Source organism: Sorghum bicolor, chromosome 1, assembly GCF_000003195.3.
Source record: "Sorghum bicolor cultivar BTx623 chromosome 1, Sorghum_bicolor_NCBIv3, whole genome shotgun sequence".
Classification (NCBI taxonomy): Eukaryota; Viridiplantae; Streptophyta; class Magnoliopsida; order Poales; family Poaceae; genus Sorghum; species Sorghum bicolor.
The window spans coordinates 62,230,433-62,474,225 of NC_012870.2; the positions used below are offsets into that span (position 1 = coordinate 62,230,433).

The 243,793-nt window shown below is 42.7% G+C and overlaps 26 protein-coding genes, 4 long non-coding RNA genes and 1 other non-coding gene across 43 annotated transcripts in view; 16 read left to right on the plus strand and 15 right to left on the minus strand.

Annotated features, from left to right (window-relative positions):
• The window catches only part of LOC8066281 (chaperone protein ClpB2, chloroplastic), a 6,698-nt gene extending 5,386 nt beyond the window's left edge, over nucleotides 1–1,312 (minus strand). Inside the window, exon 1 of the mRNA XM_002467635.2 lies at nucleotides 773–1,312. Coding sequence (XP_002467680.1) covers nucleotides 773–1,039 — 267 coding nt within the window. The 5' untranslated portion in view covers nucleotides 1,040–1,312. The remainder of the gene's footprint in view (nucleotides 1–772) is intronic.
• On the minus strand, nucleotides 4,598–8,745 carry LOC8066034 (membrane-anchored ubiquitin-fold protein 1). Of its 3 annotated transcripts, none has more exons than XM_002467636.2 (4): nucleotides 8,281–8,745; nucleotides 7,985–8,161; nucleotides 5,288–5,455; nucleotides 4,598–5,202 (listed from the first exon to the last, which is right to left on the minus strand). In XM_002467636.2, exons 2-4 carry the CDS (start codon nucleotides 8,115–8,117, stop codon nucleotides 5,147–5,149), a joined length of 357 nt encoding a protein of 118 aa, XP_002467681.1. In that variant the 5' UTR covers nucleotides 8,118–8,161; nucleotides 8,281–8,745; the 3' UTR covers nucleotides 4,598–5,146. The 3 variants fall into 3 exon arrangements, with proteins under 3 accessions (XP_002467681.1, XP_021306475.1, XP_021306474.1); XM_021450800.1 differs by having other exon boundaries at nucleotides 7,985–8,176; nucleotides 8,281–8,700; XM_021450799.1 differs by having other exon boundaries at nucleotides 7,985–8,181; nucleotides 8,281–8,700.
• Nucleotides 12,457–14,565, plus strand: LOC8066035 (zinc finger protein ZAT4). The gene has a single exon (XM_002465068.2). The coding sequence runs from the start codon at nucleotides 12,953–12,955 to the stop codon at nucleotides 14,207–14,209; it is 1,257 nt and encodes a 418-aa protein (XP_002465113.2). The 5' UTR covers nucleotides 12,457–12,952; the 3' UTR covers nucleotides 14,210–14,565.
• LOC110431680 lies at nucleotides 16,501–20,356 on the minus strand. The gene is made up of 3 exons (XM_021451004.1): nucleotides 20,150–20,356; nucleotides 18,273–18,609; nucleotides 16,501–18,181 (listed from the first exon to the last, which is right to left on the minus strand). The coding sequence occupies exons 2-3, from the start codon at nucleotides 18,601–18,603 to the stop codon at nucleotides 17,043–17,045; spliced, it is 1,470 nt and encodes a 489-aa protein (XP_021306679.1). The 5' UTR covers nucleotides 18,604–18,609; nucleotides 20,150–20,356; the 3' UTR covers nucleotides 16,501–17,042.
• LOC8066282 (diacylglycerol kinase 1) lies at nucleotides 22,819–29,850 on the minus strand. Of its 2 annotated transcripts, none has more exons than XM_021451007.1 (8): nucleotides 29,680–29,850; nucleotides 27,580–28,854; nucleotides 26,428–26,794; nucleotides 26,283–26,359; nucleotides 24,026–24,145; nucleotides 23,772–23,936; nucleotides 23,552–23,689; nucleotides 22,819–23,421 (listed from the first exon to the last, which is right to left on the minus strand). In XM_021451007.1, exons 2-8 carry the CDS (start codon nucleotides 28,711–28,713, stop codon nucleotides 23,272–23,274), a joined length of 2,151 nt encoding a protein of 716 aa, XP_021306682.1. In that variant the 5' UTR covers nucleotides 28,714–28,854; nucleotides 29,680–29,850; the 3' UTR covers nucleotides 22,819–23,271. The 2 variants fall into 2 exon arrangements, with proteins under 2 accessions (XP_021306682.1, XP_002467682.1); XM_002467637.2 differs by having other exon boundaries at nucleotides 29,622–29,850.
• On the plus strand, nucleotides 34,317–34,389 carry TRNAK-CUU. The gene has a single exon. It is a non-coding gene; the product is annotated as a tRNA-Lys (tRNA).
• LOC110431791 lies at nucleotides 36,179–38,712 on the minus strand. The gene is made up of 4 exons (XR_002449250.1): nucleotides 38,364–38,712; nucleotides 36,940–37,047; nucleotides 36,636–36,717; nucleotides 36,179–36,526 (listed from the first exon to the last, which is right to left on the minus strand). It is a non-coding gene; the product is annotated as an uncharacterized LOC110431791 (long non-coding RNA).
• Nucleotides 40,260–45,514, plus strand: LOC8066036 (1-(5-phosphoribosyl)-5-[(5-phosphoribosylamino)methylideneamino] imidazole-4-carboxamide isomerase, chloroplastic). 2 transcript variants are annotated; one of them, XM_021451967.1, is made up of 9 exons: nucleotides 40,260–40,483; nucleotides 40,652–40,766; nucleotides 40,855–40,913; nucleotides 41,229–41,436; nucleotides 42,437–42,522; nucleotides 43,296–43,397; nucleotides 43,768–43,901; nucleotides 44,530–44,578; nucleotides 45,051–45,514. In XM_021451967.1, the coding sequence occupies exons 2-9, from the start codon at nucleotides 40,661–40,663 to the stop codon at nucleotides 45,228–45,230; spliced, it is 924 nt and encodes a 307-aa protein (XP_021307642.1). In that variant the 5' UTR covers nucleotides 40,260–40,483; nucleotides 40,652–40,660; the 3' UTR covers nucleotides 45,231–45,514. The 2 variants fall into 2 exon arrangements, with proteins under 2 accessions (XP_021307642.1, XP_002465114.1); XM_002465069.2 differs by having other exon boundaries at nucleotides 40,261–40,573.
• LOC110431951 lies at nucleotides 49,325–50,296 on the plus strand. 2 transcript variants are annotated; one of them, XM_021451814.1, is made up of 4 exons: nucleotides 49,325–49,408; nucleotides 49,536–49,568; nucleotides 49,690–49,882; nucleotides 49,968–50,296. In XM_021451814.1, the coding sequence occupies exons 2-4, from the start codon at nucleotides 49,537–49,539 to the stop codon at nucleotides 50,262–50,264; spliced, it is 522 nt and encodes a 173-aa protein (XP_021307489.1). In that variant the 5' UTR covers nucleotides 49,325–49,408; nucleotide 49,536; the 3' UTR covers nucleotides 50,265–50,296. The 2 variants fall into 2 exon arrangements, with proteins under 2 accessions (XP_021307489.1, XP_021307490.1); XM_021451815.1 differs by lacking the exon at nucleotides 49,325–49,408 and having other exon boundaries at nucleotides 49,450–49,568; nucleotides 49,998–50,296.
• LOC8066283 (WAT1-related protein At2g39510) lies at nucleotides 57,604–60,665 on the minus strand. The gene is made up of 6 exons (XM_002467638.2): nucleotides 60,424–60,665; nucleotides 60,015–60,077; nucleotides 59,813–59,929; nucleotides 59,460–59,715; nucleotides 58,137–58,295; nucleotides 57,604–57,975 (listed from the first exon to the last, which is right to left on the minus strand). Exons 1-6 carry the CDS (start codon nucleotides 60,663–60,665, stop codon nucleotides 57,604–57,606), a joined length of 1,209 nt encoding a protein of 402 aa, XP_002467683.2.
• On the minus strand, nucleotides 64,715–66,784 carry LOC110431633 (40S ribosomal protein S19). The gene is made up of 4 exons (XM_021450820.1): nucleotides 66,553–66,784; nucleotides 65,468–65,558; nucleotides 65,185–65,368; nucleotides 64,715–65,100 (listed from the first exon to the last, which is right to left on the minus strand). The coding sequence occupies exons 1-4, from the start codon at nucleotides 66,640–66,642 to the stop codon at nucleotides 65,028–65,030; spliced, it is 438 nt and encodes a 145-aa protein (XP_021306495.1). The 5' UTR covers nucleotides 66,643–66,784; the 3' UTR covers nucleotides 64,715–65,027.
• LOC8066037 (U-box domain-containing protein 57) lies at nucleotides 69,902–78,124 on the plus strand. Its single transcript, XM_021452592.1, has 11 exons — nucleotides 69,902–69,980; nucleotides 70,157–70,279; nucleotides 73,370–73,492; nucleotides 74,946–75,002; nucleotides 75,691–75,782; nucleotides 75,880–75,988; nucleotides 76,091–76,159; nucleotides 76,230–76,328; nucleotides 76,525–76,609; nucleotides 76,703–77,742; nucleotides 77,915–78,124. Exons 1-11 carry the CDS (start codon nucleotides 69,957–69,959, stop codon nucleotides 78,122–78,124), a joined length of 2,031 nt encoding a protein of 676 aa, XP_021308267.1. The 5' UTR covers nucleotides 69,902–69,956.
• Nucleotides 111,659–113,570, plus strand: LOC8066284 (acyl-[acyl-carrier-protein] desaturase 4, chloroplastic). Of its 2 annotated transcripts, none has more exons than XM_021452285.1 (3): nucleotides 111,659–111,868; nucleotides 112,049–112,649; nucleotides 112,767–113,570. In XM_021452285.1, the coding sequence occupies exons 1-3, from the start codon at nucleotides 111,735–111,737 to the stop codon at nucleotides 113,346–113,348; spliced, it is 1,317 nt and encodes a 438-aa protein (XP_021307960.1). In that variant the 5' UTR covers nucleotides 111,659–111,734; the 3' UTR covers nucleotides 113,349–113,570. The 2 variants fall into 2 exon arrangements, with proteins under 2 accessions (XP_021307960.1, XP_002465116.1); XM_002465071.2 differs by having other exon boundaries at nucleotides 111,660–111,868; nucleotides 112,016–112,649.
• LOC8066285 (F-box protein At5g39250) lies at nucleotides 114,047–116,356 on the minus strand. Its single transcript, XM_002467639.2, has 3 exons — nucleotides 116,111–116,356; nucleotides 115,903–115,979; nucleotides 114,047–115,013 (listed from the first exon to the last, which is right to left on the minus strand). Exon 3 carries the CDS (start codon nucleotides 114,954–114,956, stop codon nucleotides 114,204–114,206), a length of 753 nt encoding a protein of 250 aa, XP_002467684.1. The 5' UTR covers nucleotides 114,957–115,013; nucleotides 115,903–115,979; nucleotides 116,111–116,356; the 3' UTR covers nucleotides 114,047–114,203.
• LOC8066038 (wall-associated receptor kinase 2) lies at nucleotides 118,430–122,946 on the plus strand. The gene is made up of 5 exons (XM_021450742.1): nucleotides 118,430–119,270; nucleotides 119,352–120,287; nucleotides 120,400–120,906; nucleotides 121,117–121,260; nucleotides 121,348–122,946. The coding sequence occupies exons 1-5, from the start codon at nucleotides 119,183–119,185 to the stop codon at nucleotides 122,604–122,606; spliced, it is 2,934 nt and encodes a 977-aa protein (XP_021306417.1). The 5' UTR covers nucleotides 118,430–119,182; the 3' UTR covers nucleotides 122,607–122,946.
• On the minus strand, nucleotides 128,550–129,998 carry LOC110432359. Its single transcript, XM_021452598.1, has 4 exons — nucleotides 129,870–129,998; nucleotides 129,581–129,802; nucleotides 129,176–129,491; nucleotides 128,550–129,091 (listed from the first exon to the last, which is right to left on the minus strand). The coding sequence occupies exons 1-4, from the start codon at nucleotides 129,996–129,998 to the stop codon at nucleotides 128,550–128,552; spliced, it is 1,209 nt and encodes a 402-aa protein (XP_021308273.1).
• On the plus strand, nucleotides 131,848–134,821 carry LOC8066286 (PLASMODESMATA CALLOSE-BINDING PROTEIN 4). Its single transcript, XM_002465073.2, has 4 exons — nucleotides 131,848–132,194; nucleotides 132,317–132,556; nucleotides 132,711–132,747; nucleotides 133,953–134,821. Exons 1-4 carry the CDS (start codon nucleotides 132,122–132,124, stop codon nucleotides 134,194–134,196), a joined length of 594 nt encoding a protein of 197 aa, XP_002465118.1. The 5' UTR covers nucleotides 131,848–132,121; the 3' UTR covers nucleotides 134,197–134,821.
• LOC8066287 (erlin-2-B) lies at nucleotides 143,366–150,783 on the plus strand. The gene is made up of 9 exons (XM_002465074.2): nucleotides 143,366–143,878; nucleotides 147,934–148,036; nucleotides 148,137–148,204; nucleotides 148,499–148,558; nucleotides 148,658–148,816; nucleotides 148,932–149,078; nucleotides 149,605–149,819; nucleotides 149,919–150,027; nucleotides 150,111–150,783. Exons 1-9 carry the CDS (start codon nucleotides 143,702–143,704, stop codon nucleotides 150,189–150,191), a joined length of 1,119 nt encoding a protein of 372 aa, XP_002465119.1. The 5' UTR covers nucleotides 143,366–143,701; the 3' UTR covers nucleotides 150,192–150,783.
• On the plus strand, nucleotides 153,369–155,494 carry LOC8066288 (putative F-box/FBD/LRR-repeat protein At5g44950). The gene is made up of 3 exons (XM_002465075.2): nucleotides 153,369–154,471; nucleotides 154,628–154,771; nucleotides 154,890–155,494. Exons 1-3 carry the CDS (start codon nucleotides 153,413–153,415, stop codon nucleotides 155,265–155,267), a joined length of 1,581 nt encoding a protein of 526 aa, XP_002465120.1. The 5' UTR covers nucleotides 153,369–153,412; the 3' UTR covers nucleotides 155,268–155,494.
• LOC110431690 (histone-lysine N-methyltransferase ATXR6-like) lies at nucleotides 160,316–163,826 on the plus strand. 3 transcript variants are annotated; one of them, XM_021451047.1, is made up of 5 exons: nucleotides 160,316–160,570; nucleotides 161,895–162,050; nucleotides 162,951–163,036; nucleotides 163,366–163,461; nucleotides 163,554–163,826. In XM_021451047.1, the coding sequence occupies exons 1-4, from the start codon at nucleotides 160,508–160,510 to the stop codon at nucleotides 163,454–163,456; spliced, it is 396 nt and encodes a 131-aa protein (XP_021306722.1). In that variant the 5' UTR covers nucleotides 160,316–160,507; the 3' UTR covers nucleotides 163,457–163,461; nucleotides 163,554–163,826. The 3 variants fall into 3 exon arrangements, with proteins under 3 accessions (XP_021306722.1, XP_021306724.1, XP_021306723.1); XM_021451049.1 differs by lacking the exon at nucleotides 161,895–162,050; XM_021451048.1 differs by lacking the exons at nucleotides 163,366–163,461; nucleotides 163,554–163,826 and having other exon boundaries at nucleotides 162,951–163,256.
• Nucleotides 165,683–171,755, plus strand: LOC8066289 (nucleolar complex protein 3 homolog). Its single transcript, XM_002465076.2, has 13 exons — nucleotides 165,683–166,032; nucleotides 166,154–166,335; nucleotides 166,646–166,842; nucleotides 167,349–167,557; nucleotides 167,642–167,744; nucleotides 167,912–168,075; nucleotides 168,509–168,647; nucleotides 168,795–168,968; nucleotides 169,052–169,188; nucleotides 169,359–169,673; nucleotides 170,180–170,319; nucleotides 170,857–170,954; nucleotides 171,043–171,755. The coding sequence occupies exons 1-13, from the start codon at nucleotides 165,854–165,856 to the stop codon at nucleotides 171,559–171,561; spliced, it is 2,556 nt and encodes an 851-aa protein (XP_002465121.1). The 5' UTR covers nucleotides 165,683–165,853; the 3' UTR covers nucleotides 171,562–171,755.
• On the minus strand, nucleotides 172,773–177,201 carry LOC8066290 (ninja-family protein 6). The gene is made up of 2 exons (XM_021455355.1): nucleotides 176,058–177,201; nucleotides 172,773–173,474 (listed from the first exon to the last, which is right to left on the minus strand). Exons 1-2 carry the CDS (start codon nucleotides 176,572–176,574, stop codon nucleotides 173,053–173,055), a joined length of 939 nt encoding a protein of 312 aa, XP_021311030.1. The 5' UTR covers nucleotides 176,575–177,201; the 3' UTR covers nucleotides 172,773–173,052.
• Nucleotides 178,657–183,596, minus strand: LOC8066039 (ras GTPase-activating protein-binding protein 1). Its single transcript, XM_002467641.2, has 9 exons — nucleotides 183,417–183,596; nucleotides 182,145–182,197; nucleotides 181,926–182,063; nucleotides 181,286–181,831; nucleotides 180,921–181,110; nucleotides 180,712–180,833; nucleotides 180,574–180,639; nucleotides 180,103–180,166; nucleotides 178,657–179,698 (listed from the first exon to the last, which is right to left on the minus strand). Exons 2-9 carry the CDS (start codon nucleotides 182,193–182,195, stop codon nucleotides 179,013–179,015), a joined length of 1,863 nt encoding a protein of 620 aa, XP_002467686.1. The 5' UTR covers nucleotides 182,196–182,197; nucleotides 183,417–183,596; the 3' UTR covers nucleotides 178,657–179,012.
• Nucleotides 188,284–188,947, minus strand: LOC110429525 (putative G3BP-like protein). Its single transcript, XM_021456214.1, has 2 exons — nucleotides 188,866–188,947; nucleotides 188,284–188,775 (listed from the first exon to the last, which is right to left on the minus strand). Exons 1-2 carry the CDS (start codon nucleotides 188,887–188,889, stop codon nucleotides 188,317–188,319), a joined length of 483 nt encoding a protein of 160 aa, XP_021311889.1. The 5' UTR covers nucleotides 188,890–188,947; the 3' UTR covers nucleotides 188,284–188,316.
• Nucleotides 191,310–193,605, minus strand: LOC8066040. Its single transcript, XR_002452478.1, has 3 exons — nucleotides 193,505–193,605; nucleotides 191,512–191,564; nucleotides 191,310–191,432 (listed from the first exon to the last, which is right to left on the minus strand). It is a non-coding gene; the product is annotated as an uncharacterized LOC8066040 (long non-coding RNA).
• On the minus strand, nucleotides 198,858–204,331 carry LOC8066041 (protein LONGIFOLIA 1). Of its 3 annotated transcripts, none has more exons than XM_002467643.2 (5): nucleotides 202,858–204,331; nucleotides 202,246–202,313; nucleotides 200,562–202,109; nucleotides 200,219–200,354; nucleotides 198,858–199,735 (listed from the first exon to the last, which is right to left on the minus strand). In XM_002467643.2, the coding sequence occupies exons 1-5, from the start codon at nucleotides 203,024–203,026 to the stop codon at nucleotides 199,026–199,028; spliced, it is 2,631 nt and encodes an 876-aa protein (XP_002467688.1). In that variant the 5' UTR covers nucleotides 203,027–204,331; the 3' UTR covers nucleotides 198,858–199,025. The 3 variants fall into 3 exon arrangements, with proteins under 3 accessions (XP_002467688.1, XP_021307643.1, XP_021307644.1); XM_021451968.1 differs by having other exon boundaries at nucleotides 200,469–202,109; XM_021451969.1 differs by lacking the exon at nucleotides 202,246–202,313 and having other exon boundaries at nucleotides 200,469–202,109; nucleotides 202,858–202,995.
• On the minus strand, nucleotides 209,873–211,181 carry LOC110434938. The gene is made up of 2 exons (XR_002452523.1): nucleotides 210,751–211,181; nucleotides 209,873–210,645 (listed from the first exon to the last, which is right to left on the minus strand). It is a non-coding gene; the product is annotated as an uncharacterized LOC110434938 (long non-coding RNA).
• On the plus strand, nucleotides 213,296–223,083 carry LOC8066291 (vacuolar protein sorting-associated protein 52 A). 3 transcript variants are annotated; one of them, XM_002465078.2, is made up of 19 exons: nucleotides 213,296–213,550; nucleotides 213,655–213,712; nucleotides 213,908–214,003; nucleotides 214,312–214,413; nucleotides 214,931–215,014; nucleotides 215,746–215,826; nucleotides 216,320–216,463; nucleotides 216,783–216,874; nucleotides 217,987–218,068; nucleotides 219,272–219,457; nucleotides 219,941–220,056; nucleotides 220,142–220,200; nucleotides 220,630–220,730; nucleotides 221,127–221,177; nucleotides 221,275–221,454; nucleotides 221,571–221,705; nucleotides 221,833–221,907; nucleotides 222,353–222,410; nucleotides 222,493–223,083. In XM_002465078.2, exons 1-19 carry the CDS (start codon nucleotides 213,450–213,452, stop codon nucleotides 222,792–222,794), a joined length of 2,103 nt encoding a protein of 700 aa, XP_002465123.1. In that variant the 5' UTR covers nucleotides 213,296–213,449; the 3' UTR covers nucleotides 222,795–223,083. The 3 variants fall into 3 exon arrangements, with proteins under 3 accessions (XP_002465123.1, XP_021307028.1, XP_021307027.1); XM_021451353.1 differs by lacking the exons at nucleotides 222,353–222,410; nucleotides 222,493–223,083 and having other exon boundaries at nucleotides 221,810–221,898; XM_021451352.1 differs by lacking the exons at nucleotides 213,296–213,550; nucleotides 213,655–213,712 and having other exon boundaries at nucleotides 213,989–214,003; nucleotides 214,935–215,014; nucleotides 222,493–223,071.
• On the plus strand, nucleotides 223,579–225,721 carry LOC8066292 (protein SPIRAL1-like 1). The gene is made up of 3 exons (XM_002465079.2): nucleotides 223,579–223,723; nucleotides 224,141–224,389; nucleotides 225,343–225,721. Exons 2-3 carry the CDS (start codon nucleotides 224,162–224,164, stop codon nucleotides 225,415–225,417), a joined length of 303 nt encoding a protein of 100 aa, XP_002465124.1. The 5' UTR covers nucleotides 223,579–223,723; nucleotides 224,141–224,161; the 3' UTR covers nucleotides 225,418–225,721.
• LOC8066293 (cytochrome P450 78A5) lies at nucleotides 228,441–230,480 on the plus strand. The gene is made up of 2 exons (XM_021460364.1): nucleotides 228,441–229,438; nucleotides 229,619–230,480. The coding sequence occupies exons 1-2, from the start codon at nucleotides 228,479–228,481 to the stop codon at nucleotides 230,216–230,218; spliced, it is 1,560 nt and encodes a 519-aa protein (XP_021316039.1). The 5' UTR covers nucleotides 228,441–228,478; the 3' UTR covers nucleotides 230,219–230,480.
• On the plus strand, nucleotides 238,642–241,332 carry LOC110436521. Its single transcript, XR_002454305.1, has 2 exons — nucleotides 238,642–239,027; nucleotides 241,028–241,332. It is a non-coding gene; the product is annotated as an uncharacterized LOC110436521 (long non-coding RNA).

Genomic DNA, 243,793 nt, shown 5'->3' on the forward strand with positions numbered 1-243,793 from the left:
AGGCCCGGGCTCAGCTGGGTGCCTGGGTGAACGCGTTTAGTCCAGCATGGCGCACATGGAGTAGATTGCTTACTTCTTCTTTTTGTTTTTTTAATACAGATTGCCTTGCTGATTGGTCCACAAGTTTACTACAAACTTTATACCACTCTGCAGAGCTCTGTAGGTGGTAATTAGCACTATATTAGGACCCACTACACTAGCTAGGAGGTGTATTAGAGAGATGGATTAGCTTAAAATTATTGTTGTTCTCTAATTTCGTTTTCATATACAATGCTCTACATGTGTTAGACTCTTTGGAAAGGTTCTGGCTTCGGCTTCTCGCGAATCATTGAGCCCTGCTAAGTGGTCATCTAAAAATGGCTCCTTGCAAAGAGGTGGAGGAGCTGGAGCCATTTTTTTATAGATAAATCAGAGCCGCAAAAATGAGGCTTTTCTCTGTTTCACTTGATAAACCTTATACAAATTATTATAAATCTGTCACTGGAGCTGTTCTTTTCAAATGTTTTCTAAAACGGTTTTATCATAAAAAAACTACTCTGCATAAGGAGTGAGTCCTGCCAAACAGGTCCATAATATTATGTTGGATCTCGCCCAGGCTCGCTAAAAATCCTGGCTCCGCCACTGGTATTACAAATACAACGATTGTGGCATAGGGATTGAGTACCGAACAAGCCAGTATTTTTTTTCTGTTTTATATAAAAATGAAAAGAAAGAAAAAAGAAGTCGCGCAAAATCGGAGTGAAAAAGGAAGGCAAGGAAAACGGGTCCGTACCCTGCCGTCGCGGCTGGTGGCGTTGCAGCGCACGGAAAGCGGCGTCCGGCGGGGCTTCCCCCCAACCACGGGAGCCAGCAACCCGCCCCTTCCACCTCTCGTCGTCGTCCTCAGCGCCGCCTTACCCCTCACAGCACCCGCCCTCGCCGCGCCCCACGCCGCGGCTACGACCGGCGTCGGCGCGGCCGCGGCGGGGGCGGAGGCGGAGGCGGAGGGAAGGAAGGAGAGTACGTCGGCGGACAGAGACAGAGGCGGCGCGGCGGCCATGGTGGGGTGCTGGCGGCACAACCTTATCAGAAGCTGGGAGGAGGAATTCAGACTGTAATGGAACTCTGGATTGGATGGTTTATTATCAGAAGAAGAAGAAGAATGGTATGGTATGGTGTGAAACAGAAGTGCGCGGCGCGGCGGGGCGAAGAGTGGTACTATAAATCAAGTAGCGGCGTGGAGACAAGAAGGAGGAGGAGGTTCTGGGAGGTTCAGGTGCCAACGAGCAGTCCGTGGAGGAAGACGATAGGGAATGGAAAGGAAGGTTTCGGGTGGGGCGCGCGTGCTCTGCGAGCGCGGCGCCGTCGGATCTCGCGCTGGGCGGCCGGGATCTGCGCCGATATGCTCGGGTGCGTGAGTTGGTCCAGTCGCGCTCGCGCCCCGGCTCCGTCTGCTCTCGCGGCGAGCGGCGTGCGCCTTCCCCTCCTTGTACTGTGTTTTCTGAAAATTTTGCAAAAATTTTCATATTCTCCGTCACATCGAATCTTTAGACGCATGTATGAAGTATTAAATATAGACGAAAATAAAAACTAATTACACAGTTTAGTCGGAATTGACAAGACGAATCTTTTGAGCCTAGTTAGTTTATAATTGAACAATATTTATCAAATACAAACGAAAGTGCTACAGTGTCGACTTCCTAAAATTTTTCGGAACTAAACAAGGCCTAGCCAAAAAAACAGAAAAAGCAGCACATGCATTGCACGCTACTATACATGTTGTAGTAGTACGCGGTAGTGCTATACATGCACGCCGCCGGACACTACTATTGACTCTGTGGACGGTGGTTTTCTCCCCAAACCATCCGGCAGATTGCAGGGACTGAAGCAGGTGCCACGTCGCTAAAAAAATGATAGCCGTTCGATCTTCTATCTTGTGGCTGTCGTTTGCTAGAGCGGATTCTATTGTCTCCGATAGATTCTGTGACAAGCGGCTTCTACTGTGGTTTCTGTGTTATTTTGTGCCCTATCTTGATCTTTTTTTAGCTTCTCCCTCAAATCTATTTTGCCAAATATATTTGGGCCTCCAGCTCCAGGTCACTAGCTTCTTTTCCTTCTCTATGACGCTTCCTCTTTCTTCGTTCTCTTGATTTGCTCCGCCGCTTCCTCTGCCCCTTCGTGCTCCATTGTTTCCTCGCACAAACCTCGCCTACATTGCAATTGTTTTGTCCCCCGATTTCTACAGAACTTCTCCGATTTTTGGCCCGTGTCGTGATTCGCGGCATCGGATTCAGTTGAACCGAATGAGCCCTAATTGAGACTGAGAGAGCATTAACATTGCTAGTCACATTGAAACTATAGGCTTCACTCGACTGCCTCACATCAATGTATCTTCCTCCTCCTGAATCCTCCATTCGTCAATGCTACGTTGGGCCTCCTCAAGTATCATCGTCCCCTCGAGTTCCTCCCTGGACATTACAAGTCTCTCCACCCCACCCACACTAACATGTCCACTATGCCACCCTAACGCACTTGGATAACTTAGCTCGTTTTGGCTCGTTAACATAACGAGCTAGCTCGGCTCTACTTGGCTCAGATTGTCTTGGCTCGTTTACGAGCTCGAGCTGACTCGTTAAGCTCGCTAGCCACGTATAAAACACACACGAAATATATATTTGTATTTATATAAGATTAAATATTCACATGTGCTAACATATATATAATTATAATAATATTATAGTATTATATTGTACATCCATGGTAGATACTCTATATCATACATAATGCATTCATGATTATCCATATATCCATTAAAAATAAAATGATAAAGTCATAAGAATCTCAAGTTTATAGAGTCTAGATCTGTTATCAAGCAACTGTAAAGTGGAAGACGTAAAGTAAGACCAAAATAACATAAGTTATGCTAACTTTTTCTCCAAAAGCGTAGCTTGTTTGGCTCGTGAGTTGACTCGAGTTGCCTCATTATAACTAATGAGCTAAAATCTCGGCTCGGCTCGTCGAGCCGAGCCAGCCACGAGCTGAACGAGCTTCCAGTTTTTTATCTAGCCTTACACACCACCCCTTTTGGGCCCACCCGAGGCCCCTGGCCACATATGGGCCTCCTAGTACATCGTGCGCTTTATGGCCACCACTTGTTACGAGATACACTCTACCATCTTAGTTGTCACACAAGAGACTTGCAAACAATAAAAGTAAGCCAAAGAGAATAGATTTTTTCACCGTGGTACCAAGTTGTTGCCACAACCCTCACAACCCTCTAATCCACATTGGAGCACCTAGGTCAAAGAGACTTGGTTACACTTCACTCTACTAGTGAAAACCCGTTCACCACTCCACTAAGATGGGTTTCAATACCATGTACAAAATTCTTAGAGCCTCCTCACACTAGTCCCACAGAGGAAGGCCACCGAGTACTTCACCAGATCAACTAGATGCTGGCAAACATAAAGAGTATAAAAGTCTTGAAGCTTCTCCTCAAGAAAAATCAAGCAAGAACAACGATAGCACTCTTGAGCTAAGAAAATCTCCAACAGTATCACTACAAAACTATTATATTGGGGATAACTATACTCTTTTTTTATAGGACCTATACTCTTTTTTGCTCTAGTAGCTCTCTAATACCTCTCTCTCTTTTTTGGTGGACACCAATATTTCTCTCATCCTTCCTCAAATAAAGGGACAGTTGTATCTTCCCTCGTAAAATGAGGACCACCTCCACTACCATTTTCTAGCCATCTTTTCTCCTACACTCCTATAAGAACCACCTTTTATATGGGTATTGAGGAAGATATATTAGGAAACTACTGCAACAACTCTTTCAATGATCCAAAAAAAGTAGTATCTCCCAATAATCCAAAAAAAGTAGCATTATGGTCACCAATACGACCACATCGAGGATAGATTATTGTTAAGCTGTTGGAGATGCTCTTAACGCTCAATTTTTCACTTCTTGGCTTGGTGGCTCTCCAAATGCTTTACAAACCTAAGTGTTGGGTACAATATGGTCAAGGAGCAGCTCCGAATGAACTAGAGGATGGAGAGATTGCTAGCCATTAGAAAAAGCTAGCAGACGCAGTAATCACCAGATGATTTGCCGGTTCAAAATGGCCCTATCGGATCATATGGTGACATTGCGATGGTTGATTCCTTCAACAGCTAGTTGAAAATATTCCAGAATATTTCCTCGCTATATATGATACACGAAGACTTGGCCAATTGGTCACAAAAGTCCAGCTTGGCCCACCGAATGATCTTCCAGGGTCACACAGTTCTTCACCAGATTATAGGTCTAGTTCTTCGCCAGATTATAGGTCCACTCAATACTAACAAGTCACTAGTCATTGTCATGGCAGTCCTTTGTCGGATCATACGCCTCACCACAATGACATGTCACTCCAAAACCACAAAATTTGAGCCCAAGGTCAAAAACAAAACATCATTGATAGTTGAGACGTCAGACTTAGTCAGCACTGGAGTTGAGTGTCTAAATCAGAGGCAAGCGGTGAGAGACTTGTTCCATTCTTTCATTGGTCACCTTATACATTTTGATGCAACTTAGGTCAATATAACCTCATGGTAACTGATGCAAACTGAGATCAACAGGCAATGGACTACTAATTCCGTGTTTCCGTGTATGAACAACAGTTACAAAACATGTCATTGTGACTCAAACATATAGCCAGCAAACTGATTTATGGCAGATCAGATACCAGATTACAATTGGTTTTAGTGGTACATAATAGAAATTGATCAGTTAGAATGCCATTCCGAAAAGTTCATCTAGCATGGAAGGCATATATTAAACACGTCACCTGGAGTAGCATAATAAATATAGAAGAGAACGTGAAACCATGGGCAATTGGATAAGACAGACATCGTAGTCTAGACACTAATGACTGCCTTCAAAGTGTGTGCTTGGCATAACTCAAGATTAAGGGCAAATAGCAGCCAGCTGCCATCAAATTTTGTGCTTGATGCAAACTCATGATTAAAGGGCACTTAACAGCTGCTGAAGTTTTCTCGTGATACTTCAAAACAAAATAAAAGGAGAAAGCGCCTTGAACATAATACAACACTCTAGCAAGAGCAGAAAAGGGTGGAGGAAACTGACATAGCCACATTCTCTTTGCTACTATTCACAATGCTGTCACATAATGGCACAACCGCACCTGAAATCTTTCGCTTTCTTTGCTGCTCTTTTATCTGTTATCAGCAGATCAAATACAAATTATATTCAAGGATGTGACAGGAAGATGCTATATTAACGTGCAAAGGTAAAAAAAAATACCAGACTGTTTGCTTGAAGTTGGTGCACGGACGACAACATGCATCGTTGTCATCCCAGAGAAGTCGCAAATCGGGCTTTTGCATTCTGATAGGGTTTTGTTGTTCTCTAGTATCTTCCCAGCATTAATAAGCTTAAGATCGTTCACAGTCCTAGGACCTTTTTCCTTATCTGTTGAGAAGGAACAGTAAGAACACTAAAACAAGCTTAGAATAATAAGATAAAAACAAATACTGAAGGAAACTGAGATGCAGTTTGGTGGTGTACAGAAACGCAGCACTATATTTACTATATTCAAGTTGAAACAGTTAAAGGAAATTAATAAATCCAGCAAGACAAAAGGGTAAAAAAATGATGCAATGTAAGAAGGATAGGATGACACTGGGAAATTGTCCCCGAGATTCACAGCTGACTCGAGAGTTTTATTAGATTGGTATCATGATCCCTTTGTTCTTTATATGCCATTATTCAACTAGAACCATGAAACCTCACAAGTTCTACTTTTGCCACTTTGCTCGTCCTCACCATGTAACAAGATGCCACATTCCGTTATGGGATAAGGAAACAAATGTGAGATAATTCATTTAAATGGAGACAGGTTATGCCAGACAATTCAAAATCGGAAACATGAATCTAATATTAGTTAGCAGGCAAGAAGTGGAGGCCTCCAAGGATATGTACGTCAATAATGATGAACTAACAACCAAGTTTATTGAACAAATGGATAAGTTTATGATGAACACAAACTGACAATAGGCCAGTTTACAATTGCAAATTGCTACAGCAAGCAGGGACAGTATTCAACAATAATAATAAGAATCATCAATATTTAAATTCAAGACGAACCATTTCTTCTCAATTTCCTGAGAAAAAGAACTAAGTCATGATAGTTTCCTCTGAGTATTGGCATCAAAGCATTCTAGTCAAATTTCACTACAGAGTAAGCTAGTTTACCACCAGTTCTAGCAGCATCAATCAGACAGGCTTACATAGAACTGATCATGTGACATTAATCAAACCCGTTACATCTGAAATTATGATGTATACTCATCTGTTGAACATTATGTGATTAAGACAAGCACAGCATGCTCAATTTAAGTATATTTGCAATATGCACTAGAAATTTTATCTAGATGACTTCATATATTATGATCTCGTAACAAGCCATACCAGACATTTCGGTTGAATAGTTATGAAGAACATATTTGTTAACTCTAGAAATCAAATAGCAGAACTTGCTCTTGCTGCTGCATTTGTTGCTTTAGATACTGCAAGTGGAAGTACATATGTCGGTTGTCGGACCACATAATAAGTAGTCTAAGCACTTAAGCTTTCTTTTCACTCTGCTAATAGGGAACACAAAAGTAACTTTGTCGCTAATGCATCCTGGCCTTCCAGCGTAAACAGGAGCCAAGCATTTGCAGGGAGTTCTTAAGTTGGTGTAGGATATGTGGAGCATTACTGCAATACTCAACAGTACGAGCATGAGATCTCTAGCGCTTCTGACTACCCTTTCTTATCATGATTATCCTTCTAACACTGGTGTAGCAGTTGGTCCTTACTCCTTAATCAGCTTGATCTCAAATCATCAGAAAATTTGTGCCCGGGTAGACTGAAGCACCTCTCATCAAATCATCATAAAATTTGTGCACAGGTAGACAGAAGCACTTCACATTACTGATCCAGAAAAGTTCTAATTGCCGAATCAGGCAACCAACAACCTAGCCCTAGCCCTGAATAGCCACTGGCTGTTTATTTCTTCAAAAAACAAGAACGCTTGGGCAGAAGTTGCTATCAAATAAATTGGCCTAACACTATCCTTCTAATACGGTCTGGTTCGGTGTTCCATGCTGAGGTTACAACCACCCTCATTCAAATGTGATATTTCATAAGAAAGAATGGCGCATACACGCGGCAAAGGTAGTAAAGTCCATGACATTCAGATGTTTATATGCCCTTTTCCTTCACTGCAAGCAGTTTACCACACATGAAGTTCAGTTCAATCCATGTCAGGTTATTACAAACTTATTTTTCCTTTAGCATATTTAAGATTTAATAGTGCTAAAGTGACACAGTTGAATACTTCCTCAGCTGCTCCATTGCTCCAAGGAAAGATAGAACTGCTGTTTACTTAAATGTAAGGTCTCCTCTACTTCCCTAGCTGCTCTGCAGCACTAACGTTCTCCATTTGTTAAATTCCTATTGCTGTCTCTCAAAAGTTAATTTGGATCCACCACTCGACCTTACCACACATAAACACATATTTAGCAGAAAAGGTACAGAAGATTTTATTATTTGGATATGAGCAAGCCCAGTAAATTAATTGAACCTAAGCACCATAAGTTGCAGCAGTAATAGCCCCAGCCAAATATGATTAGCAGGAAGCTCAACTGATTACTTTTTGGTTTCGTGGAGACACAAGGCTCAATTATTTGTCCTTGAAACTGACGGATTGGCCATGACGGCGACGCCACAGTGCAGTACACCTCAAGATTCCAAACTAGATGGTGGGCGTTCCCAGGGGCAGAATCCGACCCAAGCAAGAAAGCGACGGCCGCGCCAATACCAATCGCACAGCTCCAGCGCCACTCGCCGGTGCTAAGAACCAACCTTCTTTTTTCTCTCGCGCCTACCGCTGCGCTGCAACCGCGACAGCGGGAAAGAAAGCGCGTGCGTACGTGGGTGCGTGCGGAGACTCACCTTTGGGCCACTGGGCGATGATGGTCTCCTTGAGCGTGGCGACGGTGGACGCCGGCGGGAAGCGCCTGGGCCCGATGTCGGTGCCGTCCGGCAGCCGGAACTTGATCTCGAACTGCTCCTGGGCGCCGGACATCTCCAGGGACGGACCAGATGCTACGCTGCAGAGGTCCTAAACACCTGCCAAGAATAGGGCTTTCCTACCGTCAAGGCGTCAATCAACGCTGTATAAATACTAACATGTATAGAAGGAAACAAGAGGCACGCCACGAGGAATGAGGAGCCGATTGGTTTCTTACCGCGGACGGGGAGGACGGAATCGAAGGGAGCGGCGGCAGGGCGAATCTGTCAGGAGCGTCGTTGGCCGGGGTCCGCTTCCTTGGGCCGGGCACGGATCAAGAAACCCGCGGCGGAGGGCGGATCATAGGAGCCCGCCCACGAGCATCGAGGACAAGAACAAGAAGCAAAGTGGAGGGAGGGAGGAGAAGACGAGGAGCGGCGACAGTGGGGGAAGAAGGGAAGAGCCGAAGAGGGGGGGCGGTGGTGGGTCAAAGGGAGGGAAAAGGAAGAAGAGGAGGCAGCAGGGCCAGAGGAGGAGGGTCCGTCTGCTTGTCTGCTGGGCTGGCCTGTGATGGCCAACCGCACCTGCGCCGCGGCCGCGCAACAGGATGGAAAGCGAGGGAGGGAGGGAGCAAAGGTGGGCAAAGGCACCTCGTCTCGGCTGCCGAGCCAAGACCGCGTTTTGTTTTGTCCTGGAACGGGAGAGGGTAGCCGGTAGGGCTGATGAAGCTCGCGGATTCACTGCGGGCGTCGCATCACCAGTTCACAACCCGGTCGTGCTCGTGCTAATCCCACAATCACTCAGCCCCTGTTTAGATTAAAAAAAATGGATCTTACTATTGTAGCACTTGCGTTTTGTATTTGATAATTATTATTCAACTAACTAGACTTAAAGATTTGTCTCGTAAATTACATATAAATTATGTAATTAGTTACGTTTTTATCTATATTTAATGCTTCATGCATGTGTCCAAAGATTCGATGTGATAAAGAATTTTGTAAATTTTTGGAATTTTAAAGTCATCTAAACGAGGCCTCAGTATGGTAGGGCTTTTTTTCCATACTCTGGTTCCAGCTCCTCGGATCAAGAAGCCCTACTAAATGTTTTGCATGATGAGTAGAGAAGCCTTGCCAAACACCGTTGCAATCTCAGTCATGTTAGTGTCAATATTTTAGTCCTTGCTTTAGTATATGGTTTTAAAAATGCATAAAATTAGATTAATTATTTTGAAGGGTTAAAAAAAGAGTTAAGGTTTTTTTTGAAGGTGAGGTAAGAACGATAAGGGTTTGGTGCATGTTTGACCTAATTATTACATGCAACACACACAATTATACAAAAAAGCTTTTAATAGCTTGGCGTTTTGTAATTATAAAAATAATAAAAATATGGCTTGTCACATACATGATGGGCAGGATAATTTATTTTGGATTTAAAAAAATAATAGTCCATTCATAGTTAACTCCATATATAGACACCTTGAAAACGGGCATTAAGATTTCACAAGAAAATTGGTGCTTTACATACACCATTATAAGTTGTTTTGTATTTTAAAATAGGCTTGTTCTAGCTTCTTGCGTTTTAAAGTGAAAACCATTAAGCACCTCTTCTTTCATTTGGGTAAATTGAGAGCAGTTTATATTGTATTAGGTTTAAGAATTGATGTCTATGATCTTTTTAATGGTTGATATGGGAAGGGGTAGTTCAAACAAGTCTTTGTGAACTTACGAGAAATGAAGTGGATTTCTAAAACTTTTTGTGGGTCATATTTAGGGGCAGGGGGCACACTAGTTATGGTGCTAGGCGTAGTTGTAACAATGTGAGGACAAGAAGTATTAGGCTATCCCTCCACATGGAGGATGATTTTGTAGCCTAGCAAAAATAGCTCACGAGCCCAGTGCTTATTACCATTGATTTCGTTGGATGAATCAATGGTTGAGATCGTTTCTTGAGAAGTGATGAGAAACGCATAAAAAGCCTCCTTTTCACTTTTCCACTACACTTGGAGAGTATGAGAGAGTAAAACACATATAACACAACATGAGAGAAGAGAGGAAGAAAAATGAGGAGCAAATTTGTTCAGGTTTGGTGGCTATGAACCATTCATATTAAAGCTTATGATCACAGGCTCAAACGTGTTCGGATAGGCATCAAACTTGGTGACCTCATTCTACACTTAGAGTACTTCGACCTGTTCAATTGATTTGAGGATTAGTTGAGTAGAGCATCATATTTGAGAGGGGCTTTATTAGTTCTAGTTACAGTAGTTTTAGGACAAAGCAGTTTTGATAGATGGTTGATTTGGGTGGTGAAATAGTGTCCGGTTGAGCTGAAATTTGGTCAATGGTTAGGGGACTCGTGGATTTACATGGCTACCAAAATTCATACACAATAAATCTGTATTTTGAAGAAAAAAATCCATGACTTCTCTGTTTGGTATATGAATTGATTACCAAAGAGGACAAAATATGTGACTTCTCTATTTGGTGTTGTCATTTCTCTTATTAGAAGGTTATGATTGTAGTCGATGCCAAGTTTTCAACTTGTTGAATGTGTTTGTTGTTGTAATCCTCTATATGCTTTAGAGAAGACACATTGTAGCCATTGTTGATTATAGTGAAAACTTTGAGTGGGCTAGTTGATCCTGTGAATTTTACTCCTCACTTTGAGGGGATTTCCACATAAATCGTTATGTCAATTGTGCATGTGATTTTGTTAAATCTCTGATGTTGTTTTGATTGTAGATGTTCTCTTCATTGTTCATCATAGATGAGGAACTAATCGTGAATTGTGAAAAATGCTAACCTTTTATTCCAACAAGAAGCGCATTTGCAAGTTTGTCATGCATTGGAAGCGGTTGCAGCGTGGTCCTTTGCTTCCTTCGGATGTGAAAAAAATTTTGAAGTCATGCTTGGCTCCCATAGTAATTGTTCATAAGAGATGAAGCCGAAAGATCTCTTTTTTATCAAACTAGCAAATATACTCGTGCAACACGCACGTATTTATGAAATTTATTTCAAATGCAATGGGAATATTAATTGAACCAGAAGAAACCTCATGTGTTTTTGTGGCAATTACAAAATGTTTAGAATGAAATTAAATGAAAGTGTCATGGATATCTTGCATTAAAAAGTTAGAAATTAGTGGGATGATATAGCTATTAGTGGGGGGTGATGTAGATAATTAGTGGAAGGTGGTGTAGATGACTTGCATGTTGGAATAGAACTTGTAGTGATGATTGACTTTATAGGAGATATAGATTCTCGATATGTCAGTTCATATATATCGTCAAAATTTTCTTTAAATATAAAAAAGGATAATGAATTACTTATTGGATCTACAAAGTGTTAAAAAAATTAAAAATATATATATAAGTGGCACTAGCTTAGTGGAACTGCTTGTCACTTATTCCTGGTGAAAAAAAAATCTAAAGTGGGATTGTGGACCAGGCGATGCTCTACACGGTGATTTAATATATTTTTTCTAGCCTTAAAAGAATCCATGACCATGCAGTGATGTAAATGTGACTGAAATACGACTTCAGTAATATAAGATTATTGTACACGTATAGACAACATGAGAGATTAGGATATTGAGCGTATATCAGCAAATGCAAAATAATGTGACTTAAACAAACAAAAATGGCAGATGTAAATCTAAGTTTCAAAATCTTAGAAATCTTGCATCAATGTGACTTAAACAAATAAAAATGGCAGATGTAAAACAATGTGACTTAAACAAAGGGTAAGATCGTAACTTCTAAGTTTCAAAATCTTAGAAATCTTGCATCCTCTGGATGACGAAAGGCTAAGATGAAACCTAGATCAAATGGGTGTTGCAGCAGAGAGTTTCTCTAAAAAGCATGATTTTTTATTTGTGTAATGATATGATGTGAATAGAAATAAGATGTTTGGGTCTTCAAGCGGCGCTGAGTGGGAAATGTTTTTGGCTTCAAGCTGTGAGACCAGCATGAAAAACGTCTATGAATTAATTTCATGGACACGATGACGACCACGATGTGGGCTCATTGGAAAATTGGCCTCGACGGTTGGCAAAGAAGCCCAGTTGGCGTTCCAAGCTAGACATAACACTCCGTCTGTCCTCTCATTTCTCAAAAAAAGACCATCTATCCTCTGGTTTTCATCCATTAGTTTGCACTGCATTGCCAGCTACACAAAGGAGGTGGGTTTGTTTCTCAAAATCAACCCAGGGGCCTCACATCAGAGATTTTTTCCTCGTCTTCATCTATAACCTCTGTCGTGTGGATCCACAAAGGATTGCGACATGTCCGTACCCTGTGGAGTCATGATATGGTTCCGGTGATCTCTAGAAGGACATGGTCTTCTGTATATAGTTGTAGGTGTATACACGTGTGGTGTGAGTGTGGTTTGTATGAGTAGCGTAGATGTGTGTTCATGCATGAATAAGATACTACAGTTGTAATAAGACGAGAGGCTTAAAAAAACCAGCACACGAGGTGATTCGTTTTCTCTCTCCAGGCCGTTTGCTAATTTTGCTTGCTTGGTTGCATGCCCAGCTGAGAATTCTCCTGCCCAACCAATGCAGCATGACCTCCTCCGACTCCTCCTCCCTCGAGCTGCCTTCCTCCCCTCCTCCCATCTACTGCTACTTTAGCTGCTCGTCCGTCACACACCCCAGCAGCTTCCTCTCGCAAGCTCTAGCTCATCGATCATTCCCGCGGGGGCTCTGATGCATTGCATGGATCCCGGCCGCCTCCGATCTCTTCTTCTTCTTCACTGACCTCTTCTCTCCTCCCACCCGGCCACTTCCGTCCTTGCCTGCTTGCAGCTAGCTTTCTTGGCTGATCGATCGATCTTGATCTGCCGCCGATGCGATCAAATTAATCTGCTTTCTATAACCTTATTAGCTTGATCGATCCATCGTCCTCAGCCATGCATACCATGGGGGATGTGGCTGTGCTTACTAGCAGCGCCACTCGGCACAGCTGCAAGGTGTGCCGGAAGGGCTTCCCTTGCGGCCGCTCGCTGGGCGGCCACATGCGCTCGCATTCCCTGGCCGAGGTGGAGACGGCACTGGACGACGACGACGGCGGCGGCGGCGATGACGGCGGCGGCGAGGAGCACCAGCAGCGGCGAGGCTTTGATTGCGTGACGGCGCCTCCGGGCGCCGGGGGCTACGGGCTGAGGGAGAACCCGAAGAAGACGCGGCGCCTCTCGAGCCTCAACGACTGCGACGACGGCGGTGGCGTGGACGAGCGCAGCAGCCACGGCGGTGGCCGCGGTGAGCTGCTCTCGACGTGCGCGTCGTCGGAGGTGGACCACGAGCGCCGCCGTGCGCGAGGCGGTGGCATGGAGCTGGAACTGGAGCGGGCGCGGGAGCAGGAGGACACCGTTCTGATCCCGACGGAGCCGGCTCCCGGCCTGATGCCGCCGCCGAGGCGGAGGCGGCGCTCCATGCGCGTGCCGGCCCCCGCACCACCGCCGCCGGCTCCTGCCTTCGACAAGGAGCCGGAGGACGTCGCGCTCTGCCTCATCATGCTGTCGCGCGACATCATAGACCACCGGCGGTGCTCCCCGGCCGCGGGCGCCGAGTACTCGCCGGAAGAGGACAGCACGAGGCGAGACTATCAGTACCAGTACCACCACGACGACACCGACTACAACGACGATGCCTCCATCGGCACCAAGATCAACAAGAGGAAGCCTAATCGCGGCCTCGTCGGCGACGAGAAGCGGGGCCGGTACGAGTGCCCTGGGTGCGGGAGGGCGTTCCAGTCGTACCAAGCACTCGGCGGCCACCGCGCCAGCCACAAGCGCATCAACAGTAACTGCAGCATCGCCAAGGCCGTCGTCGACCACCAACCGGAGCAAAGCGTCGAGACCAACACCTCCTCGTTTAGCACGGCGTCGCCGGACCCGAACTACGGCGGCGCTGACATCGCTCCCACTGCGGTGGTGGCCTTGAAGGCGAAACCGCACAAGCCGATCAAATTCGAGTGCCCCATCTGTTTCAGGGTGTTTGGCTCGGGGCAGGCGCTCGGTGGACACAAGCGGTCACACTCGATCGCCGGCGAGCTCTATGAGCGCGCACATGCTGTCGAAGACGATGGCATTGGTGACGATGAGCAACCTCTGGTCTCTGATGGATTTCTTGATCTCAATCTGCCAGCACCAGGAGTTGAGGATTGAAAGTATGCATGGATGGTTCGAGTTTTGATCTTCAGGGAAAGAACGTGGTATGTACAGAACTACAGGAGATTCAGATTCAATTGATTCTTTGGAGCTTCAAGTTACAAGTGATTGCTTGGGTTAAATGAACCATGATTGCTAGTACTCTTCTTGGGTTCATCAAGATTTCACCTACATTTTCGAAAGTTCTTCTTTTTACTAGTCTTTTTTTTTTGGTTTCCAGCTTTATTTAAAGAGAGTAATAAGCATCTCATGATCTTAAACTGCTGCCTGAGATGATTCGATGAAAGATTTTCAATTTAGCTCAGCATTGCGTTTCTCAGGTTTATAAAGTTCAGTGAATGCTTTCAAGTTTGGTATTAATCTCCTCAATTTTGTTTGCTTCGTTGCCGCTCTAACTGATCTAAGTAGCTCATTAGCGCCCATAGCTTTTACTGCTGTTTTTTCACTGACCTAGAATTCGGGTAGGCAGTGGCAGCGTACTGACACAAGGAATGCATTCTCATGATACTGGTAGTTGGTTTAATTAGGCAAAGATTGGAGCTAGTCGGTCAATTCACCTCTCCCTTTTCCATCTCTTCAATTCTCCCTTTCTTTTTATGTGACACAAACACCTGACACAAGGAATGAATTGTGACCCACCCAACTGAAGCGAAAGGATGGAAATGGAAAACGAGACTGCAGCAAGCAAAAACCTTTGCCGAGAAGACTGATGTAAAAGTTCAGTCAGGAGCTGCAAGTGCCACGGGGTGACAAGATTAGTTTGTAACTGCAGTGACCTAGCCAGCAGCAATAATTCAAGATCTTCAGCAGAGATGGATTCCAGATGATGGGTGCAATGAAGATATGTGGCGATGAATTCTTCTTCACAATTTTGATGTTCGATGCTGCTGAAACTTGATGTCTATTTTTTTATTATTTTATAAGGAAGACACATACAGTAATTGGTGCAGTGAAGCCAACCTTCCAGCTCCAGATTATTGTCTGGGAAACTCATGCTTCTGAGTTCCATTTGATATTTGCGGTTTCTCTCAATACAGAAACCAATGAGCTCTCTCAAGTTAGCTATAGGTTGTGTCGTATCAACAATTTCTACGGAAGGCGGTATGACTATTATCTTGAGCAGTTATGTATCTAGGACCTTTGACGCAAATTGGTGTCTCTCTAACTTCATAGAGATTACTACTAGTGTGTCTCTAACTCCATAGAGATTAATTTTCAATACAATTTCTTTCATAATTAGTGAAAAAACAGTTTGAGAAACTCCATGGTATCCATTGCCAAATACTCCAGAATTGTGCTGAATGAGATGCCCCTGGATGATGCTAATGTGCAGAGCCTGAAGAACTAGCATCATAGCATAAGATGACTTCCTTGGGATGGCAGACACGCCAGAAACTAATACCGGAAGAAGTGAACAGCCTTTCACAGAATGGTAGGTATCTCTAGTCTAGAATAAGATATCAGAAAAAATAGAAGTACTAACTACTTATGAGATTTGAGAGTTTTTTTTTCGGGGAGAGAGAGAGGTGTGAAGGGGCTCCCTCCTATTTATGGTTGCAACAGAGTAACAGACCTGTGCTCATCGAAAGAACACATGCATGTCTCAACCTCCAGCTGAAGCAAGCGAGCCAGACCATTTTTGCTGAGATCAAGATCTGCAACAAATATGTGCGTGTTGAGAAATCAGATCTCGTCGCTCCTTGCCACTGGTTTTTTTGCCCCAAATGGTCAGTAGCCTGTAAAAATCTGAAAATCGGGAAGCAGTGACCAGATAAGCTGGCGACGGCAAGCTTGCTGCCAAGGAGCTGTAATCAGCAAACTTCTCTTTATTCTGTCCTTTTTGGTTGTTTGTTCAGTGTATCATTACCTTCGTGAAAAGGGATTAAAAGAGTAGCTCCACTATGACATTTGCTTGTAGATTGTAATTATTGGGATGGTTGATTAGTTAGTGAGCAAGCTTTCTTAAAATAAAGGTTAGAGAGCAAGATAAACATTCACAAACAGGTATGCTTCCTTGGGATACACTCTTCACAAAAAGAGAAGTTTTTTTTTCCTTGCATGTGTCTTGTGCACAAACCATCATAGCTTCAGTGCCTCACCGACAAAGGATATGCCTCAACATATAGAATGGAAGAACAGAGATTGAGACGCATCTGAGGCTTTGGGCCATGCTGTGCTAGTAGTATTGCAAACAAAGCAACGCATGGATCTCATTCTCGCCAACATTCCTTACCTTAGTGTATTTGGGCATCTTTAATACAAGAATTCAATCGTGACAAACGTACCAGTACCACATCAAATAGATTCAATTAATGTCTGTCGAACTCTCAAAAAAATTAATGTCTGTTGATAGCACATTATTAGCAAGAAAGGATTTGGTGCCAATGTAAGCCATCGCGGGGTAGCTCTAACAACCAGGGAGGTGCAAAGCCACTGACAAATCATCAGGAAATCCAGATAATGGCAACTCTACGATCTCGTATTCCAGTTTCTGGAATGAACATACAACAATGAAAATACAACATATGGTACATACAATACAACAAGGTTGATCTAACGAACGGGGGTGAGGGAGGGGGCAGATTGAAGCTCAGTTGGGTTCCCAATGTGCTAACAAAATGCCGCAAAAAACACATAGTAGTTGAAGAATGTACAACTTCATGAACTATCATCTCCAGATGTGGCTCAATTTACGGCTCCGAGCCATGGCCAAACAGCATCTCAATGACAAGCACCCATCTGAAGTAGATGTCAGATTCAAACCGAATAAGTCTCTGCTATCCATTTGACACATCTCCTACACAGATGCACTTTGATCCCCAAAATTGTTTTAAGTATCATTCGGCAGTGACATGTGAAACTCTTCACACTGAGCTCCATTATCTTGGCCATAAACATCTTGTGCAGTGCTCACCGTATTTGAATCCGCAGGCATCTGATTTGGTAGATGTCTGCAGTCACCTGCATTGTATACTGACTTCTCACACAAAGATCCATCAAACTGTGCTCCTTCAAACTCTTTATGGTCATCATCCATGGGCAGAGAATTGCTGACAAAATGTTCATGTATAGAGGACTCAACTGCAGGATCCCCTTCCTCCCGCTCAACTAGAGGTTCACCATGCAGTTCATCATCATCACTGTCCACACGCAACACGTCTGACCTGTTCTGCTGGGCCCTTTTCCTGAGCATGAAAACATTAAAATAGTAGCTAACAAGCTCCTGGCTAGTTTTACCAGGAAATGCATCTGGAAGGTGATCCCAAAAGTTCTTGCCCAAGGAGACAGGATTTAAGAAAACAACTCTTTGGAATAGCTTCTCCTCATCATCAGTCCATCTCTGAGCAACATCCTCTCCCATTTCACAAAGACCTAACTCACGAAACGTGTCCTGTCCCAAGCTCATTTTGAGGCTATCCCTTGCTTCAATAATATGCTGTCTGGAACACCTCGTAGAACCCTCGTCACTGCAGTTACAATCTATTTTGTTGTCTCCAGCCCAGTCAACAAGAGATGAGCAGCTCATCATCGGAACAACACAGCACCTGATCCACTTGTCACTTTCACTTACATAGTCATCACCTCTGGTAACAGACTCTGAAGTGGAAGCAGAACTACAATCCAGATCAGCACAAAACTCAGAAGTGCCAGGTACAATCATAGAGATCCGGGGCCTCCATTCTGGAATGTCAGCCTGGTGCTCAGGTCCAATTGGCACACCCTTTCTAGGGAGGTACTCATGAACAGGTGAACCAATGTCATCAACATGGTTATATGTAGCAACTGGCCCACAGTCTTCAAAATAACCAGGGAAACAAGTCGCCCAATCAGGTACATCTAGGCTTTCCACTAAAACTGATTGATCATGATTAAGGCAAGGGATGTCTGAACTACCACTGCAGGTTGTGGCACCATTAATTGCATGAATGTCATTTGGTTGTTTGGTCTCAACCAATCCATCAGCTAAAGCTGAAACAAAAAAAAATTGCAGCTAGATATCTTCTGGATTAATTATTATTATTTAGAGCACTGAACACAGAAGGAAAGGAGGGTACAAAACCTGGAGAAGATATCCCCACTTCACTGGTCAAAGGGTCTTCCTCAAAGGAATATAACCAGGTATTGTGATCTGTTTGCTTTGGACGTTTGCAAGCAACTTGGCATGGCTTGACATCAGAAAAAGGTCGTTTTTCATGATCTATTGTGGCAGATTGATAGTTCTCACAAGGCAGACAAGAGGAGCTGAAGTTCTCAGAAAAAACTGAAGAACCATCCTTTAAGTCATTTCCAAAATTGGATTCCTCAGAATTTCTACTAGCCTCTACTCCCCTTAGATTACCATAAGAAAGAAGATCAAACTGGTCAGCATTTGCCTCATGCGTGAACAACATATTATCCTGCCAAAAGACAAAACATACAATTAAATGAACATCCAAGAACCATTCAGCGATGGAACTGCCCTATGACATGCAAATTATTTTAGCTACATAGAGAAGGAAAACCAATAGAAAGTCCTTTAATGCCCCTTAAGTGAATGTTACAATTCTACAAATAAAAGTAAAAATAAAACAAAATGAGCAATAAGCAGTTTGGTCAACATGCTACAGATCGATTCACTACCATCAAGTCTCATACAGTAACACCATGTGTTTTTCCTTCCAGTCATCCTGTGGTTCCTCACCTCCAGTCACACCCACACCTACACTAACACCCACAACATGGTACTGCAAAAAAGAATTACAAAATCCAAACTACTGATCTTCCAACAATACTAAATCTGATTTTTAATCTCCTGTCTGAAAACACCTTGGCTTATTGACCTCATGGACTAGAACCACAAGTCGACTCTATTTATCCCCAACAACTTGTGACTGTCTGCGCACCCTCAATTGCCATCAACCGATCAACAAGAGCCCTGGTGCCCAAAACAATAGTCAGAATAGGCAGTAGATATCCAAGTTTGCCTGTGCCCATCAATGGAACCACAGCCAACAACTCTTGGACAAACTTCACCAGAGAGATGAGCAACATATCGTGATCATTTATATCCACAAATGTTCCTCTGCCAATGCTTATGCCACTGCATCTCCACTGTAGCACCAACTTCATCAGTGAGGTCAACATCCCATCCCATCTCCCAAAAACGGTATGTTTAGTCCCAGGGTACAATAGACACAAGAGTTTCCAGTGCTAATGTCATGCCGGCAGTTCAGCGCACTCCACTAAGGTGCATATTCAATCAAAAACACAAAAAACAGCACATTCTCATATAAAGGACTTTCTAATTTTTAATTAAGAATTTGAATTGCACAAGCTATATATGTATTAAAAATGGAAAATATCTAGCATACCCAAGGATGTTTCATGTATAGGTGACACACCACCATACTGTACACCCATGAAGGTTGAAAGAAATAAAAGCTTTGCCATGCATATAGAAAATAACTTGGAAGGATTAGCATGCCCAAGCTATATATGCATATAGAATGAGCATACACGTAACCAAGCATTCTTAGTATTTGGATAATTTTCCTAGGGAACACAGAATTCAGTAACGATCATTCGTCCTTATTTAGTCTAGTCCACTTGGAATTTCATTTCATTTCATGGCATAAAAAGACCATGAAAACCGTTTGTCTGCAACGGCCACATAAAACAAGGGAATTCCCACCCCAGCGGCACTACCGACAGCTAGACTCGCACGGAGAGGTATGGTCACTAACAGAATCTATCATATCTCTTAACCAGTGGCGGACCCAGTGAAGGACATGGGCTAATTTTTTACAAAAAAAAAATAAAAATAAAAATCGAAATTCGTAGGCACAAGACATGTATACTACACTCGTAACTGGATCAGATCAGTTCCGGAAACAAACAAGCTAGGGTTTGGGTGCTCGGTTTCGAGAAGCACGAACGGACGAGGAGGGGTGGGCGTACCTGGCGGATGCTCGTTGCCGGCGAAGGGCCCGAAAATAGAGATCTGGGCACCTCGCGTAGAGCGGCGGCGGCGGTCGCCCAGTCGTCGCCACTAGAGAGACGGAGACAGCACACTCGACCAGCACGGGACTCGGGAGAACCACGAGAGCGGGGAGAGCATGCGGGGGGGAAAGGCAGAGCCGAGCCGGAGGGTAAAGCTGCAAAGGATCTGGGCCACTAATCTGTGCTCACTCCGACCACCAATTATAGATTTCCATGCAGCCCGCAGCCCGACGGCCCGGCACGGGGCACGGCTTTTCGGCCCGGCCCAAGCACGGCACGGCCCGTAGGCAACCGGGCCCGGGCTGGCACGGCACGTGGGCACAGGCCGTGCCTGGGCCGTCTATCGAGCCCGCGGGCGGGCATGGCCCGGCACGGCCTTTTTAACGAGGCACGGCGGCGGCCCGAGCCGGCCAGCGGCCTTCCCCCCCCCGCGCCCCGCCCCGCACCCCCTCCTGGCCATATATATTCGATGCGGACGGGGGACGGGTGCCCTAACCCTAATCCCCAACCCACCCGCAGCCGCCGCTCCCTGTCCCTGGCCATTCCCCACTCAGCAGTCAGCACTCACCTCGGCACCTCGCCTCGGCCTCGCTCCGGCGCTCCCTCGCCTGAGCCAACACCGTCGACCTCGACTCCGGTGACCTCCATAGGACCGCAGCCGCCTCTCGACGCTCACGATTGGCTGTGCTGCAGTGCTGGACGCCGGCACGGCGGCACGTTTCCGTCTTCTTCCACAACTCCGGTGGCCGCACGTCACCTTCCTGAGCTTCCTCTTTGCAGTTTGCCTCTACATCCTCCCTCTCCAGCTCTCCTTCCTATCTCCCCTACTATCTAGATCCTGGTGATATGTGAGTTTGTTCTCTGTTATCCGTCCTAGTCTGTCCTCCGCCACTGCTCGCCGTCTTTGACAGTGTATCGTTGTCTTCTCTCTCTCTGGCCTCTGTTACGGCATCCTATCCGGCACCGGGCTCCGGTTGTCTTCTCTCTCTGGCCTCTGTTATGGACAGAGGAAGTAGTAAGGCTTGTTTAAAAATTTTAAGGTTCATATTTGAACATATGTGTAGAGTATTAAATATAGATAAAAAATAATTATTTGTATAATTTATTTATAATTTGTGAGATAAATCTTTTGAGCTTAGTTAATCCATGATTGGACAATAATTATTAAGTATAACAAAAATACTACAGTAGCTGAACCTAAAAACATTCGGGAACTAAACGAGACCTAAAGCTTTTATTAAATTGACGGTGTGTTTCTTAAAAAGAAAAATTAGTGTTCACTATTTGCCTCTTGGTCCTAATTAACATTTTCGAAGGGAAAAAAAAAACATTAACCCGCGGTGGGGGCTGAAGTAAATGGCGTGAAACAAGAGGTCTGTTTTCTAAAGGAAAACCGAAGTGCTTAATAGAAAAGGAAACGCATGCCAACTATCAAAAGAGGAAGTGTAAAATTAAATCTACTTAAAAAATTAGGCTATTTGGCTTGTAATTTAAGATTCCACAACTTTATAAAGTTCACATATAGTAAGTCTATCTTTAATTCATAAGATGAGAGATGGGAAATGAATTTTATGGATTCTTTCTTCTTTCTTCTCCAACTTAAAGTTATAGACTTTCTTCTTTCTACTTTCTTCTTCTATAACTATAGTTTATTACAATGAATTCAATACCAAGGATCCAAATGAGGTTTATATCAAATTAAAAATTTTCTTTTCCTACATAGCTCATTCCTCCAAAACTTATTAATCATGTATTTCATGGAGGTCAATTTTGAGCCTGCACCCTTTTTTTTGGCATCACCATTACAGAGTCAGATGCTCATCATCTTTGGTGAAAACTATTACAAACTATTAGCATATGAAGAACATAAATTCAAGCAACAAATTGTAAGATATTTTGGCTTTTCTAAATACATAATTTTCATATCTAGATATATAATAAAATTAATAAATCTAGAAAAATTTAAAACATCTTATATTTTTGAAATAGAGGGAGTATAATATTAATTTGTCACCGTAATACTTTGCACCCAGGCACTTGCAAGATTCTTAATAATTTCCATGATACCACAGTTGGTTGCTGTACATTGAAGGCTAGACATATTACATGTATGGGTGATAATACACTTAAGGTCCTGAATTTCATTATTTTATCTGTAGCATTATTTAATGCAATAACTTAAATTTTATGCTATCTAATGATCATTGATCTTTTATAGTTCAACTTTCATGGAACATTTGTGTTGTCACATGCCTTCTTAGAACCTGTTCGCTTAAGCTTATCTATTAAATCTGTCATTTATTCAGCAGCGTCATCTGCCAGTTATTCAGCAATGTCTTTTTCTTGTAATAAATCAGCAAACATTACTATGGCTTTTCTGTCAAGCGTGCGTTATTGTCTAGTGGATAATAGTGTGTGTTCTTTGTCTAGTGACTTGGTAAATGCTTGAGAGGATAAAAACCTATTATAGTTCTTATTATTGAAAATTATATGTTGTAATAGAATGGAAGCTAAATATATTTTTGATTTTATTTGTTAAAATATAATGTCTCATTTTTGTTTCGCTCGAGAGCCACACAATCCTAGATTCCTAGGCACAACGGGCCTGCATATATGAGGCAAGCAGCTGATGAAAGATAATGGAACACGTACCACTTATTTGCACAACTTCCATTACAACCAAGCATTCAAGCCCGTCTCATTTACATGTGGGGCACCACCCAAAGTGGCAGCGACACAACACAGCCCCAAAAAACCATCCAGCCAACCGAACACAAAATGGAAATGGCAGGCGTAACTAGATTTGCACAGAACAAGGCAAGGGGCATGCATACCCGAGCTTCTACACAATAACACAACACCACATACCTGTACACAACATTGCCTTGCTATTTCCAAAATGCGAACATAACCAAAAACTCTCTGTACACGTGGACACGTCCCCCCGGGCTGTATCTGCTGCGACAAACATGATCGAGCTCCTGTGGGGATATCACTGCCAATAGGAACCTCTCCACAGTGCAAGCAGGGCACAGCACTGGAAACTATCCTTCTGCAACGTCTGAATGATCGGCGTTGCTTCATGACAGCCGTAGAGCCATTTCTTGGAGGAGGGCTTTCTTCTGCGAAGCAGTGATTACACGGCTGGATTCGGCATGCTCAAGCACGTCGGTGATCATAGCGGCAGCATGACCAAGTGGCTCTTCAATTGCCCTCCTCAACATAAAAGCCTGATGAGTACAACGAAAAGAAAACAAGAGTAAGGAAACCAACAACACTCTGCCAATCAATCAGCAATCCAACTTATATGTGATTCGCATGATGCCAAAGCACATGCAAGAGCAAGATCAGACTATAAACCTGTCCGTGATGGGATATCTTAAGCGTGCAGGGCTGCTGGACCCAAGGTTCGCCATCCACTTGGACAGGGAAAGGAGCAAACGTTTGTATCTTGATTGACTGACCTTGGGCGATCCTCCGTGCCCGAGAAAGTCCAACCTAGATGCAGTTTAGTAATTCTTTCTTTGAGTCTCCACCACTTACTTCGTCCTTCAAAGGTTTCTGAACTATCATCACTTACCTGGAGTGTTCCCAGATGCCATGCTCCTGTGATGCTAACCACTTCGAGCATCTTGTCATGGATCGACTGTGGATCAAAATTTTCAGGATTCTCACCCTCATTTTGCCACAGGTCAACCCCTCCCATGTAGCTCGGGATGTTTGCGACCAGCACACCTTCTGAGTCCTGAAAGATCCATAGCCACTAGTAGTTTAGTACAACCTCATGTAGGAAAGCAGGCTATATGTAATAATCACAATTCACTTTGACACAACCTCTGGTATCTCAATCTCAGTGCCATCAACTTCTAACCGAACTTGCCATGGTAAGTCCACAAACGCCCTGTCAATGATGCTCTTGGCCCCTTCCCTCGCATATAGCACCTTATTTAAGAACTGATGAAACCCAAGAAAGAAACATAAGATCCATCTTAATATTACGAATTAAAGACTCATAAAGCCTCCACATTAGTCATCACAAGACATGCTACAAAAAAATAGATAAACCATATGAATTCTCCTCACGAGAAACAAAAAACATTCAGCCATCAATTCAGTAACTCTAATCATCAGTGACAATAATAGTCATCAGACATATTTTGTTTTCTATAAAATATTGTCAGCTTTTGCCATTATGAAAAATAGTCTAAAAGCAATCCCCTAAATCTATATCAAAATTACCAAATCCACCATTAAAAAATAACCTAAAGTAAATCCCCTGAATCTAGGTAGTTCATGTGACCCGGATGATGAACCAATTGTGGTTGCTATCCTGGCACATATTCAGTCTGTAATTGCTGACGATTCAGCTTTGTCTAAGTAATGGAAATTTATGTTTCCCCTCAAAAAAAATCTTCATCTAAATTACTTACCTATGTCATTATAAAAGATGATGTAAACTATTCCCTAATTTGCATCTAAGTTACCCCACTTTTGACATCGTTAAAAATAACCAAAAGCAAGCTCATAGATATACATCTAAATGACCTACCTGTCATTAAAAAAAATATCCCAAAGTCCTCCTATATATGCTTCTAAATTACCCACTTCTGCGTTGCTACTATAGAACTAACTCCAGGTATGAATTCATGATGTGTACCACCATGGCACCATGAAGACAACATCATATCCATTTCCATGTCAAACACAGCATAAACTAAGGGATGGAGGTAACATGCAAAGAGGGAAAGCATGCATGGTGATGGAAAATCATATAGAATAGATGGTACTAGTAAAGTCCAGAATTGAATAAAGATAAAAGTATCTATGAGTACTTTTTTAGAATATGGATGGTAGAGAGCAGGCAGAAACTATTCTGAATAGCACTAGGCCCAAATTTATCCACAAACTTCTAATGATTATGTTCTTTAAAAATTATTAGCCCATGTAGAAGCAAAGCATGGGTTGACGAATTAGTTATCCACTCAACAAAAAGCTGAAGTCATCAAAGATTGCCTCAGTCAATAATGTCAATTCAAGTACAGTTCAATTGGTTCACCATTAAGCACTATGTCAAGGACCTCTTTTCTGAGGGTAGCAGGACCCCGTCTACGTAACTCATAGTCGCGATCCGTGACTAGGGCGAGGTTTTACCCCTCTGCGCCTAGCTTGTTTAGAGAGAGAGAGAGAGATTAGATTGATAATGTATTGCTTGATTTATTCCTTGTCCACGTACAAGGTTAAATAGGTCTCTTAGGCTAACAAAATAGGAAAATACTCCTCAATCTAAGGAACTGATTTGATCCCTTTCTATCCTAGCCACTAGTCGGCTCAGCCTGCCCTGCATGCCCAGAGGGCGACGGCGACTATGTAACTCATAGTCGCAATCCGTGACTAGGGCGAGGTTTTACCCCTCTGCGCCTAGCTTGTTTAGAGAGAGAGAGAGAGAGAGAGAGAGAGAGAGAGAGAGAGAGAGAGATTAGATTGATAATGTATTGCTTGATTTATTCCTTGTCCACGTACAAGGTTAAATAGGCCTCTTAGGTTAACAAAATAGGAAAATACTCCTCAATCTAAGGAAATGATTTGATCCCTTTCTATCCTAGCCACTAGTTGGCTCAGCCTGCCCTGCATGCCCAGAGGGCGACGGCGCAGCCTCAGCAGCGCGTTCGGCGGCACAGCGGATGTCTCGGGCGCGCCGTTTCCTAGTATAGGGGCGGCCCCACATGACACACTACTATACTCAACAATTACATGTAGCTTAGGCATGAGTCAATGGCACCAAATAGTTCAATATGCCTACAAGCACCTCAAAACTTTAAAAAGTTCTACAAGATAATCCATACATTCACAGGAGACCTAAAAGTTAAAACTTCAGAAGAAATGTTGAGCTACAAGCATCCACAAGCCCAACTTACAGCTGATAACATCGAAATAACACTACATTTCAAGTAACAGACAGCTGTACTACCTTTGTTTCTTAAACAATAAATGCGAAAAGGGAATATTTCACAAGTATAAATTTGTAAAGAAGCTAAACATCAAAATCAAGGGCCAACTACTGTATATTGCTTATGATGGATACAAACATTACCTGACTGTAGAATTTCTCAGGATTTTCTTCACGGAGATTATGAATGTCAAGGGCGACTTTTGCATCACAACCGATACCTGTCACCATATTTAACTAAGGTTATTCGACAAGGCGGTGCCAATAAATGAAGTTTCTATGTACATACCTAGATAGTTGTTCATGTACTTTACAAGAACCACATTCTTTGATTTCTTATCTTCTACTGCCACCTTCCATCTATCCAGGATAGTGACTGCTGCATGCTCTATGTCATGTAAAACTGTGCAAAGGCCACCTTGCTTCTCAACAGCACCTAGGCCACCTCCCCATGATAAAACTCTCGAAAGATCATTGCCAGTGCCAGCTGGAAGAATTGCAATAGGTGGAGGTGATTCATAATTTTGCTTATCTATCACATCAAGAACCCAACCAACAGTACCATCGCCACCACACACAAGTATTCTGAAATGTGGTACCTTTCTGAACAAAAATAATCCTGTTTCTGGCCCTTGTGAAGAACTCAATTCAAAAACCTAGATGAATAATATGGAACACAGAAATCATAAATATCAGGAAAGTTTTTGCTAAGGTGGGGGTGTCGAAATATATATGAAACAGAACACTTTTTTTTTGAAAATTCGAAAGAGTTTTTCTGAATTATATTAGAAGAGTAAAACACAAAAGGATTACAGGCAAACCCCCTTTGACAGGGTCTACATGACCATACTCCTCATCGACTAGTGAAAGACCACTACCCACAGAAAGACCACAGCCTGGAGGCCCAACCAGGAACCAAAAAACAGAACACTAGCCTTCAAATTTTCAAGCACATTGACAGCTTCTGTTCAACTGTGTGCCTATGTTTCTAGTAGAATGGAAAATAAGTCTGTTTACATGTGATCCAACAGCAACAGCAGCAGATGTAGGCAAATGGTGCTGCTTCTGCAAAGGGTTCAATTTTTTACACTGTTGTATCTCACTGTAGATGCAGTAAATTACACTAACTAAAGTACCTAACGTCCAAAAAAAGTTCTAGGCTTAAGCACTCCTCTTGACCATGCGGTTACTACTGAGTAGCACAGAGAATGGATTTGTTTTTAAGTGAGGGCGCTAGAAACATGAGATAAGATTGATTATGATGATTTCCTCACATAATATGAAGTGATCCAGAACCATATGGATGAGTTTAAGTAAATGCATGAACCCAACTCGTAATGCAATGGGCACATTCTACAAAATTGATGGGTACCAAGACAAGTTGACTAGATGAGAAGTGACTTGACTTTTACGTAAAGTTTAGTGTGAGAAGTATCATGACCTGCACCGGATTCAAAAGAAAATGTAGCTTGTGCTTGAGAAGATCTCCACGCTGAGCCCCACTTCTCTTGTTGATAAAAACTAAAAGAGGTCTGGAATCAGCAGGCAATTCAGACAATACGTACTCAAGTTTAACTTCACCAGTCTCATTGCTGCTGAACCTTCTGGACTCTGATATGAATTCTCTACCATCACTCTCACTGCTATAATGATCATTCTCAGGACTCCTTTGAACACTGCCCCCAGTAGCTTTTAATTCCCCAGCCCTCTGGTTTGAGTTCAAAGTGGTATCACTTGATGAATCATCATTACTGTCAGATGGCAATCTGCTATGATGTTTCTCCTTTTTAGTTCGGTTTAAACGCCCCCGCACAGTGGATGCAAACTCATTTGCTCCATGAGTTATAGAACTCAAGATGCCACCAGGTTTGCTAATGGCCCGGACAAAAAGTGGTGACAGAATAAGGCGCCTGAAGGGACCAAGGTCACAAACGTCACCTGTTTCAGTAACCATGGCCGACTGGCAATCAGCATGCACCAGTCTTTGGCACCACATGCAGCAGTATATGGGAGGACCTCCCAGAAAAGATTCACTGCATATCTCCTCACAGTAACAACAGTACTGACCTTCTTCGGATTGGTCGGTTACGTCTGTCCAGAGTACAGTCCACTGATGGACCACATGTTTGGACCCGAACATTGAGACGCATTTGCAGTCTTTCTGAGAATTCGAAGAGCATATTATGTGCGCAGCTGCACCACAAACATTGCAACGGTGAACCATATTTTCTGAAGTCATCATCTGCCCAAGGGGCTGAGCAGGTGAGAGAGATTCCAAGCATACACAGCACTTCATCCCTTTTGCACGAATCAAAGATTCTGTGTTCCAAACATGTTCAGCAGTAGGAACCTTGTGGTTTCTTTCAAAATTCTTCCTCTTCGATCTGGCAATTATTTTCATCCAGCTTAAACTGATCTTTCGCCGCCACAATGAAAAGAAGTGAAAAAATGTCCAAAGACCGACTAGGCCAACAGTGAACCAAGCAGCAAGTGGTATCCAGAACTCTGATGGAGTAGGGGCTCTCCTGTACCAGTGGAGCTTGTGCATTTCAATTTGATCTTGCAACCAGACCATTCTCACAACGGTGGGCCAAACAATATTTTAATCTTGAAACTATATCGTCCTTTCAACCATGGCAACACTCTTGATCAGAACATTAGGGACAAGGTCAATCACATGAGTCTTGAAAAGCTCCACAACCCCTGTGAATATCCTCTGCAATTGAAACACATGAATAAAAAAATCACAGATATGTCAACGTGTAACCAACATGATCAACAGGACAACCGGTCATGCTAGGCAGAAGGCTTTTATGCCATTAATTATTGGTTAAACTTTAGAAGTTGTAACAAACACATTAGTTTGATTGTAGAATTATTTTAAACCACATACAACACGTGTGATCCAATTTCGATCAAGGATAGACTAAGCTCACATTCACCTCGACAGGCAGCCTATTGAATTAGACATTACCTAGTCATACATATACTTGACACACACTATCTATCATAAGCATAGATGAGTGAGTGGTGTGTGATGGTTACTAAGAAAGCAAAGCAATCTTATGTATGAAGCGGCAACAGATAGCAGCACAGTCATAGTAAATTATACGAAGCCAAGATACATGGGTTATATATATACGTTTATATGCTATATATATTGTTGAAAGCACATAGCGATGAAGCAACAAAATCTACAGCTACTATGACAACCCAAGAAGTAGTAGTACTCTTATATATAGGTGAGTTGTCCTCGCAGAACACGAAGATGAAAGTATAACAAGGAAAAGAGGGGCTTGGAGGTGGACAAGCACTCCGCAGCAGCGGGTTTCCGGATAATAAGTGAAATTAAGGAGACGAATGAATCTGCGCGGTATATCAACACATTTGATCTCAGCAAGAAGCAACCGAAATGGAGCCCGGCCAGAAATCCACGGGATGGAATCGTGGAAAGGAGCAGAGCAGAGAGCATCCTCAACTCACAGAATGAAATCAAGAAGAAGAGAACTGGATGGAGCGTCGCCTAGCCCCGCTCGCTCACCGTCTCCGCCGCGCCCGTCTGTCTCCCCACTTCCGTCGCCGCCGCCGCCGCCGCCGGCCGCCGCGTAGTCTCCTTTATGGCTCGCTCCCCTACGGCTACAGGAAAGAGCAGAAGATTGCAGCTGCAATGGATCGAGGCGTAGTGTATCCGTGTCTGCCTCCGGATGGTTCCGCGTGGGGGCCCAGAATATATTCCGCCCGCATCCCGGGCGTCGGCGCAGGCATGGGCGGCCCCCGACGGTGGCGATGCGCACACGCGCCATGCCTTGACCCTTGACGCGGTGAATCTTGGCCACGTCTGTCTGAAGTGTCAACCGGAGAAGATACCCGTCGTTTTCATTTTTCTCGAGACCCCCTCGGTTACGCCGTAATTACCACAATACCTGTAGAAATAGTGGCACTATATCCTTCCTCGTCGATACAAATAGAGACTTTTATTAAAAAACATATTTTTGAGAGACAAAAATACTCTCTAACAGTTTTAAATTAAATCCAAATGCTACCGTCCTTTGTTTCAAATTTCACGCTAGCTAAAAATGAATTAAAAGTAACTTTTATGGAGTGCCGCTGGATATAGCCAAGCCGTTAACGAGTGAAGATATATGAAAATTAATAATTTTTAATTAAATGATTATCTGAATAATAATTTAAAGTGAGTTTTTGGAAAGATTTTTTTACAAAATATATAGTATAATACACAGATACGCACAACGTACGTCTACGTATTAAGATGCTCTAAGACCGGAATAGTTACTTCTTCACCGAGAGGCTGATCGGAAAGCTCATCCATGGATTGCGAGAAGAGATGATATTTCCCTCATCGAAGGGATTGGTTTTGTCCCTCGTCATCACCTTTGCTTGCCATCTTGACAGTAAATTAGTTCTTGATTTGCTTCTTCTTTGTCAGCTAATTGCTAAAAGTGTGTTGCCGCTGAAGGGTGTTTCAACCACACACTAGCAGGGGCTAGCATGCTCAAGAGGTTGCATACAACCTGCAAAGCAGCAAAAATACAATATGATTGACGAAACCGATCTAGACACCGGTTAGATCGATGTTCAACTTGTTCTTGGCTGGATAGACTCTCAAACTTCTCTTGGAAAGACCCATCCGAAAGGAGTATGTAGAGGGTGTCTTAGAATCAGCAAGGTCATCTAAAACACCATCAAATCAGTTAGGAGACAAGATGAACAACAGAAGAGGTTGGAAAAGGGTAAAAATATGTAAATTGAATTTTGATCGATTGTATAATATGATCTCGGTCGACCATAATCCTCTTATATATATAGAAATTAAAGGATGGTCTTATCTCACTAGAAAAAAAATACAAAACATGTTCTTCAATTTTTTTCAGGTCGAAATATACCAAAAACCGATATGACAACTAAACGGGTTCATAACACATTAGAAGTTAGGCCTTGTTTAGTTCTAAAATTTTTTGGGAAAAGGATATTGTAGCACTTTCGTTTGTATGTGACAAATATTGTCTAATTATAGACTAACTAGGCTTAAAAGATTCGTCTCACAAATTACAGATAAATTGTGTAATTAGTTTTTGTTTTCATCTATGTTTAATGCTTCATGCATGTGTCCAAAGATTTGATGTGACAATAAATTTTAAAAAGTTTTGGGTTTTGGGGAGTAACTAAGGCCTTGTTTAGATCCAATATGTTTTTGGATTTTGACACTATAGCACTTTCGTTTTTATTTGACAAACATTGTCAAATTATGAAGTAACTAGGCGTAAAAGATTTATCTCGCGGTTTACATGCAAATAATGTAATTAATTTTTATTTTTATTTATATTTAGTGCTTTATGTATGTCGCAAAATTCGATATAATAGCTTGAAAAACTTTTAGTTTTTGAGGCCTTAAGCTTAGCCTGCTTTTGTGGGCTCACGCAGAGGCTCCGATCGACTGAAAAGCGGAAGTCAACCAATTGGCCGACCAAAAGTCGATATATTGAATCAAAAAAAAAAAAGTCGATACATACCTACCTAGGCCTCAATCAGCGTTTTGGGTGCCGATATGTGATCAGCCGACTGGGTTCCTTAATATAAATTAAAAATAACTAATTATATAGATTATAACTATTTGTGAAATGAATTTTTATCCTATCAGATATTTATATAACTAATATAAATTAAAAATAACTAATTACACAGATTATAGTTATTTTAGGAAACGAATCTTTTAAACTTAATTAGTTTATAATGTGATAATGTGATGCTATAAGGATTAATTAAATTTAATAAATTTATCTCGTAAAATACAAGAACTTCTATAATTTATTTTATATTACTATTCAACACTCTAATATAATATCTAATGTAGCACCTAATGTAACGTATCAAAACTTTACGCTCAGGCCACATCTGCGAGAATCGACACGAGACGAATCAGCTGCGACCTGCGATGCTTCATGCCATGCGGCATCGACACGACGATTGACATGCACAGCTGATTCACTGATGGTGAGGTGGTCGTCCGCCACGCGTTTGAGGCAGGGCAGCCACGGGGCCCAGTGCTTCCCAGACACCACAGTCCTTAAAGCTGTCTCCAATAGGAGACAGGAACTTAAACCTAAAATATATCTCTAAGACTGTCTCCAACAAGGAGAACCCAAAAATAGCACCCATTTTATAGTTTGAGTCACCTACAGTAAAAGAGTTAGAGACCTAAAACTTGTCTTCTCCAACAACCAAGACAAAAGCAGAGCAAACATAAAAGCAGCAGCCACCATGGACCCGTATATGGGTTTCCTGGAGAAGAGCAGAGGGTTTGGGTTGAGGAGAGAGATGACTGAAGAGGACCTATATATGGGTTCTCTCTCCTTCTACCCAAAATAGGTACTCTCTTTGCCTATTCTGTTGGAGGGCATTTTTTCACTGTGCATGATGCAAAATGGGTTTGGGTAGCCATATGCATACCTTGTTGGAGACAGTCTAACATATAGGCCTTGTTTAGTTTGCAAAAATTTTCAAGATTTACCGTCACATCAAATCTTTGGTCGCATGCATGGAGCATTAAATATAGACGAAAATAAAAACTAATTGTATAGTTTACATGTAAATTGTGAGATGAATCTTTTGAGCCTAGTTACTCCATGATTAGATAATGTTTGTCAAATAAAAACGAAAGTACTACAGTAGCCAAAAACCAAAAATTTTGCGAACTAAACAAGGCCATAATAGAGTACTTATATAAAAGATCATTTTAAGTATTAAAAGAAATATAGATATTCTCTCGACTCATTTACAGAAAATATTGTTTTTAATTTTTATTGTTGAAGAAGATTAAAAATAAATATAAAATCTTTTATCTGTAGTGTTATGTAAAAAATAAATAGATCTTATATTTTGGATGAACAATCATTTTGCAGTCGGCAGGGCAAACGGTGCGCTGGGCAGGCATGCATGCATGAGCATGACCCACGGGCGGCTGGGCACGTTTCCGTACGTGTTCGGTGTTCCGAGTTCCGAGTTCCGATGGTGATGTCGACCGACCGTTCGCCATACGCCATGCACGACACGTCGGCATATGGCCAGTCCACCCGCTACCTAGCTTGCTTGACCAATTTGAGCAAAATCAGGCCTTGTTTAGTTCGCAAAATTTTTTGTTTTTTAGCTACTGTAGCATTTCATTTTTATTTGACAAACATTGTCCAATCACGGAGTAACTAGGCTCAAAAGATTCATCTCACAAATTACAGCTAAATTATGCAGTTAATTTTTATTTTTGTCTATATTTAATGCTCCATACATGCGACCAAAGATTCGATGTGACGGAGAATCTTGAAAATTTTTGCGAACTAAACAAGGCCTCACTAGTCGAAGGCTGCATGTTTGCTTCTTTATAAGGTTGTTTGATTCGTATGTTCCACCTATAATATATTAGTAGTTTCAGTGGCGAAGCTACATTATAGCTTGTGGGTGCAAATGCACCCACAAAAATTTTAAAACTCGCTACTAAAATTAAATTTTCACCATGGTTATTGCTTATATTTTTACATCTACAAAAGAAACGCACCACCTTCTAAATTGCTCTAGCTTCGTCACTGGTAGTTAGTAGAGCTATTTAAATTCAAGTGAGAATACTATTTAGTTGAATACATGTGATGTAATTGCATGAGTGAATACAAATTGACAGGATACGTCTAAATCGAGCTTCACTACTGAGCTGCTAGGCTGAGTGAATATAAGATGAGAATGATGAGTCCATATATTAGTCTCACAGGTTAAATAGGTTATTGCATCTACTCAAGGCATGCATACAACCAAACAATATATTGTTTTCTTATATCCGCTCATGCAACCTCACAAAACACCTTCTCTTTTGCAATATAGTTTCACTTACCCTGTATTCCCTCAACTGAGATATATGATGCAAACCACATCTACCAACTAAATACATGAATTATAATTTGATTTTTTTTATGTTCACCCTACACCCTATATATACCTAGTTAACTGTTCTTAGTGAAGATGGGTAATTCCATGGATCTGTGCTCAGTGAAGGCAAATATATATATATATATATATTAAAAAGATCCAAAACTCCCATTTGAAAGTATGGATGTACTAGTTGTTGTTGTGTGACTTATCATATATCTAGAGTCTTTTCATGCAATGCACAACTAAGCCCGTCTAGCTCAGTCGGTAGAGCGCAAGGCTCTTAACCTTGTGGTCGTGGGTTCGAGCCCCACGGTGGGCGTTGTAAATTTTTTTGTCTGACAGAAGCTGATTAAATTGCACTAGTGTATCACTTTAACGTTGCATTATTTCTTTTCTCTCGTTTTCCACTCTCTTTCCATCAATTTCAGTTCACAAAGAAGCTGATTAAATTGCACTAGTGTATCACTTTAACGTTGCATTATTTCTTTTCTCTTTTTGCACTCTCTTTCCATCAATTTCAGTTCACAAATGAGTATTCTAACTCCTATAAAACTACTATCGCTTCTTCCTCCATATATAAACTAGCAGGTATTCCCGTGCAGAATTTTATAGGATGGGTTCCATCAGACTGATTACAATCATTAAAGATAAAACATCGAGGACCTGGAATTCTGCAGGCACACTGAAAAAGCTCAGTTAGTTGAAAAGGTCATAGGACATTTGCAAACCAAAGAATAGTATGAGGACACAAAAAAAAAATTTGCAATACATTGATTTGGTAAATAATAATTAAAACAGAACAGTATGTTACAAAATTAGATTAGTGTATTACGATTTATGTCCCCATTATTGGGATTTGGGAGCAAGGATCATCAAATACAGAGAAATCCGATCGATATGCAGATACACAACACTTTTTCCTTCAGTTTTTCAGCCATTTAAATTGTCAAACTCAGAAGCTTTTGTTTCTGCAAATCTGAAACCTCCTCCTGGGTTATCCCATGAAGAACTTGCACATAAAGGACTTTTATCACCTTCGTTTGCTGCCTATGTTGAGAACAAATTTGATTCAGATAACTGTTATGAGCAATACAAAATACTGAAGGAAGTAAACGTGGCATCCTAATTTGCCATAATGTTGCATGCCCTGAAATCAATACCCAGATGAAAAAGGCAACAGTAATAAGGCTTACATCATCGTACAAGCTTCCCAATGGCTAGGAGACATCAGCTTGCGAACTGGTAAGATATCCGGAAGTGAGGCGACCTGCTTTCGTGCTGCTATCGCTCCCTACCGCAGGGGCGTGCGAGTGCGAGGTGCTGGGGAGGGAGGAGTTAGATTCCGCCGGGCAACTGGATCGGTGCTACCGTAGTCCCCTGCTATGGAAGTGCGCAAGGGCAAGGTGGCAGGGATGGAGGAAGTGGCCGCAGCTGGGGCAGCACGCCGCCGGTGGAGGCCGCATCCGCACGGACGCGAGGCGGAGCCGGAGCCGGAGCCGGAGCCGGAGGGGCTATGGAGTTTGGGCGTGGATAGGAGCCATCGGTCGGCATCCGCAGGAGCAATGCGAGGATAGCGACGATGGCAGCGGGCGGGCAGAGAAGTGGAAGGGCTGAGGATGCCGTTGTTTCTAGAAGTGAGACGCGTGGAATTGGCTCCCGTTTACTGCTGTGCCGGAAGCAATGTTTTGTGAGGAGAATCGGAGGTGTCCCGTGTCAAACGCAACAGGAGCAGGAGAGAGAGAGAGAGAGAGGAGAGGATGGCCTTTTCAGGAAGTATGCACGCGTCAACGGTATTGGAGAGGTTACGATGGATCGGAGGGCCTCGGTGGATTCACTGTTGTGGGAGCAGTGATATGAGTCTGGATACTATTCATCGAGGAGGAGCAGTCTACAACTTTAAGAGTATAGGACTAGATAAGTGCTCGTGCGTTGCACCGGGAATAATAAAATTGTTACTCCCTCCGTCCCAAATTATAAGTCATTCCAAAAATCTTGGAGAGTCAAAGTTTTTCAAGTTTGACCAAATTTATATAGAAAAATAATAATATTTTTAGTATCAATCAAGTATCGTTAGATTCTTTGTTAGTTATATTTTCGTAGTGTACCTATTTTATGACATAAAACTTTATATTTCTCTCTATATTTTTGGTCAAACTTGAAAATGTTTTGACTCTCCAAGATTCTTGGAATGACTTATAATTTGAAACGGAGGGAGTACAAGATAAGATGCACCATAATCTGCAATAAGAATCATGTAACCTTGAAAATTTAGACATTTATAATTGGACACATTTATGTTTGCGGTTACACACTGACTTTACATTTTAAAAAATTGTTTAAGATTATAAAAAATAGACATTCATAATTGGATAAATTTATGCTATGCGCAAGTATTTTTAATCCAAAGAACATGAGTAGCAATTGCAAAACATAACCTACAAGAGCTGTGGTAAAACCTGCATGGTAGGAAGAGTAAGGTAAGATGAATTATATTAATACCCACTTTGGCTCTTGAATATGAAAATAATATCATTTGAAAAATTAAACAAAGCTTTAGTATTTTACCTTCCCTTCTGGGTTGAAGTTGAACTTTAAAGTGAACCATCTCAATCCTACGTCAACAAGAGGAGGTAGTGCAAGAAGGTCCCTAGCATGCATGAATAAGACAAAAGGCAATATTTGATATTTCAGATAGAGATCAATGGATTTGAACAGGTAACCTATATCTTTTGAAATGTGAACATATATGCTTTTGAATGTTTCTCAAGGTGCCAGCAAAGAAAAGTTGCTTCTAGCTAGACTTCTGATAATAGAAACAAATTCTAAAGTAATGGGCAATTGAAATTTGTCAGTTGGGTATTTGACTCACACTTCGTGAAGAATCTTTAGTATCTTTACTGTCAGCCCACCCATTGACATTAGTTTAATGGATCTGCCTTCCATTCATCATTCATCATGTGTGCTCCATAGCTTCGAGCTGAGGATGCAGGCAACAACATGATAATTAAGTAAATGTACAATCACCTCTGCCTCAATTTTGCTACTAAATGAGCATTAAAAATTATATGGATAGTCTCCAATGTTAAAAAAAGAGCACAAAAGTCAAAAACTGAATATAGCATGACAAAAAAGGATTAACGTCCAATGTTTTTACAGCCAGTAATAAAAATGAATGCTCCTAAAATGATTAGTGGCATGTACTGGCTATTGGCTACATGACAAAAGCACATTATGGAAATTACATGAAAAGGTTAATAATCCTGAAATACATGCATGGAGCTTAACACCCCTGGATCAATAAGAAGCACATTATGGTCGTCAGATCTGTATGAATCAGGGAAAATTTAGAAGTTGAAGTATTATTAGATGCAAAAGGTATTAGTTGAACATCAAGCATTGAGAAATGAAATTACTATAAAAAAAGGCACTATTAATGTTAGTGCAATGAGACATCCATACATGCCAATAGCAATAGTAGTATTAGTGGCATTAGCATTGGTAGTGTCAGTATTAGAATTAGCAGCAGTTTGTTTTTTCCCTAGCAGTATTATCAGTAGCAGGCTTTCATGTAAGTTTATCATTAGACAAAAAATGTAGACTGATAGGAAAAATGGATTTTATAGACAATAGATGCAGGCAACTATTATAGTAGTGCTAAGAACTAATCAGCAATACCAAAATCAAGAGATAAGCCGCCAAGCCTGTTATGGAACTCGTCAAAAGCACAAGACTTTGGTATCCACTTAAGCAGCCTGTGTTGATTCCTTCACATAACCATACATGCCAATGAAATAAAAAAATACATATTAACTTGAGCAATCTAGAACTATAAACTACCCATTAAGCACTCCTTATGTCCAATAATTCTTTATACTTAGTCCATAGAGTAAATATCATTTAGATTTCCACTGCTGCATTTCATAGTGGAGGGCATTTGCAGACTCATAAGAGTAACTTTCAGTCCATCTGGACAGGAACTGGAGGACTTAAATCACAGATTCAATAGAAACGAAGGGACAAAAAGAGACGGGTGCCAGAGTCATGCTAATCGATTATAGTAAAACCACCACTAATGGACACCTAGAATATTCAAGGATTGCTGCATCTTTGGATGAAGAACACGACCTAGCAAAGTAACGCACCACGACCTAGTGAAGCAACGTACAATGACAATAGCGTGGATCCAGTAAAGGACATTTGGTTCGCAGGCATAATAATTGCATACTCTTACAATTAGAACATATCAGACTCGATCGAATACCAAATGCTCGGGTCCTCAAAGGGTGGGCATACCTGTTGGTTTCTCATCGTGTAGTAGGTGAAGAGCCTGATAAAGATCTAGCAAAGTGACCGATGAAGACAGGAGCTCTCGGCGTGCGGCGGCGGCGGCGGAGACCTGAGCGCCTAGTATGACGAGGCATGGGTAGTCAGACAACGTCAGTGTGCGGGAGAGGAGACAGGTCGCGTTGCATGTTGGCGCGGGAGGCTGTGGCGGGGCTCGTCGTCGAAGGGGGCGGCGGCGTTGGTGTGATTGGAGGATGCGAGCGTGTTTGGAGGATACGAGCTCCTAGGCTTGACTGGGGGAGGAGATTGCCTGCAGGCTGCAGCCATCGCACATGCGGAAAGTGCTAGGCGTGGTCTGGGACTGGGAGCGAGCCCGCGTGCAGAATTGTCGGGCAGGGGCTGGGAGCGCGCTACACCAAATAGAAGGTGGACGGAACAGTTTTAAATGTTTTAGTTGTAGAGATAGATACTAAATCATGAGCATCCATTCTAAATTATAAATCACTTTAATTTTTCTATAATCATTTTAATTTAGTTTAAATATAATATATATCCGGATACATAGTAAAATTTATATAACAAAAAAAAACAACTTATAACTTAGAATATATGGAGTGAATCTTTAGGTCAAGAACTATAGTCTAGATGAATGAACATTTTTGCTTGGTTAGGTCAAGAACTATAGTCTAGATTAATGAACATTTTTGCTTGGTTGCAATTCAGACATTTTTTCATAGGCAGGAGTTACAGACTTTAAAAGGAGTAAAATCTATCACATATCCCTAAAGTTGTTTGTAGATGTCATATAGGTCCCTAAAATCTCAAAAATATATTTTTTGATCTTTAAAGTTAGTTCGGTATCATCTAGGGCCAACAAGGAATCCATATTTTTTAATATATTACTAAAATGTTACTAATATAGTATATATAATAAATATAACCGCATACTTCATGTATACATGCATGCTTAACATACATATCACTTTAGATTATCTAGTATGATCATATACTGCGTGTACACATATTTCGTCCGATCATATACATCCTAAATCTAGACATATAAATATAGAAGTAATTATTTCTAGCCATTAACTGAGGCGGTTCAAATTTTTGCTCGCCTTAAAGAGAGTTTTTAAAAGGTCACAATTAATATTTTTTGTATTAGTGTCTGTAGATTAATTGGTCACACATCTCATGCTCGACCCCAATCGTGGTTGTTATCACATGGACTATTTATTTATCGCTTATGAGACGGGGTAAGAGTTTGCTGGCTGAAAATTCAGCAGCTGCTATTGCTGTTTTGTTATGACAAAAAACACTATTTCATGGTTGAAATTTAGTGTTGATAAATTCAATCAAACATGTCCGGGGCCGTCTTCACCCGCAAGTCAAGTGGGCTTCAATGGCTTTCCGGGTCCGAATGATGTGATGCAGTGATCGAAGCTCGTTAGCTCACTCGGCTTGTGGCTGGCTCGGCTCAGCTCGACTCGGCTTGTTATCATAACGAGCCAAGCCGAGTCGAGCCAAGATTTTAGCTCATTAGCTATAATGAGCCAACTCGAGCCAGCTCGTGAACCGCTCGCGAGCTAAACGAGCTCCAATTATAGAGAAAAAGTCATCATAAACTATATTAGTTTTGTATTACTTCATGTCATGCACTTTATAAAATAGTTTATATGTATGAATATTTTGTTCGACTGGACTATTAGATATATTATTTTTTTATTATTAATATTTTTAAGCTTTAGATAAATGCAATATCATATTTTGTGTATTTTTTATACTTAGCTCGTGAGCTTAACGAGCCAACTCGAGTTTGTAACGAGTATGGCCTGATGGGCTGCATGGGTATGGCCTGCCATACCCTAGGCCCGGCCCAGCTAAGAGAGTAATACTCGGCGACTCCTTTCCTGGCGCTGGCGGCCGCGGCCGGCGTCCCGTCCTCCACCACCACCGTCCACCGGCCCTGCTCCCTGCGCGGCTGCGCCCTACTGGCTGCTGCTGCCGGCCGGCACCCGCGGCCCGTGCGACGGGGGCCTCCAAGGCCGCACTCCGCCGCGGCGCCGTCGGCTTAGGGGCCCGTGCCCGCGAGTCCTTCTCCCTCCGTGCCGAAGTGCCGAGCATAGCTGGTGAGAGCACTGAGCAACTTGTTCCCCTCCATCCTCTTCCTCCTTGCAGCTCTTGCCCTATCACGCTGACTGGCCGCGGCGACGGTGGTGGTAAGCATCGTCTCTCATCTCGGTGTCCTCCCGTCTTGCATATCGGTACTTTTGCTCTCATTCGCTTCTTACCTACAGTGGCGGAGGATGGCGTTGAAATGCGCGGTGAGGATACCGTCTCCGCGGTGGGCGTCGCGCCGTGGCTTGGTGGGTTCGTGGGTTTCGCTCCGCCCGGCGAAATGCGGCGCGTCGGGTAGGTAACTCATCTATGTATATGTAGTATTCTTTTTCGTTTTGCTGTGGTCTGTGCCTTGACACAAATTGGCCGTGTGTTCTGGCAGGAGGACGGGCTGTTGTGTGCGCTGCCGTTAGCTTCAGACCATGCATCGACATTCACAAGGTGCATATAAGTGGTTCCTTTGCTTTGTTCTGTTATTATACTTATATGTGTGTGTGAAAAAAATAAAAATAAAAGTACTGTGGACAGCTTTACATTTATACATGATTGTAAATTGGTGCCCCGGTTGTGTCATGGTATGATCAACTTTTAAGTATATCATTTTCTTTCCTGTGGTGTGGTTAGGCTGTGGACTAATGGTGCTAAAATTACCGAATTGTGGCAATCAGTAGTCATCTAAGATCAGAGTTCAGACACCTCACACCTGTGGCTGTAAAAGTACCGTTTATCTTATGAGATATGTTTTTGAATTTTCAGGGGAAAGTTAAACAGATTGTTGGTTCTACTCTTCGGGATTCATCCAATGATGGCATGGAACTTGTGACAAACTTTGAATCAGACAAATCTCCTGCAGAATTTGCAAAATTATATAAAGAAGATTTACTTCTTGGAGGACATGTTATAATGCTTGGCGCAGATCCCGCAAGCCAGGCTGCTGCACTGGAGGCACTACATGCATATCCTGGTGAGTTGTTATCTAGTTGCTGCAAGAACTGTGATTGCTCATTCGGTGTTATGGGGCATCAATTAGGGGCCCAGGGGCCACAGGATCAATTAGAGGGATTTGATCAGTTAAGAGATAGGATTAGATTTGCGTCAATTAGAGATAGGATTGGATATGGTTTGTTATGATTTGATTGGGCCTTCCTTAGGTGGCCAGGATTCCTCTCTATATAAAGGGAGGTGATGTACCAAGGAGAAAGCAATGGAGAAAGAACAAACAATCCAATTCCCCCAAATACTCTAGTCTCCCTCCACGCCGACTTTGCCCCATAGCATTCGGTTAGCCTCTTGCGTTTGGCTGTTGGATCAAACGCTGCTGCTGATGGATAAAAATGTTTATTTCATTTTCATCATCTGTATTCAATGCAATAATTTAAGTATATAGTCTTTCGATTGTGGAACACATGTATATCATAAATAATTATGGTTACTCTGGTTTTTGTTTTGTTAGAGTTAGATACAAGATGATTCTGCATATGCATACTGGTTTATGGTATCCAAGAAACTGTATTATGTACCAGTTGAGCTTATTTTGTCAAATATACGACCTTTGTACAGGGTCATGAAATTTACTGAACAGAAAGGTGGTATTTGTTGTACAACAATTAAGTTCATTGTGTTAATTTCCTTTCTGATAGGCTGGTGATGATTAGCACATAAACATATTAGGCTCCCACCCTGTAGATGGCTTTTGTCTGGTAGTATTAGGTGATACTCATTAGTCATTACTCAATGTACTTCAGTTACACTTATCTTCGTTGAAACCCTAATTTCTGTGAGATTACAGGGTAAAGTATTATCTGTCCTGTGCTTGTTTAGTTCTCTACGGTCACAGCCAACAGCCTTCTTGTGATGGAGACTTTTACATCTTCTAGTGATTTCTGTTAGTATGGTTTGTTTCTGCTGTAAGCCATGAGATGCCATCAATGACAAACTGCAATGAACATGGGCTATCATACTAGGTGGCTTGCAAGTTGGAGGTGGAATAAATTTGGAGAATGCAATGTCTTACCTTAATGAAGGGGCCAGTCATGTGATAGTGACCTCTGTACGTGCTCATGCTCTAAATCTGTGTAAACTTCGCTATTCTTTTTTTCCTTCATCATGTGATGTATTGTGTAAATGTTTTTGGCTATTCTGTACTTATGATGATATAATTTGGGCCTATCTCCATTATATTCGTATTTCTATTTGCTTTCGTTGGTCTAAATATACCACCGTTTCCTCAAAAGCCTGCATCTCTTGTCAGAACAAGGTTTATAGAAATCCTATCTCCAGTCACTGATGCATCACATCTTCCTTATTACTCTCTTGTCCAAGTTTCTACCACCACATTTTGTTTATTCCTTCCATGCCAATGTGATTTGCATCTTGGCTGCCTCAATTTCATCTCAAGTTTGTAGTCGCATTGCTGCCGTTGAGGAATACTTCATCACCATTCTTTGACAGCTCCTATTCCACATTGGGCTTGTCAATATTCTTACCTGGTCAATACCCTCAGTTGCCCATCCTCGCTGTAAGTCTCATCTCTGGATGCCACTTAGAACTTGGCGCAAGTAGATGATGTTATCACTTTTCAGCTGCTAGTATTGATGATTCTCTGCTAATAACACCTGCATCTTCTGCTTAAGCAACCTTTGATGACAGTCCTAATCTAGTTCTAATGTGGAGGTGAAAGCTTTTTTCCCTTATTGCACTTGTTTCTTTGTTTGATAGTTATCATTGCTGGATATTATTCTTTGCACAAACATGCTTTTACTGCAGGTTGCCTTGTATATTATTTGAGTATCTGCAACTCATGTATTCAAGTCTTTTATGTAGTATGTGTTTAGCGATGGCAAGATGAACATTGAAAGTCTGAGAAAACTTGTCGAGCTGGTTGGGAAACAGAGGCTTGTGCTGGACCTTAGCTGTCGAAAAAAGGTACCAAGTACATAGGGCAATTATGTTAATTTTCATTTTATGATGCTAGTTTCATGTTTTGGTTCTTTTGCATCTGTGAAAACAAGTGAACAGTGTGGGGGTTGTGATTTGCTGAATATGCTGATAATATATGCAAATGCAATGAAATAGATCGAGTGAAGTAATCATTTTAACTATTTTATTTGAACTGTGGTAGATGCATTCTTATGTGTGCACTCTTTTTGTGGCCGCAAATGCTACTCTTCATTGCATTTTCTTTACGTAATCGGAGAAAGAAAGCGAGCATATTCCTTGTACAGACACTTTTTTTCATCTTATTTTCCACTCTTTCAGTCTTTGATTATCTTCTAACCATATTGTTCCTGGTTAGGATGGCAGATATACCATTGTAACTGACAGGTGGCAAAAGTTCAGTGATGTGTTTGTGGATAAACCGACATTAGAATATCTCGCTGCCTTTGCAGATGAGTTTTTGGTTCATGGTGTTGATGTGGAGGGCAAAAGGTGCATCTATGTTCCTTGTCATCAAGTCTTTCTTTTATTGATAGAAATTCATATTGCAACATTGACATGACCATATGGGACAAAATTGCTTTGCAAGTTGTCATATCCTATTATCCTGACATATATATGATGGACCAGTTTTTATATACCGATTTGAAGTTCTGAAATTGTTTCTTTTTTGAGCCTTTTTATATAGAGATATATTTTGTCCTACCATTGGAATTAATCTGCTGCTCCCAAATGAAAATCTTACTACATATCCTCTCTTTTTTGTGAGTGTCAACAATAAAAAAAAATGCCTTTTATCCCAAACAAGTTGGGTACATAAACTACCAACAAAGGGAAGTATAAAATAAAAGACATTATTAATTGTAATAGTACAAGGGGATCGAAAACCTAGCTCTTTGTTTGGAGTTTAATTTCGAGTTTGATCTAATTCTCTGTTTGGATTGATTATCACTTTGTATTATCTAATTAATTTCCATATTCATCCATGTTAAGTACTCTAACTCACCGAAACTTGATTTCTTATATTCTGAAATCTTGTTGGTAATCCTGCTCTTGCAGTTTGAAATTTGCTATTGTCCAGTTACCTTGATTCTGTTTTAAGCTAGGATGTGAATTACAGGTTAGGGATTGATGAGGAACTTGTGGAACTATTGGGGCATCATTCACCAGTGCGTACAAACGTCAAATTTGGACTTCCAGTTTTCTTTTCTGGATCTTCCTTTCATTATTTATATATTTTTTCTCCTGTTTACTGCATACTGTAATCTTCACTAATTTTACAGCTTATGCTATGCTCAGCAAACTATACCAAAATAGGAAGCAAAGAATACCCCTGTATTCTCTTTTATAGCAAATATTTTTTGATGGTGATTATTATTTCAAAAGCAATGAGCTAACTTGACTGTGGTCATAATTTAAAATTCTCTTTAGTCTTTCTACAGGTCTCGGTCAAGTCAAATCAAAGACTAGTTGATTAGCCATCTTTCCATGCTTATTTCTATTTATCTCAAAACTGTCACGCGCGATAACTCATGAAGATTATCAACAAATGAAATTTTAATATATTTCTGTGCAGATATGTTATGTTATAGTGTTTTTGTTCCTGTTTCTAAGCTCACAGCTGTTTCTTTGACTCTGTAGATCCCAGTAACTTATGCTGGGGGCGTGTCAACAATGGATGACCTAGAGAGGATAAAGAAAGCAGGCAAAAGTCGAGTAGATGTAACTGTTGGGAGTGCTCTAGATATATTTGGAGGAGATTTGGCCTACAAAGATGTTGTCCTTTGGCACAAGAAGCAAAGTATGGTTGGCCAAGTGTGAAGGAACATGTGGTATTGATCAGTATTACCAGTTCATATGGTTCAACCTTCGACACAAAGTATACTTTCTAAACATTCTGTTGCAAATAATTCAGTTGGTCTTAAGTGAATACTTGCATTCTAGTTTCTAAATTCTTTGTTTTAGAAAAAAATGTAGCCAGGGTAGTGCCCATTATATCTATTTTTCTTAAATCGTTCGATTTATTTAATGTTGATGCTAAACTTGTACTCTATTTTTTACCATTCATATTCTCCTATTTAGTTCAAAATTTTGAATCCAAAAAACATAGACCTCGTTTGGAATCGCTTCTAAGAATGGATTTTATGCTAATCAAGATTTTTTTGGTAAGCTGCAGTCTGAAGAAGAATTTGGGTATTTGACAATCTTATTGCATATAGATATAGATTCTCTGTTCTGGTTTGCTATACCTGATGTTTATTCGACCTATTCAGTTTCTTTTACCTAGACGTAGACGAGTTCCTGAAAATCTGCACCACCTGAAAATCTGCACCAAATAGTTTGGATGGTAAAATTGCCTATGAATCTCTAGGGGCAAATTAACAGTTTGGTTTTAGTTAGATGGCTGAAGAACAAGAATTTCACACTCTTCTTTATTCACGTCTTGAGTGCTTGGAGTCTGGACTTCATACAACAAGCAGATTGTTCTTTATTACGGCCGCCTGCTTCTCGCAGTCCAGCTGTCATCAGACTTGTGCTCTTTGCCATCCGCTATGTATTATTCTTGTCTTTGTCGCCCTTGCCCCATAGCAATACGGGTGAAGCCTCAGAATCACAAGCACCCTTCCAACTACGCTGCAGATATTAGGAGCAACTCACGAGCTGAGGTTTAACAACTAACGTGAAGCCCCTGATTATCATGGAAGCTTGCAGTAAACAATTGATCACCCTGAAAGCCTTTTTACATTCTTTTGGAGAGTCAACAGGATTGAAGGTTAATTACTCTAAATCATTCATGGTACCAATCAACACCCAAGAAGAGAGATTACGGCATCTGGCAAGGACTTTAAACTATGAGAAAGTCTAGAACTGACAAACTCTATGTTTTCAGCATTCCCAACTTTCTGCATGAGTACACTAGGCCTGTTTAGATTGGAGATGAAAATTTTTTGGGTGTCACATCGGATATGTCGGAAGGATGTCGGGAGGAGTTTTTAGAAAGTAATAAAAAAACAAATTACATAGCTCATCAGAAAACTGCAAGACAAATCTATTAAGTATAATTAATATGTCATTAGCACATGTGGGTTACTGTAGCACTTAAGGCTAATCATGGAGTAACTAGGCTTAAAAGATTCGTCTCGCGATTTTTAACCAAACTGTGTAATTAGTTTATTTTTTTATGTATATTTAATGTTCCATGTATGTGTCCAAAGATTCGATGGGATGGATGAAAAAATTTTGGGTGGGAATCTAAACAGGGCCTATATATTGCCACTCATGCCACAGTGATCAGCCAAATAGATAAGTTTAGAGAAAGCACTGTTTATGGAGAGGAGTAGATATACATGCAAACCAAAAACCAAAGGCTGCTTGGACAGGAGTCTGCAAATCAAAGGATGAAGGGGGGCTGGGAGTGCTAAACTTAATAAAGACACAAAATGAAGCTCTATTCCTCAAACACTTACACAAATTCTTCAACAAGGAGGATCTGCCACTTTCTCAACAAGCCTACTCTCTGCTGACATAGCTGGACTTTGATCTACAACAACTGGTTTTGAATGAAGCTCCAGAGTCCAGACTCATGGTCATGCATATGGAGTTCAGGAAAGTTTTCGGTAGCACAGTGGTCAAGGAGCAGTTCATCCAGGATTTAAATGGGTTTGGAATAGTTTCTATCAAAACAAGCATAAAGTCTTGCAGAGTATATATCATATTACAATAATACAATGCAGCATATACATGTTTAGCATTGTTTATCTGGACCATCCAAATATGCTTTGAGATTTGTACTGCTGCACTTCTCTCCACCGTTTCACACTTTTCCTCAGTATTTCACACACACTCTCTCTCCATTATTTCACACGTCTCAATGCATATTCAACGGTGTGAATAAGCAATGCTAGACGCAAAAAACTGCGTTCATCATATTAGCAACTGTTAAAACTTTTAGGTCGGGAACTGCATGCATGCAGATGCAGACTTGCAGAGTATATATCATATCAGTCGGGAACTGTAGTCTACATGATTTTTTTTGTTTGGTCCCCCCGCGTAGCAGTTGCTGATTTCAAAAGCAAGTTCAATGTCAACCCCAAAAAAAAGGACTTCTCCTATGGATGACTGGAATTTTGATCTGCCATTTATTTGTTCTTTCCTTCTGCACGATTTTTGAGAAATAAAAGCACTATAGGTTGATGAGGCTGTGATCAAACCAATCTTTGAAGCGTGGAGCATTTGCATAATTGTTGTGAAGTTTACGAAGATACATATGAGATCAGTACGCCGGACATGGAGCAGACAACATTTTAAACTGACAACAGTATCTTGCTGTTTCGAATTCAGGCATGAGCATGGGAAGCTACGTCCCCTGGACGGTGTGTGTAATGTAAAGAACCAACATCCAACATTGTCAAATGACAAGGACAATAACTCCAAAATATTAATCGTAAGGAAGTATCTACACCGAGAGGGCACTCTTTAGCAAAAATGCAAGATCCGTCCAGGTGCCATGGATCCTCCTCCTTCCTTGTACGTAGGGGCCCACCATAACAAACCGTATTGTCAGGTCATACGCGTATGACCGAACGCCTCACCCTCCCTCTCGTTGTCATTCAGAACACCTTCTTCGTTCACTAGCATCAGAGACGCTACGGCGACCGAGATGAGTGTCATGGCGTCTCTTGATAAAGAAGGTACCAAATGAGTGTCTTAAAAACAAGGTTTATCGTTTTAAGTCCCACGTAAAATGGAGGATTCGTACGGTCGGTGTGTTTTTTCTAATCGGTGGACCAAATCCACTTGAAACTGGACTCAACTGGGAGATACACTGCCAAATCTGCTTATAGCATTCAGTTCAGCGGCAGTGTACTCTCCAACTTACCAAAGCTAGTTTGGAAGATGTGGGCGCCGCCGAAATGTAATAAATTCTTCCTTTGGTTGCTGCTTCAGGACTGGTTATGGACAGCAGCGCCACTGCAAGCGTGTGGTTGGGAAAACAACTATTTCTGTAGCCTTTGCATCCGGAATCTGGAGACTTCTATGCACCAGCTTGTCGAGTGTCCCTTCTCTTGCAGTGTCTGAGAGCAGGTAGCCAAAGATGTTGAGGAATGGTTCCTGAAGATGACCGAGCAAGGGAGCAAAACAGCCCACGTCTTGGCAATCCTCACGTTGTGGTGCATCTGGAACCAATGGAACGTCGCCATCTTCAGTAACAAGATCAACACGTCGGGCGCAGGTTTTCTCACGTATCAAAGAGGAAGCTCTCTTATGTAAAATGGCTGGAGGGAAGGTCTTCATACCACTCTTTGTTGTAAACAACTCTATGAGTAATTAGCTAAGACCCCTTAACCTCTTGTGGCGGTCTGCCACAGTGAGGCTGCGCAACTCGCACTCTAGGTTGTAAACTCTCATCTACCTTATTAATCCAAGGCCAGCGCCAACCTGTTTATTTATTTTTTTTAAAAAAGTTCTTAGATACGCAAGAAACAGAGACACATGCATTATTTCTCTGTGCTAGCTACTGTCAAACAAGAAAGGATCGTAACACAAACAATATTGCATACACAATACACACCACTCTCGTCCGTTTCTGTGCCTATCCAGTTCAATTCGTGCATACAGCCCAATTTTTTACAATTTGGTCCTTTTTTTGAAAAAAGTTCACTATTGGACCCTTGGAAAACTTAAATGCAGAAATGGACCCAGGGGGTCGGCGCCATGCATCATGGCGCCGAGGTTTCACGTCTCGGCGCCATGGATCATGGCGCCGAGGTACCTGGCTGCCTTCTGACGTGGATCTGACGTGGCAGGGAGCTCGGCGCCACAGATCACGGCACCGAGCTCCCTGCTACAAATTGGCCGACGCCCTTCGCTACCTGTGGACGCAGTTCATATTTTCATCTCCCCTCTCGGCTTTTTCTCTCCAAAAACCGAGCACGAATTTGGATTCAATATTTGGACCATCAAAAGTTTGATTTGTTCCATAGATCTTGAAGAGCCAGGTATACTCTTTCACATATTAGTTTTTGACTCATTCATATGACCTATATTACACGTATGTTGTAGACTTAGATAAACCATTTATAGTTTTTTGAATGGATGATTAATATTTTTCTTATGCAATCGTAGAATGCCACGTCGTGGAAAAAGTAGCAAACCAAGGTAACCTTTCGACATGTTTCGATAAATTTCATTCGTTATTATTTATCATTTGGTAAATTGTAGTTTTCGGTTCAATCGTTATTTGCTATGATTTCTTAGAATTGAATTCTTTGAACTGTAGCTATGGCCGGACGACCGGGAGTCCGTACATCCACAAGCCGCTTCCTAGCGGTGTTCCAGTACCTATGTGCTTTTGTGGTGATCCTTGCAAGGTAGAAATTTCGGAAGACGAGGAAACCTATCGGCAGAGGTATTGGATGTGTTCGAATTTTGCCTGGGAGCCTACGCCAAAACAACGCCGCAGTAACTTTATTGTAAGTTATTTTTTCTATTGTGCACTTATTAATTTGTGTCCTATGCAGCATGATTTAATTTTTTGAACAAATATATTTGTTGCAGACCCCTCCACCATTGTGTGATTTTGAGCAGTGGATCGACACTGAGATTAAGGAGTCCGACAAGCGGCTTCTACAAGGCCTAAAGGAGTGGGATGCAGAGCGTGCAGAGATATTAGAGAAGAGACGTAGAGAGGAGGCTCAAAAGCGGGAGCACAAGGAAGAGGAGGAAAGAAGACGTGTTGCTGCGGCTCGGGAGGAGAGGGAAAAGAAGCTTGAGCGTGTGCGCCGAGCGAAGGCAGCGATGGATGAGAATCCAGATGCCCAGAGGAAGGGAAAGTGGCCTCGTTGCACTCAGTAGTTACATTACCTTCTTGTTCTTTGTTTGGTTCATGGATAATATTGTCTTGTGTTGGACTTTTCAATTTGTTGTTATATAATGCACTTTAGCAATTTTAATTTGGTTTCATTATTAGTAGACAATATTTTTATTTGAGTATTGCATAGGCAATGAAATGAGGATAATTAGTTGAAATAGAAGTTAACGAACTAGTATATTGCATAACTAGTAGCACACATCACATTGAATGGCATGTCAAAACATGCACCAAACAAGGGTGCAGAGGTCTGAGACTAAACCTAACATGCCTTAGGTAATTCAAGCAATTAACAAGCACAGGGAATGGCATGTGAGAACATATACCACACAAAGGTACATAGTTCTTTCGACTAACCCTAACATGCCTTAGGTGATTAAACCAAACAACAAACATATGGATGTGGCCTGTGAATTAGTTCAGTTCTACCTAGTAGTGTGGCCACATAGCAAACTGTGTTGCCCCTTCTCCATAGTATCCTCCCGTTGTTGGTGGTGGTGGTGGGGGTGGTGGTGAAGGAGGGCCCTTGTTCTTGTGATTAGGGCATGTGCAGTATGGATCATTGCATATTGTGTTTTGGGAGCCAGTACCATTGCTGTTGTCGCCCTCTTCGTCGTCATTGTAACCACAGCTAACTTCCGTTTCTAAATCAAAGATACGGTCCTGCAGGTAGTAGATGTACTCTGCATGGGGATGAATAGGTCTAGGATCGACCCATCTGGTGAAGCCACAGTTCTCTTTTGACAAGGATGACTGCAATAAGTATGTAGCTTTAGCACAAGAGAGTATCTTATTGAAGGTTGAATTAGTAATATGACTTACCCATGCTCGTGGACATTTGAAGAAACGACGCCCTCCATCTATCCCCTCTGTGTACATCTGCACCAAACAATCCTCACCATGCATACATTTTGGCCACTCTTCTTTTCGGTCATCATATGCCCTCAGTGGTGCCTCTTTAGTAAAATCATGTTTGCTCTCAAGGGGGAACCTATCATAAATTGCTTCCTCAAAGTCTTTAGGACCAAGAGGACCCTCCCAAAGAAAGGGATTACCCTTCATCGCCGCCTTTCCCTTTCCCTTCCCTCTAGACGACCCTCCAGACATTTTTACTTGAACTGAACAATCTCAAGTGAGTAGCAACGCTCTCACCACTGCGTATATATATAGGAACCCAATAGTTGGTAGCCGTTGTAGTATATAATAAATGCACCTGAAAAGCCTAGATTCGATTAATGAAAAGCCTAGTTGAAAACTGAAAAGTCTATTTGGATTGTCATTTGAAAAGCCTAGATTCGATTACTGAAAAGGCTAGTTGAAAACTGAAAAGTCTATTTAGATTCGTTCACTGTTTCGGATGTGATGATTCAATGAAAAGCCATATTGGTTCACTGTTTCTGAAAAGCCTACACTGCCAAAACCAATAGGAATGGACCACAGAATATGTGCACTACATTGAATAATTCATGGAAAAAATTTGCAAGAGTTTCCCCTGTTTTTGGTACATCCACAGTTATAAATAGACATCACAGTACAATAGGAACATTGATTCATCCAAATATCACAACACAAGCACATATGACATGTATATGACATGTTAGACAAACTATCGAGCATACATTAAACAAGAACTACTGTATTTTACTCACCATGGATGGACTAAGCGTGTCGAGCTCATTGGCATACTGTAAGTACGCACGTGAAGTCCTGCTGAAGGGGACTTTCGCCTGGTCCCAAAGATGGGCAAACGTCGGACGGTGACGAGGGTTGCCCACTGCAAACCATTCCCGAGGAGCGTCAACTATGGGCCGTCCAACTGGGAGACGAGCTCACATCCAAAGCTGCAGTAGGTAAACACAACCACCAACGGAAGAACTACTTGCGGTCCGACGACACGCCTCACAAAGGCTACGGTACAAAAAAGCCAGCACTCCCGAAGCCCAGCTATAAGTACCTGTAACCGTTGCAATGAATTTAATCAATGCATAAGTAAACTTAAGTAAGCAAATTAATAATAACTGTGTAAGGGAAAAGTACCTGTGGTGTCCCAGTCAGTGAGGCACGGGAGGTACATCCACGATGCAGTGTCTCCTGTCGCGTCAGGGAAAAGAACACACCCAAATAAGTGCAAGATCCAAGCTCTACAGTAGTAGGCAACTGTCTCCTGGTCCGCATGTGCCGGACAATTACCAAAGCTCTGCCTAAGCCAAGCAATTGGTACCCCAGTGGTGCGCTGCGTCGGTGCCTCCGGAGGAAGTGGTCTTCCAAGGAAGGCCTCAACTCTAGCCCTCCAACCATCGGGCCTGCAGTGTCCGATAACTGGACGACCTCTAACACTCAAACCGAGGATCTTCTGAGTGTCCTGGAGTGTAATAGTCATCTCTCCACAAGGTAGGTGGAAACTATGAGTTTCTGGCCTCCACCTACAATTTAAAGAGCATTGTTGTTAGGGTTTTCAGAAAGATAGATAAAGTTTGTTGAAAAAAAACATACGATTACTATAGATAAATGGTGCACCTGTCAACCAAAGCTGTGATCGCCGCAGGGTTAATTGGAGGCAACCCACGACGAACCTGATACGATATGACATCCAGGCCAGCCCTCTGCAGCAGAGGTGTGTACCTGTCGTCATACCGCATCTCCTCGAACTTGTCATGCGTTCGAGGTCGAAGCGGGGGTAGTTCCTGCAACCATACAATCAATTTATTTAATGCATAAGTACACAAATTAATAATAACTGAAAAGCAAAGATCAAAGTAAGTACCGCCCCCTCGGCAGTGAGTCGTCCTCGGTGCTTCACCTCGTAGTATGGATCCAGGAGGTGGAACTGCTCCATCCTATAAACAAATTTGATCCATTAGTCAGTAATTAAGCAGAAAAAAATAATACATTACAATGTCATTATATTAAACAAAGGAGCACTAGAACATGTATGTCTGCCAAAAAGTAAGTTGCATATGAAAGTATTTAACAACTAAAGTACATAGAATATTAAGTGCACCTGACTTAGCGGCCAATGGCAAGTACGCGAGTTGTGTCCAAGTCTACCACATTTGCCACATTGATTTTGCTCGGGGTCAGTAACAAACGGGGTTGCTCTCCCTCGCCTCGTTCTACCTGAAATCTGGTCCATGACCATCTTATGCCTCGTACGCTTTCTGGTTCCACGTTTGTTCCAGCGAGCACCTGGATCTGCAATGTACCTTGGGCCAATGTATTCTGGCCACTGCCCCTCATCTAGGAAAGGCTCAAAACGGGGCGACCAAGTTAGCACAAGGCTATCAACACTCAACTCCCATGGTATCTTGGTCTCGTAGTCAAAGTTGCGATGCCTAGCTGCTGCAATATAGTGAGAACAAGGAGAGTGGTACTGTCTTGGTCTCCCACATCCACATGAAAAATCAGTAAGGACAACAACATAACTCCTTGATGGTCGGATCTCACCATCTGACGTTGTACCACCCCTTTCAGTGACCTGGTACTTGCCAGTGCCATGGTCAAAACACTCAATGTCATGTGTCCTAGCCCTTTCCTTTGCCTTGTCAAGGTGCTTGTTAGCTCTAGGTGCCCATTTCATATTATTACTCTGTAATTGCAATGCTTGAGCATATCTATCGTTGAACCAGGCCACTAGCCTATAAAAGGTAAAAGATACAATGGCATTGACTGGCATGGCACGTATTCCCTTGAGCACACTATTAAATGACTCTGCCATGTTGCTAGTCTGAAACTCGTACCTCCATCCACCATTATCATGGGCTCTTGTCCATTTCTCAGGTTCCCTCATCAAACCTAGCAGCCACTGCCTACCTTCTGCATTTGTTGCGGTTTTTAACTGCTCCAACTTCTCCTCAAAAAACGGCACCTCAAGCATTCGAGCAACCTCCTCGAATAGAGGAAAGTTGTCTTTCGTACCATCTTTTCGAAGTAAATTCTCTGCAAGGTGTCTAGTACACCAACGATGGTGCAAAGGTGCATAACCAGGAATCTGCTCCTGTACGGCACTGAGTATGCCCTGGTGCCTATCAGATATGACACCGACCTCCCTATGTGGGCCAATGACATGTATCCGAACAAGGCGCATGAACCAACCCCAGCTGTCTTTGTTCTCTCTCTCCACCAAAGCAAAAGCCAAAGGAACCAATGCGTTGTCAGCGTCACAGGAAATGGCTACCAAAAGAGTGCCCATGTACTTGCCAAGCAGAAAAGTACCATCAATTGATAACACTGGACGGCAGTGCCTAAAGGCCTGGACACACTGTGGAAAACACCAGAATGCACGAAAGAATATCTGCCTCCCATTCCTCCATTCATTAGGCTTCGGAATGTACTCGTAATGCATGCCTGGATTAGCTGCTTTCATTGCATTGAACATTGCTGGCAGCTGCTCGTACCCCTCCTCCCAGTCCCCATATATCATCTTCCAGGCCCTTTGCTTTGCCCTCCATGCTTTGCCATACTTTATATCATATTTAAATATCTTCTGAGCCATGTCCATAATTGTTCTGACCTTCAAGTTGGGCTGACCCTTTAAAGTTGTGCATAACGTACTAGCAATAAGTGTAGAGGTCAACTGTCGATGCTTCTGTTGAAGGTCAGTCTGGGCACAAGTGTGTGGACCTACAATTTTTGTGATCTTAAACTTCCCGGTGGCCTTCTGTTTACGAGCACATACCCTCCAGTTGCAATCTGACATCTCACACACAACCGTGTAGCGGCGCTCAACATGGGAGTGCATCACCTTAAAGGGTCTTTTACGTATTACAGAATATTGTTGTAACCACCTTCTTAAGCTGGGCAAGTCATTAAATATCATGCCCTTCTGAATTTGCACACTGTCACTAGGCTCAGGAGCCTCCAGCAGCTCATCATCTCTTCCCTCTGCATAAGCATTTTGAGAATGACTGAGGTCACTAAACTCGTGAACTAGTGGATCACGATCAGGACAAAAACGTCTGATAAGCTCCATTTCTTGTTCACTTAAAGGTGCAACTGGGCGGTCATCATCGGAATCAACAGCTCTAGCTGTGCCATAGGGCTCCTCATCATCCTCAATATGGACATCCAAATTATTAGATGCTATAAAAGCCGCGTCAACATTAAATGATGGAGGCACAGGATGACAAGAATCATTACTTGGATTGTCACCTACAACAAAACCACAAATATGGATACAATTGAGACAACTAAATAGAACGAAGGAAGGCTAACAAAATGAATAATGCAACTACGCCACTTACATTGAATAGTCTGGGTCATAGGGGTCTCTAGGCAGACAACACCAACACCACCGACAAATCTTCCAGTCTCATTGGGACCGGATTGAGCATCAGGAACGACAACCACATCTTCCACACCCACGTCCTGAATGGGTATCAGAGAAGCTGAGGGTGCCGGATTGTCCACTAGAGGGCCAATGGGTGGTTGCCAATTAAGAGGAGAATCCACTAGAGGGCCTGGCTCCTTGGACAAGTTGCGCACAACCAAATCCAAACATTTAAACTCACTCTTCATGACAGTTTTGACATATTTGTCCCATTGAACCTCGGATACAATTGGGACCAACCGCCTAAAAATTGTCCCTGACCCGCCATGGTGAATGACCCCCTCAACTAAGATTTCTTCTTCATTCGAATTACATTTAAGCTCATCACGAGCACTACCCATCAATTCAGAAAACAAGGGCCGCTCATCAAATATCAAAGGGACCGTTTCCATTCCAACAAAATCAACATTGCCAAACTGATCTTTCTCCACACTTCCTCCATGATATAAGGTTACTAAATTGTCCATCTAATTGATATACAAAACAACCATATTAATAGGCATACAACTAATAAAAATAAAACACCTAAATATTACAAACTAGATTACAAACTAGAATTAGAGAGCAGAGCCCCCTCTCTAACTAAAATTACAAACTAGATTAATCTAACTAAACCCTAAACCCTAAAACCCTAAATTAAATTCTAGAAATATTACATAAACTACTTTAAATTCTAGAAATATTACATAAACTACTCTAAATTAAATAAACAACTCTAAATTACATAACAAGATTCATATAAATAATACCAATATTAATACCAATATAGAAAATTGCTACATGAATTATTTAAATAATTATAAAACTTAGAAAACTAACTACATTATCTAAACAATTATACAATAAGGAAAAGAAAAAAAAATTACCTGAGAATAGCAGGGGCCGGCCGGGGGCAAAGGCGGGGCCGGCCGGGGGCAAAGGCGGGGCCGGCCGGGTCACCGGAGTAGGCGGGGCCGGGACACCGGCGGGGCGCGGCCGGGCGCGGCGGCCGCGGCGGGCCGGGGGCAGCAGCCGCAACCGGCGTTGCCTGCGGCCGGGGGAAGCGGCAGCGGACGCGGGGGGCGTGCGCAGCGGCTGGGCGGGGCTGGCCGGCCGGGGGCCGCGGCGGCAGGCGCGCAGCGGCGAGCGGGCGGGCGGGCGGGGGCGTGCAGAAGAAAACGACGCGGCCTCGGGTGTTTTGTCCCAATACCTCGGCGCCGTGATCTGTGGCGCCGAGCTCGGCGCCGTGATCTGTGGCGCCGACCCTATTTTTTTTTTTTTTTGGCCACACAAGCCGCCACGCAGAATCCACGCTGGCTTGGCCCAGGGACCTCGGCGCCGTGATCCATGGCGTCGAGGCGTGATACCTCGGCGCCATGACTCATGGCGCCGACCCCCTGGGTCCAATTCTGCATTTAAGTTTTCTAGGGGTCTAATTGTGAAATTTTTTGAAAAAAAAGACCAAATTGTAAAAAATTGGGTGCATACAAAGAGGAGGAAGGGATAAAATGTTGAGGCAACAGGTTGTGGTGATCGAGCGCTTTGCAAGTGTGTCTTGAGCTTGAGGCTTGAGCAGACACCCATCCATGGCGAGGATACTGGATACCAGAGTGACCAGACCCAGCACCCTGCCTGGAGCTCAACGTACGCTGTGTATCCAAATTATTAGTTACCAGGTTGCATTGCTCTTGCTTCAGATGAGACACCCTTTGCATTGAGAACGTACAGGCACAGGCTGATGAAGTGATAATAAAGGCCTTGTGTCCAGTCAGTGATCATGTTGCCAGCAAAGCTCTACTGCAGTCCTACTTCGACTCCACTAATAATCAGCCAACGGCGGCCGCTGGTTTCAAAATTAGTGATCAAGATCGAGATCATGATCACTTCAAACACTACCGGATCGGAGAAGTGGACGACGCACTTGAAACACTCGCTGATCAAGATTGCATGGGATCCTGCAGCTTATTATGTTTATAAAACAATAACAATACCCAAGTTCTGTAGATTAATTGGATACGTTAATTCGGTTTCATCGTTGCCGTTTCTGGTGCCTTGTCGTCGTCGTCCTCGTCTCGTGCTGCAAAATGGTAGCCGCTTACAACTACTGTCGCCTGCTGCTTCTCGCAGCAGTCCAGCTCATCAGACTGCTGGTGCTCGTCTTTGCCCTCCGATTGGTCTCTGTTCTTGCCCCACAGCAACATGTAAAGCCCCAGAATCACAAGCACGCCTCCAATCACGCTTCCAGCGTATAGATTTTCACCAAAGAGGACATAGGCGAGGACGGCCACCATGACGGTGAGGAGGGGGTTGAACATGGTCACAAACACGGGGCCTCTCTTCTTGTTGCACCACAGCTGAATGATCACAGCCAAGCCAGTGCAGGTGATTGCCTAGAAACGAATAACAAGTCCATCTGCATATCATCAGTTTTTTTTCAAAGGGACATATCATATCTCTCTCTCTCTCTCTCTCTCTCTCTGTCCAGTTACGTTCATTCAGCACAAGAAGAATACTCTATATAGTTTTTGTGAAGGACTATATACCTACATACCGTGTACACGATGCACCAGAAGTTGAGGCCAAAGCCAACGAGCCAATCTTCGACGTTGCGCTGCATGAACGCCGCGAAAACAGCCGACTGCAGGCCTCCAACCAGTGACATCCATGCCGTCAGAGACAGCTTGGCTGGGTATCTCTTTATAGACGATGCCTGTGCCATCAGAGTGTGAGAAATTAAGCTTTATTACATGATGATTAATTAATAAGAAACATTAAAGAAAAAAACACACTTTACACGCATGCAGTAGAATTAAGCAAGGTTATCTAATTCTGATCTTTTTTTTGCATGCCACTGTTATATTATTATTTCTGAATAAATCAATTTCTAAAGTTATCTCAACTCAAATGACGTACTTTTTATATTTGACCAAGTTCATAGATCGGAAAGTGTAAATATCTATGACATAAAATGAGTATATTACAAAAAGAGTAAAATACACTGGCGGCCCTTTAACTTGTCAGCTTGTGCCACTTTGGTCCATGAACTTGCAAACGCGAAAAAGTGACCTCTGAACTTGTCCACCTGTGCCACTTTAGTCCATGAACTTGCAAACGCAAAACAGTGGCCCCTCAACTTGTCGGCCTGTGCCACTTTGGTCCATAAACGTATAAAGGATCTTTCAATGCGTCAACAAATATTTATTTATTTCATAACTAATTATTAATGAAATGTTTTGTGTAGCCTCTTCATGTGTACTCTGCCTAGGAAAAATATGAAACCTAGAAAACGAATAATTTTTGCTTGTTTTAAAATTATCTCTTTTAATTAATAAATGCAACGAATTGATATATTATTTGATATATTTGACGCTACGAATAAAAATATATCAATTTCGTAAATTAAAAAAGAAGTGCTGACATCATTGTTGACGTCAGCACCATAAACGGTGCCATGCATGGCCTACCAGAGGCGGCCACGTGGCAGAACAGTGCCATGCAGCCGGTATTATTTTCGTATTTGCATATTCATGGACCAAAGTGGCACACGTTGACAAGTTCAGGGGGCACTTTTTCGCGTTTGCAAGTTCATGGACCAAAGTGGCACATGCTGACAAGTTTAGGGGCATCTTTTTCGCATTTGCAAGTTTATGGACCAAAGTGGCACAGGACGACAACTTAAAGGGCCGCCGGTGTATTTTACTCTTACGAAAATATAGTTCTAGTTTATATCATATCTAAGGATACTCGGTCAAACTTGAAAAAGACTGACTTCAGACAATTTTAGAAATTGATTTGTTCGGACGTGGTAGGAAGTATACATGTTGCTTATTGTTGTACTAGAGTAAGCTGCTGGAAGACGTATGTGTGTAGGCACCTGCAAGATGATCCAGATGGACCAGCAGATGCAGCTTGCCAGCGCGAGGAGCGACCCTTTCACCCAGCTCTCATGTGCCACCACATGATCAACGCCGCCGCCGCCGCCGCCGCCGTGTATGTGAATGGGCGCCCTCCACAGCCTCTTCACCGGCGCTCCTCTGTAAAGGCTCATGGTGGTCGCCCCGGCCAACGACACCATGGTCCCTGCGATCTTCGCCAGCCCTCGCAGGGTCTTGACGTCTACAATCTCCATCCTGATCGATGAACATGCAGCCAGCCAAAACCAATTATTCATGCAGATATATATCAGACAATCAGACAAGAAGGTTAGGTCAAGGCAGGTCAGATTACCTGAGGACGATGGCGATGACGAATGTGATTGAAGCCACGGTGTTTATCATGGAGGTGACGAAAGTTGGGGATGTGTACTTCAAGCTTGAGAAGTACATGTTCATAGTTAAGCTCCCCCTGCACACATGTGTTTTCCTACTACTTTAAAGAAACATGTTGGAGAGCAAAACGAAACATGAAAACATATACGGTATATTCTTACCCCAAAAGTGACAGTACGAATATCTCTAGGAACAGCATGAGTGTGATTTTAGGCCTCAACTTCCTGCACAAGATAAAAAAGAAGAAGATGTTAAACAGATAATCATGATCGAGCTTTTTGTTAACATATACTTCCTCCATTCCAAATTATAAGTCATTCCAAGAATTCTGGAGAGTCAATGCATCTCAAATTTGACAAAATTTATATAATAAAATAATAATATTTGTGATATCAGCTAAGTACTATTAGATTCTTTATTAATTATATTTTTATAATGTAACTATTTGATATCATAAATCTTTGTAATTGTTTTTATAATTTTGATTAAATTTAAAATGTTTTAATTTTTTAAGATTCTTTGGATGACTTATAATTTAGGATTGAGAAAATATATAACAAATATATATACTTCTCGTAGAAGTAGGCGAATGGGCAGAGGATGCAGGCGGCGAGGAGGTAGCGGTAGGTGACGTAGACGTAGGGGTTGAGCCCCCTGTTGAAGGCGGCCTCGGTGATGAAGTAGAGCAGCGTGAAGAAGACCTGCGCCAGGATCATCAGAGCGTGAGGCATGTACCTCATCATCATCAGATTCAGAGCCATTATATATATAGATATATGTGGTATCTCGAGTGTCTGTGTGTCTCTCGACATATACTGAATCAGTTTGTGCCAACAGCAGCAGACCACCTTGTGTTTATATATATGTGTACGGTAGCTGCCTCTGCCTGGACTCAACGGCGGCACATGGAATTTTCACACTTTGTAATAAGCTCTCTTGGCTTTCAGCACACTGACAAGGCTAAAAAAAGACTAGTATTTTCGGGTGCAAAATAGCTGGACAACACTTTACAACATGGCACAGTTTATATGCAACGGGATACACAGAAAGTTTTGGTAAAAGATGTCGAGTATATGATGCATTCATTGAATATAGGAAAAGATCTATATAACCCCCCAAATTATCTAGTTTCATCTCTAAACATAAAACCGGATATTCTACTTCTAGAACTTTCAAAACCGGTCAAATAACCCCCTCGAGTGGTTTTAGAGGGTGGTTTTGTCTTTGTCTTTTTTATTTATTTCTGCTGAATTTTAAAAAATCATAATAAATTATAGAAAAATCATAAAATAAAATTTTTAATTTTTTTGAAATCTTGATGAATATATAATATGATATACTTTAGTACAAAGTTTTTGTTGTAGCTTTAAATCTATGTTTTTCTATAATTAATTTGAATAATTCATATATGTAGATCCTATGGTCCAATTGTGGTAAACTTTTTATGGTGAGCTCGTTATTGTATGCTTAAACTATAGTAAAAGTTTTGTACCCATTGGATCACGTATAACCTAGTTATAGATTTATTTAGCTTTATTCTTGTTAAATCTATGCTTTATCTATAACTAAGTTATACGTGATCCAATGAGTATAAAATTTTTAGCATAGTTCAAGCATACAATAATGAGCCCACCATAAAAAGTTTACCACAATTGGACTATAGGATCTACATATATGAATTATTTGAATTAATTACAGAAAAACATAGATTTAAAGCTATAGCAAAAATTTTGTACTAAAGTATACCATATTATATATTCACTGTGTAGATATACTCACTAGGAGTCCAACAAAATTGAATTTTTTATTTTATGATTCTTTTTGTAATTTTTTATGTTTTTTTTTCAAAAATTCAGTTGGAATAAAAAAAAGACAAAGACAAAACCACCTTCTAAACTAGACTTATTTGACCGGTTTTGAAAGTTCAGAGGGTAGAATATCCGGTTTTATAGTTTGGGGATGAAGTATTCTACCCTAAATAGTTTAGAGGTTATGTAGACTTTTTCCTTAAATATACTACGCATGAAGTTGATCTAAATCAGTCATTTTCTTTCTAAAAATAGTCTGTCTCGCTACCTCTCCCAATTTACCTCAATAGTCCATATGCTTCTTTTTTGAAATACATTATAGACCCAAACCCTCAAATCCATACACATACAATCATCCATATAAAGGTCTCTATGAGTGCCTCCAAGAAAGCGGACCAGCAATTCTCAGTTGATATTTACAAAGTTACCATATGCACCTTACAAAGTTACCATTTTCTTTCTCACAATCTTATTGCTGCACCTAAAATAAATTTAGAAGAATACGAGTACTTATATAAGTCTAACCTAGCTAGATTGCATTAGAAAAAAAAACTAACCCACAGATCTACTCTTAGTTTGTGATCCCTGTGCTTCATCACCGCATGCAAGAGCCGGAACCGGATGAAGCTATGATTTTTTGGAGTCAGCATGCGAAAAAACCCTATTTTGTTACTTGACAGGAATGAAAAAACAAAAAACGAATTATGGATCTACGTGGCATAGTGAGACGAACACTGTTGAACTATAGTAGATATATCCACGTTTAAAGATCTTCTATAGATAAATATATTCTCAGCATCTCTATCTTCACATACCCATATAAAAAATGCTGGGCCTTTCCGCCACTGCAAAAAGCATTCTGCCCACATCTTGTGCATTTCCCTTCACTAATATATTACTTTTCAGATTTCCCTTTACTAATATATTTACTATTTAGCACCTAGAGTTACAGTGGAGCGTCCATTTTATTGACCCTTTTTGGTCATGCTCTCTTACGACATGATGCTCTTTATTTGTGGCCGCTGATTTGCTTTACTCTATATTTGGGTTAGGCTTTATTTAGTTCGTGAAAAGAAATTTTTTTAGGTACTATAGTATATTTATAACTATAGTAATTAGTGTCTAATTATGGACTAATTGGACTTAAAAGATCTGTCTCGTAAAATATATACAAACTATGTAATTAACTATTTTTAATTTATATTTAATGTTTTATACATGTGTCCAAGCATTTAATGTGATAGAACAAAAAAAATTTAGATGGAAATTAAACAGGACCTAATCCAGCATGCCACCGATAAGATTCGCGCATCTTGGTTTCAAACATGCATGTTCAGGCTTTGTGTAGTTCGTAAAAATTTTTAAGATTTCTTGTCACAATGATTTTTTGGTTACATGTATGGAGTATTAAATATACATGAAAATAAAAACTAATTGCACAGTTTACTTGTAATTTGTAAGATAAATCTTTTGAGCCTAGTTATTTCTTATTTGAACAATGTTTGTTAAATAAAAACGAAAATATTATAGTAGCCAAAAACAAAAAAAAATTACGACTAAACAAGGCCTGACATTTCCCCCGTGGCTTCCACTACAACACTTCTTTCTCGCCACCCATTCGTGCAGATGTGCCTCTCAGATGCCTGCACACGTGCCTTTTGAATCCAATGAAAATGTGCTCGAAAAGATACTTCTACCGGAGTTGAGAGAGAGAAGGAAGAGGGATAGGGCCGCCGGCAGGGAACGAGCGGCAGAGGAAAGTAGTTTAGGGTTCTTTATGTTTTTACATACAGAGTATTTAGATATTGTTTAGTTCCAAAATTTTTTACAAAATAAATATTATAGTACTTTTGTTTGTATTTGACAAATATTATTGTCTAATCATGGATTAAATAGGCTCAAAAGATTTAGCTCACAAATTACGGATAAACTGTGAAATTAGTATTTCTTTTATCTATATTTAATGCTCTATAATGTACCACAAGATCCCATGTGACTGAGAATCTGAAAAATTTTGCAAATTTTTTTAGAAAATCAGGCCTTGCTCCTCTCACTACTTAGGCCTTGTTTAGTTCTCTCCAAAATTCAAAAACTTTTAAAGATTCTTCATCACATCGAATCTTGCAACACATGCATGGGACGTTAAATATAAATAAAAATAATAACTAATTGTATAATTTACCTCTAATTTGTGAGACGAATTTTTTAAGTTTAATTAGTATATAGTTGGATAATAATTTACTATATACAAACGAAGGTGCTATAATGTTCTGAATTTTTTTTTTCGAAAAGGAACTAAACAAGGCCTTAACCTCTCTGCTCTCTGCCATTCTCATTACAAGCAGAGCAGGCCCATTCTGGCCCAGCGGTCCTGACGTTGGCGCGCTTGGGCCATCTTCCTCTTCTGGGCCTCGGAGCACCTGGGGATCTCCAGGATGAGGGGTGCTCACTGCTGACATGACATGTAATCGATCCATCTCCCCAAGCCCCAAGGTGTTCAGTTCAGTACAAGTTTCGGTTGCTGCAAGCAAATTCGCTCTCTGCTTTGCTCCCTTGCGTTGCGAATTCAGCTGCGGAATCCAAATGCTTCCAGGAAAAAACTCCGCGCAATTCATCTCTTCAAAAGATCAAAATTATATGCATTTCATCACATACGACGACATATGAGAATTGGTTTTTCTTCTTTGATTCCTTCAATTTTCAGAAAACCCAGCAGCTTCTGCATTTCTGCTATTTTCGCTGCATTTGCCCCGTCACATTGGTTGTAGTCACCATCTTCATCACTATTATAAATGGTGATGATAATAACAATAATAAATGTCGCTGGTTTACAAAATAGTTGTCTATGTTCTCTCAAACGCCTTTTGTTATTACTAGCTAGCTAAAAGCATGGTTGTGCTGACAGCAACTCACCATGCTCGATATGTCTTCAGCAAATGGATGCAAACAGAGTCATGAGCATTATCTCATATTTTGTAACAGACCTTGATTCAATCACAACAGACTCTGCATGCGAAACACTCACTGCAACACAAAATATACAGACAATGACATTAACCATACCCAAGTCTATTTTGCTTTTCGTTAAACAAATTGGACAGGAAAAGTGGATACCAGCTCAGACACTTATATTATCATATAGATCTGTAGCAAAAGGAAGATAGGTCATGGATACAGGCTCAGGCACTTTGCAAACCGAAGATGAGATCACATTAGGTACTCAGGTAAAATATAGTGTGGAGCCATAGCTAGATGCATTAAACCTTAAAGCTCTCTGAACTAAAAAGTCCTAATCCAAAAATGCAAATAAAGTGTAGCCATCTCAACCATCAAACATGACATCATAGAAACCGAAGATGAGACTGCTCAAGCTTCAACAGCAACCCTTCCAGCCACTTGGTCCAGATCACGCCTTCCCTGGGATGTGATGAGCCTTCCACTGCAACACACAACACCCAATAAGCAAACTTCCACAGCAAGAAAAAGTTATTAGCAAGAGAAAGGGGTATAGCAGTCCAATTACCCCTTGGGATCGACATCAATGATGCCCATCTTCTGCAGCTGTTGCAGGATGTTGCGTGAGAGGGCACCACTGCTCTTGCAGAAGTGTGGTGGACGGGAGCCATTCCTCTGGCGGCCACCATAAATCTTCTGGAAGCCACCCACACCAATGCCTTGCCTCAGGTAGATCTTCCTTGCAATAGATGCTGCAGGAGAAGAAAATTAAAAATCTAATAGAAGTGCAGAATCTGGACATTGAAGTATATACTAGTAAATGATTTTGGCGAACAAACAAGATCCCTTACCAGCCCTGGTGTAGTACCAGTCAGGGTCATAAGGAGGGAGCTCCTTGAACCTCGCAGTCTTCACAATGTCAACCCACTCAGGTAGCTCCATCTACAGGAATACGATGATACTTGTAAGGAATTACACATAGGAACATATTAATTATCAATACCAGAGAACAAATGCAATGAAGAAGAAAACCCCAGCTCTAAACTAATTGCTTGCTCATACATCACAAACATGGTTTCCTGAAGTAACACAAAAGTCTTAACTACGATTTTGAATTAATACCTGATAATAAATAGAAAAAGGAAAGCTACATAATAGCTGCACCTGAGCCTAATATAATAAGGAACAAACTATTCATCACGAGAAAAATGGAATTATCAGTGTTCAACTTCCTGAATCCCAAGCATTTGGATCCTGAAACAACAATTCCATTCTGAGCAGAGCCAAGGTTTACTCCAGACACAAGGACAAACTACAGACTGTATTTAACGGATACATCAATAGAAACAAGGCCAACCTCATCTAGGGCCTGCATAGACTGAGTGCTCTAGATTTTTAATCATACAGTTAAAATTTGCCTAACTCTCAAGTATAACACTTTACAAACAGGCTTCTCTGCACAGACGATCTGGACTTGAATAAAACAAATCACGCATATTATTATTACAGACGTAGCACAACGACGCAAAGAGCAGCATTCTTTTGGCCTACCAAATCGAAATAAGTTAGCTATGTGAGCAAATCATGTGAAATCTGTTTCCTGCAACCTATAACTCGCGTGTATGCTGAGGATCATCATATGCCATCCGTCATACAGTAGTTTGCAACACCAAAAAAAAGATTGGGGCTTATTAAGATGTCACTAAGTACGAGTCCAACGAGACTGAAGCCAGACGCGAGAAGAGTTCACTGGTATAGCCAAAGCAGTAATGGATCCAATGTAACCACGGGACACCTCCCGACTGACAGCTAGGGAGGGCGACGGCAAACCGATGCAATGGCACACAAGCTCGTCTCCGCTGACTGCCGCGGCGCGCGACCACACGACGTAGCGTCGGATCAGATGGGAAAGGGGAAGCGAGTCGGGCAGCGGTACCTTGCCGGAGCGCTTGAGGTGGGCGGAGTAGGCCTTGACGAACTCGTGGGGGTTGACATCCTTCACCGTCCTCGCCGTGGAAGCCGCCATCCTGTCGCCGCCGCCGCCGCCGCCAGGGGACGAGAGAGAGAGAGGCAGGTAGTGTGGATGCGGCTGCTCTGGGGGCTAGGGTTCGGAGGCGGAGGGCGCAGGATTCATATATGGCGGGGTTCGGCCATCCGACGGTTGCGATGGGGTGAGCGCCTGGGTTTAGGGTTGGGGATCATATGGGCCGCTGTAAGCGGGCCAAGTTTGGGCCGAGAGGTAACTGTCTCCCATCTTCTGAATGGCCCAGTTTGTCAAAACAAATCTTCAGAATGGCCTCTAGCTCTCTTATTTGGGAGCTGATACCTGGTAGGTTTTTTTTTTTAAAAAAAAAACTATAGTAGGTAGGCTCTTGCACGAGGACTTAGCGGGTTTCATTTTTCTTTTCAAGTTATTTCCTTCTCTTCCTTCTAGAAGCAATTGGTCTTGCACTCTTCCGAAACCATTTTTTTTTATGCTATAGCTTTTCTTTAAAAACATTATGTTTGCTTAAGCTTATCGGCCGAATCTACCAGTCATTCAACAGTATTTTTCTCTCACAACAAATCAGCCAACAGTACTTTCTGTTATGACTCATCAGTCAAACAAACATGGCGATTCCTACACTTGATCTGGGTACTTATATGATGCCCCATTTTAGTTATAACCTCCGTCCACTACGATATGGGCATTTTAGTTATAAAGATTTACGTTTTGGTTTTGATCAAGGTACATGTTTTGGGGTTACATGACCGGCTCAAACAGAACTTCCTTTTGAATGTACTTTGTCTATCCAACAATATTAGACTACTCACAATGTGATAAATATTGATACTGAAACAAGGAGAGAGAAGAGTTCAGCACCGATATGATGCAACCAATTGTGTGTGCCGATGCTAGATCCAGAAAATTCAGCTCGCGAGGCATGTAGAAGCATCGTTGCTGAAAACGAATGAATATTTATTTCAGGGGTTGTCTCTGCCTCAATTCCATTGTGGCTAGTCTTAGAAGTTTTAAGATTTCAAGGTGAAAAGCTGAAAATAGTGTCAAAGGTAAAAGATCATAACACCTTGTAAAGAAAACCATTATATGCACTAAATATTGAAATGGTATATCATTAATGTTTCATGCTTCCTGTATAGAAGTTATTGTGCCACACACACAACTATATTTTTGCCACACCTCCTATATCTCAGTCGCCTGAGGCGACGCCCGTGCCCTACTCCCACGCGCTTGATGCACCCGCACTCGACCGGTGCCCATGCCCGTGGCTAGGGTTTCATCAATATCTCGCCGGCGTCGGAGACGACAACCTCGACGACATCGAGTAAGCTCTCTCCGGCCTCTCCTCCTCTTTCTTCTCCAAATCTGACAGCTATTGAAGGGGTTTTGGGGGAAGGTCTCCAAATCTAACAGGTAAGCGGTTTGGGGGAGGTATGTAGGCCAGGCAGTGGGACGGGACCCGAGCGGCTTCAGTGCCCTCTTGCGGTGGTGGAGGCGGCCAGGCTAGGTCAAGGCGGGGGCGTCACGACCATTCTCGTCAGAGTTGGAGAAGAAAACGGGGGCAAGAGGGGAGGAAGGGAGGGGGGAGGGGAGGCCGGCGTGGATGTGGTAGGGCCTCGCCGGAGCTCCGTCACCGGGCTTGTGCCTCACTACTCTCATAGTTGTACTACAAAATTGATATTTGCTAACAGCTTATGCATGGTTGACTGCTTATTTCGAAACTAGACGTTCCTCAACTTCCACTGGTGCCATGAGACTATTTGAGATAGCAAATAGCGTGTCCAGCCCCTTCCTGCTATTGCCAATCCACAATATTCCCCATAGTTGTGTCTAGAAGTCCACCAGACTACCAGAGTTCCATATAAGACCGAACTTAACACACTTAAATAGGTCTTAAGATTTATTTGATTTTAGAATACAAAATAGGCTCCTAATTAAAATGTACCAAGGATTATATATATGCCAGAATTGAGAAGTGAAGGAACAATTGATTGGGGTTGATCGTCTCTTTTCTTGATCACAGAAAGAAGCAAAAGCCCATGCGTACCCAGGCCATGTCTCCAGTGTTGCTGCTAGAACCTTAGCTATAGGAAGATTTTTTACTCTTAGAGGTGCCCTTGTCGTCCAAAGCAGCTTGTGCTCATCGTCTGTTTAGAACATGAGGGAAAAATCATGTTCATACACATTTTTTTAGTGTGAAATTTCTGCATTTCAAACAAGCCTTGAAACTATGCAACGTTCAGTGCAAATATTGAAACCTTTGAGACTCAGTGCCCCACACAACTTTCAGGCGCTTCAGTTCCTTAGGGCGTGTTTGGTTGGAGGTGTTAACGTTTAACAGGTACGGTAATATTTTTGTTTTATTTGACAATTAGTATCCAATCATGGACTAATTAGGCTCAAAAGATTCATTTTGTAAATTGCATGCAAACTGTGTAATTAATTAATTTTTTTATCTATATTTAATAACATTCGGTGTGATATAGGAGCTAAAGTTTACCGATGCAAACCAAACAGATTATGCTTGGTTACTCCGCATTATTCTGTCACGTAGATCACTGTTTATGAGCCAAAACAACTCTAGTTCTAGCTAAAACACACTGAGAAAAATGAAAGAAGCCAAAGAAGCTACACATTTGGAGCTCTTGCGGCTATTACACAGTAGTTCTACAGTTGTGAAGCTAAAGCCACACAGACCGTAATGGAACCTTACATTAAGGTCTAGAGGAGTCCATTCTTGTTCGATTATGTCTAATTCCATGTATTGCTGTGAAATAATATAAAACTAGAAGTATACCCTATATGTTGCTGTAAAAATTTTGAATGATTAAAATAGAATTAGGCTACATATAATTACTTATATGAATGGATAACCTATTATAAATTAATGTTAGCGGATGGCATGACATATTGAGGTGGACAATTTGTATATCAAGATAGAACTCTAGTAGAGTTTAGGATCATAAAGATATATAGAACTCTAGTGGGTTTAGGATTATAAATATATATGGATATGGATATGGATATAGATAACATATATATATTGTAGTTCTATTCATCAACTTAAACCTTTTTGTTGACGAGACATTCTTGAGGAGAAGCAAACAAAACTTTCTATTAAGGTTGGCTTAATACTAAGTCCTAAGATTTTTTTTCACAAAAAAAGTCCTAATAAGATTTTGAGACCCAAGCCCCCATTTGGCAATTTCCTAATGGACCCCGGAGTCCTTGTCCTATGTTGCAGTTATTACACACTTTCGACTTCGAGAGGGTAAACACGAATTCCACACCGAGCAAGCGTCGACGGCCGCCGTCGTTGTCCCCTCCTCACCGCCACCATGTCGCGCCTTTGCACAGTAAAGGTTTGCCTATCTCTGCCTCTTTCTCATCCCCCATGGACTTTACTGTTTTCTTTGCTCCTGCCATGGTTCGGCACAAGAACTGAGACAAAATCGATTGGGATGTAGGATTATTTGAGACATAAAAAGCATCACATGACGTGGGTTGTCGCTCAATTCAACTTTTGGCTTTTGCTCAGGTTGTGAGAGAAGAAGATTTTCGCTCGCAGATTGGGCATGATGGCCACTACTTTGATCTCGTCGATTTCAGCAGGGTCCCGGGTTTCCAGGTCGTGGTAGACACGCCCATCTGCCATTTCAAGGTATCGTCCTGTATACTTGTGCTGGTGACAGAGACTGAGAACTTGCCCTGCAATTTTGGTTGTTACTAGTTAGGCTTTTAGATTTTCTATTTTAGGAGTTTCTTCTTTAGGAAGCCCTCTGCTTGCTTACCTATGTTTTACTAAGTTGGAAAAACATGCACTGCTCTGTAGATTCTAGATTGTAGGAACGAACCCCAGTTATAAGAAGTATAAATCACTGAGGTAGGTAATGGCTGATTAAGACACAAGAGAAGTGCTCTCGCAGCGGTTAGGTCTTAGCTTAAAACATATTTTGGTTTAGGAGATGAAATTTAAGCTGGACTAGGCATGTTGCAAATCTTACTAAACCTGCTTGGGTTTTGGTTGTCTGTACTTTCTATTCATCATGCAATGCTACTCATTTGTCTGACCAATATCATGATATAGTGCCAAGGTAAAAAACATAGTATGTGTAGAAAATAGTGATCCTAAGTCCTAACAACAACACAAAAGTTTCACGATCAAAATAACCATACAAGGCACAATCTGCCATATCGACACCAATCAATTCCTAGACTAGTCCATGTAACTTTCAATAAGTGGGTTTCTAGTTTGACTGCTAAATTAGTAGCCAAGAATAGGCCATCAATTCTGTAGAAGGGCATCACCACACTCCTCTCTGGAGAAAATGGAATTTGCAGCATGGGACCATGTCAATCAGGCTATGCATTGCTCATCTAGCTAGTTTTGTCAACTTAGTCTGTAATATCTCATTTAGTATTCAACATGGATCCATATCTTGCTGCAGATTTGTTAAGAAAGTGAGATGCTAAAATATTACGGATATGGCAGGTTGTGCCCGCACTTCGCAGGGGCCAACATAAGCATGATACATCATTGTGGCAATCCCATGAGTGATGTCATTGTTTTAGTAATGTGATTCAACAAACCAAGCTTTACTAAGCATGGTCTGAATGTACATAAACCACTTCCAAAATAAAAAGAGTAGCTTGTAACAAGATTTACCCAAAGGCACACATCCAATCATCTCTCAATGCTTCTGATATTTTTTAACCTATTATTCATGTTTGATGGGCCTTTACATGGTTTGGGTTATGTCCCTTTATACAAATTGTGATGTTGAAGTAAAAAGAAGTTCCATATATTTCAAAGTTACTATTATTTTCTGTAGATGTGTGGACAAATTAAAATACCAACTAGCTTTTTCATATCTGACAAATGTATTAACTCGTATATAGTCGTATTTACTATTTTCTATTTGCATGCTAAAGCAGTGAATTGATTCATGTGCTTATCACATTTTCTATTGGAGCTACATGCTTGCAAATATGGGTACTCCTATAATTCTAGCTGCTAGTGGTCAAATTATTTTTATTTTCTCAATGAGAATCTTGTGGTGTACTTGATTTATAGTTCACATCAATGTGTCTCTTTAGTTCTAATTTTAATGTTAATTTTTTCTACTTGACAAGTTAAGCTGATGTTTATGGTAGTTAAACCTATATCGGACCAACATAGCTTTTCTGATATCACTGTCAATAGTGATCATCTGATTGTACATAATTCGCCTAGATAAGTACTTGAAGTGTTGACCTATCTGCCTACCTATGGTCCTTGTTTGTTGCAAGCACAGCAGAAAAAAAATCAATTCGGCAAGCCAAAAATACTTTTATTTTCAGTTTATTTGTGATACTCACTAGGAGAATTTCAAATAAAAAGTAGCGTGGAACAAATTGCTGCCTTCTATCACTAACAGCAGCCGTTTACCCAGGAACTGAATATCTTCTAAATATAATGATTAGTTTTTCTGCAGTAATGAATTTTGAGCATTTCATGTTTAGTAGCCATTAGCCTTGTTACTTGTTTGTGCTTTCAGGCTGGTCTACTTTTACTGAGGAATGCGATGTGTACTTCAGGTCAAGCTAAAATATATCACAGTTGTAATCTTTTGACTATCTTAGCTACTTTATTGATTTGCTTACACCTTGTGAATCAAATGTATATAATTCTGGGTACCAATCTGGGTGTATCCTGTTATGGCTTTATTATGGGAGTAAGGCCAGTCTCAATGTATAGTTTCATGGCACAGTTACCAAGACTGTAAACTAGATAACCGAGCCACAAGAGTTTCATGGGGATGAAACTCCTCTCTCATATGATGAAACTCCTTCATTTAATGATCCTGCCAAGTCAGCAATTTTGCTTATGTGGCACCCTATTTAATGTGCATGACACTCTCATGAAACTTGCATTGAGACTGGCCTAAGAGCCAAAAGCCTTGGGAATGCGAAGCGCATGCAATCCATAATTTTTGTGTTTTCTCCTTGGGGCCCCAACTATTCCTTAAGTTTGTTGTATTTTCTCTCGTTTGCATGCCAACCACTCCTTTCATAGCTAAAATGCATGTTTCAAGTTTGAGAAAAGAAACTGCATGCTTTAAAAAAGCTGTATGTTTTAAGCCTATGCTTGTGCTACAAAACATCTAAGTACAATTTAATCCAATTCACTATCTTATGTTTCTTATGTGGAAATTTATACAATTCTTTCCAGATTGCAATGGGCTTGTTACACCTTTCTGTTGTCATCTACATTTTTACTAACTTATCCTACCGTGCTCAACATTACATCATGGAAATTTTAAAAATCTTTTCATATTGCTCATGGTTCCATTTTTCGCTTCTTTGTGCTGTTGTGCTAAAAAAGGAGATTCATGCTCATGAGCTTGCTGGGTATAATTTAGTGGAATTCTTTGTTATGCTTTATAATGCTCTTTATTTTGGATCTATTATGTGGTCTCTCTATGTCACCTTAGGTCCATATTTTGGTCAGCAGAAGTCATACTTCTTTAATTAAAAATTGTGAAAATTATTGTTTATTTTCCATCATATGAATACTTGACCCAATCAAAGATTGAAAATTGCACTCCTAATTTTGTGTTCCAGTTTATATTGTATATGTTGTAAAAAGATAAACTTGTCTGATTATGTCTATGATTATTAGATTCTGTCATTATTTGTGGCTCATAGTTAGAGTACTTCCTTTGGAAAAAAAAAGTTACTCAGAGTACTGTGTGCTTGATTTCCTCCACAGGAACAACTAGCTGAAGAATTTGGCATCCCAATTCAATCTCAACGCCTCTGGTTGTTTGTTCAACGAATAAATGGGACATTCCGCCCTTGCACGCCTTTAGCTCCCAATGAAGAGAAACTATCTGTATGTTGTTGGTTGAAGTTTATTTTCTCTGGCATAAATTATGTCGTTCTTTCAATAAAATATAATAATATTTTTTTGTGTCAGGATTAGACCTACGTCCATTGCTCCAGCACTTCATTCAAATGATTTGTTGAGACTGCATTGGCACAAAGTAATAGACCCAAGGGAATTTCTACTTGTAAGAGCATCCCCAACCGTTTTGTATAATTGGTTTGGCAAATGAGTGAGTTTGCCAAGTCTCAAAAAAATATGGCAAAGGTGAAAAGAGGCAATCTCCAATGGTTTGGCATTAATCACTTCACGCCAATTTTCCAATGCCAAGTGTGAACAGGTTTGGCATATATGCCAATCCTTTCTCTCTTTTTGCCAAGTTAACAAAATTGTAAAGTCTAAATGCCAAACCGTTGGATAAGTGTTTTTAAGACTTTTTTACAAATACATGAATGCAAAGCTTATTTGCAAAACGGTTGGGGATGCTCTAATGTACTGGTTATTCTCACCAGTAACCATACTTGCTTGTGGGTTCTCGTATATTTTGTAGCTGGTCAAAAGTTAGGTTTAAAGCTTTTGTAAAAGAAGTATAAAAGCTTTGTCATCACTACTAGCACATGGTGCTCCTGCTCACCTAGTTAAGGGGCCCACATTTCGTTCATATCATATTGATCAACCCAGTTTGAGTTTGTTACATGATGGATTCAAAATTCGGTATAGAAAAGATTGGCATGTTATAAAAATTTGGTGAAAGTCCATCTAGTTTTTGTTAATAGTTCTTGTTTTTTTACTGTAGACAAAGAGCCGTGCAACCATGTCCAAGACAATGAACATGTTCTCATAGTGGTAGAAAATATCATGGAGATTTGAACATGCGTTCGACTAGGTGCCCACATATATGGAACTATATTTGGAAAAGATTGATGTGCTTGACAGTTCCTATAGTAACCTGAACCATGTGAGCCACATCACTATGCAAATTCTCCACTAAGTTAGTTTTATATGGTGGTTTTTCCACCATGGAGGTCCCACGGCAGCCTAATCTCCCATGATCATGTCCAGTTTCCTGTCTCCTCATGCCTGTCTCTAATTGAACTGAGGTGAAATTCAAACTTACCTCTTACCACCAAGGAAGCTACAGCCTTGGGATTATGTTCTGTTGCAAATTGCAATATCACAACAATAGATAATCTAAATAATTAGTCTTATTAATCCTTGAGTCCACCTGCTGTTGCATCCCATGTGCATCCACTCTTTCCCTGGCCTTGGCCCATAACAACTCTTGAATGGAAATTTCTGTTTTGTAAGCTTGGTAGTCAGATGCCAGCTTTGTTTAATATGTTCCTTATATGTTTTATTTTGATCGAAATGCATGCCCTTTTGTTTGCTTCCTTTCGTTGTTACCTATTTATATAATCTGTTTTGTTCACAAAAGATTGATTATGAAAATTCACTTTTGTAGGTAGGAATGAAGTCATCGAAAAAATCTAATGCTTGTGAGCTGCATCTGTTTTTGGAGGTTAGACTTGAACTTCAAAAATTATTTTCTCATACATTATGTAACATCCTAGGATAAACTAAGCGCAGCCCAGAAGCAAGATACCAGGTCACTGCTATACACATGGGCCACTAGCTGAAAAATGCTCCAGGGTTCAAACATAGTAACTCTGGGTCATGGGTAGAACAACGCCACTGATCCAGCAGATCAGCACTGCGTTGTTTCGCATTCCTCGTGAATTTGCGAGTCAGGATTCAAAGGGTAGCACTGCTTCTCCTGGCCGCTCAATCACCAAATGGCTACTTGCACTGAGGATGGCCTAAGCAGTACCACTGAGGACGGCCTAAGTAGTACCACATTTGAAATATTTATGTTACATTAATAGAAGTTTCTAACATGATATTAAAATTTCAGGACTTATTATGTTTTTTATTGGTGTATGTAATATGCATAATGAATTACATTGCAAATTTTAAATATATTTACCAAATTGGTACATGGCTCACCGAATTGCAAATGATTTTTTTATATGGCATACGCTTACATAAATTGCTAGATCCACCACTGCTCTGGGTTATCTCTTCTGTCCTGCAGGATGGTTGTATTTTGGTGAATTTGGTGTTACATCGAGATTCTTTAAAACAATGCTTCCCACTCCATGCAATGAGTTACTGCTTACTGAATTTTCCTTAATATGTGCTCACTCTAGGTGCTTCATCCTCTTCCTGTGCGCAATATGATTAGCAAAGATGACATATTGGTGTTCCTAAAGCTGTATGACCCAGGTCAAAGACAGCTACGGTCAGTGCGGTTTGTTGACTGCCCCCCCTCTCTTTTTCATACTTTGGTAATCTTAAGAACTTTCACTCAATTTTATTGTCTTAAATGGGACAAATAGATATGTCAGCACACTCTTTGTGAAAGCTTCGTCAAGGCCTTCACGTATTCTTCCAAAACTAAGAACTCTAGCTGGTTTTCATGCATATGAAGAAATTGAATTGTATGAGGTTCGGTTTTATACCTTTGTAAAGTAGATAAACTTAATCCTAATTATATGGTCTTGGTGTAATTCTCGATCATATGTAATGATTTCTCACTTTAACATGCAGGAAGTAAATTTCGAACCGACGTTGATGTGTGTGAGGATTGACATTAATGCTACCTTTACATATAGTCAGGTTTGTTTATAGTACTTGTTGTCTCATTTCTATTTGCTCCTGAAAACTTACACCCCCCTCCCCTCTTCAGATTCAAAATGGGGACATTATTTGCTACCAGAAAATGCCCAAGGCAGAGGACAAATATCCTAATGTTGAATTGTTCTTCAAGCATGTTCATGGTCAGAAGGTGTCTCTTCTATCTAAAACTTGATCTTCAGTTTGTTGCCTAGTGTGGCAAGATCTTGTTCTCCCTTATATTCTTCCTTTTACCATTAGATCTTTCCTTTTTTTTATTGGTTTTACAGAACCCAGATGGTTGTGTTTTTCTTTGACATTGTCTCCTCTAAGGTTTTAATAAATATGACTCACATAATTACATGTAGGATCCACAAATAAGGATACAGGCTCTAGAAGAGGAGGTTGCTATGTTAAAACATCAAGTTCATTGTGAAAAGGAAGCAAAAAAAGGTAGATCAATATCACAAGAACATATCTTGGTTGATATGCATTTAGAAGAGAAACTTGCGGCAACAACATATAACATCCATTTATGTAATGCAGAATGTGATGAGTTGAAACAAGAACTAGATAATGCAATGCGACAGGTCGATGAATTACGTGATCAGAACAGGCATATTATTCTTGAGTTCTCCATTCAAGACTTGGAACAAGCGACAGAGAATTTCAGTGATATGTGCAACGTTGGAGACAACGAATATGGGGGCGTATACAAAGGCAATGTACATAAGACCATGGTGGCAATCAAGCTATCATGTTCCCAAAGCTTATTTCAGCAGGAGGTAGGTCTGGTGAGTGTGTTAGTCATCTTTATGATTCCTTTCTCTAATGCTTGGTTATTGCAGGTTTCTATTCTTCAAAAATGTAGACATCCAAACATAGTCACCATTATTGGAATATGCTCAGAAGCCTCTGCTCTAGTGTATGAGTGGTTACCAAATGGAAACCTTGAAGACTGCATTGTTAGCTCAAACAACTCCCCACCACCTCTGCCATGGTGCAAACGTACACAAATCATTGGTGATGTTTGCTGCACTCTGCTATTCCTTCATGCAAATAAACCCAGTGCTTTGGTCCATGGCGATCTCCGGCCTTGCAACATCCTCATTGATGCCAATTACAGAAGCAAGCTTTGCAACTTTGGTTTGTCCAACCTGTTTCTTGCGCCTGGAGCGTTCCCACCAAACCTCAATGTGAGGCTGCCATACATTGACCCTGAATTTCTCACCACAGGGGAGCTCACGCCACAATCTGATATCTACTCACTAGGTGTCATTATTCTGCGTGTCTTGACTGGAATGTCTCCATTCTCTATAGCAAAGAAAGTGGCATCAGCTCTAGAGAGTGATACCTTGCATCTGATGATAGATAAATCAGCTGGGAACTGGCCCTACACGCAGGCCAAACAGTTAGCATTCCTCGGTCTAAGCTGCATGGAAATGACACGGGAAAAACGTCCTGATCTCTTAACAGACGTTTGGAAAGTCATTGAGCCCATGGTCACAAGGCCTCTTGTGGCTTACTTCCAATCAGTCTTTGAAGGAAGCTCTGCACCTGCTCACTTCTTCTGTCCAATTCGCATGGTAATTAACTCTGACAACACTTCATTAGATGGGTTGGGACCAAAAAGTGGTTACTGAGAAAGTATTGAAATCCTTTTCCCTTGGACTGTTCAGTGTTTTTTTCTTAAGAATCCCGCATAGAGTTCTGAATAGACTGAAGTGCATTTACGAAGTGGTCATTTGCATTTTTCAGGAGATCATGAAGGACCCTCAAGTGGCATCTGATGGATTCACCTATGAATCAGAAGCCATAAAGCACTGGCTTGATCGTGGGAACACAAGATCTCCGATGACGAATCTCGCCCTTCCAAATCGAGATATCATTCCTAATCATGCCCTTCGGTCTTGCATCCAAGAGTACCTTGAGTTTCAGCGGCAACAAGGACAGAATCTGGACCCCTAACATACCCTGCCATAGAACTTGCTGCTTTTAGGTACATAGCTTGACTATGTTAATTCGATCCGGTGGATTTTAAATTTGGATGCTAAGAAAAATCTGTATCCTTGCAGTGGTAGCCATCTGAAAGCGACATAACAAAGTCAGTAGACGTGTGTTGAATCATGGATGACATTCTTGGAATTTTTATTTTATTTTAACCCTTTGTAATCAATATCTTAATACTTAATAAACACTCCTAGCTTTTCTTAAAACTAACCCTTGAGCCAAGGTGTGTGGCCGCTGCGCCACATGCACCACGGCACTACGGCAGGAGTGCCACCCTAGTGCAGCTTGCTAGCTAGTGTTGAAGCTTTGCGTTTCACCAAGCTGTGCCGAGCTGCCTGCTGTTCCCATGCTGAAATGCGACGATTTTGGCCACCCCTTGTGGTGTTGTAGTTGGTGTTTTTTTTTTTTTTGGGGGGGGGGGGGGGGGAGATCCCTTCGATTCGTGTTTCTTGGTCATATTCGGTAGTTTGACCTCACTCACCTAGGATTATACAATGGTTTTGAATGTCTAAGAGCAACTCTAGCTACTAGATTGAGAAAACTTAGTCCCCCTATATATCAGGTTAAAAGGGGACTGAAAAACTAACACTCTAAACTATGGGGAAGATGTGCTCCAACAGATTGAGAAATCTTCACCCCCGATATATATAGGACTCACATGTCAGTTGATAAAAAAGAAATCACTTTGCTTTCCTCTCCTTCCTCCGCAGCGACAACAGCGGCACGGAGGAGCAGTGCATGATGGCAGCCTACCTAGAGGAGCGACAGCATGGTGACATCTTGTTTAGACAAAGCGGTGCACGGTAGCCGGTGGCCTGGAAGACGAAGCATGGTGGCAGCCAGCCCCCAAGAGCAATGGCGTGCAATGGGAGGTGATCGTGTTGTGTGGCTCAGTGTGTGATAGAAAAGAAAAAGGGATGGATTGCTCTCTCATTTCTTTGAGGGACTGAGAGGATGAGATTTTTTTTAGAGGAACAATATAGAAAAAGGGGATCCTCTTTTTACAAGAATATAGGGAAAGAGACCACTTTCTCAATCAGGTAGAGAGTTGCTCTAGCAATGGAACAAAAGATTGGGTAGATTGAAGGACCGAAAGCGGCGACCAGAGGGGGGTGAATGGGAGCCTCAAATTTCCTTTAGAAATATTTTTGGCCACTGTCCCAAATCACCGCCAAACACAAACAAGTACCCAAAACTAAATTACTCAGGCCAATTAGTGACAAGAGTAATTAGATAAATTCCTCACAACGATAGAAAGCTAACGCTACAGACGGAACTTAAAACGGAGCTCAAACGACTAAGCTGCACATAAAACAGAAAATCAAAGCCTGAAAAATTAACCAGAAAATCCCCTGAAAAACGATCATCAAGGAATACAGAGAGATAGCATGTCAACCTGAGGCTGTCGAATCTGCACAACTGGGTGCTCACGTGCTCTGCTCATACCACTTACAGAAAGAAATAAGAATAAATTCACAATCGTAAAAACCACTCTCAGCAAGAAGGGTAAAATTTAATACTCCAAAATAAACTAACGAACCTACAAGAAGTTCACGGAAGCAAGAGCAAATTCCTCGATCAATCAAAAACTGAGACTCAAAAGCAATCACCGATAGGACATACAACTATAGGAAAAAGGGTCCAAGGTTTGCACTGGAGATCTTCACCGCTTAAACTGAAAGCTGAAATCATGCCCTGCACAGATCGGTGGATGAGCGCTCACCTGGCCTGCTTCTGGAGATCGACTGAGTCACAGACTCGAGCACAAGAATCAAGCAGACACAGAGAGAAGCGCTGGGACAAGTTTGTTCACGCCAGCAGAGAGGAGATCGAACCTGATCAAAACAAGAACACCTGCAAGAACTTGGGAGTAGCACGGGTCTGCTCGTGCTCACAAGCCTGGAGCCACGGACGAGCCCCGGCCCCGACGGGCCTATTCCCCGTGCAGACGGATTGCCTGGAACTGAGGCAACGCTGCTCAATCGAGCACACACGGCGTCGAGCGCTCGGCGTTGGTAGCGTTGCTGTCTGATCCCATGAGTCTACCAAATCACGAGCAGGAGAACAGACGCACAAACAGAAGAATAAACAAAAACAGCAGCACCCACACAATCGATGAAATCCAACTCAAATCAAAAGGACTCGCTCCTAAACTTTGCACAAATGAAATTTACCTAGGCACGAACTCATCTCTAAAGAATCATTACCTGAGATTAACTCAAACTCCAGGAAATCGAGATCTTAGCCAAGAACGAAAAAGCTTCTTCAGGACGAAAAACAGGACACAGACAACAACGAAAATCACAGGCTTAAGTTAGGAATCCTAAAGGACAAAAGGAGGATTTGGGCCTCCATTCCCACTCCAAAACCAACACAAATACTACGAATTTTACCAGTTCATGAATCTCCAGAACTCAAAGAAAAATAAGCTAAAACCTAGAGAGAAAAGAAAAACTGCCTGTTGGCAGAGAGGTGGAAAGAGATAGGTGGGGAGAGAGTTGGGGAGGTAGGGAACTCCCCCGGTTTATTTATCAGGCATATTACATATTCTCCAAATATTCCTAGATATTTTTGAGCGAACTAGCTAGCCCCAGGGTCATTCTAGTCCAACTCGACATGACCTAAATCCGACGGCCACCGTGCCTCCTCACCGGTAGCCTCGCTCCGAAGCGATCTCACCAATGCCGCCACGTGCCATCCGTCCGCATCGGGACCTCCGCCCGGGTTTTGAGGCCCAAACCCGCGAAACCCGCCGCGAGTAGCGTACTCCATACGCTTCCCCGCCACTCGACACGTGTCACCACCGTCTTCGACCGGCCGGCCCGCTAAGTCCTCCTGAGCCTCGCTCGACTCGCGTCCGCCGTCTTGACTTGGTCAACACGGTCACTCCCATGTACTCTTGCACTTGTCGATGTCCCAGATGTCAGCCACTGCGGCTGGTCATCCGGCCTCCTGGTCCGTCAGTCCAAGCCTCACGTCCATCCTTCACCGCTCCAGGTCCATCGGCATGGCACGTCTCTACTTGACCTTCTCGCCATCGACCACCGCCTTCGAGCTCCACAGCTGAACACCACAAGCCAAAAGACATGTCGCACACATAGCTTTCGCCATGGTAACGTTAGTCACTGACTCAACCTATTCGTGGATCACGTTGACAATCACTCATCACAAAACGTACCACAAGGGTACTTCTCGACCTTGTGTTCGCATAGATCTTAGCCTTTGTTACGGTGGTGTTTAGGGTTTGCACGTAATGTGTAAGTGTACAGTTAGTTGCATGTCCTTTATATGTTTAGATTATAGATTATGGGTAGTGTAGTTTAGTTGCCTAAATGTTTTATAGGTACTCTATGATACACTATCCTTGATTTTTTTCGGTAGACGATAGATCGTATAATTCGTTTGTTTCACGGAGTAACCAAAGAAAATGGGAGTTTGAATATATGACAGATGTGAAGTAAAATTATTTGATAGGCCATCCAACTTTAGTCATCTAAGCTTGTATGTCATGCTAGGAAGAAGGAAGAAGTTTAAATGATGATTTGACTACGAAAAGGATAGGGTACATTATGTGTTAGAGAGATTTACTTATATGGCCTTAAAAAAATGTCTTTTCCTTGTATGGCCTTTTTTGAACTTCCTTCTATGGCCCTCAAACAAACTTTCATTCCTTCTATGACCTTCCGTCCGTTTTCATCACTTAACGGTGTTGAATAATGCCCCTGATGTGAAAAAAAATCACAAAATTTTGTTTGTTTCTAGTATATTTTTAGTAATAGTAAATAAATAAATTGATAGTTTGGACATTATAATAGTACATATTTAGATCATACTAAATATTTGGACACCATCACAGTACAGTATATGCTCAAAAAAATTTCACTTGCATTGCAACTAACCAAGTCTCACATATGTCACACAAATCCACCATAGTTTTAGGAGATCTTCGATTTTAGTCACACATAAATAAGATCACACAAGAGTGCAAATGAAACATACATTGGTCTCACATACAAGTAGCAAGTGCAATAGACATATCACAAATCAAAGACTAGGCCTTCTTTTGCTTCGCGTGCTCATGGCAGGGCTGCTAGGAACTATTGCAGCGGCACCCCTAGGGTTGGAGCAGCAGCGCCCCCTCCAGGATGTGTTGCCAGCTCTAGGGAAGGGGATCCCGATGAACGGCCCTTGCCGGTGGAGGCGTGAAAGCCCAAGTTTGGTTTGGTAATTAATGACACCAAGTTGCTAATGTCTTGTGTTTAAGTGATTTGAGTTAGGCATAACAACACATGTGATGAAGGTGCGTGGTGGCATGGAAAGGTGGCCACATGATCACAAAGGGATGAAGCATGAAGTGGAGATCATGGTGATAGACAAGGAGCAAAGTTATCAAGGCAAAGGTATAAACATAGGGTTTTACTTTTGCTGGTCTAAGATGAGTAGAGAAGTGATTGACCGGGTTTAGGATAGATAGCCGACTATCAAGAGGGGAAATCACGGTTATCTCTCGAATCAAGTGCTACTAGGTCTACATCTTGAGCATATGCATTAGGATCTAGTAAAGTGCTAACCTAACTCCTTTGGGTGAAAATGTTTGTGAAAAACTAACACACATGCACTTTGGTGGTGGACACGTGTTGGTGTTAGCACACTTTGCAAAGGAGGTGGTGTTCCTAGGGTTGAGAGGGGTTTGGGTTCCCGGCGGGATTCGGCGCTTTTGAGAAAAATAAGTGTATATTTTCTATTATGCCGATGGGAAATTTGGAGTAGTCGCGGAAGTGTTTTCTCTCTGAGAAACACTCTCCGGACGCTGAGTGCGGAGGCACCGGACGCTGGCCTCAGAGTCCGGTGTGCTTGATCCTGCTAGGGTTAAGCACTGGACGCTCTCTGAGTGCGTCCGGTGGTATGCGTCCGGTGTGAGGAGGTTTTGCAAACCCTCTCTGAGTTTAAGTCCGGTGAGCACCGGACGCTTAGGGTGCGTCCGGTGGCTCACGTCCGGTGACCCTACAAGTTTGCAGACTTCTCTGAGTTTTAGTCCGGTGTGCACCGGGCGCGTCTGGTGTGGACCTACAGAGCATCCGGTGCTTTGCAGGTAGCCATTAGAAACTGACACGCGAGATCCAAGTAGGACACGTGGCCCTTCCCTGAGCACCGGACGCTGGGTGTCCAGCGTCCGGTGATCACTTGGTAGCGTTCGGTGCCCCCGATTTCAGCCTAGTGAAAGTGGCCAACGGCTAGTTTCTTTGAGGGGCTTATAAATTGAGGGTGGCCGGCTTTGGGAGGTTAACTCTTGCACATTTGATTACTTGAGACATACTTTGAGCTAGAGAACACTCCCTCCACTCATCTCCTTGCTTGATTGCTAATCCTAGTGAGATTGAGTGAGATTCAAGTGCATTGCTTTGAGAGTTGCATTTAGTGGCACTTGATTCTTGAGTTTGCTGCGGATTTCTTGTTACTCTTGGGTGTTTCCCGACGCCCTAGATGGCTTGGAGCAGCGGTGGTGTTGAGCTCGTGATTGGAGATTGTTTCGAGCCTCACCAAGTGATTTGTGAGGGGTTCTTGTGCCTTCCCCGCGGGAGATCGCAAATTGGTTACTCTAGTGGATTGCTCGTGGCTTGGAGGATCCCCATCTTGTGAGTGGATGTGCGGCACCCGCTGAGGGTTTGGCTTTGGATTGCCAATTAGCTCGTGATCCATCAAGTGGGTGTATCGCCACAACGAGGAGTAGCTTGCCGGGAAGCAAGTGAACCTCGGTAAAAATCTTGTGTCATCTCTTGCCGAGGATTCTCTTGTGATTGTGAGTGATTGATTGGATATATCTCTACTCTACAACGTTGGTATAACAATCACTCTCTACTCCTTTACTTTTTGTATACCTTGCTAGTTGTTTAGCTTGTTTAATTTAGTCTTCTTGTTTAGGAGTGTAACTAGCCTTCTCTTGTTGTTGTGCTTTCGTGTTTAGCCTTGTACTAGTTTGTATAGGTGGCTTGCATAGCTTAGTTGAGCTAGTGCTAGAATTGCTTCGCCATTTGTTTTACTAACTCACTTGCTTAGTGAAGTTTGTAGAAATTTTAAATAGGCTATTCACCCCCCCCTCTAGCCATTTGGACCTTTCAAGGCGGCGCTCTGGCCGCTGCCGGCGGCGGCCGCCCTCTCCCCCATCTCACTCTGTCACGGGTCGCGCCTGGCGAGAAGTTGTGACTCACAAATGCCCGATGCGGAGAGTAGCCATGGGTCCCTAAACTAACAGAGTACCCTAACGGACTTGACAGAAGGCCATAGAAGGAATGAAAGTTTATTTGAGGGCCATGGAAGGAAGTTCAAAAAAAAGACCAAACAAGGAAGATGTATTTTTTAAAGGCCATACAAGTAAATCTCTCTATGTGTTATGAGTTTGTCGACATAGGTTATTAGGTGATGATTGAGAATGTGCATAGAAAAAAACCATGTCGATTCTAGTCATGAAGTTGGAGTTAATGAAAAGCTAGTAGGGGATAACGTTAAGTCGATGGAGAACCTAATTCAAGAGACCAACTTGTTAGAGGTGCATACTTAATTTCTAGCTACCAGTGTTGTTTCCTCTAGTGGCCTTGGTGGAGTATATAGGCTTGCTTACACAAATGTCGTTGTTCACATACATGTATAATGACTTGGATGCAGGTACATTTGAGGAGGAGACCAACATGGATAATGATGATGATGATATGTCTATTGATTCAGAAGAAGATGATGGAGAAGGAGAGGGAGTGGATCAAATTGTTGAGCCTGGGTACCAGACATCGATCAGAGGGGAGTACCTGCATCTAGCCCAGGGGGTTTCATCAGACACACTCGTTTGGCGTTGGACCTCTAACTGCAAGTATTATGTAGCATCCGCCTATGGTGTGATGTTCATTGGTTCGGTCAGACCATTGGGAGCCAATCTCATCTAGAATTCCTTCGCGCCGCTAAACATCAAGCTGTTCATCTGGCTGGTGTTGCATCGTTGTTGTTGGACCTAGATGGCAGAATGAAGAGGCACAGTTTGCAGGATGATGACTCCTACGTCATGTGCCTTCTTCGGGCCTCCGAAACAATGGATCATATCTTGCTGGAATGCGTGCTCATAGCACTACAACACATTTCATTTTGCATATAGTTGACAAATGGGCTCCAAGGCGGGCATTATTATTGCCCGCCACGGTTATTCAGGGCCGGCACAAGCTGGCCAGCCCACAGGACAACCGCCACAGTTAATCATTAACTGTTGCGGTCATTGTAAGGTAACTAAACGGTTAATAGGCATTAACCATGATGGTTGCTTATAATGCCCACCATGGTTAATACCTCATCAACCGTGGCGGTTTCATAACATTGCCCGCCTCGGTTAAGTCTATGCTATAAATGCAACCGCGCCACCCTTCTTTCTTGCGGCTGCTCCACCATTTTTTAGGGTTTTGAGCTCAAAACTCTAAAAATGTCCATTTTCTAGAGTGGAAGATTTGCTCTTAGATTTGGTGAAGGAGGACACCGCAAGAGGTTGATTTACGTTCTCAATCACTCGATCCTCTCCCTTTTCTATGATTTAGATCCTTTTGTGAAGTTTGCTCTAGATCTAGATTTAGATCTATTTTGGGCTGTCCTTTTTCTATATTAGTGTGCTTACAAGCGTTATTTTTGTTGTCCCTACAAGGGAGCGAGTCATGGATAGGAAATGGATGTATAAGATGTCAAGGTTCGATCCAACTTACATTGAACATTTGACAAGGTTTATTTTCGCTGCCAAAAGTTATCGTCTGAGTCTGAAGCGGGAATTCACCATCTGTCCATGTAAGAGCTGCAGGAACGTTTATGCCCATGGATATGACACGGTGAAATCTCATTTGGTCTGATACGGTTTCATCAAGGATTACATTGTCTGGAAGTTTCACGGGAAACAGAAGATTCGAGTGCCGGTGCATTTGATGGAAGCTGGGAGTCTTCGATAGGGACGGAGGCGGCGGTGAATGCTGGACCACACCTCATCAGTAGCGGACGATTGGCATGGTAGTGCTACTGCCCATAATGCAAAGCATGATGACTACATCACGATGGTTGATCTGCTCCAAGACATGGCTGACGGTGATAAAAGGTACGATGGTAGTGATGAGCCAGTGAGGGATTTCGAGACTGTGGAGATGTTTGAGTCAATTGCTAATCATCTTGATGATGATGACATTTTGTTTGGGAGCCCTGGTTAGAGAATTTTAGAGAGATGAAGCAGACAGCCATTGATCCTATCTATAAGAACTGTCTGAAGTACTCGACGATACTACGTTTTAACCTTTCAAATGCTATTGATCCCCTCTATCAACGTTTGTTGCACAGCACGACGTCCATGTGCTGCTTTGGTGGTGTCGGTCGAGGCAGCAGGTTCAGCGTTTAGCAAGGAAAGGGTTTGTTTCCTTCATTATGCTCTTGTGCCGGTCGCTTTGGAAGGAGCGGAAATGCGGAACACTAGGACGTGAACGAGAGGAGCAGTGCGGGCGGCGATCGTGCACCTCATCCTAGAAGAAGCTTCACTTTGGGCGCAGGCTAGTTTCATTCAGCTACAGTAGCTTTTGTATGTATTCTAATTAGTTCGCCTAGCTAAGCTCTTGGCTTTTTTCGCTTTTCTTTCGTTTTGTTGTGTTTTGCTCGTGCTCGGGGAAACTCTCGGTTACCTCGAGTAGGGCAGTTTATTTGTTTGCCAGTGTTTGTCTACTCTCTCTTATGAAATACGTGTTAAGACACGGTCGCACAAAAAATTATTAAGCATGTATTATTTTTTTAAAAAATAACACAGTACAACATGTAGACACTTACAACCCACACGTATACCCATCCCTATGAATATATGTACGCAAACTCCGAAGGACCGAACTGATAGATCTTGAGATTCACGAAGTTACCACACATACCTCATTGTCTGAAAGTATAGCACCGTTAAATTCTGAAATAAACACTACTACACAAACGATTTTACAAGACATTTTGAAATTAGACTTAGAGGCGGGCGGGCTTTTAAATAGCCTCGGTTCATGCCTCGTATTAACTAAGGCGGTTATTTTTTATTAACCGTGACGGTCACAGTCAACCGCCTCACAAAATCGATTTACCGAGACAAATAACTTAACACGACAGTAGCTTGGTTAATATTTATTAACCGAGGCGGTTTTCCTAACACAACCGCCTCGGTTAATATATTAATCGAGGCAATCATATTATAAGGCCCGCCTTGCTAAATAGTGGTCTACCTTCTACCCAGGCAAAGCTCATACTTATTATTCTACCAAGCTCATATATAACCAAGACTTAGGGTTCCTGCTCACTCCACTTCCACCCTCCTAGCCACACCTGCTCAACCCCCCCCCCCCCCCCGCGACGCTCCCTCACTCCCGTAATGCACGCGGCGCTCGACACTCCCTCCCTCCCTCTCTCCACCCGGCACTCCCTCCCTCTCTCCCGATGGTCCCTCTCGGGTGGCGTGCGGGGGTAGAGACATGGCCTCGCATGGGCGCACGTGGGCTCCCTCTTCCTCCGGCGGTGGTGGTGGCACCCCTCTACCCCTCAATCGAGCAATAGCGGCGGTGGTGCCCCTCACCAAGCAAGCGGCGGCAGCAGCACCCCTCCACCGAGGCAGTGGTGGCAGCGCCCCTCCTCCCCTCCATCTCGTGCCCCTCTCCCCTTCCTTCTCTCTCATGCCCCTCCTGGATCCTAGATCCGACGGCGCAGGTGAGGAAGAGCCCGGATTCGGCGGCTTGGAGGCAGGTATTCAACCGCCTCGCGAAAGATCCATTTACCATGACCTTTCCACCGAGGCGGTTACAATGTCTGCCTCAGTTAATCACCTTTGCCCGCCTCGATTAGTTTTGTTTGTATTAGTAAAATCTAGAAAAATACGAGCATCCGTCACAAGTCAAAGCTTGAACAAGATGATGAAACAGAGTTGTCGCATCATCATACAATCAAGGAGATGAGACAACTCAAGGCGCATGCATGTTAACGTTCCAAGCATACCAAATTATATGGATATCAGAATGATCAATGGGGTGCATGTGACATCGGATTGTTTTGGCGAGGAAGTCGGTTTATGGCAAGGGGGATGTTGTAATTATTAAGGGAGTGGTATTTGATATTCCGTATGTTTTTTATAAGTATCACATGGTCTGTCCTAATTAAACGTGTGTATCTTTTGTTAAATATTATATGAGTTTGGTCCATATATTATTTGATGATAGTTAAATCTAGGGTCTGTAATAAATGCTATACTTCAAATGGTTTAATCCCTGATTGGTTTTTGACCTTTTATTAACTCAACTTAAATATATGACTTATAATAGCTCCTATAAAGAAGTTAAACAAGGGAGAAAGGGAGGCCACACATGCTTGCGCGTGCTGCCGTGGCGTGGTGTGGCAAGGCAAGCGTGTCGTTACACGCGTGTGTACACATGTTTTGCCAGATGGAATAGGGAATGGAAGAATAATGGGATTCAATTGTGTCCGTTATAGTATTAACGAGATTTGATTGCGATTGATTGACCGTTTCCTCTGTCGCCTATTTATTTCCGTTCCTACGGGCTCTTTTCTCCTCTCGCACATCATCTTCCTTATCAAGTAGCACTGAGTTTTTCCTTTCCCGAACCTCTACGCACACAGAGAGATCGGGAGAGCAGGCATCCGAACCCGACGCCTCGCATCGAGACATCTGTTCAGGTGTGCGGGCAATCAGGTTTTTGGAGAGCATCTGTCACACCCTGGCTTTTAAAAAAGACCAGAGTCGTCATATGTGTGCCCAGAAAGTCCACACATATAACAAAAGAATAGAAATATCAGAATCAATGTTATATATAGCGGAAAACATATTTATATGAACACTTACAAACATCAGAGTACGCGGAAACAGTAGCTAAGCTTCTTAGGCTCCATTCTTCTCAGGGACGGTTGACTGGGGGCTCCGTACGCCAAGCACTTCTGATAAGCTTCTAGAAAACTCCATAGCATCTTTGTTCTTGTTCTGAGCAGCACTTTACTACACACTGGGGGTGTGGGGGGAAATAGTAAGGGTGAGTTCATGTCGAACTCAACAAGTACAGGCGGAAAGTATATAACATGCAAGGCTTAATCAAAGGAAAAGCTGACACTGTTTAACTGCAGGTGAGCTTTTAAGTTGGTAAGCTTTTATTACAATTCTTTTATTAAAACAACCTATTACTAAATATGAGTAAAGCATCCCAACCCTTAATTAGGTGAAAGTAAATTAGCCATTTTATTAATCATCATCATTATTATTATTACTGAGGTAGCAACCTCAGATAGTAACTCGGGGTAGCAACCCCATTAAGGTCATGGGATAGCAATCCCAATTAAGAACACAGGATAGCAATCCTGCCAACACGGAATAGCCATTCCGCCAAAGCACGAGGAAGCAACCTCAACCAAGTTTCGCCTCCAAGTATCCAGTGAATCCAATTCGCTCATCAAGTGAGGGTCTGGGCCGCTCGTGACCGTGAGCATGGCTGATATATCAGTTTTATACTCTGTAGAGGTGTGCACGTTCACTCCAAGTCGTGATTCCCATTCGCCTGGGGTCGCGACTCCCCAAAACACTACCAAGGTGAGCAGGCAGGGTTTCACTACGAGACCTTTCACAGGGTCCAACTAATAGGATGCCACTCGTAAGTTTTTGCCGGGGCGCGCGGCAGCCGTGCCCATAGCAATGGGACCCCGAACTGACCGACCTCTTAATATGAATACCCAAGCTACTTCCTTACGTCTACCCGGAAAGTAACACCCTACCAGCGGAGGTCCTGATAATTAGTCAAGCCAGAGCCATATAGCTTGGAGCTGCACTGTAAGTCCCAGGGGCTGCTCCCTGACTAAGTCCTTACGGAGAGCAGAGACGGGTACGCCCGGCAAACCGGACCACCAACAGTACCCGCTCCCCCTGTCCTCAACCAAAACACGATGCTCGCAAGCACCGCAACATCTCCATCACCGAAGTGACCATTATTCACCATTTAATCATTTATCATCATTGAAGAATTTATTAAGCAAGATCATTATTTTTATTATTATATAGATTAGATGAGTAGAGCAACTAAGCATATCTACTATTCACTATACTACCCATGTATAAACCCAGGTATACAAGGAATATAGTAGAAGACTAGTCATGTCCTTAGGGTTTGCAGTATTAAGACACATGCAATGGAAAGTAAATGTATTTAAAGTTCATAGGTACAATATGATCAAAGGGTTTCTGCACTTGCCTTAATTCCCCGTGCATATCTGCTCGGAATTCTTTAGCTTCTTTTTTTCTGATCTCCAACTTCTGCTTCGACTGTCGGTCCTCAGCTCCTGATCTTCACTGTTGATGAACCACGCTTCTACTCGAAGCAACCAAACAACACGAACAGACAAACAAACAATCACGACTAAGAACAAACAACAATCAAAAGAAAAGCTTAGAAAGAGCGCACTAAACGACACGGCTTGTTGTTACGATCGAGACAACGCGAGAACGATTGAGAACTGAGCTATCGTTAATCGGACAAGACTTTCGAGATTCGTAGTGTTATGGAGAAGACGATTATACGTTGGTCGTATTTTATTTAATAAAAGAAGGTGATAGACTTCCAAAAGAAATATATCAAAGTTGAATTGACCAAATTATAAAGAATTATAAAAGCTGGAGCTAAACTTTAGTAATAACCTAATTACAAACCATTCTTCATCACTTAAGTCACTTTACTATTTATAATTAGAAAACAAGGAATTTGTGACAAGTTAAACAAAGCATTTATGAAATAAGATTAGATTAAGTAGATCACAACTAAAAAGGCATTAAAGATGGCATAGAACATACTAATACTTATTTTATAAAAGATCAGAGATTTATTAACCCCTAAGTTGCTTTTGATTTCAACGATTATTGAATAAGCATTTACAGAATAACATTTATGGTGAAAACATAAATGGTCAAACAAGGTAACTATTACTGCTAAAGCGTAGTTTGCGTCGATACGAACCTAACGCGACAAGAATGGGCTCAATCGGAATTAATACGCGGATTCCATGGCCAAAACTAGGTCAGTGGCAAAACTGTGAATAAACAGAACTTATTTTCGTATTTTAAATAATCAAAACTGAATTTTAAATGCATTCTCGACTGCGGGCACTATTTCCCTAAAGCGTAGGGGCTAAAACAGAAAAGGAAAGGGCATAAATCTAATTACTTTTGAACTGGCCGGAGTGCGGGTTGATTTCTAGAAAATGCAAGGGCGTTTTTGCAAAAACGCCAAGGCGGCGCGGGTGTGGCCGATCTGGCCGACCACGTGGCGTGCTGGGGCTGGACGGTCCACGGTGGACCGGGGCGGGGGCGTGGTCCACCGGTCCATGGTGGACCGGGGCGGTGCGTGGTGGCGGAGGGCGGCCTGGCCACGGTGGCGCCATGGCTGGCCTTGCGGCGAGCTCGCTGCGCGGCACTGCGGGGCACGAGAGGCCACGCCGAGGGCATGGGAAGGACGCGCGGGACGTGGCGAGGCCGATGAGCACGTCATCAAGGACCGGGAGTGGCCGGGGAGGTGGGTGCGCGTGGCGGCGGCCGTAGAACTCCGGCGAGGCCGTAAACATGAAAGGAAGGGAGAGAGAGAGGGCGGGAGGAGGTCCAGCGGATTCCTCACCTTGCAGCGAACCTCACGACGGTCTCCTTCTCGGCCGGGACGCAGCGAGCGCGGAGAACGGCGGCGGGTCGAGCTCCAAGGTGCGGCAATGGCGGCGCGTGCACGGAAACTAGGGCACGGGCGACGGCGGCTCCTCCTAGGGTTGGGGAGGGATGCGGCGCACAGGGCTAAGCCCTTTTATGGGCGCGGGCATCCTCGGGGTGCGCGCTCGGGCTCAAATCAACGGCGGCAGCGGCGTCCGAGATGTGCGGCGAGAGGAGGGAGAGACGGCTGACGTGTGGGTCCGCAGCGTCAGCCGCTTGGAGCGACCGACAAGTGGGCCCCGCGTGCCAGCGGGTGCGCTGCTAGCGGGCCGAGGCGGGGCGCTGGGCCGCGGCCTGGCTGGGTGGGCCGCTGGCGTGGGGGGAAGAGAGGGGGAGGGGGAAGCTGGGCCGAGGGAGGGGTGGCCGGCCCAGGAAGAAGAGAAAGCCCCCTTTTTCTTTTTATTCAAAAAGGTTTTGAACCAAATTCTTCACCACATTTATAAACCAAAATTCGATTTATTAACTTGAGGTTATTTTAAGAATTATTTTCCTTACTACTTTTAGAAACAAAGCATATTTTCTTAATAACATATTTTTAAATTATTTTTCAACTCAAATATAAATTAGTTTTCAAATAGGACTTTTGGAATTTTATTTTTCCGAAAACCAAAAGGACCTAAACGTGTTCGCTAGAAATTTTGAAATTCATTTTTCTCAGACAAGCCAAACAAAACTAGGGCACAAAGCACACCACAGATAAAACACCATTCACTTAATTTAATAAAAGTTTTAAAATTTCATATTTTTCTCATTTTATAAAAACAGTAATTAATAAAAATCTTGTAATATTTTAGAAAAATTGTAAATCCTTATTTAATTTAGTGTTTTTCTAATAACAATCCAAAATTAAAAATTTTGGAGTGTTATAGATCTACCCCACTTAACAAAAATCTCGTCCCGAGATTTGAAGAAACTAGAGAGAGAGAGATAAAGTAGATCATCAAGGTTGTTTCGAGACTTTCAAGACGTGATCAAAGGAATAAATAAAGACATAAAGGGTAAAGAGTATGGTAAAGATTGATGACAAGGAAAAATAAACGTATGAGATAAGAATTGAAACATATGAGATAAGAATTGAGCTTTGGATCCTGTATTATGATAAGGTGCAAGGGCGAGAAGCTAATATTAACAGGGGATGATATATGGGAGATGAAGATAGATATTATAGTGCTCACAATTTCCTTGATTCCGGGTATGTATAAGATAGTAGACGAAAGGATAAAGAATTAGCAGAGGTTGACAAAGACTTAGATTTTTTTTAAGTCTTCACGCTTAATCATTTGTAGTCCTTTGAGACGTAGGATCCAAGATCGTCGATTGGCAAACATGATAATGGTCCATCGCAAGAATGATAAAGATCAATATATAGTTCTCCATGTCTTTCTGATTAGAGACTTTCGAGAGTGATGATCGTAGCGGACGCTACCCCACTTAAACCAAGTGTTAGCTTATCTTCCAAATTCCTGTATAAGAATACTCATCTTGTTAGTAGATAATCTTCAAAGTTTTCCTTGGGAGGTTACTAACTCGACAATACACTGCACTTCTTGGGTTTCTGAAGAACAGGGAGAGAAACAACATAATGATGGGAGAAGATAGAGTGAAATAATCTCAGTTATGTCGCAGTAAATGTGCAAGACTTACGCTAAAAGACAAGGTTTATCTAGGAGAGAAATTCTTGATCACCACTCGAGAGAACAATCCAAGAGGTCTTGTGAAATTGAACATAACAGTATGGTGTTATATCAGACCTTCGTGTTCTGCATTTTGTCACGTGATAGTCCATCATATATTCCAGGGTGTAAAATAAATCTTATCTTAGGACTTTTGTTTCTTATGCCTTGCTTTGATAGATCAACAGGCATCACACTTTCTATGATACTTGGTGCTCCTTTGTGGTCTCCATAGATGGATCCTAAGCAGACTTGACCTACTACTTGCAGTGTCGGGAGAATGTTGCAAGAGAGAACTAAACAAAGGATGTCGACTCATTCTGTATGAAGTATTTAAGATCACTTCACAGGTAAGCACTACCACTTGATGTTGGGACAACACTAGGTGCTTCGCCCAAGGTTCCATCACTTACCATAAATAGACTGAACATCTGGTCAAACAACTCCTTACTCATATTGGAAGCTTAAGAAAGATAAGGTCTGATGAGATAGATGTCTCACTTTACAAAGAAGATTACAAGTGGCTTGAATGCAAAATCTTTATAAGCTAAAAGCCATAATTGACTTCAGATTTCATAGACCATTATTGACTAGCTCAAATCTATCTAGGTCCCTTAATATAACTTGCTTCACATCAGATGTTGAGAATATATCGCCTCTGTATAACGTCCACATTTCTTTTGAACTGCCTCGTTGTTGGTACAATCGTTCCATTAGTCCTTTAAACCTTAGGGTGAGGTCGAATGCCTTCATACACAAACCTGTCTCCTGATGGGGTGGTTAGGGATACTGAGTGTTGGGTGTAGTCAATCTTTCCATGACAAGCAGTTAACCATCCTCTTCCAAGAACGACATCAATCTCCATCGATTCCAAAACTACAAGATTCACCTCAAAATTTGCACCTTTCATGTCAAGACTAACCTTTGGGCACATGTAGGTTGCTCTTATCTTTCCTCTTGGTGTTTTGACTAGTATGGGTTTCTTTATTTCCAACTTAAGCATCTTATGATCGGCAACACATTTGTTTGAGATGAAAGAATGTGAAGAACCTGAGTCAAACAAAACAGTGGCAGGAGTTGAGTTGACTAGAATTGATCCAAACACCACATTTTGTGCTTCACGAGCAGTACACAGATCCATATGGTTCAATCTACCATTAACATAGTCACGAACAGGGTACTTCTTTGGACAATGCTTCTTGTGATGTCCCTCTTCGTGACACTGGTAGCAAACATTGCTAACAGTTTTACCGTAGGTGCTATCCTGATGTTGAGCTCCTTGAATTGATGTGTTGGGAGTAAGTAAAGTGCTACTAACTTGTTGGTTCTGAGGGTTCACCTTCAATGGAGTCTCTTCACTATTTCGCTTCTTAGCTTGATTACTCTTTCGAGGTTGAAATTCTGTATAGGTGATGGTCCATCCATCTAGACATATCTCTGGCATAGCAAGTGTAGCTGAAGGGGCATCTAACTCTTCAAGATATGAACGTGTCTGATGAGAGTTTGGAGCTACAGGTAACTGTGATGTAGATCTCAGATTTGGCTCGACACTTAATAGTGGCTCTAGGGAGATTGCCTTCCTTTTCTTGTTACCTTCAGTTTGTTGATCCTGGGGTACTTCTACCTTTCCTTCACTTGACTTGTTCTGAAGACAAGGTAAACCATAGTATCTGCAGCAGTTACACGGCTCTTGAATCCCAAGTGCCTCATTAATACCATCTTTCTTAGCTTTCATGTTCTTCCAGGCTTCTACGACTTGTCGCTTCATTGCTTCTTCCTGAGTTTCAGTCATGTTCTTTTCTAAATATAACTGAGAATCTTCTGGTGGTCCCACTCCGCTTAGTACTTGATCTTGCATAGACAAGGGCTTCTCCTTGTTTACTAGGGACAAGGGTAGCATAGTTGGGTCTTCTTGACATTTGGTGTAAGCTTCTTCAATGTCACCTTGGAGAAGTAAAGATTGTAGTATCAAAAGCTTCTGGAGTCTAGCCATATGATCAGCTGCCATCTCTAGGATTTGGGATTGCCAAGCTATCATCTCTTCACTGCTCAATTGTGTTGCAGAAGTCATTAGTTGACTCTGATCACCAATATTCTTTCCATTGATGTCACCACTTGGATCAATCATCTGACATTAGGCAATAGTAGAATGAGCTAGAGTAGTATGGACAAAGAGCATGATATGGAGTGAGAGAAAAAGAGGTGGAGAGGATCAAGATTGACAATAGATGGATAGGATAAGAGAGATCACTACCCCACTTAACAAAGATCGAGCTAATCTCTAAACGATTTTCTTCCAGACCTCCTTCTAAACACTAGAACAGAGATGACACACAAAGCAACAAACCAAGCAAGACAAGCACACAACACACCGACGATACTACACGTGCTTCTCCAACAGTGGTGGTCATCCTAAAAGGTAAGTCTGAGATGCTTAAGGGCCATCGAATTTGAGAAATAAAACGAGTTTTGAAAACTTAAGTAAAACAACTAAACAAAAGCCAAGGAGATAATTAGAAATAGCTCAAAGGAAGCTATTCAAGGAGGGGATACAAAATGAAAAGGGGGAGGAAATAGTCAGAATCGAAAAGTCAAGGGATGAGAAAATAGTTTTATATAAAAATAAGCTTTAGAAATCGACCAGTGCTATCTAGGCATACGTTCTACAGTCAACATTGCTCTGATACCATTCCTATCACACCCTGGCTTTTAAATAAGACCAGAGTCGTCATATGTGTGCCTAGGAAGTCCACACATATAACAAAAGAATAGAAATATCAGAATCAATGTTATATATAGCGAAAAACATATTTATATGAACACTTACAAACATCAGAGTACGCGGAAACAGTAGCTAAGCTTCTTAGGCTCCATTCTTCTCAGGGACGGTTGACTGGGGGCTCCGTACGCCAAGCACTTCTGATAAGCTTCTAGAAAACTCCATAGCATCTTTGTTCTTCTTCTGAGCAGCACTTTACTACACACTGGGGGTGTGGGGGGAAATAGCAAGGGTGAGTTCATGTCGAACTCAACAAGTACAGGCGGAAAGTATATGACATGCAAGGCTTAATCAAAGGAAAAGCTGACACTGTTTAACTGCAGGTGAGCTTTTAAGTTGGTAAGCTTTTATTACAATTCTTCTATTAAAACAACCTATTACTAAATATGAGTAAAGCATCCCAACCCTTAATTAGGTGAAAGTAAATTAGCCATTTTATTAATCATCATCATTATTATTATTACTGAGGTAGCAACCTCAGATAGTAACTCGGGGTAGCAACCCCATTAAGGTCATGGGATAGCAATCCCAATTAAGAACACAGGATAGCAATCCTGCCAACACGGAATAGCCATTCCGCCAAAGCACGAGGTAGCAACCTCAACCAAGTTTCGCCTCCAAGTATCCAGTGAATCCAATTCGCTCATCAAGTGAGGGTCTGGGCCGCTCGTGACCGTGAGCACGGCTGATATATCAGTTTTACACTCTGCAGAGGTGTGCACGTTCACTCCAAGTCGTGATTCCCATTCGCCTGGGGTCGCGACTCCCCAAAACACTACCAAGATGAGCAGGCAGGGTTTCACTACGAGACCTTTCACAGGGTCCAACTAATAGGATGCCACTCGTAAGTTTTTGCCGAGGCGCGCGGCAGCCGTGCCCATAGCAATGGGACCCCGAATTGACCGACCTCTTAATATGAATACCCAAGCTACTTCCTTACGCCTACCTGGAAAGTAACACCCTACCAGCGGAGGTCCTGATAATTAGTCAAGCCAGAGCCATATAGCTTGGAGCTGCACTGTAAGTCCCAGGGGGCCGCTCCCTGACTAAGTCCTTACGGAGAGCAGAGACGGGTACGCCCGGCAAACCGGACCACCAACAGTACCCGCTCCCCCTGTCCTCAACCAAAACACGATGCTCGCAAGCACCGCAACATCTCCATCACCAAAGTGACCATTGTTCACCATTTAATCATTTATCATCATTGAAGAATTTATTAAGCAAGATCATTATTTTTATTATTATATAGATTAGATGAGTAGAGCAACTAAGCATATCTACTATTCACTATACTACCCATGTATAAACCCAGGTATACAAGGAATATAGTAGAAGACTAGTCATGTCCTTAGGGTTTGCAGTATTAAGACACATGCAATGGAAAGTAAATGTATTTAAAGTTCATAGGTACAATATGATCAAAGGGTTTCTGTACTTGCCTTAATTCCCCGTGTATATCTGCTCGGAATTCGTTAGCTTCTTTTTTTCTGATCTCCAACTTCTGCTTCGACTGTCGGTCCTCAGCTCCTGATCTTCACTGTTGATGAACCACGCTTCTACTCGAAGCAACCAAACAACACGAACAGACAAACAAACAATCACGACTAAGAACAAACAACAATCAAAAGAAAAGCTTAGAAAGAGCGCACTAAACGACACGGCTTGTTGTTACGATCGAGACAACGCGAGAACGATTGAGAACTGAGCTATCGTTAATCGGACACGACTTTCGAGATTCGTAGTGTTATGGAGAAGACGATTATACGTTGGTCGTATTTTATTTAATAAAAGAAGGTGATAGACTTCCCAAAGAAATATATCAAAGTTGAATTGACCAAATTATAAAGAATTATAAAAGCTGGAGCTAAACTTTAGTAATAACCTAATTACAAACCATTCTTCATCACTTAAGTCACTTTACTATTTATAATTAGAAAACAAGGAATTTGTGACAAGTTAAACAAAGCATTTATGAAATAAGATTAGATTAAGTATATCACAACTAAAAAGGCATTAAAGATGGCATAGAACATACTAATACTTATTTTATAAAAGATCAGAGATTTATTAACCCCTAAGTTGCTTTTGATTTCAACGATTATTGAATAAGCATTTACAGAATAACATTTATGGTGAAAACATAAATGGTCAAACAAGGTAACTATTACTGCTAAAGCGTAGTTTGCGTCGATACGAACCTAACGCGACAAGAATGGGCTCAATCAGAATTAATACGCGGATTCCATGGCCGAAACTAGGTCAGTGGCAAAACTGTGAATAAACAGAACTTATTTTCGTATTTTAAATAATCAAAACTGAATTTTAAATGCATTCTCGACTGTGGGCACTATTTCCCTAAAGCGCAAGGGCTAAAACAGAAAAGGAAAGGGCATAAATCTAATTACTTTTGAACTGGCCGGAGTGCGGGTTGATTTCTATAAAATGCAAGGGCGTTTTTGCAAAAACGCCAAGGCGGCGCGGGTGTGGCCGATCTGGCCGACCACGTGGCGTGCTGGGGCTGGACGGTCCACGGTGGACCGGGGCGGGGGCGTGGTCCACCGGTCCATGGTGGACCGGGCCGGTGCGTGGTGGCGGAGGGCGGCCTGGCCACGATGGTGCCATGGCCGGCCTTGCGGCGAGCTCGCTGCGCCGCGCTGCGGGGCACGGGAGGCCACGCCGAGGGCATGGGAAGGACGCGCGGGACGTGGCGAGGCCGATGAGCACGTCATCAAGGACCGGGAGTGGCCGGGGATGTGGGTGCGCGCGGCGGCGGCCGTAGAACTCCGGCGAGGCCGTAAACGTGAAAGGAAGGGAGAGAGAGGGCGGGAGGAGGTCCAGCGGATTCCTCACCTTGCAGCGAACCTCACGACGGTCTCCTTCTCGGCCGGGACGCAGCGAGCGCGAAGAACGACGGCGGGTCGAGCTCCAAGGTGCGGCAATGGCGGCGCGTGCACGGAAACTAGGGCACGGGCGACGGCGGCTCCTCCTAGGGTTGGGGAGGGATGCGGCGCACAGGGCTAAGCCCTTTTATGGGCGCGGGCATCCTCGGGGTGCGCGCTCGGGCTCAAATCAACGGCGGCAGCGGCGTCCGAGATGTGCGGCAAGAGGAGGGAGAGACGGCTGACGTGTGGGTCCGCAGCGTCAGCCGCTTGGAGCGACCGACAAGTGGGCCCCGCGTGCCAGCGGGTGCGCGCTGCTAGCGGGCCGAGGCATGGCGCTGGGCCGCGGCCTGGCTGGGTGGGCCGCTGGCGTGGGGGGGAGAGAGGGGGAGGGGGAAGTTGGGCCGAGGGAGGGGTGGCCGGCCCAGGAAGAAGAGAAAGCCCCCTTTTTCTTTTTATTCAAAAAGGTTTTGAACCAAATTCTTCACCACATTTATAAACCAAAATTCGATTTATTAACTTGAGGTTATTTTAAGAATTATTTTCCTTACTACTTTTAGAAACAAAGCATATTTTCTTAATAACATATTTTTAAATTATTTTTCAACTCAAATATAAATTAGTTTTCAAATAGGACTTTTGGAATTTTATTTTTCCGAAAACCAAAAGGACCTAAACGTGTTCGCTAGAAATTTTGAAATTCATTTTTCTCAGACAAGCCAAACAAAACTAGGGCACAAAGCACACCACAGATAAAACACCATTCACTTAATTTAATAAAAGTTTTAAAATTTCATATTTTTCTCATTTTATAAAAACAGTAATTAATAAAAATTTTGTAATATTTTAGAAAAATTGTAAATCCTTATTTAATTTAGTGTTTTTCTAATAACAATCCAAAATTAAAAATTTTGGAGTGTTATAGCATCTTTCGCGACTGCTCGCTTTGTCTCCTTCCTTGGATTGCCTTCTTCCTGGTGGACGTTTGCCGGTTGTCTTCCTCCTCTAGATCGGAACGCCTTTTTTCTGGTAGACGTTCGCGGGATTGCACTGTGAACCTCTTTCTGTATTGACTGTGATCCGCTACTTTAAGCAACACACTATGTCGACTAGTGTGAATAGAGCTGTCGGTGCCTTCGTCATTGGTCCCTCCTCTGGGTACACCCTTAATCCCTTAATCTGCTTTGTCTATTTTTCAGTATGTCTATCATCATATTTGCAATGTTTATCACTAGCGGTAAAATTACACACGTACACATATATGCCACCACCTTGCTGATTATATTTTTCTGGATTAAATCAAATATTAAAATATCTAAATTTCTAACATCTTTGACCATTGATTTTAAAAAAGTTATATAATTTCATGTTATAAGATTTATATTTTTAGATTTATTACGAGAAATATTATCATAATATATAATTCATATATTATCAAACTATAAAGATTTTTTAAAAATAAATGGTCAAATATTGTAATGCTTGACTTAGGACAAACTAAATGTGACACTAAAAAACGAAGGGAGTACATTGGACGAATTGCATATCTTTGTTACAGGTCTATCAGTGAAGCATCATAGGCCAAACCTGACACAATATAAAAAAAATCCTTAGATTTATGACTCTAATAATGAGATCATCTTAGACAATTCTCGGTGCACAACATGCATATATGGTACATTGCCTATAGGGCTATAGCATTATCGGCATTGTTGATGCAGACAACGACATGTTCGTGTCCTCACTGAGTCAATATATATGGGTTTAGTGGACATCGAGTGAAGTACGAAAAGGCATGGCGCCTGCAAACTGTGAAGCATCAGGCACTGGAGATACATTCGGGTGACTAGAAGGAATAAGCATACAACTAGGTTCTAAGGATATTGTGTGTCATGGATTTCTATAACCCTAGGATGAAATGGTTTTCATGCTTTGCTGAAAAGTATTTTATTATTTATGACAATGGCAACACCAAACATGTGCTCCAGCGTGTGTTTTGGACCATTCCTCGGTGCCTTAGGTTTGTTTTTTTTTTCCTCCTAAACTTTGGTCACCTAAGCCAGGGACTAACTGGGTGTTTGGTTTAGGTGACTAAAAGAGGTCATTTAGTCCCCTTTAGTCAAGGTATTTAGCTCAAAAGTGATTAAAAGGTGAAGTTTAATCCCTTCTATAGTCACAACTTGCATGGTGACTAAGTTAGCTAAAGCTTATTTAGGCCTTGTTTAGTTCACCCCAAAAACCAAAAACTTTTTAAGATTTCCTGTCACATCGAATCTTACGACACATGCATGGAGCATTAAATATATAGATAAAAACAAAAACTAATTACACAGTTTGCCTGTAAATCGCAAGACGAATCTTTTAAGCTTAGTTACTCCATTATTAGACAATGTTTATCAAATAAAAACGAAAATGCTACGTGTCAAAATCCAAAAACTTTACTCGTAGTGTTTGGATGATAAGTGACTAAACCAAACAGGACCTCAGTCAAAAGAAAAACTTTCAAGCATTGTTGTCCGGTCATACTTGTGGATGCAACTTCCTTGACTGCGGGAGTATATATATATGATCGTATTGATGGTGGTGATTGCTGTAGACCGGCCCGATCGAAAAGATCAGCTAGTATCACTTTGCATTGGCATAGGGAGTGAGAAACCGACAATATGGTTTCATGAGGCTTTCTTCGATTGCATGTGCTTGACAACTCAGGCAAGGTACGAATGAATATGATGATAGATATTAGGCCCGCACTACGGTCTCCTCTCCTTAATAACGCCACCAGCAAAAAGGAGATGATCGTCCGGTGGGTCCGTCCTCTATCTAGGCCATAGGGTGCTGTGCATGAGACACTTTGCAGCCCATGTTTGCTGTCGGCAGTAAAACAAAAGAAGTGGCAGAAAAGATTGAGACATTGTTCGGTTCTAAAGGACCATGCTCTGGAATAATTTCTACCAGAAATGCTAGACTAATTTATAGACTAATTTACATAACCATGGATGAGCTGAAACGATTTCTAGGTAGGAATACGGCTAACCGAACGAACCAAGAGTTTTTGGTTCGGGGTGTTAAAGTTGAACAGGTTCTATAGCAATTTCGTTTTATTTGACAATTAGTGTCCAATCATGAACTAATTAGACTTAAAACATTCGTCTCTCAAAATACTCTACAGCTGTGTTTTTAGTTTCGTAAATAGTCTATATTTAGTATTCTATGCATGTTTCCTAACATTTGATATGATGAGTGGTAAACTTTAACAGGACAAACCAAACAGAGCCTAAGACTATGTTTTGTGCAGGGAAGGGCATGAGACTAAATTTGATGAGAGGCTAATTAGGAGGCACCTACGAATTTAGTTGATGTTTTATATAGGCAAGAAATATAGAGCACCTTATTTCGTAATTGAAGCTTTGTTAACCGAAGGGGGCGCTACTACAGATCTGATATTCACTGTCGGCTCCATTACTATCGGTTTTTAAGAAACCGATACTAAAAACCAATTGTAGTAGTGCCTTCCGGCACATCACGGTTAGTTTTTGGCTAAAAATATTTTATAGGGTGTAAAGTTTTTAGATGTCGAATTTATTAAATCTAATTAATTTGCTATTAGCACATATTTATTGTAGCATTATATTGTCAAATTATAGACTAATTAGGTTTAAAAATTCATCTCAGAAAATAGTCACAATGTGTGTAATTAATTATTTTTAATTTATATTTAATACTTCATGCATTATCTAAATATCTGATATGATAATGAGTACGTAAACTTTAGGAGGAGAAACGAAACAAGGCCGAGAAAGTTCTGCACGCACGCTCTGTGAATTAGTACAGTACTAATCTGTGATCGATTGGAGGGGAGAGGCGGTGCAGTTAACTTTCTTGCTCTTGCACTGTAACTACACTAGTGCAGCATACCTGTGATATGAATGTGGAGTACAGTAATTGAACCACACTGATGATCTGAGCCGGACAGCACTCATCAAACCATCTGCAAACAACCGTCAATGCATGCTCCGACGAGTACCATTACATTACTGTCCATGCTGGGGTGAGTAACACCTAGAACGCGCAACAGGCCCATGCATGGCAGAACCTGTGAGGAGGCACTAATGTAACGTGGCCCGATAAAAAAAAAACTGCTATATAGACAAGTAAGTAAGGCTTGCCATGTTTAGTTCGCGAAAAGAAAATTTTAGAGTATCACATCGGATGTATTGAAAAGATGTCGAAAGGGGTTTTTGGAAACTAATAAAAAAGCAAATTACATAACTCATCTGGAAACTGCAAGACAAATCTATTAAGCTTATTTAATCTATCATTAGCACATGTGGATTACTGTAGCATTTATGGCTAATCATGGACTAATTAGGCTTAAAAGATTCGTCTCACGATTTCTAACCAGACTGTGCAATTAGTTTTTTTTTCATCTACATTTAATGTTTCATGCATGTGTCCAAAGATTCGATGGGATGGATGAAAAAATTTTGGTAGGAAACTAAACAGGGAGGCAAGCATTTAACTTTACTAGCTAGCTTGTGAGGAATGAGGTGTTGATATATCAAACTATATTTCATTCCATAGACCAAACAAAAAAGTAAGAATAATAAGTAAATGATAAACAACTAACCCATTCGGCCATTTCTCAAACCAAACACACCAAATCTTGTGCATGTGTCGATGTAGTTAGAAGTATAAAACTTATCGCTCTCTTGATGATAAGATACATGACTCTGTAGTTGGAAGTAGTTGGATTTTGTCTATTTGAAATCATCAAATCTCAATCAATATTTGAAAAGTTAATTACACGACATAAGGTATCTTGTGCATATGACACTTTTATATACAGTAACTATAATACTTCGTTCATCCCAAATTATAAGTCATTTTTCTAAGAAACTTGGAGAGTCAACTTTTTTTAAATTTAACCAAATTTATATAATATGAAATAATATTTATGATATCAACTAAGTATCATTAGATTCTTCACAGTTATATTTTTATAGTATATCTATCCTATGTCATATATCTTTGTGTTTTCCTCTATAATTTTTTTATCAAACTTGAGATATTTTGACTCTCTATAATTTTTTGAATGACTTATAATTTAGAACGGAGAGAGTATATAACAAACTAACAACAAAATAGCTGGGCAGCCTTATTTTTGCATCATGTAGTACTCCATCTGTCCATAAAAGAATGCGATTCTCGTATTTCGAGAAGTGTCAAACAGTTTGAACTTTGGCTAAATTTATATAAAAAATTATTATATTCATAATATAAAATAAGTATGGTTAGATTAGTTATAGAATATATTTTTTATAATAAATTTTGTTCGGAGACGTAAATACTAAGGGATCCGCTGCAACAACCAACTTTGCAAAAGCATCGGTCAACTGTTCATCATTTATTGACAGTAATGTATGTACGCCGTAATAATCATAAAAGTAATTCGCGAAAGTTTAATAGGTCGAGATATATGGCACAAATGGATTCAACGAACATATATGACAACTATAATACGTGTATCGCGCTTAACGAAACCATTATGTCTCCTCTTGCATCTTGGAGGTGTTTCTCTCCTCTTTATCTTGTTTTTTTTAATGATAAAACTCTTTATTCTAGCAATCAATAATACTATCTTAGTGATAGTGATTTGGCTCGGAGGTATAACAGATCTTCCCGAACAGCATCCTCTCTTGTATTTCTAAACCTTCTTCCCTAACAGGATGTACGATTATAATTCCTAAACACTGAAACAACGGCGGATAAAGGCATTCGGGCTGGTAACATATAGATAGACCTCCTGTAGACCTAGCATAGAATTACTTTCCATTAATTATTACGTGACCCACGTTCCAGTTAAAATGATCGATCTAACATGGGCAAGGGGCAGAGCCATATACTACACACGCTCTCCGTTCGAATTGGGAAAGGAATGCACACCTACTCGACATCAAGGCATCAACGGTACAACTACTGGCTACTACTCTTCATGTGGTGCATTAAACCCAGATCCATATAGTTTGTCATGTCACCTAGTTCATCATATCGACCATCTCGTAGAGAACATACGGCAATCGGCGTTGCAAGCGCTCATAATGCAGTCTAAATAAAATTTGGAGTCTTATTTTTTCTACCTCTTTCTTAAATAAATATGCTGCTACATCAACAAAATACCATAAATAATATATAATTAATTGTCTTGAACTCTATGATAAAGTCTTGCATTGTGAATGCCCTAATATATATTGCGGACTTCTAGCATGTTGTATGATCTCTAAAACACGCACACACAATCACACATACGTGTGCTCTCACACACCTTGGAATTTGAGGAAGTAAACGTTCAAGTGGAGACACTACAGCAGAGGCTTTGCTAAGTGCGAGGGGCACTTGGCAAAGCCTTGCTTACATTTGGCGAAGGCTTTGCTGAGTGCGGCACTCGGCAAAGCCTTCGCCGAGGGCCAACTCACCACTCGGCAAAGGAAACGGGGAGGCCGCCTGCCGTCCTCTTTGCCGAGTGCCTAGCGCTGGCTCTCGGCAAAATAATGATTTTTTCAAAACAAAATTCTTTATCGAGTGCCCTATGGCTGGCATTCGGCAAAGCCACTGTCTTTGCCGAGAGCCAGCAACAGGGCACTCGGCAAAGCCACAGACCACAGCGAGTTTGAGGATCCTATTTCCTAGCTTTGCCGAGTGTGGCACTCGGTAAAGGGTGGCACTCGGCAAAGACCCTTTTGCCGAGTGCCACACTCAGCAAAGCTGGGAAACAGAATTTTTTTTCATTTTTTCAGCTTATTTCCTTGCAGCGCGGTCGCAATAGCATATCCGTCAACATATATTCATCGCATATATCACATAAACCATCACATAGTCATCACATATCATCCATCAACACAAAATATCCATCACAATCCATAAAAGTCTCCATCAACGCACATAGTCCATCACAATACCACATACACATGACGAGAAGTGTTGGATACCTACTGCTCGCCCTGGGTCGCAGAGTGCAAAGTCTAGTCTCCCCACCCGGTCTGCGGAGGAAGGCTACCCTGCCGCGGAGGAGGGCCACCCTGCAACCCGGGCTGCGGAGGAGGGCCACCTGACCACCCTGGCCAACCGAAGTGCGGAGTAGGACCACCTGGCGACATCAACTGTGGAGACGGTGCAGTCGGCCACCCGGTCTGTGGAGAAGGCCCACCTTGAGGAGTCGGGTTCGAACTCGCTGATTGTGGCTGCACAACGGACAAGCGAATTTGTTAGTAACGGTGAGATGACCGCACAAGCTAAAGCAATAAACAACTTAGAAAGTACTTACCTGTCGACGAAAGCTAGTCGGCAGTCTACCTTGGGGTATACCCACGGTAGTAGTTTATCGGTAGACGGTGCGCAAACTACGAACTTGATGGTGACGCAAGACACGGACAAGCTTTTTATCCAGGTTCGGCCGCCGAGTTGGCGTAATACCTACGTTCTGCGTCTGATTGTATTGATTTGTGTTGAGAGAATAATCTGTATGACTTGTCCTCTAGGGGACCCCTACTCCTCCTTATATATCCTGAAGGGACAGAGTTACAAGCAAAGTATCCTATTTGGTACAATATCTTGTAGCCTTGCGGTGCACGCCGACCAGTCGTGCGCCGCACGTTTCATCCTGTGGGCCGAGCCACCTCTGATGGTGCGGTCCATATAGGCCCATGAGGGTATAGGGGTTTATACCCCCACAGCTAGCCCCCGAGCACCATGTATTGTGATGTAACACGCCGTCTTGAGCTTCTTCGATCAGTGAGGCTTGACGTCTTCAAATAAGCAAGAAAGTCGCTCAAACAGTTGCAACAGTATTTTGACCAACTCAAAAGACAGTTGATCAACATTGACATCGAAGAAACAGGTTGTTCGAAGAATGCATGGTGCTCTAAATTTAAAAAGATTTCTTTCCTGGTGAAGTGTGCCCACTTTACTTTTTTGAAAAGTATAGATCTCAAAAAAGCAAGCATATTCACCGCAAGGTGAAGTGTGCCCACTTAGTCCCCGAGCCTGGTAGTAGGTGACGTAGGCACGTGGTGCCAGGGTCAAAAAAGTCTTCATATAAATTCTGAAACTGAGATGCATCGCCAGATGCATCGTACCGATGTAGTCCTCGAGCTTGCTGGAAGACGAAGTATGAGCCTTGTAGCAAGGTCTAAAAAATAAAATTACCCTTCAGTTGTATATGAGTCCAATTCATATGTAACTGAGAAGAACAGTCCCCAAGCTGTGGTTGGAGAGTGATCAAAGCAAGCCCCGAGCACAGCGCAGGGAGTGATTGATGAGTCTCCGAGCACGATCGGTAGTCAGCACAGTCCCCGAGCACTACATAGAGACTGATCGGCCAGTCCCCGAGCGTGGTTGGGAACGTAAACGTGCTCGGTGGTCGGCACAGTCCCCGAGCACGGCGTAGAGACTGGTAGACAAGTCCCCGAGCGTGGTTGGGAACGTAAACGTGCTCGGTGGTCGGCACAGTCTTCAAGCACAGCGTAGAGAGTAGTCGACAAGTCCCCGAGCGTGGTTGGGAACGTAAACGTGCTCGGTGGTCGGAGCAGTCCCCGGGCACAGCGTAGGGAATAGTCGACGAGTCCCCGAGCGCAGTTTGTCGACTGGACCAAACTCCTGAAAAATAAATATAGAGAATAGGTAGTACATGATGTATAAATAAACTCTAGATAATACTGCGATAAGTTTTAGATTTTTTGTTATAAAATTAGCACGAGTAGTTAATTCATCCTAGAGCTTGTACCAGCTCTGGTCTAGCCAACAATCAGCATGAGGTGCGGAACCTAGACATGCGTGGGATTGCCAGCCTCGCCAGAGAGCTACTGCCGACCACCCGGAACGCAGAGGGCGGATCTCATGCACGTGTAGGGAGGAGTCGGAGACAGTACCGGCTCTGAAAAACTCGTGTAGGATAAAAAACTAGTCGGCTAACTAAAAAGTTGTTTTTAAAGGATAATAAAAAATATTATGCCAAAAATAAATAAAATATTAGAAGTGTACTTATCTTTGGACGAAAGTATGGTCGGTGGTGACAGAATTGTCTGGCCCTCGAGCTTTTTGACTTGCTGTCATGACGGTGGTCGCGGTTGTCGTAGCGCCGTTCTTCGCGGCGATTATTATTGCGACTGGTGGTCAGAGCAAGTAGGCCAAACAACTTGGTCGTTAGCCCGAGCAGGTCGATGTCGTCGATCTGCCTCTCTTTGTAGTAGGGAAGCAGGTGACGCATCGTCGGCGTGGTCGGAGACGTTGCTGGAGTAGTCGGAGTCGTAGCCAGCGTGGTTGAAGCCGCCGCCGACGTCGATGAAGAAGTGGTTGGCGCAGATCGGATCTATACCTCCTCCGTGGTCGTGGCGGTGAAGCTGTTGAAGCTGACGGTGAACGTGAAGTCGCCCGCCATGGCCACGAAGTCGGGGATGATGACCATCTTGTTCGTCGGGAGAGCTGTACGCACACCCCTACCTGGCGCGCCACTGTCGACGAAAGCTAGTCGGCAGTCTACCTTGGGGTATACCCACGGTAGTAGTTTATCGGTAGACGGTGCGCAAACTACGAACTTGATAGTGACGCAAGACACGGACAAGCTTTTTATCCAGGTTCGGCCGCCGAGTTGGCGTAATACCTACGTCCTGCGTCTGATTGTATTGATTTGTGTTGAGAGAATAATCTGTATGACTTGTCCTCTAGGGGACCCCTGCCCCTCCTTATATATCCTGAAGGGACAGAGTTACAAGCAAAGTATCCTATTTGGTACAATATCTTGTAGCCTTGCGGTGCACGCCGACCAGTCGTGCGCCACACGTCTTCATCCTGTGGGCTGAGCCACCTCTGATGGTGCGGTCCATATAGACCCATGAGAGTATAGGGGTTTATACCCCCACATTACCGGAGTCCCTAGAGCCATCAGTGGACCAGCTGGCGGCACTAGAGCGAAGAACGAGGGAGGGATGGGAGGTATGACCGCACCCGGTATCTGAGTCCTCCCAAAGTAGCTCGCCACGTCCTGCATCATACGTTGGCTGAGAGTATGTAGCTCCTGCCGATGGGCCTCGTTTTGGGCCTGCAGCCGGGCCTCCATCTCTCTTTGTGTGGCCGCCTGCTGGGCCTGCATCTCTGCCACCTAGGTCTGCAATATTCGACTCACAAGGTTTAAACAATGCAAAGGCAAGGTAAATGAAACTGAAGAGGTCGTATGGGGACGGAGCCGCTCGTGCTCCTCACTCGAATCAAGGCGAGGTTGTCCACGGAGGACGACTCGATGGCACTGTTGGCCATCCAGTATCGGTCGTGCTGCTTCTCCTCTCCCAGCCTCATCAGGAGGTCCGTATCCAGGGGCTGGGTGGCTGGGTCAAAGTCCTCCCCACGGCGCGTGCGAGCCGCCGACGTGTACTCCGTGAGCTTGGTGTGGACGTTCGCGTTTGGTGTACGTGTCGGGCCCATCTGTCGGGTTGTACACGGTGTCCGGCGCTGTCGCCTTGCCCTTGTGTGACAGGGCGTACGCCATGTACTCGTTGCACGGCTGGCCACCATGCGACAGTGACTGCGAGAAAAATACAGAGATGATCAAAAGTAATGAAAATTGAAAGGTAGAATTAAAAATTTTAATCACAAGTAGTGTACCCATCTATCAGCGTACTGGCTGAGGCACAAGTTGCCTTGGTAGTGTGGCAACCCAGGCATCTGCAGGTGCCTGTCCCTACGCTCCTTGTGCTGACTTCCCTGCTGCTCGGAGTATACTGAATGTCTTCACGTCCATGCTTCCTCGCACATACTGTGTACTGTATTGAGCAGGTAGATACGTACATCGCAGGTACTTTACGATGCAACATATATTGATGGCTGTCGCACTAGCGAGTGGTAGTACGACGGCGACGGCGAAGAAAGAAACTTCTTTTTTTACCGGCCAACAATATTTTTTTCTATTAATAAATTAACAAAAGAGTCATAACTTATCTGCCAGCGAACAGGCTCGCAGCGGTCCTTCACACACACATCCATCGGCACTAGAATATTTGTTGTTTTCAGACATATAGCTAGCATTAATTTGAACAGCAGAGCCACATGACATCGCTTTACTTTTCAACAAACATGGGTGGTAATTTATATACTACGTACTGTAGTAAACAAAGTGCGACAAAGACCATGCATGCATCTATGCGCATGCTTGCATTAGTGTGCAGGAGCGGATCTAGAATCACCATCTAGAGAGGACTAATTAGTATAGGGTTGCTTAGGGCTGGTTGTAGAATGAGTTATCATGGACTAAATATCGTAAATTTCTATAAGCTTCAAAGATTTGTTCATAGAAAATTTGGGTTGCACCCCGGGTTATAGCCCCCCTAGCCCAGGGCCTCGATCCACCCCTGCTGGATGTGTTCTTTTTTCCCACGACCGTGTTGTGTTTCATTATATAAAAATTCATGGGCGGTTCTTAAATTTGGCATGGGATGTCATCTATATCCCTCTACTCTCAAAATACTATTTTTAGGTCCTCAAACTTTGATTTCGGGTCTCATCCAGGTCCAAATGTATCTTAACCTACAATAACGCTGACATGGCATGCATCTGACGTGTAGGGCCCCGGGCCATCCTAGCAATCCAAGCCACCTCTCTCTCTCTCTCTCTCACTCACTCACTCACTCACTTCTGTGGCATTGACCGCGGCGGCATCGGCGTTGACACGGGCCAGCGGTGGCTTGCTAGCTTGTGCGAGGTGGCCGCACTGCACAGCGGGGCCTGCGAGTGGTCATATACTCCGTGGTCGTTTGGTACAGGTCTCTAGGTAGCTTCGTGAGCCGTTTTTGTGTTTGTTCAACCAAAGAGGGCAACAACTCTGCTTCGTGCTCGAAGTCATGCAATATCTGTTGAGTGAAGAGGAGAAAGAGGGTAGGAGTTGGAAAAACGTAGCTTCCACCAGCTCTGCTTGCTCAGGGTGACAGGCAGATTTGCCCCACTGGCTGTTTGGGTGTCACCGAGCGCGGGGACATCGGGGTCACTGAGGAACGAGGGCTCGGGGGGGGGGGGGGCGAAAGCCGCACACCGCCAAGCGCGGGGATGTTGCGTGACGTTGCCGGGGTCACCGAGAGGTGCCGCCATGAACCACTCGAGACTCGAAAGTGAGAATTGCACCGGGCACGGGAGTGCCAGAGCCCTTAGTCATGCATGGGGGCGCCATGCGGGGCCACCATGGTCACAACCTTTTTCACCTACCACGCAAGAAGCCATTTTGCCAAACGTTTTAGTAAAATATAGCTTCCTCTAATCCTCTTCAGAGGAGGAGCCAGAGCCGTTTTTGCTGGTGTCGGAGTCTTGGTAAACAGTAAACAGGGGCCCTACATGTGCGTAGTATATATGGAGGTGCCAACGCAGGCACATCTTGGGGCAAATCCATCACACTTTGCCAAAAAAGAAAAACAGCAAGAGCTAGCTAGAAATAATGGCGACGCAAGGGCTGGCAACAGTGATGACGGTGAAGCTCGGCTCCTTGGGCTGGAGCAAGAGCAACTACTCGAGCGGAGGAGGAGCAGCACTCAGGCTTCTCCTTCTCTCCCCTGCACAAGCACAACCCAGGTACTCCTATATAGGAGTATTGTCGTTGCAACCGAAATTTGATTAGCTTGGCTAGCTACTGGTTAGGTTAACACGCAAAACGAACTGAACGTACGTACTGATCGATTTCTTGGCCGGGTGTGCATGCATGGCGGCGGCGCCTGCTAGTGTGCACGCACTTCGTGCATGCTCGTCATCCAGCTGCAGCAGAGGCGCCGTGGCAGGGAGATGGAGCGCTGCCGCCTCATCAGCCACCTCGGCGCCGGTCGACAGCAGCAGCGGCGGCGTCGCCGGCGGTGGGGAGATGATGGTGGAGTGGCCGGCGGCGCCGCGGGAGCAGGTGGAGGCCATCCGGTCGCTCAACGGGTGGGTGGCGGAGAACATGCTCCCGCTGCTGACGCCCGTGGACTCCGCCTGGCAGCCGCACGACTACCTGCCGCGCTCCACGGCGGCGGCGGCGGCCGGCGGCGGGGAGGCCAACGACAACGACAGGGCGTTCGCGGAGGAGCTGGCCGAGCTGCGGGCCGCCGCGGCGTGCGTTCCCGACGACGTGCTCGTGTGCCTGGTGGGCAACATGGTGACGGAGGAGGCGCTGCCCACGTACCAGAGCATGTTCAACCGCACCGACGGCGTCGGCGACGACACGGGCGCCAGCGCCGTCCCCTGGGCGCGCTGGATTCGCGGCTGGACCGCCGAGGAGAACCGCCACGGCGACCTCCTCAACCGCTACCTCTACCTCACCGGCCGCGTCGACATGCGCCAGGTGGAGATCACCATCCACCACCTCCTCAGCAACGGCATGGTGCGTTAATTAATTCGTGTCGTGTTCATGTTTCAAATCAAACTCTCTGATTATATGATGTCAGTTTATATAGTTGTGATGATTGGCTGATGCATTCGAAAACAAAAAATTTTAAAGGAAATGCTGATGCCCAAGAGCCCGTACCACAGCCTCATCTACGCGTCGTTCCAGGAGCGCGCCACCTTCATCTCGCACGGCCACACGGCGAGGCTGGCGGTGAAGCACGGCGACCGCACGCTGTCCAAGATCTGCGGCGTGGTCGCCGCCGACGAGAGGCGGCACGAGGCGGCGTACACCAGGGCCAGCGCCGAGCTGTTCGACGTGGACCCGGACGGCATGGTGCGCGCGCTGGCCTACGTCATGCTCGGGAAGGTCACCATGCCGGGGCTGCTCATGTCGGACGGCCTCGGCGGCGGCGGCGACAGCCTGTTCGCGCGGTTCTCCGCGGTGGCGCAGCGCGCCGGCGTGTACACGGCGAGCGACTACGGCGACATGGTGGAGCACTTCGTGCGGCGGTGGCGGGTGGCGGACCTCGGGGCGGGCTTGTCCGGCGAGGGCCGCCGCGCGCAGGAGTACGTGTGCGGGCTGGCGCCCAAGATCCGGCGGATGGAGGAGCTAGCGCACCGGAGGGCGGCCCGTGGGGAGCCAGGCCTGGCCCGGTTCAGCTGGATCTTCAACAGGGCCGTCGTGGTGGGCTGACCCTTTTTCCACAGGGAATAACCTCAGACGCTTCGTGGGCCGTGTGTTGTATCCATGCTTGCTTCTTTTACCGATCCAGTATTGCTTGAATCCTGCTAAAAAAGAGAGTATTGCTTCAATGAAGGTCATATATTAGACCGTTTGTATCTACTCTGCTGTGTTGCCGTGTACTTCCTCAGTTTGAAAATGTATTTCTTTACTCATAAAGACCGTTTGTATCTACTCTGCTGTGCATTCCCAACCCCTTGGCTGTCGTCATGCTTACACCTGCATTCTGTGTCTCTGGGTAAAGGAGATAACCCAAATACGGAGTATATTGTACTCATATAGCCTACCAAATACCGTGATAACACATCATCGTCACAATAGAAGTAGTACATTTTTTTCCATGATAGAAACCTATATCAATCAGAAACCGAGGGTTCTGAGAAGGCTATGTTCATACTTCAGGCAATAGATAGCACTTTGTCGATATTTTTCTCAAATAGTTTCGGTGAAGTTTATCTTATATATAGCTGCCATGCTATTTTCAGACTTCACAAGCCTGACACTGGATATAGTAAGTTTTACATTTTTTCAGAGTCGACACAAAACTTACAATGAACAACTGTATAATCTGCAAAATCATATGACATCATAACAGAAAGTGGTCACTGAATGCTATGTGAAGATGAGCAACAATTTCAGGAGAAAAAACATACGAAATAACTGTTAGCACATGGAGTAGCAAGTGATATTTATTCCAGTTTTTCCAGGAGATTATATAGTTCAGTAGCATACATGCTCCAACAGGAAAGGATAAGACAACCATGAACATGCTTTACATGTGTCAACTCCCAATGTGGGGAAAAACTTCTATTTCCAATCAAGCATATCTAGAAGCCACAAGATTTCATTCTCTGACCTTGCTGCGTCACAGAAATCTAGCTCAATACCAAATACCTCAATGATGTTTGCTCCTTTGTACAGGAAAAGCAATGACATCCATGCCCGAATGTCAGATATGAATGGGTGTCTGGGTGAAAACCTGAGATACTCATAAGCCAGTGAGCGTGATGCATTACTGTCAATGTAATCAAATGTTGACTTATTTATGATGCAAGCCATCTTGTTTGAATCCTTGCGGTGGGCAAGAACAGATATAGTGATGGTTGGCCCCAGGGGAATTTCCAACTTGGGCTCCACTTCAAGCATCAGGATGCAGTCTTGGGAATTCAAATGTGCTGCAAGGATATCTGGAATGCCATGGGGAGCGCAGTGTAGGCCTGCTCGGAGGGTGGAGCCTGAAACTGCTTCAGAAAAGATGAGTGATCCTTCAAGCCACATATCAATATAGAAAACAATATCCTCAAATGTGAGCCTTGGTACAGGAAGGTTCTGCATCTCCCGTGGCTTGGAGAAGGTTAAATAAAGCTTTTTGTAGTTTGTGTCAGAAGGGGGCAGTTTGCAAATGGACGGCCACTTCCGCGAGCAAATGCATTTCCAGAAGTAATCATCCTTTGCAACTTCACGCCATTGACGACATACAAGCATGCAGAATACTAGATCTTTCCCATCCAATAATGGGAAAACAGACTTAAGAACTTCATCAGGAAATTCACTTGCCATTGCTATCCAAGAACTGAAGGAAACTGAATGTCCTCTACACCTCCAGGAGGCAAGATTCTGGGGAAAGAAACAGAAGAAGCAATCAGACATGCCTCATTAAATTGTCAAAAGATACTAAACATGAGCACTGAAAAACAAAGTAACAATACCCCTATGTTCAGTACTTCACTTTCACTGTAATACACTCATATTAATTCCACGAAGATGACAAAAAGGAAAAACATAGAATGGCACTTCAGCAGTGCATGGAAAAGCGGTTGTGGCTTTATTATTTGCAGCCCAGTTAAGAATAGCATCCACATTCCATGGAAAACAATAATTTAGAGATGTAAGGTCAACCAGAAGTTATGGTTAATCACAATGGAGTCTTCCAACCGTGGTGGGTGGGGGTGACTGAGGGGGTTCAACTAATTGCCTGAACCCCATCACCACAACAAGATGATAGGGACAGAGCACCAAATCAATATCCACTGGCACAATGGAGGCATGGAGGTAGAAGATCAACATCAAGGAAAAACTTGAAGTTATTAATATTGTTGGGGAATCATTCTCAGTAACACAAAATTATGTTCTTTTATAGAGTATAAATCAAATCTTCAAAAAATCACTTTATTTTCCCTTTTGGGTGTATGGTTGATCAGCAGATTTACTCTGAAGCACAGACCCTGCCGAAGAACTCAAGCTCTTCACAGTTTCACACATCTTGACCCCATCAGTCATTAATTTCTACCAAATCGTCGTTTAGTAAGCATGGTACCCTTTGAAAATAAAAAAGGGGAACGGTGCTTCAGAAAATGAGCATCACCATTCCCCTGAATTCATCAAACGAAACTATTGCATGGTGAGGAAAGAAAAGCTAATTTACACAAGACTCAAAAGTAAAGCAAGGGTAGGTTCACAGGTACGGTACAAATGTTGGATCCAGGATTCAGAAGATTTAACGTACAGATGATCCTTTGTGTATGCAAAATATCCCAGTCTTCTCCAGGGGCGGACCTAGTAAAGCACATGGGTGTACAAACACTTGTACACCCAATAATTTGTGCAAAATAATCGAAGTTAGTAGACACGAAATTAGACCGCCAAATAGCTTAAGTTAGGGTTCGGGTGCTCAGTTTCGCAAAGCAGGAACGGAAACAGAATGGTGCGCATACCTGGTGGTGGTGGGTGCTCGTCGCCGGCAAGGACGCGACGAAGGCCGGCGAAGGGACCGACAAAAATCCGGGAACCTCGGCGTAGGGCGTCGGCGTCGGCGTCGGCGGTCGCCGAGTTGCCGCACGAGAGAGAGCCGGATGGTCCTCCGAAGGCCAAAGCTGCAGTAGGCGGTAGCTACACGGATCCTGGTCCGGCCGGCGTAAATCAGGACTGAAGTCCCAGTGTTCTGTTCGATTTGACTATCATGAACTCTTTTACAAATAGACCCGATTAGTTTATAATTTTTTGTTTGCTTGATTGATGCGACTATTTACTACTTCCTTCTTTTTTTTGCGAACGTATTTACTACTTCCTTCGTTCGAAACTTATAAAATGCTTCAGCTTTTTTTTAATTTAAAAAGCTTTTACTATGCATCTAATATATATGTTTTTAGAAACTTAACAAAAGCTATAAATGTTGAAGTGTCAAAATGTTTTATATAATTTGAGACAAAGAAAATAATATTTGTTTATAACTAGATAAGAAGTATGCATGTGCCTTGTATGAAAACTACCAATTTTAGCCTACGGTAGTGACACACGGTGTGGGCTTAAACAAACATATTAAGAAATCTAAATCTAATTGCATAAAGGAAAAGTTTGTTTCACAATCTTAGGGGGTGTTTGGGACGGAGCAGCTCCACAAAAAACTGGAGTTTGTGGAGTACCTCTTGTGCTCTCACAACTCCACCCTTTTTCCTCGAACTGAGTGCGTGGAGCTGAAACTGTTTGGCTAAAAAACGTGGAGCAGAGCAGTCCCAAACACCCCCTTAATTACATATATTGTGTAGATCTAGTTTATAGAAACATAATAGAATTTGTTTGGTCTACTCATTATCTTGGACTGGATCTCGATAATCGGATGTGGACACGGGCACATGGATTAGGTCTTCACGTCTAACTAAGTAGGGTACCAGCCTGTGAGCTTCGAGTGGAGGATGATTCATATTAGGTATTGGATGTGAATGCGTGAGTAGAGAACAAGACTTAGTGTCACTGGATACATGATGATCTTTCAGTCATTTTAATGTAAAGAGATATATGTATACTGTATTGGTTTTAGAATAACTACACATCTCTATTGATTTTGGGACGAAACACGGTTAGGTGAGCTTAGCTTGCCATGGGCCTTGGTGGACAGGGTGGGCGAAGGGGTGTTAGCTGCAGCTAAGCAAGGGTCATGTCATGAAAAAATGGGGGCAAGTGTGAACGCACTAGATGAGCAGCAGAGGTGACAACAGTGGACGGGGATGAAGACAGACGATGGAGCAAAAGGAAAAGGAAGATGAAAGAAGTTAACATCTAATCCCTACTTAACGGTTATCTAACAAATTTAAAACGGTGATATTTTATTATTTTCATCTTTAGTATGAACAATAGAATAGGCTATGCTCTATTTGGTAGGGCTCCCACTCCTCGAAAACGTCGATTCTAGCTTCTCATGTGGATTGGGAGATACTTTTTTTTCTCCAATTCTTTAGCAAAAAACACCACCAACTCATGCAGACTCCTTACAAGGAGCCACAAACAAGACAAATAAAGTCATACTAGACAGAGTTTTTATCTTAATATCAATCCCTTAATTAAATATAGAAATAAGACCATTTTACTATTCAAAAAGGTAGGATGAACCCACCTTCATCTTCCTAACCCAACCAAACACTCAGTTCTAAAAATAATGTAATTCTAAAACAGTGTCATGTTAAAAGCAGTGGCAGAGCTTGATGATAAATAATAGAGGGACCAATAAGAAAATATGCATCCACTAAGCAATATGAAAATATGCTTAGGAAGTATCAGAGTGGCCATTGTAAAGCTCTACTAGTAAAATATACTTAAATACCGTAGCAACCTCTATAAAATTACAAAAAAAAGAGGATTATGGCCCACTATGTCCCAACGAAGCCCCGCCAATACGCTAAAGTACATCAAGTTTAACTAAATTTATATTTAAAAGTAAATTAGTAATATTTATTGTACTATAAATAGCTATCATATTCACAGGAAATGTGACTTAGGCTTTACTTAGTTCTATTTTTTTTTCAAAATTCTACATCACATCAAAACTTTAAACATATATATAAAACATTAAATATGGATAAAAAATAATTAATTATGCAATTTATATGTAATTTGTAAGGTGATTTTTTAAACCTAATTGATTTATAGTTGAACAATATTTATTAAATATAAACAAAAAATGCTAAGTCCAAACATTTTTGCGAACTAAACAAGGTCTTGGAGGCATACGCTTTTGAGGTAAACAGGAAGGACGAAGGAGCCCCTGCCCTCTCTGGCATGGTCCTCGTCCAACCCATCATCACCGTTGTGGGTGTCTGGGCAACAACCGAGCACTCGGTTGAGTGGCTCGCTGCGGGAGCAGCTGCAGCCTGCCGGTCGGCACGCTCCCACGCCTCGGCGGTGAGCAGCAATGGCGGTTCGCTGCTGAGGTGCGCTTCAACGGCTGTAGCAGCAAACTACGGTCTTCTCGATAAGTCTCCTAAGCCTCTGCTCTCCCTGCGACTCTCTTGCTCCCATGGTAGAAATCCTCTCTTCCCCCATATAGAATCCACGCGGTGCGCGTGCACATGGCTGTGTCTGTTTTCCCACAAGAGTCTTTCGATGGAATTCGATTGCATCTTCCTTCCCGTGTTCCGTTTCCAGTTCCACCACATGGTTGAACAGTAGAAATCTAGGGATTGAAATCCACATCTGGTTTCCTTTCGAGATGTGTGGTGATAGTGCCCTGTGGATCCTCCTCAAAGCCCCAATTCACAAGTTAGAGTGCTCACACGTCACCCAGTATGTACACAACCTGGAGGCAGCACCTACCCAGACTGGATTTCGAATATCGGATTATCATGTAGTAGACACAATTGGGCATCACATTCACACCTGTTCTATACACCTGTGTGGACGTGTTACGTGATCCAAGCCAATTAGTCCTGCCCAAGACCATGGAATTCAACAAATCATAAGCAGTGTTGTTGATGGATGTCCACATCCTCATGAGTCAGAGGAACTAATGGTCCATGTTGATTTGTTTTGTTATGATGAACAGCAGTGTGGTCAAGCAAACAAAAAAATTAGGCAAGAAGTCTATCGGTGAGAAGTTACCCGGTGAGGACCGACATGAGTCCCCCAAGTGTTCCTGCAAATGTCCATCACAGAACCATTGATACGCTATGCACTATAATACAGGGTGTTTTCTTGTCTCTCATCTTCTGGGTTCAGCAAAGGGAATTCAAACCGCCAGGATGCAGTTGATGTTGGTGTGGAGTTTGGCATCTGCTGTGATGTTGGTGGCATCTGGAGCCGGTCCTCCCTCAGCCGCTAGTCTTGCACACTGCCCCAAAACCTGTGGGGATGTGAGCATCTGGTACCCCTTCGGCATCGGGCCTGGCTGCTTCCGGCAGGGATTTGAGGTCACCTGCAATAGGACCACCAAACCTTGGAAACTCTTCTTGGGCAAGGGAAACACCACCACTCAGGTAACTGCCCTCTATCCTGCAGGAACTGTCCTTGCCTCTTTTGTGTACACCATCACCATGGCACCAGGTGTAGCCACCTACAACTTGTCCTGGGAGTCTCCTGGGCGGAACCTCAACATCGAGTCTTACAATTACTTTGCGTTCCTTGGTTGTGGGATTGGGATCTACTTATTCCACCTAGACACGGGTGAGCTTGTAGGCCATTGCACAAGCAAGTGTTCCTCCATGGAGGCCATGCTCATAGCAACACAAGGAGGGAGCTGCAATGGCATGGGATGCTGCACTGTCACATTCCCAGTGCCGTTTCGAGGGTTCAGAGTGAGCATCGTAAAGAACAACGATACAGTATCAGAACCCTTCCGTGATATCACTGTCAAGGCTTTCTTAAGCTTCCGTCCATATAAGTTTAGTGTTATGGATCTCTTGTCTGATAAAATAAATGCAAGTATCGTTGCTGCTTCATCGGCGTACCTCTCAACTGTCATCGCCGATGAACCCAACTGCAAACAAGCCCAGTTGGATAATAAAACACAGTATGCATGTGGCAATAGCGATTGCATGGATGTAAAAAATGGAGGCTACTCTTGTGCTTGCTCTGGAAATTTTGATGGTGGCAACCCATACCTTCTTGATGATTGCAAACAAGGTATGCACACAACTCCTCTCTCACTGACTCTCTCTCAGGTGCTTCTTTTTGTCACTGATTATTATATTGTGACACACTTTTAGTCATATTTTGATTTTCTTAACTGGAGCAGAGTATAACCTAACCCCCAAGACAAACTGTTCTCGATCATGTGGAAGCACACATATTCCTTTCCCTTTTGGTCTGGAGCCAGGCTGTTTCGCTAAAAGGAGATTTCAATTGAATTGTGCGTCCAATCGCACTCTTATTGGAAGACCACCTGCAAAATATGAAGTGACAAATATTTCATTAGATGAAGGACTCTTGTATGTCAATAAGCTTTCAGAATCTGAAGACGCCAACACAAATTATTTATCGATATACTATGGAGGTTCTGAGTACTTTGGCCAGCAACTAATTTATGGTCTGGAGAAATCTGACTTATCTGAAGAGTATGGTTCTTGGAGTTGGTCAGTAGCCAATTTGACATGTGAAAGTGCAAAACACGATAGAACTTATGCATGCATCAGCACAAACAGCGAGTGCCTTGGTGTTACACATGGGACGATCTATGTTGGTTATTGTTGCAAGTGCTCTTCTGGTTTTGAAGGAAATCCTTATGTTCAAAATGGATGTACAGGTGTGCATTCTTTAACCTATCCAATGCATGCATTTGATTGTGCAACAATAGGCATATTTGACAACAATTGCATGCTATCCATTGAATTTGACTGTATGACATTTCCATATATACTAATGAGGTGTGGTTGAGACAAAGCAATAGGACCATCATCAAAAGTGACATATTTTATCCACTCCATTTTTACATTGTTTGGAATTCTGTTATCAGATATTGATGAGTGCTCGATACCAAACTATTGTAACGGGACATGCTATAACTTTCAAGGAAGCTATGGCTGTTGCCCTCAAGGTATTAATTTTGATCCAGTAAGAAGGCAATGCACTTCTAGTAAGCGGCAAAGTGTTCTTTTGGGTATGTCACACTTTCCTTACCATTTGATGTCTCTGCACTCCAGTTGTCAAAAATATAACTTCACAATTGTTGCAATTACTCATGTAGGTATTGCTGTCGGAATTAGCAGTGGTTTTGGAGTCCTACTTCTTACATTGACTGCAATCATATTAGTCAAAAGGTGGAGGACAGACACACAAAAGAAAATCCGAAGGGCATACTTCCGGAAAAACAAAGGCCTACTCTTGGAGCAGCTGATCTCTTCGACTGAAAGTGTTACACATAACACAAGAATATTTTCCTTGGAAGAATTAGAGAAAGCAACCAACAACTTTGACTCGACACGTATTATTGGACATGGAGGCCATGGCACAGTTTACAAGGGTATTTTATCTGACCAACGGGTAGTCGCCATCAAAAGGTCCAAAATTGTAGAGCAGAGTGAGATTGACCAATTTGTTAATGAGGTGGCCATCCTGTCACAGATAATTCATCGCAATGTGGTGAAACTTTTTGGTTGTTGCCTTGAATCTGAGGTGCCACTTCTCGTATATGAATTCATCTCTAATGGCACACTTCATGATCTTCTTCATGGCAATCTGAGTGCCAAATGCTTGTTAACATGGGAGGACCGTATCAGGATTGCTCTAGAGGCTGCAGGGGCACTTTCTTACCTCCATTCTTCTGCTGCTATGCCAATATTTCATAGAGATGTAAAATCAACTAACATACTCTTGGATGATGCCTTCACTGCAAAGGTTTCAGACTTTGGTGCTTCCAGATCCATTTCCATTGATCAGACTCGTGTGGTTACAGCTGTGCAGGGGACATTTGGCTACCTAGATCCTGAGTATTACTATACAGGCCAATTAACTGAAAAGAGTGATGTTTATAGTTTTGGTGTGATACTTGTTGAGCTCCTAACAAGGAAGAAGCCAATTTTCCTCAACCACCTTGGTGAAAAGCAGAACCTGTGTCATTATTTCCTTCAAGTGCTTAGAGATAAAACTACTACAAATTTGGTGGATTGCCAAATTCTAGAGGAAGCTAGCCAAAGTGATGTTGATGAGGTTACCTTGATTGCAGAGATGTGTGTAAGGCCTAAAGGAGAACAGAGACCTAAAATGAAAGAAGTGGAATTAAGATTGCAACTCCTAAGATCTAAAATATCTGGAACATACAAAGAGGAGCCAAAAAGGGGCAGAAAAACCAAACAGTTAATATCTTCAGAGTATAAATCTACTTACCTGACTATTATGAACAAGAGAGCTGAAAATGACCTTGTTGATAACCCAGCATCCCACGTTGCCTCTAGGTGTTACACCATGGAGCAAGAAATGATATATTCTACAGAATTCCCTCGCTGACTGTGCATTATGTTGCAAAGAACTATCCAGTTGCTTTGTGTACTTGTACCATGTAAACCTAACACTGTCGCCTCATGTTCAATATACCACACTGTAGATCGATGTAGCTAGTGAATTAGTGCAAGGTAGAATGAGTTTACCATAGAATTGTTCTAGATATCCATAAATGAATTTCAAGTGCATTGATAAACTTTTCCGGATTTCTTTCGTAGGATTCGGGCCACCATGTTTTTACTGTTCATATTGATTTACTATGCTTCTGTGACATCTGTTTGTTACTGAATCAAAGAGTGCCAACTTATAACTTCAGATATAACCTTTCATCTAGGTTAGTAAAGTATATTACTGGGTGACTGCTTCTACACATTGAACGTGCATATATATATATTTTTTTATACAGAACGTGCATAAAATTTGGTTCCACTGCGCCTTCGACTCGCTTTTCTTCCTGGTCGGTTGGTTCCTGTGGAAAGAACGGAACGCGAGAACCTTTGGTGAGACACCCCGTTCGCCGGTGCTGCTCCTACAGGCGATCCTCGACGAGGCCGACTTCTGGATCGCGGCCGGGTTTTGACGACTTTCGGCCCTGGTGTGCCGTCGTTCGCGTTCTTAGCGCGCGCCTGCCGATCCTTGTAGCGCTCTTCCTCTCTGCAATGTAGTCTCTTGGCTTCTTCCAGTAGACGTAGGGTTCTTTTCGGTAATCTTCGGATTACTGTGGGGTGTACGGACTCTCTTTCTGCTTAATGAAACACATGCCTTCGCATGTTCTCAAAAAAAAAACAAACAGTCAACACATTCTCCATAAGTGGTGTTGTGCATTTCTGACAATACACCTCTGTCTAGACTTTTATTTATGGTAGCGCTCCTATGTAAGGTGCTAGTTACTTTATCTAGTAACCCTCTTTTAATACAATTTCTGCTTGTACATATTCGTATGTTTTGGGATTAAAGTTTGCACTTTTCCTTGCATTGATGATCACTGAAATTCTCAAGTGATTTTACTGGTGAGATGAAATCTACTTATAACAGTTTCCTTTTTATTAGTAAATAATTTCTTCAGATTTGATTGGTTTGATTAAAAAAACTTGAAAATTTTGGCAATAACATATTTAGGAGAACCTGCACTTTCCTGAGGAAACATTCTGGATTCATTTTGTATGTAACTTCTCCATCATCGTTGATGGTGCCTCATTGATGTCATTGTTACCTTTTGAAGCGCCTTCAGTTTCCTTCATACTGGCACCTAGAATTTGAGGTTATTCATGGTATTTATGGACCTGACGGGAGGAAATGGTGCTATAGAAACTGTTCTCGGGAGTTTAGCAAGCTACAGCTGCAAACGATAGCTGTCCACGTGTGCTCTGTGAGAGGATTCATATTTCCACAAGTAGGCATTATTTCTGCAGCACCATCAGTTTCGTCACAGCTCAATGTACAGGTTTGTGAGAGATGTCTGGATATAGTGACACCATTGCCATCATCCTCTTCTTGCATCTGTCGTAGTCACCATCCACAACACCACACCACACAACTCGAAGATACAGAATCGGAGCGACGATATGTCATATGACGAGGGGTTGTCCAACAGGTATCCTCATGCCACCATATATTCTTGTAGGCAAGGGTTGTTTCTTCAGTTGAACCTATTGCAGTGAGACATAACCCAAGTGCAAGTTTTACTATGAACCTACTTCTGATGTTTGTGGTTTGACCATGCTTATTACTATGAACTTAGTTATTCATATTATGTCATCATGGTATAAATTTTTAAGGAGTCATGCTTTTCTATCCTTCAAATATAGTGGTTGCGGTTTGTAAGGAACTGCCTTTCTTGATGCTGCAGATCAGACTGTAGCTGTATCCTCACCTGCATCTTTGTTGTTTTGCTTTCCCAGTGAGCTGGTTGCTGCTGAAACCTGCACTACACTGCAAGGAGCAACCCGTGAGCTAGCATCACTGTACTGCCTGTGGGCTGGGAAATTTGCTGGTGGCTGCAGCCGTGTCTGTGTTGTTGGCGAAAGCGGCTACCATATTCATCCTCATCCTGCTCGCCCACGTTCACAGATGGTGTCGTGTGTGCAGTCCACGGCGCCCTTCTCCAAGAACGGGCATATCGCTCGGAAGTCGGAACCGAGAGCCCGGGGCCCTTGGCTCGCTCGATCGTTCCTTGGCTCCGCCACGGCGCCACTGAACAGCCAAGGAGCTCCAGCAGGCGCGTCGAGGCAATCCGTCGTCGAGAAGGACCTTCCTTACAAAGATAATTTGTTTGTCTAGGAACGTTCCCTGCAGAAGACGGACACATGAAATCTTTCCCTGGGATTCAGACCCTAGAGAAATAATTGGATTCTTACATATGAACTCCCTCTATCCATTCCAAATTATAGATTATCTTGGATTTTGTACATACATGGTTTTTCTATGTATTCTTATTAGAAATCTAGATTTATTTAATATTTAAATACACAGTAAAAATCTATATATCTAGAAAATCCAAAATGACTTACTGTTTAGAACGGAGGAAGTATGTTTCATCAATGCGGTTACTTATTAAGTGGTAAACGACATGATCATCCACATTGAGCATGTATGTTTATATTGTGTTTCTCAAAAGGAACTTCCAAAATTTGAACTGAAATATAAAATTAATTTTTTTAAAAAAAAGACCATTTATGTTTTCAAACATGTTGTAGACTTTCCGATGGTCTAGCTTTTACATATTATAGGAAACGTTCCCTACAAGAATGAAATCTTTCTCTTGGTTTACAAACCCAACCGTAAGACCTTTAGGATTTTCTAGATTTATATATTTTTCACAATGTATCACGATATGTAGTAAAATCTACATTTCTAAATCCAAAACGACTTACAATTTATGACAAACGGTGCTAAACGATGTGACCATGAACATTGAGCATGTGTATATTGTGTTTCAAAAAAAAGGAACTTTCAAAAAATGCAATTGGAATGTAAAAGACACACCGTTCTCCAGAAAAGAAAACTTCATTTATGTTTTTTTTTTGAAAAACACAATTGCAGGCTCGGACCTCACCTACTACACAACACTCACGTTCTTGTTCCACTTCCACCATAATAAGACACGTGTGCCGGCTTAAAAGGGGAATTTTTTTTATTTTTAGCCCATTTTTAAAACAAATTTCAAATTTAGGTCACTTTTCAAAAAATTCAAATCTAGGCCGTTTGGCACCGCCACCATACATGGCGGGTCAAAATCACTGAACCCCGCCATGCATGGTGGCGGGGTTGACCCTGCCACATGGCGCTGCATGGCCGAGGGGGCTGACCTGGACCCCGCCATGACCGCTGGCGGGTTACGGCTACCCCGCCGTGGATCATGGCGGGGCACGCCCGCGTGCACAAAAGCCCCTCCCTCTTCTTTTCTTATCCATTCCAGCCGGCCGCGCCAGCCCCCGACCCCGCCACGCCGCGCCGCACCTGCCGCGCACCGCCCCCGGCCGCGCCGCCCCGGCCCTTGCCGAGCTCCGGCCGCGCCTCCCTGTCCGCGCCCGGCCCCGGCCCCGGCCCCGACCGCGCGGCGGCGGCTCCTTCCCGGCCGCGCCGCCTCGGCCGCGGCCCGTCCCCGCCCGCGGCGCCCCGGCCGCGCCCCTCCCGCGCCCCGGCCCCCGCCGCCCCGCCCACCGCCGTTCGTCGCCTAAGGTAATTTTTTTAAAAAAAATTGTTAGTTACATTGTTATATAATTTTTTATATAGTTTAATTTTGCTAGCTAGTTAGTAATTTGTTTAAATTTTATTTGTTAGTTAATTTTGCTATAGTTTTTTAATTGTTTAGTAGTTAATTAGTTTAAGTTATTAGTTAATAATATAATTTTTGTAATTGTTTTTTTAGTTAATTAGTTTTAGTTCTTATTTAATACTATAGTTTTTTAATTGTTTCGTAGTTAATTAGTTTAAGTTATTAGTTAATAATATAATTTTTTTAATTGCTTAGTAGGTAATTAGTTAATTAGTTTTAGTTCTTATTTAATAATATAGTTTATTTTAATTGTTTACTAGTTAATTAGTTTAAGTTATTAGTTAATAATATAGTTTTTTTAATTGTTTAGTAGTTCATTAGTTAATTAGTTTTAGTTATTATTTAATAATATAGTTAGTTAGTCGAGTAGTATTACTTAGTTAGTTACTTAGTTATGTAGTAATTTGTTTTACCGTATTGCTCGGTTAGTTAATTATCGGATGTCTGGGCATTTTTTAGATGGATTACGTTGTAAGAGTTTTTTACAGAGGAAGTGTTAGGAGAGAGGATTGTCAGTTTGAGGATATGTCTGAGGATTTGGAATGATTTGATGGTCCCCCTAGTTTCAGTGATCTATGTGAGCGTTTGAGTTTGAAGTTTGGCGATGCTTTCACACTAAAGGGTAGGTTTGATGTTGGAAAGAATAGGGCACACTATGTGATGATGGACTTGTGCAACCAAGCTGAGTGGTCCCGATACAATAGGGTCATCCAAGGTTCGAATGTGGGCATGACTGAGTTGGTGTTGGAAACTGTTGAGAATGAGGAGGCGTCCTTCGACGACGGTGGTGATTGTGGTGTGCAGGTCCAACAAACTATGGAGAGTATGAACTTGGATGGTAATTGGACACAGGAGCGGGTTCAATCTCCTCCAGTTGGTCAAATAAGAAATGATTTTGATGTAGACGAGTTTGAACATGAGGAGAATGAGGCGGCAGAGGATGAAATGATTGGTGATGATGTTTGCTCTAATTCTGAAGAATCAGAAAATGAGGAAGTAGGTTCACCTGGCATGTGCGCACCGGTTCGTGGTATGCCCTCAGGAGTTCTGCTTGAGGTACTTCATGCAACGCATACTCAGGGCAATTTAGCCACAGGGTATCCAGGTGATGTAGAGGGCAATTTTATAAGAGAGGCGGAACCTTACGTTGCACCACCCTCTTATACATCGGCAGAGCTTACACAGCCGAGGGAGGCTGGCTTGCCCTTTACCGGTGTTCCAAATTATATGGATGTCAGCATGTCGCATATGGCGGTTTGTGACACGGGTTTGCAGATTTGTAAGGAATCATTGTACAACCATGAAAATCTAATACTCAGGAAGGGAATGCTTTTCAATACGATGTCTGAGATGAAGTTGTTCCTTCAGGACTATGTTGTGTATCATCATAGGCCGTACACGGTTCGGCATTCCGACAAGGAGGTAAAATTTCAAATAGTATGCAAGGCAGGGTTCCCGTGCACGTGGAAGTTAAATGCACGGAAACGGTCGAGTGATGGGAAGTGGAAGGTAACTTCAGTGGAGCAGCCGCACAGATGCCAGACTAACAAGGGAAAACGGTACCATCCCCAGTTGACGGCTCGGTACCTTGCTCGTCGTATATTGGGTCTTGTAGATGCGAACAACGACGTATCAGTGTCTTTCTTGCAGGAGACCATAGTCACTTTTGTTGGGTATGAGGTAACATATGGAAAGGCATGGCGGGCAAAGCAAATTGCCCTGGCAATTCGGTGGGGTAGTTGGGAGGAAGCCTATAACAGGGTTCCACGCATTTTGTGTGCAATGCAACACTTCAACCCTGGCATGAGATGGTTCATATACACAGGAGGGTTTTATCTTCAGAACCCGTTGAGGCATATTCTGTACCGTGTGTTCTGGTATTTTGATCAGTGTAAGCATGCATTTCAGTATTGCCGGCCAGTTGTTCTAGTTGATGGCACATTCCTCACCGGCAAATACAGAGGTACATTGATGATGGCTGCTGCTGTAGACCCTGAGAATCAAATTGTGCCACTGGCTTTTGCTTTGGCAGAGGGGGAGAACAATGATTCGTGGTCATGGTTCATGCGTCTGCTCCGTCTTCACGTCTCTATGTCGGAATACAAATTATTACATGACAAGTTTCAAAGTACAAAAGTCTCATCCCTAAGCAACTCACATACATTACCACATCAATCAAACTGCGTGCACCACTGCGTAAGCAACTCGTCCTCGGACTCCCAATCGTCCACTACAGCCTCCTTACCCATGCTCACCTCCGCTGCCTTGGCCTCACTAGCCTGTCTCTCGTAGTAAGCTGCCTCCGCCTCTTCTGCCGCCTGAGAGTATAACTGTCCCTCTTCCTCGGTCATGTCTGTTGGCCACCATGAGTCGCAGACCGATGTCTTCTGGTTGTGGTATGCAGCCTCACCCTCCTCTAAGGCACCGACAGGCATCGGTCCTGACGCCTCACCCTCCTCTGCAAGACGAAGTAGGTCGCCTATCCTTCCCATTTCATAGTCATGCTCGTCCTGAGGGTACCCCAATTCCTCGGCAAGACGAATGAGGTCGCCTATCCTTCTGGTGTCGTCGTCTTCCTCCGCCTCGGCCTCCTCTTCGACCACAATCGGACGGCTAGCGGTGCCACCAACTGCAGCGTCCCGCCCTAATATCATATTCTCCGCGTACTTAGCACGGCCCACATCTGCTTGCCAGTTCCCGGTGCATCCAATCTCTGTAAGTACAAAATTTAAAGAATTAATAACATATTCATTTCAGAGAAACAAACAGTTTCACTTTCAAAAATTAAATGACTCACTAGCACATAATGAGGCAATAGTATCGTTCAAGCATTGCATCTCAGCTCTCTCAGCCTCCTCCGCAGCCTTCCTTGCACGGTACTCCTCTATCTCCTTTTCCCTCTCCTCGGACCACTTCTTCCATGCAATACTCGCAGGGTTACGAACACGCAACTCCTGCGCGAATGCAAGCATTTTCTTCTTATGGTCCTTCACAAAATCAGTGACGTAGTTTGCAGGATAACCTCTCGTCTTGCGAACTGCTACTCTTGCCTTATACTCATCTTTGAACTTAAACACATCATCAGATGATTCCCATTTGCATTTCTGAGTGCTCTGTTACGGGAAATATATGAATACAAAGTTAGCGTACAAAAACAAATATATGAGTATAGTAGTACTAAATGTGCACAGTCCTAGCAAACCTCATCATAGTCGATCATGTGGCCACAGAAGTGGCCAATCCCAAGACCTGAAGGAACTAGGCCGTAGCTAGCTTCAACACCACATTTGCACATCACGGGAGGCGCAATAGACCTCCGCTTCTTCTTCCACTCTGGAACCTCCTCCTGCTTCTCAAGCTCTGGCCAATGGCTCTTTGGACCATAGATCCACTCCGCGAAAGGGCACTTTCGAAAACCACGATCCTACAAAAAGAACACATTAGAACACACATAAACCAACTGAAATTTTAAGATTGACCCTAAAACTTACTTCACGCCGCAGAGGACAAATGAACTCTACTTCATTCCGTGGATTTATCATGGCTTGTTCTCCGCAATGACACTTTGGAGGATCCTCGAGCCGCCGTGCAGAAGCGACGGCCTTCTCTTCCTCCGCCATAGGAGGAGGGTTAGGGGGGCGGAACCCAGCGAGTAAACAACTCACGTTTGCAATGATCAACGCCGGGGTAGAAAAGCAGAATTCTTGGGTCAAACTTGTCCGGCCCGTCGATCCATTGGAAGAAAAAGCACCGGAAGTAGGGCTACAAAAGAGTTTCAATTGTCTCATTGGGAATGAAAAGATAAAAGACCAATAAGAAAAACAAAGGGCACAGTGACTTACGCTATAACTATAACAAGTATAGAAGCAACGTGCCGCAGTATCCGAATGTCTCGACTGGCTCACGTGTGCCGAATGTCCACAATCACAGTTAGGAATAGGTTCCTCGGGAGGCACGGGGGCATCCTTGCAAGACACATCGGGGTACAACTCTCTAGGACGACCCTTTTTTCGCCAAATAGACTCACGATACGAGTCCTCCATCTAAAAACGCGAAAATAATTCAACACAAATCACATAACTAAACAAAGTAACGTAACAAGAGATTTACTAAACATATTAAAAATAAACAAATGAACTTATCTAAACTATGAAAACGTAAAGGTTGTAAGAAATTTACCTTCTCCAAACGAGGGGTGGCCGGGAAAACAACCGTGAAGAACGACGAGGCGGGGAATACGCAGCGGAGAGGGGCGCCGAGGCGGGGCAATGGGGGTGAAGGACGACGCGGAGGGGCATCGGAGAAGAGCTCGGGTGTGAGAGGGGGAGAGAAAGAGAGCCCTCGGGGTGAGAGAGGGAGAGAAATGAGAAGAGATGGCCGTTCGGCTGACTAAGTAGGGCGCGGACATTCCCCGCCATGATCCACGTCGGGGTACCTCTACTCCGCCATGATCCACGACGGGGTCCACGTCAGCACACGTCAGCACATAGTGCCATGTAGTGGCCACGTGGCAGGTTCAACCCCGCCACCATGCATGGCGGGGTGCAGTGATTTTGCCCCGCCGTGCATGGTGGCGGAGCCAAACGGCCTAGATTTGAATTTTTTTTGAAAACCGGCCTAAATTTGAAATTTGTTTTAAAAATAGGTTAAAAATAAAAAAAAAAAATTCTAAAAGGGCAGCCAACTCTGCACAAAGGTGAACGACAATTCGGGAAGAGACTAGCTAGGAGCACTTGTGTTTTATAGCTTTTTTTTTAGTCTAGGTGTGTTAACGCGTTAGGACACGCATTGTCTGTCAGCTGCTGAAAACTTTTTAGCAATGTGGATACGTTTTCATTCTTCTTTTCCCTCTTTTTCTTAAGAAAAAAAAAGAGAGTAGTCCAATACTGTCTGTCTGTCTGTCTGTATTACTAGGAATGGAAGGAGGCGCGAAAGAACCGGTCGTGGCTTTGTGAGTCAGGCGAAAAGAGGAGAAGCGCATGCAAAGGCAAGAGAGATGGAAGTGAACATGTGTCTCCGGGTCAGATATGTGGGTGCTCGAATCTGTTCCGTTCGTCCACGAGGATCCGATTCGATCGTTGAAGTTGATGGAGCAATAAGGCCTTCTTTAGATTCATTTTTTTTATTTATTTATACACTGTAACAATTTTATTTATATTTTATAATTATTCTTTAACCATAGACTAATTAGGATTAAAAAAATTAAAAAAATAATTTTAAAGTAAACTAAACAGCTTTGTTCATTTAGGTGATAAGACATGGATAAAAATACTGTTCGCTGATTTAGCAGATTCAGCAGCGAACAGGCTACAAGATTCTGAGTCACCGACGCCATGCCGGCGCACCAAACAGGTAGAGCGTGCGGCAGACTTGTACGCAGCTTCCACTGCTCCCACTCAGCTCAGCTCAGCTCACCAGCATCCAGCTGCTGCTGCTGTGCTGTGCTGTGCTGTGCATCCCTTGGGCCGTCCCTTCCCTTCCCCCCACTATCTATAACTACAGAGGTGCACGTACGGGCGCTCTCGCTCACCCTGCATCGTCGTCGTAACTCTGGCTGGCTCGCGGGCACGCCGCGTCATATATTCCAGCTAGGATCTGAAAGGAACTCGCCACCACCCCTCTCCCACCTGCTTCCTTCCTTCTCTCCACCTCTCCTTCCACCACTCTGGTACCGCAATCCGAACTGCTGCTTCTGCTTCTGCTTCTGCTTCTTCTCCGGTGAGAGGCTCTGCTCCTGGCTGCGATGGAGGCGTCGTCGTCGTCGTTGCCGCTCGTGGCCGCCGTGCTCCTCCTCTCCTCCACGCTCGCTGCCTCAGGTAACAACAACATCACACGCCGGCCGGCGCCGACGCGCCGTCCTTCACTCCTTTAATTAGTTCCTCTCTTTTTTATATCCCTGACCATGAACAACAACAACGACGACAACAACAATCGGCAGATTTCTGCGTGTGCCGTTCGGACCAGCCGACGGCGGTGCTGCAGAAGGCGATCGACTTCGCGTGCGGTCCGCAGGGCGGCGCCGACTGCACGTCCATCCTGCAGGGCGGCGGCTGCTACAACCCAAACACCGTCGCCGCGCACTGCTCCTGGGCCGCCAACACCTACTACCAGAACAACAAGGCCAGGGGCGCCACCTGCGACTTCGGCGGCGCCGCCACCGTCTCCACCACCGACCCCAGTACGACGCCACCACCTCTCTTGCCTCTGCTCTGCTCATCTATTCTCTTCTCTTCTGCTCTGTTTTTGTCGAGCAGCAACAGAATTCTTGTTAATGGCAATGACAGCAGCACATGTTACTAGTGTTCTGAAAACATTGCTTTGCTTCCCTGCAGGTTTCTCCGGGTGCACATTCGCTTCCAGTGCCACCAGGTACATATGTCTTCCTATACTCTGTCCTCGAAGAATCTTTATTTGTAGTATTTAATAAACATAAACTGCGCTTATTATGCCCGCATAATATGGTGGTGGTCAACTACTATACAGTAGCAGTTTATTGAATCTCCACGCAAATCCCAAAACTAGCCAGGGCGTCCAACTCCAACGCTTTTCGTCTATTAATCACGCACCGCCCACCGACACGAGCTACTAGCATCACTCTCTAGTAGTAGTATATTAGGGGTACTCTACTAGTGCTTGTTTACACTAGAATACATGTACTGACGTGCACTGAGCTGATGCCATTGCCCTGCACTGCAAGCATGCTAATGACATTCACCACACGTTCCACTCCCACACCAGAGCCAGAAGCTTCGTTTTCACCCCCAATATAAACAAAATGCTAGTATTTGTTTTTGTTTTTTTCGTTGCAACCGACATCTGGTGGCGCAACGTGTCACTCTGTTTACCTCAAGGCTTCAAATTGAAGCCAGACTGCTGAGTGCTCCCAGTCTCTGTCCCTCCCAACCTTTTTTTTTTTTGTTTGACAACAATCTCCCAACCGATGTTGTTTTTGGATGGAGCACACGCTTTGGCTTTGTCCGCAGCAAGTAACAGCAACGTTTTACTTACAGCCAGCCCCAGCCATTTTCCTGCTTGTCCTCAACTCAAGTGCTTTTGGCCTTTCTGGTGGCTCGCACATCTGTTCTTCTCTGTTCTGTTCTGTTCTGTTCTGTCATGCACGCGCGCATGCACTGAGCCACTGATTCCCCCATCCATATTCCACTGTAACTGTAAGTTAGCTCGATTGCATTGCACAGCAGTGTCCTATGACTCCTATGCTAACCAAAAGCTCGATCGACAGCCTTTCTTGCATGCTGCTCACATGTGCTGTGCCTGTGCTGTGCGTCGTAATGTTAATGTAGGAGTACGTAGGTAGCAGACTAAAGTAGTAGGGATTAGTTAGCTACACACTACACAGACAGACAGAAATGACGAGAAAGCTCATTCTGCAGCTTCCATTCCACTGATATGCCTCCTAATAATAAGGCTAATCATGGAAAGGCTAATCATGAAGAGGCTAAACCAGACTATGACAGTCGCACTAGCTAGCTAGCTCCTTCTCAGTGTAATCTTGGAGAATACTGGATTATTGAATATATAATAATGTGCTGATGATTTGAATTGCATGAATGTAGCGCTGGTGCTGGGACCGGGACGGCGGGCACCACCACCGCGGGCGGCGCGACGACGGGCACGGGCACGGGCACCTTCAGCCCCGGCGTGGGCACCAGCGGCTTCAACGGCACCGGGATGGGCGGCAGCACCCTGGGACCCACGGGCAACACCCTCGACGCCGCCGCGCCAGGCCTGCTCCCCGGCGCCGCCTCCCTCGCCGCCGCCACCGTCCTCTCCTTCCTGGCCCTGCAGCTGCACCATTGATTCAGCAGATTCAGCTAGCTCCACCTCTCCCTCTTGTGTCTCGTCGTTTTCATCAGTACCATTACTAGCTCTCTGTCTGAACATGAGCCTGAGCCGAGCTAGATAGCTACTTGCTCCATGGAAAGGGCCCGGATCGAGGAACTGTACTGGAGAAGAATGGGATGATCGAATTGGTTGGTTCCAGTTTCATTCCACCTGATCTGATCACACACTCCACTACTACCGCCACTAGTAGTGGCAATGGTGGTTGGGGGCGGCGTGATCCTAGCTAGCTAGCTACACTACAGGCTGGTGTATGGCTTATTTGGTGGTTAGAATGGCTGTCTCTTTCCTACGAGGACCATTGTCTGATTGTCTCTCTTGTACTACCTCTCTTCTTTTTCTTGTTTTTATTTGCAAGAGGTCCTTGTCGCTAGCCCTTTGTTCTTAATTAACCACCTCCTTGTGTTTATTATTTAATTTGCTTGTAGTTAAGTCTAGAACAAACAGGGACCGGTGGTTTTGATTCAAGATTATTAGCTGGAGCGAGCACGCGTGTGTATATGTAATGTCGTCTGGACGTGGACGATCTTTTATATTAGGTCTCTGTCTATTCAATTCTATTGAAGGTGAAGCTCTTTTATCCTCTGCAGGGGTGTAGTGGTTTCTAGTCTCACAGAGAATCTTGCAGCCAGCGCTCCCAATTTGGTGTCGACCAGCATGTGGCCATGTGGATTCGTCCACTTAACACACGTTCTTTGATGATTGCTTGTTTTTCTATTTGTCCTCCTCATTCAGTCTTACTACATAACATGGTGCCTGATTTATCTGAAAATCAGCACGAAGCTTCATGTTTGATAGACATGGTGGGTCCTTGTAGTTCTAGGCACTTCCTGTTCGCTAGTCTCGAAAGTCATAGCTGAAAATACTGTTCGCTGATTTATCGTAAGAGAAAAACACAGTTGTCCAACACAAAAAATATGACTTTTAAGACAAACGAACGATTCATGTTTTTAAAAAACTTAGAAACAAGAAGACCTCTTTTTCCCAAAAGCAACCATGAACATTCTAAAGAAAATCATGAACCCACAGGCACAAGGTAGTATATATATGGTGGGTCCTAGTAGTTCTAGGCTGGACATTACATCGTCTAGCAATCCGGAAATATGATAGTGGGCGCCGCAATTTGTGAAGTGAATATATGCGGCAAATCAGAGCGCCATGCCAGCACATATGTGCTGAAACGCTTTGCAGCGTGTGGAATTCTGTGATCCTTTTCATGGTGTGTCCAATCCTTCCCCATCTTCAGTTTGCCTTTTTGTCTTTGTGCATATCAGCATGCCCTGTTTAGTTCACCACCCAAAAATTTTTCATCCATCCCATCGAATCTTTCGACACATGCATGAAACATTAAATGTAGATAAAAAATAAACTAATTACACAGTTTAGTTGAGAATCGCGAGACGAATCTTTTAAGCCTAGTTACTCTATGATTAGCCTTAAGTGCTACAGTAACCCACATATGCTAATGACAGATTAATTATGCTTAATAAATTTGTCTTGCAGTTCCTGACGAGTTATGTAATTTGTTTTTTTATTAGTTTCTAAAAACTCCTCCCGACATCCTTCCGACACATCCGATGTGACACCCAAAAAATTTTCGTTCCCAATCTAAACATGCCCTATGTGGTGGGCAGGAATTCGGTTGGTGGGAATCCTCAATCAACGCCTTAAAAACACACCATGCATGTAGGATATTTTTCTACTTTCTAAAAGCTGTGGAAACTGAAAAGGAATACGACCTTACATACATGCACAAAAGGTTGGCAATGTGCTTGCATATAAAAGAAGATGACAAGCCAAAAGTACCATATGTATTGGAGATTGTGTGTTGATGTCTTAAAAGAGTTAATTAGCAAATAGAATAGAAGAAGCATATACTAGTAAAAATTCTCAAATAAGAAATAATTAAATAAAGGAAGATGGCTTGCATGACTGTCACACCAAAATGAAGTACTCAACTAAGGTCTTATTTAGATTCAAAAAGTTTTTAGATTTTGACACCGTGACACTTTCATTTGTATTTGGTAATTGTAGTCCAACTATAGATTAACTAGGCTCAAAAATTTTGTCTAGCAAATTATAAGCAAATTGTGTAATTAGTTATTTTTTATCTATATGTAATGCTCTATATATGTGCTATAAGATTTGATGTGATAAAAAAATTTAAAAAGTCTTTTTGAATTTTGGGAGGAACTAAACGAGGACTAAACAAAGAGCTAGCATTTATTTCCCTTCCGACTACAGGCAGTGCTGAGTGCTAGTGCATGGGCCAAATGTTACTGCTTTGCAACGGCGGAGCAGCAACCAGCAGGCGCAGTTGCAGACTTGCAGTGCTAGTGCATGGGCACGGAAGGCCCGGGAGATGGCGTGACCGAGCCGACAGCCGACGACGTTAAATTGTTTGCTGATTTATTATATGAAAAAATATTATTTAAAAAAAAATATTGTTGAATGATAGATAATTTGATTTGTAAGCTCAAATTGATGATAGGGCAAAAACGAGCGGCTAGTTTTTTCTTCTTCTCGAGAAGCACGCAACAGCAACGCGGCAAATGGCTGGCTCGTTTCTCATCCTGCGCTGAGCTATATGGAGTACATTTACTTAAGAAATCATGGTGTACTAAATAGTTAGTTATTAGAGAGATATTCCATGCAGAATTCTATATCAAGTTTTTTGGGGCGTCATCGAGGATGATCTTCTAGCGCTCTTTCATGACCTACACAGAGAGGCTCTAGACTTATACAGTTTGAATTTTGGAATTATCTCATTAATTCTGAAATTACAAAATGCCATCAAAATACAACAATATCGACCAATCTGTGTCCTTAATGTTAGCTTTAAAGTATTCACTAAAGTGGGCACAAACAGGTTGAATAAAGTTGCCAAAACAGTGGTTAGCCCTACTCAGACCGCCTTCATGCCAGATAGGAATATCATGGAAGGAGTCGTTATCTTACACGAAACCATTCATGAGCTGCATACCAAAAAAAGGGATGGGATTATTTTCAAAATTGATTTTGAAAAGGCCTATGATAAGGTAAAGTGGTCTTTCATGCAGCAAACCTTACGAATGAAAGGCTTCTCTCAAAAATGATGTAGGTGGGTAGAAAGTATGGTCACTGGGGGAAGTGTGGGAATTAAAGTCAATGATGATGTTGGGCCCTACTTCCAAACCAAACGTGGATTACGACAGGGAGATCCGATGTCGCCTATATTATTTAACATCGTTGCAGATATGCTAGCTGTTCTGATTAACAGAGCAAAACATGATGGTCAAATAAGAGGCGTCCTCCCCCATCTTATTGATGATGGTCTGTCAATTTTACAATATGCAGATGACACCATTATCTTTATTTATAACGACCCGAAACAAGCAAAGAATCTAAAACTTTTGCTATGCGTTTTCGAAGAATTATCTGGGCTTAAGATCAATTTCCACAAAAGTGAAATTTTTTGCTATGGTGCAGCTAAAGAGATGGAACCCTTTTATACTACTCTCTTTGGTTGTAATGCAGGAGGATATCCCTTTCGATATTTAGGAATCCCAATGCACCATAGACGATTATTGAATTCAGAATGGAGAAAAGTTGAAGAACGCTTTCAACAAAAACTCTCTTGCTGGAAAGCAAAATACTTGTCGTATGGGGGAAGACTAGTGCTGCTTAATTCGGTTCTAAGCAGCCTGCCTATGTTTATGATGTCCTTCTTCGAGTTTCCAAAAGGAGTCCTAAAAGCCCTTGATCATTACAGGTCTAGGTTCTTTTGGCAGGGATCTTCGGACAGCCATAAATATAGACTTGTCAAATGGAACATCTTATGTTGTCCTAAGGACAAAGGGGTCTAGGTATCCTAGATTTAAAATTACGGAACAAATGCTTATTGGCCAAATCGTTGGTTAATTTGCTCAACACAGATGGCTTATGGCAGTCGATGTTAAGGAATAAATACCTAGGATCAAAAACCCTTACTCAAGTGACGACCAAACTAAATGATTCCCATTTTTGGAGAGCCCTCATGCATATTAAAGATGAAGTGTTAACTAAAGGTTCCTTCGATATCAGAGATGGGACCCATACGAGGTTTTGGGATGATACTTGGGTAAGTGACAAGCCTCTAAGAGTTAACTACCCTCCTGTACAGTATAGTGCGTGACCCCCATGCAACTGTGTCTAAAGTGATGGCCACAACCCCTCTTAACATCTTCTTTAGGAGGGCGCTGGTGGATAATAAATTGAAAGAATGGCTCCATCTAGTTGCAAGGATCTCACATGTTCAATTGGTGGAAGGGACAGATTATTTTAGATGGAATTTAACCAAATTCGGGTTATTTTCTGTCCGCTCGATGTATCTCTATCTCATTAATACACGACCACCGTTTGTTCACAAGGAGATCTGGAAGATAAAAATTCCTCTAAAAATTAAGATTTTTCTTTGGTTCCTTCAAAGAGGTGTCATCCTAACCAAAGACAATCTCGCCAGAAGGAACTGGAAAGGCAGCCAGAAATATATTTGTTGTAATACAAATGAGACTATTGAAAGGTCCTAATATGGCTAGAGGGGGGTGAATAGCCTATTTAAAAATCTACAAACTCACTAGAGCAAGAGGTTAGTAAATAACAAAGCGAAGCTTTTTGCTCAAGTTCTAATGGGGTGTTTGCAAGCCACCTATCCAACAATTCTAGTTGATATAATCACTAAGCACACAAGAGCTATGTCACTACTTACACTAGAAAGCTACCTAAAGTTTCTATACAAGTAAGTAAGCTACTCTAGTTTGCGGGAATGTAAAAGAGATGGTTTGAACTTTATACCGCCGCGTAGAGGGGATGAACCAATCAATAATATGAAGTCCAATCACCGGGAGAAATCCAATGAACAATCACAATGGAGACACACAATTTTTCTCCCGAGGTTCACGTGCTTGCCGGCACGCTACGTCCCCGTTGTGTCGACCAACACTTGGTGGTTCGGTGGCTAAGAGGTGTAGCACGAACCTCGTCCTCACTAGGACACCATAAGAACCTACCCACAAGTGAGGTAACTCAATGACACGAGCACTTTACTAGAGTTACCTTTCGGCTCTCCGCCGGGGAAGGTACAAGACCCCTCACAATCACCGGGAGATGGCCACGAACAATCACCAACTCGTGCCAATCCTCCTCCGCTGCTCCAAGCCGTCTAGGTGGCGGCAACCACCAAGAGTAACAAGAAAACCGCAGCTAGAACGATCCCCAAGTGCCACTAGATGCAATCACTCAAGCAAATGCACTTGGAATCACTCCCAATCTCACAAAGATGTTTAATCTATGAAGGAGATGAGTGGGAGGTGTTTGCTTAGGCTCACAAGGATGTCAAGTATGTTAGAATGCCAAGAGTGTGAGCCCTAAGCCGGCCAACAACCATTTATAGACCCCTCAAACAAATAGAGTCGTTGGCTCTTTCACTGGGCAAAGCACGGGGTCACTGGACGCTCTTAAAGGGGCACCGGACGCTCAGCACCAGCGTCCGGTGCTCCAACGTCAGCCGCGTGTCAGAGTCTAACGGTCACCTGCAGTGCACCGGACGCTTGAGCAAGTTAGCACCGGACGCGTGCGCAGAGAGCTCCGCAAACTTGCAGGGTCACCGGACGCAAGCCACCGGACGCACCCTGAGCGTCCGGTGCTCACCGGACTCACACCCAGAGAGGTCTGCAAAACGGACCTCACACCGGACACGGACCACCGGACGCACAGGCCAGCGTCCGGTGCCTATCGTCCGGTGCCTTACCCTAGCTGGGCCAGGCAACCTGCACACCGGACGCTCAGACACAGCGTCCGGTGTGCAGGTTTAGGGTTTATCGGCGGGAGGGAGAGAGGAACCCATCCTCTCTCTACTCTTCAAACTCCACCTCCTTCTCAAAGTGTGCCAACACCACAACGTGTGTACCAACAAGTGCACGTGTGTTAGCATTTTCACAATCATTTTCTTTGAAGGAGTTAAGTTAGCTCACTAGGTTCTAAATGCATGCACATGAACAATGACACCTAGTGGCACTTGATAACCGCTTAGCCAAAGAATTCCCCTCTTTATAGTACGGCTATCTATCCTAAATGTGATCACACCCTCTATGGTGTCTTGATCACCAAAACCAAAACCCTAAGCAATACCTTTGCCTTGATCTCCATAGGGTTTTGTTTTTCTCTTTCTTCTTTTCCAAGTTGAGCACTTGATCATCTTGTGGTCATCACCATCATCACCATGATCATTACTTGCTCCATCACTTGGCATGTACCAACCTCATTAAGTCTACACACACTTAGTATAGAGGTTAGTACTAGGGTTTCATCAATTATCCAAAACCAAACTAGGGCTTTCAACTATTCAACACTTTTTTCTGGACTGCCCTGTTGCTGAAGTAATCTGGAGGATTATCTTCTTTGCTACTAATTTGAAACAACCAACTTCTATCAACCATATGTTTGGTGTCTGGCTTATAAACCAACACAAAAGGACCAAACGTTTGATTTGGGTTGGGGTGGCTGCTATATGCTGGGCTATCTGGCGTTGCCGAAATGATGTTATCTTCAACAAAATGAAAACTAACTTTATCATGCAGGTTATTTTCAGGGGAGCATACTGACTACGTTTCTGGCCTCAGCTTTAGTGTGACGAGCAAACCAAGGACGCACTCTCGCTTGTTAGCAAGAAATTGGAGATGTTTGCCTTTGAGTTTTCAAGTGCAGGGTGGAAGCATCCTTTTTGGTTGTTATAGTGTCCTAGTCTATGTTTAAGACCTCTGGCTTCCTCTATTTTCCTTCTTTCATGTTCGGTATCCTTGTAATAATTGGCTGCGTACATCCTTGGATGTAGAGACCGGATATTGTTTTATCCTTTGTCTAAAAAAATGAGCTTCAAGCCTTTTTTTTTTCCTCCTTCTGTACGGAGCGTCATTTCTAGACAAGACGCGACACAGAATGATACGAGATCATTTCTAGGCTAGAAGAAATGGAGGTTTGCAGGCCGCGCCCATGCCTGGATGTTAATTACCAGGCCCAAACGAGCCCACCAACAATAGCATGGAGGAATGCTTCTGTTTTTGAACCCTACTAGAGAATCACAATCACTGCGTGAACTATCACTGTTTTTTAACCATATTACAGCCGACCACGCAAACTCCAAAAAAGAAAAAAAACATAACTTTTTTTGTATAAGATTGGAATAAGATTATATTACAACTGTAGATTTAAAGAGATCTAAAACTTTAAAGATGATGCCTTTTAATTTAAGACGGTTTATAGGTCCAAATATTCAATATAAATTTTTGGATCGAAGATTTGATATGATTAACAATATATCAACTTTGCATAAGCAGAGAAGTCTTGGACACTAGAGAATCAACCTAAAAGACAACGTTGTCTTTGACCACCATAATTTGGATCGATCATGTCATTAAGGCCTTATTTAGTTCATGGGTGAAAAGTTTTTGAGTGTCACATCAAATGTTTCACGAAATATCGAAAGGGCTGTTTAGATATTTATTAAACAATAATTATATAACTCGTGTGGAAACCACAAGATGAATTTATTAAGCCTAATTAATAATCATTAGGACATTTGTGTTACTATAACAATTATGGCTAATTATGGACTAATTAGGCCGATTCGTCTATCGGTTTTCTGTGCAAACTATGTAATTAGTTATTATTTTCTATATTTAATACTTCATGCATGTGTTCAAACATGTGGTAGGACGGGGTGAAAAGTTTTTGGATAAAACCTAACAGGGCCTAAGACAGTGGCACAAATCATACGATAAATCATCACTTCCTTATTATAGCTAGTTGATGTAACATGTTAGAAGATTTGGGAAATTAAATCGGTAGGAAGCCCAATGTGTACATAATCCATGACTATACATATCGTCGATATAAATGTTGCCATTAGGGCACTCACAATGCAGACTCTATCATAGAGTCTAAAATTATTTATTACCTCGAATAATGTGGACTTGGAGTCTAAATAGGACTTAGGGCACTCACAATACAGACTCTATCATAGAGTCTAAAATTATTTATTACCTCGAACAATGTGGATTTAGAGTCTAAATAAGACTTGGAGTCTTATATTTTCTACCTCTTTCTTCAATAAACATGCTGCCACATCAGTAAAATACCATAAATAATATGTAATTACTTGTCTTAGACTCTATGATAGAGCCTTGCATTGTGAGTGTCCTTAGAGTCTTATTTTTTCTACCTCTTTCTTCAATAAATATGCTGCCACATCAGTAAAATACCATAAATAATATGTAATTAATTGTTTTAGACTCTATGATAGAGTCTTGCATTGTGAGTGCTCTTAGACCTCTTGAGCCATTGATGGCTTCAATAGGACGTCTTCCGACATCTGGTTTAGCATATTCATTTGCCTCTTCGTTACATATTTGTGCTTTGGTGTAGTTTTATTGTACTTAATTGCAATTACCTCGTGCTATGAGCAGATTATTTACCAGTACAGTTTATCGTAGTTACTTTGTTGTATGTAGTAGTTGTTTTTCGTTGAAAACCTCCCTAAAACCATAATTGGCAGTCACATGCTCTACCCCTTATTAAAGAGAAAAAAGACATTTATAAATGTCAAATCTTTGAACAATACAACCTTTTCTCTTTCTCTTTATTCCTTGCTTGGATATGCCTCTACCTCCATTGGGACATTAGGAAAAGGCCTACATTGTCGCCGCATCATGTATCGATCAACCACATCAAAATTATTGCACCACATAATAGTTTATTTCACCAAAATCATTCCATGCGAAAAACATGCACAAGTCATGTTCGATTATTTTTTTATGTATACATGTGTGTAGTAGAATAAATCAATATACTTTGCACAAATTCAACAAAAAATTTGTATATTTCTTTTGGCCCCTAGATTAATGAACTTTTTAAGTTTTCTTAGGTTAAATTCTTTTAAATTTGGCAGAATTTATAGTATAGACATAAATATTATGACATCAAATAAAATCACTATGAGAATATATATCATGATGTATCTAATGATAAAAATATGATATCATAACTATTAACTTTATATTTTATATAAATTTGGTCAAACTTTAAAATTATTTTGTTAGACAACTGTTAAAGTTGATCGAGAGAGGCTGTTAGTACGAGGCCATTTCCAGAAAGGCCCCGAGGCGGCGGAATCCGATACATTATTTAAAAAACAAAAGAAAAAAGAAAAAAGAAAGAAAAAAAAGGGAAAATAAAATACGAGCAGTGAGAGGAAGCACACAAGAAGGTTCAGATTTGAGAGACTTGACTTGACCCAAACAACCGCCACGGCAGAGGGGCACACCGCACTCCCAGCCATCGTCCTCGCTCCTCGCCGTCGCCCCCGGCCACCCCGTCGGCCGTCGCCCCCCACCCTGATCCGACCTCGCCTAGGGCTTCCGGCCGGGGACCCCCGCCCACCCTCCTCGCGATGTCTGACGTCACCTCTGCCGACTCGGCGCCGAACCGCCGCTCGCCGCCGCCGCCGTCGCCGTCGCCGTCGATGCCGCGCTTCCAGCAGCAGCCGAGCGGGCGCCAGCCGCCCCCGCCCGGCGCCGACCCCTTCGCCTTCGGCGTCGTCGCCTTCATCGGCATCTGCTTCGTGCTGGTGAGTCGTGACCTTTGGGCCTCTCCTACCTCGCTAATCTCGCTGATTCCCACTTGTGATCATTTCCCCCCGATGGCGAGTAGGTAGCTGCTCATTGGCTGGTCCTGGGCTCGATCGGTGGGGCACTACTTGGTACTGTGGCGTGGATTCGCGTTGTCCTGCTGTGGGGTTCGGGGGTTGATGGTAGGGCGTTGCTTGTTTTGGAGGTTAGGTCTGGTTCATTCATTGGGGATGCCAGTGCTGATCTGGTGAGTGCCTACATTCTGCAGAAGTGATGCGCATGGTTGAATTGATTGGGGGCGTTGGGTAGGTGATATGAGCAGATTATTTCAGTTGGCCCTGTTTAGATTACATAGCAAAAATTTTTTGGGTCACATCATATGTGTCGGAAGAATGTCGGAAGGGGTTTTTAGAAAATAATAAAAAAACAAATTACATAACTCGTTAGAAAACTGCAAGACAAATCTATTAAGCATAATTAATCTGTCATTAGCACATGTGGATTACGGTAGCACTTAAGGCTAATCATGGAGTAACTAGGCTTAAAAGATTCGTTTCGTGATTTTTAACCAAACTGTGTAATTAATTTATTTTTTTATCTACATTTAATATTCCATGCATATGTTTAAAGATTCGATGGGATGGATGAAAATTTTTTGGATGGGAACTAAACAGGGCCTTCCATTATTATTTGCTGAAAATGAGTAGATGTTTCTGCCTTTTGCCACATTTGTTTGGGGCACTGTGCCTTCTGGTACTTCTTGCTGCTCCTAATACCTACGGAGTACATGTTTACCACCAACCAACACACTTGAGCTCCAAACAAGTTCTATTTGGGCCCTGTTTGGTTGGGCCTGTTAAACTTTACTGCTGATCACATCGAATATTTGGACAATAGACTATCTACGAAACTGAAAACACAGCTAAAGAATAATTTGCGAGACGAATCTTTTAAGCCTAATTAGTCCATGATTGGACAATAATTGCCAAATAAAACAAATGCTACAGTACATGTTAAACTTTAACACCCCCAACCGAACACCCCCTTGGTCCTGTTGGGGGATTTTTGTATAATAGTTTGGAACTGTTGATGTATGGCCCAATTCATCGTTTTCATCTTATATTTCTATCTTCTCTCACAGTCTTGTATTCTTGGTTGCCGTGTTCATCTTACTCCTCTGTGTGATTTTACTCAGACATTTTTATGTTCATGACATCTGAAGTATCACCTTGGGACTAAACTATGTCCCAAGCAAAGAAAAAAAACTGCACTACATGATGGTAGTTTGTTGCCTCTTGGGGTTTAAGTTTGGTGCCTTGGCGCTGGAATTGTTGGTTCTGTCAGTGCCCTTCAATGATGACATTGTGTATGCTTGAATTGATTATATTGTTCAATCATTGAGCTGGTCTCAATAATGCATTACATTTGCCAATAATGAGTCAATTTATGTGCCTTTAAGTTTCTGTATTTGTTTAGTGGGCTGTGTTTGTAGATATTGCTGATTGCTTTCTATCCGAATGAAACATGTCAGCAGGTATCTTTCTTCAGTTATTGTCAGCAATGTAATAACTTTTACTCCTAAGTCCTAAGTTCTAGTATGTCTCTATCACTCCTTTGAGGCTTTTCATACAATGGTCAGAACTATAGACTGTGTGGGTCTTTATCAAGTTTCTGTTTTATGTCATGTGGTATTGTTTCTATCACTATTTTTGCCCTTGTCAGTCTCCCTCTCTTTATACTCCCTCTGGTCCTGTATAACTGGCGCGGCAAGGTTAATTCCAGAGACCAAGAAAGTATTAATTGCATGTTAATAGTTGCGACGCATGCATGAACCTATTGAGAGAAAACACTTCCTACCTCATCGCTCATTGGCGAAAAAGGCAACCTGCTGAGAGTACGCATGCATGAACCGCTTCGTTGCTAGCCTCCGTGCATGCAACGCTTTGTTCCTGGCCATCCGTTTAACAACACACTAATTAATTTACTCTCGGTCTCCCCGCTCCGCCAGATATTATGGACAAAATGAAAAATGTATGCACGCCACATATATAGGACCGGAGGGAGTAGTTTATTGCAACAACCTTTACTTTTCAATGTTCTATGACAACTATAGAAGAGGAAACATCTTAGTACTTTAGAATGCTTCCTAGTTGGTTTGTATCCCCACTTTCTCACAAGTGACTAAGTAACGAAATTACCTTCTGAATCATCCTACTTTTTAATTTTAAAATACTTCTCTGGATTACATATATTGATATATAAACCTACCTGTTTTCAATGCGAAATATTTTTAGTGGTACTAGGTGATAGCTTATGCAAAACCCTCTTCTGAGGCTATGGGTGAGCTTGGCAAGGAAGTGAGGAACATTTAAATGATACTGTTGCATATTCATGTTTAGTTTATCCAAGATGTAGACATGCTTTGAATTTGATGCCCTGCCTTGGTTAAACAACAATATGTTCTGAAAATTTATCAATTTTGACTCATATAGAATGCAAAAGGTCAACATACATCATTTTGCTATCTAGTTAAATTGATAAAATAGTAAAATACTAGGAATTTGCAAGAATAAGTTACACTATCCTGATAGTTTGGACAAAGGATACGCCACAGACTCTGCAAGGTCCTGTATATCCTTTAAGATTTATTATAAAAGATGGCTGCATGTGCTTGTATGCAGGATCACAGTACTAAAAAAATGTTTAAAGCAAGGTACTTTCTGGCTTTCTGCTAAGTAAGAAAATTCATCAAGATAAAAAAAAAGTTCAACAATGTACACAGTTAAGCATGGCCTAGTTATGAGCTTTGTTTATTTTCATTTTTGAACAGAGGCATGTGAAGCTAGTGAAGGAACAAAGTTGGGATTGAGTATTAATGTTGCGGAGAATTCTATTATTTTTTAGGACAATTCTTCACATGAATCTGAAACAGTGTTGCTCAAGTCCTGCCAAGGCACTAGGCACTGAGCCACTGAGGGGGAAAAGATAGTTCCAATTGGCATACCCTTTTCATAGGCTATACTGTAGTTTGTAAAAAGCCATCACACCCTCTGACCCTTGAAAGGTCTGTAACCAAGCTCCTGAGACTCTAGTTCACCTCATCTTCCTTTGAGATATAACGCATCAATTCTGAGGTTCCATGGACAGCGTGCGCTGCCAATGAGCGAGCTATGTAAATTGTCATGACCACTGCAAGTCTGCAAGTCCCCAGGTCCACTACAACAAGTTCTTATTACTTTGCTGATGGAAACACAGCAGACAATCGTCTTTGAGGAAGAAGCAACTGTTGCTGGCAAGACTCTCAGCATGAAAGGAGGATGTGTAGCTCTGGCAACATTAGCTGTCGCACAAAGAAATGTATTTCAGCGATGCTTTGTTTGGTGCAACACATTGGGCCTGTTTGTTTACCCCTCAGCTTATATAAGCTCAGATGGTCAACAATCACCTCAACTTCCAAGCCAGCTTATATAATCCATGCCCCCCCCCCCCCAGTTTATATAATCCTATAAGCTGCCTTAGACCACCTTATTTCAACTTGTTTTCTTCCACACCTATTACCTACAAGCTAGGGGGTAAACAAACTGGCCCATGGTCTTCCATGTAACACTCTAACCTAAACACAGATGTACACTATCTTATTAAGTCAAATGATGTATTGGTTGTGATATCTTTTGGGGATTAATTTATTAAAAGGTCATTGCTATGCTAAAGTTTACAAGTGCCAGTTGATATTAACAATTAAGCTAGTCAGTTTCATTATGATTTTTGGCTCCTTTGCAGTTTGAATTTTTTTCTTTTCGTATCCTATTTTTTGTGTTTTTATGGGTGGTTATTTTAATTATCTTAATCCAGTGTCTGGCATAATTAGGATCACATCCTCTTCTGCGTTAGTATGCATCAGTTGGAGTAGCACTCTGAATTACAATAAACAGAAGTGTAAAGTCGATATGTTTTTCCCCATTCTCTCTGTCATTGAGGCAAAACGACTGTACAAGCATATTGTTGATTGTTGACCTCTTTGGTATTGACTACCTTGTGCATTGGTAATATGTAGATTTCACTCTCAGCCCCATCAAGTGTTTTACATCAAGTTCCTGAAGGACATGTTGGGGTATACTGGAGAGGAGGTGCTCTTCTGAAGACAATCACTCCTCCAGGTACTCTTCTTTTTCTTTCTTTTCTGTCTTTGTTTGGTATTTGTCCTCTTTTTTAATTTTGTTGGTGCATCTTAATTAACTTTTTTTAATCTGCTTCTAGGGTTTCATCTGAAGCTCCCTTTGATCACCCAGTATGAGCCAATACAGGTTACACTTCAAACAGATCAGGCGAGTGAGAGTGAATAACACTCTTTTCCCTTTGGCTTCTGATCCTATGTTTCCACTGAAACCATAGTTGTGTTCACCTGCAAACGGTGGCTGCTTGTTTCCCTCATACGGTCATACCAAAAGCTGCATCTTCTTGTTTTGATCGCACCTTGTTTGATTTTCCTAGCTGCAAACTGAAAGATTACTGTATTTCTATTTAAGATGAGCTTATGATAGATATAGATTAGTCCACTCAGCATGCTAAACATGAGTTTTATGGTAGACATATTTATGCTTTTCATTGTGTTAAATCAGGTCAGAGATATTCCTTGTGGAACAAAAGGTGGTGTTATGATCAGCTTTGACAAGATAGAGGTATAGTGCTACTCTTCTTTTTATTACAATTCTATATTTGTTTACAAAGATGACCATCTGCCTGTTTCTGAACTGTTTGATTGGCTGTTGTGTGTGCAGGTTGTGAACCGCCTCCGCAAAGAGTTTGTGCATGAAACCCTACTCAACTATGGTGTGCACTATGACAAGACATGGATATATGATAAAATTCATCATGAGATTAACCAGTTCTGCAGTGCTCACAGTTTGCAACAAGTTTACATTGACATGTTTGATCAGGTTAGCTGGTCCTTTTGGTTTGAAAATTTTGGCTGTGTATGGACTAGTGCATGCAATATAGTTAACCTTAAACCCACATTTGTAACACACCTTATCTGTTCTGCAAAAATTACAGATTGATGAAACAATGAAAGAAGCTATTCAAAGAGACTGTACACGCTATGCTCCTGGAATTGAAATCATCAGTGTTCGTGTTACGAAGCCGAACATACCTGGTAGTATCAGAAGAAATTTTGAACTTATGGAGGAGGAGCGTACCAAGGTATGCACTTCATGTGACCAGATCATATGTTTAAACTGTACTCTTTAGACACAGTAACTTTTAGTGAGTCGTGATGGTTATTAACTAAACTTAAGTGTTGAATAAATTTCTCTAATTGATAATAGGTGTTTCATTTTTCATGATTAACTGAAATATAGGAGTTGCATAGTTGAAGTTTGCAAGCTTTAGAAGGTGGTTCCTGAACTTCTTAAGGAACTGACTGCATATATGCCCTAGTAGTACTTCAGTATTAAACTTCCATTCCTTATCTTTTGTATGGTTTTATTATAAACTTCTATTCTGTATCCTGTCCATCATGTTAAAGCTGTGATGCTTAAATCACCCAACATTATGCAAACCATGATATCCATGGACATATTTGTGAGGCTAACTTCATACTTGAAGATAAAATACATCGTTCATATTCATATGCATGAACTCGTTGATCTAGTACTTAAAAGAACTCAAATGTTCATTGTATCTGCTCATGTGTTTTACTTGAATTTATGTATTCTGTACCATGTAGGCACTGATCGCCATTGAGAAGCAAAAGGTAGCAGAGAAGGAGGCAGAAACACAGAAGAAGATTGCACTGTCTGAAGCAGAGAAGAACGCACAGGTGAGCAAGATCCTGATGGAGCAAAAGCTGATGGAGAAGGACAGTTCCAAGAGACAGGAGCAAATTGATAATGAAATGTACCTTGCACGTGAGAAAGCACTAGCAGATGCAAACTACTACAGGCACGGATGGCAATACCATATTCTTTTCAAATCCATTCTGCTCATGTATGCCTCTTGTTTCTTTTTAACCACTAACTGCATTTGGTTTGGTCTGTCCAGGATCTTGAAGGAAGCAGAGGCTAATAGGCTCAAACTGACACCTGAGTATCTTGAGCTGAGGTTCATTGAATCAATCGCCAATAACTCAAAGATTTTCTTCGGTGAAAAGGTACTGACTCAGACCTGCTATGTGTTGTCTTTTATGTATGGTTTCTTAAGTCATGGGCTGAGCTGTGAACTACTACTCTGCAGATTCCTAGTATGATCATGGATCAAAGGTTGCTCAAGAATTACCTTGATGCTGTTCCTAGGAAGGACCATTATGAAATGTAGAAGCGTTTCCGTTTGTTGGAAGCAAGAGACCTTTTTTTGTGTGTGGTCCCACGCAGTAGGTAGGATTCCCACGGAGCCGTTCAGTACATCAGTAAGCTAGGAGTCATCAGGATCCTCTTGAAGATGAAATTAGCAGTTATGAGATTTTTGGCTTGTTTTGTGTAGTAGATGCATTAGGGCAACTGGAGCATTCGCATGTGACCGACAGTGATGCAATGCAAGCAGTGCAAATCCTGTTGGGTATATCTTGCTAGTCTTCAAAACTGATGGTCAAGGCTGCTGGGGTAGGCCTGCTACACAAGCTTTGTAACCACTGACCCGTTTGCTAGGGCTCTAGCACCTAAAAGAACTCCGGCTCTGGTTTCTTACGTGGAGTTATGTGGAGTGACTTCTTTGATGGGAGTTTGAAGGTGTTTTGAAAAATGTAAGACAAAAAGTACGTCTAGTGATAGTTCTGCAATAATTTATATTAGGTTTGTAAATGGTCAAACTGAAGATCGTGATTGATTTAGAGCATCTCCAATAGTCTTTCTAAAGCCCACACTTAAATCATCATTTGAAGTGCCATTTGTATAAAAAATTGTTTTTATCATTTTACTCTCCAATATTTTTTCTATATCTGTGTGAACTCTAGAGAGTTATATGCTATTTTTTCAATAATATAATGCTATGACAATGACAATAGAGCTATTTTTTCTTTCACTACTGTGTTACTATTTTCATGCATCTAAGAGGAAGGCATGGTCTGAATATGTAAAAAGGGGGCTTGCGAGATGTGCATTTAGACAAGAGTAAGTTGCACTAACATTCCTCATCCAGGTTTCTAAATTGTTTATCTAAATCCCTAAATATGCCTTGTTCGGATACTCTAACTAAGTTAGAGGTTAGAGTTATTCTCTAGCTCATGACTAGCCCTCAACTAACTCTAGCCAAAGAGATGTTTAGATGCAATGGTTAGATTAATAATAAATGTACTTTTCTAATCATTTGGCTCCTTCCCAGCCGGACTTGCTATGGTCGGCTGTTGTATGGTCTTCTCCCACTTACAAATGACACAAACAGATCATCTTTACAAATCAAGCATCCATCAGCCCTGATCATCTTTACAAATCAAGCATCCATCAGCCCCGGGAACCCCTCCGCCGCCGGCGCTTGTGAGTTGAGGTTGAGATCCGACAGTCCACCCAGTGACAGCTGCAAGCCCCATGCGTTGGGAGGCGTCGCCGCGGTTGGGAGGCGGCGGCGCACATAATCGGGAGGGGCCGCAACTGGTTTTGTCGCGAGTGGGGATCCTGTGCGACCAGAGCCGATCCCTTTTTTCTGTGGGCTCTACCTCAAAGAGCTTCAAATAGTCCAAACAAGCACATCTTTGGGAGATAGTTTTTTGGGTGGATTAGATGCAAATAACTCTAATCTAACTCTTATATTTAGATACTTTAGAGCATCTCCAAGGAACTTTGCAAATAAATTTTGCATTTGGTGTTGTTTGCAAAGTCCCAAACTCATTTGCAAAGTCTAAAAATAGTCCAACTCCAAGGGACTTTGCATTTAGACTTGGCAAACCCAAAGTGTGGACCCCACCCCTGATTTTTTTTTTCACCGATCGCGCCCGCGTGTTTTTCCCTTCGCGCCATTTTGACGTACGTCGTGCGTGCCAGTCGCCGCCCAGGCCAGGTCGCCGCCAGTTGCCGCCCAGCCTAGGTCTTCGCGCCAGTCGCCGCCCAGCCCAGGCCGCGTTTGTCGTTCGTCGCCGTCGTCGTTCGCGTCAGTTCGGCTCCGTCCACCTCCGTCGTCGTTCGCGTTAGGGCGGGCGCGCACGGCAGCTGGAGGGACGACGGGCACGCGCGGCAGCTAGAGGGCGGGCGCGCGCGCGGGGTACGGAGGGCGGGCGCGCGCGGCAGGGAGGGCGGACGGGCGTAGAGAAATCGCGCGGGGTGGGGGGGGGAGTCCGCCGTGGAAGGCTGAAATTGTAGATGCAAAGTGGTGGGAAGGTTTGCATATATGCAAAGCCTCAACCTCTATTTGCAAAGTTAACCAAATTGCAAACCTTATTTGCAAAACCATTGGAGGGGTATTTTCTACTCTTTTTTACAAATAGGGCAATACAAAGTTTGTTTGCAAAGCCCTTGGAAATGCTCTTAGGGCTATTTGAGCCACAAATAACTAAATCTAACTCTAATCCATGGATCCGACCTATGTACCTATCTCATCCCGGTTCAAAATGGCCACATAACAGTCTCGCTCCAACGTGGAACAAACGTGTGTTGATAAAAAAAATGTGGAACAAACGTGTATGCTTTATAAAAGAGAACGAAGATAGTATAAAGGACAGACCAATAGCTTGGGTATTTTTTTTTTTGGACACAACAAGACTTGTTATTTGGTCTTCAAATTGTCGTCGTGCCCAGCCCAAGCACGGTCCTATGGGACTCACCGTGCCGTGCAGATGAGCACGTCGGTCCGCTGTGCGGTTCCCATGTCGGTCCGAGGGTGCTACAACCATGCCGCCGTCGTGGACGAGCTCTGGCCGCGCATCTGTCGCTTCCTAGACGCATCCATGGGGACGCCCTACCACATGCCGCACCGCTGCCACCGGAGCTAGCCCAATAGTCGTGTCCCGGTACTGTGGGCCTGAGTGCCGCCCAGCAGGCCTGGCCCATTTAGCCCAGGAAGTCCAGAATCACCTAGGCCTTGTTTAGTTCCGAAAAGTGAAAACTTTTCGGAACTGTAGCACTTTCGTCTGTTTGTGACCAATATTATCTAATTATAGACTAACTAGGATCAAAAGATTCGTCTTGTGATTTACAGCTAAACTGTGTAATTAGTTTTTATTTTCGTCTATATTTAATGTTTAATGCATGTGCCACAAGATTCGATGTGACGGAGAATCTTGAAAACTTTTTGGTTTTTGGGGTGAACTAAACAAGGCCCTAGGCTTTGTTTAGTTCCAAAAAATTTTTGCAATTTTTTTTAGATTTTTTATCACATCAAATCTTTAAACACATGCATAGAGTATTAAATATAAACAAAAATAAAAACTAATTACGTCGAAATTGACGAAACGAATCTTTTAAATCTAGGTAGTTCATAATCGGACAATATTTATCGATTTCTTAATTTTTTCTGGAACTAAACAAGGCCCCACTCCCCACGCCGCTCATAGCACCCAAGCACAAGCACCAAACCAGTGCGGTGTGCTCTTCTCTCAGGCGGCGGCGCCCATGGCCAACCAGAATCCGGCGCCGTTCGTCTACCTCGACGTTGCCACGGCGGCCGACGCGCGGCGCCGCGGCATGGATCCTCAGGACCTGGAGCGGAGCGCGCAGGGCGTCCTCAAGTTCCTCTACATGTGCCTTCCCGACACGCCCGTGTACGCCGGCGCCGCTCTGTCCGCACTCCCCGCCGCCTCCCACGACGACGCCGAGGACCGCATCAGCGCGCTCCCTTTCTCGCTCCTCCGCAACATCGTCTCCCGCCTCCCCGCCAAGGACGCCGCGCGCACCGCCGCGCTCTCCCGCCGCTGGCGCCCCGTCTGGCGCTGCACGCCGCTCGCCTTCGCCGACGCGCACCTCCTCCCGGGGGTCCTCGAGGGCCACCGCGACCCCACGCGCGCCGACACGCCGGCGATCGCCGACACCTTCTCCCGCGCCATCGCCGCTCACCCCGGCCCCTTCCGCGCCGTCCACCTCGTCTGCGGCTACTACGCGGACGCCGCGCGCCAGCGGCAGCTCGCGCGCTGGGTCCAGACGTTCGTCGCCAAGGGCGTCCAGGAGCTCATCCTCGTCAACCGCCCGTGGCCGCTCGACGTGCCTCTCCCCGCCACGGTCCTCGGCATCGACACGCTCACCCGCCTCTACCTGGGCCTCTGGAAATTCCCAGACACCTCCGCTCTCGGACAGAGTCAGAGTGGCGCTGGCCCGGTGTTCCCGCACCTCCGCGAGCTCGTCCTCTGCTCGGTGGTGGTGGAGAGCCGCGACATTAACTTCCTCCTCGCTGGGAGCCCTGTCCTGGAGAAGTTTGGCATAGTGGGAAGCAGGGAGAAGATGATGCGTCTCCGCCTCGTCGGCCAGCATCTCCGGTGCGCGCAGATCCTCATTTCAGCTGTGGACAGTGTCGCCGTGGTGGACACCCCGAACCTCGAGCGGCTCATCCTGTGGGAATCCCTGGACTTCAACAGCTCTTGCATTAGGCTAAAGATTGGCAAAGCCCCCAAGCTGCATATACTTGGATACTTGAGTCCTGGAATTCACATGCTGGAGATCCGGAACACTGTCATCAATGTAAATACAATTCACAATTGTGTGGCGGTTTCTTTATTGCCTTTGCATGTCTGACCATTGTATTGGTATAATTTGAGTTCAAAAGCATTTGTAAATCAACCACTGGTGCCAATGTCTGAACATTTTTCTGCTGCTTATGTTTCGTATGCATTCCAGGCCGGGATAAAGGCGACCCCAAGCACCATGGTTCCAGGCATTAAGATCTTGGGATTAAATGTGCGCTTCGGAGTCCGTAATGATTCCAAGATGTTACCGACTTTCCTCAGATGCTTTCCCAATGTTGAGACACTACATATTGTGGTACTAATAATGCATATTATTTTGGCTTGTTCAACCTCATCATACTTCTGTCACAATTTCATCGTCTATCACCTGTTAAGCTACTCACTTATTTGTCACTTATTTGTGCAATTTGCAGTCTAGAAAAACTGACGAAGTCGCTGGCAAGATCAACCTCAAGTTCTGGCAGGAGGCCGGTCCCATTGAAAGCATCCAGTCCTCCATCAAGATGATGACTTTCCGTGAATTCCGAATGGAGCGAAGTGAGATTGCCTTTCTCAAGTTCTTCTTCCAAAGTGCCAACGTGCTGAAGAATGCCGTAATTGTGGGGTCCAACGGAAGTTTCACATCCATTCCTGAGGTGATTAACAAAGTGAAGACTCTGATTCCTGAAAATGGGCCTAGTAATTCCTGCAATGTGCTGGTCTATGAAAGTTCAGATCCAGATGGGGGTGCAGTCTTTAGTTTGCAAAAAGGATTTGATTTTTCTGCTAGTGATCCTCTCAATTATCAGTGAAGTCAATGGTATCTACATAGAAGGCAATGTTCTAGATTATTAACGTGCTTTTTATGAAGCTTATGTTGATCCTACTGTCACCTTTAGCTTTAATTGCTGAAGTTAATAGTACTGTATTTCTTGCATGAGTACTGTTAGTCAGGTTGTTCCTGCTATGAACCATTGAATCGACGTCTCCGTATTTCACTGATTTAATTTTGCTACATGTGGCCTGAAATTGACGTTTATTTTCTTGAAATGTCCTTTTATATTTGGTGAAAACTAGAAGTATAGTCTGAGCTATTATTTGGCTTGTTATATCTGATATTCTCTTCAGTATGCTGAATTTGTTACTAGCAGACTGTGCATCTTGAATGACCATGCAGAGTTACTAACAGATATATGAAATGCGTGAATGATCAATATTGGCATGTGTTTTGTTGAATACATTACTTAAACGGCATAAAAGCCTGGAATTTCAGGTCTTGTCTGCGTATTCGAAAGATTTTGCATGGAACTTTGCAACATGTGTTTAGGGGTTGTGTGCTTTTCTTTTTTGTGCTGCAACATCTTTATGCCGTGCATGCTTTGTTCAACAATGACTGGATTAGTTGCTAAACTAATTGCAGTTCTTTAGTTGACAAAACTGTGCACTGTTTTGTCAGCATCTTATATGACTTCTTTAGCTAACCTTGGCCTCACTCTGGTGATACTAGCGCAGATTATTTTGTCAGCACATCTGTTGAAAATTGGAGGTATATTCTTAGCTACTACTCGCTCCGTCCCAAAAAGAATACAATCGTAAGTTTTGGGCAAGTCAAACTTTCTTAAGTTTGACCAAGTTTATAGAAAATAGTATCAACACTTATATCTCCAAATAGATTTACTATGAAAATATTCAATAATTATATCTCCAAGTTTTTCTTACTTTGTTCCATGAAATGTTCGTTTAATTTCTTGCACAAACTATCTCGCCTGAATGCCTGATTAAGTATGCAAGTTTGAAAATTCAATTATTTATTATCTATATGTAGTTCTGGTTTCGTCTAAGGTTGAACAAAATCTCTGATGTGATGAAGCCCCTTTTGGAACCACAGAAGTTTGACCTGCCTATATATTTCATAGTGCTTAGCTTCATATCTCTGGAAGTGGTTACAATCCTATTGCACTATCTACCTGCAAAGGAATATGCTATATTATTGACATGTATTTATGAAATTAGTAGTGGTCATTATCTAAAAAAAGAAATAGTAGTGGTAACTTTTTCAGTTTTATGAATTTTGTCGCTTGTTAGTAATTTTCTATGGCAACACTATATATGGACTTATAAGCATTTTATGCCACTTCTTTGGATACCCACAGAGATTGGATATGTTCATTAAATTAAATACTAAATATATGTATTTATGTCTGGTTGATATTGGAGCTAGCTTTTGTTTTACTAGCACAACAATTCTTTCAATATGGGGATTTGCTTGCTTGCAGCTCTGCATCCTTAATGATAAAGCAGTGATCTATCACATCAATAATCATCAAAGCTTATTAAGACCTTCCAAGTTAAATGAAATCTGTCGTTGATTAATTGGGGCATGCATTTTGATGAATGTACAGCTCTTGCTCCATTTCTTTTTTAAAAGGACTAAGGAGTATTAGGTTTACAAGACATTTGATTTCTCTTATATTGATGTAACTTTCATAGATTTAAGGGCCCTTGTTTAGTCCCCTCTAAGGCCCCATACCTGCAAGGAGTCTTATTTCTAGTAGGATTCTGCCTTTAGTCCTAATAGAATTAGAAGTCCTAATAGCACACCTCTCTTGAGTCCTAGTCCAAGTAGGATTTGGTCCTACACTAAAGTCCTAATAGCGCACCTCTCTGAGTCCTAGTCCAAGTAGGATTTGAGTCACCATACAACATGGATTGATTTCAAACAATCCCTCATCTGTGTTGACTTACTGCTCCAGTTCATGTAAGTATGCAGATTTTTGTTGTTTGCATATTCTTCATCCTGAACGGGTTCCGTTGTCATGGATCTAGCTAGTTATTCGAGTTAATTGTATGGTCTTACTGCTCATCTGAGATGCGTGAATGATTAATGTAGATGCAGACATGCATTTCCTGTGAACCATATATCTTCAACTGTATAGCTTAATCTAACTAGATGGACATCTTGAACCAACTCTGACTTGCCATGTTATTTCTTCTTGGGTCTGGCTGTGTATTTGAGTTTTGCTCTTAACTTCGCAACGTAAACTGGTGCTATGCTTGCTTTTCCTTTCCTGTCCTACGAGGTGCTGAAGCTGGTGGCACTACATGTTATGTCAGCTATAGTAGCATGACATGTTATGCTTAAGCTGTTAGGTGCAGTTTTTTTTTTAATTTCAATAACATTACTATGGATTAAGCATCTTATTGTATCACTTGTTTGGCAAGCCGTGTCCTGACAGTAGAGAATTTACTAATTATCTGTCTTTATGTTTGGTGATCATAATTGGAGGTAGATTCTTAGGTACTACTACTATTCATGCTGCATTGCCAGTTGTTTTTCAGCATGCTTTGGTTCCATCTTCTCTGGACTTATTTCTTATGCTATGAAATGAGTGTGCAGTTGTGCAGCTTTGGTTGATTAACCATGCACAGGTACAACAACTCAACAATTATCAAATAGCCTTTCACAGTTCTTCTAAAGTGAATTTTGCATGCACTTGTGCAATTTTGGTTGGTTAATCAGATGAGAGGCATCCCACACAATTTCCTCTGCATGTTGTTCCATTTGGCAGTAGATTTTCTTGACCAGTAATTTTGTGCCTCCCATTTGATTATGCGCATATCTTGGTTGCATGTTGACTGCAATCAAAGCTGTAGTCTGTCGTACGGTCTTTGTGCCTTCTTTTACTGGGAAATCTAAACCGACGCAATTCGCATGGCGATTTGATTGTACTTGCACCCAAGTATATTTGAAATGTGATATCTTTGGCCAACTGTATATGTCAAAATCCAAGCAATTTCTTACTTGCACAAAGTTTCTTTGATTCTTGTATGCTCAAATTTTGTTCTGTTTCTCTTGTTGCTCGGCTGTTCATCTGAGGCAGCAGTCATTATGTGCACACTGCATTCTGGGCTCATGTGTTACTATATTTGTATTTCTGCATGCAGTGCATGTTTCAGTTCAGCCTGCTGGATTGTATTCCAGACTGGCGTAATATCACTGCTATGTGCTATCCACGATTTCAGGTTACTGCAATCTGAAACAAATGTATCCATAGTAATTATGCACTGATAGTGATAGCTAAGCATTGAATTTTAAAAGATGTAATTCTCCATGATAAATCTTTGTCGAAACAGTCCCTCGAATACTTGGTGTGGTCGGTGAATGCATGTGTGAATGACACAATGGATTTCTAGTATCTTGTACGGTGGTTTCGTAAATGATATTGTAACCTGGTGTCCAAATTTCGGTTAGTAAACATGTATAAGCTTTGATATGATCCAAATGCAACTTGCAAAGATCGCCCATTATCTAGGTGGCCATGGGGTCTAAATGGAGTCTGGTTAAGCGGTTCAAGCAAAGATTTGAAGGCTTTACTTATGCTACGGGCTCTTGCTACTTGCTAGTCAATGTGGGTTAGCAAAAATGATATCATTTTTTAAAAAGATTTTTTCTTGTACGAATTATACAATCATCCATCGGTACATACTTTGGCTATTCTGTGATTTTACCTCTTTCCGGTCAAGGCTCAATCAAACGAAACCGTGGGTCTTTGTTTAGTTGGCGAACAAGAAAAAGTTTTTGGTATTATAGCATATTTTGTAAATATAGCAATTAATGTTCAAATTATAGAATAATTAGGTTTTAAAAAATTGTCTTGCAAAATACATATAAATTGTATAATTAGTTAATTTTTAAATTTATATTTAATGTTTCATGCATGTATCAAACTTTCGATGTGATGAGATGAAAAGTTTTTCGGTAGAAACTAAGACTTTGTTTTCGATGTGATGAGATGAAAAGTTTTTGGGTACAAACTAAGACCTTGTTTAGTTCTTTGGGTGAATTTTTTTTTGGTACCGTAGCATTTCTGTTTATATTTAATAATTATTGTCTAATCATGAACTAAATAGGTTTAAAAGATTCGTCTCGTAAATTACAGGCAAACTGGGCAATTAGTTATTTTTATCTATATTTAATGCTCCATACATGTGCTGTAAGATTTGATGTGACGGAGAATCTTGAAAATTTTTTGAATTCTGGATAAAACTAAGGCCTTGTTTAGTTGCAGATTTTTTTTTGCAAAATTGACACCGTAGCATTTTCGTTTGTATTTGATAAATATTGCCCAATCATGGACTAACTAAGCTCAAAAATTTCTTCTTGCAAATTACAGGCAAATTGTGCAATTAGTTATTTTTTATCTATATTTAATGTTCTATGCATGTATCGCAAGATTCGAAGTTTTGCAAAATATTTGGGAAGTAAACAAAGCCTAAACATTTAGGGGGTGTTTAGTCAAAAAAATGCAAAATACAAAATACGAACTATTTTGGAACGATGGAATGCAAAATGCCAAATTTTCAAGGTCATCTTTAATTATATTCAAAATGTAGAATTTATTGTCATCATGAGAGTCTCGTGAGGCTTTTTTGTGGGTTTTTTTTCTCTTGAGGCTAAAATAAAAAATTAGAGAATAAATATTTTTTTACTAAAAAATTTATGTTTAGTTTTATTTTATAAAATAATGAATCAAAACTCAAAATTTTTAGAATAGGAGGGAAACTAAACACACCAAGGCCTTGTTTAGTTCACCCCAAAAAGCAAAACGTTTTCAAGATTCCCCGTCACATCGAATCTTACGGCACATGCATGAAGCATTAAATATAAATGAAAGCAAAAACTACTTACACAGTTTAGCTGAAAATCGCGAGACGAATCTTTTAATCCTAGTTAGTCCATAATTAGATAATATTTGTCACAAACAAACGAAAGTGCTACAGTACCGAAATCCGAAATCTTTTCGGAACTAAACAAGGCCCAAGTATTAAAACAAAAATCCTATCTAGTAGCCTATCGATCCATCCTCTCGCATCTTTCCTCTCGTGTAGTGCCAGACTGCCAGCCAGGCCGCCGCCGCCGCAGCTGTCTCGTGCGGTCGTGCCTCCGCATCGCGGCTCGTCTTGGAGCTTCACCTGATCCCTGAGGTGCGGCACCGGCGGGTGAGGCATATCGGCGAGGCGGCACCAGCGGCGGAGTTCGGTCCCAGAAGAGATGGCGAGGGGCCCTAATGTCGCGGGCTTGATCGAGGACGATGCGGTCTCCGTCATCACGGAGGTAATCGCTGAGATCTCGTGATGGGTTCAGGTTAGGTTTTTGAGCGAAGTTGCGAGATCGGGTGAAATTGGTAGGTTCGGTTCGTGGGTGGATCGAGAAGGAAAGGGGGGCCAATCTACCCGATCTCGTAGCAAAGTTAGCTCAGGCAGCACCTGCTACATTAAAGTATGGTACAATGGCGCACGGAGTAGAGGGGAATCGATCGGTTGTGCATACCGCATAGTGTTGATTTGCTCTTTAGCGGATCCGATTGATTGGTGCATCCCATGTCTAGGCCTACAGAGGCATCATAATCAGAAACATGCAAAGGTACCTTCTACCTTGTGCAGCAATTCAATTTGACGTCTTCATTAAAGAAACATGAACGCAGTTAGCTTGTTCAGCAATTCAGTTCTTAGGTTCTATACTGTTCAGTGTTCCCAGTCAAGAAAGAAGTAACTAGCCGCAGGCTGGTAACTGTAAGTGGTAACTTGAAGCTGCCTTTTGTTGTTGGGCCAAGCTTGTGTTCCTTTTTATTTTTTTGATAAATGCCTTTTGTTGTTGGGCCAAGCTTTTGTTCCTTTATATATATATATATATATATATATATATATAAGGTGGAAAGATCAACCAAATTGATTGAGGATTGTTGGAGTACCCTATTTTCCTTAACAGCAGGTTCATTAGCATGTCTAGGAAAATTTCTAAACTCTGTTACAACTACATAAAGGGTCTCTAGAAGTCTATAAAGCAGTTTCCCAAAATTGATCGGTAGTAGTCCGGTCGCATGCACTCGAACAATAATATTCCAGAGGGGCCCTCCAAAGGTGCATAGAGGATGGAGCAGAAGCAGCAGAGCCTTCTGAACTAAGGATTTGGCCTCTTTGGTTCATGGTCTGCCAGACAACTCAGGAGCCTCTTCTTCACCTGTGGAAGGCCAAGATGCCTCTCAAAATTAAGATCTTCATGTGGCTGACTTTACAAAACTAAATTCTAACTAAAGACAACCTCTTGTGTCTGCCCCCAGATAGTCTGCATCTCATCTCTTTTTTGAATTTCCAGTCAGTAAATATGTGTGGAGCATTCTTGCCTTCACCTTTGGAGTGTCTGTCAGATCATCCTCTTTCACCCAATATTGGCTCAAGATCTAAGTGGAGTTTACCAAATGGCAAACAAGTGTATGATGTTCATTTGGCTGCAATATGTTGCGTCATTTGGAAGACAAGAAACACCATCTATTTTGAAGGAAAGAGAACTAAATCCCCCACGGAGATCATCTGTTTGATTTGCTCCTTGTTAACATATTGAGCATGGTGTAGAGATCCTGAAGTTGGTGACCCTGCAGTTTCATCAGCAAGGTCAGAAGGAAGATGGAGCAATGTCTAGGAAGATGGAGATAACAGCTTCGCGATCACCAAGACAAACAGCCTGCAGTGAGGATGTCTGTTTGGCGTGCAGTTTGGAACGGCCTGTGTGCTGTAACAGCCGATCTGGGCTTGTAGTAAGTCTCATTCTTCATAGCTTTGGCGGCGTGAATTCTTAAAACTTGGTCACCGTTGCTCTAGCCTTAGGATGTGCTAGCGTTTGGTAGTTTTGGATGCCTTTTGTCTGAACCCTGGGTGTTCAGTACAACAGGCAGCTCGTTTGGTTCTGGTTAAGCATGTACTATGGATTGCTAAACTCGTGTAATTACGTTGCTTTTGGTAATGAAATTCAGTTTGTTCGTGGTGAAAAAAAGTTCATCAATGCTTAGATTTTGCATTTAATTGTTCCCTGTTCCCATTCTTTTAGTGGGCGTTGTCCGTTCACTGAAACAGCCTTTAAATCAGTGTACTGTGTTGCTTGTTGTTGGACCAGTTCGTGTTCTTTGTTTTGGATAGAGAGACGGAGACTCGGAACTTTATCATACGCATGTGCAACTAGTTCGAGTTTTGTCTCATAAGGTTGTGTTGGTGAATTGTTTCTGTCGGATTGATCAAAAGGATAAATTAGACTATTGTTGTAGTCTGAGTTTTCATGCATATATGTTCGTTGTCAGAAAGGTTATCACTGCTCCCAGTTCATGTACTTGCCAGATTGACACTGAAAACATCTTAACACATTTGTTTCTAACAAAGGATTTAATACCCATTTATTCTTGCAGTGTTTTCTAGATGGTAGACGCCATAACTCATGTGCACATGTCAAATAACTCTTCAAGGACACCTTTTTTTCAATAAAATAAAATAAAATAAAATCTTTGTCAGTCATTTGCTGTCACTCATTTGATATTCTGTTGAACTTGAACATCTTTTTCAGTCCTATGATTATGTCTCCAAGTCCATGATACGTGTGAAATAATTAGATGGACTCAAAGTTTGTGTATCCAACTGCATGATTCTTTTTTCCCCCATAACTGCAGGGCTTAGTGGTGTGTGAGATATGTGGCAGTGGCAGTGCCCCTCATCTTATTGCAAACTGCGCTAGGTGCAGTGCGCGTGAGCATTGGTACTCCTTTTCTTCTCTCCTAGCCCCTTGTTCTTCACATACTAAGCTCTAGGCAAATGTACATAAATATACATATGTTCATCTGTCAACATGTGCTGATCAATTGCTAGACACATTTGTTTGTAAGGATGTTTGGATAGTAGTGAATGATAACAAGAGAACAGAAGGCTTTGCCACAGATAACTCATGTAAAGATTATATAACTAAATAAGGATATTTCCATCTGTGTTGGTCTGTACAAAATGGCCACTATCTGTCAAAACGGTGAAATGGATGAATGGATTGCATTTTCTGAAAGCTTTTCTGTTTTCTATTTCCCAAAAAAAAAGGTACTGTATGCAGGTGTTGACGTTTCTGATTCCACGCATATGGTTTTGTAATAGTTGCCAACGAAAGGCCAACAGGGCACCCAGATCCTAGCCAAGGTAGCGACTTCTTCTGCTTGTTGGTAGTATGTTTTACGTAGCCATCGCCTGATTGCCTGAATGAAACTCTGGATCACTCACCTCCCCTGCAGCCTGCAGGTTCCGGACATGGTGTTGGGCACCAAATCCCCGACTGAAGTTGCAGGGTAGTAGCTGCTAGTGTTGTACTCCGTATTGGGTTGTTTTTTGTGTGGTTGTATTGGCTTCGCTGGAGCAACTGTCCCCGTGTGGGCTTGGCACTGGTGCTAGCATCAGAAAATATGTCGGATATTCTTTCACCGCGACTGAGCAATTTATAACATTGAGCAGGTAAATGCGATGGACGCTGTTCAAAGTTTCCTTATGAATTAATCTCCACATCAAAACTGTGCCACCCTACCTCCAATGTACTCTATCAAATGTAACTGAGGAACAAGCTTTTGTTGTCCCAATGCAATCAAGTAGGTGGGGGGAGTGCTGCTCCCCTCCGATTAACTCTAAAAAAAAAAGAATTGAACGTAGAATGATACCCAAATTTTCCTTTTCAGTGGCACATAATTTTAGCTCTAACAATAGAGCACACTGCCCACGGTCAGTTTTGAGGCTCATCTCCCATCATGATCATTCATCGCATAAGATAAAAGTGGCTTTGCTCGGTTGTGATTGCTGCGGCCGGCAGTGGGCAGTATGGCTACCTTCCCTTTTCCGCAGCCAGTTTGTTCAGTTGAGGAGGTTAAAATTTTTTGGGTACTGTAGCACTTTGTGGTAATTATTGTGTAACAATGAACTAACCAGACTTAGAAGATTTATTTTATAAATTATAGATAAACTATACAATTAATTATTTTTTATCTATATTTAATATTTTATGTATGTGTCCTAAAATTTGATGTGATTGGAAATCTTGAAAAGTTTAGAGGTTTTGAAGTGAAAAGACCTGAATCCTTCGTGAGCGTGCTATGCCGTACGTGTCCTATTAGCATGCGAAAGTCGAAACCGAGTTGGTGCGCTAGTTCTGTGATGGGTGTAAATGTGATTGATGGAAGTGGCAACAGGTACAGGTTTGAATGCACAAGATCTTGATTGGTTCACGTTGGAACTCATCCGGGCACATACTACCAGCCTGTCCTCTCGACGGCCAGGCTCGTAACATGCAATCGCAGTTTAGGGCCTCGCACCCAAAACTTTACAAGAACCCAAAAACTTATCCTGAGCCCGACGTGTCTTCTCCACCTTGGCGCGTCGTTCCCCACCTTCTCCCACCTCAATGGCGGCCATGGTGGTCTTCCCGTGGTGGATCCATAGAGCACTAGTTTTCCTATGGTGGATTCATAGAGCACAACGCAGATCCAGCAACGTGGTGATCTCCTCCACCTAGCAGGCGACGACAGCCCATCCCTCATCCTATCCATGGAGGGCGGCTCGATCTGCACCCTGACGGCGCCTCCAACCCATGTCCCTCTCCTCTTTCCTTTATCTTGCGTCTGTAGTAGATTTTGCTGTGTTGCAACAGTCTATTTGAGATGTTTCAGTTGTTGTTTTTTATTGTTACAATAATATATTTCTTTGTGTTTCAACTTCTTCATCTTAATATTGCAGTAGTACTGCTTTTTTTGAGATGTTGAAGTATGTTTCAGTTACTTCAATCTCATGTTGTAGTAGTTGTTTCATGTTGTTGCAATAATTTGTTCGGTGTTGTTGCAATAACATATTCACAATGTTTTAATGGTTTAACTTATTTGTTGCAACAGTTTATTTGGTGTTGTTACAATAAGATGTTCATGGTGTTTCAACTGGTTTAACTTATTTGTTGTAGCAGTTTTGTTCGGTGTTGTTGATGTTTGAGTCGTTTCATCCTATTGTTGTAGCCGTAAGCGGGAAAAGGGGCTAGGGGCTATGGCGGCAAGCTAAGGATAGTCAGAGGTGTTGGGGCCGATGAGGTTGAGAGTGGTGGATCCCGTACGCTGGGGGACGGGAGCAGGTTCCTTGCATGGGGAGCCGAAGCGGTTCCTTTCTTCTCCGTGCAGGGGCAGGTGGAGTCGTGTTCCATCTCTACTTTCTTTCTTTCTTTTTTCTCGATACGGGTCGGGTGGATATACGATATGTAATACGCGGTGTTCGGACGCTAGCGCTCGGATTGAACGTCCGGACGCTAGCAGTTCCGATTGTATAAGGGGAAAAAGAAACAAGGCCTTTCCGGCCCAGTTATAGCACCCAGGCCTAGCAGGCCCGATTACAGAACCAAACCAGCGGCCGACCAAGCACGCTTTCTTCTTCCTCTCTTCGCGGCCGCCGCGTCTCAACTTCTCAACGCTGCGCCAAAACCCTAACCTAAACCCCAACCCCGCCGCGCCTCTCCTCTCCTCCCCTCCTTTCACGTACTGCAACTCGGGACGAGCCGCCGCCAGTCTCGATGGGGAAGAGGAGCGGCAGCAAGAGGAAGGACAAGAACAAGGTCATTCTCCCGCCGGAGCTGCCGCCGGAAATCGACGACGATGAGGTGGATCTCAGCGACGAGGACATCGCGTTCTATGGTACCGACAGCAGCAACGTAGCTCACTTCCGCCACTTCGACAAGAAGTCCATCGACAGGTTGGTGTCGCTGGGCTCCGGGGCGCTGCACTGTGTCTTTCCAATTCCTCACTTCCCTCCCATCGGCGCCGCATCGCTCTTGATTGATTGAGCGTGGAATTTCTCTCTTTGGTTCGTGAAGGTATGTCGGGAGGGTCGCAGGACGCGACGAGGGCGAGGTCGAGCGCCTCTACGAGGAGCGCCAGAAGAGGAAGGCCACAGAGTCCTCGGGGAGACCCCGCGAGGATGATGACGAGTTGGAGGTCGACCCCGTCGACGCACTCCCCACCAAGACGCTGCAAGGGGAGCTCGTCTACAATAGAGGTAAACCGTTTGCGACTCACTCCAGTAGATACACAATGCCCATGACTAATCATAACCATCAAGTCCGAGTTTCCAGTGACATGATTATTGTAACAACATTTAATCTGTGCAAAACAGAAATGTCCTGTAAATTGCAATGCGCTTGAAGTTAATAAAAACATGTTACCACTTGCAAATGGCATTTTTACACATTGGTGTCTGAATTTTGAACAATGATGTTTTGTTTTTCTTCAAATTTGTTCTGTTTGTGGTGTACTGGTGTGAAACTGTGAATGCTCACATAACTTTGTAACATGTATGCCACATGCAGCAAAGAAAGCAAGGTCTGAAGACAATACCGGCAGTGTTAAGACTAAAGCTCAAGAGAATGGTGCAGATGCCAAGAAAATTATTAAGAAAGATGAACCAAAGGGAAAATCTAAAAACAAAAAGGGAGATGATAATAAAGTGAAAAATATTCAATCTCAAACTGAAGTTCCAAAGGGACAACTACACTCAAATGTCCTGGTACTACTTCTGTTCCTTTTTTTTAAAAAAAAAATGCATCAGTCAACATTCCATTTTTGAATTCTCCTTTCTAGTTGCTCACTTGCTCTAGTTCATTTTAGTGCTCACGGTGATATATATCCGATCATAAAAGTGTCATGCAGCATGACTGTAAATGAATTTGCTATGTTTGGTAGTAAATATGTAAGTATATTAAGCATATTTAACCTCAAGTAAGATATCGAAAGTGGTTTGTATATATCCCAGTTTCAAGGTTTGAGAACTCACTTGATGTTGACATAAAAATCATTTGTAAAAAAATGGTAACATAAAAATACTAGGCTGAATAAAGCACAAGTTTTTTGAGCCAAATTAACTATCTTGCTGTGTTTATCAAAGATTGGGTCAGTCTAACATACGACATAAGTGTTGGGCTGGGAGTGTTATACTGATTTACCATAATTTATACATTTTCTGATAAAAAAAATCCCCTCACATTCCTTTTTACTATGCATGACCCATGACAGGAGGAAGTGAAGGAGGAACTTTCAGCTGAGGAATTATTCGAAAAAAAGAAGGCTCAACTTGCTGAGTTGGGGATGGCTATGCTTGAAGATCCTGAGTCAAACATTAGATCTCTGAATGATATGCTAAGTATAAGCAATGACAAAGACCAAAAGGTTGTTAAACTTGGTCTGATGTCCTTGCTTGCTGTGTTTAAGGACATTATTCCAAGGTACGTTGCAATTAATTTTTATTATATACCTTTCCTGGTTTCTTTCCCCAAGTTACCTACACATGTTTTTTATGCACACTGCAGTTATCGGATTAGGCAGCTGACAGAAAAGGAGCTAGCAGTAGAAGTTTCAAAAGAAGTGAAGAAGACAAGATATTATGAGTACACACTTATTCGCTGCTACAAGGTCATACTCTGGGTCTCCTTCATGCATAGTGAAGTTTGCCTGGCCATGAACTATGCTAAATAGATATTATTTTCCTACTGATTTGAGCTGTTCATCTTCGATATTGTTGTATGGATAACTTCCCAAATTCTGATGGCTGAAGTTGGTTTTCTTTTATGAATTTTCAGGCATACCTACAGAAACTGGTATCGTTGGAGAAGCAGCCCCAGTTTTATACTGTGGCTGTTCGTTGCATGTGTGCTTTATTAGATACTGCCCCACATTTTAACTTCCGTGAAAACCTATTGGCTAGTGTGGTAAAAAATTTAAGCTCCTCAGACGATGTAGCAAGGTAAAAAATCTTTTGTGTGTTAAGTCCTTGGCTAGTCTGAAATTGCTTAAAATAATGTAGCTGATTACTTTATAAAAAAAAATATTGCTGTGTCAAACCACCATCCTTACGTTTTTGATTGATTAGATATACCATGGAGCTAGGTAGCAGAATAACTTTATAATTCATCTTACAGTGGTCTAAATTGTTTGAGTTTCCTTCTTTTTCCTTGAACTGAAAAGGATAGGTGGTACAAAACATTTATTTGAGCAAATATACCATACCCAATAGCACTAATTGTGGTATTTGTTGTTACTCCTTGACAGCATTCTCTTAGTAATTAATAAAACAAGGAGTATTTCATGTGATAATTTACGCTATTTTTACTTTGGCACAGTTTTGTAGTCCATTGGGTCACTGAAGTAGTCCACATGTGCCTAATTTTCCTTTGTAGGAAAATGTGTTGTGAAGCAATAAGATCATTATTTATAAATGAAGGAAAACATCGTGGTGAGGCAACAATAGAAGCAGTTAGGTTGATTGCAGATCATGTGAAGCTCAATGATTGCCAGCTCCATCCTGATAGCATTGATGTATGGTGATTATCGCCTGTCTTATTTGTCATATTATGTATTTAATGTTCATTTTGTACCTTTTTCATGCAGTTTTATGTTTAAAAGAAACTGAGCATGGATCAATATTCTATCGTTGCTGACTATGTACTGGGATGTTTATCTTAGGTCTTCCTGTCTTTGAGATTTGATGAAGATATTGGAAAAGATGAGACTGAGGAGGAAAAGGTGAAACCAAAGAAGAATAAACGTTGGCAAAAAAGTCAGGAGGTTCCGAAGCAATTGCCAGTTAATGATAAGAAGAAAACCAGACAGGAATTGATCTCAAAAGCTAGAGAGGAGGTAACATCAGATAAGAGTATAAGAAATTATTTATTGGAAGGCTCTGTGAATTCGTGTAATCATTTCCATTGTATTTTTTTCAGGTTGATGCAGATCTTAGAGCAGTTTCCTTCAGTCTTGATCCGAAAGAGAGAAAAAGGATACAAAAAGAAACACTTTCTGCTCTGTTTGAAACTTATTTTCGCATTCTGAAACATAGTGTGACCACTTCAAATTCAAGGTCTGTGTTTGATTTCTTTAACTGTATCATAACAAATAATCCCTTCTTTGTGGAATTATATGATCTGCCTTTTGTTTTGGATTTGACATGTTGATTTAATAGTATGAAATTTCACTTCATTTTGGAATGAAGTTACAATCTGACAGTCATTGTATCGTTAAAAATTCCAGGACCAAGGTGAATAATGTCTCCCCTAGTGGCTTGCACCCACTGCTCACTCCATGCTTGGCGGGCTTAGGAAAATTTTCACATTTAATTGATGTAGATTTCATGGGTGAACTTATATCTTGCCTCAAGAAGCTTTCTGGGTATAGCGACCGACAAGATGAAATTCCCAATGATAATGCACTGTCTGTCTCAGAACGTCTGCAGTGCTGCATAGTTGCGTTTAAAGTCTGGAGGAGCAACCTTGAGGCATTGAATGTGGATCTACAGGATTTCTTCGTGCAGCTTTATAACCTCATACTGGAGTATCGGCCTGACAGGTTTTGACTCCTTGCTCTTGATGATAGTCACAACGAACAACTCTCTGCCTTTTTTTTTAATCTATAGTTACCATTTGTTGAACAATCCAAGGTAACCTGCTACTATATTATTCTTTTCAAACAAAGGTACTCTTGGCAGATAGCAAAGTTTTATCACTAACCATCATTAATGCTTTTAATCTTGTTGAGATCCTTGGTTAATTATTGCTTCAATGCTATGGACATGCTGACAATGCCTATGATGCACTTATACATTTTTTTTTATTTTCTTCCCAGAAAAATTATTGTAATTGAAGAATGATAGTATTATGTCCATGCCTATTTCTGTTTTTTTTTTCAATAATGTAGAGACAATGCTATACACTAAATATTTACATGGTGATAGTTGTCGTCTTTACTTTTTTTCGTCTATTTTGGATAATTTTAGGGCTCATTTTTCTTGAATTAGCCTATGTAGTTATTAAGCTGTCTTGTTCCATTGAAATACTTCTTTCTTTTACATCCAGGGATCACGGCGAGGTATTGGCTGATGCTCTGAAGACACTTCTTTGGGAAGGCAAACAGCAGGATATGCTAAGAGCTGCTGCTTTCATTAAACGTTTGGCCACGTTTGCCCTCTCATTTGGCTCTGCAGAAGCGATAGCAGGTTTGTTCTGCAGTTCTCAACTTCTCGTTTTTGTTTGTCACATCCTTTTTGAGCTGATGCCTGCGGAACTTCTATAATATCCCAAGATGATTAAATAGTAATAAGGATGCAATGATTGCACTGAGCACTTGTCTCTATTTAGAAGTATTGGTTATACAATAAGTATTAGTATTTGTATTAAACCTGCTTGAATACATTTCATTACTGACTGCTCCCTCTGTCAATACAGCGTATTTTCATTTGACTAAGTCAACCCACTTCGTGTTTGACTAAAACTATAGGGAACATGTTAAATTCTACCACATCAAAATGTTAAGTTATAAAAATACATTCCATAATGTTTCTAATGGATCTTATATGATGTATAAAGATATATTCTTTTCTATAAATTTGGTCAAACTTAAGATGGGTTGACTTAGGACAAATGAAAATACACTATATTTCAGGATGGAAGAAGTAATGTTATGGGTATTAGTTATCAAGCATAATCTTTCCTCTTTTGTTTAATGTCATAATTGTGTTTGGTGATTATTTCAGCATTGGTCACACTGAAGCATCTCCTCCAAAAAAATAGCAAGTGTCGCAATATGCTGGAAAATGATTCTGGTGGCGGTTCTCTGTCTTGCTTAGTTGCGGTATACGTATTCTCATGTTCTTTTTTCTATAATTTGATATTGACATTTTGTATTTATTTGATCATGTTATTCCTCTTCTTTTATCCAGAAATACAACCCCGAAGCTACAGATCCATATCTGAGTGGTGCACTCGCTTCAGTCCTTTGGGAGCTCAGCCTCTTAGAGAAGCATTATGATATCTCTGTATCCTCAATGGCTTCGAATATCTTGAGTATGGCAAATTTGAATCCCACGCAGAACCCCGTTCCAATCTTGAATGTGAACCCTCTTGAAGCATACAGAGACCTGTCAATGGAAAGGGAACTATTAAAACCAGCTAGCAAATCATTGCCACTAAATCTCAAAAAGAAACGACGTGGCAAGGAGTTTGTTGCGCTAAGCCCAGATGTACTTAAGAAGGCAGATTGCTCAGTGGATAAACATGAGCTCGAAGAGAAGTTGCAGAGCCATTTCGCTGTGCTAAGAAGCATCTCGGAGAATGAGAGGTTGAGGGGCGAGCTGAACCACACATTGTCATCCATAAACATGTACAAGGAGTACAAGAAGCAGCAGAAAAAGAAAAACATGAAATTTAAGACCGGGAGGAAAAAGGTAGCAAAGGTTTAGGGCTTTAGCCGTCTTATGTTCCGGGGATCTTTGCGCTCCACTGGTGAATGGGTGTAATTATCCCAAAATTTTGGCTTATTTCTCATGGCTACTATAGCACAGTTTTCTGCTACCCTTTTTGCCGTTTCTGCACACGATACATATTGAAAGATTTGTGTCCATTCGTGATAATTAGAAATAGTTCAGGCCCTATTTGGGGAGCTGTAGTTTTTTCAAAAGCATCTGAAAAAACTTTAATGGCAAACTGAAAAAAGCTGCACTGCAGTTTACCGTCAAAGATTCTTCTCTGGCTCACAAGCCCTCCAAACAGGTCCGCACGGTGCAACAGTTTTTCGGGCTTTCGAGTTAGGCCTTTGTTTAGTTCACCCAAAATCTAATTTTTTTTAAGATTTTCTCTCACATCAAATCTTGCTTAAATATATCTTTTGAGTTTAGTTAGTCTGTAATTGGACAATAATTATCAAATAAAAACGAAAGTGCTACAGTACCTAAAAAATTTTGGAAAACCGAACAGGCCTCAGACGGAACCAGAGCAAATATATAGGGGGGGCGAGTATAGAAGATATGCATGAAGATTACACTTGGCTTAAGCTCCATCACTTAAAAATAACTAACTTTGCATTGCATGTACTCTTAAAGAAAGTTTCAGGAGTTAGGGGGGGCCATGCCCCCCACTGGCCTTAGAGAAGAACCTCTGATGGTAAACTGAACTCGTCAGTGCAAATATATTCGATCTAACAAAAGAAGAAATTGCGCTCAAAAGAAGAAAAGTGGCCCTTAGGAGAGTGACTTGTGCGCATCCATGGCATTAGCTAACTGGAAACTAGTGCTAGTGTTCTTTGGTTTTCTATGTATCGAAATTGCTTTTCTATATACTAAGGTTATATTTGGTTAAACTTTTTTAAACTTTGATAAAAAAATCTAGAAGAAAAAACATTAAGAATATATTTTTATAAGGTGCTCATTTTATGTTATAAAAATTGTTACTTAAAGTTAGACAAACTTTAAAAAATTTGACCAGCAATGATTCTAGTTTTCAATAAAGTTAGTCAAATTCGCAATGATTCTAGACATTAATTTATTCATGGATGGAGTAATAAAACAGGGGCTCCTGCAAACTTTAATTAAAAGAAAAGGTACAGTGCAACCGTCACAAGCTTGCGAGAAACCCTGCTAGCCACATTTGAAAGGAAACAGTAAGTTTGCAAAAATTAAAGTGAATTTGAGCGATTTAATGTTAAAGAACAGGCTCGTGTTGTAAGCCTGCATGTCCTCCAGGGTGCCAGACTACGACCCACCTATTGCAGCAACTGAATCCTTGTCAATTTGTAGACAAGCCTATAACATTTGCAGATGACATTTCTCTTGAATTTGCTGTCACACTCAATTTATGTAAAATACAGAGACCTTCCGTTGAACTCCCCGAAACAGGGAGCCTACATGTTACAGCACAGTAGATACCAGCAGCAGTTTAACCCTGTAACCCCCTGTTCATGAGAATGGAGCAGGGTTGACGACTATATGCCGAAGCGGATTCGACACATCACCGCCGCCAGCGTGCTTAACAAACTCTGCAGGAGTGAGGAAGCTACCATGGCAGACGCATACTATCCTCACATCCTCGCCTTTCTTGTACCTGTACAGGAAGCCGTCGATCCTCCTGGTGTTAGGCCCTTCTACCTTGGATGAGACCATTGGCATGTCCTCCATCATGAGCTTCCTGATGTCACTGGTACTGCTCGTACGTGTTGTGAGGGACCCAAGCGTCCGCAGGCGAGGCTGCTCTGTGGGAGTGCCATTTAGTGGCTTCTCAGCCGCTTTGGTTGGAGGAAGCATGCTATTTTGATTTGTGTTATCAGAGGTTGATGGACTCCTAGCATCTGTGGACTGGTTAATTGCGCTTCCACCAATACCTGGGAATATACAACAGCAAAGATTTTGAGATTATTTGACGGGAGAAAATGCAAGCAGAAACTGGAGGAACAGTTTGTTCTCCTTTTCCCGACAGCACAATCATCAAAACTAATGCAAAACTATTTGGTCCAAGTACTAACCATAGATTGGAATGTAAATCAAACATCATGGTCTACTTCAACAAGAAACTTCAGGGAAACTTCAGAGAAGATTAAGAGGTCAACGGTTCAAAAGAATGGAACTTTTGATAAGCAGTTTGCAAATGCAAGCATGTAGAAGTTTTGAATTGTTGTGTATTAGCTTCCTATGATTCAGAAAACAGTGCCTATCAACCTAAAGTTAAGCATCACTTCCAACATGGTATGCAATAATTGTTGAACCAATTCACACTGAATTAATCAAAATCGAAACGCCTCTTGTCAACATAAGCTTGGACAAGCAACTGAAGTCCCAGGATTCAGCTGCAAGTTGAGGAGAAATGGCAATTGATGAAGAGAGGAAGAGACAGTCTCGAAAGGAGATAGATGTCAGATAGCCAAGCAGCGAGAGTTCAGCTAATCTTGGCAAGTGGTGTGAAGTATAACTTTACTGCCAGTATATAACATAATATAAATACAAACTTGTTATGAACTTGACATAAGCTTTGACCAGGGCGTTTGTCTACATTTTTGTTCATAACAACACAATCCCAAATACCGAATTCAAGAAAAACGAATTCATCACATACAAAAGCATTATCTTTTTCTGAAGTACTTGGTTTACTACTTGTTCACCAGTTGGGGAAGTGAAAGGTTAGTTTTCCTATAAGTTCACTTAATGTAGCAAAACAACACAATTTCCAATTCATCTGCAACTACTAGTTTGAAGTTTTCACAAAGCTTGAAACTGAGACAAAACTCGTGAGACTTAGTGTTGTGTGACATACAAAAACTGTAAGATCTGCTCATTCACCGAATTGCAATGGACAATGTACGGTCGCTGAAAGCCAACTAAAGTTGCAGAGAGGCTGGCGAAGAACAGGGGAGGTCAGAAAAAACTAGAACATGTGCATCTGTTTGGAGTTTTTCTTTCAATTGGGTTTAGATCAATTTCTGATTAAACCTACATGCAGGCCATTAAAATCATAATATGAATGCAATTATTCCCCACAATTGCAAACCTAAGACAAGATCATGAGAACAGCTCATAAAATGTTGTCTAGACCTTTTGTCCATGCTGGGATTTGAGAAAGGATTGCTATAAATTTGGCTTACTGAAATAAAGAGCTTGTGGTATGCACTGTTTTGAAATGAATATGCCATATATTTCCTGCTATGGTGGTTCAGTACATGCAACTTTCCATCTCACGTTCACATTATAGTGCCACTATATGGCACTGGATTGTACTTTTGAGATGTTAGTTAGTGTTCCATGTTGGGAGATTGACTGAGTCCAAAAATGACATTTAGTTATTCCTAGGCTTCAGAAACTAAAGGGGCTTTGGGATTTAATCCCAGAATATCCAAAGTAAAGATGCCAAAATTGCAGTTGCTTGGATCTGGACCTGTGGCTGTGAAGCACTAACGTATAGGGCTCATTGAACCCTAAAAATATTTTTTTAGCCCAAATCTACATATTTAATTAAGAATTATAGTAGTTCAAAATCTTTCCTTGCCAATACAACTAGAGCTTATGGGATGCAGTACACGCGACTTTCCATCTCACTTTCACATTGTAATGTCATTATATGGCACTGTGCTGTACTGTTCAGATTGCATGTTGCCATATTGACAGAGTCCAAAAATGGCAAAATTTAGTTATTCCTAGGTTTCAGAAACTGAGGGCCTCCGGGATTTAATCCCAGAATATCAAAATTATAGATGCCAAAACTGCAGTTGCTTGGATCTTGACCTGTGGCTTGAGCCACTAACATATAGGACTCATTGAACCCTACGCCCAAATCATCTAGATATTTAAGAATTGCAGTAGCTCAAAATATTTTCTTGGCAATGTGACTACAGCTTGTGGGATGCAATGTTTGAAGCAGTGGTCAGCCGTCGTGCCGCCTTGCTACGATTTGTTCTGCGCAGGCAACTTTACATGCTCCCACCATGTTGCTAAATGCCCAAACTAGAGCAATAGATTAAAAGGATTGGATCACATATTAACACATCCTAAAATTATGATCCAAGCAAAAAATAAAGTGCGAGGGTATAGAAGGTGGCTATCCTTAAGGCAATTGTGGTGTGGTTACAGGACCAAATCCTGGATATGAGCAATAGACCAACCAAGCATGCAGTTGGCTGGCGTGGCTAGCTAGTAGGCACACATGGACTAGGCAATGGCTGGAGCACCTATGTGGCTGGCACACGGGAAATTCTGAAGTCAACCGTATTCTCCTGCCCAAATCTGGTGCACGGCACGAAGACTAAGTTGCTGACTAATGCATAGCAAGTCGTGATATGTGATATGAAAACAAGCATTCGATCCATCAAGCTTCAAGCAGCAGCAACTAGAAAAACCATGGTAGCCGAACATGAGAATTTGTAAAAAGCAAACAGAAGTAGCTGTTTGAGTTAATGATACGATCCATCCGTGTATACCTTGCTCGGTGGTGCTTACAGAGTTGCTCCCCTGCGAGGCGTTGGACCTCCTCCCGCTGCCGACGGCGGCGTTCGCGTTCGCGTCCGCGGCTGCAGCGGCGGGCTTGGGTCCGGCGGGGACCAGGGAGGCCATGGAGGAGTTGCGCCGCTCGACGCGCTTCCGGCGCGCCTCGAGGCGGCGGCGGCTCTGCATCTCGCGTCGGCGCCAGCGCTCCTCCTCGGTCTCGGTGGGCAGCGAGGTGGTGCGCAGCAGCGGCAGCGGCGCGGCCGGGGACGGGTCGGCGTCGGCGTCTCCCTCGCCGTGGAGGGAGGAGACGGAGCAGACGGAGGCGATGGAGGAGGAGCGCGCGAGGCGCGGGCGCTTGGCGGCGGCGTCGGTGCCGAAGCGGCCGCCCAGGGAGAGGCCGAGGCTGAGCTCGACGTCGTCGGACTGGCCTCCGGCGCCGGCGTTGGCGGCCTTCGGCGACCCGGACCCGGACCCCTCGCCGAAGACGCGCAGGAAGTCTCTGGACGCCATGGGCCGGCCTCGGCCTCCGTGCCCCCCACACGGTAACTAACACAGCCTTGCAGGAGGCTGCTCCCAAGCAAGGACGAAAGCTTGGGGTGGGGGGAAGAGAGAATTGATTTGATTAAGAAGAATCCATGGCGGCGAGCAACGACGAATCGGGGGGGGGGGGGGGGGGGGAACACAGCAAGTCCGATGTCGGGAGCCCCGGCACGCGGGACGAAAGCTCCTAGAAGCGCGGCGGGATCCGCGGGCGGCGAAGGAGACGCGAGCGAGGCATGCAATGGCCAACCGCGGGGCAATCGCAATCGTGGGCAGATATGGCGACAGCGGATTGGAAGGAAGAACGGGAGAGAGGGAGGGGAAGGCGAGAGAAGATAAGGGGAGGAGCAATCAGATCTCCGACCGTCCCTCCCTTGCCTGCCTGCAGACTGCAGAGGGGAGGGCGATTGGTGAGGTGAGACTCGGGGCCGGGACGGGGACGACGTGTCCGTCTAATCCGATTTGCCCCCACTCCTCCGCCTCCGCCCGGCCCCCCTCGATGATTGGGGGTGAGGCTCGGGGGCAGCAAAAGGGAATTGCCTTGCCTGCGTTTTCTTGCTCTGGATGGTGGCTGCTAGCTTTGGCTGCGTCGGGTGGAACGGGTGGTGCCGTTGCTATTGCTACGGTGATGATGATGATGATGATGATGATGATTATGCTGTTGTTGTGCGCTGGTAATCGCTGATTAGCGGAAGGCGCCGTGTTTGGTGGGGTGGGCAACACAGGGGAGGGGCGGGGGCGACCGCGTGTCGGGACGGACCGCGCCGACACGTGTTGCTGTTGGGTGGGCCACCGCCCCACCACCACCACCACGACGAGCAAGCCGCTCGTCTCGTCCGGCGATGAGCCGAGCCGCTCGTGCTTCCCTTCCCCTTCGCCTCCTGCAGCTGCAGGCGGCCGGCCGCCGCAGCTCGGTGGGCGGCTCGCGATGGGGCTCGGGCAAGGTAGGTAGAGACAGACAGACAGGTGCGGGGGACGTGGCACGTGATGGACCAGGCGCGGTGTGGTGGCCACCACGACAGTAGTACGACGCAACAAGTGGCGCGGCAACTAGGCGCGTGGGGTGGGGCCCGCGCAGCATCCGAGGGATGAACAAGGCGGGGCGAGGGGCGCCGGCGGCGGGGGCGCGACGTGGGCGAACGGGACGGCGACAGGCGGCCAAGAGGCCAGCGCATGGACGTGCATTTAAATAATGGTAGCGGCGCCGGCAGCAGCCCACCGGTGGGTGGGTGGGTCGGTCTCGGTCACGTCGAGCCATGGGGAAAGGCGCAGCAACAGCAGCCGTCGAGTGAGAGTCTGACCCGTCCACGCGGACAGCTGCCTGCTGGGCTCTCCCGTGGTGGGCCGCACCCGCAGCCGCAGAGGCCCGTCGCTGTCGTGCGTGATCCGCCAGATCTCGCCGTCCCCCAGAACAAAAAAAAAAAAAGGGAGGGGGAATGGGGATGGGGATCGCTTTCCACCCGTCCTCACCACTGTTCAGTCCAGGTGACCGGCGACCGTAGACACCCATCGGTTGCCCAGTGGCCATGTGCATGCTAGGCCTAGGTAGGTCTAGGCGGCTGCTAATACTGTTACATCCTACCTCCGTCCTCAAAAACACCTGATTTCTATAATTTTTGCGTCTTCAATAACTACACTGCTATCTCAGGCCATGTTTAGTTCGCGAAGAAAAAAAAAATTTACGACACTGTAACACTTTCGTTTGTTGTTTATAGTAATTATTATCTAACTATAGACTAACTAGGCTCAAAAAATTTATCTCATCAATTTCGACCAAACTGTGCAATTAGTTTTTATTTTCGTCTATATTTAATACTCCATGCATGTGTCTAAAAATTTTATGTTTTTTGGTAGAAGTAAACAAGGCCCTCAACAAAATAACACTATAATTAATGTCTATAAAAACTATAATAATTTCAAAGATTCCCATTTTCAATTTCAATACAGCAAATGAACACCGCAGGTGACAGTTATATGAACTCACAAAAACACAAACAGTGAGAACCAAACAAGGATTCACATTATCGAATACCATGACAACGGAATTAAGCATGGACATACTTCGCATTATCGAATACCATGACAGCAGCATTAAACATGGACAAATATTTTTTTCAGTCGCCGATTCATAAGATTAGTGTCTAGCCTCCTGGCAGATGACACAAGTTACGGACCACAGTCCCAACAGCCAGTTGACAAGCTCATCAACGGCAACAAAATTCACCTACCACCAATGGACGACTGCAACTACCAATCTCATAGCGAGACCAACACCAACACGGTACAAAAAAAAATAATCAAGCTGTCTGATCAGCAATGCTCCTACTACAAATAATCCCTGCACTCCGCTCATTTGAATGTAGCCTTACGCTTCCTACTTTGATGTAAGTCTACCCCGCCTGATGCCTCTACGCAGCAACAGGAGCTTGCTTAGGGCCATTGTTCACGCGACTGAACCTCCCATTCCCATTCGGGTAGGGTCGAGATGGGTGGACACCATTCCCGTTCTGATGGTAACTGTTCCCTGGTGGAGGTGGCCCCCGTCCACGTCCAGGAAACTCATTCTGATTTCTGAAGTTGTTCCTGCGGTTGAAGTTCTCGCCACCGTCATTCCTGCGGTTGAAGTTCTCGCCACCATCATTCCTGCGGTTGAAGTTCTCGCCGCCACCGTCGTTCCTGCGGTTGAAGTTCTCGCCGCCGCCATCATTCCTGCGGTTGTAGTTCTCGCCGCCGCCGTCGCTCCTGCGGTTGTAGTTCTCACCACCGCCGTCGTTCCTGCGGTTGTAGTTCTCGCCACCACCATCGTTTCTGCGGTTGTAGTTCTCACCGCCATCGTTTCTGCGGATGTAGTTCTCACCACCGTCATTCCGCCGGTTGTAGTTCTCACCACCATCGTTCCTGCGGATATAGTTCTCGCCACCATCATTCCTGCGGTTGTAGAACTCCCCTTCATTCCTGCGGTTGTACATCTCCCCTTCATTCCGGCGGTTGAAGTTGTCGCTGCTTCTGTAGCTGGCATTGTCCACATAGCCACTTCCTCGCCCTCTGAAGTTATCACCATGGTATGCTCCCCTGCCAGATTGGAAACGGCCACCTACACCATTGCACAGGGCCTGAGTCCAATGACTACATTGCATAAATCGAACAATAGCAACAAAGTGTTTAAGAATGCCCAGTACAACAAATGGGAAATTGTGTTATTTCAATATTCAATTGAAACAATACCAACCAGTACAAAGTTACAAAAAAAAACAAGGTCAGCAGATATACAGAAACCTAAAAGCATCTTGTCATGTCTTCTAAACAAACATGCAGGACACTAAAACCATTTTTAACAAGCTGAATAATATGGATGATGATTAGTATAAAATGGAAAGAATTTGGCAAAACTTGTATCAAATTGAGAGTGAAGGTACATAGGGGATGAAAAAGGACTCTGATTGGTATATCTTGACATTAAATTTATGGTTTACTGCACTTCAGATCAGTTATGCTTACCTCGTGAATTGGCTCTCTTAGCCTCAATGCCGACTTCTTTGTCCTCCATATGAACCGGAGATGCCTGGGTGAAAAATAGGAATCATAACTTGGCCTCAGATTGTCAAAACCACTATCACACCGATATCAGGTTAAAATATCACAATCAAAACTATAGTTATCAAGCAGGACAGGATTTAGTAGTAATCTGAAAGACCAAAATATCAATCATTAGAAATCATCTATCCTGCTGCAACATCCACGGATAGTAAATTCGTATAAAAAATATGAATTCCAGTATTCAAGTATTTTAGATGCTGATAAATTTCAAAACCACAAAGAAAACCATGATAAGAAGAAAAAAGGATTGCTACAATTATGGCACTGCAAACTTTTCCACTAGTCAAGTAGAGCAAGGTCCAGAAAGGAAACTAACAACTACTAAAACTACAGAGTATCCGTGATTGGAAGAATAAATAATAAAAGACTAACCTCAATTGCTGCTTGCATAGACTGCTGGGACTCGTACTCCACAAAACCAAAAACATAACGATCGACCTGTACCAATACGATATGAATTCTCTAAACCAATTATTGCAGATAGAAGAACCCAAAAACAAAAGTTCTAACCTTATTGTGCCGGACTTGGACACCACCTGGCTTTATAGTACCAAATTTCTTAAATTCCTCCTCAACCATTTCAATATTGGCATGGTAAGGCAAATTCTTGACGAAAATTGAATAGCCTTGCTCTGCAGGGCAAGTCAATACAGTGTCATCAGCATTGCTAATGATGCTAAAGTACTTAATAATAGGAATAAATCACAAGCCAAACAAACCATTGCGAGAAGAATTGTTTTCAGCAACAATCCCATCACCAGTTTCAATAGCCTGGGTAGGTTTCACGGATGGTTTTTCCGGACCTTCGACAGCCTTGGACACTGGTTTAGGAGCTGGCTTCTGTTTGGGAACTGATGACGTTGTTTTGGCAACTGGAGGAGTCAGTGGGCCCTCCTTCATGACCTTGACCTGTGAGCAGGCCGTAATAGGTATATAGTTAGTAAGAAGCAAACTAAAAATCCATATAGTGATATCAGACAGATTACTTCTACAGTAAACTAAGAACAGAATCATGTGTTATGAGAGTTAATAAAACAGAAAGCTTTGTACAACAATAAATCAAACAGAATGATAAATAACTCACAATGGATGCATAAGATTTCTTAGTAACATCTGTCTGAGTTGGAGGGGCAGGAGCAGCAACTAGGGCCTTTTTGGGGTCCTCTTTGGGCACTTGCACAGGTGGCTGGGTTTTAACATTATTTTCAATGGCAGTCCCATTAGCAGAGGGATCACTAACTTGCCTCTCTGTGACGTTACTCTCAGCTGTCACATGGTCTGAGATCACATTCCTGTCAGCTGGAATAGGTTCTGGTAATGCTGAGCATGTTTCAGATGCAGGTCTACCATTCTGGCTGATTTCATTTTCTTGGGTAGCAACTTGAACTATCTCAGCTGGTTTCCTTTCCAAAATAAACCTAAATATATCAGTGAGAACAAAATAGCCACCACTTTCTTGTGGTGCTAGGAAGAACGACTGTGTAAACCTACGAAAAACGCCTTCTTCTGAAGTCAAGGATCCAGTCACAACAATGAGCACCCCATCCTTGTGAGATAACTGTGCATCTGCAGTCTCTATCTCTGTTAAGCAGTTCCTGACATCCATAGCCATAATTTTTTCATTAATGTCCTGTAGAGAAAAAAGATGGATCCAAGAGTTAGTCTCAATTTCAGACGGCATGCCTATTGTACAAACGAGTCAATAAATCCCCATAAGAACTTACACTCATAGTGCTTACATACACCATAGTTCCATTGGAATCTGGTCGACCAAGAATACTTGAATCTTGGTAAAACTTGTGCACTTGATCTGGTTGCTCATGTAGAATTTTATAATATTGCTGGACAAAAGCACCACCTATCTATAAACAACAAAAATAACATTCAGCAATATTTGTGACAATCCCATGCATTGAATAGAAACACAGGAGAATATAGATTACCACGTGAGGACTTATAGGGTGGTTTACTGGGTTCCCTGCTTGCCCTGCCATTTCTGAGGGGAAGAAAAAATTAATGCCTTGCCACAAGCACGATAGTTATGCCTCACTAGGACCACAAGAACAAATGCAGCTTGTAGAAGTGAACGATAATGCCTTGCCACAAACACGACAGTTATGCCTCACAAGAACCACAAGCACAAGTGCAGCTTTTAGAAGTGGACAATTAAGGGTAGAAAAGGAATTAAAAAATGACAAGCAAACCATAAACATTTAGATCTGTCCAAATAGGTATAAGGTTTGGTAACCTAGAATTTTGTATATATAATAATACCAAAAAATGACACAAGAAAGGTTTCAACAATCAGTCAAATAGAACCCAAAAGTTTAAAAGGCATAATTCTAAGCCCAAACTAGTAAACATCAGACATTTTCTAAGTTCCCTGTCCAACAACCCCAACAAGATTATCACTGACATAAAACAATACTAAAAAAATGCATAACAATTCCTTTCAAGAAAGTTCAATATAGGTAGCCAATCATTCATGACACTTGTAAAACAGAAGCTTCAATCACTACAACCTTTGTTTTGACAAACTTGCTAATTCACAATAAACAAGTGTTACACGCATCATATTCCTCTTGGAACCTGCTACGGAAGCGAATCAGACAAATCAAATATATACACAATCTGGCCATCCTTGCAACTCTATAATAATGTTCTACATTGAACATGACCAACCACGGGGTCAATAAGTCCAACAAAATAGTAAGCAAGCTGCGCCCATGGAAAGCAGCCATTTTGATGTTGTTGAATAATACCCATAAGCACAGAAACAGCATTGACTAGCCAATAACAGGATTTCATCAAAATCAGAGATGGAAGGGAGAAAGTTGCATTAAGCAGACTCGCGAAGACTACATACTTGGCTTACTAATCAACCATTCTAGTAATCCACAAGAGAGGGGGAAAAAAAGACCCCTCAAGAGCAGCTTACCATCTTTCCGATCGCGTATGCACAAGGACAGTAATAACGGATAATCCGAAGAAAAAAAAGATAACTTGGCCCGCTAGCACCACGGACCCTAAAATGAGCAGACAAAAACCTAATCCGCGCCGGGCAACACATCCCGGCGGCGCCACGAGAACTAGCAACCAAAAAAACCTCCCCAGACATCCATCCGCGCCAAGCCACCGAGAGACGGAGCGAACAAACACACGGAACGAAGAGATCGGCACACGTGAAGGACGAGAGGGGCGACGAGACGCAATACCTTGCTCGAGCGGGGAGGGGCCTGCGAGGCGCGTCCGAGGAGGAGACGGGCGAGAGGGTTTCGCCGGCGCCGCCGCGAGACGACGCCGCCGGCTGTCGCGGAGTGGGGCGGGAGGAAACCCTAGAAAAAGGCCGAGGACGGAAGAGGCGGCGGCGGCGAACGCGGTAGTTTTTACACAGGGCGAGGCGAGGGGTTTAAAAGGCTGCAAAGGGGTTTTGCACCCCGCACTCGTGGGTCGTGTGTTTTTTTACTTTCCACCACACGTCGCGGGTTTTACCACTGCTGCCTCGCTGACTCGTGGGATCCACTGGTCTGGCGAGCAACAGGGCAAGTGGGGACTGAGGCAAATTTTTTTGTAGAAAAAGGAAAAAGAATTAGAAAAAAAAAAGTCCAGAACATTTCTTCAGCGACAAGTTTTTAGTTCATGAATCTGGGCCTTATTTAGATCCAAAAAAATTTAGATTTTGACACTACATAGTACTTTCGTTTTTATTTGATAAATATTATCTAATTATAGAGTAACTAGGTTTAAAAATTTGTCTCATGATTTATAGATAAATTGTGCAATTAGTTTTTATTTTCATCTATATTTAATGTTCTGTGCTATAAAATTCGATATGACGAAAAATTTTGAAAAATTTTAGTTTTTTGAGGTGAACTAAACAAAGCTCTGATCAGGCAAATTTGCTGTTAGTATATAGGATACATGATTTGGCAAGGATGTTTAGGCCCCGTTTAAAGTTCTAGCTCTAGCTCCTCACGGGGGGCAAGCTTTTCGATGGAGTAATAACCGTCTTAAGGGCACTCACAATGCAGAATTTATCATAGAGTCTAAAGTTATTTATTACCTCAAACAATGTGGACTTAGAGTCTAAATAAGATTTGGAGTCTTGTTTTTTCTACCTCTTTCTTCAATAAATATGTTGCCACATCAGCAAAATACCATAAATAATATGTAATTAATTGTCTTGGACTCTGTGATAGAGTCTTGCATTGTGAGTGCCCTAAAAACACTTGGCACAGCCCGTTTCAAAAAAAAAGCTTAGAACCGCCCCGTTTGACTCATTAAAATTTGGTTATTGTTGTTGGTGGTGCTACTGATTTATTGTGAGAAGAAAATATTATTACATAAAAGAGTACTAATGAGTTCAAGCGAACAAGACGAGTTTTCTCGGCGCTTAAGAACGGTGTTTGTAGATGTAGTCTATACTCTTATAGTTTTCTTGAGTCCTATACTCTTATAGTTTCCTCCTCCCTCTAGGTTCATCCTATGTGGCCACCACTGCTCCATATTGACCCTCTATTTCAGGGTACTGCCTCTTCGCTCGACCTCTTCCCTTCCACGTCGCTCCACAAGTTTGCACGAGAAAAAAAAGCTTTGTGCTCCACCCTCCGCTGCCTCCATTGCTCGTCTCCCTCTTCCCTTGCTCCCCTCTCTCACTCGTCAACACCAATCCACATGTCGCGCCGCAAGGTACCTCGACCAGTCGCAGCTACAACCACCAAGTGCCACCCCATCACATGTCTCCCTCTTCCTCTTTCTCCAAACGGGGCCCTAGTTGTATAGATCCGTTCATGCCGATTTAGGCCATATAGCCTCTTTCTCCTCGTGGGTTGCTAATGCGACCATCTCGTTCGTCAATTGGACCAACGCCTCACCAATGTCGAACCCTCAAGCCCTTCATCGCACGCTCGTCTCTCTCCTCTCGCCTGCTTGTCTCCTATGCCAAGCACCATGCCTGCCACAGTCACTCACCAGCATCGATCGCCGAAACGGTTTAAATGCCATATAAACGCTACACAGTGGTATGTCATTTCCGTTAGTTATCCATTTAACTCGTTTTAGCCAGTTTAATAGACTATTTAGCCTGAATAATGGCTAAAACAATAGGTGACATACCGTTTACCATTCAGTGTTTAGGAAAACATTGCTCATGGGAGGAGGTAACACCATGCATGCCCATTGGCCTGCACGCATCGGTACCTGTGGCGGCTCTGTCTCCGAGATAGACTAAGCGTAGCTCACATCTATTTAGGGATGGCAACGGGGTCGGGTTTGGTGCGGGTTGAGTAAAAACCCACCCTCGACGACTCCCGTGATATTTGGCTACGCATACCCTCAATGAGACTCACGGGTACAATGTCACACTTTGTGTCCGCGGGTGTGTTAATACAAAGCTAACATATAACAAAAAAGCAAATTTTGCTAGGAACACTAGAAACGTGCAATTGGCTAGATCACACTGGCAGACCGATATTTGCCTAAAGACACTATACTGATTAATTTTATTTATTTCTCAGTTTTACGGAGAGATAAGGTGGGCAAATGTACAACTATCCCTGTCTTTAGCCTCCAGCCCTTCGCTGATTATTTGACCTAACACACTATAGCCACTGATTCATTGTCGTCCTTGTCGAGCACCTGTTAGCTGTCATGATGTATCCTATTGTGGCTCCGGATGATTTCGGTCGTCCACTCATCGTGATCCCTTTACCAAGTGGCATAGAGTGGTGGAGAGAGAGCACAAGCGTTGCGAAAGTTGAGGAAGGTGGTGGATAGTGGCAACCTCAGGAGTTGAGCTCGCTCGCCACCGGATCGCATGTAGGGGCCGGTGTTGCTTGAGTCTGGGGCCCTAGCTCCATGTTGTCGGGGTTGGCGCCTCAAGGGTTGCGCATCAAGGGCTACAGCATTGGGGCCAATGCTACTGATTTCGAGCCACGGAGGCTAGCGGCACTAGGTTGTCAGGCGTGGGGCGTGCGTCCCTCATCCTTGGCTGGGCGCATAGGTGGTCGAAGGAGAACAGTGATGAATTGATGACGGCGATGTGTTATGGTAAATATAAGTGAAGAGCTAGAGGTTAAAGACATGAGTAGTTTGGACATTTCTCTCACCTTCTCTCTCCTAACAACTGAAAAATAAATAAAATAATTAGTGCGGTGTCTTTTGGCAAATAACCATGATTTTGCGGTGTCTTTGGTCAAATTCTTGGTTTGGTGGCGTGATGTGACTAATTACATGTTTCCACGTCACACCGTCGAACCGAGAATTTGACCAAAAACTCATATGTTTTTGTTTGATACCTTCAACTTAGGATTGATTAAAACACTGGCCCTAGTAGATGTGCTATGCAACCCATCATGTTCCTCAATTGCTTATTAAAACCAAAATAACTTATTTCATTTCCCTTTCCTTCGCTTTCCTCTCTCTCTCTCTCAGACACACACTTTTTGCCTTACTGTTTCTGCCCCTAATCAGAACCTCCACACCAAGATGTTGCTCTCACTGATACATGCAGGAGGCAAAGTGGATACAAGCCTCATATCTTTCACATGCTAATCGAGTGGAGAAAATATACTTAACTTTACCTGGTTCATGTGGTGATGTGGATGCCTCCCTCCTTGGCTACTGCACTCGTGCACCCCTCGCATGTTGGATTGAAAATGGTAATCTCAAGTCCCAAGGTTCTAAACTACGGAGTAATAAGAAAAAATGATAAGATTTTCGTGTTACTTTCTTATTACATTTACATTTTTTTACATGCATGCTTGCTCCATTCAATTTGTTTGGCCTCCATAACTGACAGTAGTGCATATGAATATGTGTTGACATAGCTCTTTGCTGATTGGCATGTTCTAAGAAGTTTATATCGTTTAAAGATTCCACTACGAGCGAAAGATTTATAGAACATACATTGTGTAATTATGTGTGTTATACATATCTATAAAATATAACTTGTAGTGTTATATATTTGTAAAATAACTCAATCTAGTAAATGATAGCTCAGGCCCCGCTTGGTTTGCTCTGTTAAACCGCCCGCCACATCGAATGTTTGGACACATCCATTGAGTACTAAATATAGATTATTTACAAAACTAAAAAACACAGCTGGAGAGTAGTTTGAGAGACGAATTTTTTTAAGCCTAATTAGTCCATAATTAGATACTAATTATCAAATAAGACGAAACTGCTACAGTACCAAACTTTAACACCCCAAACCAAACACTCCCTCAGAGAGAGTTGACTTTAGGGGTTATAAGGAAAAAGCTATATCCACTACTAGAATCTCGCGCTTTGCCTAGTGTCCAGGGCACTCGGCAAACTGGAATCTGGCGTCACGGAAGCTTTACCGAGTGTCTTACTTTGCCTGCCTAGTGCCGGACACTAGGCAAAGAGCTAGTTTGCTGAGTGCCTGGGTTTAGTGTTTGGCACTAGACAAACCGTCGAATTGCCATGTGCAGCCCTTTGCCGAGGGTGACACTCGGCAAACTACTCCTTTACCGAGTGCCCGATATAAAACACTAGGCAAAGCGTTTGACACTCGGCATAGACCGTGTCTTCGGTAGCGATCGTTGCTAGCAAGCAATCGTCTGGGTCTGACAGGGATATATAAAGGTTTGTGAGATTATAGGCAGTAAAGCGAGTATCAATCTTGGCCTTTTCCGTAGTGTTTGCCTATTGTTTTTGCAGGTTATTAATTGCATCACTGCACCAAAGCTTGGTAGAGTGCTCATGTCCCTTTTCATTTTCCTTTCGTCCACCGCTAACAAGAAGGTTTGATGTTGTGCACACCATCTTAGACATCCTTTGGTAAAGAGCATTGATCTAGCACCTCCAAACAATAGACAGAGCAATCAGTGACAAGTTTTGTGTTCCTCCATTTCTAGATAACGACTAGTCATGGACCTAATAATGTGCTTTCGGCAGGCACAAAAAACAGCCAACAACCAGTCGACCACGACAACGAAAAATAAATAAGCTCACCATAGTCTATGGCAGAAAGATGTTTAAGAAACCAAAGCTAATTGCCATATTTCCATACACCATACTAAAGGTAAAAATCTCTTACTGGGCCGTATGCAATGCTATTCAAAGTCTTATTTCATTTTCAGTCAATAGGGATTAAAAATTCACACATGTATCTACTGCATTTTCAATGGCACTCCCATTAGCAGTGGGATCGCTAACTTGCCTCTCAGTGACATTACTCTCAGCTGTCGCATGGTCTGAGATCACACTCCTGTCAGCTGGAATAGGTTCTGGTAATGCTGAGCTTGTTTCAGATGCAGGTCTACCATTCTGACTGATTGCATTTTCTTGACTAGCAACTTGATTTATCTCAGCAGCTGGTTTGCTTTCCAAAATAAACCTAAATATATCAGTGAGAACAAAATAGCCACCACTTTTTTGTGGTGCTAGGAAGAACGACTGGGTAAACCTACGGAAAACGCCTTCATCTGAAGTCAAGGATCCAATAACAACAATGAGCACCCCATCCTTGTGAGATAACTGTGCATCTACACTCTCTACCTCTGTTAAGCAGTTCCTGAAGTCCATAGACATAATTTTTTCTTTAATGCCCTGTACAGAAAAATTCCAAGAGTTAATCTCAATTTCAGACAGCATGCATATCCTACGAATAAGTCAATAAATCCTCATACGAGAACTTACACTCTTAGTTGTTACATACACCATAGTTCCATTGGAATCTGGTCGACCAAGAAGACTTGAATCATGGTAAAACTGGTGCACCTGATCTCACTACAGGAAAACAGGACTTCGCCAAGTGCCTGGGGCACTTGGCGAAGGCCACTTTACACTTGGCGAAGGCTTCGCCAAGTGCCACACTCGGCGAAGGGCACTTGGCCAAGATCTTGTCGGTGAAGCCATCTTCGCCGAGTGCCAAATTTCGGGCACTTGGCGAAGCCCCTGCCTTCGCCAAGTGCCAGCCACGTGGCACTTGGCGAAGTCTCTCAGCCCGTGGCTTTTACACTTGGCTTTCCCAGCTTCGCCAAGTGCCGCACTTGGCGAAGCTGGGAAATTTTATATTTTTTAAAATGTCCGGGCTATTTCCGCGCAATCCGCTATTAGGACAGCGTATGCATCGACATGTACTCATCACATATATTTAAAACTAGACCACATTCAGAACCAATACACAAATTGGCACATCAATAATATTCTCATTCATCCATATCAAATGTGTACATATATAGTCATGTCACTAGCTTAAGATGCTTGCCATCAAGCCAACATACAAGCATGCATATAGCAGCTGAAAATAAAATCTAGCTAAGTCATCCAAAATTGATCCAACATTGATCAAAAAATATGACCATCATATAAGACCTTGTGTATTCTTCAACAAGCAGGTCCAATTTCACAATGCATTATATCCTCTCAAGCACAACAATCTGTAAATTTGAGAAATTACTACTATTAGTATAGTACTTGAAGGCTCAAGCAGTCAAGCATTCTAGCCTACTTCTCCCATGTTAGTCTGAACATTGACAATTGCACAAGAACACGGCTGCTGTTCTACAGTGCGACATAGAAAGAAAAAACAAAAGAAAATGCAGGAGAAATAAACCTGAAAAATCCTCTGCATTACTAGAATCAGTTCATGACAACGAAAAGAACACATCATGTGGCAATTAGCAAAACTACTACAACGATAACTCATCAAAACCAAATGGAGACAAGTAATCACCTATCCAGTATGCAATAAGGCTGTTGTACAACACATATATGCAATATAGGATGCACCATAGCATGAAACTGAAATTCTAGACTGAAAGCAACTGCAATGGTTTGTACATGTACAGACTAGAGCATAGTCAAAATGAGCATATTGTGAGTCCTAGTCATCATTAGCAATTCTTCAGGATATGACTCGTATGGAACAGACAACATATGCCAACATGCTTCCTCCAGTCCTACAGAAGCTAGCATTTTTCCCCACCCAGCCACCCAGGCACAACTTGCGAATCGGAGCAACACTAGAACTACACCGACAGCGAAGCATGGCCTGCCTAGCCACTGACACCCTTTCAAATACTAAATGGTACTAATCAGAGTTCAGAGATGCCTTAGTGCTGCTCACCTGCCGCCATGTTTGGCCTTGAAGAACAGCAGGACGGAGGGAAGCCGGAAGTGCTGAACACTTGGGACCTGGATCCGCGCTCACGGACGCCCGCTGCACGCCTGCCGCACGCCGGATCCGTGCCCGCCGGATCCACGCCCGCTGCGGACGTGGAGCTTGCTGGGAGCAGGAGCGTCACGCCGCCGGTAGCTGGCCGACTCGCTGCGGACGTTCGTCATCCCGTGGCTTGCCGCGGCCGCCCTCTGCTCGCCGCGGTTGCGCAAGCAAAGCCATGTCCCGTGAAGCGCAAGCCCGAGGCCGAGACCTGCCAGTGCCAGCCAGTAGGAGCACCGCACCACCGGGAGCAGGAGCGCCGCACCTCCAGCCGCCGGGAGCAAGAGCGCCGCCGCCGGAAATAAAACGAGCAGGGGAAATTTTTCCGGCGGCGGGCGAGCGCGCGCGCGGCCGCCTGGGCGCGGGGCGGCAGGGCGGCGGGCAGCGCGGCGGCGCGGCGCGTGCGTGCGTGGTGTGGGTGCGTGCGTGCGTGCGCGGCCGGCTGAGTGCGTGGGGTGGGGAGCGGCTGAGCGTTTCCTTTTTTTTTAACTGAAACACGCACTTCGCCGAGTGCCAGATCGGCGGCACTTGGCGAAGAGGGGGTGGGGACGGCTTCGCCGAGTGCCAGATCGGCGGCACTTGGCGAAGAGGGCTTCCAGGCAATTTCCCAGGGTCCTCTCTTCGCCAAGTGCCACGTGTCTGACACTCGACGAAGCCTCCTCTTCGCCAAGTGCCAGACGGAGGCACTTGGCGAAGCCGACGGCAAGGGATGGGGATGGATGCCGTCAGGTCTCGCCGAGTGCCGTTCTTCGCCGAGTGCCGGGCACTTGGCGAAGAGTCCATTTCGCCAAGTGCCTTTCTTCGCCGAGTGCTTGGCACTTGGCGAAGCCTTCTTCGCCGAGTGCTGGCTTCGCCAAGTGCCAGGCACTTGGCGAAGCCTTCTTCGCCAAGTGCCCGATTTTTGGCACTCGGCGAAGTCTGGAGCACTTGGCGAAGCCTGAGTTTCCTATAGTGTCTGGTTGCTCACGTAGAATGAGTTTCCTATAGTGTCTGGTTGCTCACGTAGAATGAGGTAATATTGCCGAACAAAAGCGCCACCTATCTATAAACAACAAAAACAACATTCAGCAATGTTTGTGTCAATCCCATGCAATGAATAGAAACAGGAGAATATAGATTACCATCTGGGGACTTATATGGTGGTTTACTGGGTTCCCTGCTTGCCTTGCCATTTCTGAGGGAAAGAAACAAATTAATGCCTTGCCACAAGCACGATAGTTATGCCTCACAAGAACCACAACCACAAATGCAGCTTGTATAAGTGGTCATTCAAAGATAGAAAAGGAGTTGAAAAAGCAACTGAGGGGATGAACAAATTAATGCGTTGCTACAAACATGATAGTTATATGCCTCACAAGAACCACAAGCACAAGTGCAGCTTTTGGAAGTGGACAATCAAGGGTAGAAAAGAATTAAAAAATGATAAGCAAACCATATAAGCATTTAAATCTGTCCAAATAGGTATAAGGTAAACTAGAATTTTTATATATACTAAAAAAATACACATGCCTGGTTTCAACGTTCTGTCAAATAGAACCATAGGTCAAAAAAACATAATTCTATGCCCAAACTACTAAACATCAGCCACTTTCTAAGTTTCCTATCCAACAACCCCAACAGGATTATCACTGCCGTATAAAGATACTGAAAAAGAATTGCGTAACAATTCCTTTCAAGAAAGTTCAATACTGGTAGCCAAACATTCATGACACTTGTAAAACAGAAGGTTCGACCACTGTAACCTTTCGTTTTGACACACTTACTAGGTCACAATAAACAAGTTTTACATGTCACCATATATTCCTCTAGGAACCTGCTACGGAAGCGAACCAGACAAATCAAGTGCTGATACGAAAGCGTATCTGACAAATCAAATAAGCAATGCACAATCTGGCCATCCTTGCAACTCTATAATAAGGATCGTGTTATGCAACAGAAACGCGGCATCTTCCTCCTTGCCGACGCTGTCCTCATCTCTGCTCCTGCCCTCGCTGGCACCCATCCACAGCCGCCTCTCCCTCGCGCATCCACCACCCATGGCCGGTGGCTTCCGCCACCGCGCCGCCACCTCGACCCCACCCTTGACACCCTCCCGTAACTGCAGCGCAGCTCAGCGGCTGCAGTGTCCTCGTCGTTGCTCCCGCGTACCACCCCACCCCTCGACCCACCATCCCCTAATCACACGACAACTCGCCCGTGATCCCATGCAATCAGTGGCGGACTCAGAAACGGACCAAGAGGGGAATAAATAACATAGGCTAATTTTTTTTGTTGCTCAATGCAGTACACTAATAAATATAGCTAAGATTGATAATTTAATATTGATTCAAAGTGTTCAAAGGTAAAAATTCGTAGAATAAGCATAGAAAAATACCAAAAATATAAATTTTTTTTTGCAAAAAAGAGAACTTGTTAAAAGATTTTTGAGCCACCCCAGCCCCCCCTTGGGTCCGCCAATGCATGCAATGCGCCCAACACCAACCCCGCCCACTATCGTCTCCCACTGTCCTACCCCACCGTCGTCTCGCCTGCTACCACCGTATGTCATAGCCGCCGCCACCCAAACTCCCTTCTAAAGCCACTAGTGAGCATAGCGTGACACAGATAGGTCACCCATTTTCCAAATGTCGCGTGTTTGAGTTTGCGCTATAAATAAGGTTCTAAGAACATGACTAATTAAATACAGGATCAATGAGCCCAGGTAAATACAAAGCAAGATAAACCTTGCGGTGCATCCATGGAAAGGTGGCATTTTGATGGTATTGAATAATACCATGAGCACATAAACAGCATTGTGTCGCCAATAACTAAGATACCGCCATTGAAATCAAGATTTCATCAAAATCGGAGATGCATGGAGAGGAGAAAGTTGCATTAGGCAGACTAGCGAATGCTACATACTTGACGACTACAAGAGATAAAAAAAAATTAACCCTACAATAGCATCTTACAATCTTGCCGATCGCGCATGAACAAGGACAATAGCAGATTTAATCAGAAAAAAAAAACTTGCCCCACTAGCACCACCGAAACCTCCCTAGACATCCATCCACGCCAAGCCACAGAGAGATGGATTGAAAAAAACCCGCGGGACAGAGAGACGAGACGGAATACCTTGCTCGCGGGGGGAGGGGCCGGCGAGGCACGACCGAGGAGGAGACGAGATGGTTTCGCCGGGAGGAAACCCTAGAAAAAAAAGCTTAGGACGGAAGAGGAGACGAGCGGCGAACACAGTAGTTTTACTTTTACACAGGGTGAGGCGAGGGGTTTAAAAAGGCTGCAAAGGGTTTTTGCATCCGGACTTGTGTCCTGTGTCCTGCAGGTTTTACCATTGCTGCGTCGCTGAATCGTGGGGTCCACTGGTTTGGCAGGCGACGGGGCAAGTGGGAACTCAGGCAATTTTTTGTAGGAAAAAAAATCAAAAGCGATTTCATGAAAACTCGCCCAGAACATTTCTTCAGCAACAAGTTTTTATTTGTTTATTCAGGCAAAGTTTGCTGTTAATAATTTCAAAAATAATTTTGTTGTTAATTTATATATTCTCTCCGTCCTAAAATAAATTAACATCTCCTATCCCAAGGAGTCCATCAATCTCAAATTTACTAATTTTATACTACATCCATACATACAAAGAAAGTCGTTTAGGATAACGACACGGTCTCCAAAGCATAACTTTGACTTCTTATTTTTTATAAATATATTTATCAAAAAAGGTTTATGTGTATTTTTATAAAAGTATTTTTAAGACAACTATTTATATGGTTTTCACATTTTCAAACTCAACAACTTAAAAGCTATTTATGATTTATATTCCTAATGTTTGACCTAAATCTTATCCAAAACGACTTTCTTTATAGGTATGGAGGGAGTACAATTTAGTATTGATATTTATATCTTTAAACATATTTACTATAAAGATATATGACATAATTAATAATCTAATAACTTTTATTTGATATCACAAATATTAATATATTGTTTAATATATTTTGGATAAACTTGAGATTAGATTAATCCTAGAGATATGAGATATCCATTTATTTTGGGACCAGGGGAGTACATGGAAAAACTATATCATCATACTCCCTCTGTATAGGATTTAGATGTTGTTTAGGACAGCGATACGGTCTCCAAAACATAACTTTGACCTCTTATTTTTATAAAAATATTTAGGAAAAAATGATATATGTATACGTTTATGTAAGTATTTTTCAAGATAAATCTATTTATATAATTTTTATATTTACAAACTCAGCAACTTAAAAGTTATTGATGATTTATATTCCCAATGTTTGACTCAAACCTTGTCCAAAATGAATAACCTAAGTACGATGAATATTTAGGGTGTCTTTAGGCCTTGTTCAGTTGGCAAAAATTTTTGGTTTCGAGTACTGTAGTATTTTTGTTTGTATTTGATAAATATTATTCAATTATAAACTGATAGGCTTAAAAGATTTATCTCACAAATTACAGACAAACTGTGTAATTAGTTTTTTTTGTCTATATTTAATGTTCCATACATGTGTCGTAAGATTCGATGTGATGGGAAATCTTTAAATTTTTTAGACACTATTTGGAAACTAAACAAGACCTTAGTACTCCCTTTATTCCAAATTATAAGTCATTCCAAGAATCTTAGAGAGTCAAAGCATCTCAAGTTTGACCAAAACTATAGAAAAAATACAAAAATTTATAACATGAAATAGATATACTATGAAAATATAATTAATGAAGAATCAAATAATACTTAGTTGGTGTCACAAATGTTATTATTCTATCATATAAATTTGATCAAACTTGATATGATTTGACTCTCCAAAATTCTTAGAATGACAAGGAGGGAGTATAACTCATCATCAGTAAACATTTTTTTTTTACTTTAGCTCGAAAAGTAGCTCCACCGGTAGATGTGAAATTGTTCTGGTGAGCCGTTTGATAAAACAGTTTTTCATAATTAATGAAAAGTATAAACTAACTATTTAAACGAACAGGCCATGGGGACAAAGCCGATCATGGCCGTGATGTACCCTCCGTGATGTAGATGAATGAGAAGCTAGAAATTTCAGCTCTTCATCTCTCTCCTCGCTTGTCTGAGACATGACCTGAATATGAGTGAGCGCGGGCATTTGGTAGATTGATCTATAATAGGTGTTTGTTTCATTTACTATATAAGATTGGCTAGTAAAACTAAACCAGACTGACACTTAGTCTGACTAAAAACCTTTGTCTATTTGTACTACATGAGATCATTCTATATCGACACTTCTTTTAGGATGAAGAAAGTATGTGTCATCGTTTGCAAACCCCTATTACATTGAGAAGAATACACTATAAATTATATTTTGATTGAACATTACGTTAAATGTCAATATATGTTAAATGTTAATATCCATGACTTCTAATTAGACTCAGAGGTCTTTTTGACCGAGCTCCGTCTCCTCTTGTGGAGCAGGTTCTATGTAGTGGAAGCCATTTTAGATGATGTTTGGTAAAAATAGCTTCAGTGAAATTTTTGTTTTTTTTGAAACGAAACCGGCAGGAGAGCTGCCTATTGTATTAAAGAGGAAGAGCCTAGACAGGCACTGTGCAACCATGTACAAAAAGATCTTAAGATCTTAAAAAAAACAGCTACAACTCCAAAACCTCGTGTTAGGAACAAATTACATCAAGCGCGCAGAAATAAGTTAGAAACGTGCTTTGCACCCGCCATTACCCACACTCTTGCCTCATCCTTGATTTTATGGAGGAGTTGCGCTGTCGTAGATTCCTTGTGCTCAAAGATTCGTGCATTTCTTTCTTTCCAAATCTCCCAACAAACGAGCATGATGATCGAACGAAGGCCTCGCCTCGCCATCGAAGGTGTGTGATCCATGTTGTCCCACCAACTTTGTACAGAGTCTGCTGGCACCCAGGCGGAAGGGCGCAACTGTTCATTACCTAGCCATGTTGCACTGCTCTCCCAGATACGCCTAGTGTAGCGGCAGTCTTGGAATAGGTGGACGCCAGATTCTGGACTATGCCTGCACAAGGCGCACACTCCATTGTTCGGCCATCTACGCGCTTGAAGCCTATCTGCCGTCCATATCCTATTTTGGATGGCTAGCCATGCAAAAAATTTGCACTTTGGTGGTGCCCAAACTTTCCAGATGAGGCAATTGAAATTTGTCACCGTTGTATTTTATGTTAAATATGTGAGTGTAGCTAAGGCTATGTTTAATTTCACTCATTAAAGTTTAGTAACTCCTCTAAAGTTTAGTGACCCCTGTTTGGTTCCACCCACTAAAATAGTTGTCCTATATACATTTTAGTCATTTTAGCTACCCTTTAATTACTAAAGCCACTAAACTTTAGTGAGAGTGTTTGGTATTTTAGTGACTACTTTAGAAGGGGTGAACCAAACAAGCCCTAAAACTCTACCAAAACTAAGGGCCTATCTAGAACGCAAAAAATCATCTCTCTCTATTTTTTAAATTAATCCGATTTATGTAAATTTCCTGCATAATTTGTGTGGAATTCCTGGAATTCCTCAGTTCTAAATAGACTGTTCAAGGCCTTGTTTAGTTGTATTATTTTCTTTTTGCAAAATGAGCACTATAGCATTTTGTTTGTATTTTACAAATATTGTCCAATCATGGACTAACCAGGTTTAAAAAATTCGTCTCGCAAATTACATGCAAATTGTGCAATTAGTTATTTTTTTATCTATATTTAATGCTCCATGCATGTGCCATAAGATTCGATGTCACGGGGAATCATTCCCGAAAAGTTTTGTAAAATTTTTAGCATTTTTTATTTGGCAAAACATGGAGTTTGCCAACTCATAAATGAATATGGCAAAGCTAAAAAAAGAGTCTATCTCCAACCCTTTCCCATAGTTTTTTTTCTCAAAAAATAGAATTATGTACTCACTTGTTGCCCGCGCTTTTTTTTTTCTCGCGCACCGCGGCTTGTTTTTTCTGTTCCTTCGTCACTAGGTCACGGCTATTAAAAGCTATTCTCTGTTGCCGCTATCCACACGATATTGCTGGTCACTAAGACGTCAACGAAGAGTCCGCCGACGATTGCATCCAGCCGGTCACTGGAAATCGCGCCAGAACTTCGCCGCGTGCGGGAGAAAGATACGTGCGCGCGGGACGAGTCTCTTCGTCGCGTAAAAATACTGATATCAAACCTCATAGACTTTTGCATATATACACAGTTTAAACCCTCTATTTGTCAAGTTACCAAATTTGCTAAAGCAAATTACCAAACCATTAGAGAGTAACTTTTATATTTTTTCTTTTAAAAACAAGAATAGCTAACTCAATTTTAAAACCATTGAAGTTGCTCTAAACCAGGCCAAGATCTCTCGCTTTTCACCGTAAACTTAAGGCTTTTGGGGAGCCCTGCGAGCGAAATGACAGCTCTATCTTAAAGTTCTTAACCATGGTCAATCAAAATCCTCCTGAACAAAAACACGCCATTGTTCACAGTGCTGGACGAGCGTTGCTGGGCCAGAATCCCCGCCGCGGACGAGCTAGCTACCCCGGACCCGGAGGCCGCCGACCGCTAGCCCGGAGACCGGAGCCCAGCGCCACTGGAAGCTATGGTCCTGGTTCTAGGGCTGCTCGTAATTCCTCCACGCAGGTTCTCACACTTCAAAAAATTCCATCTCTGTTTATCTTGAATCCACTAGGATTTTCTTCTCCCGGGTCTCATCTGATGCGCTTCTAGGTTGGGGGATGCCATATCCCTTGCTACAAGTGATTCATTATTTTTTTTGGGGGGAAACGAGACGCGACAACAAAATCTTTTGTGCTGTCTTTGCTGATATGTAAGTTATTTGTTTAGGAATGAAGAATCGGGCTCAGGTTTTGATATCTCCAAACTTAGGAATCATATGCTCTTTACTACCTTATGTCCAAAATATGCAAGGCATTCAAACATAGAGCATTTCCTTCTTCAAATGCTCGATGAATATTGCCTCGTCTTGACAAATTATCTCTAGAGATACCCAGTTAAGCAGGCAACATAGATAAAAAAAAACAGAGTTTTTGTGCCAATTAGTTTGCAAGTGTATTTGGGTTGTAGCCAAAGGCTGACAAAATCCAGCCATGTTTCGTTAAGAGCAAAGTTCAAATGTGCCAACCAGATTTGACATGGAGCCAATACAAAATTTTGGTACAACTCTGATTTACCATCTTGATAGTCGATACCAAAATGGACCATTTGGTCCAGCCCACAGAAATCCCTGTGTTACTTGTAACTTGTAAGAATGTAAGATGCTTCTAACAATGCTGATGCCTGGTGCTTTTAATTATCACCTTATCTGACACAGGTGGGTAAATAATTGGAGATTTTCTTGATCATAGGTGCAAGAATTTGGACTTCACATATCCAAGGGAACAATATTATTCTTCAGTAATATTATCAAGATTTTAATGTGATTAATTCTCTGTACATGGTTCAGTCAAAAAAAAAATCTCTGTACATGAAACTTTACTTTATATATGTACAACCTAGTTATTCTTGCAGCTGCTAAACATACATTACTTCTACCATCAGGTCAGTTTCATGGAAAACAGGAAAACAACAAAATTGTTTAGTCTATATGCTTCTCAAAAGACAACTCCCCTTTGTACTTCCACTGCTAAAATTACACCTTTCCCATGTCTTCACCACTTATGACTTCGTCAATGAGATTCTTAAAGATGGATCTTTCAATGCCCAGAGCTATCCCTTGTAGCTCACTGCCGAAACTCTTCCATTTTCCCATTTCACGTATTGCATTCTTTGCTAGCTTGCTCTCTTCATCTTCCTCTTCAGATAATCTTATTGCTGAGGCCTCAGATCGGAGCATTTCAATCTCTGAACATAATTCCTTGAAAAGATGCCATCCGCTTGATTTCTTGCATTGAATGAACTGCAATGGTTGTCTCACTGAACTGCCACTGTATATTTTCTTAGCAATGATTTCAATTGCAAGATCAAAAATTAGTTTGCGGTGAAGCTTCCCTGCAGTTGGTTTTGCTTGTTCAAGGATAAGAAAAAGCTCTGGATTGATTGGGTGGCTTGGCTGCTGGAACAAGCAGGGCATTATCCTGAACTTTAGTTCATTGTGCAAGAGGCCAGATGCTGAGAGTATTTCATAAATATAATGACGATCTTTATTGGCAGTGAGTATTAACGAATTGTCATTTGTTCTTGGAGCCTCGTCACTCAACAATTGCAAGAGCTCTAGCTTTTGGATGAGGGCTTTCATGTTTTCTGGTATTATGTGGTTACTCTCGGTACTTTTCTTCAATGTTGGTGTGTCAGGGAGGCTTATTGAGTTCCAGCACTCATGTAATGTAAGTGGCGCAACATCTGAACAAGTAAAGAAAGAAAAAGTTAGTTGAGCATTAAGAGCTAGATCGACCAATACAGCAAGCATGTGGGGGCTCCGAGAACAACCTAAAAGCAACCAATCCAACTAAGAAAATCAGTTATACTTTTGGGCTCATCTACATCCCTGTATGGGCAATTGTAACATGTGGGAGCTCCATGAAGATGTTAGGTGCAGACATGAACTACTACTGGCAGTGAAGAATTGATGCTCTTTAACTGGTTGGCACAAGCAAGCACTTGCATTTCTACAGTCGCTGCCAATTTACTGTGGTTCTTCCCAGCTTGCTAGACAACGAGCTACATTTGGTTGCATTGATTACCAGTTGCTTGTCATGTTTGTTTGACATACTACAGTTAAGTATGCTTGTCATGTACCAAACAATATGGTTTCCTAGATTGATTGGAACCCAAGGATAGTGCTCAGAGTCGTGTGAAGAATTGCTTGACAGATAAAGTTCTCACTTTTGAAAGAATTTGATATGCCCCTCAGAGAAGGCGACATCACATCTTGATAGAATGTGGCATCAAGGACTGATACAGGACTCGGTATGTTCTCCAGTGGATGGATGTTCTTGTCAGTACATAGGATAAGTGTTTCCTGAAAAAAAAAGTCTTTCAGTAGTCACTAACTGATGTACATAATGAATGATGAAACAATTCTCAATCAATAGTAGGTTCTTTGACATGGAAATGTATTAATCTTTATTTGTACCTCATAATTCGATGTTGAAGTTGTATTGCTTTGATGGATGGATGTTGTGTTGACATTAAGAGTATTTGAATAATTAATAATGTTCGTATCTACCTGCTTTGATAAACTGATTTTGCTTTCAGTAATCATGGCTTTATCATGGCCACAGATGCTATTTGATTGTGAAGCCCTTGATCTTAGTTTGCCTCTTGGAGATACTTCTTTGGATGTCTTGGCTGGGGACATCAGTGGAACTGTCAGCTGAGTGATCCTTCCACAGTCTGACTTCCGCACAAGTCTTGGGCTCAAAATTCTAGAAGGCTTTGGTGAACTTGTGCTGCCCACATCTTCCTCTCGCCTGGAATGAGCTCTTTGATTGTGAGAATGGGTCTTCGTCCTGTCACTGTTGTCGGTCTTCGTGGTGAAAGTGCTCTCTTCATGCCGCAACTTTCTGTGGACTTTTGTCCCTGCAAGGGTAGCAACTGAAGCATTCTTTTTCACGATACCTCTCGCCGGCTTCATGATTACAACTGGAGACTGGAAGTGTTGAGCACTATTGGTTTGTCCAGCTGCTGCCTTCTGAGTGTTCAGTGATCTGGCATTGTAATCACTCCGCTTTGCGTGTAGCTCACTGAGTATCCTAAGAGCCCTCAAATCCTTACTACATTCCGACGATGTGAGATTGATGAGCCTCTCTACGTTATCGTTTATGGATGTAGAACTTGGCCCTTCTTTAGAATAATATCTAGCTGTATTTATCTTCTGCTGCTTCCAAGCTGCAGCTTCAGGGACAATTCTCGGAGAAGGTTTGGTTTTCAGTATTGTAGGCTGAATCTTCGGCTGCAATGTACTGAGGTCATGGCAGATACTCCTGGAGGTGTGTGGCAGGTAATTATTTCGAGTGTGACGGTCTGGTCTGTGTGATCTTGCAGACCCAGGGGCATCGAGAGTCTCTTCCAATCCCATGAGCTTTGCAACGACAGCACTGGCCCGCCGATGGCTCGGGGATTCTTGGTATTTCAAATTATCAATGAGACTGTCATCGGTTCTTGCATAACCAAAGTTCTTCTGATGCAAACTTGACTTGACAGACTCATTCCTACTGTCCAAGGACAGCCTAGGAAGCTCCATGTGCTTGGATGAAGGCATCTTGCTGTCTTGAGCTTCTACCTGCAGCAGCAGCTGTCGATCATCACATGATAAACGTTGCTGCCTGCTAGATTCATTGACATATGCAGGAGGCACATTGCTCCTATCAACAGCAATCACATAAGTTCCATCTGTTGATTTGGATATAAGCAGTGGCCTTGGTGAGTCTTTGTGCAGTCCATCTCTCTGTTCCATCATTTTAGTCTTGATGGCCAGGACACGAGAGTCCTGGTTGATGGAGTCCTTCACGACATCTCTAAAATCAGTTTTTTGCTGTATGGATTTGACCTCTGTATCTGAAGACTTAAAGCTTCGCGAGCTCCTCATTGTCCTACTCCTTGCTACGACATGCTTCTCGTTGATGCAAGGGAGCTTCTGCTGTACTGGTTTGCTGTTGGCCAGGGGTGATAATGAAGAGCAGGACGACGATGCTGAAGATGCTCTCGATGATTCTGTTGAGAAGGTACTGTTCTCAGTCATGCTTTTGCTTTTGCTTTTGCTGAACGATTTCTCCTGCCCAAGTAATTAGAATCGAGTTAAAATTAGTTTGTTCAAGGAACCCAAAATCTAGAGTCAGGGCTGACCAACTGGGGCTTTAGTTATAATTATATCTGAATTCTTTGCCGTTAAAAGAAGTGGTTAAAATTACCACAGTGTTGTTTGGATTAGCTGTGCTTTGCACCGGGGCATGCGTGCTGCTAACCGGCAGAGTATGGCCTGGACAACAGAAGCACAGTGTATTAGAACTAATATCGAAAAGTATAGTTATATATTATGCTTCAAGCAGGGGTGGTGCAGGTAATTCGGAAAACTTGAACTGATGGAGGAAAAGTGAAATGTCTGAAATACAAATGATTCTAAGATCAATTTCCTTTGCATGAACATTTTGATTCCCATGTAACTTCTCATGACACTATCTTATATGTGTGAAGTGAAGTTGCATGCCTGCAGCTTGTACTATACCATGGGTGATCATTGTTCTTGTTCATCTTCTTCCCAATAAAGAGTCGTTTTTGCCTTGTATTACGTTGAACATGAAATAAATTTTTAAACTACTTTTGTTTGTCACCCTACAGCTTATACTTGCAGCACTATTATAATGGTACAGTTCTTTTTTCTTTTCTTTTTTTTGTACAGTTCAGTTGGTCGCCTGATGGCTTCTTGATTATTTATTTATTTTTTTGGTAAGGATGGATGGCTTTCTTCAGTCGGGGGGAACAGATGGCAAAGTAGTAATGAAAAAGTAGCAGAGTCGAAGTACCTGCTGGAGGCAGTTCGTCCTCGTCCTTGGTTCCAGGGCAGTCACCATGTCGTCGGCCGGTGAGAAGGCGGCGGCGGTCGAAGATGTGGAGCATGCTGGCCACGCACCCCATCTGGCCGCCAAATTCCGTGGCCTCATGGGAGAAGGCCTTTGCCATTCTAGTCGGCATTTTTGGCTAGTTCTTGTGCTCTGGAAAGCTAAGGAAGCTCCTTTTGCAGCCGAGGTATGGATTGATCCCCTCGGACTTGGCGCCATTGACAGGCTATCTAGTCTAGGATGTATTACTCAGGCCAGGAGGAAGTTGGCAGGCAGAAGAGAAAGCGCGTGCAGAGCAGAGTGTACGGAGTATGCTTGCATGATCTATGGGTGGATTGGATTCGGTTCGGTTGAGAGGAGTGTAATGTTGCTCTGCTCGTGGGCAGCTCAGCTATGTGATGAGGAGGGAGAGACAGAGAGAAGAGGGCCGTGGATTTATGAAGGGCTGCCGGGCGGGGGAGGTCGTGGCTGGCCCTGCACCAGCACCAGCACTCCAGCACCAGCATGCAATGCAATGCGATGCTCCCGGTGAACAGGTCATGTGTGGGCTGATGATTGTGGGCGACGGGCATGTGATGGCTGTCAGGCACGCATCGCCATCATCGTCAGCCTCCTCATCCACCGCCACCGGACCGGCCGGCTTCAGCTTCAGTTTCAGGTCTTGAGCTAGCGTGGACCAGAACAAGGGGCAGGGAATGTCGAGGACGGCATGGACCTCAATACCTCATCGCTGGCAGCCGGGGCTAGCTCCCGGCACGGCTGTTCTTCCCAGTTTTTCACCGCCACCACTGTGGAAGAAACAGACGACAAGGGCACAACCGCACAAGGCGCAGCGGCAGGCGCGCACATGGCGAGCTCTGCTGCGTGACGGACGGTGACGGATCAGTTTCTTCTCCTAGGCTAGCTCGCCCTCGGTGGACGATTCTGCTCCGTCCATTCGTCCTATCGGAGTCGGGGCGGCGTGCGTGCGTGTCGCCCGGAGGAGCATGTGCAGTGCAGTGCAGCGCCGGATTATTTGCATTGTCTGAGCAGTTCATTTGGAGTTCGTGTGTGGGTGTGGATCAAATGCCGGCAGACAGAGAATATGGTGGGCACGATTCTGGCTGTGACTGTGAGTGAGGTCAGTCATGGCATTTTGGCATGAGCCATGAGCATGAGCATGAGCATGCGCTGGTTCAGGTTCATCACGTGGCAGGCAGGATACGCAAGTCATGGCTGAAGTTACTGTTTACTGATTTATTGTGTTTATTATGAGAAAAAAAAACACTGCTGAACGACTAGTATATTCGGCGGCTGTGCAGCTGTGCTGTCGTGGTTCTGTGAGTGACCTCTGTACATTTGCCAATTGCCATGCCATGCTTGTCGATCCATGCGGCGTATGGGAAGAGAACGACGTACAGTAAATGAGTTCGCTGAGTGCATGCCAAAAATTCCTCTCAGGGCCTGTTTAGATTGATGATGAAAATTTTTTGGATGTCACATCGAATGTGTCGGAAGGATGTCGGGAGGGGTTTTTAGAAACTAATAAAAAAACAAATTACATAGCTCGTCAGAAAACTGCAAGACAAATTTATTAAGCATAATTAATCTGTCATTAGCATATGTGGGTTACTGTAGCACTTAAGGCTAATCATAGAGTAACTAGGCTTAAAAGATTCGTCTCGCGATTCTCAACTAAACTGTGTAATTAGTTTATTTTTTTATCTACATTTAGTGTTCCATGCATGTGTCTAAAGATTCGATGGGATGGATGAAAAAAATTTGGATGGGAAAGCCTCAGCTCCATAACTCCATGGTACTATTGGTACATGAAATCTACCGGCAGATTCCTCTTGTAGCCCAGTGGAAAAGATTCCTTCGGCCACTCCGCATTGCAGTAGTACTGGAAGCGCCTGTTAATTTCCCTGCCATAGGGCGTTTCTGCGGATAACGCCGGGTGCGTGTTTCACCTTATCCTCTCCCAGCAGCCCCTTTCTCCCTCCGCCGCCGCCGGTCCCCTGTCCTCCTCGGCGTCTTCGCGCGGCAGGACAGGTGGGCCGGCCCCCTTCCTTCATCTCCTACTCTCCTCTTTCTCCTCCTTGTAAGATCCTCTAGTCAAATAAAGTCTTCGAGAAAGATGGAGAAGAAGCCAGCCAATGAGACTTCACCGCCGCCCGCGACCCCGTCCGCGCCGCCGTCGAAGGAGCTCATCCCGCCCACGCCTACGTCGTCCACACCATCCCCACCACCCCCCGCATCGTCGACCCCGTCTCCCGCGACCACCGCTGCGTCCCCGCCCGCGCCATCGTCCTCCACCCCGACGAGCTCCTCTGCGTCCTCCCCTTCCTCCCAAGTGAAGACACTCGCTCCGTCTCCGCCTTCGGACAACCTGTCTCCGCCGTCGAAGCCTGCACACTCGAATCCATGGCGCTGGTCTCCATCTCGAGATCCAGATCTCGTCCGCCGTCCTCACCTGGCTGTGGAGCCCGCGTCCTTACAAGTGGGACCCACTGCCTGTGAGACGAGAACCCGCCAATGATGCGGTCTGCATGCAACGCGATTTGGTTCCCAACTCAGGCCACATCCTTATCTGTGCATCTCCATCTTTTCTCCTTCCTAGTTTATGTTTTTATTTTTCTTTATTTATTACTTTCGTATCTCACTTGCATGGCTATAGGTCTTCATTCGGATAGAGACTTTCGGCTCTCTAGTCCCCTTCTTATTAGTGCATGCATAATGTCTGTGGTCCTTGTTACCTTTGTTCCATTTAGACAACTACTTCTTCGGTGTTGGATCGACGATGATGCCTCTATCTGGGATTTCGATTCAAGCTTCTTTTACCTCCGGCAACGTCAACAACATCATCTTTCGGTTGCCGGATCATGTCTTCCTCGATGGTTAACCCGTTTCCACTTCAACCGTCGCAATGCGCAGTCAATCCATCTGGGTGCATGCGTTCTGGACGCCTCTGCATATTCCCCTCGCTGGCATACAAGTCTTCCTCTATGCCCTAGTCGACGCTGCTGTCTTTATTTCTGGTCACAGGACCTTGTTGTATCAAGGTTTCCCTTTGGGAACCTCCTTGTACTTCGTTTGCTTATATATATATATATATATATATATATATATATATATATATATATATATATATATATATATATATATGACACGTTTTATTTACACGTACGAGTAACTACTCCGAGTCTTTATTATACGCATCCGAGGGTCGAGCCATCCCGCAGACGTAGCTAACGGGTGGCGTCGGGGGTGCGGCCTATTACCGAACTAACGAGTTCGAAGCACGAGTATGAGGATCGCTGGCATGTATCCAACAAGATCTACGCGATGTATACAGGATGTACGCGAATATTATTATTATTTAATAAATGATTAGGGGAGCTCCTAGCCGGATAAGTATTACGAAAAAAACGTTCAATTGTTCACAAACGTTCTTTTCTGCAAAGTATGAACGCATACTTTAATAAGAAAATTGACTATACTCGAGTATGAACATATACTTTAATAAGAAAAATTGAGTATACTTTAATAGAGTATGGACGCATACTTGTATTTCGAGTATGTCCATATACTCAGAGGATTACTTTAGTGTTTATCTTATAGAGTATGTATTTTCATCGATATTTTTTTCGAGGACAAACATTGGTACATTTGTGGGAAACTTTTTTTAGCAGAGTAAAAAAAGTTCCCCACAAACGTACCAATTTTTGTCTCGAAAAAAATATCAATAAAAATACATACTCTATAAGATAAATACTAAAGTAATTCTCTGAGTATATAGACATACTCTACAAGTATGCGTCCATACTCTATTAAAGTATACTCAATTTTTCTTATTAAATAGTATGCGTTCATACTCGAGTATACTCAATTTTTTTTATTAAAGTATGCGTTCATACTTTACTTGCAGAAAAGAACGTCTGTGAACAATTGAACGTTTTTTTCGTAATACTTATCTGGCTAGGCGCTCCCCTAATCATTTATTAAATAATAATAATATTCGTGTACATCCTGTACACATGCATGTGCCGGCTAGTTCGCGTAGATCTTGGATACATGCGAGCGATCCGCATACTCGTGCTTCAAACCCGTTAGCTCGGAAATGGGCCGCACGCCCCGACGCCACCCGTTAGCTTGCAGAAAAGAACGTTTGTGAACAATTGAACGTTTTTTTCGTAATACTTATCCGGCTAGGAGCTCCCCTAATCATTTATTAAATAATAATAATATTCGCGTACATCCTGTATACATCGCGTAGATCTTGTTGGATACATGCCAGCGATCCTCATACTCGTGCTTCGAACCCGTTAGTTCGGTAATGGGCCGCACCCCCGACGCCACCCGTTAGCTACGTCTGCGGGATGGCTCGACCCTTGGATGCGTATAATAAAGACTCGGAGTAGTTACTCGTACGTGTAAATAAAACGTGACCTATATATATATATATATATATATATATATATATATATATATATATATATATATATATATATATATATGTTGTTGTCAAAAAAAATTCCCTGCCATACCAAAAGATTTAGCACCAAATATTTTGCACCAAAAGTTTTGATATTCTATAGCATCATATCAAAAGAAGAGAGGCAGCTCGCGGCCCAAGACAATTTTACACAAGGGTCGCAAATACCAAAACTTTACAAGGTCATGTTTTTGCATTCTTTGACAATATTGTTTAGATTTATTTTTGTAAAAAGTTAGGCTAAAACACCAAAACTTTTGGCAAAATTGAGGAACTAAACAGACCTCTAGTAATATTCTTCCGTCTACAAAAGAATACAATTATGAGATACGTACCGATCAATTGACTTAAATTTGACTAAGTTTATAGTAAATAGTATTAATATTTATGTCCCTAAATAATTTATTATAAAAATAAATTCTATAACTAATCTAATAATATTTATTTGTGTAACAAATGTTAGTATTTTTTATATAAATTTAGTTAAAGTTCAAACTGTTCTTTTTCTCGAAAAGCGAGAATTACATTCTTTTATGGCTAGGAGTAATTTCTTGTTGGTGGTGTTTTTGCTTTTGATGATAGAGGGCCGGGGGTTTGCTATTCATTTCACTAAAATATGGCTGTCGACTGATACTTATTTATTAGAGAAAAGAATACTATACCATGGTCGATAAATTCAAGCGATCGAGGATCACTGTCCTGTGAATCACGAATCATGAATTACTCGAGGGGAAAGAGGCAGGAGTACTACTATTTTTATATAATGTGCTTGCCTGCTTGGTGTTGAGGGGACCGTACCAGTGAGTGTTAGCAGATCCGGGGGCATCACTGTTACTAGGTAGTTATACTGCGTACCGACCGCTAGCTGTATTGCTCGTGGTATGCTCAGGACACTTTGGTTTGATCCACGACTCGTCTCATGGTCTTTGCAGTTTGCACTCATCTATCTAGGAGTTCTTTTTTTTTACGAGTGAAGAGAGAGCTTTATTAGCTAGAAATAGAGGAATTACAATCAGCTTGATTGAGTTCAAGGCACACGCAGGAGCTTGACCCTCCTATTGCGCGACTGCTACCTCTCGATGCCAAATGGTGTGTCTTCAGTTATAGCACTACCAAGGCGTTTTGAAAAATGCCTCAAATGCCACATTAATTAAAGGCGTTTTAGAAAAAATGCCTTCAATATTTCAGGTATTTAAAGGCGTTTTTTAATTTTGCCTCTACAAAACTGGTTTTAAAGACATTTTTATAAAAATGCCTTTAAGTTGAAAGAAATTAAGGCGATTTTATAAAAGTGCCTTTAACAAAATACCTTTAATTAAGAGACATGTTGTAGTGCAACCAAGCCGCAGAGTGTTTACATTTTCTAGCATATAAAGCTAACGCATTCGCCACACTGTTACCATCTCTCTTCACTTGGGAGATGCTGCACTCCTGCATCAAACGTATCCAACCTCTCACTTCTTCAATAATGGGTCTGACCTCCGATCTGTCTAGGGCACTACTGGTTAGTGCTGATTTGATTTTAGCATAATCCGTCTCAAGATTTAACTGAGTAAAACCCCAACGGTGCGCCCAGCGTAAGCCTTCGATACAGGCCAATGCTTCCACCTCTGGCGCGCTAGCACACTTCTCATATAACCTTCGGGCTGTGAAAATAATGACGCCGTTGCTGTCCCTAGCGAAAACCCCAACTCTAGCCGCTTCAGATTGTTCTTGTTATGAACCATCAACATTTATTTTTGTCCATCCTGTTTGTGGAGGCTCCCATCGACACGCAATCTGATCTGGCCTTCGTGCATGTGCTTCAGCCCTCCCAACCTTCTACACTTCTTGCTTCCCTTCTATCTAGGAGTTCTGCCATGTGCTTTGTGGGGATGGTATGGTCTTGGATAGATTTATTTCTTATTATTAACAATCAAAATTAATTAAATTAAGACTGTTTGACTTAATAGAACAAATCTAAACAAGTCTAATTTTTTTAGAATGGGTGGCTGCACTTAATAAAATAATATAATGAAGGGGCTGAAAGCCTGAAACTTGAAAGTACGTCGTACCATATCGTCGGAGAGAACACACAAGGTATGAATATTTCCCATGCAGGCATCGACCCAGAGCATGCTTGTGGCCAACACCTCCACAGGCATGGCGGATAGGCTCTTGGTCCACCTCCCAACTCAATTACTAGGACATCGATGCTATATTGACACTTCTACATAGACGGATCAAACCACACCTATTCTCAGAAAAGGCTAGGATTGGTATATTCATCGTCAATGCACAAGTGTCTCCCCCCTCATAGCATGTTCATCAAGGCGGCGATGAAAGATTCCTCTCATGTGCTCATGGCAGAAGCGGCAGCAGTGGCTCTCGCAACTTAGGTCATCACGACGTTGCGTATGGAGCAGACTACCCTACTATCGGACAATCAGTAGCTTGTTCATTTCCTACATGGTACTGATCACTCCCACCCTCCAGACTGGAGAATTAAACCTTTTAACCAGATCATTGACTCCAATTGCAGGGGTACAACATCATCTATTCAAAGAATCAGGAGATCAAACAATCAAATGATAGACTTGCTTGCTAGACAAGCATATAACTGGTAAAAAGTGTGTCGTAATGGTGGTCTATTAAGACCCTGTTTTCATCCTATAGATAATTGGTACGTATATGGTCCAGTGGCGGAGCCAGGAATCAAAACTTGGGTATTTCCATCGATAACTGAAGTCACAAGAACAATCCAATAATAAATTGTTCAGCGAATCGGCACTAAATTATGCATGAATCCCCTGATCACTGAATTTCTTTCATTGACATTATAGCTTTTGATTGGAAGCCTCTTTCCGGGGTCATGAGGAAGAAGATCAACATCATAAATAATATTATCACTTTATTCATAGCCGTCATCACCATCCCTGATAGGGGATAAATTAGAAGGTTTTGTGGCTGCTATGTCAATGTCAAGCTCATTGCTTCCTATCTCAGGTGACATCCGATTAGTTTCTACCTCAGTTATTGCCACTTCTCTGGTTGTTGTATCATGCTGAACGGATGGATTGGTTTGATTATGAACTTAACTCTCATCAGTCGCCGGCACAACAGATTCAACAATAGGATTTTGAGGCTGAGCATTAATCCCCTCTGTAACTAGTTGTGGCACTGATGTAGATCCTAACTCCACCTTCCTTGATTTTGCTGCTCTATCCCATAGAGTCTTCAAATCAACCGATTTCTTTTTGTTCCTCATTTTGCAAACCAATAGCAATATCACTGGCTCACTGCAAAAACATGATGTCCCTGATTCTTTGAACCAATATTTACAACCAAAAATTCAAGATTTAAGAAGGTAAGAAGCCAAGAACTGAACTTGAGTAGAAGATAACCTGTGCTGTGTGCTGCGGCGTCGCTGTCCTGTCCAGATGCACTCAGCCACCGGCTGCGCGCCTGCGCCGCTGCAGCCTTGCGCTTGGCCTGGCCGCGCGTGCCGCGAGAGCCGTTGGAGGCTGGACGCCGCCTCGCCTCCTCGCCTCGCCACTCGCCAGTCGCCACCGGTGACCGGCCGCCGCCCGCGCGTGCCTAGGGTTGCCGGCCGCCGCGCGCCGAGCAAGACCGACCGTGCCGAAGGACGGAACTACGGAAGAGTGGGCGTCGGTGTCCAGCAGATGAAAGGAATTGAGGTGGATGCAGGTTAATGGGCTGGTTGGGCCGGCCTAGGATTGGGAGGTGTTTGAAGGCAGGCCTAATGGTCGTTTGATTTCCTTTTTTGGGCTCAAATCTTTGAAAATACCACAGAATATCACCTTATACATATGTATATACATGTACATACACATATCTATTAAAAGGTGTACAAAAATAGCTGGGTATTCCCAGGAATACCAGGGAATACCCCTGGATCCGCCTCTGATATGGTCACACGTTGTGCTTGCTTCGTGTATGAACGTGTGTGTCTGTATATACCTCGGATATGTCTCATTGTTGTTGGCATGTGCAATGATTATCAGCCCTCCGTCTACGAAAGAATCAAATTCTAGAATTTATGTCACTCAAACTTTTTTAAGTTTGACTAACTTAATTATATAAAATAGTAACAACATCTATAACATAAAATACGCATTATATGAAAATATATTCTATGATGAATCTAATGATACTAATTTGATACAATAAATCTTATTATTTTTTCTAAAAGTTTGACTTATGACAACTTTAGAAATTGATTCTTTTGTGGACGGAGGAAGTAGTACTAGCAACTATGCAAATACAGAATTGTTAACGACATTTTACCACTATTTGTTCTGTTGACTAACTAAAGCACTTTGTCATTCATTAACAAAAATGTATTAATTGAATCATATTAGAAAAGCGGGCAGCAGTCAGGCACCATCATTTTTTTATCTACTAAGCACTGGAGCCTCTGAAATTATTTGACAGATCTCTGCCTTGAGGTGGTTAAGCCGCTAGTGTCCAGGTAGCGTGGTTACATTGCTGAAAACTTCAAATCTGTATATTCAAAGTGAATCTCGTCGTTAACTATTCTCAAGTTAAGTAACGACAAATTTGAAGGGCCTTTAGCATCTACACTTTGGTCATGTTTGGATCCATGGGTTAGAGTTAGATTTAGCTATTTGGGACTCAGATAGCCCTAAAGTATTCAAACATGAGAGTTAGATTGGGGTTATTTGCATCTAACCCACCAAAAAACTATCCCCCAAAGAGGTGCTTATTTAGGCTATTTGGGGCTATTTGAGGTGGGGCCCATAGAGAAAGGGATCGGCTCTGTCACACGGGATCCCTACTCGCGATACCTTCCAGCCACGACCCCGTCTGGTTACCAGCACTGCCGCCTCCCAGCTCGCCTTGCCGTCACCTCTCAACCGCGCCGCCACCTCCAAGTTGCGTCACCGCCTCCCAACCGTGTCGCCGCCTCCCAACAATGGCAAAACAGCCCGCAAGGTACCATATGGAGCAATAGCAAAATGGCTCGCCACTAGCAACGGCAAAACGACATGCAGAGTACTATGTGGAGCAATGTCATTTGTAAGCGGGAGGAGGCCACACAATAGCCGGCCACACCAATCTAGCTAGGAAACAGCCAAATAAATGGGAAAGTACATTTATTGTCAATCTAACCCTTGCATCCAAACACCTCTTTGGTTAGAGTTAGTTGAGGGCTAGTCATAAGCTAGAGACTAACTCTAACCTCTAAATTAGAGTATCCAAACAGAGCCTTTGGAATTGTCGATCAAAATGGTTGTCGGGTAGGCAGCTATTTATGACTCATTATAGTATTTCCATATGATATCTTGTTAAAATGTTTCTGATGTTCCACTAGTCTATGGATGCTTTAATTTGGTGTTTCATTAACTAGTTCACACACAATGTTCTATGATTTTTTATGGTGCCAGTTAACACAAAAACAAAGAGAAAGAAACTAACTATGAAACGAATTTTCAATAAAAACATTTCATCTGTTATCGGTCTATTAATAATTTCCTAGATTAATTCTATATGTCAATTACATCGCCACATATATCGTTACAGAGGATAGAACTGCCCCCTCCCCAAACATAGGGCGGAGTCGACTTGCCAACCTTCACCAACTTCATGCTAATCCACATATCTATATGTCTATAATGATTTCCTAGATTAGTTCTTAGTAATTAAGATTCGATAAACAAATTAAAGTATAAAGCATAAACAAGAAAGAAAAACAATAAAATTAAATTCAGCCATCAAGACCAAAAACAAAAAAAAAGAAATTGGACTGAAATGGCCAAATATTTGTTAACTAAGCATACGGATATGGGCCGGAAGAACTAACTGGCCGCGTGGCCTGCAGTTCGATACGAGCACATACCACAGGCCCAAGTGCGGCCCAACACATCCTTCCAAGTTCCAATTCCACCCCCCGACCCGACGACAGCTGGTCCGGGTCTCCTCCATTTCCCGGGGACCCGTCCGATCCGATCCCAGCCCTCGGCCCCGCCTCCGCCACCGGTGGCAGATCTAGATCGGAGCTAGCCAGCCAGCCAGCCGGCCGACGTTGTCCGCCGTCTGCCCCGGCGATCCCCGACCCGAGATGGCGGCCGTCCCTGCTGCGGAGACCCTCGACGGGCACAAGGACAGGTTCGATCTCGGGGTCTTCGTAGGCGACCTCGCGCTCGACGAGGAAGTCACCAGGTACTACGATCGCCAGCTCTCGTTTCTCGGACTGCGTCGTGTGCTGCTGTCCCTATCGTTCTACCACTGCAATTCTAAAGTGTGCGCTGCTTCATCGTTGCCAGTGACGACGAGTCCCTGGAGGGGCTGCAGCAGGAGCTTGACAACTGCAAGAATGACCAGGTGTCGTGTTTTACTACAGCTTATAATATATGATATCTGTATAGTACTAGATAGTCAGCTTACACCCTACTGAGACCCTGAAGTAAGTTGATTGCATTGCTGCCCTTTTGAGCTAGCCGCAATGTTTGGGTACCAGCACACTGTATGAAAAACATGTTCCCTGATCACTGTTGTTTTCATTCTTGGCATACGCAGGAAGTCGCAAACATTCTGGCCAATGGCATCAAACTGCGTGAGTACACAAAAGGCGTCGAGAATAACATACGCCAAATTGAGCTGGATTCTATACAGGTGATTGTTTTAGGCATTTTTTATCACTTTTCTCTTTCTTGTTAAGTAGTTAATGCCATTCATGCTTTGGGCAATCAAATGCTGATAGAATCTCAACCTGATTTGTGGAATAACTTTATGTTGAATTGATATGATCATTCTCTTAATCAAAATTTTATGCTGAATCACCAACCAGTTGTTCAATTGTATTGAAGTTATGTGTAGACAATGGACCTGGGACTCCTGAGATTTCATAGCGCTCCTGAAAAAGAAATTACTAGTGGTTATTGTCTTGGCATTAAGAAGTTCTGTCTTCCTTTTGTTTGTAGGATTACATTAAGGAAAGTGAAAATCTAGTTTCTCTGCATGATCAAATTCGCGATTGTGACAATATTTTGTCACAAATGGAAACGGTTCTGACTGGATTCCAGGTAATTACAAATCCATTTTTTGTTAATACTACATATCCCGTACATGCTGGATAGCCAAGAGAGTAGCTGTAGACAACCTATGTCAAATTTGGGCTACACTATTTTGTTGTTAGCAGTTCAATTAATTGTTTCTGAACTTAGATTGTTAGTTACACGAAAATTTACCTAGGGTAGGACCCTTTACATTCAACATGCCATGTAGTAACTATAATAGAGATGGAGCTCTGCACACCAAGTTCTGCATTTTTTCTGCTGCATTCCATGTGTTATGCAAGGATTGCAATTTCCAATTATGTGACCCATTTAACAAATTCAGTGATGTACTTTGGATGACACCTTTTCTGGAAATTAATGGTTCAAGACTTATAATTGGATTTAAATGCAATGGAAAACACCCTTTTTAATGCCAGACTATTCAGGCTTTACTGGTTCTCTGTATATCTGCACCTTAGATTAAAAGAAGCTGGCCCTCCTTTCTTTACTAAGTCACATTTCAATGTTTTGACTTCTGTGGTAGACAGAAATTGGTTCCATAAGTTCGGAGATAAAGGTCCTTCAGGAGAAATCTATGGACATGGGATTAAAGCTGAAAAATCGTAAGGTCTGGTTCACTGCATATATTGTATATTTCATTCTTAGGCAATGTTTTCCTAAACGCTAAACGGTAAACAGTCGGTCACCTGCCGTTTAGCCATTATTCGGGCTAAACAGTCCATTAAACGGGCTAAACGGTCAATTAAACGGACTAAACAGATGATTAAACGGAAACGGTGTACCATTGTGTAGCGTTTACACGGCGTTTAAACGGTCTAAACGGCCGTTTAGGTGAACAGTGTTCTTAGGTTTGATTTGCCATTAGTTCCTTTGTTAAGGCTGCTTTATATTGGACATGATGTTGTCCATCTCCCATGTTTTATTTATGGTTTACCTTGCTTATCCCTTCAGCTGGTGTTCTTGTCTGATTTCTGCACACACAACTACAAAAGTGACATTTTTAGGAAAATATTAGATTAGATGATGTTTCTTATTAGGTGTTACGTTTATCAATGGACATGTAAGTATAAGTGCTACTGTCACATATAACACCATTTTGCTTTTCGGCTCACATTTCTTAGAATTTAGAAACGAGATGTCTTAAAATCATATGAAGCAATAGTCCCTAATATTTCAAGTGGAGGCACTATCCTCTGGTGCATCAGAACTCAGAAAATAGTTCATTTTGGAAATGGTCCCAGTATTCATAGCTTTATGCATAGTATTTTTCTTTTCTTCATGTTCAGCTATCTTTACGATCCTTATGTTGGCTCTTCTCTTTTGGAAAACAAATTGCAGGCTGCAGAGTCTAAACTGTCAAAATTTGTTGAGGACATAATAGTACCTCCAAGAATGATTGACATAATTGTTGATGGAGAGGTTATTACTTACACTCTTTAATTATGCCAGCTTTCGACATTAGCAGGGTTTGTGTTTATTTGTACAGTGCTGATTTGGTTTAGTTCATTGTATTCTATGATTAAAGTCCTTTCTGGAATTAGTATAGCATTCATTTGCAACAGATAATGCAACTTTCTGCTACTTGGGTTAGTGTGTTAAATGATGGGATCATTTTTCATCCTTTTGCTTCTCTAAGAAACCTAAAAATTACCATTTTACTAGTGAAGCATATCTTATCTTAGATGATACTATTATCGGTTCGTCAATCTTTCACTGTTTTCTTTACCTATACAAGACTTTCTTTGTCAGTTTTGACATATCACAAGTCACATGGGTTACGTTAAGAGAAAAAAAACAAGCCACACGGATTTACTGTGTTTCTCGACCAGCATAGCTTCTGCTGTAGTCGGAGCACTGTTCATGAGCTTTTCTTTAATAGACTTATGGAAATATTCTATTTAACAACATGCAGGTCAATGATGAGTATATGAAAACACTTGAAACTCTAAGCAAAAAAATCAAATTCATTGATGCTGATCCCATGGTTAAATCGTCCAAGGCTCTAAAAGACGTTCAGCCTGAGGTCGAGAGACTACGACAGAAAGCTGTCTCAAAGGTTTGAAAAACAATTGTTGGTTCTTAAGTTCTGTTGGCCAATCATCTACCCATTTTATCAGCATGATGTGACTAACAGAGCTAGTGTATCTAGCGGAGAGTGTCACTAAACCATAATAGCCCATACTAGCCATACTTGTTAATACACTATCATGAATAAGCATGCTTTTTTTTGATATTTCGTTTAATTTGCATTAATACATGGCAGTTATAATGGAATCTATGATTGAACCTTTTCCTCACTGATTATTTATCTGTAGCCAATCCAATAGTATAAGGCTACAGCAGAGTTATTGATGCATGTCCAACTTTTCATGCAGATTTTCGAGTTTGTCATCCAAAAATTCTATGCTTTGAGAAAACCAAAGACTAATATTCAGATTCTACAGCAGAGTGTTCTTCTTAAATACAAGTATGCCAATTTTTCTTATCAAACGCCTATTTGGCTTGTAGCCTTGTACTGTTGTTTCTGTTCTCAGTACCTTTCTCACTCACCATGTCTCTGCAAAGTTCTGTGAACTAAATAATAGTTTCAATATTATAATTCATGCCACTGCTGCTTCTGAGCTGATACATCATAATCATGATTCGTGAAGAAGGAAAGGGTAGGATAGGACGGAGGCAACAGGCAATGGCGCAGATCTTTTCAGTGTAGCTGAGACTGCTTGGAGGAGACATGGATGATGAAGAATTGGCCCAGGACCAAAATAGACAGACAAGCAAATCAGCCCAGGCCTGTAAACGGACCACAGAATCACCCGGTTTAGAAATAGTAGAGATTCATCTGTACTACATAATCTTCGACTGTGTAAAAATGTAGGTTGTTTCATCTGTTTGTGGTATAAAATCCTACTAAAATTTCAACTCTAACTTGTGGAGAAAGTTCCACATCATTCCTAATGATTATGGAAACCACTCATACATGTAGGCTCATGTACAAAGGTCTCAGAAACACCTCAAGATATCTGTAGGGACATTACAGACAGTGGTAGTATGGGAGGTTGCATCAAAGGCGCATTAGATTGTGGTGAATAGTGTCTGTGTCTACATATACCTATGGAAAAGTCATACTACTATTTTCGGTAACCATGCATAGGCTGTCATTAGTAATGTCTTGCTCATGGAGGAGAGGACTGAACAAAAACTGGACAGATAGCTTGTTAGAGTTTAGATCTTGTTGTATATGTGGAGAATAAAAACCTATAAGTGGTAGCACTTGTTGACAGTTAAGTATGAATTACATATTTAAATGCTAACATTGTATCAACGAACTGCCAGGTTTGGCTTATATGAACCACCGGTTGGATTAGTGAACCATTCAACCAGTTTATTTGTCGGCCCATTTTTAATAGCTATTTAGCTAGCTACTATTATACCTTTACTGAATCAATATGAAAATTTCCGAATGTTGCAGAAGCCCATGTGGTTAAATTAACACTCTTTTCATAGCTATGTGCTGTATCTGTGTTATTCTGTTCTTTTGTGTAATTTCTAACTTTTGGCCATAATGCTATCCAAATACAGGTACACGATAATTTTCCTTAAGGAACATGCTAAGGAGATATATGCAGAAGTTCGTGCGGCGTATATTGATACCATGAATAAGGTGAATGTCACATTAAAACTAGCAATGTGATCTGAATAAGTACCACACAGTCAACATAACCCTCTTGTCCAATTGTGTGATTGTTGACTTTTGAGCAGGCTTCTTATTGCATTGGTACTTTGGTAGTAGCCTAGTAACTAGTGTGGAGGTTTCTTATGATGCTTGCAGTTCCAAAAGTGGAAAGTACTAACAATAGCAGAACCAGTCATCAAGATTACAGTCCCACATTTGGCAATGCAAACCACATTCGGCTATCAAAACAATTGCATTTTGATGAACCAAATTATTTTGCCCTTGTACATCACCAAATGTACCTTCAATCTTTCTGGTAAAAATAATAAAGTGTCTATATCTTACTTTTTGTTTAACCATGCTTTGTAGAGATACACAACTGTGCAGATCCTTGCATTAATTAAGAAAATAGAGAACTGAATTTGGGATAAACATGGGCTTAGTTCATCCACATGGGCTACTTGCTGAGGCTGAGCATGAGAAGCACCAGACTGCAGATTGACTTCAGTATATTACACTTGTTTGGTGCCATGACTCGTGATTTCATCAGTCGCTGTTGAAGGCAAGCCACCACCCATCACTGCACATCTGCTTCCACAGTCACCCTACCCTGCTAGCTGTTATCCCTTTGGTTGTGTCGTTGTTTTCTGAAATTAGACGAGAAAGTTCAGTCAATCCTTATGGATCAGCCTGCTGTGCAGTGGCATTGTGACTGCGCCTTCCCAGCAGCCTCCTATTGGGACTTGGAGGGTCGGTGTTGCGTACTGGGCTTGCAACTGATGGGGATTGTTAAAACTTTTCCTAATGTCCCCTCTCTTTTCGGTTTCACCGCTGATTGCTAATGCAAACATAGACTATAAACTTCTCTTGGTCAAAGCAAGAGGGGTTGCTATGTGTTTGAATAAACTGCTTCACTTGGGGGGTTCAGGATATACTGCTTTAGTCAATTTGGGACCTGGATCTTTTCCTGTCTGTCTTTGCTCCTTTCTCCTCCCGTGCTAATTATTTGTTTTAGTTTTCTGGCACCAACCTTCATATACGTCAGCATAGTTCTAATTTTTACTTGGGACTTTGTAAGTCTGCTACCATGTAGCAGAAATGAGAACAATAAAAGACCTATACATGTGTGCATGACCAACATTAGTTGTTTGACGTTTTTTAGATTTTTTTGCTATTCGTACCAATTTTCAGGTGCTAAGTGCACATTTTCGGGCTTACATACAAGCGTTGGAGAAACTACAGATGGACATAGCAACTTCCACCGACTTGCTTGGTGTTGAAACCAGAAGTACAGGCTTCATTTTCTCCATTGGAAAAGAACCTCTGAAAACCCGTCCTTCAGTGTTTGCTCTGGGTGAACGAATAAACATTCTAAAGGTGAACTTATTACCACTTCCATTCAGATAATGATAATGTTCAGAATTTTGAAGTTCATAAGTGGCTCAATCATGGTAGTAGGAGTTTAACTCAGTTAGTAGTGGCAACTAATCAGAACTTTCAACACTGTTAATAAGATGTTTAATTTGTGGACAAAGCTTGCCAATAGAAGTTTAGCATTTGCCTTCAGAGCATAGCCCATTATGCTCAAACCAAACTGTTTGATTATTTACGTGTCCGTACTCCATAGTTTCAGCTTGCCTGTATCTGCACTTACACCATGAAGCGGTAGTAATTACAATTAATGAACTGTTTAAGGATTTGAGATAAGCAGTTTTTGTTGGTTTATTGCAAGTGGCCTTGCATTTATTTATTTTTAATCTTTTGAACTCTATATTGTTGCTGAAGGATTTATTTTCTCAAACTACCAAGTACCAAGCATAGTAGTGTAAATTCTGTTTTTCGCTTTCTTTATTATATCAGGAAATCGATCAGCCAGCATTGATACCTCATATAGCTGAAGCGAAGTCACAGAAATACTCATATGAAGTTCTTTTCAGAAGCTTGCAGAAACTTCTTATTGACACTGCCACTTCAGAGTAAGCTTTGGGTTGCCATCTAGTCCACATTTTATTTTATTCATGATGATAAAGTGCTAGTGTGACATATATAAACAAACTGTAGATACCTGTTTACCGATGATTTTTTTGGCGAAGAATCCATATTCCATGATATATTTGCAGGTATTTCATCCTGCTTCCATCAAGTTTGTTTCACTTTTATTTCTATCTTGTGCAGAGTACACCTATATTTAACTGCTAGCATGTTGCCTTACCTTGCGTGTCCAATATTGCTTTCACACACTATTTTTCCAAACATACCATTTGCATTAATGTATCAATCTCATATGCATGATACATGTATCAAAGTTTCATGCATACATCCAATGAGTGAGGAGAAAAAATAGGATCTGATTAGTTGCATTATCTGTGAGTTCTTTTTAACTACCATATCACTAAGCGAAGTTTCTTATTTTCATCATAATATAGTTCTCCCCATTAAGGAGCATATTAGGGTCTTTTTAAGTTCTGTAGAAAGATTAGCATATTTTCTGTTATGCTGACTGCAAATGATTTTTAATTTTAGTTCTGTTTCTGTTTTTGCCCCCTCAGGACCGATTCAAGTTGTAGATGAACACTTCAATGCTGTACTCCTGAACTGTTATGATGCAATTGGCATAATGCTTATGATCAGAATAATTCATCAGCACCAGGTGAACTTTGATTTACCTTATGATGGAACAGCTAGTGATATCGACATTTATATGTCTTATTAAGAATAAAGCCGAGGACAATTGTGTTTTCTGTTCTCACAGTGGTTATGAGTTGTGATCATTTTTTTGGTAGATATTGATTCACCCATCCAATTTCTCTGTTGGTTGGAAGCTATCAGTTTTCACCTAGTTTGAGACAGTAGATTAAACTGTATGTATTGGGTTGTCTTACAGTCCCATGTAGTTGAAAACCTACCTTTTTTTTGTATTTTTTGGTGTTTCTTTTTAAACATTATATTTTATCAGAACTTTATTTGCTTTCTTTTAGTACATAAACTGGTGCAAGCAGCTGGTCTATATTTAGCTAAATCTCAACGGAATATGTATTTTGTGCAGCTCATCATGTTTAAGCGGCGAATCCCATGTTTGGACTCTTACCTAGACAAGGTCAGTTCTGAATCCATTCTTAGCTCGCTATGTGAGGCTTTCCTCTGCTCCATTTCCATTATTTTGAATGACAGCACAATTTATGGACAATGGACAGGTTAATATGTCACTCTGGCCTCGCTTCAAGATGGTGTTCGACTTGCATTTGAACAGCTTGCGAAATGCAAATATTAAGACTCTTTGGGAGGATGATGTCCATCCACACTATGTTACAAGGAGATATGCTGAATTTACAGCTTCTCTAGCTCATCTCAATGTTGAACATGGGGATGGTCAGGTTAGTTGATCACATAAACAAAATTGTTTACTGTTTGCTGAATTTCTTCCACCCACATCGCGTGCCATAAGTACACTCAGCTCGTCGAATTTTCAAATTTTGGCTTCTATGTGCAGCTTGATTTAAATTTGGAGCGATTGCGGATGGCTATTGAGGACTTGCTTGTTAAGTTGGCCAAGATGTTTGCTAAACCGAAGTTGCAAACTATTTTTCTGATAAACAACTATGATTTAACAATTTCCATTTTGAAGGTAGAGAATCTCTAGCTGATTTTAAATGGCAAGCTTTTCTGTTATAGTAACTTCCTAGTATGTTAGAAATTTATAAAATAATACTATGATTGCCTTATTCAAAGTTAATCTTATCATCAACATAAAGGAAGCTGGAACTGAGGGTGGCAAGGCACAACAACACTTTGAGGAGGTCCTTAAGAGCAACATCGCAATATATGTGGTATGCAGTTTTATAGCTTGGACATCTTTCTTTTCTTTCTTTTTTTTTAAACGAATATAGCTTGAACATCTGTATGACAAAATACTACTCACTGCATTTCTTTAGCTTGCTGGTGGAACTTCCAGAGTTCAAACAAATAAATACATAAATCTACTTGGGGTATTAGCTTCTTATGACTGCCATGGCCTCGTGACAGAATGAAATATGGGAAATTTGTACAAAGTAAACTAGGATAAGACCATTGACTTACCTAGTGGCAACACATAAAAATTCATGTGTTTAATGCTAATGACATTAGAGGGAGCTGCAGTTTGTCTCTGTTCATTCGAGGACTTCTGTGACGTTCATGTCATGACCAATTTCTTGCACACATTAATAATACACTAGCATTTCCTAAAAAAACTCTGCCGAAGTTTCTTGATACAATGCATGCATATTTCTGCAGGAAGAGTTGCTCCTGGAGCAGTTCAGTAGTTTGATCAAATTCGTCAAATCTCGTCCAGGTAAGTTGAGATCTCTTGGCAACTGTATGCCATTTTTGTTTCTTACTTTCGAATTACATTTCATCCTTGAAAACTGTATCAGCGGATGAAACGGCTACAAGTTCGGAGAAGGCCAGCATTGCCGAAGTTGAACCACTAGTAAAGGATTTCGCGAGCCGGTACAAGGCCGCGATCGAGCTGATGCACTATGACGTGATCACATCTTTCAGCAACTTCCTGTGCGGGATGGAGATCTTGAGAGCGACGCTCGCGCAGCTCCTGCTATACTACACCAGGCTCACCGAGTGTGTCAAGAGGATCAACGGCGGCTCTGCCCTCAACAAGGACCTGGTGTCCATATCCTCCATCCTGTTCGAAATCAAGAAGTATTCCAGGACGTTTTAGTTGCTTCACTTTCACCCCCTTCCATGTACACTAGGACGTCGTCTAGCTGAGGGGTAGCTGTGTATCCTTACTTTGTAATGGGAAGTTGGTGTGTGCTACTACAGGGGAAACAAGGGCATATTTTGTTGTGATTTGTAGCTTCGTGCGTGTTATTGACTTGACCCCTCCTACCCTTTTACAGCACAGAACCATGATCGCTTCTGCTGTTATTATATACTCACGATTCACGAATGTGTATCAAACGCTTGGCTTAATGTAATTTTTACAGCGATGGTGATTTTGTGGTGTGTTTATATCTCCCATCGATCTGATCTCACAGTAGGTAAATTTCCCGTTGCCATACGCATGAAAATATAACAAGGGCCTGGGTATTGCACTTGTGTAGAAACCGTCCTCGTCTCATTCGAGCTCTTTGGAATACGTGGGTATTTTTCCAACTACAATGTGAATGTTAAATTTAATATTGCTAGAAAATTCTCGTGAATATTTGAAGAAATGAATGGAGATCATGCATTGGCAGATATTTGTTGGAAAATATCCTATGGGTAGAACTTTAGCAAACGTTATTAAATGTGAATAGCATTATGCCGATGCGTTTTTTTCCCGAAAAAAGAACAAAAAACCATTATGCGTTTCCGGCCGTAGCAGCCCGGCTGGGAGCATCGAGGAGCGTCTCCCTCACTCGGGCGCCCGGAGCCATCTCCACCGTCGGTGGCAAGATCGGACGGCCGGCTGGAGGTGCTGGGCCCATCCAGCCCCGGGGTCCCGGGCCCACCGTCCCCCCCCCCCCCCCCCTTTTCTATACAAAACCAGCCGCGGGCCTCCATTTCGAGCGCAGAAGCGAGAGAGGGAGCCGGAGCAGCCGCAGTCCCACCGACCCCCGCCGATCCCGCCGCCGGTCGCCCTCATCTCCTCGCCGCTGCCTCTCGGTAAGGTCCCCCTCCTTTGCCCGCTCTAGCATCGTTCCGTCGTCCCGTTTCCCTGCCCCGATTTGCGCCGGAAGCGCCTGAATCTACCCGCGATGCGAGATCCGCGTCCATTTCTGGCCTCCGAGCGTCCGCTGCCTGTCGGTAGACGCGGATCTGTTGCGTTTGTGAACCACCGCCGTCGATCCGCAGGGTATCCCCTCCTCAGGGCCCCTGGGTGCGGCGGATCTAAATCTTTCTCTGAATCTTGAAGAATCTATATCTTTTACGAAATGTTGTTGGCAGATCCAAACAGACTTAGATATTTTTCAGTATTTGTCCGTTAGTCCTCGAAATTAAATCGATTTGCATTGTCTCTCTTGTTCCTTTGTACAATGTGTGTTGGAATAATGCTTGATACCTGATTAAATCCTTGTATAGTTTCTCTTTTCAATAATCAAGATGAGCCGTGGTGGTAGCGCCGGCGGTGGTCAAAGTTCTCTGGGATACCTCTTTGGAAGCGGTGAGCCCCCCAAACCAGCAGTGGCACCACCAGCTGCATGTGCTCCACCTGCTGAGAAACCATCGGCTGCAAAGCCTGATGCCACCAAACAGGTTGCTGCTGGGGTCACCAGCCAAACCAATAACTACCACAGGGCTGATGGCCAGAACACCGGGAACTTCCTTACGGTATGCTAGTTTACCTTCTTTCATTTCACATAAGACTTTGTTTTACATATTTGTTGCCATCATCTGTTGATATGCTTAGAAATGATGTCATAGTTTGTGAGATGTTTAGATGAGGTGTAATCATGTTATGAGAAAGCAGTATGGTAGTTTGTGTTGTGTTGTCACATAATGTATGTACTTATTCTAACAACCTGCTAGAATTATGTTGATGGAAAGACTTCCAATCACGTATATTGCTCTTTAAATCGTACTGAGTCTTGATTCTTGTGGGGTTGTTGACCTGTTGTGCTACATCCTGAATTCTTGAATGTTTGGACCATCAATCATGAGCAAGGTTTTAAATAGCGGGCTAAGGTGTTTAGCAGTCTATGTCTAAAACAGCTAATAGCGGAGCTAAATCGGGCTATAGCGGGATATAGCGGCTAAATTGTACATAAACATAAATAGCGGTACCCTGCCTCAAAAGGCTATAGCGGCAGCAATAGCGAGAGATTTAAAACTATGATCATGAGCCATGTACCATTTTATCGCCAACACTAAATGCTAACACCTTGTTAGTGGCAAAAAATTTAATGCCCCTAAGAAAATAGTCAGACCATGTCTTTCCATAAACCATTGGCTAGAACCTGCTGAACCAAACATTCCCATAGTTGTGTCATGACACAGAATCTGATTGGGCAATACAAGAGTGCAAATTAGGAATCCTCATCCTCATTCCAGGGAATACTGAATTATGAATCCTATTGCAGTTTCATTCAAAACTACAGATTCATATATGAAACATTGTTGCAAACTAAATATATAACAGAGAAAGCAGGTGAACCTGGTTTACCTAATCACTCCCCAGAAACCAAACCTTGTTTCTTCATTTACCAGTTATGCAAATGCAACCGTGTCATACTAATTCTTGGACCTGGTTAACTGATAGTGTTGTTATTTGTGAATGGTTGCAGGATCGTCCTTCGACGAAGGTCCACGCTGCTCCTGGCGGTGGCTCTTCCCTGGGCTACCTGTTTGGTGGCAATTGATGCCCACGTCGGAGCTCACCAAGTTATCCTCCCCTGCCCCGCTGCATGTTATGCCATGTCTGAATCATGAACAACTGGTGTTGTCGTTTCATGTGTGTGTGTGCCCCCGTGCAATGCTTTGTGCGCATGGTTGATTTCTCTGTGGCAAACCTCCCGACCCGCATGGGGCCGTAATCTGTCTCTAAATTTCAGGGCAAATCGTGTGCCTGAACCCTCATCATAAGTCGTCGTTGTACCAAGCTTGTTTCGTTTACACCTCTGTGATGGTATGGCTTGGTTGCTGCCCACTGGATCTATCTGTCTATACTTTTGCATTTCCCTTTGAAATGTACTCTTGTTCGTTCATTTCGTCTGGTGAAGTGTTTTTGCGTGTTTACTCGCCTGGCAGAGCATAGAGAGTGCAGCTTGACTGGGCTTCTGAAGCAGCTTCAGCTATGGCTAAGGCTTTGCCAAATGGTCATCCAAGAAACCGTTCTGGCGAAGAAGTCCTGGAAAGTAGAGATGTTTGCTAAACGTTTTTGCTTGCTTAGGATACGTTCGGTTAGCCGTCTACAGGTCAGGAATGTAGGAACCATTCTAGTTTGATCAAAATTGAACCGAGTGAGGTCTTATTAGTTTTTAGAACGGCTTGAGAGGCCAAACGGCTTCTAGAGGAACGCATAAATTACAATGAAACTGCCACTAGAAATGTTTGCGAAACGTTTTCTTTTTCAAAATGAAACGCCTTTTAAAACGAGTTTTAGAGTAGAGTAGACACTCCCTAAGGCCGATAACATTTGGTGTCATGATACCGGCCGAAAGAAAAAATGTGAGCAACTCCAAGAGTTAGCTAAAATGCTAAAATGAGTAGCCAAATTTTATTGTTTAGCCATTTTGTAAAATCAAAAACTTGTTAAAAAAAAGTTCCACAACAGTTTTGCTATTTTATAAAACTAAATAGCTAGGGTTAATAGTTGGTTATTTATAGCTACCGAAAATCAAAGAATATCTAATTTTCTATTTTATAAAACTAAATAATATATCTATTGAAGCTAACTTTTTACTATACAGATTATAAAATAGCCTCGCGGTCCCGGTTTGTATTCTCATGCGATCTTTGCATGCGATGCGATGCGATGGAAAAAGGCTAGTCTACCAGTGAGATCGAGCTGTTGGATGGAGTGGAGCCGCAGCGGCGGGCGGCGGAAGCCGAGCTAATAAGCGACGAGCAGAGTAGCTACGGCCCCGGTCGGCGCAAGTACCGTACCGCGCCGCGCGTGTAGGTGTCTGGCGCTCGCGCCGCGCTTCCGTCGTGTCGTGTAGGTGGCGGCGGCGTACACGGGCGTGGCGGCGGACGGCGGGCCGGGGCCGAGCCAGCGAGGGCGCGCCGCGGGGGGGCGCATGCATGCAGCCGCCTGGCGCTCGTCTGTCGGGGCCCACCTGCACAGCGGACAGCCTCACGGTTAACGCTGCGAGTAAAATGCTTTTCTAGTTCATCCTGAAAATCAAAAAGTTTTCAAGATTTTTTGTCACATCAAATCTTACGATACATACATGAAACATTAGATATAGACGAAAATAAAAAATTAATTATACAGTTTGCCTGTAAATAGCGAGATAAATCTTTTAATCCTAGTTAGTCTATGATTAGATAATATTTGCCACAAACAAACAAAAGTACTACAGTAGCAAAATTCAAAATTTTTTCACATCTAAACAAGGCCCTAACTTGATAGCGTTTTGAGAGGCTCATCTTTAATTTCATCACAGCTCGATGTAAAGCCCTGTCAAATACTAGTAGCTCCAGCTCTACTGGAAACGGCTTCACAATCAAGGAGAGCTATGATCATCATTACAAGCGCGGGCGATATGATCATGTTAATCCTATGACCGGAGGCAACAAAGGTCGTTGTTGTGATCTACGCCTCCAGAAAATGTATGTGTGTATTCTAATTTAGATATATACAGTCAGTCATCTGCTGGTCGATCGTTATTCATTAGCTATCAAAAGCATTAATTAAAAGAAAACCCTGCAAGTATTGCATGCTAAATTTGACAACTCAAGTTGTGCCGCATAAAAATATACTAAGATCGAATGGTTTATTTTTTTTTGAAGGCCTACCGTAAATGAATCGGAATGCTAGCACATGCAATGCTTGTCATTTGTCAAAGACAGCTATTCGTTTGGTTTATAAGTCATGGAGTACATTTTGCTGATTTATTGTAAGAAAAAAATATTATTAAATTTGATAGATTCGGTAGATAAGCTTAACTGAACAGGTTAAGGATGGCATGCCAAATTGTACATTCTTTCCCCAAACTATAGGCTTGGAATGATTCGAAGAGCAACGCTATATGACAACAGTTAAGTATTGCAATTTACCTATGATTTGTTATATACTCCCTCTGTCCCTAAAAGCTTCAATTCCTAGAATCCGTCCCAGTCAAACTTGTTTAACTTTGACCAACTTTATAGAAAAGAGCATCAATATGTATAACATAAAATGAGTATCTTATGAAGATATATTCAATGATAAATCTAATGGTATTAATTTGGTACTATAAATCTTAGTGTTTTTTTCTATAAATTTAGTCAAAGTTTTAAAAGTTTGACTTAGGACAACTCTATAAGTTGTAGCTTTCAGGGACAGAGGGAGTACATGGTTGTATACATGAGATAAGGAGTATTCTTTTTGTTAAGGCCTTCGCAAAAAATTTTAGATTTTGGTTATGCAATTAGTTATTTTTCATCTATATTTAATGCTCTACACATACGTCTAAAAATTCGATATGATGGAGAATTTTAATTTTTTTTTTGAAACTAAATAAGGCCTAAAACTTCATGTTGTAGCACTTGTTCCTAAAAGCTGAAGGTCAGTTGCAAAAGTTGATACATTTTTCTCCTTTAATCAGGGGAACCGGTACAATGCGTTTCCATTTCTCCTCCCGCCGTTATTACATATGAAAAAGCCCTTTTTTAATGCCATGCCTCCTTGCCTTCCTCTATTTAAACCCCTCTCCGCCCCCCTCTCCAAAACCCACACCATCCAGCCTTCTCACCTCCCTCCCCCACGCCGTCGCCATGGACGCCACCACCCAGGACTCCCTCCTCTTCCTCTTCCCGGCCGCCGCCACCTTCCTCTCCCCGCTCCTCGCCGTGCTCCTCGTAGCGCTCTCGCTGCTCTGGCTCGTCCCAGGCGGGCCCGCGTGGGCGCTCATCTCCACCTCCAGGTCCCGCGCGACCCCGCCGCCGGGCGCGCCGGGCGTGGTCACCGCGCTCTCGGGCCCCGCAGCGCACCGCGCCCTGGCGTCCCTGTCGCGGTCGCTTCCCGGCGGCGCCGCGCTGTCGGCGTTCTCCGTCGGACTCACGCGCCTCGTCGTTGCCAGCCAGCCGGACACGGCGCGGGAGCTCCTGGCCAGCGCCGCCTTCGCCGACCGCCCCGTCAAGGACGCGGCCCGGGGGCTCCTCTTCCACCGCGCCATGGGCTTCGCACCCTCCGGCGACTACTGGCGCGCGCTGCGCCGCATCAGCTCCGCCTACCTCTTCAGCCCGCGCAGCGTGTCCGCCACGGCACCCCGACGCGTCGCCATCGGCGAGCGCATGCTGCGTGACCTCTCCGCCGCCGCGGCCGCCGGAGGCGGCGGCGGCGGCGAGGTCGTCATGCGGCGCGTGCTCCACGCGGCCTCCCTGGACCACGTCATGGCCACCGTGTTCGGCTCGCGGTACGACGCCGACAGCGCGGAGGGCAAGGAGCTGGAGGAGATGGTGAAGGAAGGGTACGACCTGCTCGGCTTGTTCAACTGGGGTGACCACCTGCCGTTGCTCCGGTGGCTGGACCTGCAAGGCGTGAGGCGGCGGTGCAGGAGCCTGGTGAGCAGGGTGAACGTGTTCGTGGCGAGGATCATCGAAGAGCACAGGCAGAAGAAGAAGGACGACGTCGCCAACAATGGCGAGTCGGCCGCCGGAGACTTCGTCGACGTCTTGCTCGGACTGGAGGGCGAGGAGAAGCTGTCGGACTCCGACATGATCGCTGTCCTCTGGGTAAGAAATACTAAACACTTTCTTTACGTTACCAAGAACAGCTGCTGAATTATTGTGACATTCATGAACATTGCATTTCTAACATCGATTTCGATCCGTTGCGAAATGCATCATGCGTTTCATTTGTTCTAAGTAAAAATTTGTTCCTGCAAACAATAATATATTGCACAAAACACACAGGAGATGATCTTTCGAGGGACCGACACGGTGGCGATCCTGCTGGAGTGGGTGATGGCGCGGATGGTGCTGCACCCGGGGATCCAGTCCAAGGCGCAGGCGGAGCTGGACGCCGTCGTGGGCCGCGGCGGCGCCGTCTCCGACGCCGACGTGTCCCGGCTGCCCTACCTGCAGCGCGTCGTGAAGGAGACGCTCCGCGTGCACCCGCCGGGCCCGCTGCTGTCGTGGGCGCGCCTCGCCGTGCACGACGCGGTGGTCGGCGGCCACCTCGTCCCGGCGGGCACCACGGCCATGGTCAACATGTGGGCCATCGCGCGCGACCCCGCGGTGTGGGCGGACCCCACCGCGTTCCGGCCCGAGCGGTTCGAGGAGGAGGACGTGAGCGTGCTGGGCGGGGACCTCCGGCTCGCGCCGTTCGGCGCCGGGCGGCGCGTGTGCCCCGGCAAGACGCTGGCGCTCGCCACCGTCCACCTCTGGCTCGCGCAGCTGCTGCACCGCTTCCAGTGGGCGCCGGCAGACGGCGGCGTCGACCTGGCGGAGCGCCTCGGCATGTCGCTGGAGATGGAGAAGCCGCTCGTGTGCAAGCCCACGCCGAGGTGGTGATCCCTGAAAGCACAACCGAGTTCCAATGCATGATCATGTTACTATTACTAGCGTTTCATTACGCCGCATAATTTGTTTCTTCTGAGTCGAGTGGATCGGTGTTCAATCTGCATAAGTGGTTTTGTCTATGTTATTGTTTCTGTTTGTGATTGATGGGATTAGGTGAAGAGTGTTCACAGTGCTCCATTTGTTAGGAGTACCAGAAATATGTGAAAAACGCCTGATGAGAAACTATATATATGGAAAGTGTGTTTCAGTATTACAGAGTGTTTCTTACTTACTGCGTGCTTGATATGAACTTTTTTTTTGGAAAAGAGATTGATTTTTCAGAAAGGAGATCATATTCATGTTTGGATCAGGAGAAAGTTGAGCTTGAGCGTTCCATCATCTCATTTTTCAGACGTCATTGGTTGTGTTGATCTGAACATGCATGGAAAAGTGTTGCTTATCTGAAAATTCACTTGTGAAGACTATCTACTGTTTTGATCAGGAGCAAACTGGAGTAGAGCTCCAGTAATTTTGCACGGCTGGATCGAAAAGTTACATTCTCGAGTTTGCATGGTCATTTTCTACGTTTGACGGAAAAGAACATCTAGATATATCGCATCGCATAACAATGTTTGCAGTAAGATACCATTTGCGCCAAAATAACAAGGCTCCCTGGACAGAGTGTTAAGTAGAGTATCTCAGAACCATCCATTCGTAATCCCGCCTTATCTTACCATTAGTATTCATCTATTTAGAACCATACCATTATAATACTTAGAAAATTAGATCCATATCACGTTGTACGTCTGAGATGCCGTTTGGCTCGATTTGACTCACTCCTCTTGTTCTCTCAATCAATTGTTAAGCTTGCAAGAATTTTACTTGTTCATTCATTTTTCATTGTTTGATCAGCTATAGAAAAGGTTATAGAAACAAGCAACTTAGTCCTTTTGATCATATCTGCAAATTAGATCACAGGTTTCTGTTTTCAATATGGACTGTAAGCATACCGTATATATATAAGTAGAACCGACAAATCACTGGCACTACATAAATCTGCTCAAAAGGATGACAAATTATTCTCCATTTATAGTGCATTACTTGACTCCTTTAAAATCATGATAGATGCATGCACAATTAATGCCCTTGGGGAAACCTACAAAGTTTTAAAGTTCGACTGTAAGTATGTTTGTGACTAAATACACTATGGAAGAATAAATGAAGGGATTCACTTAGGGGAAAAAAGAGGAGCCTATTTATTATTATACACAAGAATTTTCAGTCAAATGCGTTCAATATAGGTAACACAGTAAGTGCCCTTTTCCGTACCATTCTACCATCATTAATTGAGTTCAAAGCTTAAAATGGACTACTAAGTTCAGTATGTTGACATCCAAGTCTTCATGGCAAAACATGTGGTGAAAACCACATACCAAGTCGAAATTTGAAGCCAATTAAAAAAATGTATGTCGGTCATTTTTTTTGGTACATCCATAGTGCACACAAATACGTACTCATGTGCATAAGCTGAGATGCAATCTGAAACTAGAAAAATCTATACAAAAAGGACAAATTTCAGGTATATATCCACTAAAAGACAAACCTCCATCTAAGGGGGTGTTTGGTTTGCCCCGTTAAACTTTTTACATTCCGTCACATCGAATGTTTCGACACATGCATGAAGTACTAAATATAGACTATTTACGAAACTAAAAACACAGCTGGAGAGTAATTTGAGAGACGGATCTTTTAAGCCTAATTAGTTCATGATTGAATATTAATTGTCAAATAAGACGAAACTGCTACTACATTACCTTTTAAACTTTACCACCCAAACCAAACACCCCTTGATACATGGTTTTCACCATATATTTTGCCGGTCTTCATACATCTTTTGTTTATTTAAACATATTTTGATCTGTGCGCTGAGTTAGCCTGACATCATGCATGAGCCACTTCCAAATTTTTAAAAGCAACATATATCATGTGACCTCAATCACGTCCTCAGAGAAAAAGGTTAGAGTTCAAATGTAGCGGCGGATCCTTTAGATTGTTTAAACCCGTTTGGGAATCAAGTACAAGATTATTATAACCCGTTTTAGGAAATAAGTGTCATACGGAGCGGATATTGTAGTCCGTAGAAGGAAAGGGCACAAACTTTCCCAAGCCTACAATCATGATCCGTCCGAGATTTGGAGAGCATAGCAAAGAGGCCACTAGAATTATAGTACCCTTTTTTTTGGTTCTTATTCCCCAATCATTTGGTGCGTGATGCACCATATAGCTTTATATATAAAAAAACAAATACATACATCACCAAAAAGGTGATATGCATATATGGGTGGTAGTTTGGACAACGAAAAAGGATATGCAAAGACCTTAATAAATAGTGGTGGAATTCAGTTTTTATATACTATATGCTAGAATCTGCATTGATCTATTGTCTTTTTGTTGTTGACAGATTCGTAGAATAGAGCATTCAAGTGATTGAGAAAGGACTATCATGATAAGGGTACCTGTGGAGAAAAAGCATTGGACTGTAAAGTAGTGGTTCTGGATGTCAGTCACAGACAGTTCTTTCCCAGATTTAATTAAGATGATTAAGAATCATGTTAAATTCAAGAACCATAAAAAAACAGGAAACTAACTGGCGTGAACCCAGATGAAGGACCGAACGGGAGCCAAATAAAATTTTCTCGAGAGAGAGCATGGCCAAGAAATTAATGGAGAAAGACTAAAAATCACAGTGCAAGCCAGATCATATCGGACCTGTCTGTGTACAACAAGCTTAACTTGACATGTGTCCGTGAGAGGAGATGGAGAAAGATGCTCATTTTTAGAGATGTGCCTAGCGGGTCTCATTAACTGTGATGACATCCTCTTCTCTTTGTTGCTTTCTCTCTTCTAGGTGGACTGTCATATGGAGAGCTTGATCGCTCCATTGCAGGTGACCTTACAGCTTAGCTTCTTTCAGATGGGCTAGTTTTAGTTTAGTTCTAGGTAAATCTCTTTTGAGAAAAAGTTCCTCTATAATATTGATTGCTTTCAAATGATCAGGCAAGGGTCCGCTCTATAGTTTCATAGTCTAAGGCCATTCATGGTGCAAAGTTTTATAGCGTTATTCCTAAAAATGACACGTTGGATGAAATATAATAGAACATGCGGATGAAACAACACCCCACAATGGATGGTTTCATTCTATTTTTCTATATATATTTAATTGCATGATTAATATATAGTTGGAAACCGATGCAAGAGAGCTTTATCTACATGAAACTCAATTCTTCTATCTTTTTAGAAATGTTTCCGTGTCATCAAATTTGCTTATGTGACAAGCAACCTATTGAGTACGGATGGAACTCTTACTGAGATTGACTTATCATTGCTTAACTAAGAAATATGAAATCACTATATAAATGTGTCATTAGGCCGGTCTCTGTGGGAGTTTTATGTCCTAATTTTCAAGGTTCTCTATGTGTTAGAAACAACGTGGACTGGTTTTATCCCTATAAAACCTTTACTCTCATGAAACATTGTTTTCTTTTTCCATCAATGTTGTGCCAAGTTATTAGTATATTTATCATGTTGGTAACTTATTTAATGCTCGATAAACTCCAAGGACACGCGGGGTAAAAGTCAGTGCTACTATCACATCAGTCATCGTTTAGTCAAGAAACACCTGCAGCGACGATCAAAAGCACAATGAGGAAAATGACCCCAAGAATCCAGAATTTTCTCTCCATACGCTAAGGCCGACCAAAATTTTATTTCTGAAGTGGGAGAAAAAGCAACGGAGGAATGTCTGTTCTTCTGTATGGAGGGAATAAAAAAAAATGAATTCACCAGTCAGGGATCCGCTGAGTGCTTGGTCACAGTGTCAAGTGGATCCATGCGACCACCTCATCCTGCTCTAGCTAGCCACTCCTGCAAAGCTTCACGTAGGTTCCTCCTCCCAAGCTCAAAGCCTGAAACAATGGCGAAAGGAAATTAAAGCAAAAGATAGATGGAATGAGATGCACACACACGCGGTTCGTGATTGAAAGCAAAGCACCATTTGGAGCTGTGAATGTTGTTGGGGGACAAAGACCAATCCAAAGCGTGATCCTGGTGGGTTTTCTTTTTCCCATTTTCGCCCATGCTAGCTCTAAAAAAAAGTAGAAACATATATACGCAACAACACAGACAGACCAAATTAAACTTGCTCTCTATCTACCCTGGACAAGCGAAGCTTTTCAGTTCAAGAAGACACAACACAAGATAGATAGCCCGTCTTTAGTTATCCGATATATCTGATGTGATCATAGTTATCAATTAGGTTCTCTGTTACGAATGGCACACAGTGACACAGATATATTGTAGTCTCAACCTTATCAAAAAACATCTCTTATCTGCTCAGGTGTTATTCTAATCAGGTCCCAGTGTATATATATATATATATATATATATATATATATATATATATATCACAATATCATCATGCAGAATCTTAGGTTTGATCTGGTTGGTCAGAGATACGATACGACCATGGAACCATGTATGGTTGCTTTCCTTAAAGCAGGTTTGCGTCCATGATCATCCAGAGATTTCAAGTCTATGAAGCTAGCTAGAAAACGAGCAAATCAAATCATCACCATTAATGCTTTGGTGAGTATGCATTGCCAAGAAAGCAGCGTATCGTCGTCAGGCAAACTGTTTCTGCTTACAGAATCTCCTGATGATAGCATCGTCGTCGTGCATATCCATAGCTGTATGCAAATCCTGCAGGCGATCTCTCGCATGCTGCCATGTTTGTTCGCTTTTACAAGCATTAATTAGGTGGAAAGGCGCGCGTCCATGCATGATGCATCAGGCATAAACTAACGGTGAGCATCGACCTCACTCACGGCTCATGATATGTATGTCACCTATGATATGAGGCACTCACTGAGAGGGTGAGGCCGGCCGGGGCTCTCGTCTCATGATTGGTGGCCTGATGCATGCACGGCGGCACGCTCATCACTCATCAGCTGCGCGCCATGCATGCAGTTGTTGCCGCGCGCCGCGCGGGTCTTTTTCGCTTCGGCATGCAGTCGCGGGTGTGAAGCGCATGCATGATCACAGCTGAGTTAGTTAGTTGGTGGAGTGGTGTGGTGGAGAGGTCTGGACTGGAGTCTGTGCAGTGCAGTGCAGGTCGTTATCTCATCGCCTTCTGAATAATGATGTGTGCTCTCAATCATGCAGCAGAATATATATGTAACCGATCGATATTGCTGCTTCTAAGGCTTTGCTTGGCTTCCTGGCCTATAATACATGGTGTGGTTTGCCTGGCTTTATTTGCTTCTGAGGAGTGATTGGCATGAGAGAGCTAGTGTTAATTAGTTCCAATTCTCAAGTCCATATTAAAATCCCTAGCTAGCTCGGGCCCAATTCCTCAGGAGTTGAACTTATTCATATGAAATCCCTTAAGGCACTGTAGGTACAATGAACACTTGAACTTAACAAGGCAAGACCGCAAGATCAGCTGCAGTTCGAGTATATACACAGTCTTATTCTTATTGGGTAGAAACAGCACCTAGGGCCTAATACAGAGCATATAAAAGCACTGAAGCAGAGTGAACAGAGAAAAGAAACAGTAGAAATCAGGCAGAACAAAAAAAAAAAAAACCCAGCTTAAACACCCACACAAACTAGCCTTCTCTGCTATACTACAATACACTGATATGTTCTTGGATGAAAATAGCAGAGAGGATATACTAGTATTAAATCACAACATAGAAGCACTGTGTGGAAGAGTAAACAGACAAGAGAATAGTAGGAAGGCACTGTAAGAAAGCTGCAAGAAGCTACTTTTTTTAGCTTTATCTCACTCGTGTTTTTGTGAGAGAAGAAGAAAAACAGCTTCACCGATGAAGTTGTTTTGGAAACAAGTGTTTGACAAAAAAAAGCTCACAACTTATGAAGCTGTTGTGAGCTGTACCAAACAGGTCAGGGTCAGTGTTGCTTTAAGAGTTTGCACAACGTTAGGGGCTAATGGATTGTTATGGGCCGTTAAATCGATTTCTGCCATCGTGGACTCTAGATTGGTCGAAAATTTGTTTTTTAGCCAAACAGGAGAGACCCAAGGGGCCTCTACTAGAAAATATATTAAAGAAAAATGGTTCAAAACAACTATGTAATCAAGGGGACTACAGAAGGAACTCAAAGGTACAACCCCAAGACTTTCCTAGAGAAATTTAGGAAACAAAGAAAATCAACAGAATTACACAAAGGTGATCTATCCATAACTCAATTGCCGGGAAATACTTCTTCTTAGCTCTCCACAATCGAAAATTTGTCCACATGCGACACAATGTCCGCAATATAAGTGCCATCAAATAATTTTTGTGTTGTAGATTAAGATAGTTGAGAGACGCTTAATTACATAGTTTTTCTCTTTCCATCTAAGTGTCTCTTTGCATTGTACGTGTCCTAAGCTTTATGCAAAAGCTTAGGTTGTTTAGCATCACAACTTCCTCCACATCCAGCTTCCAAAGGTTTCTCTGTGCAGGAGGGGCAGTGGCGGCCGCAGTGGGAGGGCTACGCGGTAACACTGGAATACCACGAGCACGGATCCAATAGGGGTGAGCGTCGGGAAAGGAATGGAATGATGACGGCTCCTTCACAAGCTAGAACTTGTGCGGCTCCTCGATCCAAAGCACAAGCGGTGATGTATTTTGTGTCAAGCAGAGGGCTAGGGCGATGATGGCTTCTCCTGAGCAGGTGGTGGAGGTGGAGGCCCGGACGTCCTGCCGATGCTGGTGGCGTACCTACAGGTGGCGGTGGCTATGGTTTGCGAATGACAGCTCGAGGGTAGCAAACGTAGCGCGTGCGGTATCGCGCGTGGGGAAGAAAGAAGTCCCAAGAAAAAAAAGGGTTTGAAAACATAACCAGCGGCAAGGTTGGTAAATACAACACCAAAGTTGATGGAAGCCATTTCTTGTGAGCATTCGAGCTTGCGGTATTATGGTGGCTTTTGTGGGCATCCTGGCTTGTGAAAGCTAGAACCAAAATCTAGGTGTTTGTTTGGTCTTCTAGCTTTTGAGGACCAAAAGCAGGTAGAAAGCTTAAACAAATATGGATTGTCGGAAACAAAGGCATGCAACTATTGTTGTCTGCAGGGACTGCGCATAGTGCAGTTGCTACCACTCAGTATGTAATCTGTTTGTATTCTTAGCAGGGGTGGCGAGAGGTTTTCATTTCTGAACCCCAAGCAAAAAGAGTGGTTGGGGCGGGCGCAGCTTGTGCCACTATAAGCCCCATATTGTAATCATGTCTGTAATTCAACTTCGCTCTTATCAATGAAAGCCGGTAACGGATCTTTCGGAAAAAAACAAATATGGATTTTTTTTATCCTATAGCTTTATAAACCAGTTGCTCCAAGCAAATTGACAGAGACAAGATCGTTATAAAGTTTGGTGTCTGGCACTAGAACACTTACCCACCCTCAAGAATGGCTGCTACACTATGGATGGTCATACAATCAGCCACCCTATTACATGATCTCAGACAGACTGAGATAGAACAAGAAACAATGTTTCTAACCATTGTTGCTCGAATCTGTCTGAATAGGGTCTCCTCCGGACCACAATCCAACTTCGTTGTTGTCAACGCCTTGCCCAAGTTTGAGGCATCAATCTCTAGGCTTAATCTGGCCATTCCCAGTTGTGTTGCTCTCTCTAAACCATGCAAGGCTGCCAGAAGCTTCAACGTGGAGAGCACTTCCTCCTTTTTATATGTTGCCCGTGCCCGATGTCCAAGACTGTGCTGTCTCTCATCCTCCTTTCTTTGTCAAGATTTAGAAAGCCACATCAGATCAACATTTAGTTTATATTGATTGCCTTGTGGTGGGTTCCATTTCCGTTGCTGTACCCGATCTCGGATTTTCCCGAACCTTTCGGTTTAGCATATATTATTTAGATGGTAATGAACAGAGGTGGAGAGACAAGGGGAGGGGGGAAGAGGGGCCAGGCCCCCCTATGAACGTGAATTTTCCTCTTTTTTTTTGGTGTAAAATTCAATACTGTTGTTGGCCTCCCTAACATTATTTTTTTTAAAAAAAAAAATCAAATTCCTCTCTTCCCCTGGTAGGGACCATGAAAAAATTAACTGATCCATGGAGGGTATGGGAGCCCAGTTTCATCTCTACTAGATTCCGCCCCTGGTACATACTCTCAGCCTGGGGAAAGGGTTCTTAAGCACTGCATAGGAGCAAGCATTTGCTTCCCATTTCTGCGACGGACTCGAACTCCGTTCAAATGATTACCGTTGGAGTTTCAATCAGGAACACGGATCAAAATTCAAAGGAAATCAGGAACCAGAAAATGGGCCAGAAACAGGCCCATCAAGAAGACAACCCCAGCAGCCAGGAAGTGAGCGAGACGCGCAGGCCGGGGGCCCGGGATTTTCACGTGCTGGTGCCTGGGCCTGGCTGCCCGCCCCGCATGAGTGACCGGAGGCAGCGGGCCATGGGGCGAGCGCGCCGCGGAGGTCGACGGGCGACGGGGATGGGTGCGTCGGAGTCGGAGGGGACGACATCGACGGAGGAGATGCAGTGACGCCGGCCGGCCACGGAGGCGCGCGTCCTGAGCAACCCCGCGCGTGAGGCCGCCGGAGGAGAGCGACGTGCTGCACACAACGTGCTCGACACATTGCGTCCTCGCGCCTGCCTGGCCGCCTCGTCGCGTCCCGTCCTCGCCTCGCCTCGCCTGACGCGCTCGGGGAGCACGTAGGCAGCACGCTGACGTTGCCGGTACCCCCCATGGACACCGCCTACCGTGGCAGAGCTCCCCGGCATGCCTCACTGGTACGTGTCCGCTGCTTTAGATAGGCAGCACACAACTGCGCAACTGCCTACCTGCGTCTTTGCTAACTCCTTCAGTTTTGCATCGTATTCCCGTTATTGGTAGAGTCCACTGTTCCCATCTCAAGTAGTGTGCTAGCTTGGGAGTGAGCGCTGAGAAAATTGAGCCACAATGCTATTTTTTTCTGGTTACCTAGGCTTCTGAAAAAATTTCGAATTTCGTCGCTACTGTAGCACTTTTGTTTTTATTTGACAAATATTGTCCAATTATGAACTAACTAGGATCAAAAGATTCGTCTCGCGATTTACATACAAACTGTGCAATTAGTTTTTGTTTTCGTCTATATTTAATGCTTCATGCATATGCCGCAAGATTCGATGTGACGGAGAATCTTGAAAACTTTTTAGATTTCGGGGTGAACTAAACAAGGCCCTAGTGTTCTTAGGGCACTCACAATGCAAGACTCTATCATAGAGTCCAAGACAATTAATTACATATTATTTATGATATTTTGCTGATGTGGCAGCATATTTATTGAAGAAAGAGGTAGAAAAAACAAGACTCCAAGTCTTATTTAGACTCTAAGTCCACATTGTTCGAGGTAATGGATAACTTTAGACTCTATGATAGAGTCTGCATTGTGAGTGCCCTTACTATGGATGTTTGTAGTTTGGACCGAGTTGAAAACAACTGGTGTGAGAAGTATGTGCCTCCTCAACATTGTCGTGGAGCATTAGTTTTCATCAGACTCCTTGTTTCTTCTGCATAGAAATATAGTCGTGGACTTGGTTCTTGTTAACAACCTGTGTTCTATTGATTTTTGTGGGTTGAATAAAGATGGTAAGTAGGTACTATATCAACAATCTTCATTCAAGGTAAGCATCATATTACTTCCTTCCAGTAAAACATTACTCGTTTTCAAACTGTTTCGTAGATATGTGATCTTCGGAAGACTCTACTTGACAAAATTATGAAAAATACTCATGTTCTCTGCTATCGCTGCTTGTCCAGAGAATTGCATGTGCAGCTTTCATCTGCCAATGTTCTCATTTTGTTATGAGAGCAGTTCATTTAAAATCTATAAGAGCTTACCATTTATTCTACAGTCACAAGTTCCAGTATATATCTAATGGTTCGTAAAAAATGGTGATCAGTTTTTTATGATGTCCTGTTCATTACGTGTAACAACTATAGAAGATAGCACATGATATACATGCATCCAAGCCTGTCAACTTCTTTATTATGCTGTACTTTGTTCAGCACATAGGAATAATCCTACACCAAATTATGATAGTCGAAACAATTGGCCAAACCAGTCTGAAGTTGATTGTGACTTGATGTTGCTGGATTGGTGGACAGTTCTGAGGGACCAATAATTCGTTGTGAGAATGACATACAAATTGAGTGAACACTGTACTACCTTATCTGCAAGTTCGGTTCATTCTTAATTCCATATCTGCATAAATAAAAAGTACATGTTTTAACCTGTGTTGCTCCATTTGTTTTCTTTGCCAGCAAACAAAGGATCTGCTACTTGAATATTGCTCTGGCCAGACAAATCATTTTTGGCAAATCATCATGAATACGTGTAGGTAATGGTTGGCATGTCGTAGTTCAGATTAACAAAGGCCAAGAGGACTACTGTTTAGTTTTACATACATAATTTTGGTGCTAGGCGAAACACAGTGAAGATGTGGTGTGGCTTCAGTTGGGTAAATATCTGTTGGGATAACGGTGACTATTTGGAGGTAGAATGGTGCTAATAGAAGAGAGCACCGTAAGGAGAAGAGGACTTAGGAGAGAAGATGTTAGCATAGGCAATATGTTTGGTAGAGGTACATGGGAATTATCTTTCATCCATTTGGGCAACTCCAGTACCTCACTACCGTAATTATATTTATATGTACCCTGCTTTCAAGATTCCCAGTCTAGTAAGGCCGTAAATCAAACTTTTATTTACACCTACTCATCTTTGACTGATTTCTATGTTTCTTGATGGCAGGCAGCCAAGCACAAAACTTTCTCAAAATATGGGTGAAATGGGTTCTGCTGACCTACTTTTTCCAACCATTATAGTGAGCTGTCATGTCATTACATAAACCAGTAAGGCTCACTGATAATTCATTCACATCATGATAAAAGGGCCCTCGGGTTAGAGGATAATAACAAAAGAAAAATCAGTACTAGTAAGGCCATTGGTACCTGTCTTTCTTGGCATTATTTAATTAAGCAAGAATGAGAAACTTGGATACAAGAGCGGTGTAAAACAGTATAGACTATTAATGGAAAAGATGAATGATTTGACAATATTTTTTTCTTGAGGGGACTATGATTTGACAGTAGCTTACATGTTGTTTTGCTTAGTGGTTCTGGCATAACCGATAAGATCCACTTTTGATTGCGTTCTGGAGTTCCCTAGTTAATACACTGCACCAAAGATGCTTTATCATGTCAAATCTTTGTGTGCCTGTAGCTGCTAGAGGCACTGCTATGGAAGTTAACGTTTTTGCTTCCCATGTGATGCATAAAGAAGAGTTAAACTGGGACATAACAAATCAAAAGGGGATCAAATGTGAAATTAGTGCATTCTTCAGTGAAAAGTGAAAGCGATGGTACTGCTGTAACTTAATTTGACCACATCTATGCTACTCTTGTTGTTTTGTTAAGGCCCTTTCTGTTTGCACTCTGGATCATGGAAAACACCTTTTGCTTTTACATGCTGAAGTAGACCCCCCCCCCCCCCCCCCCCCAAAAAAAAAAAAAGAGCTGTATTCTCATCTTCTATAATCTACCCATGGTCATTTTCATCAATGGCCTTGAGCAGCCCATCCTCTCCATCCCAGTGTTCAGATCTTCTCATACATGCGAAGGAGCGCAGGAGAAAATAGAGGGGAGGAAGATAGATGAGATCATGGGTAATCTATTTTTGCGCTTGGATTGGGTCTCAAGCCCGCAAGTAGAAGGATGACCATGGCTGCCTAATCTGTACCCTGTAGGTGGGCAGGAAATTAAACTATTTTCTGTGAATTATAAGCAGTGCCTAAAATTAATGCTGTACCTAGTGTCCATTTCTGTGTTTCATCCATGCTTTTGTATTTGATTAGTTCATTAGACAAGTTCTCTTTAATATTCTAGCAGGTTGCTCCATCCTTATTGTAATATTTTCTTAAATGTTCAACTTTAACATCTGGTACTGTAACTATATTTTATTCCTTTTTTTTATTTTCGTAGTGGGAATGGTTTGACTTTTATATTAGTTGTACACCAGCGGTAATGATGTGTGCTGACATAATATGGTGTGCCACAGATCCTTTAGTCCTAATGGAGAAGTCAAATAAAGAAATCAAAACACGTCTGCAGAAATATAAAATTCCTTCATTCACTCTTATCCTACTAAAGATGTCTTGGATTGACAGTCCACCAAGTCACCAAACGTTGTTTCTACCCATAGTTTTCGTTAGAAGAATCCTGCCCATAGTTTCCCAGATCACTTTCACTATGTACTATGTAGTTTCCTTTATGCAAATTGTTTCGTAAATAATAGGGGCATTTGGCTACCGGACATGCAAAGTGGCGCGCATTAGCTGAAAGACACTTTTTCATGTAACACTCACCACCAAAACAGTTGCCATTTGTAAACCATAAGGCCAATGACTATGAAATTTTAACAGCAACAAGATATGATAGTTATCTACAAATCATCTAATACTCACTTCCATAGAAAATCTTGTTAAGGACATGAAATCATGTCCACCAGTAACCTTAACAGCCATGATTTGCTGGTGGACATGATTTCGTGTCCTTAACGAGATTTTCTATGGAAGTGAGTATTAGATGATTTGTAGATAACTATCGTATCTTGTTGCTGTTAAAATTTCATAGCCGTTGGCCTTATGGTTTACAAATGGCAATTGTTTTGGTGGTGAGTGTTACATGAAAAAGTGTCTTCCAGCAATGGTCACCACTTTGCATGTCCGGTAGCCATTTTTCCCTAAATAATAACTACTGAGCTTCCCAGAATCTGGACTCTTCTTTTTGTATGGGACATGGTAAATTCACATATGGTATCTGTTGGGCCTAGCAGACATTATTATATATACCAGATATTTGTGCCTTTAGCTCAAAGGAAAAGGATCATGGGTTCCTACCCTTGAATTTGTGTCATGTCCATGTCCATGTCCGTATGACTGAAACTTCACAAATTGGTTGCTCTCTCTTTTATGGATGTATTCTACGCTCAAGGTATTATGCCACTACGCTCATATGTTCTATCATCATTCATTTTGTCTTCTGAGAGTATGCTAATGTTCAAAAAACATGCATGCTTTGCTTGAAATACTGCTAATCTCCTGCAGAGAAGAACCCTGTCTGTGGCACTGGTGCCTATCACGGGATGACACCAAGGAACTGTCAACTGTACAGGCTCCGTTAACGTTCTGCTTGGTTACAAGAGGATCAAACAGAAATTATATCCACTCCATATCTTGATTTTACTACTTCCCTTCCATTCTTTCCTTTTTGGTGCATTTGGTGGTTGGACCTTCTCCAAGAGTAGCACTGACATGATCCTGATACATAATTTTAATCACGACATGTTACATGCTTGCCTATAAAACAACAAGCTACTCTTTAGATGCCTTTGTCCTCATAATCTGATAAACTGAAACTGAGATAGGAAAGTGAGAGTGGATGGCTTCAATTTGATTCAATAATAATTCCTGGATTATGCTAAGTAGTAGGTGGCGGAGCTAAGTAAAAAGATTGAAAA

Bases quoted from the DNA above. Each gene is read 5' to 3' on its own strand.
- LOC8066034 (XM_002467636.2), bottom strand. From the start codon at position 8,117: ATGTCCGGCGCCCAGGAGCAGTTCGAGATCAAGTTCCGGCTGCCGGAC. The intron at 5,456-7,984 runs GTGAGTCTCCGC...CCTTCTCAACAG, and splicing joins CATCGCCCAGTGGCCCAAAG to ATAAGGAAAAAGGTCCTAGG. The intron at 5,203-5,287 runs GTATTTTTTTTT...TGCTGATAACAG, and splicing joins AACTTCAAGCAAACAGTCTG to ATAAAAGAGCAGCAAAGAAA.
- LOC8066035 (XM_002465068.2), top strand. From the start codon at position 12,953: ATGCATACCATGGGGGATGTGGCTGTGCTTACTAGCAGCGCCACTCGG.
- LOC110431680 (XM_021451004.1), bottom strand. From the start codon at position 18,603: ATGTTGTTCACGCATGAGGCAAATGCTGACCAGTTTGATCTTCTTTCT. The intron at 18,182-18,272 runs GTTTTGTACCCT...TTTTTGTTTCAG, and splicing joins AGTGGGGATATCTTCTCCAG to CTTTAGCTGATGGATTGGTT.
- LOC8066282 (XM_021451007.1), bottom strand. From the start codon at position 28,713: ATGGTCTGGTTGCAAGATCAAATTGAAATGCACAAGCTCCACTGGTAC. The intron at 26,795-27,579 runs GTCATGATACTT...TTATTCATCTAG, and splicing joins TTCTTTTGAATCCGGTGCAG to GTTTTTGAATTGAGTTCTTC. The intron at 24,146-26,282 runs GTAATGTTTGTA...GGGTTTCATCAG, and splicing joins CTGAGAAATTCTACAGTCAG to TTCTTAAATAAGGTGCTATA.
- LOC8066036 (XM_021451967.1), top strand. From the start codon at position 40,661: ATGGCGTTGAAATGCGCGGTGAGGATACCGTCTCCGCGGTGGGCGTCG. The intron at 40,767-40,854 runs GTAGGTAACTCA...GTGTTCTGGCAG, and splicing joins GGCGAAATGCGGCGCGTCGG to GAGGACGGGCTGTTGTGTGC. The intron at 42,523-43,295 runs GTACGTGCTCAT...TCTTTTATGTAG, and splicing joins GTCATGTGATAGTGACCTCT to TATGTGTTTAGCGATGGCAA.
- LOC110431951 (XM_021451814.1), top strand. From the start codon at position 49,537: ATGCCACGTCGTGGAAAAAGTAGCAAACCAAG. The intron at 49,569-49,689 runs GTAACCTTTCGA...TTTGAACTGTAG, and splicing joins GGAAAAAGTAGCAAACCAAG to CTATGGCCGGACGACCGGGA. The intron at 49,883-49,967 runs GTAAGTTATTTT...TATTTGTTGCAG, and splicing joins AACGCCGCAGTAACTTTATT to ACCCCTCCACCATTGTGTGA.
- LOC8066283 (XM_002467638.2), bottom strand. From the start codon at position 60,665: ATGTCGAGAGACACACAGACACTCGAGATACCACATATATCTATATAT. The intron at 60,078-60,423 runs GTATATATATTT...TATCTTGTGCAG, and splicing joins TTCGCCTACTTCTACGAGAA to GAAGTTGAGGCCTAAAATCA. The intron at 58,296-59,459 runs GTGCCTACACAC...CTGATGGCACAG, and splicing joins CCATCTGGATCATCTTGCAG to GCATCGTCTATAAAGAGATA.
- LOC110431633 (XM_021450820.1), bottom strand. From the start codon at position 66,642: ATGGCGGCTTCCACGGCGAGGACGGTGAAGGATGTCAACCCCCACGAG. The intron at 65,559-66,552 runs GTACCGCTGCCC...GTATTCCTGTAG, and splicing joins ACCTCAAGCGCTCCGGCAAG to ATGGAGCTACCTGAGTGGGT. The intron at 65,369-65,467 runs GTAAGGGATCTT...CTTCTCCTGCAG, and splicing joins CTGGTACTACACCAGGGCTG to CATCTATTGCAAGGAAGATC.
- LOC8066037 (XM_021452592.1), top strand. From the start codon at position 69,957: ATGTCGCGCCTTTGCACAGTAAAG. The intron at 75,783-75,879 runs GTCAGTGCGGTT...TGGGACAAATAG, and splicing joins CCAGGTCAAAGACAGCTACG to ATATGTCAGCACACTCTTTG. The intron at 76,160-76,229 runs GTTTGTTTATAG...TCCCCTCTTCAG, and splicing joins CTACCTTTACATATAGTCAG to ATTCAAAATGGGGACATTAT.
- LOC8066284 (XM_002465071.2), top strand. From the start codon at position 111,735: ATGGCGACGCAAGGGCTGGCAACAGTGATGACGGTGAAGCTCGGCTCC. The intron at 111,869-112,015 runs GTACTCCTATAT...GGCGCCTGCTAG, and splicing joins CCTGCACAAGCACAACCCAG to TGTGCACGCACTTCGTGCAT. The intron at 112,650-112,766 runs GTGCGTTAATTA...AAAATTTTAAAG, and splicing joins ACCTCCTCAGCAACGGCATG to GAAATGCTGATGCCCAAGAG.
- LOC8066285 (XM_002467639.2), bottom strand. From the start codon at position 114,956: ATGGCAAGTGAATTTCCTGATGAAGTTCTTAAGTCTGTTTTCCCATTA.
- LOC8066038 (XM_021450742.1), top strand. From the start codon at position 119,183: ATGTTGATTTGTTTTGTTATGATGAACAGCAGTGTGGTCAAGCAAACA. The intron at 120,288-120,399 runs GTATGCACACAA...TAACTGGAGCAG, and splicing joins TCTTGATGATTGCAAACAAG to AGTATAACCTAACCCCCAAG. The intron at 120,907-121,116 runs GTGTGCATTCTT...TTCTGTTATCAG, and splicing joins TGTTCAAAATGGATGTACAG to ATATTGATGAGTGCTCGATA.
- LOC110432359 (XM_021452598.1), bottom strand. From the start codon at position 129,998: ATGGCGGAGGAAGAGAAGGCCGTCGCTTCTGCACGGCGGCTCGAGGAT. The intron at 129,492-129,580 runs GTTTGCTAGGAC...TTCCCGTAACAG, and splicing joins ACATGATCGACTATGATGAG to AGCACTCAGAAATGCAAATG. The intron at 129,092-129,175 runs GTGAGTCATTTA...TTGTACTTACAG, and splicing joins TATTGCCTCATTATGTGCTA to AGATTGGATGCACCGGGAAC.
- LOC8066286 (XM_002465073.2), top strand. From the start codon at position 132,122: ATGGAGGCGTCGTCGTCGTCGTTGCCGCTCGTGGCCGCCGTGCTCCTC. The intron at 132,195-132,316 runs GTAACAACAACA...AACAATCGGCAG, and splicing joins CTCCACGCTCGCTGCCTCAG to ATTTCTGCGTGTGCCGTTCG. The intron at 132,557-132,710 runs GTACGACGCCAC...GCTTCCCTGCAG, and splicing joins CGTCTCCACCACCGACCCCA to GTTTCTCCGGGTGCACATTC.
- LOC8066287 (XM_002465074.2), top strand. From the start codon at position 143,702: ATGTCTGACGTCACCTCTGCCGACTCGGCGCCGAACCGCCGCTCGCCG. The intron at 149,079-149,604 runs GTATGCACTTCA...TGTACCATGTAG, and splicing joins TGGAGGAGGAGCGTACCAAG to GCACTGATCGCCATTGAGAA. The intron at 149,820-149,918 runs GCACGGATGGCA...TGGTCTGTCCAG, and splicing joins GCAGATGCAAACTACTACAG to GATCTTGAAGGAAGCAGAGG.
- LOC8066288 (XM_002465075.2), top strand. From the start codon at position 153,413: ATGGCCAACCAGAATCCGGCGCCGTTCGTCTACCTCGACGTTGCCACG. The intron at 154,472-154,627 runs GTAAATACAATT...TATGCATTCCAG, and splicing joins TCCGGAACACTGTCATCAAT to GCCGGGATAAAGGCGACCCC. The intron at 154,772-154,889 runs GTACTAATAATG...TGCAATTTGCAG, and splicing joins TTGAGACACTACATATTGTG to TCTAGAAAAACTGACGAAGT.
- LOC110431690 (XM_021451047.1), top strand. From the start codon at position 160,508: ATGGCGAGGGGCCCTAATGTCGCGGGCTTGATCGAGGACGATGCGGTC. The intron at 162,051-162,950 runs GTAAGTCTCATT...CCATAACTGCAG, and splicing joins ACAGCCGATCTGGGCTTGTA to GGCTTAGTGGTGTGTGAGAT. The intron at 163,037-163,365 runs GTACTCCTTTTC...CCAAAAAAAAAG, and splicing joins TGCAGTGCGCGTGAGCATTG to GTACTGTATGCAGGTGTTGA.
- LOC8066289 (XM_002465076.2), top strand. From the start codon at position 165,854: ATGGGGAAGAGGAGCGGCAGCAAGAGGAAGGACAAGAACAAGGTCATT. The intron at 168,076-168,508 runs GTAAAAAATCTT...TTTCCTTTGTAG, and splicing joins TCCTCAGACGATGTAGCAAG to GAAAATGTGTTGTGAAGCAA. The intron at 169,674-170,179 runs GTTTTGACTCCT...TTTTACATCCAG, and splicing joins CTGGAGTATCGGCCTGACAG to GGATCACGGCGAGGTATTGG.
- LOC8066290 (XM_021455355.1), bottom strand. From the start codon at position 176,574: ATGGCGTCCAGAGACTTCCTGCGCGTCTTCGGCGAGGGGTCCGGGTCC. The intron at 173,475-176,057 runs GTATACACGGAT...GTATATTCCCAG, and splicing joins TGTAAGCACCACCGAGCAAG to GTATTGGTGGAAGCGCAATT.
- LOC8066039 (XM_002467641.2), bottom strand. From the start codon at position 182,195: ATGGCAGGGCAAGCAGGGAACCCAGTAAACCACCCTATAAGTCCTCAC. The intron at 180,167-180,573 runs GTTAGTCTTTTA...TTTTTCACCCAG, and splicing joins CTATGCAAGCAGCAATTGAG to GCATCTCCGGTTCATATGGA. The intron at 179,699-180,102 runs GTAAGCATAACT...GCAATGGTGTAG, and splicing joins TAAGAGAGCCAATTCACGAG to GTGGCCGTTTCCAATCTGGC.
- LOC110429525 (XM_021456214.1), bottom strand. From the start codon at position 188,889: ATGGTGTATGTAACAACTAAGAGT. The intron at 188,776-188,865 runs GTAAGTTCTCGT...TTTTCTGTACAG, and splicing joins TGTATGTAACAACTAAGAGT to GGCATTAAAGAAAAAATTAT.
- LOC8066041 (XM_021451968.1), bottom strand. From the start codon at position 203,026: ATGCCGACTAGAATGGCAAAGGCCTTCTCCCATGAGGCCACGGAATTT. The intron at 202,110-202,245 runs GTAATTTTAACC...TTACTTGGGCAG, and splicing joins CTAATCCAAACAACACTGTG to GAGAAATCGTTCAGCAAAAG. The intron at 199,736-200,218 runs GTGAGAACTTTA...TTACTTGTTCAG, and splicing joins CATATCAAATTCTTTCAAAA to ATGTTGCGCCACTTACATTA.
- LOC8066291 (XM_002465078.2), top strand. From the start codon at position 213,450: ATGGCGGCCGTCCCTGCTGCGGAGACCCTCGACGGGCACAAGGACAGG. The intron at 213,551-213,654 runs GTACTACGATCG...CATCGTTGCCAG, and splicing joins CTCGACGAGGAAGTCACCAG to TGACGACGAGTCCCTGGAGG. The intron at 221,908-222,352 runs GTATGCAGTTTT...ATATTTCTGCAG, and splicing joins GCAACATCGCAATATATGTG to GAAGAGTTGCTCCTGGAGCA.
- LOC8066292 (XM_002465079.2), top strand. From the start codon at position 224,162: ATGAGCCGTGGTGGTAGCGCCGGCGGTGGTCAAAGTTCTCTGGGATAC. The intron at 224,390-225,342 runs GTATGCTAGTTT...GAATGGTTGCAG, and splicing joins ACACCGGGAACTTCCTTACG to GATCGTCCTTCGACGAAGGT.
- LOC8066293 (XM_021460364.1), top strand. From the start codon at position 228,479: ATGGACGCCACCACCCAGGACTCCCTCCTCTTCCTCTTCCCGGCCGCC. The intron at 229,439-229,618 runs GTAAGAAATACT...CAAAACACACAG, and splicing joins ACATGATCGCTGTCCTCTGG to GAGATGATCTTTCGAGGGAC.